Here is a 288,358-nt window from a genome sequence, read left to right as displayed (position 1 = left end):
GACCTTATCCTCAGGAATTGATTAATGCTAGCCTCACAGATAAGTTTGAGTTTCAGAGGAATGATTTAGTTCTCAATGACAGATTGTTACAAAGTGAGACCACCCCCGAGGACATAGATTCATTTTATTGATAGCCAGTGCGCCTACTTCTCTACTATTTTGTGATGCAGCTTTAATAATCCCTCTCCAAAATGACAGCATTATGATACTTGTGCCCCAAAGACACAACAGTCATGAACCAAATACTCTTCTTTTCTTTATGTTTTACAGAGCCTCGGGGGTTTTGTCAGATCAACACCAGACAGAACAATATACTCAATACATCCCTAGAGGCAGGAATGTTTTCCCTGGGTAGTTAGACTTTTATTATGTCTTACGATTTTTTGTTACATTGTGGAATTAATGAAGAAAAAAAATGACACCCTTAGTGAGCAATTGGTTTTGGGTTGTCTTTGGGCATGACTGGGAGTTTAAAGCCATTTTCTTAAGGGAGTAGTAAGGAGAGAGAATTTCCCTCTTCCTTTCCTAAGGCATCACCTTCACTTGGTAAGCCTTTCCCACATTAAGAGTAATTGTTTTAACCCACGATAGAAACACAAATTGGTTCTTTGTACCTTATACATGAACACTTTTTTTTAGTCTCATACTATATATCCTTACCATAGTTTCCCCTCCCTCACTCCTTCCAGGCCCCAACCTCCCCCTCCCCCAAATTCACTACTTCTCCCAGGTGTCCCAAGGAAATAGAACTAGGCACAAACTTGCATATCAAGGCTAGCCAAGGCCACCCAGTAGCTCAAGTGTCCCTTGAGCAGGTAAAAGAGTCAGAGACGCATCCTCTACTCCCACTTTTAGAAGTTCCACAAGAACACTTTTAAAGATAGGCATCTGCCAGGCCCTTTTCTATATACTGGTGAAAGCAATGATCTTGAACTAAATACACAGGAGTGCTGTGCTTGTGAACTCGGCATTTAAGAAACATAATAAATTACCTACTATTTTTATTACCCACACATTCCTCTCTCTCCCTTCATTTTCTTAAATACTTAAATGCAAGGGCATGGGCGTCAACTTTGTGTTTTACAGTCCTCAATATTTGGAACTCATGCATAAGAAATAGGTGAAGAAACAGTGAACAAAAACCACACAATACACTGAATGGCTTTTGTTTAAGCGTCTACAAAAGCCCCGGGTTGTATTACATTATAAGAACCTCTGATGTGATCCTGGCTGAATTAGCTTAGCAGGAACACAGCACGGCCATTTCTCGAGCAGGGAAAACAGCTGTTTTGCCAAATCTGCACATTTGGCTGTACAACTGGCTCCATCGGTCGCTTCGGGCCAGTCATATTTTTTCCTGACAATTTACATGCAGCTCCAGCCCAAGGTGTCTGAAATGAACTGTCTCCACCACGACACAGAAAAGAACTTGGCTCCCAACCCTAGTCAGAACTCTGCAGAAGGAAACGCACACTGATCCATGGTAACGCGATAAGCCTGTGTCTTTCTGGCACAGACTGGCTTTGCAAAACACATTGTTTTACGAGGCTTATGTAAAATATAGTGTTAATAATCCATATTGTGTGCTTTCATTCACATTTCAGTATCATGTCTACCTTAGCTGAACTGTAATCCTGAAGCCTGCCCCCACCCCACCCACCCCCACACAAGAAGATGGAGATAACTGTGGAGGAACACGGTTGCATACAAATTGTATTTTGCTGGCAGGGAGTTTTTCCTGCTTTCCTCTCAGACAAAGCAGCTTAAAGACAACATTTTCTTGGATCTCCAAATTCCCAGCTGCTTAAAAGGCAGATTTGATCAACCTAATTAAAATTTCTTTGTGGCTAATCACTTTGGAAGCTCAGTTAACTTCGGAATTATTAATAGAATTTTAGCTTTATCTGATTTTACTCTAAAATAGAATTAAGTCAGCACATTTGAAACCAAATACAAGAATGATATATGCTTAGGACTTGCATTCCATTTTCTAAACAATTGATTTTTCATATTATCCTTAGGCCTCAAGGTACAATGTGTAAATAGATCAGAGTAAGATATACACTGAGCAGAGAAATAATTGAGCTACATAGGAATTCTCCATGGTGGCAAAAATCTATGACACAATACATATGAATGTTAACCAAAAGTAAAAGATCCATGACATTTATTCAAATTCAGATGCTGTCAATATAATCAGACTCCTTGGATTCTATAATGAGGAAATATAATAGATTATGTTATGTTATAAGATAGTGTGAAACTTGAAACTTTGTTTTTATCTGTTTATTAAGTAATTGGAGCGTGGAGTAGAAGAAACAGCTCATCAGTTCGGTTCCCAAACTACTTGGGGTGATTCATAACTGTCCTGAAACTCTAGCTCCTTGGAACCCTGCTTTTGGCAGACTTGCACTCGTGTGAACATACCCACACTTACACATAATTTTCAAAAAAACATAAGGTTTGCTAATGTTGGCACACACATGTGATCCCAGCACTGGGGAGATGCAGACTGACAGATCTCTTTGAGTTTGAGGCCAGATTGGTTTATATATCTAGTTCCAGGCCAGTCAGGACTCAGACACTGTCTAAAAGCAAAAACAAAAACAGCATCCTTAAAAAATGGAACAGGGCCTGTGGCTGTAGTTCAGTGAGTGAGAGCAGGTGTATAATGTAGGACAGGTTTTGATCTCTAGTACCAAAAAAAAAAAAAAACAAAAAAAAAAACAAAATTTGGAAAGATTACAGACTTACTAAAAAAAATGTTAATTACACTAATAGAAAGCTTTTTCTTGAACCATCTCCAGGTAAATTTCTGACTCTCTTCCATGCCACTGCCCAGAAGCCTTTAACTAAAGATATGTCTTTATATTGCCACAGTGCAATCAAGACATTAGAATTGATAACTTTCTTCCATCTGGTTGTTAAATCACATTTAGAGTTCACCGACTGCCTCAGCAATGCCCTTTGCTGCCAAAGGACCTCATTCATAGTGACCAAACACACTCTTCCTGATGTGCCTTTAATGTCTGGGGGCTGGACAGCTTCTTTGTCTGTTGAACCTATAAATTGCCGCTTGTGAGGATTACACGGAGGCTGGCTTCAAAACCATTCCTCTGTTAGAGTTTGTGAAGCAGCATCTCATGACCACACCTAGATGACATCTTTAGGATGTTGCCGGTTGCTAGGCTGTGGAGTCAAACCCCTTTAATCCCAGCACTAGGGAGGCAGAGGCAGGCAGATCTCTGTGAGTTGGAGGCCAGCCTGGTCATTAAGAGCTTATTCCAGAATAGGCACCAAAGTTACACAGAAAAACCTTGTTAAAAAAGAAAAAAAGAAAAGAAAAGAAAAGAAAAAGACGAAAGTGATGCAGGTGTCCTTCCTTTGCAACTTTAGCTGATTTGTCATTTCTAACGGTCTCATTCAGTTAGTTCATTTTGACCATTTCTTTCAGATTGTATCTTTTTGTTTAATTTAATTGTGTGTGTGTGTGTGTGTGTTTGTGTGTGTGTGTGTGTGTGTGTGTGTGTGTGTGTATGTGTGTATCCAGGGGACAACCTTGAGTGTCTGTCCTCATCATCTACCTTATTGTAGCTGACCAATGAGTTTCAGGGGATTCTACTGTGTCCATTCCTGTCTCACCCTAGGAATGTTGGGATGAAATATAAGTGTGATGCTGCGTCAGTCAGTCTTCACTTAGGTGCTAGTCATCCTAAATAAGGTTTTCAACCATTTGCAATAAACACTTTACTTACTCAGCTGTCTTCCTATCTCAGATGGCTCCATTTTCTCCATTATAGAACTAGTACTTTTTATTTCACAGCTGCATATTATTTCATTGGGAAATAAAGCTTATAAAAAGCCAACCCCTCAGAAAATTTTGTTTTAGCTAGAATATATTTTATTTGGCATTTGAATACTTCAAAGAGTGGGGTGATTCCCTCCCTCCATCACTATTCTCTTTCTCTCTCCCTTCTTTTCTTCCCTGCCTTTCTCCTTCCCTCCCACTCTCCTTATTTCTTTTTTTCATTCCTAATTACATTTCTACCTTCTACACAGTCAACACTTACATTTATGTGGACTGTACTCCACTTAGACCCTCAGAATATTTCAACTAGTCATTTATTTATATTTACATAAACCCATGCTTTTCTATTTGATTAGATGATTTATAATCAGTCGTTGTTTTTGTTTTTGGTTTGGTTTGGTTTTATTGGTTTTTTGGTTGTGCTTTTCCTGCCATGTTGTCCCACACTTGCCCAATTTCAACTCCTTTTCTTTGGTTTCTGTGCCCTCTTGGCAGTTTCCCAGGCTTTTGAGCCAACTCTTTACTTTTCCTGGTTTGTATCTTCATTGTTTTTTGGAGAAAATTGGATTTATTGCTTTTAATTGATTTACTGCTTTGATTAATATGGAATATTGAAGTAACATGCCTCATTTGACGATCTATGCTCCATGCCAATGGCTTCCTCATGATGTGAACTGATTGTCATCTCCATGCTGTGACCAATCTTACCACTCACCCCTGAGCCCCACAAGGTCACTATTTAACACAAATATTCTCCTCACCTCTGCCTGAGTTAGTCATGGCTCTCTGAGTAGCTTCCTCGACTTCCTCCTCTGTACTATTATGGCCATTCCAGACCTTTGAGACATATGTTTACTTTATTCAATTCTTAGGACTTAAGATTGAGTTGTTCTAGAAGAACAGATATAGAGAAAGATGGGCAGGGAGGCAGGAAACAAGAAGGAAGGAAAGGTGGAAAAAGAGAAGCTCACGAACCATCTGTTTGTTCCATGTTACACACTAGTGTAGCTATCAAATTTGTAATACTTCAGTGAACTCCCTGAGGTGGCTAATGTGTAAGACAGCTTCCTCAGCTCACAGATTTAGAGGCTGAACAACTTCAATAATGTTAATGCTGTTTGGTAACCTTTCCGTGATTCTGTCACCTGATGGTGCAGATGACAGTGATGGGTGCACTGTCAGGGGTGGAAAAGCGGTGACAGTTCAAACCTAAAGAAGAGATATCTGGGCAGCACCACAGAATAATGACATTCTAAAGGCACCCCTACTCCTAAACAAACTGAGGACCTCTAGCTACCCGGTTCTTCTAGCGGGTTCTGCTTCCTAAGGATGACAGGAACTCACCACAGCTGCCCCTTCGTGTTGGAACATGTCTGAACATCTTATTGGTTCCTTCATTAAGAAGTACTTTAAATAAAACCTCTATCAATTAACTACTTTAATGAGATTCATAATTCTGCATTTTGTTTTTTATAGTTTTTTTTCATGCAATATATTTTGCTCATTTTTTCCTCTCTCCTAGCTCCTCCCAGATTCTCCCATACTTCCTTATCCATGTTATTTTCTTCCTCTGTCTTTCAGAACAAAAGGAAGGGAGGAAGGAAAGAAAAAATGAGAGAGAGAGAGAGAGAGAGAGAGAGAGAGAGAGAGAGAGAAAACAAACATACACTTATAAAAAACAAGTGGTTCAAGACAAAACAAAACATTTTCTTGGACTTTTTGATTCATTTTGTTCTGTTTTCTCATTTTTTGTCTCGTGAAAAGATATTCTATAGCTAGGTGATGGTGGTGCATGCCTTGAGTCCCAGCACTTGGGAGGCAGAGGTAAAAGCATCTCTGTGAGTTCAAGGCCAGTCTAGTCTACATAGTTAGTTCCAGGACAATCAAGGCTACAAAAAGAAACCCTGTCTTGAAAATCAAAACCAAAACCAAAATCAAAACAAAATAAAACAAAAAAGCTACCCTATGATAGAGATGCTTCACTGGTTAAAAGTATTTGCTGCTTTTATGCAGTCTGAGTTCAATTCCTATGACCTACCCCAGACAGTGCACAGCCAGCCACAAGTCTAGCGCATCCAATGACCTCTTCAGGCCTGCAGCTGTTCTCAACCTTCCTAATGCTATGATCTATTAACAGTCTTCCTCTTGTTGTCATGATACCACACATAAGGTTACTTTCGTTATTAACTCATAGCTATAATGTTGCTACTTTTATGAATCATAATATAATTTTTTCAGAGATCAATGTTCACCAAAGGGGTCATGACCCACAGGTTGAGAAGTACTGTCCTATTCATGCTATCACGATCACAGACACAACGACGTGTGTGATCCTAGAGAGTCTACCACATGGAAGACATGATATTTCTAGAAGAATCAATTTTATTATCAATAAGAAAAGCCTGTCAAAGCAGAAAAATAACTTTCAGGTAAAACTGAGTCCTGTTTCCATTCAACAGAGCACATAATTGTCAATTTAGGCAGTCTACTGATTGCCTGGTTCAAATCCTAATTTCCATTTTTTTATATAAAAAAAACAAATAAGCAAATATTACTCTCATTTAGCACCTGTGGTGGTTTGAATGATTAATGTCTTCTATAATCCTGGATATTTGAATACATTTGAATCAATTGTCCCAACTGATGACACTACTTGAAAAGTTTAGGAGACATGGTCTTGTTGGAGGAGGAATGTCATTGGGGTGGGCTTTGAGAGATTGGAGACTCACACCGACTGTGATGTCACTGCCTCATGTTTTTTTAGCACAAAATGTGCAGCCTCGGCTTGCTCTTCCACCTACCATGCCTGAACCTGCTATCCCTCTGGAACCAAATAAACACTTCTTTCTATAAGTTTCCTTGGTCATGAAGTTTCTTTACAGTAATCAAAAAGTAACTGATATAGCACCTGAGTTTCTTTCACCAAATAAAAAGCCAATGAATAAGAAATGTTGTAAAGACAATGTTAATTGTTATTTTGTGTGGTGGAATAATCTTTTGTTTAACAAACAGAGGGACTGATAAAGTTTAGAATAGAACTACAAGCATCCTCTGGAATCACAAGCATTGCCGTTGTCCAGTATAACCAATATGATATTATTAGATTGCTAAGCCCTTGGGTGCCTCCATTGTTCCATGTGTAAAACTAGAAATGTTCTTGGCTTCCCGGTGTAGCTATTTGGGAGACTGAGGCAGCAAGATCACAAGTTCAAATTCTCCCTGGGCAGCAGAGTGCAGAGCTAATTCTACGATGTCCTGGGCAAATTAGTGAAATATTAATTTGAAATTAATACCTCAAACTAAAAGTAAAAAGGAGGCTGAAAATCTGACTCAGTGTTAGACCATTATGTTCCCAATTTTGTCCTGCACACTGCAAAGTTAACAGGCAAACCAACCTGTAGGATTACAAGGCTACCTCCTTCATTAGAGAAGTACACTAAACATTCATCATTTGCCCCACAGATCTCAATGAACATTAGAAACACAAATAGAAATATCTGCATTGAAATGATATTGCAGTATGTCATCTTTCAATATATTCAACAAAACTCTTAAGAAAATAACAGTAAGTATTTTTACCTAAAGTGTCACATCACGCATTTTACCCTATGATTGTTAGTTTTTTGTTCTTAATCAAAGCAAAGATAAATCAAGAAACAATTTCTTTTATTCACTGTGAAAGGCATTGTGGAAGTATGATATTCATAAATTAAAAAAAGAACTATGATATTCATGAGATAAAAATAGAGATAAATTAATTAGAAAAATTTTAGTGACATAATTGCTTCTGAAAGGGCTAATTGTATAAATCTCTCTCTATGTGCATGTGCCGGCAGGTGGCAAATCTGGCTCTCTGCAAAGGGTCTGCGTACAATGCCTGGCAGACACTACCAGAACAAGTGTGTGACTCCAGCACAAACTGACGCATTAAGTTCTCATGATGCTTGAAAGCAAGCTCCCTCCCAATCAGTCTAGCTAAGAGCATTTCTCTCTCACGTTTTCCATTACATAAAGACGGTAGCTCCAACTCTGAGAATGCCAATAAAAACATCCGAGTAGACATGAGCAAAATTTTGTTTCATTTTAATTTTTAGTAGTGATATGGCAAAGAACTTGTGAACTGCAGGGTTTTGCTCATATTGTATATATTTTATTTCTCAGTGGCCTTGGGATAATAGTCTCCTCTCATTATTGTTCTTCTATTATAATTACGTTTCTTCCATCCAATAGCTATTAATCATTGGAAAACTACTGTTTAATAATTTATTTTAATGTTCATAATGCTTTATGATATATGTATCATTATTATTATAATTTTAAGCATAAAAATATTGGAAACCGTGACTCTGAATACCTTGTCTCAGGTCCTGGGACATAGTATCGGTCAGTTGTATCCCATATCTGATGCTAAGGCTAATATTAAAGCTAAGGCGTTATGAATAAGAAGTTTTCTTTTATCCTTTCCAAATCTATTTCCTCTCTTATTCCTTACAACTGAACAAGTACTCTGTACTGTTAAATGGTGTGAGTGTGTGTGTGATGTGTGTGTGTAAAATTTATGACTTGAGACAATTATGTTGTATATTTGTTGTTTAATGGTATGTGAAATCGGATGGATGCCTTGGCCTAGTAGCTGAGACACAGGTGTTCACATAGCAAAATAAATAGATGAATGGATTTAATGGGCATTTGAGGTAACAGGCACTGGGAAGAGGGGATGTAAGGTGAAAACACTCTAAATTGAATACCTTCATCCATAACAGAGGTCTCTGTTGTCTGAAGTCATGGATTAGTGTACGATTCGTCCATTTCTGCTGTACAAAGGACTGCCTCTATTCTTCTTAAATGCCTAAGTTCAGAGCTATACAAACTGTTCTGTACTTTGAAGTGGTTTCTAACCTGAAAGATATTAATACACGATCAGTTCTTATCAGAAGTACTTGTGAGCTTCAAGGCCCTTAGTGTCCAATATTGTCTGTTCCCTTGAAGCAATTAGCCTTCAGAGAATAGGTTTAAAACAAAAGTTCCATGATAGACTAGAAAATTGAATATTTGGAAAGCATCTAGCAAGCTGCTTTCCTCAATTAGAGGGTTGTGATGCTTTCTCACCATCAGTCAATTCAAAAATTTCCATCTATAAATTCCCACATACAAAGTGAAGGGGCAAAGGAAGGAAACAGCCATTGGTGTCTGGGCAGTGTATTGGCATAGCTCAAGCCTGAGCACGAATGTAACCCAGGACTTTTGTACAATGTCTAATACATTCAAATTACTTCTTCCGAATCCTTATGCTCTTTTCTGATTTAACCTCATATTGCTGCTGGGAAAACACCAGGGAGGGATTGCAAGCTACAGACATCTGTAATCCAAATGATAGCAATTTAATGTGAAGTGTTTGACACATATTGGAAGGTGGATTATTTACTAAAAGTGATCATTGCTTTTGGATCAAAAGGGGATAATGTATCAATTATACTGGATAACCAAAGATCCATTCTTTACGCAGTTACTACTAAAATTTGAGAAACCACTCATTTTCTTACATTTTAATTCCATCCAAGATTCTTATTAAGAATAAAACAATACTGTAATCTAGACACAAATGGAAATTGGCTGGTTTTCTGTATATTTTTTATAAATTATTAAGGTTCCAATAATACAGAAATGCAAAGTCATAATTCATAATGGCTAATTATATTCACATGTGCAAGAATGCCTTCATTTCATAAATCTTATTTAATTTTCAAAGGGCATAATTTGCCTCTCTCTTTAATCTATTTCAACTGCATAGTGTTATGAAAATAGCTAACACTTATTAAGCATGTTGGACAGACCATGTAAAAGCATAATAGTAATTAATTGGTTTAATCCTTTAAACAACTCTATTTGAAAAGTGATATTATTATCCTCACTTTCAAAGATGATGAAACTGAGGCACAGATAATTATGCAACTTGCCTAGGGTCAGAATAATTATCAAAAGAGAGGTTAGGCCCTCCACAAGTCTTACTCCAAGCCTTCATTCTTAATTGTTAGCAAATTTGTTAAGATTACAATAAATATTTAATGAACTCAACCATTATATTATGAATATGGAATATTGAATACGAAGCATCAAACTGATTATTTCAGACTACATTTAGACTTCTGTATAGGTACTAGTTTGTGTTTTTATTTTTTTTATTTTAATTCCTTGAGGAATTCATACATTGCATGCTATTCATATTGTTTTCCCTACCCCATATACTTTTAAATCCACCACTCTGTCTATACTTATTCTAAGATTTTGTATGGTTTTTGAGCATGCATAGCTCTTATACATGCTATCACAACCACTGTGAGCTCATATGTGCAGCTTCCTTATTGCAAAGTATACACCTGTATCTTTATATTTTTTGAATTAAAAATGGCCTCTCTAAAATATAATAAAGAAAACAGTAGAATTTTACAAAAGAGTTTAAATTTCACAGAGGCATATTGATAGTAAAGTGTAGAAATTTGATCATTCAGCCTCCTTATTTCCCTACATGACCAATTTTTTTTAAGTTTTTTTTTAAATTTACTTATTTATAAAAATTTCCACTTCCTCCCCTCCTCCCAATACCCTCCCATTCCCCCCACTTCCTCTCCTCCTCCCTCTCCAGTCCTAAGAGCAGTCAGGATTTCCTGCCCTATGGGAAGTTCAAGTTCCTCCCCCCTCCCTCCAGGTCTAAGAAGGTGAGCATCCAAACAGACTAGGATCCCAAAAAGCCAGTACATGCAGACGAAACAAGACCTAGTGCCATTGTCAATGGCTTCTCAGTCAGCCCCCATGTCAGCCACATTCAGAGAATCCGATTTGATCACATGCTCATTCAGTCCCAGTCCAGCTGGCCTTGGTGAGCTCTCATTAGATCAGTCCCCTTGTATCAGTGGGTGAACGCACCCCCTCGCGATCCTGACTTCCTTTTTCATGTTCTCCCTCCTTCGGCTCCCCATTTGGACCTTGGGGGCTCAGTCCAGTGCTCCTAATGTGGGTCTCCGTCTCTATCTCCATCCATCGTCGGATGAAGGCTCCCTCTGATCCTGCCTTCCTTGCTCGCGTTCTCCCACCTTCTGCTTCTCATTTGGACCTAGGGAGTTAAGTCCAGTGTTCCAATGTGTGTCTCTGTCTCTATCTCCATCCATCGCCAGATGAAGGTCCTACGTGAACAATTCTTAAGAATGTCACCTCCTTAACAGGAACAGTATAAACCTATAAAAGACTGTACCTATAAGAAGGTCCTTGTGCATCTAATGAGGCCAGAATTCAGAATGTAACCTCATTGTTTACTAAAGAGAGGGCTAGGCAGCACAAGTCTACTGTGTTCTTGACAGAACCACATAGTATACCAAGGTGTTATTTTTACTGCAAGGATGCATGTTTCTACCCAGACTTGAGCAGTCAACTACAACATACAATCATATGTCAACACTGAGTAATCAGGAATTGGTGCCTTCCAGTTCTCATTGGCATAAGTGGACAGCATTGAAATCCAGGTGAGAAAGAGAACCCTTTTTCTCAACTGGCTACTCACTTTGTTTAATCAGAAATTATTTTGTTCAAAGACCATGGCTTTCAAGTTTGCAGAATTTTCTGTGGTGTTTGCTTGTCTATTTAACAAAGCTTCCCATTTCTAGTGAATGTCATTGATAACAGGCTTTAAGAAGTACTCTAGAGTGCTCTCAAAAGTACCTTCAAGAAGCCACATCACACTGGCAAGATAATGTAGGGAATGAGCCTTCCCAAACTTCCCACAGGCCATATTGGCTATCTAATATCCTTGACAGACGATTTAGCCAACGTGAACACTTTCTTAACGCCACTTCTTCTCTGATCTTTCTTTTTATTTTTAAGATCATCTCTCCCTAGAGTTTTCATCTGTGAAGAGGGGAATCCAAGGTGATTCCCAGGATCCTCATCTCCTAGTCTTTATTCCCTTGGGTGGGTGGATCCTATCACTCCCAACAAACAGAGCCAGCAAAGGCAATGGAATGGCACTATTATGTGTGCGTTGTGCAGGATTGCTATACCTATCTTGTGCTAGGAGCCTCTTTCCCTCGTTGGCTTTGGAGAAGCAAGCAGCCATTATGTGAAGTGCCCAGCGAAGGGGACTGCATTGTGGCTTTCAGCCAACAATATGAAAACAAACAAACAGAAAATAAATCAAAACTGAAGCACATTCTTCACTGCTGAGAAACTTAATATGGGACTTAGGATGTGTCTCAGTCGCTTCACTTGTACAAAGTCATGTGACTAATCTCTAGAATGCTCAAACAAGATGTAATGTCTCACAGCCATAACCCTATGGAGATTCAGGAGCTCACGCTCATCCTCAGCTTTATGGTGAGTTTAAACTCAACCTGTGTTACATGAAACCCTGTCTCAAATAAAAAGGCTGCATAAATATAAATTAAATTGCATTATAGTTATGAATTATACTACAGTTATGATTGTCTTTGTAGTTAAGGCTGGCCTCGAATGTCTAGTTCTCCTGCTTTTATCTCCCAATTTATAGGATTATAGTAGTGTGCCACTACACCTGACAAAATAACACATCATATTATGCATATGAATCATTCACCAAAAGAATTATCTCTACTAGATTGGAATGAATAATCCTAATATAGTCTCAAGGCAGAAATATTGTAGACTAAATGATCAAATCAACAAAAATTAAAAGATAAAGAATTAAGAGATATCAAGGCATGATAGTTTGAAAACTTATGATATGTACGCACTTGAAAATAAATTTGAAGCAAAAGAGATACCTTTAAAACATAGTTTGGAGTTAGGGTAATACAAGAGAGTGTATACTCAGCACTCAAAAAATGTCTAATGTTAAAGGCAGATGTGGATAATAGACAAATATTAAACATACATGAACCAAGCCTATGGCTCAAACAGTTTGAGAACATAGAAGAATAAAGGAAAATATCAAAGAAGAAGGTGCATTAAGAATAAGAACAGAATTTAGGAAGCCAGCGAAATGAAATTTCCTAAAAAGAATATGAGAATACCGCTTCCATTAAGAAGACAAAATGTCTCTTAACAGGATCTGAATCTTTTACTTCCTTGTCTTTGTTTTGTAAGACTCCAAGATACTGTCAACATGGACCTTGCATCTACACACACAAGCACGGTGACCCTGCCACTGCTTCCATCTGTCATTTGCTCCTATCCATGTGAGGAAAACCCAGAAAACACTCAGATGTGTTCCACGTGTTAATGAATTCTTCACCCCAGGGATTTCAGTTGTTAGTGGCATTCTTTCATTATCAGTCCTGAAAATTAGCATGCAGAAAAGATTTTGAAAACCAATTAATTACAAATTAAGGAACGATTCAAAAAACAAAGCAAAATATTGTTCTAATGATGTGTCCGCAAAACACACTGGTGCTATTCAATGTACTGTGTGTATATTCTCCTTTTCAAAAAGCTTCCTTTAAGTAATTTTTTCCTATGGAGACCAGTTTTTGTTTCAATATGAAAGTAATATCATGTCTTGTCTAGAATATTTGTGGAATTTGTAGACAAATGTCTTCATTTATCAGAAAGCACATATTTAACCCATTTTCTCTATCCCAGCTTCCCTCTAAAGTTAGACGCATCCATCACCCCAGTTAAGGTTTATATTACACTGTAGCAAAGCAATTTATCACATCCTTCTATCAGTTATTCCCTATTATTAAAATTCTCTTGCATAGTTACACAGATGAGCAAACTAAGCTAATATCTAATACATTTTTTTTATTATTTGGCCTCGAGTACAAGGAAACAATATATTAAGATGTGATTTTGAATCCATGATAAAGGATGCAAAATTGTATTAATTAAATTAGTATCTGGAAATTCTTTACCACGATGTAACACACACATAAAATAAAATATCAACCAGAAAGCATTAATGTGAATGATTTGCCTCCTTTAGAAATGATTTGTTTGTTTATTTCCTACATTTAATCTTCAGAAAAGCAATGACTTAGAGAAGTCCAGAACTATTTGCTCAGTTGTGAGAAGTGAATGCCATGAATAGGAGGTAGGGCTGGGTAGTGGGTAAATGGTTGAAACATTTGCTGCAGAAGTTTAAGAGCTGGAGTTTGGATCCCCAGAATGTCTGTAATGCTGAGTGGGCATAGCAGCCCTCCTGTGATTTGCAGTCTGGGAAGTGGAACACAGAGAGTAAACTGACTAGCAACGAATGCCATGAGCCTGAGCTCTGGGTGTGACTGAGAGATGCTGCCCCAGAAAATAAAGTGTCAGAGGTATGGTGGGTGATATCTGACACCAACCTCAGACTTTTACATATATGTGCACACATGTACACGGGTATCTATACACATGTATGCACACAAAGAGGATAATATGTACACTACATATTTACACATAAAGTGAAAGAAAAATACATAGTTCAGGGAAGTGTAACAGTCTAGTGATTATGGCTATTCTTTCAGATAGTTAAGTCATATATTGGGGGATATTTATTAAACTGCCCTCTGCCTATCTGACCCTGTCACTGTTTCTGTCTGAGATTTCAAAACAAGCTGGCTCACAAAATTAGCCCCATTGCTAAGTCTGGATTTTACTGAGAGACCCTGACTCAAAAAATAAGGTAGAAGAATAAAAAAGATTATAGATACAAGTATTTACACAGAAACACACCACGTACACACCATATGCATACACACAGATACACACACACACACACACACACACACACACACACACACATACACACACGCACACCACACTACACACAGAGAGACACCAACCTGTAGCAACTTTTTCTCTATCCCACCATCTCCTAAATAATGACATACATGGAGACTTCTTACTTAATATGAAATCTTGGCCTACAGCTTGTTTCTAACTAGCTCTTTTAATGTAAATTAACCCATTTATATTCATCTTCATTATGCCATTTAACTGTTACCTCTCCTTCTCTACCTGAACATCCTGCTTTTTTTGCATCACTGTGAGTCTCCACATACCTAAATTTATCTTGAACTTCCTCTCTTTGATGGAAGTCCAACCTATACCTTCTGCCTAGTTATTGGCCTTTCAATTCTTTCTTAAACCAATTACAGCAAGATAGCTTCACACAGTGTACAAACATCCCACAACACCAACCCACCTGCAAACATGTATGCATACACCATACACACATATATATACATGAAAAGAACACAAAAACATGTTTGAATATCTAATTGGAATGGGAAGAATTATTAGCTATGTTAACTAACAAACAAAAGTATGAGAAAGAAGGTAATGGAATAGCCAGTGTGATCTATTGGAAAATCAAGAAAATAATCAGCAGAAGAAACAAAATATTCTATTTTCTGTGGTTTCTTGATTATGTGATAATGAAACATTCTTTCAGGTACAGCAGACTGGGGATGAGATGGTCCGCTCATAATCTAGAGATCATGAGGTCTATCAAAGGTATTTTCCATATGTTTTAGTTTGTTTTCTGTGAAAAATAATATTTTAGTATTGTCAGCAGTTGTTGAAATTTCAAGAACAGCTAGATGTCTTGATGCTCATGTGAAAGTCTTTAATTTCTAATATGCAAACAAAGATGATAAGAAGAAAATGTTGGGTAGGTTTCAGTGTTTAGTCAATAAAACGTTGACAAGTTTCTATTTATCTGATAACCAGAGACACAAAAATCTCAGGATATTAGAGAACATAATGAAGCATCCAGCATAATTAGAAGCACATTTTGCCTAACGTTGGTAAGACCTGCCAATAATTGATCACCAAAGCATTAAGTATATATGTAAAGACTTTTCAAATTGCTTCAGTATCATTTGCATTATGATGCATAAAGAATCAAGTGATTGTAAATTTCCTTATTAAAATATGAAAAGAATCTTTATGATTCAGAGTGTACTAGATTTAAATGTAACCTCTACTAATGATTCGGAAATGTTGAGGTTGTGGATGTTGAGGTTGTGGTCACCTATCATTCTTTTTTGGCGTTTTGCTTCAAATTGGGCCAGGGCCTTAAGTATGCTAGACAAGTCTGAGATTGGTTATTTCTAAAACCAACCTGTTGACATAGGATATTCAGAGTCCCACTCACTGGCGATGCAGGAAATGTCTGCCTGAGTGGCAGAGTCAGTTCAGGAGCAGCCTAGTAAACACAGCAAGTCCTTTGGTAGCAACTCAAAAGGATCCGAGAGGGATATAGGTATATAGTAGAATAGTGTATCTGGGAGGGTCCACATTCAATCTGCAGATTTGCAAAGAAAAAAAACTAAATAAAATATAAAAATATAAACTCACAGAAAACCTAGGCAATGCCAGTTTGCATTCAGATGTTGCAGAATATTTGAACATTGAAACCTGACAACGTGCTTTTTGAGAAGAATTAGTCATAGAGAATATGGAGGAATCAGGAAGACGGATAAAGAGACACACAGGGTGGAATACAGAGAGACTTGAAGTTTGAAGGCCTATTTGGTTTGAGATGGCCAGAAAAATGGTCTATTGCTGGGTATAGGCAAAAAAGAAAGGTCTGCTAACGGTTGCTTCTCAGCATCTCTGAGCTAACAGGTTTTCACCTCAAAATCTGACTCCTAAGTCTCTATTGGTAAAAAGAATAACAGAGACTTACTTAAGAACTACATTTGGCAGCAGCAGCAGAGCCTGTTCTGAAGGACGGAAAATCCTGTTAGGCTGAGCTGCAGAGTGCTGAATTCAGGCAAGTGGGACAGCAGACGGTAATTAAAATATCAGTAGATTCAAGTGGAGCTACTAATCTGATGGACAAAAACTTGTAAGACATTGTTTTACTATATTATTTTAATAATTAGAAAAGGATTGCTTTAAAATTCTAACTGGTTTATTGACTTCTATGACATGGATATTAAATGTTTACTAAAAGCCCAGGTGGTGAAAGCTTAGGTAGTCCCCAGCCTGGTACGGTGTGAAGTCCTAGAACCTTTAAGAACTGGAACCTAATGAGAGGTATTTGAGGGTTGGGTATGGCCTTAGAGAGAGCAGTGGAATCTCTCCCCTTCTCCCAGTCTTTTGTTTTTTTGATCATAAAGTTGTTTTGTTTCATCACCACTGCAATCTTCTGCCTCTTCACAGACTCTAAAACTGGGGTGCTGGTGGTGCTGGTGGTGCTGGTGGTGCTGCTGGTGGTGCTGGTTTGTTAGGGAATAAAATGCCACAAATTGTGAATCACAATAAATCCTTTTGCTTTATATATAAAAAAACCATTGTTTTAACCAGTAGTATTCAAATATTGCTGCCAAATTTTCATAAACACAGATACCTGGGCCACACCTGTGTCAGCTCTCTATTGTTGCATAATCATTCTTCCCATAACATAGAGCTCTAAAATAATAACCATTTTATTTGCAATTGTAATTGTTTTTAGGAAGATAGTTCATCTACTAGTCTTACTCGAAATCATTCATTTAATTATCTGATTAAATAACTTAATAGGGTTGTAAAATCCTGGTGACTGACCAAGTACCAGAGTAGGAAGAGCCACTTGCTTTTCCTCTATGAGGCCTTATCCCTCTTCCAGATAAGGTTTGGTTTCCCAGTCGTGTGATTTCCAGCTTCCCAAATGTGGCCCAAAAGATCAAGTCCTTTACATCTTGTTTACTAGCATTCTAGTGGACAGAAAAATCGACATGATGATTCCTGGGTTGTGGGTGTAAAGAAGAAAACCCCACTTTTCAATGGCTAGAGTCATTATGGGTCCTTCAAGTAAAAGTTCATGTTATCTTTTCTAAAAGTTTCCGAGCCTCCAGTTAAATCAGAAATTCAGGAAATAAGAAAGGCACAGAATTTTTTTAAGGTGACTCCAATATGTGAACAAGTTCAGAAGGAATGATTTTATTTAGCTTTTTCAAATTTCTGTAAGCTGAAGGATCACCCAGAAGCCTCTTTGATTTGAAGATTTATGAGTGTTGTCCTCATTGTCTGTGGAATAGAGCCTAGAACTGTGCCTTATAATTAGCATCCAGGCAATACTCACACTCAGGGGTTTCTATCTTCATCTTCAGTTGAAGGCGTAAGTCACAGACAATCCCACACCAGTTTGGAATTATGATTAATAGAATGGTTATTTATTCAAAGGGGAAAAAACTTACAGATTACCGTCCCAGACAACAGCCCCTCCGCGCGAACAGGAAAGGAGTCCAGGGGCCGGAAACGGAGCCGGAAGACAAAGAAAGAGTGGAGGACAGCCGCTGCTTTTTTTAAAGGGAGAGACCACGCCCCAATGGGCTGGTAACTCAGCGGCGATTGGCTGAAGGAGCTGAAGGAACTCCCACAGCATCTCCCCCTTTTGTTTAAGTAAGAGAGTTCTAAGCCTACTACGCAATTATATACAATAAGTACAAACCTACGAAATTATAGACAATAAATACAAATATCCTATTCTAACTAGCTTAAGTCTTGTATAACAAATAACTTGGCCAAGTCATGAAAGGAAAGTAACTACATTTATATAATCTTCAATCCCATCGAAGATCTGAGAAGGGAAATAATGTTATCTGAGTAATTAGGAAGTGCAATCAAACAACTTCCAGAACATGTACCAAATCGCAGAGACAACTGGCTACCTGGACAAACACCCAAAGTCACATTTGCAGCGTTGAAGCAACCAACTTTGGCTAAGGCCTGATGTAACTGACATACCATTTTCAAAGGCAAGAAACTTCAAAACTATCTTACCCTGTCTTGGCAGGATATGACAGTCTTGTTTTATCCATTTACGGATATTCTGTAACTCTGTCAGTAGTTGAGGTATGAGCATTTTTTTACCCAAAGGCCAGTTCTGCCAAGAAGAAAGGCTCCAGGTGGAGTGTCTTTGGTGCTCAACATTCTCTCGGGCATAGATCAGTGTTGCCAGGAGTGATTGTGTCTCCCTACCATAGAACTCTGAATTAGATTAAAGGCCATTTTCTACAGCTCTTTGAAGAGGTTGAAGATTATCTATCTATACTGAATATAATCTCTATATATCTAAAGAACCTGATTAGTCTAATTATAAATGACAAACTTAGATGACTGTTGATCTATATAATTCTCAATATCTATCTAACTTAAAGACTGAGATAATAAACAAGTGTGCAATAAATGAGGACAATGAGACCTCCAAATATAAACAATGTGCAAGTATACATTGCAATATGGTAAATATATATCAATACATAAACAATATATAAGTATCTTAATCAGAGGTAGAAGTGTACAATGCAATATGGTAAATATACATATATCAATACAATATATATATACAAATACATAAAAATGTTTTAAACAGAGGTAGAAGCATGAAGCATGCATGCATAAAATAGTCAACATAATTTAACTTTGTATCAATATATAAGAATCGATACCAATATGTTTGTCTAAAAGCAATAACTCACAAGTACAAATCTATTTATCCCATAATCCAATTATCCCTCCTTTTTTTTTTTTTTTTTTTTTTTTTTTTGGATTCCTGTGCTTATAAAATTCCTCCCCCAACCCTCAACCGTATACTAATTATAACCAACCCCTAAATGATGTCCCTAAACCCAAGGACAAACTTTATTGGGAGAGGGGACGTCGTTCTCTAGAATTACTTCCAGCTGTCATGGGGGCGACGTTCTTTCTGGGGGATCCTGTGAAAGTAAAATGATGGTTAAATTTCAAGATCAATGTCTTTTAAAATTGCAAATAGTCTCTGAGTATTTTGTGGAGGTCTGGCCAGAATGTTGTACAAGATGTGCACCATTTCAGCACGTTGGAACCGTCTTGTGCAGCTGGTACCCAAAACAGGTCTTGTAGTAGCGCTATCAGTATCATGACGTCATATCAACCAGGTGGAGTTGTTGTTATGGGGCCCCATCTTCTTCCTGGAAACTTCAAATGTCACTGTAGGAAAAACTCATTGTTCATTGTGGAAAACTTAAACATTAATTATATAGACATATACATGAATACCTATATTCAATGAGAGACATGATAGATATATTTAATGAAGGTATGATAGATATGAAGAAAAGTAAAGATGTTTTCTAAACTCATATTTCTTTCTGTCCCATATCATGGCTCTTGACATGAGACAGAAACTCCAGAAACTCTGGGTTTTTCTTTAAACAACAGGCTTGGAATTAGAGAGGGACTGAGCCAGAGTTCAACTCTAAAACCAGCTCTATAAATTTAGAAATATGATTTAGTATATGGTACTTACAGAACCTATTCAGTTTTCTTGATAGTCCCTATTGGGCCGTTATTTTCCATCTGTCAGTATTCAAATATCCAGGGTCCCTTGAACTTTTCAAAGATCAGTGTTTTCCTGTGGAGATAAGAACAGAACCCTGCCCCCATTCTATATGCTTTTCTTACCACCTGTATGGTTATCATCATTGTAGATGCTGTCATTTCTCCTTTCCAAGAGGTTTCTCCTCTTCAAATCGAACCTTTATTAATTTTGATGGTATCCACAATTTTTCTTCTCCTGTGGAAACAAGAGCAAAACCCCTTCCCCAACGTAGCACATCTCCTGGCTTCCATTGAGAGGTCAGCATGTCTTTGAAATAAACAGGTTGGTTTAGTTCAGAAGTTTTTTCCATTATCCAATGCCTCTCTGCTGCTGTTGTTCCTTTCTCATTAGCATTAAGAAAATTCAAGGTTAATAAAGCATTATGCAATCTATTTCTGGGGGTATCTTTCATCCCTTTCTGTTTGTTTAGCATATCCTTTATAGTACGATTTGATCTTTCTATAACTGCCTGACCTGTAGGATTATTTGGTATACCTGTAACGTGTTTTATATTATAATAAGCAAAGAAGCGTTTCATTTTCTTAGATACATATGCTGGACCATTGTCTGTCTTTATTTGTGCAGGTATACCCATGATGGCCATAACTTCCAATAAATGTGTGATTACCGAATCAGCCTTTTCTGAGCTCAGGGCAGTTGCCCATTGAAAACCTGAATACGTGTCTATGGTGTGGTGTACATATTTTAATTTACCAAATTCCATAAAGTGGAACACATCCATCTGCCAGATTTCATTCCTTTGAGTACCCTTTGGGTTACTCCCTGCAGGCAATGGTGTTTGATTATAGAAAGAACAAGTAGGACATCTCTTTATAATGTCCTTAGCTTGTTGCCATGTAATGGAAAACTCTTTCTTTAAGCCTTTACTATTGACATGATGTTTTTTATGAAATTCTGAGGCCTGCAGAACGCTTCCAATCAATAATTGGTCAATTTCAGCGTTACCTTGTGCTAGAGGCCCAGGCAGACCGGTATGGGACCGGATGTGTGTTATGTACATTGGACAAAGCCTATTCCTAATTATGTCCTGTACCTCGATAAACAATGAAGTCAACTCTGTGTCATCTGGTATGAATTCAGCGGTTTCAATATGCAAGATAACTCTTTCTGCATATTGTGAATCTGTAACTATATTAAGAGGTTCTTTAAAATCCCTTAGCACCATAAGAATGGCATATAATTCTGCCTTCTGGACAGAATTATAAGGGCTTTGTTCCACCTTACTCAATTCTTCTGATTTATAACCTGCTTTCCCTGATTTATTTGCATCGGTATAAAATGTCCGAGCTCCAGTTATTGGAGCATCACGTACAATTCTAGGAAGAATCCAAGAAGTTCTCTTTATGAGGTTAAGTCTATCACTTTTGGGATAGTTGCTGCTAATTTCTCCCAAAAAATTAGCACAAGCTCTTTGCCATGGTTCATTATCTTCCCATAACTTTCTTATTTCCTCAGTAGTAAAGGGCACTATAATTTCTGCTGGGTCTATACCTGCTAGTTGACGAAGTCTCAGTTTACCTTTTATAATTAATTCTGAAACCTTTTCTACATAAGTTTTTAATTTTTTACTTGGTTTATGAGGTATAAATATCCACTCTAAAATAATATCTTCCCTCTGCATTAAAATCCCTGTAGGAGAAATTCTGGAAGGCAGTATGACTAGGATGGAACTAAGATTCGGGTTGACCCTATCCACATGTGCCTCCTGTAATTTTTCCTCAATCATTGTCAGTTCCTTTTCTGCTTCAACTGTCAATTTTCTGGGACTATTCAAATCCTTATCACCATCTAAGGTTTTGTTTAAATGAACTATTAGATCAGGTGTTATCCCAACAGCTGGTCGTAGACTGGAAATATCTCCTAACAATCTTTGGAAGTCATTAAGAGTCCGTAACCGGTCTCTCCTAATTTGTGCCTTTTGTGTTCGAATTTTCTCTAACCCTATTCTGTAGCCTAGGTAATTAATAGAATCTCCTCTTTGAATCTTTTCAGGGGCAATTTGTAATCCCCACCTAGGCAAAACTTTCTTTACTTCTTCAAACATACTTTCCAAAATATCTTTATTTGAATCAGATAATAAAATGTCATCCATGTAATGATAAATTATGGACTTGGGAAATTGCTTACGAATTATTTCCAGTGGCTTATTAACAAAATATTGACACAATGTGGGACTATTGAGCATCCCCTGTGGGAGGACAGTCCATTGATATCTCCTAGTAGGCTGAGAATTATTATAAGTAGGCACTGTGAAGGCAAATTTTTCTCTATCCTTTTTTTGCAAAGGTATAGTGAAAAAACAATCTTTCAAATCAATAACTATAAGAGGCCATCCTCTTGGTAATAGAGAAGGCAAAGGAATTCCAGATTGTAGCGGACCCATAGGCTGAATTACCTTGTTGACAGCTCTTAGATCTGTCACCATTCTCCATTTACCAGATTTCTTTTTTACAACAAACACAGGAGAATTCCAAGGGCTGGTTGATTCTTCAATATGGTTAGCATCTAGTTGCTCTTGTACCAGCTGTTCCAAAGCCTGTAACTTATCTTCAGCTAGAGGCCACTGCTTGATCCATATTGGCTTCTCAGTTAGCCATTTTAAAGGTAGGGCTGTTGGTACCTCTAAAGGTTTGCTATTGGCTGTGTGTTCTTGTACAGCCTGAATGGCTGGTGACCTTTTTCCATAATACCTCATTATATCCTTCCCAGAATTGTGAGTTCCTGGAACTACAGGAATGTTAATCTGGGTATTCCATTGCTGTAGCAGGTCACGGCCCCATAAATTTATTGCAATATTTGCTATATATGGCCTTAATCTTCCTATTTGCCCTTCAGGCCCTATGCATTCCACCCATCTTGTGCTTTGTTTTACACGAGATAGGGTTCCAATTCCCAGGAACTGAACATCTACCTCATGAAGAGGCCAATTCGGATGCCAGGATTCTGGAGTAATTATACTTACATCCGCACCTGTGTCTAATAAGCCTTCAATAAAAATGCCATTTATACAGACTCTTAGCTTTGGTCTTTGATCGTTAATATACGTTTGCCAAAATATACGTTTACTCTGTCCTCCTGAATTTTTTGACTCATTCTCCACATGTAATTCATCATTTAGACCAGTATTACTTTTTACGGCAGACATTGGAGTTTTTAATTTTCTTGGTGAGACACATTTTCGACTGTAACTGGGAATGACTGGGCCACTTTTGGCTTGGGGGCCTGCGAGAGGCCCCTCAAGGAGTTTCCCGATGGTATCGGGTTGCCTTGTCTGTCTGTTGTTGACCTGCATTCGTTGGACCAATGTCGGCCTTTACCGCATCTTCTGCATATACCTGAAGGCTGAGATCTCCTACTTTTGTCATTCCCAGAGGAGATATTATTCCTAGGATTTCTTTGCCTGCAATCCCTTTTCAGATGTCCTAATTTACCACAATTAAAACACCTGGTAGTTTGATGTCTCCTCATAGCTTTGGAAATCGCTTCTCCTACCCAGGATTCATCGTTATAGCTAAACATCTCAACATTCATTGTATGCTGTATCCATTCTTCCATTGGTGCTGATCTAGATCTTAAAGGCCCAATTATCTTTTTACATTCAGTATTTGCATTTTCAAAAGCTAGAGATTCAAGAAGTATTCGTCTAGCTTCTGGGTCTGTTACCCCTATGTCCAGAGCCTTAATTAATCTTTGCACAAAGTCAGTAAAGGGTTCTCTCTGTCCCTGCCTAACCCTGGTATATGATTCGACCCTTTTTGCTGGATCTTGTATTTTATTCAAAGCATTCAAGGCTGCTTTGTGACATAAGGACAGCACTTCTTCATCATAAAGAGCTTGGACCTGTGGATCAGCATATGCTCCTACACCAAGAATTTGATCTTGGGAAACCTCCACACCTTTTGCTCTTCCTTGCTGTTCCATATGTTTGGATTCTTCTCTGAAATAAATTCCAAACATCAAGGAAGGCCCATCATCTAAAACTGCAGACACTAGCTGAGAGAAATCATGGGGGGTAGCTCTGACATTAGAAGCCCAAGTCCTTATCATTTCCTTAACAAATGCAGAGTGCAAGCCAAAGTTAACGACAGCTTGCTTAATTTCTTTTAAATCATTCATTGCTATTGGTGTCCATCTAGCTTCTTTAACTCCCTTTGAGCCTTTGGAAGTTAACCCTTTGTCAGAATAAATTACAGGGTATGTTGTTAGGACCCTGGGTAAGCCAGTTCTAACAGCTGGTGGTGGCATTGTATCCTGTCCTTGTGCCTTCTTACTCTGTTCACCAGCTCCAATAGTTTCTTCAATCATTTCTAATCTTTTTATCATTGTATCCCTTAAATCCTGAATCTCCTGACCTACCCGTGTTTCTAGTAATTTCACTAAGGTATCAGTTTTTTGGTTCCCATTCTGGAGGTTCATTCTATCTGTTACCTTATCAAAACTTTGTGGTAACATCTGAACGTCAAATTCAACAGCCTGTACCCTTTCAGGTAACTTCCTAGTACCCTTGGACATGGAGTCAATTTTGTCTATCATAGTATCCACTTGTTCAGATAACCCCTGATTTTCAATAATTTTAATCCTTTCAACTAGTTGTTCAATATTAGTCCGTAAAAATCGTATCTTTCTTAATGATAAAATATTGAAAAGAAAACTGAAACCTAGCAACAAGTAAATTAATATATTCCCATAGTCATATAAACCTTGCATGACATAATCCATTGTATTAATAAAGAAAACAGTAAAATTGGCGTTGGAAACAAAAACTGCCATATTACCTCTTGTCTAGTTGGCGGCGCTGTTGCCAAGTTGCGACTAGAACCACTGCAAAGGTGACTTAAACAGGTCCTGTTTCAGTGTCTGCCTTAGTATTTGTTAAAAACTAGGAAATATAAGTTGCTCAAGAAAGAAAGTTTAATTAAATCAATTCCATACACGGAACCAGAAACCCAGAATCCAGGGGTAGAAAAGAGCAACCCGGAAGCTGCGTATGCCTCCACGTGACCGAGTCGTTCTGATTCACGCCACTAAAGCACCGCACTTACAAGGGAAATTTAAAAACAACTCAGAAAAGAGCAAACCAGGCAGGCAGAGACTGTCCCGAGCCTGTTGAGCTTGGGAGGCGTGGGGTTTAACTGAACTGCTGGCTCCACACACAGGGCACAGGCCGCAGCTGAGGGAGGTCTCGTGACTAGCCGAGCTGGTAGCAAACAGTTGAGTGGGGGGGAAGGGGGGGTTCTACAACCAAACGTGGGGCGCCAGATGAAGGCGTAAGTCACAGACAATCCCACACCAGTTTGGAATTATGATTAATAGAATGGTTATTTATTCAAAGGGGAAAAAACTTACAGATTACCGTCCCAGACAACAGCCCCTCCGCGCGAACAGGAAAGGAGTCCAGGGGCCGGAAACGGAGCCGGAAGACAAAGAAAGAGTGGAGGACAGCCGCTGCTTTTTTTAAAGGGAGAGACCACGCCCCAATGGGCTGGTAACTCAGCGGCGATTGGCTGAAGGAGCTGAAGGAACTCCCACAGCATCCAGTGGCACCACTTTTTCTATGTGCATTTCTCTATGTATTAGACACTATGTGTAGATATGTGTATAGTATGATATATGTATAGTTGTATGTGTATCTACATTTACTTACACATACACACACACACACACACACACAGATGAGTAAAATAGTAAAATGGTCTCTCTGCCTTGGGTTGAGTTTGTGTTCCTATTTTGTAGATTTTGCTACAAGTCCAAAGGGTTGAATCTTTTAAACAATTCACAACTATTGCCTTATATATATGGAAAATGGAGAAAGTCTCCAGGCTGTAGCTTGCAGTGGAGCATCATGGGTAACTTCATTCCATTCTGTGACCTTTAGATGTGCTTCAGGTTACTGCTTGCCTAAGGTCTTTCCCCCCCTTTTCTTTCATACTCCTGCATGAAGTTTATCTTAGTCTTGGTATAGGAGATGCCTCTGTTCATACTCTGGTAATGTTCATTTAAACAACTCCATCTTTCTTGTAAAATGGGAGATTCATGATGTTTTCTACTGCTAAATTAAAAACAATTTATTTATTTATTTATTCAATTATGTATTTGTCGGGGTGCACATCTGCCACTGCATGCCCGTGGCAATCGGAGAATAACTTTCAAGTCACTTTCCTCATTTTGCCAGCTGAGTCACAGGACTTGAACTCAGGTCAGCAGGTTTGGTGACAAACACAAATACCTACTTAGCCATCCGGCCCACCCATGCTGCTGGAGGTTGTACACAAATGCCACTGGTTTCACATAGCCTTTCACTGCAGGGCTTCTTCCTGGGCCCAAGGGAGGATCCCTCTCTTTGTGCTCATTATTTTTCATTAGTTATCCATTACCCTGACACTCATCTTTCTTCTGCATTTGCCTGAGGAGGGAGAGCTATTGATTGCACATAGCTCTGGTCCTTCTTGCTGGTTTATTTTCTGTAGACAGGTGCATAACAGATCAGAGTTCTTCTGCCGGCAGCATGACCATCCCGATCATTGTTACCCTGTGAAGTTTTCTGTTGTCCTGGAGGATTTGGAGTCCATTGCCTCGGTGAGCATATCAGACTCCTTGATGCTGAGAACCAGTAATGTATTCTAATCAGCCTTTCAAATGGCTGAGAATCCTTGATATAGAAGATGGACAACAGTAGGCAAAACCAGTCATCAGTACACAGACAGGTTAGAGGAGAGGTCCTCTCCTCCCCTATTTCCTTCTAGCTCTGAGCACATTTTCTGATAGAGTGTGCATCCATGCACCACTCACTGCCCTTGCCAGGCAACCACTGCCCCACAGTTTCACTCTGGTCTCCAATAATCATTCACCTCCTTTTGTTAAGTGTGGCAATGGCTTTCTGTTACTCAGAGACCCTAGGCCTCACCATTAGTAGTTTCTTTTAATCCTGTCTACATATGTGTAAATGTTCCTTTCCTGAAATTTCCCTATACCATCAACAGGATAATGTTTTCTGTCAGAAGTGTCTGAATACTGCTTTCAGCCTGTTGCTCCTTCCCAGCCTTCCTCATCTTGAGTCTTCCCAGCCAAGATACAGCTCAGGCCACGTCGTATTCATCGAGCCAAACAGATGCTGTTGACTGAAAAGCTTGATTTTTTTTAATAAAACCAATCCTGAGAGCACACAATATTGCAGCTGTGATGCAGGAAGAGCCCTTGCTAGAGTTTTGAACAAATCTCTGCTACAGATTGCTTTTCGTCTGGTACAAACACAGTTATGTATGCTTGTTAATATTGCTGATGTGTGTGCATAGGTGTGTACAAAAGGAAAAGAAACCATCAATGGAAAAAAGGCATCATAATGAAAAATACATCCCTGTAAATCTCCTGGCAGCTGCTTCAGATGTCGGAATCCATTGATCAGAAGAACAAGATAACATGGCTGAAGAGCTCTTCTTTATGGGAAGGAAAAACTGACGTTCAGCAAAATTGCAAACTGCATTGTAAACACGGGTTCTACTGCAAATGACTTGCTTCAGGTCTTTCCTGATCAGCGAGGTTCTATTTAGATTTGTTGTTTGTTTTGGACTTAGTCTTTTCTGTATGAAAAGGGATGAACAAAGGTAAAGAGTCACTTGATAGGTCACTTCCTCAAAGTCAAACTGCAGTGGCAAGAACCTGGTCTCGGTATCATTTGATACCACAAAATAGCATAGAAACACATACAGCTGAGAGCTATATTCCTTCTTAGGGTCTAAGAAGAGCAGAGTCATAAATACACAGAAATGTTTCTTGTAGGGTTTCTGAACTTGAAGCCTTTTTCCCTTATAAACTCTACTACTGCAGAAGAGCTTTCTCCTAAGAATATTGATCAGGTTTTTTCCCTAAGAAAATTGCAAAATTATGAATCTCTGACCCTAGGTTAGGAATCTTAGAGCAGGCAAAGGGGATTCTGCGAGTTAAACCAACAGTGATGAAGAAAAGAAATCACTGTCACGAGACTTAAAGCGATTATTTTTAGCATTGCTTGTTTTTTTTCAGAGCAGTTTAAGCATTACAGGGTTTGATTTTTATTGACCTCAACATTTATTTCCTTTTTACTCTGCAAATGTTTCCTTTGATAGTGTTTTAAAATTTGAATTTAAATATTAGAATTTTGGTAAAATCTTACAACATAAGATCTATCAAATTAACCATTGTCGGTGTACAATTACATGATAGTAAATGTATTCATACTATATTGATGTTGTACAATAATTATCCAAGAATTTTTCATCCTTTAATTCTAAAATTTTGTGCCTTTTGACAAGTTAATTACGTCCTCCTTTCTATACATTTAGTTGTGTGTGCATGCTTATGTTATATGTACTTGTTATTGTGTTTTACAAGTGTATTCATACATATGTGCATGCATGAACAGACTAGAAGTCAACTTTGAATGTCTTCTTTGATTTCTCACCATGTTATTTTTTGAAACAGGATCTTTTCCTGATCATGATCCTTATGCATTTGTCTAGGCAGGCTGACTATTGAACTGCTGGGATCTGCCTGTCTTTGCTCCCACCACTACTTCTGCTGCTATGCTCAGTTTTTAATGCCCTAATTCTTGGGCAAAGGAAAATTTGTTTATTGAACCATCTTCCTATCACTTTACATACATATTTAAAGCTCATAGTAGATGCCTTCTTAATTAATTCTTAAATTTTATAATCTTTTTAATTAAATTATATTTTTTCTCTTAAATAATACTCCTCATTCACAGTTTTCCCTCTCTCTTCTCCTCTCAATTCCCATGTACCTCCTCTCTCCCCCAGATCCACTCTCTCTCTGTTTCTCTTCAGAAAGGAGCAGGCTTCCAAGACACAAGAACCAAACATGATAAAGCAAGATACAATAAGGCAAGGCAAAAACCTTCATATCAAGGCAGGACAAGGCAACCAAAGAAGAATAAAGGGGTGCTGAGAGTAGGCAGAAGAATCCGAGACACACTGATTCCCACTCTTAGGAGTCCCACAAAAACACCAAGAAGAGGACCTAGAGCAGATCCATGCAGGTTCCTTGCTTGACTATGTAAATTTGTGATGTATTATAAGTAATGTACCAGAATTAATCATATTTTAAATCAATATTTTCCCTATGAAGTTGCACTTAAGTTTTAAGTATTTCATGAACTTTAGTGTTGTAGTATACCATGTTTGAAGTGAGAAGAAAAACAAATATATTTCTTTTCATGATGGGGAAAACTGTGTGGTTGAGGATGATGACAACACAGAAAATGATGAGTATTTCATTGATAACATAATAGTATAAATCATGATGAGAAATAATACAGTCATACAGCCCAAGTTCTCAAGAGGTATTATAAAATTGTACCTTTTAAATACATGCTTGAATATTTAATTTAGTATATCAAGGATAATCTTAGTTTATCTGCTTTAATAATATGATCTTCTGCCCATTTGTTCTAGACAGCTAGTTCCTTAAAAACCTAACATTGATCACATGAAAAAACATGGACTACCACTGGCACCTCTTTTTTGCAGAATTATAGAACTGAACTTCCGTCTGGAACTAGAAGAAGCTGAGATACTGGTTGTCATTGGCTCTTATGTACTCATATAATGGAATCAAGAATACCAATACAATCTTTAAATGACTTACTTCATTCAATGCTGTAGTTGTTTGAATGAGAATGACCCCATAGGCTCACATATTTGAATTTATTCCCAATTGATGTCCTTTTTATGAAAGATTAGGAGGTGTGACCTTGTTGGAGGAGGTGTGTCACTAGGAGTGGACTCTGAGGTATCACATGCTCAGACCAGACCCGCCCAGTTTCTCTCTCTCTCTCTCTCTTTCTCTCTCTCTCTTTCTCTCTCTCTCTCTCTCTCATACTTCAAACCTGAGGATAAGATGTACACTCTCAGAATCTGTTCCAATACCATACTTGCCTTCTTGCTACTTCCTCCAATGATGATCATGAACTAACACTCTGAAAGTATAATCAAGCCCTCAATTAAGTGATTTCTTTTGTCAGTTGCCTTGGTCATCATGTCTCCTCACAGTAATAGAACAGTAACTAAGACAAATACCAAGGTTCTCTTATGCTTCTCATAACACAATACCTAATGACTATTACTTCTACCGTCTATATATCAGCTACTTAAAATGTAAAACAAATATGCTGAATTGACAACATACAAAGTTGGCCTGTTTTGTTTCTCACACGAATTGTGTGTGTTTGGGCAATGAAGGCAAATAAACTTGTTTGTACATGTGGATATCTCAGAATACTTTCTGATGCAGTGTACAATGAAGGTGATTGGCAAGAATATCTTTGTCTTTGCCATTGCAATCACTAGATCCTGAAAAACACTATATGATTTTCTCCTCCTGGAAACTCCCGTTCTGTGAACTCAGTGCTATTTTTAGCTGATATCCTAAACACATTCTCTAATTCTAATTAATGCTGTGCTACACTTTCTTCAGAGTCCTATGTTTTCTAAGGTTTAATTTCTACCTAGACAAGATTACACAGGGTGGAAAGATAAAGGTCTTAGCTAGTGATAATGTCTTGTGACCAAAGTACTATCGCAGAGCAGAGAAGGATTTTGAAGAGTCCTGCCACCAAGTTCACCGATGATGCCTTATCATCTACCATTCTAATTCCAGGGTTCCAGGTACCTAGAAAAGATGTCTTTAAACTTTGCCACTGTAATCTCTTTGTAAAGCTACATCCACCACCATAAGATTACTGATACATGAGTCTCCTCAGGAAAGGGAAATGGAATAGACTTTGAGAGTGGCCTGGGGGCAGATACAACTGGGAAGAGGTGCGGGGAGTGGAGGGAAAGAGTAGGAGGAGAAGACTGGAATTGGGGAACATGGAGGTGAGGCAATGTGGACACCTGGAGCAGTAGAAACTCCAAGGATTCTGTGAGTGTGATCCTAGCAAGAACTCCTAGTAATGGAGCATTTGGAGCCTGAACTGGCCAGCCTCTGTAACTAAGCAAGGCTTCTGGTGGTGGAACTGGGACACTAACCCAGTCATAAATCCTCCAACCTACAATCTATCCCTCCTGCAAAGATATGGTCTGGCAATGGAGGCATAGAACTCGTGGGAGTGGCCAAGCAATGACTGATCCAATTTGAGACCCAAACCATGAGAGGAAGTCTAGGCCAGACAGCACCTGAATGATCAGGAACCAGTGATTGGATAACCCAGAGACCTATGACAGAAAAACAATCAATAAAATGTTTCTTAATGAAATTCTTAAATAATTATCGATTGGTGCAAAGTACAATCATCATCTGAGAAGCTTCCATCTGCAGACAATGGGAGCAGATGCAGAGACCCAAAGCCTAACATTAGACAGAGAGCAAATTTGCAGATGTCCACCTCGTCCCTCCCCTTGCAGCTTGGAGATTCCTGCAAAAAAGTGGGAGGAAGAATGATAGGAATCAGAGGGGTTGAGGACAGCAGCAGAACGTGACCCACAGCCATTAACCAAGTAAGATTCACAGGGGCTGACAGACTGAAGTGATATTCATGGAGTCTGCCTGAGTCTGTGCTAGGCCCTCTTCATATTTGTTATTGCTGTTAGCTTGCTTTTCTTACTAGGGCTCCTAACAGTGGGAATGGGTGTGTCTCTGATTATTTTGTCTGCTCTTTGGATCCTATTCCTCTTCTTGGGGTACTTCTTCCAACATTGATATGAGGGTTTGTGCCATTTAGTATGTGAGTGGGAAGAGCGAAGGGAGGTGAAACTGTTGTGGTTGGGATGTATTGAAAACAAAAAAAAAATAAAATAAAAAGAAGAAAAGATTATTAGTACCATACAATTCTTCTTAACTCAGTTATCATCATCCTTGTCTACAATAGATAATCTCCAAAATATCTTCCAGATGATGCTTCTCTGACTTTAAAACTCTTCTGTATTAAATGCTTTTGCAGCACCAGTGACTTCCATATGTATGCAGTCTTAATGTTCAGTCTTTAGATATTTGTTGGCTAGTCAGATACTTCAGAAAGTATTTTTATTTAAGCCCTTTGATTATATATTCTCATAGTCAACATTGTACACCTCTTCCTAGCTATACTGAACAAACTCTATATTCATCCCTTTTCTGTTTCCCCCATTGGATGCTAAGCTACAGGAGGGTAACCCATTTTACTAATCTCTTCTACTGCTGATCACAATTCTAGCTTCTCTGATATTCCTTTGGATCTGACATTTGCTTATATTTGCATTTAAAGTCAGCAGTTTGGGGTGTCTTGCAGCTATGTTTTCTTTTGATTTTTATGACTATTTTTAATGTTCATAACTCTTATCTCTGGATTCATTATGGGAGATGATCCATATTGTAGTTAATTTTATGATGAAATATGAGCTGAATTCAGGGAACTCTTAGAGAATATTCTCTGAAAAAGCTCCAGTGGTTTTGGCTATTAAAGTGTAATCTCAGTTAAACATCTTATTCTCCAGTGTGAAAGTCTTGCTTTGGAAAGATCTAAGCAGAATAAGTATAAATCCTAATAAAATATGTTCTGGGGACTCATTAGCACAGCTCCCTTGCCTCACTTAAATTTACTGTACCTGTTAATTCTCGCTAGTTTCTTTTATGATTTTAAAGGCATTCATGGTTCTTACCTTAAACTAACTACTTTTGTCATATACTACCCCATGATTCATCAATGGTTATGTCTGAGATTCAAGCAGAACATTTTATAAGGTATTATAATTTTTACAAACATGTAACCTTTAATAAGTTGTGTGCCCCGTTAAAAAATTTTTTTACATAATTAGAAATTAGAGAAAAAAATATTATTGTTATCTTCAGTGAGCAAGCCACAGTAAATTTTACTCTACATTTGTATTGTTTATTGAAAAACACTCCACATGTACTGGGGTGATGGTCCAGCAGGTAAAAACATGAGTTTGCATCCCCAGCACCATCTGCACCATCTGTGTCTGCAATGCCTCTCTCTTTGATCAGAACACATTTTTTTTTCATGAGACAACCTTGAAGAAGCTCTATTCATAGAATGTAGGTTACAAATGTGCAATCTGAAGTTATGGCTGCCTTTATCCACACAGAATGCATCCATTTCTCTGGATCTTATTGTAAAAAATGTAGGCTTGTATATTAATCTGTTTTTAAATCAAACAAGAATGGTAGTGTAATCAAGAACTTGAAACTAATTTCAATGTCCCGTTTACTTGAGCTTCAAGTTTATCAGGACATACTTGTGAAGCAGACATATCAAGAAACACATATGAAAGCTGAGAACTGCGGCAAAGTCAGTGCAACACGTTTATAGGAAAGCACTCAGACCTTCTTCTTCAGTTTGATTTCTCACCTTTTGATTCCTAATCCTAAAGTATTCATCATTAACACTCTTCATGGCTAAAAGAAGTTTAGCTTCAGATTCCCCCAAGTGTCATCTTGGTAGTTTAGTGTGTTATTTAAGGGTCATCATAATTTGCTTATGACTTTCTAAAAGTTTTGCTAAATCAAAGCCTAGCTGTTCTTTAGATACAGCATGCCCACTTTCTCCAGCTGTAATGTATTCCTTGAGATAAGCAAATACAGCATGCCAACTATGTGATGGACTGTCATCTGTTGCGATAGGAATAAAACAAAAATTGATAGACTCTGCTCTCAAAAATCCAAGTTCAAGTAAAGACTACATAGAAACCACACATGTATTGTGTAGAAACCTTTTGTGTAATGTAGTGTACAAAATACTATATTGAGAGTCAGCCTTTTAACTTCCAGAGAACAACAGAAAATAGGACTGAACCAATCTGAACCTTTAGGATGATCTTTTGAGAGAAAAACCCTATGATTCAGACTGAAAAACTTGATCAAAAGGCAGACTTTATAGTATAGAGATGTTTATTGTGTCATTTAGATAGTACCGTCTACACTGAAGATAACTAAATGTGTACACACACATATGTGTACATACACAGTGACTTTGAAGGTGAACATGGGCTAGAGGTGCATCTCTTTTGATGAAGTGTTCACCTAGAACACACAAAATTGAGTTCTATCTATCTGCAGAATTGCACAAAATGGGCATGTTTTATGCACCTGTAATTCCAGTACTTAGGAGGTGGAGACAGAAGGAACAAAAGTTCAAAATCATCCTCAACTATGTAGATAATGATGTAGCATAATGTGCATAAGATTTCATATCAAACAATATATGTGTGCATGTATGTGTGTGTATAATTTTATTCTCCTATTTTAGAAATGTAGAAATGCCCTGCATGCCTGAATCTGCCATTACATATATGTAAAGATGCGAATGCAAAAATAGTGATCAAAATTGGAAAATAAACAAGAATAACAGGACAGTTGGTGGACCAACCCCTTGCGGTCCCGACTTCCATGCTTGTCTACTCCCTCCTTCTGCCTTTCAACTGGGCCTTGGCAGCCCAGTCCGTTGCTCTGATGAGAGTCTGGGACTTGTTTTTACGTCATGTTCTGGCTTTTTGGGACCCTAGTCTATATGGATGCACATCTCCCTAGGCCTGGATGTAGGGGGGAGAGCCTTGGACTTCTCACAGGGCAGGGTTCCCTGCCCTTTCTCAAGCAGAGTGAAAGAGATAGGAGAGGGTATGGGGGAGTGGGAGGGGATTGGGAGGAGGGAAGGAAGTGTCAATAATTGAATGGAACAAAAAGAATAACAGTGTCTTTTGTGAGATGTGTTACTTCTGTTTAATATGCAATCAACTGTACATTTCTCTTGTTGACATTAACCTTCTGTCTTCTATACTTCCCAAAACTGCATAATGCAACCTTGAAAGCTGCCAGGAAGGACACTGCAGACAGATAGAAGAAGAGAGGTAAAGAGGATGCTTTGCTCAGAGGACCTGAGGTGCTGGAAAGAAGAAACACTGAAGTCGTTAGAGGTGAGTAAGACTAGAGAGCCGTGCGCAGACTGTGAATCACTCCACTGAGACCCTTGAGATGCAGTCTTTCCTGATGGCTGTATTCTGTGCATTTTATAACTGCATGCTAAAGCCCATGAGGAGTCAAATACTTCTCTAAACATGGAGGATTTAGAAAGCAAAAAAAAAATGAAGAGAAGTATATTAGTAAGCATTACCATTTAGATATGGTAGAAATAGCCACATCTTCATGTGTTAAAAGTTAATCCTCTTGGTGAGATTTTATAAAGTTAAAGTCTCAATCCAATCATGATGCTTAAAGGTGGGAGCTTTGGAAAATACTTTAAAAGATTAGTTGAGGTCATTTGGGGAAAGCCTCCATATAGTTGAATTCCAGTGGTTTAAAAGGAGAAAGTACATGGAAAGAAACACACACACACACACACACACACACACACACACACACACACACACACTGGCATGCTTCTTTAGGCATGTGATATTCTGTGTTGCTCTGATACTTTCGCAGCAGGAGGACCTGTAGTGGTCTAATTGAAAAAGACCCTTGTAGATTCATAGGGAGTGGCACTATTAGGAGGTGTGGCCTCATTGGAGAAAATATATCTCTGTGGGTGGGCTTTGTTGTTTCAGAAGCTCAATGTAGGCCCACTGTCATTTTCTCTTCCTGCTGGCTGCTGAGTTGGATGCTGAACTCTCAGCTACCTCTCTAGCACCATGTCTGCTTGTGTGCTGACATGCTTCCTGCCATGACATCCTCTGGTGTGTAAGCCAACTCCAGTTAAATGCTTTCCCTTTTGCTGTGGTTATGGTGTCTCGTCACAGCAATAAAAATCCAACCCTTTGACCAATAGGATCCATTGGCACTGAACCTGTTGTTGGAGGCCTACTTATTGGCTCAGGCAGACTTAACCCAGTGAACTAGGGACCTAGAAACTTAATCGCCACCCAATCAGCTGTGAACCAGTGGCTCCCAGGTTCACTCTCCCATGATCATGAAGACTGAACTGTGTGGACGGTAGAAGAAAGGCAGACAAAGCTTCATGGAGGTAGAGAGGCTGCTTTGTGTGAGGGAATGGACTCAAAAGTAAGCTGCAAGTTTGATCTTGGTTGGTTCACTCTTGTGTGTAGTATTGGAGCTGGATTGACTAGTGTCTGAGTACAAATGAGGGCTTGGGTTGAAAGGCTTCGATTTGATTGGACTAAATAGGCATAGGCTCTTGTTGGGTGGGAGATAATGAAGGATAGTGGAGGCCCATGAGAAGAGGAACAAAAATTTCAAGGGAGAAAGAAAAAGAACATGGAAGCAATGAAGAGTGAGAAGTGGTGATCAGGCATTATCAGAGCAAAGGGCAGTGAGCATTCATTATCTTGATTATTCTGGCCTTTGGAACTTCAATCTCTAAGTTAAACTTAAATTGAATGAGCTTTTTGAAACAGAAGCTGTACTTTCAAGGTTTAGTTTATGACTCATGTACAGAAGAAGGACTCCTGAGATAAATGTGAAGCTTTGGACCTAACTGAAGTTTTGTGGAGGGCTCATTCTCTGTATTCACTGTCAGTACAGAAATAATTGGGAAGATTTCTACGGATGGTTCCTTCTGAAGCTAGCTTAGGGCCTCTGCCACTCTAGGACAAACTCAGTCAACTCTGTCAGTTCGTAAAGGATTTTCTTCTTCAGGGTCTCTTATCTTTATTGCCTTAGGTGCTTTTCTATTGCTCTGATAAAATATGACCAAGTAAACTTATTTTTTTTTAAAAAAAAAGAGTTTATGTAGGGCTTATGGGAGAGCGAAGGGTCAAGGAGCAATAGCAGAAGTTGGGTGCTCATAACTTAAGTTACAAACAGGAAGCAGGGAGCTAACTCAAAATGGCATGATTTCTTCCTTAGTGACATACTTCTTCTAACAAGGCCACACCTCCTAGTCCTCCTCGAACAGTTAGCAAATAGACACCATGTCATTAAATATCCAAGACTTTTGCAGACATCTCAATAAACCACAACACTTATCAATCTGTCTGAAAGAAAACCTGTCAGGATTGTTCTGGGGAATCCAGCATAGAACTTTGGAATTCAGTGAAATGGAGATGAAAGTGTGCAAAATATTGTGATATATATATATATATATATATATATACACATACATATATGTGTATATATGTATGTATTTATGTATGTATATACTTCTCCCTGCTCATGACCAAAAAAAGATTTTAACAACAACAACAACAGCAACAAAATGAGGCTAGGGTGGTCATAGGCTCTGAGGGATCCTATCATTGTAATTTTGCCAAATGGGCTTGCTATCAAACTGCCTTCTAAATATTCACACTTGTATAGTTGTACAACTCTTAACTTTGATCAGAAAAGCTTTATTTTGCCGTGTATCATGTTTAATGCAGATATTCATAACAGATAAAAGGGCTAAGAGCAGTCAACTATGAGTGCTCAACTAGAGTCAGGATATCTACATCAATCAATGTCCAACCACACACTTACCATCTCAGGGAACATTGCAGAAGAAGTAATCAAAATAATATAAGATCTGGAGGATGGGCTGGGCAGTGGTGGCGCATGCCTTTAATGACAGCACTTGGGAGGAAGAGGCAGGTAGATCTCTGTGAGTTCAAGGCCAGTCTGGTCTACAAGAAATAATTCCAGTACAGGCTCCAAAGCCACAGGAAAACCCTGTCTCAAAAAACCAAAAGAAAAAAAAACTGGAGGTTGGGGAGGAGTGCTGCAGAACATTTAATGGACATGATATGGCTTTGGCACCAAAGCAGGTTTGTTGGCCAGTCTAAGACCTAGGCAGTTAAGAATTACATAATGGACTGATTTGTATATGGCCATCACTAATTGACCAGGTGTGTTAAAAATGAATTTTTATAATGAGAACTTGACATTTGGAGGGAGCAGTGCTGGGAGGTGAGGGGAAAATAGAGAGTGGATTAGTATTAAGATATATTGTATATGTGTATGAAAAATTCATAAAACAAATAGAAACATTGTTTTAAGAAGAGTGACTAGAATTGTCACTTTATCATACTATGATAAAGATAATGCAGACAGATATGACAGTGGCATGAATTAGTGTCATTGTGTCAGAGGAAAAGCACTTGATTCAAATCTGGGATCCCAAGTAGGTTAGATTTCTTAGATAAGTCAAGGTCACATTCCTTGTAGAGAAATAGTGTCGCAACCTCACCAGTCATCAGTGTCTACACTGATTCTTCTGATTTTGGAACTATCACTTTGACAATGAGGTGGATGGTTTGCTTGCTGTTTGTATTATAGACTTTGAACATCACTGGGTATTTCCTTGAGTTTCTCCTGTAATCTGTTCTGTGCTTTGAAGCCAAGATGACGTTTATACAATAAGGGAAGTGTGCTTGTGACTCCTGATACTACTCAAAGAGTGTTCACATGAAGCAAACAAATACTGTATTCTGTCCCACAAGATACTTCTTTCTCTGGTTTCTCAATATTATGCCATAGTCTAGCGCATGTGATTCAGCAAGACTGTCTGTTTAGGTCCTGCAATGCACTAGTACTCTTGTGGCAGAAGTTCCACCAGGACTTCATTTAATTCCCTTCTTTGTCTAGCAATTTCCTCATCATCATTTTATATTGTATTAGCTCAATGCTTTGAGTGATACTCCAACAAGGGTTTTTTCTCTAGAATTTCTGACTAATGCTTTACCCTTTTGAACATTCCGGTAGCACTGGCCTTCCTTCTCACTGCATATTTCACAGTTGCAGTGTGTGTGTGTGTGTGTGTGTGTGTGTGTGTGTAGAGGTATGTGCACAATTCTATAATGATTTGATTAATGTCACCTCCTCTCATCTACCCCTCACTGAGAATAGGGACTCCATTTTGTTTTCTTTTTCAGCATAATGTATGGCATCTAAATGCTGAATGTATATATCGAATGAACACACAATCTATCTGATATAGAACTTGGACTTTACTCATCTTGCTATTTCTTATTGTGTAGTGCAGGAATATTCTTGGAAGCATGACTAGAACATGATAGCTGGTGCTGATTTGATTGTCTCAAATGTGCTGCTATAAAGGATATGAAAACAGCCATTTTGGCTTGAGATATACCTGGTGAATTATGTTGACAACCAATTGAGCAAACTAATGGATTGTAATTATGTCTTGTCCTCATCTAGAAGCTAAGGAACTAAAGCATTTATTTGCCTGTGGCTCTTTGGCAGAGTCTGTGATCCCAAAATGAAAAGATTAATATCTCTAGCCATTGTCAAATCTTCATGGATTATAGTCAACTTCACATCTTTATGTTGAAAAAATGGAAATGATGTATACCTAAGATTGACAGAACAAGGTATTTATATCAGGTTTTGTCTTTAAAAGCATCATAATAGGCCAGACCTTTAAGCAAAAGTCAAATCCCAGATTCATAAAGTCAGAATTATATTGCTTTTTTCTCTGATATCAAGTAGATGTCATTGTGTACATTTTAATAAAAACAACCTACCTGTGCAAAGAGAAAAGCTATTTTCTAAAGGGGCTAAACACAATTCCACCATAAATTTTACAACTTAAAACATTCTGTCAATATTTGCTTGCCCAGTTGAATAATAATGTCTTGCTTTTATTCATTCCTTGTGAATTATACCTCCTAATTTTCCTATAAATGGGCTGATGTGTTTTGTGATCAAGCAAGTTAAATGTATATTTTATGGGACTTAGTCTCATCCTCCAAACCAGGCCAATAAAATGCAAAGGCGGTTGATGCTGATAAACCTTAGAACTATAAATAAAAGAACAAAGGGAAAGGTGCACCTGCTGGAGGAAAGACATTGCTGATACAGACAGGGAAAGTCATGGGGGTGTAGCAGGAAACCTCCAAACCATGCAGTGTAAAGTGTAGCTGCAGTGCCAGAGCACAGAGGCTGCTAGCTCTTGTGGCTGGAAAAGACAGACAGTATAAATCAGATCTGGCACCATTCATCTAAGCTGAAGTGCTAATGCCACCTAAAACATTGTTTTCTGTTTTCCTTCTGGTCAGGAGAGGTGCAGAAGAATGCATCAAACACTGACATTTTGTAGTAAAGTGGCAACTACAGGAATTCAGGAGCCTGAGGTTAGGAAGGGGGAAAAAGGAAAGATTCATAGCTCTAGTAGTGGAGGGAGGTAGATCTTGCTGTCTTCCCTTTTCACGTGGGCCACTGGGAGTTAAATAAACAAGCAAATACCATTGAATGTTTATAAAACTGAACTTCGAGCCACTGGAACCAGATTCTGTTGGAGCCTTCCACATCCCAGAAACTCTCAAATGCCTACTCTGTTGAGGGACCTACTCTTTACTCAAAGGGCACTATCTGGTCTCTATGATCTTAGTTCTCAGAGAAATGCAACTCAAAGAGTGTTCACATAAAGCCCTTTGTTATTGCATTTCTCTGAGAACTAAGATAATAAAGAGCAATAACTAGTAGAATTCATGATCCGTATTCAATGTTCAAGTATATGCACTATTAATCAAAGACCTATCTCCAGTTTTTTTAATCACACTGTAGACCCCTTCAGTCTGGCTATCCTACTAAAAAAATATATTATAGAATCATGGATTTAATATTTGAGATAAAAGCATCTGCTTCATTTGTAAAACATAATTTACAGACATGGGCCTTCCCAGAGACATAGTCTCAAGTGTAGATATAGGGGCACAAATCACACAGTTGTTTCCTTAAGACTCTCTTCTATTTTAACCAACACCCTGATGTGGATGCTTAGTTCAGGTTTTGGGCACAGAGGATAAAGACCTCAGTGTTTCCACGTTGTTTTGGAGTGTCTTTCTTTATATTCACAGCCATCTGTTCCTCAGCTTCCACTCAGCAGTCATATGTGAATGGTGATGCAGTCATGTGTGGATGGTTGCTGCTGCTTCCTGGATCTCCAGAGAGCTCGTTCTCACTTCCCTTCCATCTTACACATTAACCAAAGGCAAACGTGTGGTACCAGGTCTCCTCAGCACCTGTTCCAAAGTTTCATTTTTTCTCAAATCACTCTAAACATCCATAATCCTTGATGGACACTCTTTCGCTTTCCACTCCTCTCCAACTCCTCTGCGACAACTGTAGAAAGCCAAGATTTCTTCATTCAAACCAAGTAAGTTGAAATTGCTGTAGAAAGCCAAGATTTCTTCATTCAAACCAAGTAAGTTGAAATTGCACCTCTCTGTGTACATTTGTTTATGTGTATCCACTCCTTTCCTATTTATATTCTTTTTATCTTCAGTCCAAGAAATATGGAATTAAAAATTAAGTAAAACTTTGAGAAAATTACATGAGGTTGTTATATATCCATTCATGAAAGTCTCCTGCATTCAAGTGCTTGTATCTCTATTCAGAATTTATGTTCATGCATACATATATACATTAACATGTATGTGTTTTCTCAATGACTTTTATTCTAAGCTAAATAGTCTTCCCTATCTTGTAAGTGAAATTTGCACGTAAGAGTAAATTCAACAGAAAATACAAATTAATACCATTTTCAATCTCTAAATTTTTCCCCACTTCTAGGGTCAATTCTTTTGGCATAAAAACAAACTGAATTTATTTAGGCTGATTTGTTTTTGATGAATCAAAGTTGGATATCACAGAAACCTTAATATTAAGCCTGTGCTTGTAAGTTGATTTTTTTTTTTATTGAATTGGTAGGGAGCATCTGAGTCTTTCTGGTGACATTTTCATTTCATCTTTACACATCTTGGTGAACCTTACTAAGATAGCTCCAGACAGCAGAGTATAAAGTAAAAGACTCTGCTATGTGACTTCATCATTTCTAGGAATCCAGACACTAAACATGGGAATTCAGCACTTCAGGTCATCCTTGAATCTTTAGAAAGGACATGAAATGCCACAGTCATTCTGTATAGTTAGGGGTGCATTTGTGATCAGTGTACTCAACATACAAGAGCTTTAGCTTTCAAATCCTCATTGCCTATAAGCAAACTTTAAAGATTTAATCTTACAGATGAGTAAAATTTTCTATGTATAAGACTTTGAGAAACTACATGAAGACAGATGGTAGTTAGTCGTTTAATATGAGTGTGAACTAATTCTTGAAATTCATTACACATGTCTCTTTCTTTTCACCTGTTTATTTGCTGACTGAAGGACCTTGCATTATTACCAGCTTTCGCTTTGCATAGCAAAAGTAATAAGTGATGCTAAAGGATCAGATAGATGTACATGGAGCTAAGAAATTCCAAGTCATCTCTTTGAAACACAAAGAGAGTTCATCTTTATCTGCTCTCAGAGAAGGCGTGTCACAATGTGTCAGGTGGCCCTTTGGTTTTGAAACAAAATCTAGGAAATAAGCTAGAACTTAACGTTCCTATGTACTTAGTAAAATGGATTTTTATTTTGAAATATGACAGTGTTTCCTGAGCTGTAGTAATATCACCTGGGCTATAATAATGGGTTCATTAATTTGATTTATGATTATTCTTTTTAAAAAGCTTTATTTTCAAATTAAGGAAAATTAATGAAAGAAAAATATCTCTTCTATACACCTGCTACTTTGGACATATTTTCTGGTATTGAAATTTCAAATTTGTACAGAGTTAATCAAGAATTGCTTAAATATGGAAAACAAAAGCACTCCAACAACTCAGGGTGAATGATAAGTTTTGAATCTCTTGTTATTGGGAATCTGCAGCCGCCAATGTAATAAGTTAATGAAACCGAATTAATAAAGTCAGGTTTAATCTCAGCAAAGCACTTCTGGGTGACTCTCAGGAGGACACAAGAAGTATCACATGGAAAATATGACTTCTAAGTCTTCTAAGTAGCCTATAGGCGTGATAGGAGTGCTCTTGAGCAGTCCCAAGGAGAAGCTGACTTTTGGTGGACTTTCTCAGTGCAGTTCCAGGGGAGGGACCACCCCTTGGCGCACTGAGGGCAGAGTTTGAAGTGGGCAGTTCCAGGGGAGATAGTGCTAGGGGTGCTGAGGGTCTGGTCTGGAATGGAGCTTCTAGCTCGAGTCTCCAAACAGTGAAATTCTTCCCTGAATTAAAAGAAGCAATTCCACCACATTTTTTTTTAATTCAGCAAGTAGAAATATCATGAGAAAGCCCTGAGAGGTTAGACGGCCTAGGCTTAATCCAGCCTTAGTCGTTTGGTAGCTGCGGTGTCTTGAAAAGACTTCACCCTCAGCCTTCTCTCAATAGTGTAAGAAATCTAAACGTTGCTCATCTTGGTTCACATAGCAGAGTCTCAAGAACATGAGGTACTGAAATCATAATTTATTTATTGCTTGGTGCTTTACTACCCACTGTAGATCCTTTGCGTTTGCCTTTGTTTTGTAATCACTTTCTAATAGTTTTACAATTTTATCTTTCTTTTCTGTCTACTGGTTTGATTCCTTTTCCTTAGCATACAAATTATAGTACTATTTTAATCAACACAAAGTAGCTATTTCTAAATGTTTATTATTTTTTTCATGTTAGGGTATACTGCCTGTGTGTATTTAAGTCTACTGCGTGCATACGGTATCTATGGAGGCCGGAGAGGCTTTCAGATTCCTTGGAATTGGAGTTACAAACAGAAATGAGGCACCATGCAGGTTCGGGGAACCTAATCCTGGTCCTCTGCAAGAGGAAAAAGGACTCTTAACTGCTGAGTCATCTCCTCTTATAAAATTACCTAATCTTTAACCATCATTATTTGCATTAAAATTACTAATCTCTTCTTTAAAAAATACATAAACCATGACAACCAGGTTTTTCACTACTAAGCTGACGATTTTAAAGGTATATGTGGATCACACCCTAATTGAAATGTGAACCTCTAGTGGACTCATACTTTAAAATAATCCTTTCTCCTCTTTAGAAAACTGCTCTTTTTTCTGGTTACATGGATGGTATTTGAACCACGGTGGATCAACTGGTAGCTAATATCTGAATGAGGTATAGGTTGTGTGAGGAAGAGCATTTGGAACAAATCAGATCTGGCAGGGAATTCTCATGTATTCAAGTGGAGTTGGCCAAATGGTTTATTGATTTATCCTTAACATCTTCTATAAAATATGAATAGTAACATAACCCACTTTACTAAATTGGCTAACTTAGTAAATGGGTATTAAAGAATTTGGAAATGACCTTGTGTAAAAACTGATTCTTGGTGAGTAGTTGAGTGATTATCAACCACTATAATTGTGATTATTACTCATCTCATCTTTATTCCAGGGTTGCTAGGGTGCTGGAGTATGGGACACTGCTACCCACTAAGAGCAAAATGTGTAAACAATAAATAAAGCCAAGTAAGAACATTCTTAGCAATGAAGAAACATAGTGTACAAGGGTTATTGCTGAAATACAGATATAATCATGCCTTACATTCAGCAGATTTTGTGAAAATCTTTCAATAAGCAAGATAATGAGTGTGAGGAATGGGAATAATGCTTCCCTGGTGGAACACATGCTCAGTATCTGAAGGGCCCATGGTTTAGTCTCCAGAACCAGGATGCTTTTTTAACTACCTGAGGTTACGGGAGCATTACAGGAACATTATGGGGGCATATAGTCATCAAATGAATAGTTCCCTGGGAAGTTGATTAACTGTAAAAAAGTAGCTGAAATTCAAGATTAGTTTCTCACTCTATGTCTATCTGCTTTTTTGCCTCTGTATTTTTTGTCTCTGCTTCTCTGTGTCTGTCTGTCTTCTCTATGTACGTGTACACACACATGCGCGCGCACACACACCATTTCTCTTCTGTGAACAATCCTGAGAATTTCTTAATTGAAATTTGTCTGTGTTTGCACAACCTCGATTAATTAAGAATATAATGATCCTGAGGAAGAAGAAAATCTGAAATCATTACTACTGTTCCACCTAATTAGGAGCCCGAAAATGACCAGTGCTAAAGTTGCTATCATTATAATGACTTGATGTTCCAGATAGTTCACACTCAGTACAAAGAAAAGAACATTCTTATATGTACACATGCATGCATACACACACACGCACACATAAGCGTGAGCACATACACATACGACTAATTGTAACCTTTAATGATTCTGGTCTAAGCATAAAGATAGTCACGGTGTTTTTAGCATGAAATTATGACTTGTGTCTTCTACATATTAAATAACATGGGTCATTAAACAACTAAAAATAAGCCTACATTTCTCCTTTGGTTATTTTAAAATTTCAGAATAAATGAAGCTCAGGTAGGCAGTTGGGAGACTTCCTAAATAAACAATATCTTCTATGTGACTTGTTTATATTTTTGTTAGAATTCCTAGTAAATTTATGCCCTCAAAGCTATAAAAATAATTTGTTATTAAACCATTCACATGTTAGTAATGTGTCTTTCTTTTAAATAGACCTTACAAACTTTATGGTCCTTTCAGTCAACTTTAATTATGCCAGCATAATAAATGACATTTACTTAAAATAAATAATAATATTATGTATGTTATACTTCTCTTAATATTTTATTTAACATACACATTCATATGCCCACAATTTCTTTCCCAAATAGCTAATACTTGAAGCTATAATCTCTAATGGATATGTACTGTAAATAATAATAGCAATAATTTCTAATGATTAATACTAAAAAAGTCTAAAAAAAGTCCTTGAAAATATCAGTTAAATTTTCTCAAAGACTAAAACCATTCAAAAGTCAGTATTACAAATGACATATTATGAAGTAAGTATCTACTTTCAAATAATCCTTATATTATCAATATATCATTATTAACAAAATATTATGTATTTCACTAAAATAACTTGAGAAGTATGTTGTGATGTCTCCTTGAATTGGTGTTTCTACATAAAAATAAGAAAAAAGAATGTTTTAGTTGTTTGTGTATCTAGCTTTTGGATCCCAGGTTAATCCATTTAAATCTCTCACGAGTTTTGTTTTTCATGGTCCCTCATCCCTAAGATCTCTTCTGTCTGCATTTTATCATTTATTTTTTAGTCTTATTATTATTATTGTTATTACTATTTTTTTTAGATTTTCTCCATCCTGATTTATTCCCCCTCAGGTTCTTTGCTCTCCTTTTTGTCCCTCTCCTTATACCACCTTCTCTTCAGACAGTTGGTGGCATTTGAAGATGGGATTTAACTATTAACACAATCTTGCCTTCACATGGCAGCCCTCTCCCTAAGGAGCCGGCTTGCCTTTGAAACTGGCTTCAGATCTGACAGGGCTTCTTCAGTTTCACATTACTGTTAGTCCAACAGAGAAAACGGAGCCAGAAAATTTGATCAGGTTATCCTAGGGCAAAAATAAAAGGTTGGTTTTGGGAAATGGTTAATTTCCACGATCCAGTGGGGATTTAACACCCTTTACTCCTGAAGAAATAGGACTCTGGATTTTCCATTTATCAGTCCGGCTTTTCTGAATTACCAGCTTTAGGTTGTTTTTAAAGATAAGAAAGTAGAATGGATTCTGAATGTTGAATTCAATTCCTGATATGAGGTTATCTTTTAACATAGGGCAGAAGAGCAAACCTCTCTTTTTTTCTCCCCTCCCTTCTGTCACCAAGCCACCTATGCCTTGCTGGGGTCTTTAATAGCCTTTAGTCAAAGAGAAATATTCAGAGAAACTTAAAATGCTTCACAATAAGAGACCATGTGATCCAGAGGTCAAGAATTAGACAATAGGTTAATTGAAGAAGGATTTTCAGAATTGTATATTCTTTTTTATTTCACAAAGTGGAATGTTGGATACTAGGCTATGTCATTGTGCAGTTAAGGAGAACCTAAATCTGTCACTCGTCCCTTGCATCATAAAACATAAGATTGACTAATGTGTGCAGGCTGTTTAGTACTTTTGCCACACAAAACCTTTGAAAACAGACAACTGCCACTCCTGTTCTTCTTCACTGTGCTTTCTTTTATATCGTATAAATGATGGATAATAAATCCAGGACTAATTTTATTTTTATAAAAGAGCCAGATGTTTTTCTATTGGGTCCGTTTTCTATCATCCTTAGGACCATGTGGTACAAACTTGTATCATGTGTGCACAATGGAAACTCACATCTCTTTCTTCATTTTCACAGAACCAATTTAAATTTGTCACACTTACTCCCTTATTATGAAGAGAAATAAGGAGCCTGCCTTTTGAGGCTTAGCTTGCCGTTTCACAGATGATATAGGCAAATGTGAGGGTGTCACACCAAATGCAGGTGAAGAGGAGGATGCTAATTAAGAACCATCATTCAATGTCATTTCTACATTAGATTAAGAAAAATCCATTACAAACACTCCATCTTATTTTTCTCAAGAGGTCACGATCCAAGCTACTAACCTCATCAGAACAAATAGCTATAATCACTCTTTATCCACTTCACCGCAGTGCACGCTGAATTTAGACCTCATTTACCTTCACCAACATGCCTTCTAAATGCAGTGTAAGCACTTCTCCATTCTGAAGAGCCCAACTACATACATCTTTGCCTAGATGCATTGCCATCAAACCAAGACAGTTAATTGAAAATGGGATGATTCTCACTTGGGATCCAGAGGCTAATTTTCATTTTATGAACTGCCCAGAATAGAACTGGAAAAGAAATCCAGTGAACTGACTCTTCGGCTCTTGCTAAAATTCTATTAACACCAAAGGAAAAAGGAAGGTTTAAATGGGATTTATGCAAATATAGTTGTGTTGTTTCAAGGAAATCAATTTGGACAACAGTTATGATCTTTGTTGTTATTGTTTTTATAACTTTATTGATCACGAAATTGGTCTTTCATGAATCCAACCCCTGGTATACATAAGTGCTGATTCATGTGTATTTACCTTCTGAAGTCTGAAAATTTGTTACTAATTAATAATGCAGCTTTAGTAGTAATATTGATTTAGCAACTCTGTTCTTTCTTCGAAAGTAGAGTTCACAATACAGCCAATGAACAGAATACCACACACACAAAACATTGTTTGAATATATTGTACTAAAAGTGATTGTGTTATCTAGATAACTATCTAGCAGTTCAATTGGAGCCACACTGGAGTTTAAATGTATGGTTATGACTTTTAGAATAGAATCAACCAGTGTTTAACACATGTACTTTTGGATAAAACCAATTTTAAGTTTGGCGCATATACTTACAGGAAGCCAAAAAATCATAGGTCATTTACATAATTTATAGCAACAAGTACTTTATCCTGTTCACATTGCAAAAATGATGCAAACAGCTGTTTGAAAACTATATATTTCTGATGACATATATAAGAAGGAAGAAATTATGAGTGAAACTTTAACAAAAACTTTATTTTCTGATATTGATGTTTCTTAAAAATAAATGGTAATCTGTAAATGGAGACTGCATTATCATTCCCAGCTGCCCAGACCCAAATATACACAGAAACTATATTAAATACTGCACTGTTTGGCCTATTAGCTCAGGATGCTTATTAACTAACTTGTACACCTTAAATTAACTTAAATTAACCCATTTCTATTATTTTATATTTTTCCATAAGGCTTGTGGTTTGTTACCTCTTGATTCTTCAGTGGCAACATGGTGTCTCCCTTCTGTTTTTGCTTTTCTTCTCTATCTCTGCTTGAATTTCCCGCCTTGCTATATTTTGCCCTGCCATAGACCAAAGCAACTTCTTTATTAATCAATAGCAATAAAACTTATTTACAGCAGACAGATGGGAATCCCACATCATCTCCCCTTTTCTGTCGAAATTAAATGGAAGGTTTCAAATTTAACATAGTAAAATTACATATAACAAAACAGTTATCAAGAGAGAATTATAGCTACAATATTTAGTCTATTTGTATAAGGCAAAAATTAAAGAAAATATTCTTTATCTCTCTTATCTTTGTGAGTCTAAAATTTCTTATCTAACTCATCTTTTATGATAACCAAGGAAAACTGTAGCTATACTATCTGTCTTCAACTCCTTGAGAGACTCCAGGAGGATATACTATTACCTAAGTAAATAGAAAGCGCATTGTAAGCAACTGTCAAAACTCTAGAATTGACAAAGACATCTCACAGAATGGACAGTCACCCAAAGTACTTCTGTAATATTGGTGTATCCTTTTTCAGTCTAAAGTTCCATAGTATTCAGCAGACTTTTTCATGAAGCAGGAAATATGAAAGACTGTTTTACCTGTATTGGTAGTTTGTCATTTTCTTCAGTCCTGCAGAATGTCTGGCAGACTGTTTCGTGAAGCAGGAACCCTGAATAACTGTCTTGCTTTCTTTTTGGAAATTCTGCAGTCGTTATTCTGTGGGTCCTACATGTCCAGTTCATACAGCATACCATCAAACAGTCCAGACAAGGTTAGCATACTCCTTTAGAAGCCTTTTCAACGCCCATGATCCTCTTGGAGTAGATTGGTGCTTCCAGAAGCAGACATGTCCCACTGTCTAGAAAAGTCTAAGTTCTTAAAACATTTTAAAGGTCATATTATATAGGTCTTTGACGTGTTGAACCTGGAAGAAACCCACAGGTTTTTGTCTTTTGTGGAAACAAAAGCAGGACCTCTTTTCCAAAGTAGCACATTCTTAGACTCAAATTTTGAAGTCAAGATTCCTTTAAAATATATATGTTGGTTTTTCCTAGCAGCCCCCCAGAATCAAATACTTTTCAGCAGTTAACTCATTAACAGTCAAAATCCCAAAGAAAATAATATACATGATCCAGATTCTCTGTGTATATTCCATCTTTATGTGACTTCTTTATTTTTACTCTATTGCTTTTTAATATTTATTTTATTATATTTACTCCTGTGATTTATGACTGTTTATATTCTTTTTTATTACTTTTACTGTCTCTTTAAAGACTTTGTTTTACTTTTCAAAACTGTTTTTTTTTCCTATAACTGCCTATACCCATTTTCTTAAGCCTATATACATTTTTTAAAACACATTATGGCCCATCTAGAGGTTGATTTCTGTCTGAATCTTTCTTTACTGTATATCTGTAACCCTTTTTTGATCAATGTTATGAATTGTGAAGCAGGCATGGCTAGGACTAGTGAAGTCACTTTAGCTGTTGGTTCCACCCTGCTAGCTTTCCAACATGGCAGAGTTCAATTTACCACCAACTCTGGAAGTCATGTTTACCACTCTAACTCTGGGAAGCAAACAGCCCACACCACACCAAATTGCTTGCAGTATGCTGCCTACAGAACCCATTCAAATGCTCTGTAACAGGATCTCCTTAAAGAACCAAATCCATTTGTACCACCAGCATGAACCAGGAAGCTGTCTCTTAAAGAAGCGGTGCAGTCTTTGTTGCTAACATTGAGTCAGGAAGCCTTCTCTTAAAGAAGCTGCATTTCTTCTCACTGACAGCAAACAGAGCTGTCGGAGGAGGCCACTTGTTCTTCCCGGCCACCTGGCTAGCTTAGCCCAGAAATAACCACACAGAAACTGTATTAATTAAATCACTACTTGGCTCATTAGCTCTAACTTCTTATTGGCTAACTCTTACATATTAGTTTAACCCATTTCTATTAATCTGTGTATCGCCATATAGCTGTGTCTTACCAGGAAAAATTCCCAGCATCTGTCTTCGGTGGCTCCATGGCATCTCTCTGACTCCACCCTCTTTCTCCCAGCATTTAGTTCTGTATTCTTCTCCAAACTAAGCTCTGCCCTGCTATAGCCCAAGCAGTTTCTTTATTCATTAATGGTGTTCAAGCATACAGAGAGAAATCCCACATAACCTCCACTTTTCTGTTTAAATAAAAAAAGAAGTTTTTAACTTTTACATAGTAAAATTACATATTACAAAGCAAGTATCAAACAAGAATTACAGTTACAATATTAATATCTACTTTATCTTTTATTATAATTAAGAAAATCTATAATTATAAATTCTTCAACTCCATCAAAAATTACAGAAGGTTATAATATTACCTAAGTAAACAGGAAGTACATTATAAGCAAATTCCAAAACTCTAGAATTGACAGGAATATTTCACTGCCTAGACAGTCAACCAAAGTTTTTCTGTACTGTTGGGGCATCCATCTTCAGTCTATAGGTCCATAGTATCCAACAGAATTTTCCATGAAGCTGGAAATTTCAAAGACATTTCTTCCTATGTTGGCAGTTTGCCAGTTACTTTCTTCTGTGTCCTGCAGGATATCTGGCAGACTCTTTCATGAAGCAGGAACTCTGAAGGATTTGTCCCAACTTTCATCTAACAAACTCCATTAGAAGTCTCTTTGATGCCCATCTTCCTCTTGAAGTAGATAGGTGCTGCCAGGAACAGATGTGTGTCACTGTCATGAAAAGTCCTAAATTTTTAAAACATTTAAATGCCGTATTTTAAATGTCTATGAAAGACTTGAAGAATATTTATCTAATTGAAATATATCTCTATACATCTAGAAAATCTAACATGACTACAAGCTTGACTATTATAAGATTATCTATTAACCTATATTTGTTAATTATACATTACATTTTTAAATGAGCTGTATAAACACAATGCATTAATCAAGATCAGAAATATATATGTATATATACATATAAATTGACCTTAAATTTGTATCAATAAAGCAGGATCCATACCAATGCAAAGTATCATCTCTATAGTATATCCCCCTTTAAATGTAAACAAACAATTATAAAAAACATTTGTTAATATGGTCATAGTTCTGCCCATACTGCTTTCTGTTGTTTGGGGGCACTGTTAATCAGGTTTTTCATGCTGTATCCCATGTTCTAGGTTCATCTCAGTCAGCAGTTGGGTGAAGTATTTTTTTGAGGGTGTTCACAGCAACCTTTCAGGGGAATGTGGTCTATCAAACTATATTAGTCTGGAAGCAAGCCACAGATTCTCATCTTCTGTGAAAACAAAAAAAGAATCTCTTTTCCAAAGCAATTTTATCCTTAGACTCAAATTTGGAAGTCAAGATACCTTTATAATATACATGCTTGTTTAGCTTAGCAGCCCATACAGTGAAATGTCTCTTTGTATTTAGTTTATTCATAGTCAAAAATTTAAGGATAATACATTAATATATATATAATCTAGACTCTCTGTGAATTTTCCATTTTTACATGGCTTATTTTTCTTTACTCATTTTAATCTATGACTATATGTACCCTGTCTCTTTAAAGTCTATGTACATTTATTCAACACTATGACTCATGTGGATTTGTCTTTATTGCATATTTGCAATTCTCTTCTGTCTTGAAGAACTTTTAAAATGTTAAGCAGTTTGGTTGCAGCAGTCCTGGATGCTGGATCTGCCTTTCTCCACTTTTAAAATGGTGGAGGCTCTGGGGCAGCCAGCTAGGAGCTACGCTCAGCACTTTAACTCTGAGAATGAGCGCAGAGCACATAAACCCTTTTTATCTGAGTAATAGCTAAATCTGCCATGGAGAGCACTGCAGAGCCTGAAAATATCCCTGTGTATGGTGGCGGGAATCCTCTATGCTCTTTTGCCTGTGCACACCTAGTGGATCTGATCCCACTATTTGCCCAGGAAGGGAGAGCCAAGCCATGGCCATGGTCTCAGTCATTTTCTCCCAACCCCGAGTGGGCATACAAATAATCAAAAATGCCATTCAAATGCTCCATAGCCAGAGCTTGCACTGGCAGTATTGCCCAGGAAGCCACACTTCAAAACCGTGTGACTTTTTTTCCCTTCTGCTATGGCCAAACCAGGAAATCCTCTCCCAGAGGAACCATGCCTTTGCTTGTTTCTAGCAAACAAAACACTCCAAGAAAATGCTGCTAGAAAATCATGCTTAACTCTGTTTTTTGTGTCTAAAATTAATTTTTGAGGTTTCTCAGGTTTTTCACGGATTTAGTTCATCATGTTGGCTCACCAATCTGTTGGAGAAGGCTACTTGTTCTTCCTGGCCTCCTGGCTAGCTTAGCCTTGAAATAATCACAGAGTAATTAAATCATTGCTTGGTCCATTATCTCTAGCTTCTTATTGGCTAACTCTTACAAATTAATTTAGCCCATTTCTATTAATCTGTGTATCGCCATGTAGCCGTGGCTTCCCAGGTAATATTCCCAGTATCTGTGGTGGCTCCATGGCGTCTCTCAGACTTTGCCCTCTCTCTCCCAGCATTCAGTTCTGTCTTCCTTGCCAACCCAAGCTCTGCCTTCTATAGGTTCAAGCAGCTTCTTTATTCATTAATGATATTCAAGTAGAGGGAAATCCCACATCACAAAGTCTATCTAAAAATATGTGGCTACCAATAAACTCCAGTTGACTCCTGTTTTTGATGATTTAGAAGCCCTTTGCTTTAAAGCTTTCTTAGGCTTTATGTAGATATTCTACATAATGTCAAATATTTGAGCTCCATTTGTAAATGGAGATGTTACTATCATTCTCAGTCACCCAGACCTGAATAATCACATAGAAACTATATTGATTACAACACCATTTGGCCTATTTGCTCAGGCTTCTTATTAACTAACTCTTATATCTTAAATTAACTCATTTTTATTATTTTATATTTTACCACTAGGCTTGTGGTTTGTTACCCCTTGCTTCTTTGTCAGCTACATGACATTTCCCTGACTGCTTTCTTTCCTTCTCTATCTCTGCTTGGATTTTCCACCTTGTTATATTCTGTCCTGCCATAGGCCAAAACAACTTCTTTATTTACCAAGAGTACTAAAACATATTCATAGCATACAGATGAAAACCCTACATCATCTATCACAATATATAAGATATATTATCATATCTTATATACACTCTTATATACATTATATATATGTTGTCTGCTGAAGTTTCTGTTCTGCCAAGTTCCTGCAGTGGTTAAGTCCCAAAGAAATTACACAGAGGTATACATTAGTTATAAACTGATTAGCCCATTAGTTCAGGTCATTATTCTTTTTATAGCCCATTATTCTTGTCTATGTTAGCCACGAGGCTTGGTACCTTATTTGGCGAAGCAGTCACATCTTGCTTCCTCTGCATCTGGGTCAGGACTACAGTTAGGACTTCCTTCTTCCCAGAATTCTCCTGTTTTCCTCTACTTCCTGTCTGGTTGTACCAGCTATACTTTCTGCCTGGCTACTGGCCAATCAGTGTTTATTTAAAATATGATTGACAGAATACAGACCACTGTCCCACACCATATATATTAAAATATATAAGAATGTTGTTGGCTGTTTATGTCACACCAAAACAGTCATAATTTTCACCTTAATTTGCAATATACTTTGTGAGGTTTCCACCTAATACAATAGAGATGCCATTGCTGAAAAGCTAACACATGGCTATCATCAACTGAAATGAGCAGCCTCTCTACTGAGCCCCACAATAAGATTGGAAACTAAAATGACCCTGGATTTCATATCCATGTGTTGGCAGCTGATAGAAAGCCATGGTCCTATTTGCTGCATAGCGTGAATCACATCCATCAAAGCTCATGAGTGACATGTTCCCAGCTTTTAAAAAAAACCAAAAACTTCTGTATGGATGTGCAGATGATATTTCAAAATAAGTGAACCAGAGAAGATAGATTCCAGTTCAAGTGTGTATGTGTATGACCTTTAATAATATGCTTCAATTCTCCAAGATTCATTTGTCTTCAGCTGTAACCAGAGAAAGATGTTATAGAGATCAAGAGCCTGAAGATTAATTGAAGCACTATATAGTGTTTATTCTAGTAACAACACGATGAGTGCAACTAGTGAGCTGGAAGCCTGTCAGAGGTTCTGAGGCAAAAGTTAATAGAATTTGTCTATGAATCAGAGGCTTTGTACTGTGGTTTAATGTGTATGTTGGCTCAAAGACAATTCAAGATGGAAACACTTGGGTTCAAAAGCAAGAAGTAGAGAAAGTAGAAGCTGAAGGTTAGGGAAAATGTTGGAATAGGGAAATAGCTTTAGTACATTTGTTGTTAGAGTTACTGTTTTGAGACAGGGTCTTGGTATGTAATCTCAATTGGCCTTAAATTGCTGTATGACATGTGACTCTTGAAATCTTATTGCCATCCTCCCAGGGAGTCGTATCATAAGATTATACGACCATACCTAGACTGTTGTCACGTTTGAACATAACAAATATTAAAATATAAAATTGAGCCAGATGGTGGTGGCACATGCCTTTAATCCCAGCACTTGGGAGCAGAGGCATGTGTATCTCAGTGAGTGCCAGGCAAGCCTGATCTACAATGCAAATTCCAGAACAAACCAGGGCTACACAGAAAAAACCTTGTCTTAAACAAACAAACAACAAAACAAAGCAAAGCAAAATAAAACCAAAAGAAAGAAAAATATAAAATTGAAAACACAGGCTACATGTGATGGCACCCACTTGCAGTCCTAGGATTTGTGTCGCTGAGACAAGGTTCATTTTATACCTCGGGGACCATGTCTCAAAAACAAACAAACAAATAAAAACCAAGTGATTAAAACCCCAGGATGAATGCAGTTTTCCACTTTAAACACAGCATGTATAAAATTACTGTCTTTATTCTACTGAGTCGCTCAGAAATATGTGTGGAGTTTTTGAGTAGACAGAAGAATGATTTGAAGGTAAAGGAAAGTAGACATGAGAGAAATCCAGAAGACGATAATTAAAATCACTGCTTTCCCCCTTCAAAAAACTGTCCACAGGCCAGTTGTCACTAAATATGGGAGAGGGGTGAAGAGACGGAAGTAAAAATATTGGCTGATTCTCTTTTTCTAATATGACTGAATGTTTACAACTAGGGTGTACTGAAACAGTTAACTGCAGGGTTCAAATGCTGCTGTCTTTGAAAATAAGGTCGTAAGGAAGACACATATATTAAAATGTTGACATGAGATTGTGTCCTAATGAGATATTTTCATAAAAGTGGAATCTTATATTAAAACACAGAAGAGGGGCCATTATGAAGACAGAGAAAGGATATATCTAAGCCAAGGTGAAGGGGCTCTTGGAAAACTCACCTGGCACACAACTTGATTGCAGACATGAGCCCCAGGCTTGGGAGATATGGATTTCTGTTGTTGAAGCTCCCCTGGTTGGTGATGTTTTGTCATGGAAATTACAAAGCAGTGTGCTGCCTTTCACAGAAATGGTGAAAACAGAACCATAGACTATCTGCACAATACTGAATTAGCGTAAGCAGATGTATATTAAAATGTTTCACTCTGCAGAGGATAATAATTATTATCTCTTAATGACCTGATAATTATGCTGGAAGAGGTGAAATATATAGTTATCATTTTATTTGGGAACGTACACCTGCCTTCAGTATATTATTAGTCAAGGTAATTGATGATAACTATTATAGACAAATATCCAACCTCTTTCCAAAAATTCAGTGGCTTTATGGAGTAGAATTTTATAATTTTATTATATATGTTTATTGTAATTATTCAAAGTTAGATTCATCTTCTGTGTCTGTGTATGTGCATGCATGCACACGTGCCGCATGTTAAGGAACATATGTAAGTGGGAGTCCCAGTGTTTCACTTCTGTGCACACTTGTTGATGCTGGAGGAAAACTTGAAGTGTTCCTTGGGTCTCATCTGCCTTTTTTGTTTGTTTGTTTGAGATCATATCTCTGACCTGGTCTGGAGACTACCAAATAGTCTAAGTTGGCCAGAGAGTGAACCCCTGGGGTTCTCCTCTCTCTGCTTCTCCAGCACTAAGATTATAGATACATCTATTTTCCACACCCAGCTTATTAATGAGTGTTTTTACGAATAAACCCAGGTTTCCATGCTTGCACAACAAACACCGTTACCAATGGATCTATATTCCTAGCACAACTGTCTCTTCCAACTTTCTGGAACATCCTATGTTTTCCCTTGTCATCATACTATTTTCTCCTTTGATTCTAACCACATATATGGAGAGAGACAGAACAGGAAAGATTTTTAATAGCTGGTCTTGAATATCACCTACTTCTTCCTTCCATACTCTTTTGGCTAGAAGTCAGGCACATCATTCTTTCAGGTACCAGGCACCCCAGGAAGTCTACTCTAACTTTGTTCTCAGGAACAAGAAGAGAGTAGAATATTGATTACATTGGCGTCTTTGTGTCATGGCTTGCCTGACTATCACTGTACAAAATTATATGTAATACAGAGGAGTAAAGAAGTAGATAACTTGAGGCATGTTTCCATCATGTTTGCGGGGAAGATTTGTAGATTTAACAATAAGCAGCTATAGCAATCTGGAAAGTCTAGAAGAGAAGGTAAAGATTGTTTTCATTAAATTAATAGAGAATCATTGTTTTGGGCTCTGTATCTGAGTATGAATCCCCAGTGCCCTTGTAAGAAGCCAGTCATAGCTGTGCACGTCTGTGACCCCAGTCTGGGAAAGGACTATCAGTTGTGTGGATCTCTAGAGCTCACTGACCAGACATCATAGCCTAAACAGTGAGCTTCTAGGTCAGTGCTAATGCGATTCTGAGGAAAGCAATTGACAAAGACATTCAATGTCTTGCTTAACCCTCTACACATGTGTACATAGATCTGTATTGCCATATGCTCACACACATGCACCACACACATACACACAAACACACACATGCATGTGCACTTCAATAACAAGTTCTGAATGAATCATTGTTATTTGTGTGGAACAAATGATTCACTATGTTGAGACCATTAATGCATATTTGTGGATTGCTAAGAGTTTAACAGTAGTTGATTAATATTTTACCTTTTCAATAACTTCCTCCTGAATATAATATTACTAGGTCCCAGAACTACTAGTTTCTGTCCTACTTAATAGTGTATTTTCTTTGTCCAAAGCTGTTTATTAATCTTGTGTATTTACATAGCATTTCATTAGCACTCTTCCTCTTCTACATTTATTTATAGAACCTTTGTTGTGTAACAGTTTCCTCTGGGTTTAAAACATTCCATCCCACAGGAATTTCCTTAGGCAGGAAGGTAAACAATGCAACAAAGCTCCAGGAGTCCCTGAAAATGAGCAGATTCACTAGGCTACACCCTGCCAGAGTAAGATAATAAAAGTCAAGCGTTCCCTCAGACACAGCAACAAAGTGCTGCAAAGAACTCAAGACAGGCTGAGATACAAAAGAAGATTCTCAGACCAGATCACCTACCAGATCAGCTGCCTGGAAGAGGTCCAAACCAACTAAGGCACTTAGAAAGGACACTCTTCAAACTCTTGAGCTGCCTGTAGGCTATGTGGTATGCTCCAGGTTCCTGTCTTTATAGGCTGTCACCCATGCTGGATCCTGGAGTGGGCTTTGGTAATGCAACTATCTTTGAGTAATTTCTTCTGTTATAAGTCATCCTTCATCTAAACACCCCCTTTCTTACTCATTTGCTTTATGCATCCTGATGGATGCTGTGTGAAGACTAGTGAGGTGATGGCAGAAGTGTGGTATATGCCTACAATAGGCAAGACTGTTCTTTTGTTAATCTTTCAAGAATAGCCTTTTACATAGCAGACCAGAAGAATTTAGCACTATACCAAATATATACCAAACCTAATAAAAGCCAGCCATATTATTACAACAACCATGAATATTATTTGTAAAAATTGAAATGAACCTTGGTACTTCAAAGAGCTAATGCAAGTCATCTGGAGTAATGATGGTTGTAAAATGAGCAAAAATAAACTAAAGCAAGCTGTGCTTCTTCCTCTGGTTTTGTATTTCAGGGTGGGTCTCCTTAGCAGTAAATATGCCACTTGATGACCTCTAAGAGCAAAGCAACACACAGTTGCCCTCTTGTTCACGATGCTGTTTCTTAGATCTTTGAGTAGTAGAATACTAAAATAGAATTAATTTTAGAATGGCTTAAAAATTATATGATGATTCTCTTATTCCTTTAAGCATTCTCTGCCAGACCATTATTAAGGTCAGTTACATAACTTCCCATTATGAACTGCATTGAGACATATGGAAGAAGAATGCCTTGTTTTGCACTTAGTTTTGGTACAAAGGAGACATTCTTCAAAAGGCATTTATTGAAATACAATTTCTTTGATTATGACAAAAATTCAGGAATTTATGGATTGCCTCATTTCGGAGAAATAAATTCATTTTATCATTTCTATTTCCTGGTAGGGTGAGACAGCAACTATTTTACTTATTTATTAAAATGTGTGTGGTACTTTGTTACAAGCCAATGCTACAGAGAGTAGCTGCAATGCCATCTGTAATGCTATGAAGTGCAAAATCAGTCGGTTATAATTCTGCATACAGTTTTCATGGTGATAAAGAATTTGATTCTTTTGGTAAAAAGAAATGACCCGATGGGGCTGTGTCTTCCCATTACTTGGCAACTTCATTTAGACCACGTTTTTGACTTTTTGAGACGGGGTTTCTCTGTAGCTTTGACACCTATCCTGGAACTAGCTCTTGTATACCAGGCTGGTCTTGAACTCACAGAGATCTGCCTGTCTCTGCCTCCCGAGTGCTGAGATTAAAAGTGTGTGCCACCACCGCCCACCTTATATCACCTTTATATGTTTATATTTTAGGATGCTTCTACTGTATTAGTTTCCATACTGCCCCTCAAATACCCCTTACTTTTAGCTGTCTCTTCCTATATTCCCTTGTTTGTTCTCCTCTCTCCAGTCCCACTTGATCCTTTCTTTCCAACAGCCTCCATACATCCAGAACTATCTACTTCATTCCCCTTTCCGTTACCATCTGCATCTGTCTATACTACATGTCTCTGCGGTAGGATGAAATGCATATGCCCACGAGTGGTGTATCTGGATCTTAAGGTAGATCAATTCTCATCTTCCCGATTTCCATAGTAGCTATACAAGTTTGTGCTCTGGCCAGCAATGGATGTGTTCCCCTTACACCACATCCTAGCCAGCAGGATCTGTCAGGTAAGCTTCCAGTACCGGGACTGGCTTACATCTAATTGAGTTGTTGGCCAAAAGATCCTGAGAGGAATCCCTAAACAGCCCAGAATGCTGCCACGAGTATTGTTTGCTTTCCACAGACTAGACAGCAAGGCCTCATTGCTGAAGGCAACAGCTACACAACTCATTAAACATAGGGAAATTAAGCTGGTGTCTACATAGAGCTCTACAAAGACACTGCTGTGTATTAGTGTCTTTGCTACAGGAAGGTATTTTGCATGATACCAAAAAAGAAATGTAAACACTAAGGCACAAAGCTTGTGAGAGTAGCCAGATAATATCTGATTGGTGTTAAGGCCCACTCCACAAGATGGAACTCATGACTGACAAGAATCAGAGACTAGATATTCAGAGACTTAGGGTAAAAACCAAAAACTATTGCTATTATTATTTTTTGAAGTAACAATGACAGCAGGAGAAGAGGAAGATAGTGACCACCTTTACCTGTTCATGGAGTGGGATCTGCATCAGCTTTGGGGCTTAAGATTCTAACCTCAGACTGAGAAAATCAGGAAATCTTCACTAGGACAACAACATGACTGCGTAGTTACATGGATTGTGGTTCTAGGAGGAGACTGCGTAACAAGTATTTTATCCTACATTGCCAAGTAAACAACTGACTGACCAGAAAAACAAGGTAATTCATTTCAGAGCAACCACTGGATCCTAAATTGCCTGTCTGGTATTAACAGACAAGTTGGCATCTATCCGTGACTGCATCTTCTGCTGCGCTCAGGTTCAATAGCTGATCCTCAAGCAGTAGCCGATGCTGTCACGTGTCAGCTTGATTTCCACAGTATTGAACTGAATGAACCTCCATTAGTACATATAGTCGCCAGACTCTTTAGGGAGCTGTGTCACCAGTATAGAGGATCTGATGACAAAAATCACCATTGCAGTCTTGCACCCCCAAGAAGGAGGGCCATTGTACTTATTTCCAATAAGGGATATGATGGTAATTCAGTCCTTTGCTATTGGAGGCTCCAGGAGCTCTTAGGCTATGCCTGTGGTGATGCTACCTGTTGCGAAGGCATGACCAAAGACAAATGTCTGAAATTCACTGCCAATACTCTTGCTTTGGTTTTGGAATGGAATGGATACAGCGGTTGGGTGATCTTCTTGGCAACCATTCCAGAATCAGATGTAGAGCAGCAGGTACATTTGGGAGATCAGGTACCCAAATTCATCATTGCCAGTTTACCACCTTTCTGAATCCCAGTATTAAAAGGTGTAATAAAAGATAGATACCCTTATGGAGAGAAATTTACCCAGGAGAGTGATACCTGCTTTTGAAAGGCATTTTTTTCTGTTTGCCAACTTTTTCTTATTTTTTTTAAAAAAATATTTATTTATTTATTAAAATTTCCACCTCCTCCCTGCCTCCCTTTTCCCTCCCCCTCCCTACCTCTCCTCCCTCTCTAGTCCTAAGAGCAATCAGGGTTCCCTGCCCCGTGGGATGTCCAAGGTCCTCTCCCCTCCATCCTGGTCTATAAAGGTGAGCATCCAAACAAACCAGGCTCCCACAAAGTCAGTCCATGCAGTAGAATCAAACCCAGTGCCATTGTCCTTGACTTCTCAGTCAGCCTTCATTGCCAGCCACATTCAGAGTGTCCAGTCTGATCACATGCTCCATAATTCCCAGTGCAGCTGGCCTTGGTGAGCTCCCATTAGATCAGTCCCACTGTCTCAGTGGGTGGATGCACCCCTCGTGGTCCTGACTTCCTTGCTCATGTTCTCCCTCCTTCTGCTCCTCATTTGAACCTTGGGAGTTAAGTCCAGTGCTCCAATCTGTCTCTATCTCCATCCATTGCCAGATGAAGGTTCTATGGTGATATGCAAGATATTCATCAGTGTGGCTATTGGACAAGGCCAGTTCAGGCATCCTCTCCTCTGCTGCTCAAGGAACAATCTGGGGACCACTCCTTGAACCTGGGAACCCCTCTAGAGTCAAGTCTCTTGCAAACCCTAGAATGGCTCCCTTAATTAAGATATTTACTTCCCTGCTCCCATATCCACCCTTCCTCCATCCCACCCATCCCATTCCCTCAAGTTCTCCCGAATCCTCCCCTTCTCCCTTCTCTCTACCCATCTCCCCTTACATTCACCCCCACACACACCTCCATGTACCCAAGTTTTGCCTGATTTTCGAAAAAAAAGAGCTAAAACTATACAATGAAAGAAAGAAAGCATCTTTAACAAATGGTGCTGGCATAACTGGATGTCAACCTGTAGAAGAATGAAAATAGATCCATATCTATCACCATGCACAGAACTCAAGTCCAAATGGATTAAAGACCTCAATATTAATCTGACCACATTGAACCTGATAGAAGAGGAAGTGGGAAGTAGTCAACAAGACATGGACACAGGAGACCACTTCCTAGGAAGAAAGGCATTTTTTCTTATTTCTGAAGCATCAGTTTTAGCACATCAAAACAGAAGCATATAATGTGTGTGAAATCCTACTCATAGTGATATTCTCAACTTTCAGACATGAGTGGGCCTCCAAATAGTACTCCTATCTGAGCTGGATTTAAGATGAAAAGGATCTCTATTATGGCCCAAACTGAATACCTCCACTTGGATAGGATTGGGCAGTTAAGAGGCAGTGAATCTTGTTGTTTACTGCTGAGTACTCAATTGTGTAAATGTACCGCATTTTTTTATCCATTCTTTAGTTGAGGGGCTTTCAGGTTGTTTTCAGGTTCTGCCTATTACAGAGAAGCTAAGTAACAAGTGAACCCTAAGAAACACATATATAGATCCACCTGCAAAGGGAAATAGACAAGATCACTTGACAAAATTGGGAGCATGGGGGTTTTGGAAGAAGGAGAGTGAAAAGGGAAGAGGAGGGGAGAAGAATAGGAGGGAAGAGAACTTGAGGAAATGGGATAGTCAAGATGGAGGAAGGACAGAGATGAGATAAAGGAAAGAGATATTTTGATTAAGGGAGCCTTTATAAGGCTATCAAGAAACCTGGCATTGGAGAAATTCCCAGAAATCCACAGGATGACTTCAGCGAACACCCTAAACAACAGAGGAGAGGGTGCCCAAGCTGGCCTTGCCCTGTAGTCAGATTGATGACTATCTTAAATGTCACTGTAGAACCTTCATCCAGCAACTGATGGAAACAGAGGCAGAGACTCACATTGGAGCACTGGGCTGAGCTCCCAAAGTCCAATTGAAGAGTGGTAGAAGTGAGAATATGAGCAAAGAGGTCAAGGCCATGATGAAATCAACTGAAAAAAACTTGCCTGAGCTAATGGGAGCTCACCAACTCCAGTTAGACAGGGAAGAAACCAGCATAGAACATAACTAGACCCTCTGAATGTGGGTGATAGTTGTATTCCTAGGGCAGATTGTAGGGCCACTGGCAGTAGCACCAGAATTTATCTCTACTGCTTGTACTGTCTATTGGGGAGCTCATTCTCTTTGGATGGACACCTTGCTCAGCATAGATATAGTAGGGAGGGCCTTGGACCTTTCTTAAAGTAATGTGCCTTATCCTCTCTGAGGAGTGGATGGAGGATATGGTGAGAGGGAAGGTGAAAATGGGAGGAGGGGAGAGAGTGGGAACTGGAATTGGTATGTAAAATGAAGAAATGACAATTTGTTTTCTTTTTTATGAAAATAAAAGAAAAAAATACTCCATTATAAAAAAAGAGAGAGACAATGAATCTCTCCAACTTCAGATAAAAGAGAAAATATTGTTTCTTGAATGTATTCAAGATGGGCTCTGCAACTTTCATCCTAACTACTCTAATCACCAAGGAAACTTTGAGATGTTAGTGATCCATTTATTTCAAACATTTAGAAAATAATCTAACTCTTCCGAGGGCAAGCAATGTGTTTAATAAATGTATTCTCTCTCTCCCCCCCCTCTCTCTTTCTGTGTGTGTGTGTGTGTGTGTGTGTGTGTGTGTGTGTGAATGCAAGTGTATATGTACATTTGAATTAGATGATAATTCAGATTGTATTGCAGGCTATTTCTTCTATTTATGAAAGCACTAAAATAATTAATAAATATCACATCAGCCTTCACTTGTGCATTCAGCTAACCCTTGCCAAGCCTTAGTTTCACAGAATGTACAGTTGTGAATTGGTTTCTGTGTGCCCGTGTGTACTTTTCTGTTTCCTTTTAAATTCATGTATGTTTGCATTACCATTTCATAAAAATATGTTTTACTGACATGGTGATTTCTCAAGAAATGTGAAGAAAAGATAAAAATCTTTGCTTTCTAGATGAGATATTTCTTAGTCTGTAATATGCTATCTTATTTATTTATTTCTCTATTCCTTTTCTTTAGTTTTGGAAAACCCTTGCTGCCTCTTGTTATAATATTGCTATTTTCTCTACTAAATATGCATCATAGTTGTTCTCATGAATAACACAGGCTCTGAGGTTTTGAAATTTCTTTGGTTGTTTTGTTATTGTTTTTTTTCTTTTTTAAATAGCATTTTACTAAAGACAAATCTCTTGGGAATCAAGAATAAAAACAAAAACATCCATCTTTGACAAATATTCACAACTGACAGTAATAAGTACACAATTGGTGATGTTCCCCAATTTAACTACCAAGTTCCAAGGAGGCTGCTTCACTTGCGAAAGAATGTGAACAAAATCACAGTTATTATTCCAGTGCTTATATTGTACTTTCCATCCTTGTGATATCTCTAATATCTCTAAATGGGGCTGCTGTAGCTTGCATCTTTGATCCCATGATGGTGAGAAAACCCTGTAACTTAAAGGATAGGAGTTTATTGGTCTAAATGTAAAACAGAACAAAACACTTGGGCTTCTTATAGCATTTTATGGGAAACCTGTTCTGACCCTTCCATAAACAATTCCTTTGGTGAAGTTCCATCTTATGTTGGTTTGCCCTGTCATCGGGGTGGAGTTGTGGCCAGAATAAATTCCTGTTGAGAGTTTGAAGGTTGGCATGGGAATTCTTTCTTTTCAGGATCTTACAATGGGTGTGTGTAATTCATCAAGCGCGGAACATACACCAGGCTTCATTCACAAACTTTCAGAGAAGTTAATTGTACACTACCACCTTCAACATTTAGAATATGGGTGATTTTTATGCTTAAATAGGTATAATCACCCAAATTTTATATTTGAACCATCTGAAGAAACATTACTAAGTGAAGCTTTGCAAATATCACATGAGCAAAGTCAAAATTATTTCAGAAGGATTCTGAAGTGTTTTTAACGTCTTGCTGTTTATGCTCTACAATGTAGAATGTGGGAAACATTTTATATTTTCACTATATTTGAATTGTGTAGGATCCACACTAATTAAAGCACAACTAGGTTTCTAGGTAGTAACAGAGTAAAAGAAACATATCCAATTGTCTTTTATTTAAATTGAGTCGCATTTAATGAAAATTTGTGTTTTCCCTATTTTATTGATAAGGCTGTTTCTCAAGGAATGTGGAAAATCGCGTATTTTCTAAGTGAGAATTTATTAGTATAATTATGTTCTTTGCTTATTTCCTTTTTTTCTGTCATTACTGTTTTTTTAATTACACTAGATACATTTATTGATTTCTTTTCTTCTCTTTCTTTTAAAACAATCTTTCACTATGTAGCCCAAACTGACTTCCTACTCATGATCCTTCTACCACAGGCTCCTACACATAGGGATTACAGGCAAGTAATTAGTAATACCACACATAGGCTGCAATGTGTATTTCTATTTTACTACGTTAATATGTATTTCTAAAAAATTAACATCATGGTTTCTGTCCATTATATCTGAAATTTACTCGAAAGAATTGATATAATATTGGATAAAATGCCTTAAGACAAACATTTCCTGTTGTTATTGATGGTAATTTTATCTGGTTCTCCAGCAATCTTCAACCAAAAATGTTAACTTTGATTTTTCAGTGCCATTTTGAGGAAAAAAAATGAACTATTACTTCAAACATATATTACATTAGATAAAATAAATAAAGCATGTCTGATGTACAAGATTATGTTTAATTACATTGTAAGGCATTTATCAGTTAATCGGTGCTAGCTCTTTCTATCAGAAATAGTTTTCCAAGAATAATTGTGAGGAAAAACCCCATATTGTATTAGGTTCAAACTTACTCTGTAATCTGGAGCAATTTATTCACACTTAGACCAAATGTAAGCCCTTTTATTTTGATGTGTTCCAGCTATATTTGTTCCATTGTGTTTTCAAATGCAAATGTTCAAGTGCTTTGCATTCTCATCAGCAAAGGGCCCAGTGACTAAATCATAATTTAATGATCTCTTTCTTCCCAGAAAACTGATGTAAAATTTAGATCTGAAGAGAAGTTTTTACTTGTATGTCATTTGGCTGATCTTTCTGCAAAATATCTGCAGGCTTTGGAAGTTGTGCTAACAATAAAACACCAGATGAAATTAACATTGTGAAGATGATGCATTTTTATTTAGGAAATGGGATCATGATAATAAATCTTCATATATAAAAGGGTATTTTATGTAGACGTGAGAACTCATTTTGAGAGATATTGGGTAACTATTTTAGTTTTGTTGAGAGTTAGAGGTAAGCCTATTTGGTTTTAACAGTCATATGTTATATAAGTAAACTGAAAGAAAAATAGCCTTTTATAGTTACAGGCATATTTATCATTGCCAATAGACTGTTCTCCTCAAAAAGGAATTGAGTTTCCACATGGCATATTTCCTTTAGCTTAAAAAAACCCACTTTTCCTGTACTGTATAGTGCAGTTCTGGTAACTGTAATTTTGATTTGATCTAAAAAGAGAAAAGGTTTACTTTGCCTAAGTACTTGAATAGTTTCTCTAGACAGAGGCTTATGAATGGAAACAGGCCTTTGGGCTTTACTTGTGGTTTTTCACACAAATTTTATGTTTTATTTATTTGTGTGTGTGTGTGTGTGTGTGTGTGTGTGTGTGTGCGCGCACGCGCACATTGGGTGTGTGTGTGTCTGCAGGTGTAAGTGCCACAGAAAATGTAGTGTGGTCAGAGCACAGCTTTCAGAAATGGATTTTCACTTTCCATCTTTGTTTGAGGCAGGGACTCTATTTTCTGATGCTCTACAGAATCTGACCTCTGATTTCAGGGTCATACCTGTTGTCACCTCATGTCTCCTTCTAGGAGTGGTGGAAACACAGACGCACACTACTGCATCTGGCTTTTTGGTGGGAGCCCTTCATTATGGCTCATAGTTTTGGATTCTTCAGCAGAATTGTCTGTTTATGATATTGTGAATATCAATATAAAATCCCAATCCATGGATATATTTTTTGCCCTTTTAAAGAAAAGAAAGCCAACATATTGATTGTTGAGAACAGAGTTGTTTGGGTTCATTTGGTGCATCACATACTAGCAGTTTGTGATCTAAGGACATGTCCGTAAGAAGCATGTATGGTTGAACAGGCCTAGATGCTCAGTACTTACGTGATTGAGGCATTAGTTTTGCTACAAGCTCAAAATTACCATAAGCTAACTCATGAGTCTGAGCCAGATTCACTACATTACCCCAAAATAATTCAAAATGGCTCAACATATGCTAGAATCAGAATAATGTATTCTGTATTCAATAAGCAACGAGTGGGGATGATCCAGACATTGGACTTAGCAAAAATGTATTTAAAGCATATATACAATTAAGCCTGAAGAAATAAAAGAAAGCACTTTGCAAACACATCTAAAACTTGAAAAATTAAGAGAAGTTGCATATTTTAAGTAAAAAATTAAAATATTATTCTAAGTGAAAATAAATTATCTAAAATGAAAATTTCCAGTTATTACAACAGCAGGTATGCACCAAAAGATTTCCTAAATTTTAAATAAAGGAAAATTAGGAAAGAAAAATGAATATAACCTCACTATAATAAAATGTGTAGAGGCAGATTCCTGAAAAAGATAAAAGAGACTGACAAGATGTGTATATATTTGTGAAGAATTGGCAAATTTGTACATTTAAGGAACTCAGCAAACCTTCAGAAAGATGAGTATATGCACAATAATCAAAATTCTGAAAGACAAAAATTGAAAAAAATGTGAAAGCAGCCAGAAAGAAAATGAGAACATTATACATTGCTTAGAGCAATTTAAATATGAAAGTCATGAGTAGAGTGATGCACGGCTGTAATCCAAGAATGGCTGAAGACAGAAGAGCTAGAGGAGTTCAAGGCTACGCTAGGTTATCGAAAGCTCTGTCTCAAAACAGCAGGATCAAAGCTAAAGCTGGGACAGGAAGCATCCGTGTGTAAAGTCTTTACCATGCAAGCCTGATGACCTGAATTCAGGGGTGCATCAAAAGAAAGGGCCTGTATAATTCTCCCTGAACCACCAAAATGAACACATCTCTAATCAGTTTATTTTGAAAGGAAAAGGGTGAATTGTGGACTCTAAATATTGCATGAAAGATATATCTTGTTAATAACTGAATTTTAAAGTGTTCAACATAGGCTAATGAATAAAGTACTGACATTACTTTTAAAAAGTCTAGATGAATTGTAGTTTCATGATAAATTTAGATAGGTCTACCGAGACTTACTCTTTGTTATTCTTTACAGGGTACATTGTGCAATAAATTACAAGTGTGTAAACCATAAGAATAAGATCAGGTTAATGGACCTTCTTTATCTTCAAACTGTGTGTTGAGAATTTTGGACATTTATAATCATGAGATAAATCATAAACTTTTAATTAATAATTACTGTTACAGAAAAAATAGAAAGTTACTTGCTTCTATGTTTGGGTGGCCTTTATTGAACTTAATTCAGTCTCTGTGCTTCTGCGTAATCACTAGTCTGCCTTCTTTGGATTGAGTCATTTTCCACAAGTGAGTGTAGATGGGTGGCATTACAATTTCTGTGTAGCTTATTTCACCCAACAGAATGACATTTGTATCTATTCATGTTGCTGGAAATGGCAAGATCCCGGTTTTACTTTTTATCTCAATAGTGCTCCATTGTATGTATGTATGTATGTGTGTGTATATATATATATATATGTGTGTGTGTGTGTGTGTGTGTGTGTGTGTATACATATATATATATATGTATATATATATATATATACAGGGCACATTTTCTTTATCCTTACATCTGCTAGTGGACATCTAGGGTGAGTTCATATTTAAATACTGTGAAACATGCTGCAACAAACAAGGTAGTGCATGAAAGTGTTTTGTGTCTTAAAATCTTTAGGATATATATCCAGGAGTAGAAATGATGGATCATATAGTAATTCTGTTGTCAAATTTGGAGGAATATTCAAATTGTTTTCCATAACAGATTTATTCATTCACAATGCCACCAAAAATACAAAACTATTCCCCTTTCTCTTGGTCTCCAGCAGCTTTTGACTGTATTCTCACTAACCTTAGCAAAATAATATATCAAAGAGATGGTGATTTTTAATATTCAGCATTTTCTTTTTATATATGTGTTGGCCAAATTTGCTGTTGTGTGTTTTCTTTTAATGTGTCTATTTAGATCTTTAACTCATATTATGTGACAACTCCATATATGTATATATCGTGCTCACCACGTCATTCTCTCTTTTTACTGTGCCCATGGACCTCATCATGCTCTAGCTGAGGGTAAACCCCCTTTGCACATTGCTGCCTTATTTTTTTCTATAGACTTGCTTACTTCAGTATCAGCAACCAATCAGTAACAAACAGTGAAGGAAATGACATCTTTCCATTTCACACCATAAACCCTTAGTTTCTAAGTGAATATGAAACCTCCTGATTTCCTTACCCATACATGATGCAATGGTGGTTGTTCCAGGTTTGAACTGGTCTGGTGAGGTAAATACAGATGCTGTGAGCTCACTGGTAGAGGAGCCATGTCACAACGTCACGTTCAGTAGACACAGTTTTGTACAATTCCTCCCTTAAACTCTTTCTCTTCTTGCTATTTATATCACTTCTTACATGATGCTCACTGCACATCGGAGGGGGGGATATGATGTCCATTTAGAGCTGTGCACTTCACTGTCACTTATTCTCCTCTCTGTGACCTCCTCTATGCTATTTGATGTCCCCTGGGGGAAAATAGCTCCTCTGATAAAGGCAGTAAGTGGCCTTAACCTATTGGTGTAAATAAAGCTTTTAATACATATTTGGACTCCTTGTCCATTTAGCAAAATAACAATAATGTGGATTATTGTCTAGATAAGCCCAGCCATTGGTGCTTGGTCAGATTTACAGTACAAGACATAAGTTCCCTGATAAATTAGCATACAGCTTGCATTGGTTACTCTTATCATTTCTCTCACTAAATACATGACATACACAAACTTAAAGATGTGAGCTTATTCTGTCTCATAGTTTACAAAATGCGACAAAACACAATGGTAGGAAGGTTTGTTTGCAGAAACAGGATATGATTGATCATATTGTATCCACAATCAGAAGACAAAGAGAGATGAATGCTAGTACTCAAAAAATCCAGTCACAAAGTGGTTGGCATAACCTTTAATAGTCATGTCACTATTACATTGGCAGACATTTCTTGATAGTTAGGTTCTTATTGTAGCACATGGAGTCCACAGCTGGGTTGGAAGAATGATGTTCTTTTTTTTCCTCTAGTAGCTTTCATAGCACTATTCAGCCTATGAGAGTCAACAAGGAGGTTAGATCCTGCTTGACTTCTCCATTCCTGCAGCCTAAGTGTCTGGTATTCTTAGCAATGAGGTATTATATGATATAGTACTGTGAGAAGCCAAGTACATTGACTATAGCTTTAGAATTTGGGGGACCTCTGAGGCTTCTCTGGCCAAAAACTCAGAGGGAGGTATCCTATACCTAGTACCAGAATTTTAAATCAGCAACCATTTGTATATGGGAGGAATATTATTTACCCATGAAAAGTACCACTATTCAAACTTTCTCTAAAATTAACTTTTTAATAGATTTACCAAATAGCAGGTGTCTACAGGACTTTTTCAGTCACTTCTTTTTTTCGTCTTCTCTATCCCTTCATCCTCATGGTTTAGTCCATGTTAAAGTTAGATTATTTGATTTAAGTTTAGTATTTTGATAGTATATTCATATTCTAGATATTGATCCTCTTTGAGATCAATAAACTGAAAATTATTTTCTACCATTCTTTAGGTTGTCTTAGTTCTGTTTATGATTTCTTTTGTTGTACAGAAATTTCTTGCTGTCATAATCTCATCTTCTGTTTGTGTATATGTTCAAGTCCATATCTTTAGGGTCTTATTTAAAAAATTTTTCCCTGTATCAACAGTTTGAAGTGTTTCCCCTTTGTTTTCCTATAGTAAATGAAGAGTTTCATATTTATCTTAATTTTTTTATTCTGACTTCATTTTGGTATGTGCTAGGTTCATTCCTTTGCATGCTCACATCTAATTTCTGACAAGGTCATCTACTGAACAGGCAATCAATTTATATAGTATATTCTTGGTGCCTATATCAAGAACTAATTGGCTCCATGAATGTGGGTGAACTTCTGGGTGCTCTTGTTTTATTCCATTCCTCTATCACTCTGTCTTTATGTAGTGTAATGGTGTTTGGTTCCGATAGTTTCATAGCGTGTTTTGTAGTCAAGTATTGTGATGTCTCAGCTTTATATTTGTTTTGCTTAGGCTCAAGATTACTTTGGCTTTTGTGGTTGCCTATGAGTTTTAGGAATTTCTTTTCTGTTGGCATGATGAAAGTGACGTTTGAGAAAAAATGATGCGGGATCTACAGATGACTTTCAGTGTGTGATGATTAATGTTCATTGTCAAATGGTTAGGATTTGGGGTCATGTAGGAGACAGACTTCGGCCCTCTGGATGGGTCTGTGAGAAGGTTTCCACAGAGATTTAATTTAATTCCACTGAGTGTGGATGACACTGTCCCTGGTTTGGAGACATGGACTATGTATAAAGGAATCGGCCGGGAGTAAGCCATTTTAATAAAGACATTTGTCTCTATTCACTGACTACATGGCCAACCAACTTATGGTTCTGCCACCATACCTTCTTGCCACAGTAGACTGTAATGGGACTTAAACCATGAGGCAAAATAAGTCCTTACGTCATCAAGGTGCTTCCTTCCAGATATTTAGTAACAGCAATGAAAAATGTAAATCATACAAGAATCTTGCTCAGTTTAACAGTGTTTATTCTTCTGATATCTGAGCATGGGTTTTCTTTGATTTTCCTGTGTTGTTTACAATTTCTTTCAGGGGCATTTGAGAATTTTCTTTGTAGGGATCTCTACTTTTCTTGGTTGAGTCTTTTACCAAGATATTTGTAGTTGTTATGAAAGGGATTGTTCTTTTCTTTTTTTTTCCAGGAAATCCATGACTGGCATATAAATATGATACTTTAAAATGTTGATCTTTGTATCCTGAACCTTTACTAAAATCAATTCCCACATCTTTCTGATAGAACCTTTAGGTTTTTCTATGTGTAGATTACATGCTCAGAAAGCAAGGACAATATAATGCTCTTTCAATTTAGTAAATCCTTATCTCTTTCTTCTGCTCTTATTAAGCCTTCTAGTGATATAAAAAGTCATGGAAACTTTAGTCCTTGTCTCAGTTCTGGTGTTACTGGAAACACATTTAATACTTAGCAGTACATATGATATTAGCTATACTATTTTTTAATATATTTTTATTGTCTGTACATATGTGTATATGTATGTTATATAGACACAAATTTTCACATATGTGTACCATAGTGCATGTGTAGAAGTCAGATAACTAGTTCCAGGAGTTTCCTCTTTCTTACATCTTGTGAATCCCAGGGATAGAACTCTGGTTATCAGGATAAGTAGCAAGTACTGTATCCACTGATCTATCCCTGGAGCCCTGGCTGATATTTGGCATACAGTTTTTAATATTCTGAGTTATATTTTTGTTATACCTACTATATGGAGAAGTTTCATCATTACAAGATGTTGAATTTTACTAAATTTGTTTTCTGAATTTGTTGAGATGCTGATGAATCGATCCATTTTTATCCTTCAGTTTGTTGATGTATTAGATCAATTGATTGATCTTCTTATGTTGAAGTTGGATCACTTTGTATTTCTAGACTAAATCCAACTTGAACATGGAATATGATATTTCTGATGTGGTCTTTATTTCATTTGCAATTATACCAAATTTTATTCCAGATTTAGCTTGAAGGATAAACTGTCGGCTTGCTTGGAGATATGAATCTTCATATCAGAAAGTTCTCTCTCTCTCTCTCTCTCTCTCTCTCTCTCTCTCTCTCTCTCTGTGTGTGTGTGTGTGTGTGCGTGTGTGTGTGTGTGTGTGTGTGTTATCTTTTTACTTAGTTCATGTGATTCTTAGTTAGACTGATGATTGCAAGCAGCCACTTTCTCTGGTTTTCACCATACATTGATGAGTAATCTTTGACTTTTTTCGTGTTAGTGTAATCACGAGTCTCAGGTAAATCTCTGTTAGTCTGATTTCTGTCACTCTAGTAAAAGGTAGGGTTTAGTAGACTTTTGTTTCTGTTCAAAGTTTGATAGACTTTTATCCATAATTGAGTCACCAAATTGTTTAGCCAATGGCAGCACAGTAAACTATCAAAGGCATATGTGTAAAAAGAAAAGATTATACCACAAGTCATGAAACAAAGAAGACAATAAAAGGATTAGAAAGTCACAATTCCTTTAAACAGTCTTCTTCCTATGATATAAAGACCTCGAGCTAGAGTTCACCTCTCAAAAGTTCTATCAGCACCCAATAATGAGACTTTTGATACTAAGACTTTGACACATAGGCATGTGGAAGACATGCATTAGTCAAATTGCAGTAACCTTTCATTGGCTTATGTTAGCTCTGTTGCCTTTTTGCCATGGCCCACATACACAAAAGATTGGTAATACTAGTGAATGAAGCCTATTGTGTAAACTTCGATCATGAGTAGAAAGGGAACGTTGGGCCGGGCGGTGGTGGCACACGTCTTTAAACCCAGCACGAGGGAGGCAGAGGCAGACGGATCTCTGAGAGTTTAAGGCCAGCCTGGTCTACAAGAGCAAGTTCCAGGAGGACAGGCTTCAAAGCTACAGAGAAGCTGTCTCAAAAAATTTTAAAAAAAAGAAAGAAAGAAAGAAAGAAAGAAAGAAAGAAAGAAAGGAAAAGAAAGAAAGGGAACATTGGAGATAGCTTTAGCCCAGCCATGTAAACATGGTTGATGTTTTCCTAGGGTTGGTTAAATTGAATGACTGTAAATGAACTGGGCAAGTAAAACCAAGAAATATTCATGGTAGGCCATTATTGATTTACTTCTGAAATTATTCTCATAATGAAAGCTATAGATGTCTTACTTAGAGTTTATGTTGTTACATAAAAGGGACTCTGAGAGACTGGCTTAAAGAAAGAAATGTTCAAAATTTCATGTTAGTAAGTAGACTGGTTCATTGCAGTTTAGGGATTTAGGTTAATGAGGTCTCTTTGTAATCCTCAGCATAACTAGAACTAAAAGAGTAAGTCTGCATTATCTTTTAGTGAATAATCTGAAATCATCTGTTTTTCTTTGTGTCTCTTTAGTAAGAATTTAAACATAAAGCCCAACTTAATCATCCACTTGGTAGGTAGCCATTTAACCAAAAATAAACTAACAACATATTGGGGAACAGTCAATGTTTTCTACAAACTTTATGTTAATCAAATCTATTTGGTATTTACTTTTTCTCCAACCTATTTTTAAAATCAGTAATACAAAATAAAAGACAATGAGGAAGTAAGACTATTTTGTCTCTTCTGAGACCATCATTCATATTTTGCCCCTCTCCTTTCTTTGTCTTGTTTCCTACAACAGAATTGAGATATATAATATTACCTTAAACTGCTTTGTTATATTCTTAAATGGCATGACACCAAAAATTGGGTGATGTTTATCATTATATCCTAATCCACTAACCACCCGTATAACTTTGAAAATAATTTCTGAACTATACAATCAGCAAATATGAAAGGAAGCTATGGGTAAATATTTTACCAGGATAAAATGTTGTGTTTTGGTTTGGTTTTTATTACATTGGAAATGGAGGGGTGTAGATAAATTTTCCATCATTTAAAAATACCAGAACTTCTCTCAACAACTGAAAAACTACCCTATAATACAGTTTGCAGGTCTTTGAAATGAATTCTGATGAAACAGGACTTTGGAGCAACCACGAATAGCACAGCAGCCTAGTCATGTCAGACATTTCTGATTGGAGGGTTGGACATCTTACTGATATGCAGAAGTAGTCACTGAATACCCAAACTGTAAGATTTGGTAGCACCTACTGCTGATTTAGTTCCAGAGGATAAGGTTATTAATGGCCATATAATTTCATGGCCCTTTAAAAAATTCACTAATCATATCAGAGTCTATGAGTTCCTAGGGCCAGATTACATATATTAATGATCCATAGCATGAAACAGGGGAGGTTTACCTTATTTGTCTCAGAATTATTGTCCTTTGATTCTTAATACATGTCCTTTTGTTCACGAATGAAAGGATAAGTTAAAGGAATATGGGCTCTTTGTGGTTCTGCCGAGTCACTGTTCTGGTCTTCAGCTTTGTTAGTTTCTAACCTGAAGGAGGCTGCTTTGTGTCTCCAAGGTTGCCTTTGAAGGATCTTTTCCTCAGAGGAACATCCTGCCTTCCTTTTATTACAGCAGTTGGCCAGAAAATCCCAGTCGATCTGTGACTGTTGGGAACTGCTAGACTGCAGTGCCATTTCCAACACTACAACTCTTCCACTAAACAATTTTTCTAGGAATGATGCCATTATCTCTAGCTGCTTGGCTTTGCCAAAAGGCAATACTCCTGCAATAGCCCCAGCACTGGGAATGATACCAAATGATGCTTCAGGCAGAGGATAGGCAGTAAATCAGAAGGAAAAGCAGAAAAATGCCTGAGCTTTTGATATCTTTTGTGTTTTTCCAGTCCACTGGCCTATCTCTCTCACCTTCTGCTTCTGTTTATGAGAAAAACCCATCCCCCCTCCTTTGTGGTCCAGTAGTAGTGTTTTCAATTGGCAGGGTCTTCATCCATCACAAGAGAGAAAATTCACACCTTTTGAAGCTAATGTGATCAGATTTCTGCGTGACTTGTGAAAAGGTAGTGTTTCCCCTGCATCTCTTATAGATTAGGGGGGTGTGCAGAGTGGAGAAGTGTCAGACAGGAGAGAGGGAGCCAGGGGAGAGGCTCAAAGCAGCAGCAGAAGGTACCTTTCACAGCCTTTCACTCTGCATGAAGACTGTCTTCTGGTTCCAGACTTGCTGGAGGCTGTCACTTTGGCCAGCAAGCATGACTGTGCTACTTGCATTTGCTACTGCATAGAGAACTATGGGTTCATGCAGAGATCATTGTTGTGGAATATTATTTAAACTAGTCAAAGATGTTTTACATTTGTTTCTGCTGAGGCATATTACTTTAACTCTGTATAGGTGTGCTACATTTGTTTCTGCTACCTTTGCGAATGATATAACCCTTTGTTTATAATGCATTTGTTTAATGACGTAAAGATTTACACTTGTTTGTGCTGCATTTGTTTAATCATGTAAAGATGTGTTGCATTTGGTTCACCCTGCTGGCCTCAGGCACCTGATTGGTCTAATAAAAAGTTGAATGGCCAGTAGCTAGGCAGAAGAAGGATATGTGAGGCTGGCAGGTAGAAGGAATACGTAGGAGAAGAAATCTAGACTCCAGAGAGGAGAAGAATGAGAGAAGAAGAGAACATGGGAGAACGAGATGGACACACCTAGGGCCCAGAAGTCAGGTAGCTGCCAGCCAGACATAAAGACAACAGGAAAATAAGATATACAGAAAGGAAGGAAGGAGGGAGGGAGGGAAGGAGGGAGGGAGGGAGGGAGGGAGGGAGAGAGAGAGAGAGAGAGAGAGAGAGAGAGAGAGAGAGAGAAAGAAAGAGGCAGAGGGATGGGGGAGGGAGAAAGGAAGGAAGGAAGGAAGGAAGGAAGGAAGGAAGGAAGGAAGGAAGGAAGGAAGGAAGGAAGAAAAAACCCTGAGGCAAAACATAGATGCCAAGAAACATGTTAAGGTATAAGAGCGAATACAAAACAAGTCTAAGCAAAGGTTGAACATTTAAAACTAATAATAAGTCTCTGTGTCATGATTTGGGAGCTAGCTGATGCCCCCCAAAAGAAAAGCCTGTTATAGATCGTAGCTCTGAGGTAATTCTTGGATACAGATATTTAAAGGTACCTGCTTCTACTTAGCACACCTCTGAAAAAAATAGTCTCTTACTTTCTCGTTCCTTCCCTCCATTTTCCCCTCCTTCCATCTCTCCTTCCCTCTCTTCCTTTCTCTAAGCATTTTTCCCTCCTCTTTTTCTTCCCGAAAGTTTGGTTTCCTAGGGTAAAGTGAGTTACTATATGCTTACTTAATTACAGTTTCCAGTTGGCCACAGGCAATTATCAATGTTCCAGTCTATATGCAGCTTTATGTAGTATCCAAGACTCAGAAGTGTGTGTGTGTGTGTGTGTGTGTGTGTGTGTGTGTGTGTGTGTGTGTGTGTAAGCTGAACATTTATAAAAGATTGACACTTTATCTTTTTATTTGGGGTAATGTGTTTTAGTATCACCTAATATAGTTTAGGACATTTCAGCTAGAAAGATGCAATCTTTTTTTTAATTCAGTTTAATTGTTTAGTAACACAAAGCAAACTGGAAAATCATACCTCTCTCCTTTCCCTCACCTTTCTTCAAATGTGTCTATCTATCTATCTATCTATCTATCTATCTATCTATCTATCTATCTATCTATCTATCTACCATCTTTTTACTTATAATCTGCCTGCCCATGTAATGTGTCAGGCAAACAAATAACCAATGAAAGGCAAGCTGAATCTTTAAAAGTTCTCTGTTACTCTCGCCAAAATAGAGTTCTCAGGTTTTTTGCCCAGGAAATGCCACCCCAGAAGGTGGTAAATTTGAGACCAACTTGGCTTTGTGTTTCTCTCGGGGCTCCTAAATCTAAGAAATGGTTTCCTACAGCCTCAGTCCTTTCCTTGTTGGAATTTATTTCAGTTTTCTTTGTTTCTACTTTCAAAAACATGCGGCATGAATAATGATGCCTCGGGCAGTGGAATCACTCCAGTAGCACAATTTAAACCTAGGACACATCCTGCCCTCACTTGCAGGCAGTAGGAATTGGGCCCACACACGAACTGGCAGCATTGAGGCCTCCAGGTTATCAATTATGAACATGGAAACGCCCATTTATTCATTCCAAGATATTTGAGGCAAGTGCTTCTGAGGCCAACTCTTGAGTCCCCTTCCTTCTTGTTGATCCCTGTAGGGGCATCCGACTTGGAGGGTAGCACGCAGCAATAAATGTCCTCATTGTTTATTGCACTAGAGGAGAACAAGAACAGGACTGTAAGATCAATCTCACAGCCTCAGCAGAGGAAAAGTTAGAAGTCAGTAATTCTATTACCATCAAAGAGCACTTAGATGCAACAGGATATTTTTAAAGCAATATTGAGTGAACATTTGGGTATTATCACCAGTGTGTTCATGAAAAATGAAGGAGTGTGCACACCACTTATAGTGCCAATGTCTGTAACTTCCCTATAGTGCATCTCTGAAACAAACATCCTGTTTATCGGTAAAGAGAGATAGATAAGGCACCAGGAATGGACTTCTGCACAGGGAGTGAGCAAAGAAAGCTTTATTCCGTCACATTGAATTAATAGAGAGTAAATAAGAAAATGTCACTGGCCAATTTGTTGAAGTACAGATGGTAGCGGTGCACAAATTGTACACTAGATATCAGTAGAAGCGCTTTAGATTTATGCCTGCACTGATTGATTTGACAGCTACTGGAGATGCCTCTTTTGTAAATTAAATTGAGAGTTCCATCAACCCTCTCCACCCAATGAGGAAGTAAAACCAGCAAGATATTTTTCAAAGAGGTACAAGGCACCACACCCTCCACCTTGCAGCAACGGGGTAAAACAGACTGGAAGCCTGTGTGTGGAATCTGAAAGCGGAAGGGTGGGAGATGCAGCAGAGGGGAGGGATTTCTTTTTGGTTTCTAGCTGGCAAGCAAACCCCGCAGCGATTCTGCCTCTTTTGGCTTCGAGATGTTGAAAACGACAAGCAAAGTTTTGTCTTTGTTCCCTGCTTTTCATAAAACCCAAATCTAAAGCCTGTAACTCTCTCTTGTCCCAAGGGAGAGTGTGTAAAAGGGAGGGAAAAGAAGCTGTGTGGGTGAGGGGTGGCAGAGCAGATCCGGGGGACAGCGGAGGAGAGGCGCAAGCCAGTCTCTCGTAGGAGGGCGTGGATACCGGTGCAAGCTCGAACAGGTCCAGCCTTCTGGAGACCTGTGCCAACAGCAAGAGGGGACAGACGGAATCTCTGTGGGCAGACCGGGGTGTGGATCAGCGGAGAGCGTCCAACTAGAAACTCCCCTGGATCCACCCAGAGGCTCTGGACCTTGTTAGTCCCCTTTGCCTCTGTGAGCCAGCTTAAGGAGAAGTTTTCCCAAGGGAAGGTGCCCGATAGACCGGACGTCAGAGGAGGCTCAGGTGAGTATATCTGCGCGTGCCTTGCTAGGAATGGGGCTCTCTCAATCTGTCTTTTCGTCAACTCATTGAGCGAGGTGATGGAAAATCAAGGGCTTGCTCCCGGGAAAAGAACAACTCTTCTGAAAGGGAAATGGTGCACGATCCAGGACTCCATCCTTGCCCAAAATGGGAGTGGCTCGAGGTCCCTTCCCTAACCTGGGGAGAGGCGCCGCCTTTCCTAGCACCTCCGACGCAGGTGATTAGGGCTGGATTTTTGACAGCTCCAGGTCACTGGATGTAGTAAACATCTTCCAGGACCCCCGCACCCTTAAGCTCTCAACCTTCCGTAGGCTGACCTGTTTCTTCCTACATAGCCACCGCCCCCTTCCTTACCCTCTGGAGAGGATGCATACCCTCCTGTAGATTGTAGCCATCTGGGAGGAAGAAGGGTGGGGGGGCAAGTCCTCCACATCTCTCCACTGTCCACCTCTAGGTCTTGGAGGTCCAGATTCTCTCACCCCGGCCCTAAAGCCCCTATCTAACTGCTAGTCCCTAGAGATAATTCTTGGTTGCAGTGGCGGTCCCCAAATGCCTCCAGCCTGGGATGAGCGATCTGTGAACCGCCGGGTTTGGGAAAGATAGAGGCATAGAGCATTTCACCTCAACAGAACGCGGTGGGGGCGAGAGGGCAAGCCGGCAATGGGGGGGGGGGGGGCTGGTTGCCATGACTCCCTGGTAACCGAGCGGGGGAGCTGGGGATTCCAGTCATGGACAGTCCCCTTTTCCTCTTTGTGTCTCCCCTTGTCCTCTTTCTCTGTCTCTGTCTTTCTCGCCTTTTTCCTCCCTTGAGTGAAAGTGTACATGGGGAGGGAGCAGGGAGCAAGTGATTAATTTGGAGAGCTGGGATTGGAGCCGAGAGGATAGGGGGGAAAAACGTCGTTTTCTCCATCCCCACTCCCTTTGGCTGCTAAGAACCTCACTTTCTCAGCCAGGGGGAAAGGCTGAGGAATTCCTGCGAAAAATCTGGGGCGGGAGGAGCGGCAGCATCACGGTCCAGGTACTGGAGCCCAGTGTGCATCCAGAGGGAGCTGGGCGGGTGGTCTGAGGTATGGCGGAGAGGGTGGGCGCGAGTACTGATTAGCCACCAAGCACTAGCAGGTGTGCGTGGTCCTGTGCACCTGGGGCGGGAGGTAGCCCCTAACTCAGCCCAGGGAGAAAGGCGATCAATACCGCCCCGCTGGCCAGAACTGCGAAGAGCCTGCTAGTGGCAGCCAGCTGAAGGTGTGTGCACAAAAGCACGCTCCGGATGAAGCTAGGCTAGGGAAAGGGGGAGATAGGGCGTGCGCGAAGGTGTAGGAGCAGAGCTAGGTAACTCTTGCAGGTACTTCAAGGTAGTCTCCTGGAGTGTTCATCTGGTTTGGAATTTTAGCTCAACCTCCTCTGGGATGTGTGAATCAGTGTCATTTACGTCATGCCTCAGTTTCCCTCTTTAAACAATAGGTATCAATACATCTCATTTTGAGTTGGAAGACTGGACTGAAATTATTCAAGGTGGGCAGTTTACCTGCCTTTTCTGATGAATAACAATCATTCAGAAGTGAGCTGTTCTAGATGGTATTTCTGGTACAATTAATCCTCAAATTAATGCGAAATGGTAGATTATCGTTTCTCGGTACTTTTATGGAGGGCAGAATTCTGTATTTTCTAATTTTAGAAAATAATATTTGTAAAATGTATTAATAACCAGTTCAATTCGTAAATCTTGTTTATAGCAGGTTGAAAGAGAAAACTGAGCAATTGTTAGATTGGCTGAGTCTGGTTCTGAACGGGGGCAGAAAGCGGCCCCTGAAAAAAAAGCTGGTGACAAGAAAATCCAATTTCTTCCTCAATTTTCCATCTAGGATTTGAGCTCTTGTCTCATCTGCTCATGCTGAGCTAGACTTGTCTCAGTTTCAGTCTCTCTGTGATGCACCCATCTACGGCCTTGACAATTTAATTTGGCTGTAGAGTCTAATATATACCTGGATCGTCCTTCTCAGGGTCTTCAGTGCTCCGATGATTCACCTATCCTAAGGCAAAGTGTCCTGCTGCCATTACTTGAATGCTCCCGAGTAACTGACATCTGATACACAAAGATAGATGGTGTTTCTAGGCCGTTGCAGGTACTGGCTGTAGCAGCTGACTAGAATCTTTTTCAGGAAGTGCCTCTGCCATAGAAGCATAGGACTATGAAGATTAACACACATTTTGCTTTTAAACTTGCAGAACTCTTCCTTCCTTGCTAGCACCTCATGGCTGTATCAGTCTTACTTATCTGGCACTGTACAATCCGAATTCATATCATCCACAATGGGTGGTATCTTTGTGTTAATGCGCTCCTCCCAAATTAGGCAACTCGCTTTAAATCATCTTTGAGAAAACATTTCCTTACTAAAATATGTGTATACATTGGTAGATTTTAGACAACCATGCCAGGTAGATACTAGTATCTCAAACATCTTTATGAATTTCCTATTGGAATATAGTCCACTGAGAAATGCATTATCTGTAAAGAAACCTGCCCTTTGTATTTATTTCTAAAATATTTGAAGATAGGAGATAAGGCAGATCTAAAATTGCTTTGCTGAAATAATTTAGCCTGGTCCATTTTTCTGAGGAAATAAGAAAGAGCTGACCTATTAGTTTTAACTGATAAAGGGAAATAAAGTAACAGAGAGGAATTCATGTCTGATTGGAAGGGATGATTCCACCACCCCCCCCAAAAAAAACGATGCTATGAGCATCAGTTCCAAGAGTGGAGTAATGCTCCCCAGTAAGCTTCGCAGCACTCACCTCCAGAGTTTGTGTCATCTCTAAAGGGACCTGGAGGAATTAGTGTGACAGCTTGTCTGAAATCCACGTGATCATTTACATATTGTTTCCCAGGAGCTCTGGCACTAAATGTTCTATTTATTGGAAATGATTTTGCCCCTTGATTGATGACAGCCAACACTATGATAGGATGTCATCTGCTCTGAAAACACAAATTTCACTTTTCACCGTTTTCTGTTTTCCTTTACAAATCTGAGCAGCGTGCACTTGGAAAAATGCTTATGACACCAGACAAAGGGCAGCAGCAGCAAACGTGACAGATTGGAGGGTGTTGAGTCCTGAATTTGGGGAACTAATTAACGTGTCCAGGTGTAATCAAGAGGATGAACTTGTCTTTCTACAGAGGCTGTTTGCACTGGCAAACTACATTTTCTGATTCAATCAGTGCTCCATGCTATTTTTCAAACCAACTCTGAGAATACTGTATTTTCAATTATGAACATTTTGATTACAGCTTCATCCTAAGTAATTCAGTCTGAAGAGAATGCAATTATTATGGTGATTTACATACAATATGCTAAGTTAACACAGCTAATGAGTGAAAGCATAATATTCTTTCTTCTCATTCCTGGAAAATATTGTGCTAAGCATTCTTTGAAAGAAAAGATTACCTTTTTCGCCAGCACTTGGAGCCTACCTACAAGTAGACTTGGCACTGAGCCATGTTCTCTGCTATTAAAGGGAAATCGCTCACATTTTGGAGATCACGTGTCTTTCCTCTCCCTTGGGAGGGACTGGAAACAATTCTCAATTTAATTAGATATGATGTTTTTTCTTTTCTGTATATATTTCTTAAAAGGAAGAGTCTGCATTTTCTAATTCGGGGGGCTGGTTTGCACTTTAAACATTACTAATTGCTACAGTTTATTGTATGTGTGTTGCAATCTTGTGGTAAGTTAATTATAGCTTTCTCATTAGCACCATGTAGAGAATAATGAATTAACACATGCCTCTGATCAAAAGAACATCTACGTTTATCTTTGGAGAATGAAAGTGTTATTGTGTTACCAAAAGTCACTATAATTTTCCCACGAAAATCAAATTGAGTGAAATTCTCCAGCAGTATGTTAGGAAGCTTGTTGAATGAGCCAGATTGATCACAAACAAGAAAGAGTAGAGCTGTGGTTGCTTGGCAACCCAACATTATTCTGCAATTTCTTCTGGTATATTTATCCAGTACACTAAAAAATTATGTTTTGTTAATGAATGTTTTTAGGGAGTGCACAAGTAGACCATAACTAATTGAGATTTTTATGTATTGTGGATTCAAAATGATCCTACTTACCTTTTCATTGTGTTTAAACAATAAAAATATAAAAAAGTCTACTTTGTTTTCATATTTCACAATTTTTACTAAACAATGTCTGTTTATTTCCATACAAATTGTTCCCATCAAAAGAATACAAATTGTTTATTTCTTTTGAAAGTCAAATCAGTAGGACTTTGTGTAGGTGTGTTCATAAAAATAATTTCAATAAAAACCAAGCATAGAGCCAGAGGTAAAATAATTTGAGGTGAGACAAATTTTTCAAGTTATGATGGAAATTTGTGGTTCATCAGTTGCACTGGCAATTGAATAAGTTTAAGGTAGATATAGTCACCTCAAGTGACATTGGCAGATAGTGATGACAATAATAAATATATCGAATTTGGAAAATGCATCAGTACATTCTGTGCTTTGACTTTGTCTTACCATATTTTCCTGTCTGATGTTTACTTGTATCTTATTTTCTCCGTGGTTATAGAAATCTACATAACCGCTGACTCTCCTCTTGTAATCCCCTTTCCCCCAAGTCTCAGAACAACAATCCCACCATTTTTTCTACACACTATGATTTTTAGTGTGCATCACAATTCCATTCTCAGATTGTCAATTCTTTGAGGGCATGTGTTCCATTTTATGCACCTCATAAACCCTTATAGTCCCTGGCATGGTAGAAAGCACATTGTTGTGATGATGAAATGCAGTGGCCTTGTAGTTAGGCTACTGGGGTTCAGAATTGAAGGGCCCTCTTAGGTATTGAAGCTAAGGCATTTTAATTTCAGATTGATTTTATCTGTAAAAATGGCTTACACGCCGAGTTCATGCTTATTACTGTGAACATTACGTGAGACACTTTATCTAGAGCTCATAATAATTTCCAGCTTTTTGATTAATTTATATCTTTCTATATCATTTTAATGTGTGAAGAAGTAAAGACAGATAAATATGTGCTTGTGTAGCCCTTTACGTGTGAACAAACATGACCTGTGTGTAATGGTACCATCAAATTTCACTTATATTAATTATATGCACATATATGTATAGCTTCTTTGTCAAATCCTTCATAGATCCTGAGTGGTGGTTCTTTTATTTGTTTTTTACTTTATTTAAGTAACATTTTTTCATTTATTTTACATACTGACCACAGTTCCCCCCCATCCCATCACCCCTGCCCTGTGCAGTGGTATATTATTTGTATTTTGATAAATGAATCTTGCCTGAAGACTAGAGGCAAAACTAAAGCCACTAGAGGTCAGGCAATGCTGACACTCAGCTTTAATCCCAGGCTTTGGTAAACAGAATCAAAAGGATCTCTGTGAGTTCAAGGCTACCCTGGACTACACAAGATCGTGCAGAAACAAATTCAGGTGGTGATGTTGGCTCACATCTTTAATCCCAGTTTTAGAGAGTCATGCCTTTAATCCCAGTACTAGAAGGAATATAAAATGGGAGGAGAGAAAGGTTTAGTGTGGTTAGTTTGCAGTCACCCAGCCTTGGTAGTGCTAAGACTTCTCTAGTGGCTTTTCTGATTTTCTTTTCTGGTTTTTGGGTTGAACCCCAATTTCTGTGTCTGGGTTTTTATTAGTCGTGCTACAGCCCTTCACTTCTCATCTCTCCCCTTCCCCCGCACTCGTCCTCTGTCTACATTCAGAAAGGGGCTGGAGAGATGACTCTACTGTTAAAGGCTAGACTCACAACCAAAAATATGAGTGTTGGTTCTTAGTTGTGGCTGAAATGAGAAGTACTTAGAGAGAGCTGTTTAAATTATTGTCCTGCCATGAATACTGTAGGTTTGCATAGGTATTCCCTAAGGTCTTGTAGGCCTGAGTATTGACAGAGTCGCTCTGTTGTCATGAAGTGTGGTTAGAAAAGTCAGCCTGTGTGACTTTTCTTATTAAACTTTTTGGATCAAGCAACACCTTATTAATTGAAATGATATTAAATGCTCTTTTCATTTACTAAGTATAATATCATCTTTTCAACCAGCTATGTCTATGAAGATGGTAGAAAAGAAGTCATTATTGTGATTTGGGGGATGAATGGAGTAAGCCACAATGAATTTAAGTGCTTCTACTCGGTTCATAGATTTAGGCTTAAACATCAAGACGCCTGGATCTTTTGAAGTCTGAACACATATGTGTTTTACCTTATGGCTTCAAATGAGGCAGGAAGAGTAATTAGCTTTATATAAAATAACTACACAAGTGAGTTTCAGCTTAAAAACTTCTTGAGCATTGTCAAATAAAAGGGCAAACTTAACTAGGATTCAAATAGACAACCTTTGTAGTGAATCTACGCTTAATATGTGTTCTTTGTGGCTGGTTCTGAAAAACTTCTACTTAAAATTTTGATATATATGTAAAAAGTAGAGATTCTAAGATTTCTATATGTCTTATTTTGGAAAAATTCATATAACTTGACCTGAGATTGTGAGTGTTAGAGAATGCTATTGGTCTAAATTGAATGGCTGAATGGCATACTCCTTTGGGATATTTCTCTCTTCTTCGTCTCTTTTTCTTCTGGCATTTTCATATTTTAGAGGGTCAATTGAAGAGATTTTAAATAAGGGTCTACATATTTTTTAACAGGGATAAGGAAAATCAGCCAGTTTGTTAAGCAGTCTTGAGGATGTTACTGGCCTTCCCTGTAAGGTGGAAACAGATGTCACCAGAAGAGCTGAGTAGAACCTGGGGTTTTTGACAGAGGCACATAACTATTGTCTAGTCACAACACAGTGTCATCTCCGTGCTCCAGTAGATACTGCTCCTTCTGCAGAGTAGTCAGTGGACCCACCATCTTAAACTAAAAGGGCCTAGTATGTAGAGTCAAGCCGGCTTAGAATACAGCAGGTTGCAGGAAAGTCCACTGTAGATCAGGCTTGATAGGTTTGCAAAGACACTTAGTTCACTTTGGATGCTCCCAATTTATAAAATGTGAGCAATGAAAGGGCAGCTTGAAGGACCACAAACAAGTCTCATTAAATTTGCATTTATGATCATCTTTAGCCCTTTTCATTTGTTATTGTTTCCTCCTCCATTTTTATCACCCTAGATGGATGAGCTCATGTGCACATATGGGCTTCAGCTGTGGCCTCCAACCTTCAGAACAAATTGTCCATCCCCTGTTTTCCAAGACAAGGGCTGATGCAATAGGGGGGAGAATGTCAAGGACAGCTTCGACGGAGTCAGGTTTGCTCTTTGAGCAGAGGTCCTTCCCCAAGGAAAACTGCTGTAACTTTGGGGACCATGGTACCTGCGCTTAGGAAGCGGAGGCTCGAGTAACAGTGACCATGGCCACCACTGCAGTCTAGACCTTTGGGTCTTTTCAGGGCATCCCTGTCTTTGGCAAAGTCATATACACAAGGAAAGAATAAAGAAACCGATCAAGGGGACATTGCTGGGCAATTTGTGTTTCTGAAGCTAAGGGAGCAGGCATTCTCCATGACAAAATAGAAGTAGGTAAGAAAAATGCAACAATTTTTGATGATGCTATTAGCGTTGATTGTGAAAAGAGTGTGCTATTGTGTTAGACCTTTGCTAAAGACTCTAAAATGACAATATCTATTCATTATCATCTCTCTTGCATCTCAATGGGTCCAAAATAAATAATCTCATCTGCAAAAAAGGTTGGAAAGAAAATAAATACTGACCTTTTTGAGGCCTCTACCACTCAAAACTGCTTTCCCATTAATTCAAAAAATTACTCATGAAATGGCCATTTAAAATCTTAATATCTTCTATTATACAAGGCTGTATGCTTTTTAGAGAATGTTCTCATATCCTTGACTTTTACAACAATGTAGTTAATAGAAGAGGGGAAGCTGGTAGCCTGTTTAATACAATAAAAATAAATTGACTTAAAGTCAAATAACCAGCTAGGTAAGGGAATAGGACTAAAAGTTCAGATAATGTCATTTATAATGCAGTTGAATGCTTACTCTATTGCCTTCATATTTCTTTATTTGATTCCTTCTTTGAAATCTATGAGAAAACATACAAACAGTGGTGACTTTTTACCTTTTTCTCCTTTTTTTTTCTTTTCAAATCGATAGACAATATGTGAACTGCTGAGGGCTGTAAAGAACCTAGGAAAATACTACAAATGTCACCATTTACATTTCCAGGGTTGAATTCAGTCATGGCCAAATTAGAGAGCAGATTTTTATGAAGTTTCCTTAATTTTCTGTTATTTAGTTGTATGATTTGGTAGGTGAGAGGGGTCAGTGAAAGTAACCAGTCGTTTTAAGAAGGTTTATTTATTTAGCTGAGCGTGGTCACAAATATCTGCAAACCAAGCAAGTGTGAGGTATGGAGATTAGGAGTTCGAGATCTGCCTGAGTTTTATATGGATTACCCCATCGATGAATTAAGCATTTGTGGAATACCCACTTCATGCTAGCTATCAGAGTAAAGACGAAACAGAAGCTACTCAGATAATTTCATCTATCACTGTCAAATGTTTACCCAGTGTTTCACAATCCCCATGCTAGTAACTTGAGGAAAATACTTTTGTCATAATACCCCATTTTAAGTTGAGTAGCACAGACATAAAAGGGGCCTTGTTCAAAATGACACAGAATCGCTGGCAAGTGACAGTGACAGGGCTCAACGTCAGAAACATCTGCTTCCCTTTCCCAAACTCTTCATTCCTACTCTGTGCTGCATTTGAGGCCACTATCCTGTGTCAGCATCTTTTCTCAGACTTTTTGATTCCCAAAATTTCATTCCCCAAAGATGAACATTGTTCCTCGTGATCTATCCAAACTTACTTGTTATGTACCTAGTTATTCAAGGCAAACGTGAGAAAGGGAGAGAAGGAGTGTTTTAAAGTCATATAGAGCACATACATACCCTAGTTGTGGTGTCATGTCAAAAGAAGCACTAAAATCTTTCATGCAGTGGCATCATAGTGAGGAATGACCATTGAGAGAGACATTTGCAGAGTGAGGACAACAATCTTAGTTACAGTTCTTTTGAGATTAAATGCCCTGACAATGCCAATTTAAGAAGGAAAGAGTTAATAGGGATCATGTTTAGGTATGTGGTGTGAAAGTTGGAAAGTCAGGAGCTTAAAACAATGGGTCACAAAAAGCAATGAGGGCTGCTGCTGTCTGCTTAGCTGTGCTTTCTTTATGTGGTCCAGGATCCAATGCAGAGAATGGTGCAACCAGCCCACAGTGGGTAGTGGGTTTTTCTACCTTAATTAATCTGGTCAAAATAACCCCCACAAGCATGAACACAGGATTGTCTCCTATGTGGTTCTGTATTTTCTCAAGTTGACGACATCATGGGTGCATTTATGTTCCCTCTCAAATTGTACCTCATAGGCATTTGTTTCCATGGTAGTTCTTATGGCAGAAAAAGAGTACCACTGTGTGTGGAAGCCAACATTTGCTCTCTCGCTAGATTGTTCTTACCATCTTTACCATTTCTGTGTTCCTGAAGAAATGCTTTCATTGCTCTATAATACCAGAGTGCAAGTATTTCTCTCACATTTGGATATTGTATATATATATTTGTATGTATATTATTTATATATAATATTGGGTATATATCCAATATATATGTATAATATTTAGAATAGCTATATGTATACATATGTATATATACCCAACTACATTATGTGTTTGGCATTTCTGAATTGAGACAATAATTGTTAAAGAGAGTAGATTCCCTATCCCACTTTGTTGTTGTTTAAAATGATCTAGATCCTAATGATAACACTGTTTTTACTGGCACTTGTGAAGCAATGTAAAGTTGAAGAGGAAAGGAATACAATTCTTTTTCAGGAATTGATAAAACATACTTGGGAGTTGGGGGAACTTGTTTTTTAGTCAGAGTATTTAGAAGTAAATAAAGATTTGTTAGTCTTTTAGTATGCACATACCAATAGCATTCTTTTGGGGGGTTATAATTTTTTATTTTTTTTTTTAAGACAAGATTTCTCTGCAGCTTTGGGGTCTGTCCTGGAACTCCCTCTGTAGACCAGGCTGGCCTTGAACTCACAGAGATTTGACCACCTCTGCCTCCCAAGTGCTGGGATGAAAGGCATGACACCAGGGCCCCGGGACATAGTATTCTTAAATGCTGATTGACTTCCACAGGCTTCTTTTTTTTGTGAAACTGATAGTGGTTGTTAAGAATGTGGTTGTTTCCTTTTTGGTGTTGACTAGAGATTCTATTTTCTCCCACTGTATACACTGTTGGACCTTTGTTTAACCATTGTCTTCTCCTCCAGAGTATAGAGATGATATATATTTCTATAGTATATAATATGTATTTGGTTTGTCAAAAAGTATGTTTATCACTATGTTGTGAATATAAATATTTTTAACTGGCTCTATACAATGCATCTGGTATCACGAAATTCATATACTAGCTAAAATGTGATGCTGTACAGAATCCTTCAAAGATTGCAGCTTTGACTTGGCAATAAGCAGGGAAACAGAAATAATAACTTTACCATCTGCAGCCTACAGCCTATACGGGCATGAATAATTAATTGACTACTTGGAGTTATTTGTTATTGTTCTGTGATATGAAATGTGCTCGTTTTTCTGTAGAGATCAGAGTAACGGATTAAAATAAAAACTAAACACAACTTTTCAAAACTGACCTTGATCCCATTCGCTTTATGACTTCTGGAAATCCCTAGAGGAGATAGCTATCAAAGGGTCTCAACTGTCTAACTTTTCTATGTCTGCAAGTTTCTGCCTCTAGTTGATTTAGGCTGAATAGATTTTTTACACAGTTGATGTGCTTAAGTTAAATGAAAGGACTAAGTGCTCAGGTGCACCTTAATATGTGCTTTTGTGAGTCAAGGTCAAATGAATTGGATTTGACCTTAAACATTGCCCCTTTAATAAAAAAAAATGTGTGGCTGGTGGGGGCTACCATCACAGAGAATGTCTTCCATTCCTGTTTTAAAATTGATGTGAATTGTTTAAATGGAAATTGACATCTGTGCACAAAACCTTTTGAAAGTTATCCTCTATTTTCCTCTTTCACCAGCTATAAACTGAGGCTATGAAGAGCATCTACTGTCCCCTTCAGTGGCATTTGGAGGATTCATGAACTAATATTTGTAGAATGCTTTGAAGATAAAGGTGTCAGCTATTATTATTACTAATAAGCCATTTTTCTCCACTGCAATTTTGGACAGCCGCCATTAAAAACCCATTATTGTATTTAACAGTAAAACAATCTGCTACAGCCTAGTATTTACTGCCTCAATTAAGCATACTTCCCACTCCTTTTGCCCTTCCAAATAAAGTGCTGTTGAGAAGGGACATAAAGGTGTGTCCTGTCATTTCCCAAGCTCATCTAAGTGCTGAGCTTGGGTCGTTTGCCTGTCTCTGGAGAAAGCTGGGATCTGTACTCCATGAGAAACAAGTTGGGCTGCACTTTTGTTTTTGTGGTTTATGAAAGGCATGGATCATTAACTTCTGGGCTTTTCACCCATTTGCATGTATATTATAGTTTATTATCTTTGAAGGTTGAATTCAGCTATCTTTTTCATTGCTTGGCACTGATACCAAGAATGAAATGGACTCACATTGGTGGTTATAGATATGTGCATGCATGAGAGAGAATTGTTATTCAGTATTTAGAACTCATTACTAAGACATAAGTTGAAAACTGAAATAATTATACATCTACTTCCAGTTCACAAATATTAATAAATAAAATTTAAGGTCTTGAATTATATAGACCAATGTCTTAAATGAGTAAGTTACTATAACTAACATATGGCATTAAATCCCAACTGAAATTTATTTCCATGTCTGTAGATGTCCTAAAATACAGAATGATACTGAGTAATGAAACAACTCACATATTTCCAAAATAATGCTCACTTTAAAAAAGTTACTTGACTACATCAAATAAGAATAAAAATTAAAAAAATAAATCAGTGCCTATGTTGATACCTGCCCAGGACAATCAGTGGTAGCTCCTTTTGCATTTTTCAGCAATCCTGAAACTTGAAAGAAAGACCTTCATTGTAACACAAATGTAGTTTTCTCAGAAAAAAAATCAATACTTTACAGCACAGATTTTGTTATAGAAAACCCTTCCTCGGTCATTATTTCTTTTATTTTAGAATAATTCAAATGAACACAGTCATCTGTTTGATTTTGGTAGATAGCAGGTCAGGGCGATGAGGGGAGTCTTACAGGATTATTCACAGAAGAAAGAACTTACAATCAATGTCTTTCCATCAAGCAGGAGACATTTAAAGTGATAGGTGTGATAACTCAAAAAACATAAGGCTAATGATCCTGAAGGTACAAAATAGTTCAAAATAAAGAAAATGTATTGTGGTACATTACCTCTTGGAGTGCTGCTCATTCATCTGAAAGGTGGGTGGAACAACTCTTTCCCAGCACTCCGATCCCAGCCCCCAACGGAACACGAAACCTTTTCAAAGGGTTCATTTTTGATTAGTGCATTAATAAGTATCCAAAAGAGATGCTATTGTTCACAGACAGGGTTTTGTATTGTCCTTGGAGGTGAACTGTGGCACATGTTCTAACATTGATATCGCACAGGGAGACCATGCTGTATAATTACTGTTCCTATCTGATTGACTTCTAAAGTCAGACTTACTCTAGTTTCATCTTTTTCTTTGTTGAACTGCACATAAAGAATTTACCATATGACTTAAGGTATTTTAAATTCAGGAGATATTACAATGCTTGGGGGTTGAAGCACGTGAGGTACGCAGAGATGAAGTGTCTTTTTAATGAGCAATGTATTAGAAGAGATAGTAGTACCACAGACAGAAGACAGACAGACAGCAGCATGACTGTGGCTCTGAGGAGAGGTCAGGCCCTCATGTTAGAATTGGAACTGTGGGTCCTTTCTTGTAGCTTTCATAGGAGTAGGGGTGACAAGAGCATTGAAATGTTTTCTTTTTTGGTCCTCAATTTCCCATTAGTAGAGGTATCCAATGAGTGTTCAGTTAAGGTGATCAATAAAGACGTTTCATGCTTGGCCATTATTGAGCTTTGGTGGGACCTGGAAGACAAGAATCTAGGCAAATAAGCTACCTCACTTATGGAAATGCAAATTTCTGTAGATACTGGAATTGATGCAGTTCAACCATAATGTAGGTATTTTACAAAATGGCATGTCCCTGGCTAACAGATAAATACTTTGCATATATGATTCTTAGTATATCAGTTGGGAAATGAGCCAGCAGTTTGTTTCTGAGAAGAAAAATATCTCAGAGCTTATGTATAGTTTTATTAGTCAGGGTTTTCTATGAAAACAGAACTTAAAATAATACATTACACATACACACAAAGCACACATGTATATTTACATAAAAACACACATATAATCTCATATATATACATACACACATATATGATTTATGAGAATGTCTTAAATACTGTGGTCCATCTAATCCAACAATGATGCTAAACCAATGCAGGTTGCAAGAATCCAAAAACTGCTCAGTCCACAAGGCTGGATGTTTCAGTTGATGTTCAGTATATACCAGAATCCTGAAGAAGTAGGCTACAATGTTAGTGAAGAAAGAGACTTTCCAGCAAAAGCAAGACCAAGCAGGCAAAGTGAGCAAGATTCCTTGTTCCATGTCCTTTATATAGGCTGCCAGCAGACAATATGATCCAGATTAAAGATGGATCCTCCCACTTCAAAAAATATGCATAAAAATGTGTTTTCTCACTTCAAATAAATTAATTAAGAAATAACTCCCCAATCTCAGATGTACCAGCTGCTTTAGTTTCTGTTAATTCCAGATGTAGTCAAGTTGAAAATCAAGAATTGTCATTATAATGGTTAAAAGGGGAGCTATTAAAAGATGATTCTCAGGTGTTAATGTTTAGCTGGTTATATAAGAAGTAAATGGACATTTTTTCATTTATCTGTTGATATATAGCAAGTTACCCCATAATCCCAAACAGTAGAAACATGAAATATCGTGACACCATAGGTTGGAGCTTCAGGCAGAACTCACTCTGGTGACTTCTCTCTTAGAGGGCACCATAGAGATTCTATGGTGCTGATTAGGGATTGCCTGGATGGGCTGAAAATCCAAGATGGCTTCATTCTGTTGTGGCAAGAAGGCCACATGAAGCCCACATGCCCTTTTGGCTTTTCTTGCAGCCCTCAGGACTCTCTACTGGACTTTTTATTGAGCTCAGAGTTCTTTCCATAGAGGTGTAGGACCTAAGAGCCCAATCTGGAATCTCAACTATTTTCCTAAAGATTAGTTTTGAAAACAAATCAAGATTCAGTGAAAGTGTAAGATTCCTGCTTATAGGTTCTAGTAGAAGAATAGGGAGGAATAAAAACAAAATAGAAATGCTTATTATCAGAATTACCAAATCAGCTTCTATGTCCCAAAAGTAGATCTCTCCATCGCCAGTTCCTCAAAATTTGACTAGCATAGAACCCTCATATTTGAAAATAGTAACATGCCAATAGTTCTTTTTTTTTGTTTAAGGCATCAATTGAACAAGTTTTTAAATCATTCTATATATTTTATTTTCTAAAAAAATGCTTTTATTGAACTATATATTTTTTCTCCTCTCCCCTCCCTTCCTCTTCTACCCTCTTCCATGATCCCCACATTCCCAGTTTACTCAGGAGATTTTGTCTTTTGCTATTTTCCATGTAGAGTAGATTTATGTATGTCTCTTTTAGGGTCCTCTTTGTTGTCTAGGTTCTCTGGGATTGTAAATTGAAGACAGGTTTTACTTTGCTTTATGTATAAAAGCCCCTTATGAGTGAGGACATGTTATATTTGTCTTTCTGGGTCTGGGTTACCTCACTCAATATGATATTCTCTAGATCCATTCACTGGCCTGCAAATTTTAAGATGCCATTATTTTTTCTGCTGTATAGTATTCCATCATATAAATGTACCACATTTGCCTTATCCATTCTTCAGTTGAGGAGCATTTAGGTTGTTTCTAGATTCTGGCTTGAAAAATAATGCTGCTATGAACATAACTGAGCACATGTCCTTGTGGTATGATCGAACATCTGGTGTAGGAGGTCCTTCTTTCTATGTGTTTCTTGTATTGGTTAATAAATAAAGAAACTGCCTTGGATTGATAGGGACAGAACTTAGTAAGCAGAAAAAACAGAACTGAATCCTGGGAGGAAGAGGGCAGAGTCAGAGAGAAGCCCTGGATCCTCTGCCTGAGATGGATGCCGGTTAGAATCTCCAGTACGTCACTGCCATGTGGCGATACACAGATTAATGGAGATGGGTTAAGCTAATATGTAGAAGCTAACCAATAAAAAGTTAGAGCTAATGGCCAAGCAGTGTTTTAATTAATACAGTTTCTGTGTGGTTATTTCTGGTATAAGCTAGCTGGGCAGCTGGGACAAACAAGCGGCCCCTCCTTTTACAAGCATCCTTTGTGTATATACCCAAAAGTAGTATTGCTGGGTCTTGAGGTAGGTTGTTTCCTAATTTTCTGAGAAATCATCATACTGTTATCTAAAGCAGCTGTACCAGTTTGCACTCCTACCAGTAAAGGAAGAATGTTCTCTTTACCCTACATCCTCTGCAGCATAAGATGTCATAAGTGTTTTTGATCTTGGCCATTCTTATAGGTGTAAGATGGAATCTCAAAGTTGTTTTGATTTGCATTTCTCTGATGACTAAGGATTTTGAGAAGTTCCTTAAGTGTCTTTCAGCTATTTCAGATTCATCTGTTGAGAGTGTTCTGCTTAGTTCTGTATTCCCTTTTTTATTGGATTATTTGTTCTTTTGATGACCTGTTTCTTGAGTTCTTTGTATATTTTGGAGAGTAGCTCTGCCCAGTGTGGGTTGATGAAGATCTTTTCTCATTCTGTAGGCTACCGTTTTGTCTTGTTGACTGTGTTCTTTGCTTTACAGAAGCTTCTCAGTTTCAGGAGGTCCCATTTATTAATTGTTTCTCTCAGTGTCTGTGCTACTAGGGTTATATTTAGGAAATCTTCTCCTGTGCTTGTTGTAAAAGACCACTTGTTGGTCCTGGGCTGCTCAGCCCCAAAATAACCACATAGAAACTGTATTAATTAAATCACTGCTTGGCCTATTAGTTCTATCTTCTTATTGGCTAAATCTTACATCTTAATTTAACCCACTTCCATTATTTTATATTTTACCATGAGGCTCGTCGCCTACTGGCAAGGTTTTAGAAAGTCTGTCTCTGGTTGTGGCTCCATGACTTCTCCCTGACTCCACCCCCTTTCTTCAAGCATTCAGCTTAGTTTTTCCTGTCTAATTAATTTCTACCTTGCTATAGCCAAGTCAGTTTCTTTATTCATTAACCAATAAAAGCAACACAGAGACAGAAGGACCTCCCACACCATGTGCCCATTCATTGAAGGCTACTTCCTACTTTCTCTTCTACGAGTTTCAGTGTGACAGGTTTTATGTTGAGGCTTTCGATCCTGAGTTTTGTGCATGATGATAGATATGGATCTATTTTCATTCTACTACATGTTGATATCCAGTTATTCTAGCACCATTTGTTGAATATGCTTAATTTTTTTCATTTTATATTTTTTGCTTCTTTGTCAAAAATTATGTGATCATAGGTGGATGGATTGATATCCAGGTCTTCAATTCTCCTGTCTGTTTTTATGCCAATACCATGCTGTTTTCTGTACTGTAGCTGCATAGTAGAGCTTGAAGTCAGGGATTACGGTGCTTCCAGATGTTTCTTTATTGAACGGGATCGTTTTGCATGTCAATATTTTTTGAGTTTTGACAAAATTGATATTTTCCTGCTTTGTTTTGGTGTGTGTGCCTCTGTGTGTGTGTGTGTGTGTGTGTGTGTGTGTGTGTGATTTTTGTTATTTTGTTTGAACTTAAGACTTCATGCATGTTTCGCACATGCTTTTCTTCTGTGATACATGTGGCCCTATGAAGTACATATGGCTTTTGTCTAGAGAAAGCAGTAGAGAAATAAGAGGAAGGGAAAGTTTGTTGGCTGCAACATTGTAGACTAAGACTTGAGTTGGGTGAGATGCTCTTGTTCTTTCCCCTAGCTCTGCTTATATTCATCCTTCCCCTTTTTCATTTCTCTTGGAAATGGTTTGGACTTGTGACAACCAGGAAATTCCTTAGCAGATTCCAAAGGGCCATTTACAGTGAACTCTCCATGCTGGAGATGCACTGCTTAGATTGCCAAGGGATGCCAGCCCCATGGGGGAGAGAGTAGAGGTCACTTTCCTTTTTACTTCCATAATCATGTAAGACACAATGGGAAGGGGAATATGCAATTTATTGTGAAATGAGGAGTAGGGATTTAACTGTAGCAATCCCTTATCTGTAGCTTGCTTTCCCTTCTAATGTTCTAATGATAATGAAGAACTGTGGCCATTACTGGTAGAGTTTCTGTGTATCCATGACCTCTACTCTACTGTCTCCCTAAATCTTGCTATTAACTTCTTTCCTTGTATGTCTCTGTTCTTTCTCTGTTATTAGAAAGCATATGGATGGGCTTATCATTCTTATTCTGCTGGAGTTATGACTCAACTTGTGAGAAACACAAGAACATGTTAGGCTTCCATTATCTTGGCAAAAGCATATTAGGATATATATTTCTCATGTTCCCTAAGGCAACTCAATGGCACCAGCAACATATATAATTTTAAAATACTATGCTACTGTGAATTTAGTTCTGAACTGGTCATGCTATAAATTCTCCTTGAAACCATTATATGCACATATCATTTACCTGGTCCTTCTGATAATTTCATGAGCAAGAACTTTAAGTAGAACTAACATGTGAATGCCTAAACCATCAGCTCACAGGCTATCAGATTTTTGCCTTATTTTCATGACAGTTCATCTGGACTTATTCTCTAGAGTGTCAAATGAAAATATAACCTCATGCCTCAAAGGGAATAAGTGATAGTTGGAGTGACTGTGACTCAGAAACAAAGACCCAGATTACTCTGTCAGACACTTTCCATTGGAGAGGAGATTTAATAAAGAAAGGTAGGCATGAATCAATGTATTGACTGAACGGATTGGCAAGGACAGTATTTAAATGCCTTCCAAAAATGTTAAGAAATCTCTGCTATGGGATTATGATGCCATGGGAAGCTGTCTGCTAAGTGAATATATCCCAACAGTTTTGCCAGATATATTATCTGAAACAGTCTGAAATATATTATCTAAGGCACAGAGTTGAACAATAACTGGCTATTGGGGGGACTAAAAATAGCACTGGGTAATTTTGACATTTTATCTGCAACATTCCAACTCTCTATGGTGACCATTTTAATTTGTCACTGTTCCTTTCAGAATCTGCAGCCTGGAACATGAGTTTATAGAAGTCTGCAAGAAACATAAGCTCAGAGGATTATACAAACTTCATGAACAGATTTCATTTTCAGATGATAAAACTCAAAGTCTTATAAATAACACTTCTGGTGAGAACTGCCTGGTGGGTAGAATAGTAGTGAGGCCCTGTGAGTTTCCCTCGGCAATTCCTCTGGTTATTGTCACAGCACACATGATCTCCAATTTCCTCAGAGTCCCTTTTGACAAAGTACAGTAATTTTACCATAGCACAGATCACTTTTTCTTGTCTTGCTTTAGCAACTTGCCATTTTCTGTCCTTTAAAGCTGCCACAAAACCTGTTTCTATTTTCTCCTTGACACAAAAATTTATTCCCCCCTCAGCTGTTCTAGAAAATTCCTTGTTCTGTCTTCCAGTTGCTAGACCACTGCAAGTTTCACCAGATTTCTGCCTTGTGTAGCCTTTCCTTTCTGCTGAGGCCTAAATGTTGCTGTTCAAATCTACTTTCTTGCCTGTCACTTTGACCAGGATGTCACTTGCTTCCTGAAAACTTCTCCTCACTCCCCCTTGCTTTGCTGGCCAAGTAACTGTCACACGTACTTTCCACATTAAGTAGCCCGGGGCTTCATTATTCTCCTCTACATCCGTGTATCCTTAGAGACCCTCTAGCGCAACAGCTCCCAGGCTCGCTCTTGCAAGAGTCTAGGTTCTCACACAGGATTTGTGCTGTCCTTTCTTTTGATGTAACTGGTCATTGGAGACTCATTCTCTAAGACAAGCAACCCCAAAGTCTTTGTGTATTCTCTTCGTACTGCCTCCTGTAGTTCACTAAAACTGTTAACATATTCAGTTCACACACACACACACACACACACACACACACACACACACACACACACATGCAGGTTTTATTTCACTAGTCAAAGTGCAACAGTGACATCAGGGGCCAGCAATGAAAGTGTCTATAAACATGAACAGGGTGAGAGCAGCTGAAACTCACCACATTCTGACTAGATGATAGGGTTCTCTGCTACAGGCTCCTTCTTGTTCTTTAGTCTTCTCCATCTTTAAAACTCAGGAGGTCTGTAAAATTTGCATGCTGTTGCTGCTGGATTAAGTCCTACCTGAGACCTGTAGCCCTTTGTAGTCCATAAAAATGGAGAGATGATTTGCAGGGCTTGGCATTACTGTAATGAACTCACTGATGCCCCTTCCAAAACACATGCAGAAGTGCTCACAGGACCTATGATACTATAGGTAGAGACACATAATAATGCAGTAAGGGCCAGAACAGCTCACTGATGCTTTGAGTTGATAGTTAACTTGACAGAACCTAAAATCATGTGGGAGACAGACGGGACCTCTGGCTATTTGATGTGTGTGTGTGTGTTGGGGGGGTGATGGGAGAAGGGACCTTGCTTACATGAATTGAAGTGGGAAGACACCCACACTGGGTGGGACCATGCTCTAGTTGGGGTCCTGGAGAATATAACTGGAGAAAGGGAAGTGAGCATTTGCATTCTCTTCCTGACTGTGGATGCAGTCTACCAGCTGCTTCAAACTCCTACAAACTTGGTGCTCCAAAATAAGGAACCTTTCCTGGAACTGTGAGACAGAATAAACTCTTTTCCCTGAAGTTACTTATGCCAAGAGGGTTTATGTCAGCAACAGAAGGAACAAGTAAGACAACCCCTGGTAGGAAATTTTCACACTCCTCTCTTTTGGTTTGTTTCAACATTTAATCATTACTGAAAATCTATAATGTTCCTGATTTTTGTGAAAATCAGCTGTGCCATAGTATGAATTATAGGTTCATTTATGTGCACCTGCTGATCTCAAGAGACTTATAGTTACCCTTTAATAGATGTTCAGGAAGTACCGACATGAATATTTATTGCCTTTTTTTTCTGAGTCCAGCACCTTCTTGATGTTAGAAAGCTCAAGAATGAAAAAAGCTAAAGAGCTGGGGTGCAGACCCAAATACTAGGCAGTGGAGATGGTGAAAATGAATCAGGAATGCTCAGATAATGTAATAAAAGTATCCAAACCAGAGAACATGTCCTTTGTTCAAAAGAACTGAAGAAGAGGTTCATGTTTTAATAGCAAAGAAGACATTTATTTGTGATCAGCCTTTTTGAACCATCTACTTTTGAACAGTATTTATTACTGTGTATCCTGATATCACTGTGTAACCCTTAGTTAAAACCATTTGATGTGGTAAAATGTTGCATAAATATCACTCTCTAGTTCTGAATGATTTTACCTCTCTTACACAGGCAAGATCCCTCTCTTATTAGGAGTAAGGTCAGAGAAATTCAAACACAGAAGATGGCTTCTTCTAGAGCACACATGCCAGGCTCGGGCTTGTTTACTTGGTTGGCAAGAGGCTGAGTGCAGGGGTATTCCAGTCTATCCTAGAAATCCTAGATTCCAGTAACATACTGAAGCTCTTTTCAGTTCTGAGATGGCCTAGAAATCACCTATTCACAAAAGCAAACAAACAAACAACACCAAAACCCAACAGTATCTGCCTCATTTTTCATCTGACTTAATTTCTCTTTTGCAAGTAGAAATACCACTAAGCAGGAAATCTGGTTCCTTCCAAGGCCTAGTTGTCAGAGCTGAAATCTCAGAAAAAAGATGGAGAAGCATACCCTGTGGGTATTATCTAGATTTATTACTCACTTGGAGTGAAAAAAACAAAAACAAAATGTTCTACAGAATGCCAATAACCAAGCGCTTTCTCACTTTGGTTTGTGTGTATATAAGTCTCTCTGCAAGTTTAAGTGAAATTATTTAAGATAATTTTCTGAGATATCTTAAACTGTATAATACCTTATAAATATTTTTATGGGACAAGAAAGAAACAATAGGATTGAATATTTTATATATTTTATTTTAATAAAATTTACAACTTTGAGAACTCTCATAATGTTTGTTTTTTTAATGTGTGGATGTGGTGTCTATAACATTGATTAATAATAGAATTTTTTGCTTCTGATAGCATTTTATATTTCTCTCCATGAATACTGTGAAGTTTTCATTTCTACCTATAAATATAGACAATGGTACTTATTCTAGACTAAGAAGAAAGAAATTCTTGCGTTGTTGATAATCAGCTGTTACATTAACCTAACTTTGTAGAACTCCTTGAAAAATGAATCATGTGGAGCCAATCATTTTAAGACTATGCAGTTGAGAATCATAGTGTACACCCATGCACACATGCACGTATGTAAGCACACACTATCTCACACGTAGCCTCTATTTCTGCTGTGCTGAGTATTCCCTCTTAGGTTTTGTTTTCTACTAAAGGTTTCATCAGAAAAGTAAAAACTCTCTTCGAAATTGTCAGGCACTTAGTCTATGTTTGCTAGGAGCACAAATGACATCTTTTTCTTGGCCACATGCTAGGTGATTAATTATAGGATGTTTCTGGGCACTGAAGCATGTCTGATACAAGCTTATCACTTGACTTCTGAAAAAGGTATATAGTAGTCTATCAACTGATTAATTTATTTGCTGTTTTAGGATTTCAGAGTTGGTTGTCTTTTTCTTTCTTTTTCATTTTTAGCATTTTGCCAATGCTTTATTTATGGATTCCATGAATTAATCAGTTTTATCAAAGACTAATCTTTTCCATTGAAAATTGGTGAGATGAATGTTGTCAGTGACATTAGATACTTTTAGGATTGGTTTAAAAGTAAAAATATAGGATTGACACCAAGTCTCTAAATACAACAAAAATGTAAGCCAATGCTATGAGAAATGATACTGTAATTTGCAGAAATGAAACTAATCAGATAATTTTGATACCTCGTGTTTTGGAGAGCCTGGTGACACATTCCTAATCACAGTATTTAGGAAGCTGAGACAGGAAAATGTGGCTAGCTAGATGCGGCTAGATAACATTAGTACAGGCTGAAAACAAGACCTTGTCTCAAAAGACAGAAATGAACAAAAATCCCTGATGCCTTAGAGGTAAATTTAACATTACAGAGAAAATAGACATAGTGATAGTTAGTTTCTACTTATTAAAAAGAAAATTGTTGTCAGGCATAAAAATTAGATACCTGTGACGTAGCCTATGGAGGCTACAACAGGTGTATTGACAATTAGATGCCAACCTGATATATCATTGACTTCTTTTCAAACCCTGCCTAAGGTGGAAGATGTTGCTTCCAATGGCCAGTGTCTGGGGATGGAGCTCAGTTGTGGAACCTTGACACCCCTGTGGAAGGTCCTGTAACCTTGCCATCCTCATGGAAGGTCCTATAATAGTGCCACCCTGTGGAAGGTCGTGTAACAGTGCCAACCCTGTGAAAGGTCCTGTAACAGTGCCACCCCCGTAAAAGGTCCTGCATCTTGGCCATCCCTGTGGAAGGTCCTGTATCCTGGCCACCCCTGTGGAAGGCTCTGTATTTAATCCTTATTATGCAGGAAGAAATAACAAACAAGAAACTCAAAGCAAAATCCTGAAATTGCACCACTGAGAGATAATCTGACACCGTTGTAAATGCTGTATACGTATATGTATGCAACATGTTTTAGGTCTCGTGATTTCAACATTGATCTTCTTTGAGGACAATTTGAACAAAAGAAAATCTCAAATCTCCCACTTTGTGTGTTTTTACTATTTTAACTATAATGAGGGGTAGTAACATGAATGCATCTTTCAGAAAGCTGATGTGAGTTGATTTTGAAACAACCAGCAAAACCTCATCTTTGACCGAAGTTTTCTCCATGAAGAAACTTAAGAGAAAGGCTAGAGAAACAGCTCAGTGATGAGGAGCAGCTGCTGTTCTTGCAGAAGGCTGGAGTTCAGTTCTCAAAACCCATGTCAGGAGACTCACAACTTACTGTAACTCCAGCCCCAGAGGACCGGATGTCCTCCTCTTACCTTTCCGGGTACCTGTGCCCATTCAGGCATACACATGCAGACAGAAACCTGAAAAATAAACACATTTGAAAAATACTGTAAGATAGATTATTCTCCCACAGATCTTCAGAAACACATGGCCTTACCAGAAGGACATGATCGTCTAAATCCTCTGATTTTGCCATCTGTCCATGGCATAAACAATCCATTTGGTAGACTCATTTTCCTGTAAGCACTGGACATCATTGGCCAGAACACAACATACATTTGGGAAAAGGAAGCTAAATGTGGCTACTTCTACCCAGTATCAAATATTTCTGGGGTTTGGCAGGGTTTATAGATAGTATACCCAGTATTCTTGCTTAGTGTTGATTTGTAGGAATATCTGACAAAAGATCTGAAGCTAGCAGGAAACTCAGCAACACAAAAAGAGACTAAATCACATTCTTCTTTGTCAATAATTTCATCAGAGTGACATATGATATTAAATCACATGGAATTAGTGAACGTTCATCTTAGCAACCTTTTGTAATCAATGTTCTATATAAGCTGTTTGTGCTGATCAGCACTTTAAAAGCCTGCAGATGAAGGGAGTTTTAGTAGTTTGATTTTCCCCCTTCTTTAACCTGTGTGCTTTGGGAAGACATTGCCTTTTGTACAACTCCTGACTAATCTGGTTTGAATAGATTCCTTCTGGAAAGCAACATCATCACACACTGAAAAATTTTCCCTATGGGATACAGCTGTATTCTCAGATAGAAGCTGGGGAAAGAAGAGTTAATGCCCTCAAGTGAAGTGTGTATGTATGTAGCTTTGGTTTCATTTATCCATTCATTCATTTGTTCATTCATCAAATATTTAGGAAGCTGAAACTAAAATCCAGATACTATGCTAAACATTGTGATGAAGATAAGTCTCCTGTCTTCCTGCAGTTGCTTTCCCTAAGAATGTTAGTCAATAAATAAGGAAAGACAAAACCATTCCAGGAAAGAAACAAAGGCTCACAAATGAGAAAAAAACTTAGAGGAGAGTAGTCAAAAGGATTCTCTCAAAAGTGCCTTTTAAACTGAGCCAGAGAGGAAAGAAAACAGACAGGAAAAGAACCAGAAGGGCAGAGAGGCAGAGAGATTTGTGTGTGTGTGTGTGTGTCTGTGTGTCTGTGTGTCTGTGTGTCGGCGAGGTAACTTAGCTTTGTTTAGCGGTGTGACTTAGCTTTCTTTAGCGGTGTGACTTAGCTTTGTTTAGAGTTTACAGTAGATTAGACCCCATAGAACAATGAGTGTGGAAGCCACTGGCCAACATTATCCAAACTCAGAACAGATTGTAGAAGACAACATTCTTCATGGATGGCACTAAATGTTCTGGACAAACTTCAAAGAAATCTAAGAATTAAATTTCAAACAACAGCAAACATACAAGGAACACTTTTCCTTTTTTTATTTATTAGATTTAAAGAAAAAATACCAATCCAAATTCCCACACCCTTCTCTCCTCCTATTCCCTCCACACACCCTCCCACCCCACCCTCTCTAATCCTAAGAGAGGGTAAGGCATTTTGCTTTGTGGAAGGTCCAAGGCCCTCCCTACTACATCTAGGCTGAGCAAGGTATACATTCAAAGAGAATAGGATCACAAAAAGCCAGTACATGCAGTAGAGATAAATCTCAGTGGCATTGCCAGTGGCCCCTCAGTCTGAGCCAGCCATACAACTGTCAGCCACATTTAGAGGGACTAGTTTGGTACTATGCTTGACAAGGAACACTTTTCATGAGGAGTATATCATTTGGTATTCTACAGTGAAGATGAGAAAGACTTAGATTTGAGCTAGAATATCATAAAGAAATATTTGTAAACAAAGCTGTTGCTATTTTATATAGTGTATTTCTATTAAAATAAGGCTGATGCAGTAAGGGTTATAAATTGTAACCCATAGCCCCTGGATACAGGAAACCACCATAAAAGATAAGAAACTTGTGCAGTGACAGAGCTTTAGTACTTGCTTCCCAACTGTTGATTTGCATCGTCAGTGCGTTAGCTCCTATAGTGATGAGTATTCAGCTGGGTAATCTTGCAGTGGATGAGAATAAACTTTTGGAAAAAAAAAAAGTTATGGGAGGTGGCGGCAGGCAACCTGCACAATGAGAATGTTCTCTAATTCTTAGAGAAGCTGTGAATTAGATACAGAAGATGGGAGTCATTTTAATCTGTTGGTTAGAAGCATGATATGTGTTGATAAAAATTGTACAATGACTTTTGTAGCATTGTTTTGTTTGTTCTTCTCTTTGGGGCCTGCCACTGAGGTCTCAAATAAATACATGGAGGTTTATTCTTACTTATGTATGCCTGGCCTTAGCTTGATTTGTTTCTAGTCAGCTTTCTAAATCAAATTATCTCTTTTCTTTTTAACTACATTTTGCCTCTGGATTATTTACCTTTCTTTATTCTACATAACTTTCTTTCTTTCTTCCTCCATGGCTGACTGTTTGCCTGGGTGACTGGCTTCTGCTGTCCTTCTCTCCTTCTCCTTTTCTTCATTCTTTTTGTTGTTGTTTTAAACTTTTTTATTTTGTTTTATTTAAAACAATCTTTTTTTTATTTTACATACCAATCCCAGTTCCCTCTCCCTACCCTCCTCTTGCTTCCTCAACCATCCCCTCAACCCACTCTCCATCAATTCCTTAGAGAGACTGAGGCCTCCATGGAGAGTCTACAAAGTCTGTCACATCACTTGAAGCAGGACCAAGGCCCTCCTCCCTGTATCTAGGATGAGCAAAGTATCTCTCCATAGAGAATGGGCTCTAAAAAGCCAGTTTATGCACCAGGGATAAATACTGGTTCCAAGGTCAGTGGCTCCAAGTCACACAACTGTCACCCACATTGAAAGGGCCTATTTCGGTCCTATGCATGCTCCCCAGCTCTCAGTCCAGAGTCAGTGAGCTCCCACTTGCTTGGGTCAGCCATTTCTGTGGGTTTCCTCATCACAGTCTTTACCCCTTCACTCATATTATTGCTCTTCCCTCTCTATGACTGGGCTCCAGGAGCTAGGCTCAGTGCTTAGCTGTGGATCTCTGCATATGCATCCATCAGCTACTGGATGAAAGTTTTATGATGGCAGTTAAGGTAGTATCAATCAGATTACAGGAGAAGGGATGTTAAAGCATCCTCTCTTCTATTACTTAGATTCTTAGCTGAGGCCATCCTTGTGGATTCCTGGGAATTTCTTCAGTGCCAGGTTTTTGCTAAACCCATAATGGCTCCCTCTATCTTTTTCCTTTCTCTCCCTCTCTGTTCTTCCCCCAACTGGACCTTCTCAATCACTCATGTGCTCCTACCCCTTCTCTTCACCCTCTGCACTCCCCACTCCCCTTCTACCCTCCCATTTTCCTTTACTCCAATGTTTTTCAAGAGATATTGTCTATTTCCCCTTGCCAGGGGGATCCATGTATGTCTCTTAGGGCCCTCCTTGTATTATGACTTCTCTGGGGTTGTGGAATGTAGGCTGTTATCTTTTTCTTTATGTCTAATATCTACTTATGAGTGAGTATATACTGTATTTCTCTTTCTGTGTCTGGGTTACCCAACTCAGGATGGTTTTTCTCGTTCCATCTATTTGCCTGCAAACTTCAAGATGTCACTGTTTATTTACCACTGAGTAGTACTGCATTGTGTAAATGTATCACATTTTCTTTATTCATTTTTTTCATTGAGGGGCATCTGGGTTGTTTCAGGTTCTGGTTATGACAAATAAAGCTGCTATAAACATAGCTGAGCAAGTGTTCTTGTGGTAAGATTGAGCATCTTTTGGGTATATGCCCCAAAGTGCTATTGCTGGGTCTTATCATAGATTGATTCCCAATTACCTGAGAAACTGCCAAACTGACTTTCAAAGGAGCTATACAAATTTGTACTCTCACCAGCAATGGAGGAGTGCTCCTCTTACTCTGCATCCATTCCAGCTTAAGCTATCATTACTGTTTTTGATCTTAGACATTCTGACAGGTATAAGATGGTATCTCAGAGTTGTTTTGATTTTCATTTCCCTGGTGGCTAAGAATGTTTAGCAATCCCTTAAATGTCTTTTGGTCATTTGGAAATTGTAGTATAAGGAACTGCGGGCTGCATTTCCGCCCTGATCCTGTCTAACTTACCCCTGAAATAATCACAGAAACTGTATTCATTTAAACACTGCCTGGCTCATTATATCTAGCCTCTTCTTGGCTAACTCTCACATCTTAATTAACTCATTTCTAATAATCTGTATATTATCACATGACTGTAGCTTACCGGGATGAATCTAACCTACATCTGTCTCAGATAGAAGAGCCATGGCGTCTACCTGACTCTGCTTTCTTTCTCCCAGTATTCTGTTCTGTCTACTCTGCCTATCTAAGCTGCTGTCCTATCAAAAGGCCAAAGCAGTCTCTTTATTTAATCAATGAAAGCAACACATAGACAGAGGACCCTCCTATACCAGGGAATTCTCTGTTTAGATCTGTACCTTATTTTTAAATTGGATTATTTGGTATTTTGATGTCTAATTTCTTGAGTTATTTGTATATTTTGGAGATCAGTCTTCTGTCAGATGTGGGGCTAGTGAAGATTTTTTCCCAATGTGTAGGCTGCCATTTTGTCTTATTCACAGTGTACTTTGCTTTACAGAAGCTTCTCTGTTTCAAGAGGTCACATTTATTAATTGTCAATCTCAGTGTCTGGTGTTATATTCAGGAAGTGTTCTCCTGTGACCATGGATTGAAGGCTACTTTCCACTTTCTCTTTTTATGAGGGACAAGTGGTTAGATTTGTATTGAGGCCTTTGATTCATTGGGACTTGAGTTTTGTGCATGGGGATAGATATGGATCAATTTGCATTCTTCTACATATTGCCATCCAGTTATGGCAACATCATTTATTGAAGAGGATTTCTTTTTTCCATTGTATAATTTTAACTTCTTTGTTAAAAATCAAGTGTTAATAGGTGTATGGATTAATATCAGGGTGTTCAATTCAATTCCATTGGTCCACCTCTGTTTTTGTGCCAATACCAAACTGTTCTCAGCACTATAGCTCTAGACTAGAGTTTGAAGTCAATAATAATGATGACTTCAGAAGATTGACTATTGTACAAGATTGTTTTGGCTATCCTGGAGTTTTTTTTTCCATATGAAGTCAAGTACTTTTCTTTCAAGGTCTGTGAATCATTGTCCTGAAATTTTGATGGGTATTGCATGGAATATGTAGATTGCTTTTAGTAAGATTGCCATTTTTATTATGTTGATCCTACCTATCCAAAAGCATGGGAGATCTTTCATTTTTTGCTATCTTCTTGAATTTCTTTCTTCAAAGACTTAAAATTCTTGTCATACAGGTCTTCCACTTGTTTGGTTAGAGTTATCCCAAGATATTTCGAATTGTTTATGGCTATTGGGAAGTGTGATTTTTCTCTGACTTTTTTCAGAAGGTGTTTATGTAGGAGGGTAGCTCTTTGAGTTAACCTTATATCCTGCCACATTACTGAAGGGGTTTATTAACTATAGGAGTTCCCTGGTAGATTTTTTCAGGTCACTTATGTATACTATCATATCATCTGCTAATAGTGAGTCTGACTTCTTCCTTTCTAATTTGTATCTCCTTGATCTCCTTTTCTTGCCTTATTGTTCTAACTAGAACTTCAAGTGCTATATTGAATACATATGGAGAGAGTAGACAACCTTGTCTTGTTCCTGCTTTTAGTAGAATTGCTTTGAGTTTCTCTCCATTTGGTTTGATGTTGGCTGTTGGCTTGCTGTATATTGCCTTTATTAAATTTAGGAATGTCCCTTTTATCCATGATTTTACCAAGACCTTTATCATGAAGGGGTGTTGGATATTGTCAAAGGCCTATTCAGCATCTGATAAGATGATCATATGACTTTTTTCTTTCAGTTTGTTTCTATGGTAGATTACATTGATAGATTTTTTTTATGTTGAACCATCCCTGCATCTCTGGACTGAAGACTACCTGACCATGGTGAATTTTTTTTTCTGATGTGTTCTTGGATTCAGTTCGTGAATATTTTATTGAGTATTTTTACGTCAGTGTTCATGAGGGAGATTGGTCTGTATGTTTATTAATTGTGTCCTTGTGTGGCTTGGGTATCAGTAAGCCTCTTAAAAGGAGTTTGGCAATGTCTCTTCTGTTTCTATTGTGTGGAACAATTTGAGGAGCATTGGTATTAGCTCTTCTTTGAAGTTCTGGTAAAATTCTGCCCTGAAACTGTCTAACCTTGGGCATTTTTTGGTTGGGAGACTTTTGATATTTATATTTAATTAACAGTTGTAAGTTTATTTAAACTGTTTATCTGGTATTGATTTAATTTTGATATATGGTCCCTATCCTGAAAACTGCCCATTTTCTCTAAATTTTCCAATTTTGTGGAAATTGGAAATAGGTTTTTTTTAAATATGACCTGTTGATTCTCTAGATTGCCTCAGTCTATTGTTATGTCCCTTTTTATTATTTCTAATTTTGTTAATTTGGATATTCTCTCTGCCTTTTGGTTAGTTTGGGTAGAGGTTTGTCTATTTTTTTTATCTTCTCAAAGAAACAACTCTTTGTCTCATTGACTCTTTGTATGGTTTACTTTGTTTCTATTTTATTTATTTCTGCCCTCAATTTGATTATTTCCTGGCATTTTCTCCTCCTGGGTGTGTTTGCTTCTTTTTGTTCTAGAGCTTTCAGGTGAGCTGTTAAGTCACTAATGTGAGATTTCTGCAGGCTTTTATGTAGGTATTTAATGCTATGAACTTTTCTCTTAGCACTGCTTTCAAAGTCTCCATAAGGTTCAGTACATTACACCTTTATTTTCATTGATTTATAGAAAGTCTTTAATTTCTTTCTTTATTTCTTCTTTGATCCAGGAGTTCATTTGAGCATTGTTTATTTTCTAAGAGTTTGTGCAATTAGTGTTTTTTATTTAATTCTAACTTTACTCCATGGTGATCTGATAAGACACAGAGAGCTATTCCAATTTTTTTTTATCTGTTGAAGTTTACTTTGTTACTGAGTATGTATTCAATTTTAGAGAAGTTTCCATGAGATGCTGAGAAGATAAATTTTTTGTGTCTGTGTCGAATGTTCTATAGATGTCTATTAAACCCTTTTGAATCATAACATCTGTTAGTTTCTTTATTTCTGTTACATTTCTGTCTGGCAGTCCTATTCAATGGTGTTAGTGGGGTACCAAAGTCTCCTTCTATTAATAAATAGATCATGATGTGTGATTTAAACTTTAGTAATCTTTTTTTCTTCAAATGTTGGTACCCTTATCTTTGGGGCATAGATGTTCAGAATTGAGACTTCATCTTGATGGATTTTTCCTTTGATGAATATAAAATGTCCTTCTCATCTCTTTTGATTAATTTTAGGTTGAAGTCTATTTTGTTAGGTATTAGAATAGCTACACTTTCAGATAAAACAAATTTTATAGTCAACAGCATACTAGATTATTGGTTGTTGCATGTAGTCAGGGCAATACAAAGTCACAAAGAAGCAACATGGTTCACCCATGATATGGGATACAGTTAAATAATCAAAAACAATAACCTATAAGTGAAAAAGATTTTCCTAAGTGGGCAAAGTAAAGGTTAAATGTTGGGTTAACTTATTAATGTGACATTCTGTTAAAGACAAGATTGAAGGAAGCCAAATAAAAACCCTAGTGTCTAGGACTGGCAAGTGATTAAAAAAAAACTATTTATTGTGGTATATTTTCACAAAAGTATCTTTGAATAAACTGTATTAGTCTTCTGAGTTGACGTTTGTTTGTTTGTTTGCTTGAAACAGGGTCTCATATATCTTGGGCTGGTCTTGATTTGCTCCATTTCATGTTTATTTAGTTGATAGATGCTGACCACCAAGCCCAGTGTTTATGCCATACCCTTTACCAACCGAGCCTGTGCTTATTCTTTTAATATTGATTAGCTGGATTATGTGGAAATTTTTTTCTCAATATTTTAATAACCCAAGAACAAGAATGCCTATCAAAACAGGAGAAAATTTTAAATATATAACTATATATAATGATTAAATATTTAAAATATAATATATCTTATAACGTAACACACTTAATAGATACACATATGTAACATGTAGCTGGATTTCTGAAGAAAGCATCTAGATATGCATTTCAAAGATAGTCAAGGAATTTCACATAAAAAAAGAAGCTTCAGTTTGCTATTTGTGGATGGTGCTTATTATGTGAAGCTCGATTGACACCATTATCTATTTTGAATATATAAAAATGAACCTGTCATAAGCTAAATAATATTGATTATGTTGGTGTGGGTAAAGGAAGTACATACAAGATGTAGAAAGAAGATTTTAGGATACTCTTGTAGTTTGTTAAATTAAAAGTTTGAATTCTGGGGTTAGGCATATGGATCAGTGGATGAAAGCTGTTACTGCACCGGCATGAGGACCAGAGTTTGGAACCCCAGAACTTTTGTAAAGGAAAAAATATACAACAAAGATCCTGGTCTGGTTTTCCAAGCTGGTAACACCAGTGCTATGGGGACTAAAACAAGAGGATCCCTGGAGCTTGCTGGCTGCCAGCCTGACTGCACCTTCAGTGAGAAACCCCATCTTAAGGGGATATGGTGGACAAAGGGGGACACTCTGTGTCCTTTTATAGCCTCTGCACAGTTTGCTGTGTGCTCAGCTACACACACATATGCACATACAACCCTCCTTACACATTTGAAATGAGATACTAGGCAAGTAAGGAAAAGGTGCTAATATTCACCAATTCTAGAAAGCATTTTTGTTATCTTTAATGCATTTTAATTTACTAGTGAAGAAGCCAGAGTTATTGCAAATTTGTGTTTACACCAGTTAGTATATTTTAATTCAACTGCTGAAGTATTATAGCAGAGGATTAAGATATGCTTTCATGTCAACTCCAGTGTAGACAGTAGGCCAATTAGAACAGAGACTTCTATGTGAAGTACTCTAAACTTACTAATAGATTTATTCACTAGACCTCACAGATATTCCATGCTTCCCAATTTTAATACCATGATATTGTGTGAAACTATTCTGGGTAAGACTTTAGCAAATATCTACTTTCCCCAGATAGTGAGCCCACTAGACACCAAAGTAAGGGTACTACCAACGTCTGAACTGGTGAGCCAGCGAGATTTTGTGGTTTCTCATATGGTGAAGGATTACCTAAAAAAGCAGAGATTACTCACAGTCAACTACATCACCAAAGGCCAACTGCAGAGTCGGTGACAGCTTTGAAATCTGGAAACCTGAAGCACACTGCAGGGCATGAAGGCAGTTTAACATGTCAAAGGGTGTCACTTTGAGACAGCTCAGGTGGCCTCTGCCTCATCTAGTCAGCTCTGCTTGTCTCATGATGTCTCTCAACAATGTTCACTCACTTCTTATATAAGCTTGAGAAGGAGGGTGGAACTAACTGTGTCTGGTATATTTCAGAAAGAACCTGTAGCTTTGGGTATATTTCAGAAATGACCTGAAGCTTTTGGGTTGTTGACATTCTGTTTTTTCAATGACTTTCCTTCAGGATGCCCTTTCTTTTAGAACAATCTGTGCCTTACAGGCATTCCTCCAAGATGGAATATTCTCTTCAAGACAAAATTGCTGCACAACACACAGACTTTGTGAAACAGTAAACAAGTACCGACTCAGATTCACGTTCACCAGAGTCAGGGAGTCAATGGCTCAGCATTCCAGTGGTTAGCATGCACACAGGGACTTGTATGTCATAGTATTTAGGATGATGGGTAATCCTGCCAGTTTTCTCACCACTACAATGCTCTTTCCACTACATGCTGTGAAAGACAGAATTTAAATTACTTGTTTAATATTAAACTAATATGACTAAACATATGATAACTTATGTCACATACTAAGCCACTGTATCTTAATACTTACTAACTTAATTTGTGAAAATACATTTTTTTTTGCACTCAGTGAAAATATAACTGCCTTTGTAACATAAATCTGAGTTTAGGACTTAGGTTTCTGTAAGAGGCAGCCTAATTTTAACATACACTGAAGAATATACTATTATTTCATCTTCCTGCAAAATAATTAGAATGAAGGCAGCATGCATTTTGTATGAACTCAAAAGGTCTAAAATTGTCTTCCAAATTTCAGATTTAAATTGCTATGCACACAACTTTATTACATAACTTGTATTAATTTCTGTTGCTGGAGTAATTAATTGCTACAAACTGAGTGTCTTAAAAAGTAAATAATTCGTTCTCTTACCACTTAAGAGTTGAGATGTCCTAATGCCAAGGTGTCCATAGGGTTGACGTTACTCTACCTACTCTGTGAAGATGTTTCTGTTTCTAGTTTACCTTCTAGAGGCTACTTGAGTACTTTGGCTGTGGCATCTTCCTTCATTGTTTAATGTTTTTCTACATATCTACTCTGTCCCTAAATCAGCTTGGCATAGTCTTGTTCTTCTGGAAAGAAACTTAAGGTTACATTGGACCTATTCACATGTTCAGAGTCAGTATCTTTATTTTTAAGATTCTTCAGTCATTGCTTCTCATTTTAAAGTTGCACCAATGTGTGTGATAATATGTCCCCCAAACCTGGAAATTAAAATGTAAACATTTTGGTGGTCGTTATCTCATTCAACCATATCAATCTTCAAACCCTCTTCAGCCTGTGATGTGAGTGTAGTGAAGGAGCACTCTGGTGAAAGGGATGTGGTTGCCATTTTCACTATCTCATCTTAAACACTGTTACCTAAGTAGAGTGTTACTGGAGCATATAGTTGCAATAAAAGCACATATTACAAGACCAACTTGCTCTAAATATTGACTCACAAAGCTAAAATAACTTGTGTAGGTGGTTTTACCATGTCTTTTGAGAACAGTTTCCTATTCATAGTATGGTTAGTTTTTACCATGACTATTATTTTTGTAAAGGGTATAAAAAATAGGATTAATCTTAGAACACTGCCCCACTTCATACACGGACTATTTTTAAAGCTGTTAGAACAGTGACTAAGACAAAGTATTTGCTACATTTGTGTTTGCTGAAAATTTTGGTATTATTAGATCCACATTCAGTTTCAAAGTCTTTTAGTTTGAAAACTTGAAGAACTCAGTGGGAAAGACAAGTTCAAATGACTACTTCAAAATCTCAAAAGGTCATTCAGTGTAGATTTACTGACCACTGCATAAGTACAAAGATTTCTGCTAAGCTCAGGGCCAATAACGAACAACGTGAAACATTCTCTGCCCTCAGAGAACACGTAGGCTGCTACAGCAGGCAGGTGATTTAAGATTGAAGGGCAGAGGCTGTGATGGGGATTGTACAGGCCATCATTGTCTTGGTCTCTAGAATTCTATACCAAATTTTCATCTTTGAAGCTTAAAACTGAATATAAATTGGAGAGCTATTTAATAAGCCTCAATTAATTATTGGATTGCATCTTCAAGCTAGGAAATAGCTTACGAAATAAATATGAAACACAATTTAAGCAGAACACAATTTAAATATACACACAGAGCATCTCTCTCTCTCTCTCTCTCTCTCTCTCACACACACACACACACACACACACACACACACACACACAACTAAGTAATGCTTCTGTTGCACTAAATATCTAAATTCAAAATAGGGAATTTTGAGATAAAGGAAACTACTGTATTTCTGCTGTCTTTTAAGGTGAAAACCCATCAATGTCTTTTTAGAGAATATAGATTTGCTCTATAGTACGTACAGTTTTTTTTTCCCCTGTGTGTGCGTGCGAGCAAGTGTGCACATGTGTATGTGTAGGTCCAGTGTTGAAACTGGTGTCTTTCTCTTTGATTTCTACCCCATTCTTTGAGACAGAGTCTCTCTCATTGGGTCAAGCATACGGGCTAGCCAGTGAGCCCATAGGACTCGACGTGACTCCTGTGCCAGGATTCTAAGTTCCTTCCTGGACCTGTCATAGGAGCTAGGGACTAAGATTCAATTCCTCATGATCGTGTAGCAGGCAGTTTCCCTACTGAACTGTCTCTCTAGTTTTAGGACTTTTAGATTTTCCGTTTCCTGTTCCTCTCAGGAGTATGTCATCTTTATTCAATGCTAACAGGCAGTTCAGTAATGGGCTGGAGAGACTTCACATGGGAAAGTTTTGAAAACAGTGTGAGAAGTGCGTATTAAACTTTGTCAAAATATTTTCTTGTAGGTTCCAGGGGGAAAAAAATTGCCAAAATTTAAAATGCAAGGCAGGTTAATTCATGCATATTATTTCAGGTAAATAATTTCACTGGGAGTCTTTCTAGGTAAAATTAATGTTTACACTGTGTATAATCATAGCAGGTTTAAACATTACCAAAGTTTGAAAGGAGAATGACTGGTAGTCATGTCCTCTTTATCCACTTCCTCTCCATCTAATACTCATCTTATTTTTGCATTAATAAGTGCAATCTAAGTTGTCTATTAAAACAATGGAAGGGATTTAATAAGTCATTTTCCTCTTCTCTGTTTTCTTTTCTATTTTTAAAATCTTTTCAATAGAAAAGTCCTATGAGGAAGCACACAGGAGGCAGAGGATGATTATTTGCTGAAGGTAGATCTGAAGCTGAAGTCAAGAAGAGTGTTGTACATGTGTAGAAGCTGGATGAGGTTCTGAATGTTCAGAGCCAGCTTCTAGCTTTGTGTGAGCAGGTTTTGTGCCTTTCTGCTGAAGTAGATAGATTGGCATAAACAAACACACATGCAAAATTATTGCTGTTTTTCCTAAGACATTCTGCTGGTTTTGTCATACAAAAATCTCAATTGAAAGATTCATCTTGTTCTCATAGACAGTCCATGTTACATGTGTGTGTAGAATGCTTTCAAAAGACATGGGATGGAAATTAAAAAGTGACCGGAAATGGCTGCGCCCTGCGGATGGTATCATATGGGGACCATTGACTCTCTTTTAATGCTGATGCATGACAGAAGCGAGCCTCCGTTTATAAACTGCACATTCAGGCCCTTTGTGCATCTATATCTGTTTTCCTTCCTGTAGATTTCCCCATTATCACTTTTCCCTTGCATTTTCTTTGTTCCTTTAGACTCTAGACTTTATTTGCTTTCAGCATCTGGCCTAGTAGCTGTTTTGTTACCGTGTCTGCCTTCTGCTGTGTGTCCACATGCTTCCCAGAGTGTCCGCAAAGCAGCAAAGCAAGGAAAACAGTCAGTGCTTGGCCTGTCAGGGGAGCCTGTGAGATCAGGGCGCCTGCACTTTCCTTTACTCTCCGTTCCGACTGACATTAATTCTCACACTTATCTATCCACCCAACCGTCCGTCCTTCCATCCATCCACCCAATCCATCCATCTATCCACCAAGTTATTTGTTGTGACGTAGTTTTTCAACACAGGACAGCAATGCCTTCCTGCATTTGATCTGTTCCTAGACTGAGGAAGTTAAGAACAAATGTAATGGTGCCATTGGAATGCATACTTCTCACAATAATATGTTTTGCTTTTCAGGGCAATTTCAATTCAATTAGCTGTGTAATGAAAACACAGGGGAGTATCCGAGGAATCATTTAGTCTCTATCCGGGTGGCATGATTTTAGGTGGGATGATAGTCAAACTCAATGTTGAAAAAAATGCCTTAAAGACATCTCCCAATCAGTGAAAAATTATATTTTATACTGAACCTGTATGTGCACAATTGTCTGCTTAGATGGTTAAGCACTCAGAGAGATACTTGCACAAGGATGTAGATACATTTATCTGCGCTCAAATTTGTAAGTTTGTATGCCCTGGTAACAGGAGGAAAGAGATTTAAATGACCATACCTATGAGGTTAGTTTATTTGTGTTTATTTTTTTCCTATGGAATAAAACAGACTATCAAACATCAAGTACACACGGGACTGTATATCATGATGATATGTAGCATGTGAAGGAAGCAATTTTCCAATGGCTCATTAGCCTCTGAGAGCCCAGTACTACAGGATGGCAATAGATTACGCCTTCATCATGAGGACAAGGTGGCATCTTGTATGGCTCTCTAAGCTGTCTAACCCATTGAAATAAGCTCAATAGCATATTTTAGTCTCAGTTCAGACTGTCTTCCAGTTCCTGGTGATTGATTTAATAGTGGATTTGACAATGTCTATATGAGGTATGGAGAGCAGTGTCCATTAAATAGAATAAAAATATCCTTTTAGGAAGAAAAAAGTGATTTAAATCTTGAGAGTCTCATGGGATCTCATTAAAGTTCTCGCTCTTTAATACACGGTGCTGTCTAGCAGTCGTCAGCAACCCTGTAGTGTGCATCGCTGATAGGTTAGTTTACACAGGATTAATTGTGTAATTTTGCAGGCAACCAGCATGGTGAACATTGATTTTTGCATTAGCCCCATGTGTTATTTCCAAGGGGATCCTGCTTTCTCCGTGAAGGTGGTGTTGCATTTCACTTCTTATTAATTATAATTTCTGCCAACATGTTTTATGACCAATACAATTTATTCTAAGTCTTTCATAATCTTTTTTTTCTAATTGTTATGCCCATCTGAAACTTCATTAATTTTGAGCATCGATGTGTAAAAACCCGGCAAGAGAAAATGTCGCTGACAAAAGGTTCTCTGGCCAGCCTGTTTCTCCCATGCCTCTGTGTTGCTCAAGCTTTTGCTGAGATAATGAAGCAAACTCAGTTGAATTCACACCAGGTATGGATTAGATGAATCTGCGTAAGGAATAGCTAGGAAATGTTATACTTCTTCAACCGCAAGGACTGGAGCTTCTGAAGAAGGAGACCTGAACCAGGTCCATTTGCTATGGACATCTCATTACCATTTCATCTCAACACTACAACAAATTTAACTCTTAGATTCAATCTTAGTCAAGACAAGGTGGGTATTTGTAGATTTAGAAAGAGTAAAAGTGTTTTTTTTTCCTGGAATTTCCTAGATATTAGGCTAGCACTCAGCCAGTAGACTTTATCCTCTTTACAGGATGGTAAAAAGCCCACTGGCAATGGGGTTTTAATAATATCATTCTGGCTTGGATCACAGTAAACTTTATCATCTTGTATGATTTGGGGGATAATGATGTTAATTGCTATATTTGAGTTTAAACTAAATCTTTAATATTAAGTTGTATATAAATATGTATTCAACATACTAAAATCTTAACTTAAGTCATTCACCTTCTCTTGTCCCATATCCTACTCCTATATCATAGACTCTACTTCATGAGACAAAATTTCTTTCCTCCCATTACAGTCTTCTGAAAGAAAAAAATCACATCTTGGTTTTTGTTTTTTTTTTTTTTTTGAGGGGGGGATTGTTTCTCTTCTCCTTCTTCCCCATCCTTCCTGTGAGTTTGGGCTTGTTATGAAAGTCCAATAACATAACCTGTGCCAAGTGGGTACTTAGCATGTATGCAGAGTGACAATCGTCCCTGCATGGGCCCTCTTCAACACTCTGTGTCCAGAGATTCAGAAAGAGCTCATTTCTGCGCCATCAAAGGGCCCCTTGTGTAATCGATTCTGAGCAGTGAAGATGTAAGAAAGAGAAAATAAGAAGTCTTTTGAGCGCTTATATGACGCCTGGATCATGTGGAGAGTCTAAGGAAGTGGCCGCACTCTGGCTTTTGTGTCGTTCGCATTAAACAGGAATAGATGAAAGCAAAGGCTCATAATTGACATCATCCCAGACGAAAAAGCTGTGGCTCCACAGCTTGCATGCTTCTTTGTAACAAACGACCAGCTGACGATTTTAAAAAAAAAAAAAAAGTCTTCTTGGTTAAGACTAAGAGTGTTTTGTGCCATTGTAAGTGGATCACCTTCATAAAATGCAAAGCCTTTTCCTCAAAGAGAACAGAAATTTGGTTTACAGTTTGTGAACTGAAATCACAGTATTTAGATTGTTTATTTGACCCCTGTAGCTTGCCATATCTTATATGTGACTTAAAGGAGTTAATTCAGTCTTCTGAATTCCTATTTTCACATTTTACAATTATCTTAATAAATTATAGACACAGTGTTCTTTAATAGGTTAAACAAGTCTTTGTGCAAATGCTATCAGTTGTGAAATGCTCTGTCATTGTAAGCATATTAGAATAAAACTCAGGAAATGGCCACAGATTTCAGTTCTTTGGATATTCTGCTTTTATAGTTGAACTTTGTCCCAAATACTTTGAATGAGTCAATGTTCTTACTTCGTTCATTGGATTAAATGCATGAGGATATGTGCATGGATTTGGAGAGCCACTGAGGGTCCCAGACTTTTCAGTGTGTTTGTGGTTAGCGAAGAGTTAGGAACCCCTTAGCCAAATGACCACAACCAGGCTTTCACTCACATTAATTACACTACCTACCTTTAGAGTGGCTGAGACCAGGAGAGTGCATTTGGTATAATTGGTTTATATTTGCTAAACATTGTTAGCTGTATTTCTGTGCTTCAAAATATTTATCTTCTCACATAAATAATTCCCAGAACCACAGAAACAATGGAATGGAGAACTGGGGAAAATGTCTTACTGTGTAAGAGTACTTTCTGCTCAAGCAAGAGGGCTGAGTTCAGACACCTAACACTCATCAAAAGCAAAGAATGGCTGCATGTGCCTCCAATCCCAGAACTGTCAAACACAGTTAGATCTTTCTAGCTCTCTGCTCAGCCAACCTAGATAAGAAATGGCAAGCTCTGGGTTTAGTGGAAAACCTTGTCTCAAGTGTATACTGTAGACAGGGACAGCTAGTTTGTTTCCTGGCCACCCAGACCCAAAATAATTCACACATAAACTGTATTAATTAAAGCACTGCTTGGCCAATCACTTAAGTGTATTGCTAGCTACCTCTTATATCTTAAATTAACCCATTTCTATTAATTTATATTTCACCATGATGCTTGTGCCTAGAGTAAAGTTTCTAGCTGGAAGCTAGCATCTTTCTTCTCTGGTGGCTATATGGCTTCTCACTGACTCCACCTTTTTCTTCCAGCATTCAATTTAGTTTTCCCACCTAGCTGTATTCTGCCCTGTCATAGGTCCATAAAGCTTCTTTATTCTTTAACCAATAAAAGCAACACATATACAGAAGGACATCCCAAGTCAGTGTACAGTAGAGAGAAATTGAGGAAGACACCTGGCATCTCCTCTAACCGTTTTTTGAGTGGGCCTACTAACACATGTGTGCACATATCACACTTATACTATATAATTACGGTCCACATATATGCACCATACATTTATAAAACACATATAATGACACTGAGTTGGGGAGAATACAAACATCTAATTACTTCACTGACATTTATTGTAAAAAGTTAAAGCTTCTTTAGGGATTTAGTTTACACGATTAAGGAGCCCTTTTTTTTTCTTTTCTTTCCTTTTTTTCGCATTAGTACCTCTATGAAGAATGTCACCTCTGCTACTTCTCTAGAGGTGCACAATGTTATAGAGAGAAGAGCTAGTCCAGTTCATGGGTGAAATTAGTTTCAAATTCTGCAGATTGGGTTTGAAAATATAGATCTAGTTCCTATTAAATGTCAACTTCAATATCTAAAGAAATTTATGCCAATTGAAAAATTCACTTGGAAAGAGATGTGTAGATTTTGTCATTCCAATGAAACTCACTCTAAATATGTTATATTCCTCAACCATACTCTCAATGTTCGCATCCAAATATAACCTTTTAGTGAATATTTTTCATAGCATTCCTAATGAAGCTTGTACTCGTGTGCTAAAAATTTCCATGTTCCCTTACATTTCTGACTAATGTGTTCATCAAGATTAGGCAGGAGTAGAAAAAGCCAAGTAGAAGAATGACAGCTGCTGACTGACATCCGTAGGCTTAGTATTGATATTTCCATCTCTTTAATACTGTGGGGGGCCACTAAGCACACAGTGAAGAGATGCTGGGGTTAGCATTCCTTCTCTCTACATCAGCAACTTGCTGCAAAATAATAGGCTGCATGTTTTGAGTGGAAAAACTCTTTTGGCACATCATTCTGCTGTGTGCTTTCTAGTGGAGATCTCCATTTTAATTTTCTGTGGTTTTGTCAATAAAATCTAGGGCCTCATGTATACTGGACAAATATACTAAGGAACTGCAATTCTACCAATTTCTTAGGTCTTTGTACCAAAGTATTATGATTTGGGGAGATGTCCACTGGAGCATTTTGAGAGTTATTATTGAATTTATGTACATGGTATGTAATAATATTAATAAACATTTAATTATACTAAATTAGACAATAGAAAGTAGTACCATTTAGATAGTATCGGTAGTTACAGTCTGCTTCACTTTGGATGCTTCAATATATCTCTTCACAGCAGTTTTAGACATATGTTAAAGTATTTGAATTACTCATGCATTGCTGATTAGCTACTTAGTTTCACAGTTTTCAAAGTTAGGTGTTTGCCCTTGAGCTGTTTCTTACCACCAGTTTCCATGGGCTGCTGGGTATGTGCATAATAATTGTCCTTATGTTAGAATTACACAGTTTGGCTTTTGTAGGCTGTCGTTAGGAGGTGAAGCTGGGAGGTGTTTGTTAGTTTCAAATAAAAATTAGAAATGAGGACTAGGTGAGAGAGATTGTGACAGATCCAAAGATACATGGCTGCTAAATGCCACAATGGGTGCTTTTTGGATCATTTAAGTTTTCATGATTGTCTAGAAATGTATTTGGCTCTCAGCTCCCCTCCAGTTAAAGATTTTTTTTTTTTTTTTGCTGAAAGGAATCAGGGAACTCATTCTTCCTATAAGGTAACAGTTGAACTTAAGCTATCCCCAATAAGGTGGGTGCTTTCTTTCCTCTCATTTGTCCTTCATTCTCTCTCTCTCTCTCTCTCTCTCTCTCTCTCTCTCTCTCTCTCTGTGTGTTTGTGTGTGCGCGCGCATGGGTGTGTGTGGGTGTATGTGCCCAAAGGACCATGTATTTATGTGTGCCTATAGGAAAATATGTATGTGGAGATCTGAATACAACCTTGAATGTCATTTCTTAAATACCATCCACATTTTTTTTTGAGATGCAGTCTCTCATTGGTCTGGGACATGCCTGGGAAATCAGGTTGGCAGTGAGCCTAGAGGTTTTCTGCCTGTTTCTCACTCCCCAGCTCTGAGATTGCAATTGTAGGCCACCATGCCAGGCTCTGTAAAGAGGAGTTCAGGGATACTGAACTCAGGTCCTCAGACTTGCAAGGCAAGCATTTGACCAATTCAGTTATCACTCCAGGTGTTTTTCTTTCATTCTTAATGAATCAGGACCCCCAATGGCATTGAAATTTTAATTGATTCTGAGCCTATAAAGTTGTCAAACTAGAGTTATCTCCCTGATATACAAATCTGATCTTGGCATTTTCTACTAAAGCCTACAATGGTCTTCTTTTAGAAGATGAAGGTTAATTACTTAAGCTTGACACCCAGGGCTCTGCTCACTGTCATTACAGCGTACCTCATCAGTCTCATCTCTCTTTATGATCTCTTCTGCCCTCATAGACCTCCTCAACAACCTCTCACAGCCTCATACCCTCTTCACTGTTCCCTGTTATTGTGTGATTTCCAGCAGCACTTCTTGATTCCCAAACACAGCCCCAGCTGTCAAACTGGAAGGCTATTGCTTTCTTTTAGCTCCATAAATTTTGTCATCACTACTTAACCAAAGAAGCAGTGGTCAGGAAGGGATGTTTTTATTTCTTAACATTTAATTTTCTGTAAAAATAATTCATGGCTATGAAGGATGGAATTTTTAAATTCTGTATATTACCCCTTATCTGCTTCCTCCATACGGAGTAGTACTTGACAGTGGATGCATTTTCATCCAGTGATATTTTCTGTGTAAATTCATGTGCACAGAATTCTCTGCAGAAGTTTAGCTTGCATTTTACATCGAATTTTTGGATTTTAGGTCATTCTTAGTATCATTATTTTCTCTGAGGATTCACTTTTCTTTGAAAATGCATCTTAAACACTTAATAGTTGTGCTATTGTTGAATATTTAAGTTATTGCCAGAATTTCTACTTTTAATGCTAGTTAGTAAACATATTTTTAATTGGTATTTAAAAATATTTAAATTGGTATTTAAAAAACCTTGAACATATGTCAAGATTTTAACTAAACTTCAAAGATGTTAGTAAGTATCCTTTTACTATGGTGTTTGAACATGTATTATTACTTTATCTAAACTTAGTTTTCTATGTACATATGCACTCAAACGTATGAACATTTAAAAACAAAGGCAGAACTTTAAAAGTCACAGGTAGTGAGAGAGTATAAAAAGAAGTAGAGGAAAGGAGACTTGGCAGAACTCTGGGCAAGGGTAAGACCCCCCCACACACACTCTTCACTAGTTTAATGACAGAAATGGGTGGGGAAATTCAACAATGCACTGTGAAGACTGCCTACCTAGAGACAGAATTCTTCTCCTGTAGAGGTATGTTTCAAATAAGAATGCTGGAAAAACAATTGAACACACTTAAAGCCAAAGACTTTATGACCTTTAAGATAGATCAGCCTTACTTTTTTCTGTGCTGTAAACCTGTAATATTCTGACAGTCTCAATCAAGATTGGGAACCTTGTTTACTGTAAAGATGTATGTGTTGACTGCTTTCTGATCTGTCTATAGTGAGGATTCCACTGACCTTTTTGATTTATGATTGTAAATCTGTACATCTTGTAGTCCCATTTAATGGCTGTATATCTGAAAATACACTATGAGGTTATTTACAAAAATTAAAAAAATAGACATATCTTAGAATACTACAGTAATGTGACTACTCAACACCTTTGACAATTTTCATTTTACTGTGTAACCATGTATTTATAATTATGCATGTGTATACATATTGCACATAACTGTTTATTTTGTCAAATCCATGTGGTGAATACTCACTACTTTCATAAAATGCTCCACACTTAAATTCTTTAAGCAGTTGCTATCTCCAAGTCCTTTCTGAATGACTTTCTGTATAAAAAGTGAATTTCTCATAGATGGGATAGTGAAACCATAAAAGAATTGCTCACTGAGTTCTGGGGTTCACTGGGGTGAAGATCTTAAGGAATTACGAAGACTTAAACCAAAGCCAGTTTCAAGATGGTTTGGTGGGCAAACAGGGAGTTCAGGAACAGTCACATCTCAAAGGAGAATAGAGAATATAGTCCTTGATTGTCTTTGGGGAACCCATAGACACCCCTGTATTCTCAGGTCCACAGACCATTGTGCAGGGATTGTAGAGAGAGTGGTCAGAGGTCTAAAGGCTTTTGTGCAACAACTATTCACATCACGGTAGCAGGTGCATGGACTCCAACAGGAAATGGAGACTATTATCTTGAGATCAGGATTTCTTTAGAAAAGTGCCTATTTTGAGGACGCAGGGCCTCACATTTAGGAGTGTGCCTTGACTATCATGCCAGGCACAGTACTCAATAACACATATTTGAATGAATAAACAAGGAGCCCCTTGTACAGTGAATGCCTCAGGGGCAGAAAGTCTTTATAATAGCCATGATACTTTCTTTGCATACTGAAATGTAACTGACAGACTTTCAGGAAATCTTCATATGTATTTCATATGCACATTTTTAATGAGCTGTCATTCTGTTATTTAATCATGTTTGAAAATATTTGTCACAAAGCCTACAGTCAGAAAGAACAGTAGTCTATCTTAAAAGTGCATGGGAAACATTGATACCACCTTTCACAATTCTACCAGAGAAATGAGTCTGGAACCTTAGCATTAGGTGTCACTTTTATGCCTTGTGTTTTTTTTATTGTTGTTGTTATTGTTTTCCATTTTAAAATAGGGAATTTATACAAAGACGAACCTACCTTATGCCACAATGAGGTCAAAGTTGGTTAATAAAACGGCTCCTGAAAGAGAAGTGGCCTTGTGTATCTTGTTACTATCACAAACACCGGCTGATTCAGACACCCTCTCCTCCACTGCCCAGGGTCCTAGCTGGGGTCATCTCCATGGACTCCTGGAAACCCCTGCAGAGCCAAGCCTCATGCTAACACCAAAATGGCTCCCTCAATTAAAATATCTCATTCCCTGCTCCCTTATCTGTCCTTCCTCCATCTCAACCATCTCACTCCCCCAAGCTCTCCCCAACCCTCTTCTTCTCCCCTCTCTCTCCCCTTTTCCCTTTCCTCTCACCCTCAACCCCCATGCTCCCAACTCTTGCATGGTGATCTTGTGTGCTTCCAGTTTCCAGGAGGACCTATATATGTTTTCCTTTGGGTTCACCTTGTTACTTATCTTCTCTAGGATCACGAACTATAGGCTCAGTGTTCTTTGTTTATGGCTAGAATCCATTCATGAGTGAGTACATACCATATTCATATTTTTGGGTCTGGGTTATCTCACACAGGATAGTGTTTTCTATTTTCATCCACTTGCATACAAAATTCAAGATTCCTTTTTTTTTTTTTTTTTACCACTGAGGAGTACTCTAATGTGTAGATTTGTCACACTTTCTTTATCCATTCTTCCATTGAGGAGAGGGTGCCTGAACTGGCCTTGTCCCATAGTCAAACAGATGACTATCTTGAATATCACCATAGAACCTTTGTCCCACAACAGATGGAGATAGAGACAGATAGAGACAGAGACCCACATCAGAGCACTGGACTGAGCTCCCAAGGTCCAGTCGAATAGCAGAAGGAGGGAGAATATGAGCAAGGAAGTCAGGACCACAAGGGGTTGGCCCACCCACTGAGACATTGTGCCTGAGCTAAGGGGAGCTGATCAACTCCAGCTGGACTGGGAGTGAACGAGCATGGGATTAAACTGGACTATCTGAATGTGGTTGACAACTGGGGCAGACTGAGGGGCCAATGATAATAGCACTGGGATTTTTCTCTACTGCGTGTACTGGCTTTTTGGGATCCTATTCTATTTGGATGCATATCTTCCTAAGCCTGGATGTAGGGGGTAGGGACTTGGACATCCCACAGGGCAGGTACCTTAGGACTGGAGGGTGGGGGGGGGGAGAATGTTGGGGGAGAGGAAGGGAAGTGGAAGGAAGGGAGGAAGTGGAAATTTTGATTGGTATTATTTATAAAGTAATAAAAAATATTATGACAAAAAAAATGCAGGCTAACACTTAACTCTCCCCAAACCATCTGGTTTGAGCAGGCTTAGTTAAGAGATCTCAGTACACTAATATTAGATATTAATATCATACATTTTAGAATTGTGCATATAAAATAATGCTTAATTAATTAATGCATAAATTATTTTTAGAACTGCCAGGGCATGTTTTTTAATAGCCATTTTACAGCAGGGGAAGTGGTCTCCAGTTGACTCAGAAAATGATGTCAAACCAGAACTATGTCCAGGTTAGGACCTACAGAGTTAGTTTTTGATTTATTTTTAACTTGAAATGTTAATATTTTGCATGATTATTTCAAAACCATTTCCAACACAATTTGATATGTATGCTATCTTTAGTAGTTATGAGAAGATAGACTACTTCTGACATTAGATTCCAGGAGGAGGTAGGGATATTCCAAATTCACTGTTATCCCTTTGGTGACCTTTATAAATAAAGAGACACTAGGGGAGAAAAGGAAATGTGTGAATATTAGTGATAATGAGCGAAGCAAATGCATGCATATGGAAGAGGTGATGATGAGGAAAGAGGTGGGGACTTGAACTTCTTGGAGGAAGGTAGGAGCAGCAGGCTATGGGAGACTAAGTGACAAGGAACACACCCAGCAGGAGCTGCCTGAAGGTCAGATAATGCCACCCTGTTGCCATCTGTACTGAGGCAATGTCTCACAACCTCAATCTCTTCTTCCTTAGACTAAGTCTTTTCTGGGGGGAGAAGGATCAGCTAAAAGAGCCTGATGCATTTTCTGTCTTCTTTTCTAACAAATGTATTTTTTTTTGACAATAATTGTGGTGGTTTGAATAAGAATGGCCCCCATTGGCTTATGCATTTGAATGCTTAGTCACCAGGGGGTGACACTGTTTGAAAGAATTAGAAGGACCAGGAGGTGTGGCTTGTTGTAGGAAATGTGTCACTGAGGGAGGCCATTGAAAAAGCCATCCAAAAGCCCAAATCAGGCCCAGAGTCACCCTCTCTCCTTCCACCTATGGATCAAGATGAAGTACTCACCTATTGCTTCATTGCCTGCCTTATGTCACCAAGCTCCTAGGCAAGATGAAAACAGATTAAACCTCTGAAACAGTAAACAAGGTCTCAGTTAAATATTTTCTTTATGGGGGTTGCCTTGGTCATACAGTCTTTTCACAGCAACAGAACAGTAACTAAGACAGTAATTTTCCTTTATAGTTTTGCTTTCATTTTAGAAAAGATGAGTCTTTCCAAAGCTAATCCTGAGTCTGCTGAAATGGGATATTTTGTTCTTTTATGATGGTCAACAGGAAACTGGAAAACCAGAAGGATTGTGTCCTCTAGGAAAAGGACTTTGATGTTACCAGATTTTGATAAGCACAAACATCTGCATCAGTCTTGGAAACTTTTTGGTTTCACTCTACAACATGATTGAGGGTTGTCATCAAGAGTTTGCAAGACCATCAAAGGTTCAGTAAGAAATCTGAAAGTATCATTGAAGCCTGTGTTCTCTTACTCTACTTGAAAGCAGGGGTGCTTCACAACGGTGAGCTCTTGCTTTTCTATGGAGCTTTGCCATGACCATAAATGATTCAAGAGAAAGAGAAGAATGAGGTTATTTCCAAAGTGACACAGATAGTGGTGGAGTCCATTTACTGATTGTGCATTGATTGCATGTTCGAGTGGTGTGGGAAGTACTTCTGTATATGTATCGCCTTTATTGGTTAATAAAAAAGCTGTTTTCAGCCAATGGCTTAGCAGAATATAGCCAGATTGGAAGAAATATATGTATAGAAAGAGTAGGTGGAGTGAGAAGAAGCCATGTAGCCACCAGGGGCAGACACACAGAAACCTTGCCAGTAAGCCACATGGCAATATACAGATTAATAGAAATGGGTTAACCAAAGATGCAAGAGCTAGCTAGCGATACACTTAAGTGATTGGCCAAGCAGTGATTTAAATCATATAGTTTCTGTGTGATTATTTTGGATCTGAGCTTCTGAAAATGAACAAGCAGTCTCTGACAACATTCCAGTTATGTCAAACCCTTACATACTTAAGAATTACTGATCACATTGTCTTGTTCAGGACCTTCCAGGATAATGTCTGTTGGGATAGTCATGGGTTTGAGAAGATTGCTTTGCTTCTTTTAAATATTTCCAAGAGGTAGAGATGATATAAATATACAGAGTTATTGTTTTGAATATATTATAAATGCACTGGGGAATAACATATATCAATGTCTCTGTGTCCTGTTTGCTCCTGTATAGCCTGTTATAGTAATAAAACTAGAATTCTAGTCTATGTAATCTTGTTTCCAGTTTTATTTCTGAAGGATAAACTCTCTTCTAAGTTCCAAAAACCTCAGACTGTGCAAGCAGAATTTTGTTTACCAGTTCTACTTTTGACATAGTATTTGTTTGATTCTGTATATTTGTCTTTCTATAGTAAAATTTTCTATGTTTTTAACATTCTTCACAATCCACTATAGATTTATTAGTGCAAGGTTCATAAATTGCCATACTCCCTACCACTTGAATCATTTAATTGCCCTTATTTGTCAACTTCACTTCTATTAACAGATAACATTTTCATAGGGTTTGGGGCAAAACCAAGCATACATACAGAAAATCAAAACAAAAAAAAAGCAAGCAAACAAACACAGACCCCTATAAAATTCATTGAGTTAACCTTCTTCATGGATCAGAAACAGCTGACCCAAGTTCCTGGGAACATATATACTCTGGACCAAAAGTTAGGAATCCTGCATGGGACAGAACTGGGCCCTCTGCATGTGTGTGTGTGTGTGTGTGTGTGTGTGTGTGTGTGTGTGTGTGTTTTAGAGTTGTGTTGCTTGGTCTGTTTGTAAAGCTCCTAGCAGTAAAATCAGGATGGGTCCCTGTTGTTTAGATGTCTTTTGGGAACCTGTTCCCTAAGCTAGATTACATGGCCCAGCCTTGATGCAGGGGGAACAGCTTGGTTTTACCTGAACTTCATATGCCATGATTTGTTCAAGCCCATGGGAGGCCTACCCCTTTCTGAATGGAGAGAGAGGAAGAGTGAATGAAGAAGGGGGTAGAAGGGAGTCTAGGGAGTGGGAACAGGAGGAGAGGAAGAAGGGGAAATTGTGATCAGTATGTAAAATAAATGAAAAAATTTAATTAAATGAAATAAATTTTTTTTAAAAATTATTCATTGATAAGGATTCTGAAGTCTATATTTTGTTTTTCTTTGCTGATGTGTTTATTTTAAAAAGTCACTTATTGAATATTAAATGTAAAGGAAAGGATAAGCAGCCTATAGTCCATGATCCCAGAGAAGGAGAACCCTGGGAAAGACATACATGGATCTCCCTAGGAAGGGGAAATAGGCAAGAACTCCTGAGAAAATTGGGAAGTGGGGGAGAAGGGAGATGGAAGGGATGGAGAAGAAGGGAAGGGGGAGGAGAACAAGAGGGCATAGGAATATAGGATCGCTGAAATGGGGGCAGGACAGAGGGAGAGTATTGAAAGAGATATCTTGATTGTGGGAGCCATTATGGGGTTAGCAAGAAACCTGGCACTAGAGAAATTCCCAGGAATTCACAAGGATGACCCCAACTAAGACCCTAAGCAGTAGAGGAGAGGGTACCTGAACTGGCCTTACCCTATAATCAAATTGGTGACTATTTTAATTGTCATCTTAGAAATTTCATCCAGCAACTGATGGAAGCAGATGGAAAGACCCACAGTTAGCACTGCGCTGAACTTCCAGAGTCTAGTACAAGAGAGAAAGATGCAAAAATATGAGCAAAGGGCTCAATACCATGATGGGATATCCCTAGAAACAGCTGACCTGAGCTGGTGGGAACTCACTGACTCCAGAATCTGCATTGGCCCAAATTAGGCCCACTGAATGTGGGTGACAGTTGTGTCACTGGGGAAATTTGGGGGGTGGTAGTGGGACCAGGATTTATTCCTAGTATTTGAACTGGGTTTTTGAAGCCCATTCTCTTTGGAGGGATACTTTGCTCAGCCTAGTTTAGGGAGGAGTGGCTTGGTCCTACTTCAAAGAGATGTGTGAGGCTTTGATGACTCCCCATGGGAAGCCTTACACTCTCTGAGGAGTGGATGGTGGGTGGGGTAGATGGAAGGTGGGGGTAGCAAAAGGAGGAAAGGAGACAGAACTGGGATTGGTATGTAAAAATGAGAATAGATTGTTTTTTAAAAAAATAAATGAAATATAACAAAAAACTCACTTAGGGACAGTGTTAGTACAGAACTAGAAACAAAATTCATTAGAACTCAGGACTCAATCTGAACCAATCCTTTGCTGATTTGTCTGAATTATAGTGTTGACCTCTTGCAGACTATAGAATGCATATCTTAAAAAATGTGATGGGGTAGTTATGACAGGGCTCCTTTCCAGGAAAGCTTAAGATACTTTATATGAATGATGCAATATGGGGCGACAATCTAGTACAATAAGGCAGATGCTTTGGCACTGTTTCTATTGGGTCCCAGGTCAGGATTTGCTACTCATTCATGACAACTTCTTTTTAAGTGAATTTGATCATCAAATGATTTTGATCAGTTCTATCTAGTTTGGGGAATAGTTACATTAAGTGAAACAATACATAATTGTTTAGCACAATGTTAAATGCTGTTCTGTTTTTTTGTTGTTATTTTGTTTTGTTTTGTTTTGTTTGTTAAGTTGTCAGAAACTGCAGACTCGAGTTATCTGGGAAAAGGAACCCAAAGTGAGAAAATAGCTCCATCAGATCGCCTGTAGGCTAGACTAAGGTATATTTTCTTGCTAGATAACTGATGTGGGAGGGTCAAGTCCACCGTATGTGTTGCCACCCATGGGCAGATAATCATGGGGTACAAAAGAAAGCTAGTCTAAGAAAGCAAGACAATAAGAAGCCTACCTCCTCTCCTCCATGATCTTTTATCCATTTTCTGCATTCAGGTTCCTGTCCTGATTTTCCACCAGGAAGGACTGTGAGCTGCTTTATGAAATGAATCCTTTCCTTCCCAAGTTGTTTTTGGTCATGGTGCTTTGTCACAGCAATAGAAATCAAACCAAGAAAAGTATGTAGCATATATGTAGCAATGAGAACTAGGAAGTATTTATTTGAGTCCTGTTTCAGGCAGCATTTTTCAGAGAAACAATCAGCATCTTCATATTGTTCATACAAAGTTGATCAAATAAATACTTTCACAACAAACGTTTATTGTGCTCATTTTTTTTGGTTTGTATTTTGTTCTGCACTTTTTAAAAAAACTTATCCACCAGTTTCTGCTGCGTGCTCATTTTTGTTTATTATTAACTCATATTCCAGGGTCTATTGGGTACATCATGTATTATTTCACTTTGAAAGCATGTAGTCACTCAATGAACATATATTGAACAACTGACACACAGTTTGAGTATAGAAGAGTTTATCCCTGCCAGGTTAATGTCAACTGATGATAGAAAAAGAGATGTTTCTATCCTATCTTCTTAAGTTTATTGACCCAATATTGACTAAAGCTGAGATGTGTCAGCTCTAATAATTTGTTTTTTTAAATCACAAGAACATCTACGGTGTTACAGACCACTTGATATTAATCAGATTTTTATGGGAAAAGGAAAAAAGAAATATTACTCATTACAAACACACATTTGTGGTTTTTTTTAGGCTACATTTTTTAGGCTACATTTGTAGCCTAAGCATTTTCATTTGCTATACATGTGTAAAGAAATAAATATCTGACAGTATGAAAATCTCTGAACTTAGGAACTACAACATCAAAACTTACTGAGGTAATTCTTTCTCCCTGGTCCTAAGAAACTCATAAAAATGCTTACAATATGTAACATGAGGGCTGGCTTGTTGGGGTTTCTGTCCCGCCCAGTACCCCACAGCCTGCAAGCCCAAAGAAAATCACACACAGGACTCCATAAGGTTATAAACTGATTGGCCCATTAGGTCAGGCTCCTTATTAGTTCTTGTAAAATATATTACCCCATTATCCTTATCTACATTAGCACATGGCTCAGTACCTTTTCCAGCGGGGCAGCTTACATCTTTCCTCTCCAGTGGTCTGGGCAGAACTGCTGAGGGAGCTTCCTGCTTTCCAGAATACTCCCAGTCTCTTTGCTCCATCTCTACTTCCTGTCTGGCTTTCCCGCCTATACTGCCTGCCTAGCCAATCAGTGTTTTATTAAAATATGATTGACAGAATACAGACAATTCTCCCACACCATTTCCCTTTTTTTTTTTAAACAAAGGAAAATACCCATAGTCCATTTGTTGGGAATGTGGGCGTAGTATTTCAGGCTACTTCCTGCTGGTTGGGAGCGCTGATGATCTTTGGGGACCTAAAGAAAATTTAGAGTTATAATCAAGTCCTGACTGGAGTATCCGGTGAGTCTTGATCATCTCAGGCAGCAGTCTTGAATCTGTTCTGGATGTAGAACTCAGACATCCAGGTCATCTGTTCCTACCGGAGATTTCTCAGGTGGTCTTCCTTTTTCGAACCTAATTTTTCTTAACTCAGAATGAATCCACAGCCTCTCATTTTCTGTGGAAACAAAAGCAAAATCTCTTCTCCAAAGTAACATACCTTTTGACTTCAATTTTGAAGCCAAGGTATTTTCAAAATACCTATCTTGGATTAATTCTACAGCATTTATAAGCAAATGTCTTTTGGCGACTGTTGCTCCTTCCTCAGCATTCAAACAATTAAAAGAGAGCTTAATAATATACAGTATCAAGATTCTCTGTGTATTTTCCATTTTTATGTGGCTTTATTTCAACTTCTATTTCTTCAAATTTTACTTTTAACTTTTGGCTTTTTGAGACAGGTTCTCTGTATATATCTTTGTCCTGGAATAACTCTGTAGACCAGGCTGTCCTTGAACTCACAGAGATTCCTCTGTCTCTGCCTCACCAGTGCTGGGCTCAAAGGTGTATGCTACCTCACCTTGAACTCACAGAGATCTGTCTGTCTCTGTCTCCCAGGCATTGGGATTAAAGGCGTGTGCTACCACACCTTGAAGTCACAGAGGTCAATCTCTACCTCTGTCCCTTGAAGTCACAGAGGTCAATATGCCTCTGCCTCCCAGGCATTGGGATTAAAGGTGTGTACCACCACACCCTATAACAATAAAAATCCAGACAAACAAACAACAAACAGAAAACCCTTTCTCTTCATGGTGAATAATTGCATGTGTCTGTTCAGGCATGTGATTTATGTAGGAGTTCTCAAGATTTATATACTGTCATCTGGACTACCATGTGGTTTCTTCTTGTTGGTTGAATCTGAGTATGGGAGCTTATTCTTTAGGAAGCTAGGGATGTTGCCATGATCATCTGTCGTGGTGTGATGCAGGGCTAGAGAAAGTGCTGCCACTGTAGCCCTTTCAGTTCATTGAGTACCTTCTAGATGTCTGCTCTGCTACACCCTTTAAAATGTAAGTTGAACTCTTTTGACCCACTCTTCAAGGGTGTTCCTAGTTTGCCAATGAGATAGCTGTAATTCTGAAAGCCTATACCATTAGCCTAAGTTCACAGTCAGAATATACACTCTGGCTGTAATTTCAGCCCTTTTGTTGTTTCTTTTGTTCTCTGACTCTCTCGATAGATCCTATTGAAATGTGCTCTGTCCTGCTCTGTGAGCAGAAGACATTCACACCTGGCCTTGTCAAGTTAAGGAACTGCAAAGTGTCACCCACTTACCCATATGTGTAGCTTGCATGCATTCAGTTATGAATTCAAGCAGGCTGTATTTAGCCATACGGTGACACTAAGATTGCAGCAATCACCAAGGCATGCCATTTTGTTGAGTGCTTAGATGAGAGACTAACAGGAATGGCTATTGCCCCCTCTTTTACTTTCTCAAGGATAGGATTGCCGTTTCTTTGTGTTTTGCTGTAGCAGTCACTGAGGATAAATTCACCTTAAAAATATTTTTAGGAAGACGTCATGTTGAAAAGTGACAGATCTCTAAGGATTTCTTAGGCAGCCAAATTTTCCTTCAGCACACACAAAAAATGAAATCGCTTTTTATCTTGCTGAGCACATGATAACCTCATGGGGTTGCTTACTTCATTGTGTGAAAAATACTATGTTCAACCTCACATCTGCAAGATGCTCCTAGCAAGAGGTTGTCTGGCCCAGAGATGAACTAATTCAGATCTTTTGTCTCATATTTCCTATGGATAGATAGGTGGTTTTTTTCCAAAATGACCCATCTTATCTACTTACTCCTTTTGTTCTGAAAAATGTTTCATTTCCCTCTCCAACGTAATTTCTCTTTTTCCTTTCTATATTTTCCCTCAGTTGATCAAAGCTTAACTAGATAGTTATATCTGTGTTATAGAATTTTTCCTTTTACAGTTTTTTATTATTCTTATTGTTCTTATACTTATTATTCTGCTTGTTCTTATATTTTTAGATTATTCACAGTCAATTGTCACCATCTCTGTCAGTTTTCCTTTTAAATTTAGTGTTTATAATTATTTGCATATCTATATAAAGAATTTTATGGATGTTGGAAATAAAACTACTTTTGTGTGTAGAGATTAAAAAAAAATAAGACTTTATTACCAAGTAGAAGCACTAGTGAGTGACAGGGTAAATATTTCTAGAGTAAATTAATGTAAAAGATCACATATTTAGTAAAATAACAGCAAAATTGGAAAGGTATTTTATTAGACTATACTGGTATCATCTACATATGTGTGTGCATGTATCATAACACTGTTGGACCCTATACATCCAATAGCTTTACACAAATATACACAAATACATACACACACACACACACACACACACACAGAGAGAGAGAGAGAATTTCACTAAGCCTAGCATCTATCAGAGGGAGAAAAAATAAAAAGGGAAATTACTTTACTTCATTAATATAAAAATAAACATATGTGTATGAACATGGTTTCATATTACTTACAGTCTAAAGGACTGTCTTTACTCCCTTTTTAGGAGGTCATGCAATCTGAATCATAAAAGAGTTAAAGGAAAACAATAGCTCAAACACACACACACACACACACACACACTCAAACAGGGTTGGGGAAAGACAGTGGGTGAGACAGAGAAAGGCAGAGAGGGAGAGATTAGATTAGTCAAGAATTGAAGACAATGATTAATGAGGATGCTTTCTCAACCAAAGTTGAATGAAGCAGATGAAAACTCAGCAGGCCCAGGCAGCCTCTGTGAGCATACAAATAAGTTTGGTCAGCAACTACAGCCTCCCTACTTGATGCTAACCAGCTCTTCAAAAACCCAAGTAAGCATGTCAGTGATTCAGCACAGAATCTGCTCTCTATTGTCATGAGTGTTCTTGACAGTGGCGAGAAGTTGGCACCTGTTGGGACCCATGTTATGTTGATTGCATGGCATGAATAGGTTTTGAGGAGTTGTACAACTAAGACTTAATATTTGAACAGCAAAAGTTGGACCCAACTGTGTGATACACTGAAAGTGTGGCATCCTTATCATTTGAATAAAAAAAATGTATTGAATATTAAATCTTTTATCTTCAGCCTTAGATAGGGAACAGGTGGATCAGAAAGCCTCACTCAATTTGTGCAAGCACCGCGTTTGCTTTCTTTCCCACTGAAAGATTTTTGTAACCCTTTGGATGCTGAACAGCACAGAATGGCTTCAGTCTGTGTATTTCTCTAGTTAGGTAAAAATCTTCAGCTTGCTTCCAGAAACCAGTGAACCTCAGTGTACTGGAGTGGTGTGTACTACTCACCCACTGGTTGGAAGCCACAATAAAGTGCTGTTTTGTGCATTGTTAGTTGTCCATAAGCAATTCTATTTGTTGTAATCAAGTGAAAAAGAATGGCCTCAGAAACAGGACTAATGAGATTGAAAGGACGTTACAAAACAAAAGAGTAAAGGGCACAGTCTGCACAGTGTGTCACTTGGTCAATTGCACAGCGTTAGGGAGTTTCTTTTGCTTGCTACCATGGAATTTTTCATCCCAGTTTACTGGTGTGAGGGTCTCTAGAGTCATCACAATCCGTTTAGACCTTCTTGGCAGCAGATGTTGAATCAAGGCCAAGGTGATTGCCTGTTAATGTTTAAAATAGAAGAAGGTTATTTGCATATATATCATATATATGTTATATATGTTAATATATTAACAGTCTTTACTTTCCTTTAGTGCCAAAGAGTTATAGTTTTATAAATCTCCTTAATTAGTAACTTCTGTTGGATTGTTTTAGGATTACCAGATGAGATTAAGCCAGTATGAATGATGCTTATTAAATGCGGACAAGAGACATATAAAATCTCTTTGACTTTTGGTGCCTGAAAGAAAAGCTAAGCCCATCAGAGATATGTTCATGGGTCTGAATTAGAAAAGAAGCTTATGGATACTCCCCTAGAGTCTGAGTGCCAAGCTTCAAATGATCTGGGAATTAACAATTAAAAGGTTTCTGTGTAATGATTGATATGTATACATCATTTCTTATGTTGATTTGTTAAAAGATCGAAGCTTGGCATGAACCCCTGTGGGTGGGAAATGGCCTCTTGAATTGAAGGCTATGTTGACTCTGTAATTGATGGAGGTCTGCTTTTGGAGTTATTTTTAATAGAAATCACCTCGTTTTAGTGGTATCGTTTTATTTTGATACATTAGTCATCATATCAAAGGAAAGCAAGTGGCTATTATGCACAATAGTGGAGGACTGCCAGGGATGAACTCTGACAAATTGTGGTCTGTTCCAAAATACCTGAATCCGTGGGAGCAGACACATCAATAAAGCTTCCTCTGTGAAGTGCAATTACATGAATATTTCTGCATGTCTACCCTTCGACTTCTGATGTTCTGAGATAGAAATGTCCAGAATTCTGAGCAACAGAGCAATGCTACTAGGTATTTACACATTGGTTTGTTTTTGATGCCAAGTGGAAGAAGATAAATTAATATATGTTCAATAAAGATAAAAATTAGTTTAACAGTGTCTCCATAACTCTAAATCTACAACTTTTGGGTTATCCCTAGGTTATGAGAATGATCCTGTCGTGAAACTCCAGGCAGATCGTAGTGGAACAAAATTTACTGGTAAGAGTATTTGCCTTAATCAGTCTCTTTATGAATTTATACTATGTTTAATTTTCACACAAAAAATGTACAAGTATAACAGGAGGAAGTAACAAAAGATAAGAAAATACCATGAAAATTGAATATTTTCTAGTCTTAAGAGCATATATAAACTAGATACATAATAGTGTGGATATATGTGTATGTGTTTATGTATGTATGTGTGTATGCATGTGTACATGTGTCAGTGTGTATCTGTGTGCACATATGCCTGCCTGTGTGGTTGTGCATACATATATGTGTGAGTGTTATATTAAAATGCTTGTCTTATATTTTTTAATAGGGAAAGTCTCTTCCCTTAAATTTATTTTTCTTGTTTGCTGACCTCTTGACATATTTGAAAGTGACATCTTGACCACATTTATCGAAATGCCATTTTTAATGGAAAAATGAATTTGGCTCCTGAGTTCTGTGAAGGTTAACTTCTTAGCAGGTTTGATGTTACCTAGAAAAAAACTTTTATTTTCAGGGGTCAAAGAGAGCTTGCCCTTTTGTGGTCCGGAAGGAGTTTGAACCGTACTTGAGATTTGGATTAATGTTAAATCTGACTTTATTCTTCAGTTGGAGTTTTATCAAACTGTTGCAGTTCTAGGATTCAGTCTCTAAGAATCTGTAAGTCAGCAAGTCTGTTTTGAAGGGCTAGACACTCACAGTGGTGTGCCTCCAAGGAAACTCTTTGTGTTTAAACCTATGTTTCCTAATTCTTATTACTGGCAAAAGAGTTGTACTTACATGCATGTATAACATATGGGTTGCAATTACAGTGGATGTATATATATGCATAAATATTATAGAATGTACACAGACACATACACACGCACGCACACACACACACACACACACACACATGTATATATATATCATAAATCTGGCTGTTTTAATCATGTGTATCAATGCTATGCCTGGTCCATTGTGCTCCATTCAGTAAAAAAGGTTAACAATTTGTGTCATTTTTTATATTCAACACAATGTGATTTGAAAGATTCATTGTTAATAATATACCATGTTTTCTCACACTTTAATGACAGAAATGCAAATGACAGAATATGATACCTGAAAATTTCAGGTATCATTTGATACATGCAAAACTTTTTCCTATAAAGATTATAAATAGGGGCTTAATAAATAGAACGCGAAGACAGACTTGACACCTTGACTTTGAGTTACTGTTAACATTATTTAGCTTCTGGTAACCTGTAGAGAACTTTGAAATGAAGTCAGGGTTGCCCCAGTAATGAACATTTGAGGATGCTGTGTGTGTGCTTTGAGAACTGCTTGGCCTCTGTCTCTCAGTGCAGTGGTTTTGCCCTCTGTGTATTTGTGTCTTCTGTTTGGGACTTCTCTGAAAAGACACGTTAAGTCCAGTTAATCTGCATGACTATTAGAAGATCATAAACCATTTGTACTCTATTCTAATATTCTGAGGGAAGTCCTCTGGGAATTTGATCTTTTCATGATAGAATTTATAAGGTGTACATTTTTTTCTATTAAACCCATTTTATGAGTTTACTCTAATACGTTTCCAGTTTGTGAGATACCTAGGTAAGTCTTCTCAGAAATTAAAGGATCAAATGTTACACCCATGGGATGGGATGCATAATCCAGTGCTAAAATACATCCAAGAATTTACAGTGCCCTGGGTTCAATAAAACAAAAACTATCCTAGTAAAACAATACTGGGATAAAAAATATCAAATAAATAAAATATATCACCCAAATAAAAAATATCAAGCAACCCAGTATATTATCAAATAAACAATAACAAAAAGAAAATACCTCACTCTGCCATTGGAAGTCTAATTGTCTTTGATTCAGAATGGTATATAATTAATAATTATATCTGTTGGTATCATGAAAAATGGATATAAACCTGTGAATTACACTACTCCTTACTCATTACTGTCAACCATCCTTCTGTTTTGTTTAATTATATTTCTTTTTTGTCTTCTTGATGATTCATCAAATCATTATATAATTCTATAAGACAGGTTTCTTTTTTCAGTTTTCGTTGTGGTACTTGAGAAATTATCTGTTTAGCTTTCCAACAAAGCTTTATGGGATCATGGTCCTAGAATACACACACACACACACACACACACACACACACACTCACACATACACACACACACACATACACACGCACACGTTAGTATATACACACATGTACATGCTAGCATGTACACACACATTAGCATGTACACAAATACACACACACAAACTTCTTAATTTTTTTGTTAATCCTTTGTGTGGAGATTTCTCCCTTGCTACAGAACCTCTTCTAAAAGAATTTTTAAGAGTATAAAATAATCACCAGTACTCTGGTAGAAAAGTGTACTAATTTTACTCTTACATTTTCAAAACCAAAATTTGTCTGGATTCATCAAGTACCCATTTCATTTTTTTATAATTGCACCTATACCTATGAGATGCATGCATGTTTATCCATATATGTCATTCGTTGCTATACCTGTGTGTAATTTATCTAAAGAGTTTTTGTCCAAGCATCTTAACAGGCAGGTTCAATATTTGAATGACAGAGAAGACGATTTTGTTGTGGAATTCATAATAATACATGGAGGAGCAGGTAACCTTGGGGTTAAACACCAGACTGATGGATGGTGCTTATCTCTATCCACTGTTCTTCTTACCGATTTATGAAGTTTGATGTGTTCTTTTATATCAAAGCCTTGGCTCCGTGTCCTGGCAGTCCAAAAGAGAGATTAATATTTTTATTTAATCTTAGTAAAGTGCTATTGTGTGAAAGAGGAAGGGGAAAATGGAGACTGGAAAGTCTCTCATTATGGATCACTTTTTGGACACCTTTGTGGAGGAGTTTTTGGATTGTTTCACTGGATCCTGTAATTGCCTTGGCTAAGAGTTCCTAATTCCATTTCAACATGGGCTGTGATGTGTTTTAATGCTTCTAATCCATCAGCTCCTGATAGCCCCAGCCAGCCAAATAGGCCTGGTATTGTTACTGGCATTGGCTCTAACTCATTCCTGTTAGAATGATTAGAAAATAAAGGTGTAAGTTCCTGTTCATGCATATTTTGTGAAGCCACTTTCTGCTTTCAAGAAGTTCTGTTTGGATGCCAAGGAAAATGGATCTCCTTAGAAAGAACTTTCCCTCTGTTGAATAATTAAATGTAGTTTTTCAGCATCTCTTGAGATGGGGTATGCTGAGGCGATAGAAGATTCCATCAATGGTAGAATGTTGTGCATAAATAATTAATGTGTCATATTTCACGTTTCCGACAGTAAATAGTATCCTTTTCCTTTTCCAGTGATAGGAATGCATCAGAAGAACACATGCCCTTGTTACAGAATTAATCTTCTGTCCATATTTGATGCTTACACCTCTTAAATATTTATGAGCTGTTATCTTGCTTTATTGTTATTTACTGTCTCCAGGGGCATGTGAGAAGTCTTGCATTTCTTCCTTAGCCAAGCATTCTGCTTCCTTCCTTCCTCTCTTGGCTGTTCCTTGGATTACTTCCAATTTGCATACATAATTCTGGTTTTGAGGTGTCAGAAATCCATTTGTTTCAACTGGAGTTGTATTGAAGTTGGTTTTACTCAAATTGCATAAACAAATAAATGTGATTTCCAAGGTATGGGAATTCAGAGAGGTTTCTGAAGTAAAGCCGGCCAAGGTACACAAACACACTGTTAAGACAATACAGGTAGACTTTATGCCCCTAGGGAAATGGAATCCCCAAACAAAAAGACCATAGAGTTAGCACTATGTGAAGAATTAATTGCATTTTAAAATTTTACATACATGCTCATATTGAAAAAAATTTTTTTGTGTGTGTGGGTACTGTACATCAATGTGTTTTTCTTAATCTCTTAACTGGGGCACAATTGGGAATATAAATATCTCTATATATCTGACATGTAAAATTTTTGAGTTTGTATGCACGCAAACACCCGTAAGACCACTCACAATTAAGGTAATGTATGTATTTATCATCTCCAGAGGTTTCTTCTGCACCCCTTTGTTTTTCTGGTTTTAGACTTTAATAGGCTTGGGTTCTTCTTTTGTAGACATATTATTAGGTTTTATTGATTTTTCATTTTTTCCAAGTTGGCAAAGCAAAATCCATATCCCAAAGTAAAAAAAAAAATAGTTGCTATTAATATATTCCACAGAAAGAATGAATAACATGACCTTTAAAATATGAAACATTAAAAGACACTGGAACACACAAAAACTTGAGTGATTATTTTAATGAACTCTTTTGCTCTTACATTCATGTTTAAATGCATTGTTTAAAGAGCCAAGAGATGCATTGAATAAATAAAATACTTATGAAAAGACATAGTACCACAAAACGAATGACATAAAACAAAATCAAATGGAAGGAGAAAATTGTGTTTACTTCACAAAACACCGTTTTTGCCCTTAGGCAATCATGTTGGAGAAAAAGACCATGTATAACAAAGACACAAATCATCGACATCGTCCACAAATAGTGGGTTTTATTGGATTGCACACATGTGCAAATACTTGAGGCCTTGGGAAGGAAGCACACCAATAAAATACATCATGACTATCACCACCGAACTAGGCAGGGTGGGAGCAGGGCCTCACTGAGCATCCAGTGATGAAATAGGGCATTAAGAAGTAAATCAAAGTCTCTGATCAAAGACTAATTTCGCCCATCAAAAATGATCCTGCAGTGGAAAGAAGCCTCATGTGCAGAGATCAAAGATTAGGATCTGCACATATAACACTGCACCCCTGCCCTGTGGGGAGGGGGAAAGAGCAGAAAGAGAAGGAGGAAAAAGAAGCCATACATCAAAGTTCTCTAAGAATCCAGTGCAATAAAATCTCCCTTTCTTCAGGACAGCATGCAAAATTAGAGAAGTACAAATGATTTGTACAGTGCGGCTGACTCCCACATTTGAAACTGTGAGGAGCTGGCACTGGTGACTAGGTAACTTGTTTGTCGACACACATCAGGCGGGGCTTGCCAATGCTCTGCCTCCTGGTTTGTAGTCCTTGCTTGGATATATTAGAAATCTCTTCACAATTGCAAACAACAGGTAGATAATTTTCTACTTGAGAGACTATTAATTGACTTTCTATTGAGTCAGAGACTCAAGCCCATGCTAACACGATAATTGTTCACTTCGTTAAAACTGGCTATTTCAAACTTGTTATAATTTTTTGTCATTTCTTGCATAAACTGAGTGTAGGCCACTCTTAGTTGTGTCTAAATACTTGGCAAGAATGGAAAAATTCTTCGCCTGTGCTCCTAATATCTGTGCCCATGTTTGAAAATCAAACTAACAATCTGAGAATACCTTTGAGGAAGGGTGTGTGCATTTTACTTTGTAGTAATGCTTTGATTTTCATATGCACAGAGAATGTAATAGAAACATGGAAATACACAACAATAGTTAGACACCAGCTGCATACACCATTTTTAAAAAGTTGATAAATTGAGCGGAAGTGATAGAACCAAGGACAATGGGTTTGCATGTAGTGTTCATTGTGGGAAGGTAAATTAGTATGAGGTTCTAGTGGAAGATAAAGAATTTTTTACAGGATTGTTTGTGACACCCTATCTGTATGCCTGCCTTCTCTGTTGGGATAATGATTTCCTTGTTACTGCAGAGAGGAGGGTGGCCCTCTGTAGAAAGGGAACTTTATATATGCCTTTGAGCCAGATTCAGGGAGTGCAATTGACTCTCTGTGAGTTTACTATTTTACAACTACTTTCTTTAAAAAAAATAATAATGCTTTTTAAAAGATACTTATTTATTATTTTTTAGTGGGCGTCTCTGTCTCTCTTTGGGGGCATATCTGTATAAGTGCTAGTACCCAACAACTTACCACTGGACTTTCAGAACACCAGTGAATATCTCTGACATTCAAGCTCCTGACCACTTATCAGGGAATTATAATCCTCTGGACCTCAAAGGGTTGGCTGACTGCATCCCCTTGTCGGCATCCTCCTCCTCAATTTCCTATTGACTTGCAGTGTGATTTGGACAAATTTCTTTAGTCCTTAGAACTTTGACTGCCTATTTTCACAAGGCAGAGACATGGAATTAAATGATTTTGAGAGCACTCCCTGTTCTAATTCTCAATTATTTTCCAAGCTGGCCGTTTCGTGCAGGAACTGAGAATCATGAAGTCCAGAAAAGTGTTGTGTTAGGAAAACAGAGTAGAACAGGGAACTTACACTTTCCGATGCCTCTGTTGAGATTTCCTCAATGAACATCTTAATAATTTTTGCTGTCTTAGATTGCATTTTAGAGCATATATTTCTTCAACTGAAAAGTCATTAGAGAGCTGTAGTGGGATGTTTTATTTCCCATCGCGATTTCTTAAATCATTCTCTTTGTAATTGCCACATTTTTACGGTCCAGCTTAAAATGAATTCAGCTTTTCAGCTACAAATTCCAAGATGAACTGGAGTTTGGAGTGCCATGACTGTACAGTCAAGTACTGAAAAATCAGCCTTTACAACAAGGCTTGCAACTGCCACAAACCACTAAGAAAACAGCAGATTCTTTATGAAATATTGAATATGGACTGGGGAGATAGCTTATTCAGTAATGTGATTTCTGTACAAGTGTGAGAACTTTAAGTCAATATATACCACCTATTAAAAAAGCCAAACAAACAAAAATAAAAACTTGGCACAGTGGTTCACACCTTTAAATCAACCAGGGGCGGGGGCAGAGATTGGGGAATCCTGGGAGTTTGCTGGCCAGCCTGTCTTGCATAATCAGTATATGTTAGCTCTTTCTGAGAGATTCTGTCTCACACTCCAAGGTAGACACAACCTGAGGAATAACACCTGAGGTTGACCTCTGGCCTCTCCACTCCCCTCAATGGTACTGAGAAATATGAATGTGTGCACCCGTGAGCATGCTCACTCACACACACACACACACACACACACACACACACACACACACACACGTGGTGCAATAATATTTCTGCAAATGTTTCTGCATGCTTGAGATAAATTATATTTTATTTCTAGATGTAGAAAAGCGAAAAGCATTCCTCTTATTCCTTGTTACTTATTTAAATATATAAATATTTAGTTTCACTGGAGCCTGTTTTCGACTCTATGCTTTACTCACACCCCTATTTTTTTTTTTTTTTTTTGCTTGACAAAGTCTACTTTTGACAATGGCAACATGTAATTTGTCTCTTAAATGACAGATGTGGAACAAGGAACCCAGATACATTTTTGCATGTTATGCTTTATCTTCTATATATTTGCAAGCCTAACCTGTAAAGTTTGCATGATACATATACTAAAACATATGGCTTCACACTTAAGACTGATGCCTGTGTGTTATTGTACCTAAATTATGAATTAGATAGAGTTTCAGATACTCAAGATCCGCTATACTTATAAAGTGACAATTAGATCTCAATCCATGTCAAGCTTTTCAGCACAATACAGATTCACACCTGAATTGAAACATGCAGACCCTGACATAAATTAACCCTGCTTAAACTAGTCCATTATTTTCTGACTATCTCATTCATTATGGCATTAAATGATATTTCATGTTGATTTACCCTTTCATCTTTTTTCCCTGGTAAAATTTTCCATGTTGTCAACCTCTGTCTGGATGCGCTTTTCATTTGCAAATGTCCAATTATCATGCCTTCCTGTTGGGTGGGAAACTGATTAGCATACATTAATTAAGGTAATGAAATAATTATGGTTATCATAATATAAATATATAGAAGCTAACATTAGTGAGGCCTAATTGTCTGGTGGCTACAAGCGTGTGCTTTGGAGAGACGTGATTATGGAAGGAGACGCGATTACAGGGGGCTCAAGTTTGACCTTCAGAACTAACAAATGATGTGTGGGTTTTGACAGTTACTTATGTCTTAGAGCTTCAGTGTTCTCAGGAGTAAAGGACAAATAGTAGCCTAGACTTTCTTGAACAGGTGTATTCATACAACTATTACAGTCTACATTCCGTACTAGTAAAGGCTCAATAATCATTACATTATTTTATTTGCCTGACCATCAAGATGTGCAGACATCGTCTTATGACTTAATCATACAAGATTGAGCATTTAGAGTTGTTTTTTTCTGGAAATACACTGAATTCATTTCACAGTAACAGAGCTAGACTCAAAAACCGACTACATGAAGCAAGCAAGACAGACAATCCTCAAGATGACTTTAGTTTAGTGTTCATGTTCCTAGAGCTAAGGGATTTATTTCCATCTTTGCCTTGTTTTATAGGTTTGGTTTGTGTACCGATAAAGTCTCCTTAATCTTTTTTTTTTCTTACTTATTTTGGTGACCTGTTAATGTAATCCAGTAACACAGTATATTAGATACATGTCACCATCCTTCAATTTAACACTTGTTCAAATGCTTTATTCCTTGTTTATTAAATATTTCTTATTAAAGTGTATGCTCCATTTGTACCTGGCAATTCGCTGTCATCATCTATGGAAAAATCTTTACCACTCAGTAGAAAATAAATTTGGGGTGAAGACATGAATAAAGAAAGAAAGGAAGAAATATAGCCTTTATATATATGTACACACACACACACACACACACACACTCACACGAGGCTCAGTCTCTGTTCAGATGGTGTCACTAAAAGACAGGGAGCATGAGATGTGCCAACATCTTCTGCAGCTGACTGAGTAGACCTGAATCTCTGGAACATGTCTGTCTCCTCCTTTATCCCTCCCTACCAGGCCACTGGTAAGAGGGAGCAAACACACACACACACACACACACACACACACACACACACACACACGATACACACGTATCCCAGGATAAGAGGGAAGATGGTTCAGACAATAAAATGTTTCCTGGAAATGCATGAGGATGATCCCCCAAGACCCATATTATAAACAAAACAAAACCAGAAACAAAACAAGAATAAATGAATATGTAGGAGTATCTGTCATCTTAGCTCTGGGCAGTCTGAGATGAAAGGATTCCTGGGGCATACTGGCCAGTCCTTGTAGCTGAGTAAAAGAGCTGCAGGTTCAGTGAGAGACTCTGTCGCCCAGGAAAAGATGGAGACAGACATGGTTGTGCAAGCCTTTACTCCTAGAACTTGGGAAATAAGGCTTGGTTGATCTTTGTGGATTGGAGGGCAGCCTGACCTGCATAGAGAGTGACAGGCTACAAGAAAGCAACACTGAGGCAGAAAGCAAAGGAAGAAACTGAGCCCAACTGGCCTACATGCACATAAGAATTCATGTGACTGTGCACCCACAAACTAACTTGAGCACACACAAATGAACATACACATATTTATGTATAAAATAGTAAACATACTTCATAACTAAAACTATATATGTGGATTTTTCTGCATATATTAGAAAGCACAAATTGACTATCTCTCGAGGTCTTACATCGCCAGCTACCATATGTGACACATACATAGCTTTTGCACTTTAAAATAATATTACCATTATTATTATAATATTATTTTTTAAAATTTATTTTGCAACCTGTTCATAGTTTCCCCTCCCTTCTCCCCTTCCAATCCTTCCACCTCACCCGCCTCTGTTCTTACCCTCCAAAACACTCCTCCTCCATTTCTGTTCACGAAAGGGAAGATCTCCCATGGATATCAACAAAACACGACAAGATACAGTAAAACTAAGCACTTCTGCATGTGTTAAGACTGGGCTAGGCGATTCCCGTATTAGGAGTAGGATCCCAAAAACAAGGAAAAGAGTTGGAGATGGCCTCTGTTCCCATTGTTGTGAGCTTCATAAGAGGATCAAACTACACAACAGTAACATATATGCAGAGTGCCTAGGTCAGTTTCATGCAGGCTCCCTGGTTGTCCCTTCAGTCTCTGTGAACCCCTATGAGCCCAGGTTAGTTGATTCTGTAGGTTTTCTTGTGGTGTCTATGATCCCTTTTCCTTCTATAATCCTTCTTCCCCTTCTTTTCAGGATTCCCTGAGCTCTGCCTAATGTTTGGCTGTGGATCTGCTTCTGTTTCCATCCCTTACTGCGTGAATCCTCTCTGAGGACAATTATGCATACCCTATAAGACCCTTATCTCATTCCTGTAGGGGGAGTACTACTTTAATTACCTTTCCAAGTCCACAGCACTTAACACTATCGGAACTGTTCATTAGGTTTCAACACCTGGGGTTTGAAGAGAGGCCAATAAACATTTGACACACAAGTGGAAATGGATTTTCCGCTGTTGGGTCCCCTCTTAGCGTTCCTGCATCAAGACTATTTAATCCACCTTTAAGTACAATCGTTCTGGCATTTGGAGACCATTTCTGTCCTATGAAATCATTCTTGAATTAAGGCCTTGGAAATAGTAATTTTTCATTCTAAATCTTTTCTTTGTCTTCCTCCTAGAATTTTAATTTGGAAAAGAAGCCATTTTTTTTTGGTCAAAGATTAATTTGATTATTGAGCGAACTGAATGTAGTTTAATAAAAAATAATCTCTTGACTTAAACAATGAAATGAGCAGAGTTCCAGCTTCTAGGATTAAAAGGAAAAAAATGTTTCATAGAATTTTGTAAGACTATAAACCCTCTTCATATATTTTAATCAATTATGATGATTTATAGTCCATATCCACTTATTATTAGCAATGTCATAGAGAGAGACACAAGGTCACTATTTTTATTTCATATCTGATATATATTTGTATATCTGATATATTTGTATACACTCAAACACTAACTTACACTGACTTAATCATTAGAAAATGTCTAAATATTTGCACCAGGGAGTTGGCTCAGCATGTAGACATGTTTTGTGCCCTGTAAAAGTAAAAGGAGAAAACTAACTTCGAAAAGATGTCCTCTGACTTCCTTCTTTGTACCCTGGCACTAGCACCTTGCACACTTGTCATATACGTATGCATACACACACACATGATAATAATACAATTTATAAAGAAGAAAAATTCAAATACTAAAGGTTTTCATTTCATTCTTGCCAGTAGGAATTTTGTTTCTTCATTTTAATCAGGGTCTCATGTGGTTCAAGTTGGGTTTGAAATCACTGTACAGTCAAAGGCGACCTTGAACTTTTGAGGTTCCTATCTCATCCTTCACCTCTCCAGTGCTGATATTACAGCTCTATAATGATATCAGTCCCAGTATTATGTGCTGCTGGCGATTGGACCTGAGGCTCTTCACAAGCTAAGCCAGCATTCTATCTACCGGGCCACATTCTTATTCCCTACAGTGTTCTTTTCAAGAGAGAACAGACGCCCACACTAGAAATTAAACTGGCTAAGGGTTATATATAAAGCATAACTGTTTTGCCTTTGATGCCTATATTCTTGTCTGAGGCACGGCTGAGTTTTTTAACTGTGGTAATTAGAGAATACGAGATTATCTAAGAAACTTCAATTTAAATCGAAATGTAACTCAATTAAAAATAAATCCAAGCAACACAAAGATCTTAAAAAAAATCGTGTCTGTGCTATTTAAGTGGGTTGTGAACAATTTTATTACTTTGTTGTCTCATTTTTTATGGGGATGCAGGCTGTGTCTGCCACTTGGTTGACTGATTCCTAAAGTGCCAATATGTGGAGGTTTGTCTGGAGGGTCGGTCCCATGGGTGATGACACTAAGTACCGGAGGACACAAGTCCCAACAAAAGAAAACCTGAAAAGTATATAAAGGGTCATTTTACAGACCAGTGCCATGAACTTGAAACCTTCACTCTTTCACATATGGAGTTCTGCCATCCCCCACCATGTGGTATCTGGTATGAGAGACTCAGATAGCAAGAGGAAGTACTGTTTCATGGACATCAGTCATACCATTATGAGTTACAGAATTAGGAATCATAGTTGGTGAGGTCAGGGGCAATCAATACAGCCACGCCTTTAGATTTTGAAGGCCTTTCAATTACCACCCACTCTGATGTGGTGGACTTTGTTATCACACACAGATCCATGTATAGAGGCTTGTATTCCAGTGACACTGTTGGTTAGGATGCCTTCGGGTTTTCGGATGTCTGCTTTTGAAAGGAAAGGCATATGTCAGCAGTTTGTTTTTTTTTTTTTTTTTTTTTTTACTTCCTGGCTATGTGGTTAGTGACTTACCCTACCATCCACTTCTGTCCTGGTATATTGCCTCACCCCAGGTGTCCAACACAGATGTACAACAATGGTACCAACCTGTCATTGACTAAAGTCTCTACAGCCGGGAACCATAATATTTCCCTTTATAACTGACTTACCTCATGGACAGTCTTCACACTGGCTACTATTATGAACTTTCACAGGTTTAAAGAAGGGGTCTCCTTCGCCAGGTTTCCAAGACTATTTGTGTCACACCAAAGCTAGAGTTGGGTTTATAAAAGTTTTCAAATCTTTCATTCAGTGATTTTCCTTCATTTTTTTGGTGATTTTTCCTTGATTTTCTTCAATTTGAGACCATTGAGAGCAAAATCTATTTCTTTTCTGTGAGTTTCAGATATTTGAAGACAGGTTTAGTGGCTTATTTGACTCATGTCTTCTATAAGCAAAAATTTCCAGCTACTGGAATTTGTCCTTCCAGTAGACTCTTTAGAAATTTTATCACTAACATTTTTTTTCAGGTTTATTATTATTATTAAAAATTTTCACCTCCTCCCATTCCTCCTCCCCCACCCTCCATTTCCCCTCTCCCTCCCTCTCCAGTCCAAAGAGCAGTTAGGGTTCCCTACCCTGTGGGAAGTCCAAGGTCCCCTTCCCGCATCCAGTTCTAGGAAGGTGAGCATCCAAACAGACTTGGTTCTCACAAAGCCAGTCCATGCAGTAGAATCAAAACCCAGTGCTATTGTCCTTGGCTTCTCAGTCAGCCCTCCTTGTCAGCCACGTTCAGAGAGTCCGGTTTGATCACAGGCTCCATCAGTCCAGTCCAGCTGGCCTTGATGAGTTCCCATTAGATCAGCCCCACCAACACAGTGGGTGGGCGCACCCCTTGCGGTCCTCACTTCCTTGCTCATGTTCTCTCTCCTTCTGCTACTCATATGGACCTTGGGAGCTCAGTTCAGTGCTCCAGTGTGGGTCTCTGTCTCTATCTCCATCCATCACCAGATGAGGGTTCTATGGTGAAATGCAAGATTTTGATCAGTGTGACTATAGGATATGGCCAATTCAGGTGCCCTCTCCTCAGCTGCTCATGGAACAAGCTGGGGACATCTCCTTGGACACTTGGGAACCCCTCTAGAGTCCAGTCTCTTGCCAACCCTAAAATGGCCCCCTTAATTAAGATCTATACTTCCCTGCTCTCATATCCACTCTTCCTCCATCCCAAGCATCCCATTCCCCCAAGCTCTCCCCATCCTCCCCTTCTCACTTTTCTCTCCCCATCTCCCCTTACCCCCACCCCGAAGGCTATCCTGAATGAGGTAACCCAGACCCAAAATGATGAATATGGTATGTACTCACTCATTAGTGGATTCTAGACATTAATAAAGGACATTGAGGCTATAATTCTTGACTCTAGAGAAGCTAAATAGGAAGGTGAATCCAAAGAAAAACATGTAGTTATCCTCCTGGATATTGGAAGTAGACAAGATCACTAACGTTTTGATGACACACATTTATATTAAGCCTATGATATTATGTTTTCAATGAACATATATGTAATTGTGTGTGTGTGTGTGTGTGTGTGTGTGTGTGTGTGTGTGTTATACATTCCTAAGTCCCTTTCTTGGGATAAATAATTAGAGTTTTCCCAAGCACCAGTCTGATGGTATCTAAGCACTGTGAAGCTGAAGCAGAAGAATTCTCGAGTTCAGAGCCAACCTTGGCTACATAATGAAAATAAAATGGCAATAGAGCTCAGGGCTCTGTTCTACCTACATACTAAAATGTTAATTTGACTGATTTTACATAAGTGAGTACAATACTCCATTCAAGAAACAGTAAAATTAAGATAAAAACATTGCTATCTTTTTTTGATGTAGTTAAAGTGTCTTTATGTTCTTACACATTGAGGCATTGGCCCTGCCATATTTATCTCAAACGTTGCTAAGCTTGAAAATTTCTGCCCATGTCCTAGCGCATTCTCAGGCCAGTGTGGCAGCAAGGACAAATACATTGTGGGTTCACGTACAATGCTACAGCTTACCAGGCCAGACCCAAATAAATCATTAAACAATGTTATGTAATTGGCATAGCTAGGAGTAATTGTATAAATGGGTCAAAAGGAAGACCTCAGTGGTAACAATGGAAAGACAAGGTCTAACCAAGTCTTTGCCTGGAAGGAAAAACTCTTATTTTCCTATAAACTTCATTACTAATAAAATAACAGGGAAGAGCAATAAGAAACAAATAAGATTAGAGAATCCAAAATGGTTTTTAAATGAAATTATTTTCTCTGAGATCTTTCCAGAAGTCGCCAGCAGTTCTGTGGCCATCAGATGGTCATCAATTATCATGACTTGAGAGATTGTTTTGATTTTGATAGTTTGAGAAACCCACTGTCTGTCCCACTTATTTTTTAAATTTATTGTATTTTCCTCCAAAGAAAAATATGAATCATTTAAATTATGAGTAAAGATGTTCATCATAGTAATGTTGTAGCCATTCACTCTGCTTGTAGCTATTCAGAAGGGACACGTCTCATGTTTTGCCTTGATCAATGCATAGAAAGAAGTTTCTTTATTACATAACAGGAAACAAACTTACCCACTGCATCTGTCTCCCAATCCATTTTGTTCTGTCTATTAAAGTATTTATTTAACAAAGATTATTGTCATCGAGGCTACAAGGTCAGATTATTAAAAAGTAGGAAAGTAAGGATTGAAGAAAGAGGGAAATAAGAAGGGATAGAAAGGAAGAAGAGAGGAAGAGGGGGAAGAAAAAACAAAGGTGAAAGATGTCAGGGCAAGAGGAAAGGTGAGTGAGAAATACAGAAATCAGAGAGAGAAGTTCAGAAATTTGCATCACTTCCTCTTAAAGCATCATAGAACACATCAGATCAGTTGCTACCAAAATTAAGGCCCAAATTAAAATTCCTGCTTACAACCTGTTTGATTTCTAATGTAACAAATTTATTTAGTTAAGATGTTGTTAAAACATCTGAATCACAAAAGAATAACATTGATAAACTTCTGATTATAAAATCCATAAAGCTTTGCATTTATAATAGAGATTTGAGGAACATAACAGAGCTTGTGAATTTAAAAATAAAAGCTATAATATTTAAAGGCAGCTACAGAAGAACTAAACCAATATGTATCAGAGTAAATGAACTATGAATAAAAAAGATAGTGATTGTAGAGTACAGTTATGGCTGGGTCATAATTTAGTCTCAGCATTTTAATAGAAATCAAATAATATATAATTGTTCTCATATAGAAATCTCTGCTCAGTTCTGGAAGATCACTACTCTGCACCATAATGAGAACAGACTAGTAATACTTTCTTCATTATTACATAAAGAACTAAGAACATTTTTGCTGTAACACCTAATGTTTGAGAAATGGAAGTCAACTGAAGCCTCAAAGAGGTCATTGTATAAACTGAACAAAACATACCCATAAGGCAGCCATCCCCTTTAAAGTTTCTGGAAATGTCTTTCTCTAAGTAACAAGTAGGATGGCTATCGATTGTCTATCTTCAATGATAGCTTTCAATGACCTTGTTTGTGTAACGACTCTTTACCTGCAGAATTCCCGCTGACTTTGAAATCTGAAGACTGATATAAATGCTGTGCCAGGCAAGCATAATCTGGAGAATGGATTGTTTTAAAGGTCTCCCTGCTAAATAAGTTGGACCCAATCAGTTGTGCTAGCAGGAAGCTCTAGAGCTGGTGAAACTGCCTAATTGACCTCCTTCTGTCCTCTCTCATGCTCTGAGTCTGCTGGAGATTGGGATGTGAACTCTTGACTGTCTGACAGATGTAATTCACTCTTAACCCTGGGGTTTTATTGTTGACATTAAAAGGTTATGGCTCTTGGAATAGTTGAGGGAAATAAGCAAACCAAAGCAAACTGGCTGGTCTCATACCACACTGAAAATGTTTCATTTAAAATATAATGGCTCTGAATTTTCTATTTCTTTGTACTCATATATCATGCTTCTTGTTTGTCAGGTATTATTTTTTTTCATAATGTTAGGGACTGGAAAGGTTTACTTGCCAATGGAAACTTACCAGTGAAGGGATGTTCTACAGAGTGCTCCATATAAGCGCCTTTCTTTCACTTGCATTTTTTACTCCACCACCTCATTAATGCGTCTGTACATCTGTATATTTATCTGTGACTTGTTAACATAATTGATTTATCAAATCCCTTTTCTCAGTGTCACAAGTCATATTATTTCTTTGATTCATGAATGCATTTGCTTTTGTCTTTCTTATTGCCAGCTTATTTGCAGCTTCTATAAGACAAGACATATTTACTACATCTTTTTTGGCCTACTGCACATTAGAATTATTTTAATGATACCATGTATCTTTGTACAAGTCTTAGCTACAAACATTTGCATGAGCTGTGGGAATTGACTCTATCCATGCTGAGATGGATAGTCCTGACAAAATGCACTATCCCTGGATGTGCAGAAATGTCCTAGAGTTTGAAGTCCTGAATTTTGTTTTCCATGGGAAGATGTCTGGGTCATTTAGACTTTACTGTAGGCATAACCAATTAGTAGTTAAATGACTTGAGTGAATCTTTTTATGTGCAGTATTCAAATGACACTAAACCCCTTGCCACATGAATAGAAGAAATAAATTACTTCTTTATGTACAAATTTTAAAGCAAACCTACACAATAAAGGATATCTCTTCACAACTATGGTTTTTATTGTTCTCTTTACTATGCCAGAGTGTAATTTTAAAGAGGAACTTGTAAATCTCTTTACATTTCATTAGAAGTCAGAATTCTCCAGTAAGAAGGTCGAATGGTTTTTCGAATAAACATGTCAAACAAAGCGGTTCTGACAGCCATACTTTAAAGTAAAAACCATGGGAATACTTTTGAACTGTCTTCTTTAAGAAGTAATCTGACTGTCAAACAAAATGTTCATGTTAAATCATTTATACTTGGCATGCAGCTATAATTAGGCCTACTGTGTTTCAAACATAGTTTGTAGAACTCAAGAACTGCCCCCACTCCCCATTTTGACCTTCTTCAGAATCTAGGAACACTTAAAAAAAGCTAGAGTCCCATCTTTGCAATCTAAATCAGAATGGATGATCCTTGACCTTTAACAAAGAACGTTCTGATTAATAAGTAGTCTTCTTTGCATTGTTGGGGAAATGGGTCATTTTGGAAAACAAAGACCTTCTGTCTCTTTTCACAATCGATGTTTTGCATAAAAGACCAGAGTGCTTAGTGAATGAGACATCTACCACACTGTGTAAACAGTCCTTTCCAGTCACTGCTTTCTGGTCAGCCATCATGAAAGCCTTGAAAACCCTTTAGTTTTAACCATTAAGAAGGAGCCACAGATAGCCATCTGCACAAAAGAGTACTTTCTGTAAATTTGCTAATAACCAGATACATTATGAAGCAGGAACATGTCTAATCTTTTTGTCTCAAGCATTATAAGTGTTGCTAGCATGACTACAGTTTACAAGTCAGATATCTGGTGTACCAAGTGCTGTGTCTATTGGTTATTTGAATAATGAAAATTATTTAATGAGGAGCCGGTGCTGCACAGGTTTCAGTAAGACAGTAGGCACGGAAGACAAAGAGCTGAGGTTCACACTGTACCTCCCATCACTTCCCAACTGTGTGAACTTGGCCCAAGTTCATAACATCTCACCATCTCAGTTAGTTGTCGTATCAAACAGACCATAGAAATGCTTGTGCAATAGGGTGTTATGTGCTTAAGTCAGGTGATGACATTTGCCTGCTTAGAAAACATAGCAAGTGTTCAGTAAAGATTTCTTTTGGCCTTCAAAGATGCCATTAAGTTAACATGCATTACGAGGTGTCATGTGATTTACTGATCATAATTAATATAAAAAAAATTTTCCTTTAGATGAATAGCTAGAACCAATTTCATCACTAGAACATGACAGAAGTCGTAAGGTGAAATCCAAGTTCTGATTTTTTGTGACCTTAAAGTCTTCTTATGTGAAGATACAAAGTTTGCGGCTGATATGCTTGTACAATTGAAAGACTCCCCGCTGGGCGTCTTCCCTCGGGAAGGACCCCGTGTCCAGAGACCAGTCGAAAACACGCAGCCGGATGCAAACAGCAGGAGGTTTATTGGTGGATACATAGGTACCTGCGGGCGACAGAGTCTCTCGGGGACTTGCACGCCTGCAGGTTGGGGATGAGGGGTTTTTATAGGGGAGCAAAAGCGCGGGTACAGAAGCAGAAAAGCTTTCATTTCATTGGTCAGTTCAAATAAGGTTAAGCTGAGTGGCACATTCTTGACCTTTTACCTAAATACCAAGGAGGGGGTTGTCCAGACCCACCTGGATACCAAGGAGGGGGTTGTGCTACCTGTTTTTCTTATCTCTTCCTGCCTTCCTAGCTTGGCTGGCGACTAGATGTCTGATTTGCACAGCCCCTGACTCGTGAGAGGCTCGCTCTGTACGTGACTCAGGCCTCGCAATCCTCTCTTCCTCCCTTGAAGTCTTTGTTCCTACTCATGTCAGTTCATAAATCTCCTGTCCTGCTGCCAGATAAGGCTGTCCTCGTTCTAATCTCAGGTGTCTTTGCTTTAGCATTCTGGAGGTCTTGAATTAAGCCTGTTATTTGTTCAGCACTCTGGAGGTCCTGACTCCGGAGGCCTTAATGGAGCTTGCTATCTGAAAACCTTTGCAGAGCGTTATAACTGTGGTTAAAGTTAAAACCACAGTTTTAACTGTGACCCCAATGAAGTTGGGGTCCTTCACAATTCTGCACATTGATGTGAAGTCTGTGATTGGGAGAATGGTAATTGCAAGTCTGGTCTATAGTGTTTTCACAATGAAGCAGAGATAGCAATGAGATGGTACTTCTAGAGTTTTAAACTTGATGGATTTTGGAAATAGGCCACTTGGTTTTGAAAATGGTGGTGTTTGACTGTGTAGCTTGTTCTCCCAGGTGATTTTCATGTGGACATCTCTCATTAAATGGCTTGGAAGTCAACCTTGTTTACATTGTTCTCCATGGAGCATACACTTATGATGAAGGAAAAGATCCTTCTCTCTTGTACCATGAAGAGTCATGTGACTTGGCTTGGATTAGCTTCCATAGCTATGGTGCTCTTAGCTTAAATCTTCTTTTCTCAGGATCCATTGATAGCAGTGACTTAGGCCTCTAGGAGTCACTCTGGTGAATGTCAGGTGAAGACACACACACCTTTGCAACAATTCCCACAGAGTCAGAGGAGTTAAGTGACCACAGTTGGCTAAGCACTTGGAGGACTATCTATCTACTTAGTAGGACTGCTATTATTACATAGATATAAATTTCTACGGAGTTGGGAGTTTGTGGGAACTATAAAGGCAGTGTATCCTTTTATAGTTTTCTCCAAGAGATGAGTTGGTATCATCGATGTTCTTAAAATCCTGCCAAAGGATAATGTTTTGGCCTTGGTGCCAGAAACATCCAGATAAAGTCTTGGTACACAGCAACCTGAGTGTGATTGTGTATTGTTGACCCAGAAGGTTCAGGGTGAGATGAAAACTGAACTTCTAACAGATAAAGCAATAGCAATATGGTAGAGCTTTTGAACAATGATGCCAAACTATGGATATAAATACCTCTCGGGAATGAGGATAGATGTTCCCTGTCAGCAAGGCAGAACTTCCAACAACATCAGACTATTTCACAACACATTTACACTACATATTATAATAATAGGATGATGTTCTGATTATCTGAGAACCCTACTGTCATCTTTACTTCATGAGTCTTCCACAATTCTGCAAATTCTACAATTATTGTCAGTGCCTATGTAGCTTGTCCTCATGGACTGGTGTACCTGGCTACTTGCATTCATTTGTTAATTTCAGAATACATTTCATATTTCACAGAGTGAAGGTAGGATTCTCTGCTACATTTATTGTATATGCCTTCCCACAACAAGCAGGATTTTAATAAATGCCTAATGAATAATTAAACAAATAGCTTATACCATTTTGGTTAAGGCAGAGCTACTGAGTAGCAAGACCTCTGTTCAGAATTATGCTAAAATGTGCCTCACCATCCTCCCCCTGGTAACTCCCAGGCACAGAATTTAATGAGAATTCTTTTCTTGCCCTAGTAGTAACTTATTTTGCATAAGATCCTAATTAACCAATATGAGGTGGTTTAGGCCTTTGGGGGGTACTGGGATTATCAATTTTTTCCTGTTCTATGTTCATATTTTTCTTATTCATAGTTTCTTCACTGTCTCAGAAATTGTTGCTGTCAAGTTTCTAGTCACTGTTATCTTAAAACTATGAGAATTTTGTATTTATTCTAGTAGAAGCTGAAAATTAAAATTAAAACATAATTTTTGAAGTTTCCTCTTTGTAGTATGTAAAATCCCTTTATACATTATGTCATCAGTAGTTTTAAGATAAGTACACAATTAAATCCATGTGTGTATCTCAGAGGCAAAGCTACTTTGCCGTTAATTCACACAATTATATTGTTGCTAAAAATAAGAAAATACTAAATATTTGACAGCAAACATTTTCCTTAAGGTATTTTCTGAAGAAAATGGTTTCATTATGTGAAGCATTTTCAAGAAATAAGGAAAAGTGTATACTGCATTTCCCTTACTTTTTCCCTCTATATATCCCCCTGTATCCTATATGCCCCCCTCTCTCTCTGTGTGTGTGTGTGTGTGTGTGTGTGTGTGCGCATGTACATGTGCTTGGCACTTTTGTATGCAGGTGAGCATGAAGAAACCAGAATGCCTATAATTTTTAAATCTTATTTTCTTGAGGCTTGATCTCACACTGGACCTGGATCTAGGTCAGTAGCCCGCTACAAACCCTGTAATCCGCCTGCCTCTATTTCCCATATCTCTGAGATAACAGGCTCATAAGACATGCATGGCTTTTTACATGCGTGTCGTGGAATTCTTTAGTCATGTTTATGATATAAATCCTTTTTTTGGTTGAGTCATCTCAACCCATACCTACATTTTATTTTCTTTTAATTTTTTTCTTTTTTTTCAAAGTTTATTAAATTATGAAATTTTCCATTTCCGCCCCTCCTCCCAACACCCTCCCCCTCCCCCCTCCCCCTCCTCCTCCCTCTCCATCCCTGTGGGAAGTTCAAGTTCCTCCCGCCTCCCTCCAGGTCCAGGCCATTGACAATGACACTGGGTCTTGTTTCCTCTGTATATACTGGATTTTTGGGATCCAGTCTGTTTGGATACTCACCTTCTTTTAATTTTTAAAAACCAATTTTAAGGTGTGTGTGTGTGTGTGTGTGTGTGTGTGTGTGTGTGTGTGTGTGCACATGGTCTCTGTGTGTGGAGGGGTGTACTGTACATGATATCTGCACAATTTTAGGGTGCAGGGGTATTGGATCATTTTGGAACTAGAGTTATAGAGGTTATAAAACACCCAGCATGAGTTTTGGGAACTTAACTCAGGTCTTCTGAAGGAGCAACATGTGCTCTTAACTATTAAACAATCTCTCCAGCCCCTGTATTTTATTAAAGAAATTATGAGAACCCATATGCATCAGCTTTGCCATTTTAAACACTGAGGTAGATCTATCCTTCTGTAATTTTAAATGGTGTATCTTTTCTATAAAACGTTGCTTTGGTGTTACATCGCTGTCAGCTGTTTGGGTGTCTATCCCAATTAATAGTTTATTGAATTCATAACTATTGCTAACATCACATGTTCTGTGTAGTCTTACTCTAAACATGTTGGAAGATGCAGTTATTTTCATGAAAATAGTTATATATTTCTCTTGTTCTTTATGGTTTATTACTTTACATTAAACTGTGAGTAAATAATTCAGAATAACATTTAGCTTTCTAGACAATTAGCAATAGAAGAGAAAATTTAAGTCGATACTAGATTTTGTTGTCAGTATATATTTTGACTTAGATTTCATAATACCATTAATATAACTTTTCATTACTTAAATATTATTATACAGCTTTTTAAATAAGTCAAATTTTGTTACCAATACATTTTGAGGCAACTATGCATCTAATAGCCCTATGAGTCCAAATAAAAGAATTAGAAAACTTTATAATTTTCAAGTTGGTCTTTAAAGTTCCTGCTACATATTAGGAGTTAGGTTTAAAAGTAAAGTGTATTTCTTCTTTTCCAGTATTTCAGAATAAAAAATGTAAAGGATGAAAATTGATTCAGATGGCAGCCAAAGTGCATACTTTAGATTGCTTGAGAACTGGAAAGATATGGCAAAAGGGTTTTGAAAGGGGTTTCGTACATTGTGGTTATTGTTTTTATTCTCCAATTACTATCTGAAGACTTGTGAATACTTACTACAAAGAGATTCGTATTTACTACACTGCAGAAGTTGACTGTAATACACAGAAACTGTATTAATTATAATACTGTTTGTCCAATAGATCAGGCATATTTCTAGCTAGCTTGAATTAACCAGTTTCTATTAATCTGTGTATCGCCAAGAGACTGTGACTCACAGGATAAGGTTCTGGCTGGTGTCTCTCCTTCAGCAGCTACATGATGGTGTCTCTTTGACTCTGCCTGCTCTTTCTATCTCTGTTCTGATTTCCCACCTGGATTTACTCTGCTAAGCCATTTTCTAAAACAGCTTCTTTATTAGCCAGTGACAATAAAGCATATTTATAGCATACAGAAGGTAATCACACCTCACTACACAAAAAAATAAAACACTAAAAATAAGACCAAAATCTATCTTTAGTGACTTCTTAAGACCTGAAAAATTTTCAACTTCAGGAAACATGGTTGTAGTCATTCATCTTGTGCATGACAAGATAAGAAGGTAAAATTGGAGTGAGTGGTTACTTGAAAGGGTTTACCCGTTAGATTGTGTGAGTCATTCAAAACAAGAATTCCCTATACAGTGCTTTCCATGTTTCTGACATCTCAAAGTGAAGTGATGTGGGGAGAATTAGGTTTACAGACAACCATTGCAAATGAGAGCTGTGTGAGCACTTTTCTACAACCTAAATTAATAATGACTTTATCTACTTATTTCTGCGCCAGTGTTGACTAGATAAGAAAATACTACAAAATAAGAGGTAAAATGGTCTGCAGGACATTAAGATTCACTTCTTTATTTAGATTTCTCACAGATATAACCATGTTCTTTAGATCACACACATTGCATACTTAAGTATCTGAGCTAGAACTGCTGGTTGACATTTGACCCAAGGAGGCCAAAATGGGATGGTTATCAGTAGCAAGTAACTGTAGGAGCTGCAGGAGGTATGGGGGGTGGTGCTGGAGTTTATCCAATGTAAGAGTTATGTTGGAAGAAATTTTGTTGATTCTAAATTCTCCCTGGGAGAAATAAAAGAAGAAAATAAGGTCTTTTTCTCACTTCATTTCTTTCCAGCCCTGGCTAAAAATGAGGAAGGAGTGCATTTTAAATTAGACTGAGCTTTACTCTTGGACTATGGATTCAGGCTTTTGAAATAATAAGATAATGGTGGAGAGATGGAGAATGAGAATTTTATAAAAGAGTGTGGAAAGGAATGCGTGTTGATCCAAAAGGAAACAGTTGTAGTTCGGGTGTGACTAGTAACAGTTGGACTAGGTAATTTTAAAATCTTCCTATTTTATTGTGGCAGTATTACACCCCCATGTTCATTTTGTTTTCCAGCTAATTAGGCTGAGGGATTGGAATGAAGATTCCAGAGGCCAGCATACTGTACAGTACCTTGAAAGTTAAGAATGAGAACACTTCTGAGTAGGCACTTTTGTTGTCCTCACAGTTGAGATGATGAAAACAATGTTCAAAGTCGCTACACTATGGCTAGTAATTAGTGCTTGCTCTTAACTGGGTGGTCATCTGGGCCCATTAACCACAGCATCTTATTGTTATCTCTACCTAATAAAAATCTTATGGTAGTCAAATTTCAGATTTCACTTGTTGGTCTCTTTTAGAGCAATAGCCTTATTAGAATTAGGAGGAGGTGACATTCTTTCAAACTTCTTTTTTCTTAATATGGCTTTACTTTAATCAAAATATAATTTCATCATTTCCTTCCTTCTGTTTCCTCCTTCCAACCTCTTCCATGCCCTTTTTACTCTATTGTAAATTCCTGGCCTATTTTCTTTGACTTATTATTATTATTACTATTACTATTATTATTATTATTATTATCAATTTTTGTGATCACTAAGGCCAAATTGGATGGTAGAAGAGAGACATAGACCTTATCTTTTTAGTGGAAGTTTTAAAGTCTGTGGACATGTTTTAAAAACTCCACACTATAAAGATCCAGAACAACCTCTTTAATCTAAACAAAACAACTCATATTTTGGTGTAAGTATATTTTTTTTAAGGATCAGGGATATAGGTGGAGTTTTCTGTCCCAACTGCCTTATTCCAAATTATCAACAAGGAGATTCAATATTAATTAGAAATGCTTGGCAGTAGTTCAGGCTTGTTACTATCCAACTCTTAACATCGTAATTAACCTATATTTCTTATCTGTGCTTTGCCACGTGGATCATGGCTTGTTATCTCGTTTTCTACACATCCTGTTTCCTCTACATCTGGTATGGGAGATCCTTTTGTCTATGTGTTGCTTTTATTGGTTAATGAATAAAGAAACTTGCTTGGCCTGATAGGGTAGAACAGAGCTAGGTAGGGGAAACTAAATGAATGCTGGGAGAAAGGAGACGAAATCAGAAAGAAGTCATGTAGCCTCGTTGGAGCCTGATAGAACTTTACCCTGAAATCCACAGCCAGGTGGTGATACACAGATTAATAGAAATTGGTTAAATTAAGATGTAAGAGTTAGCCAATAAGAAGCTAGAGCTAATGAACCAAGCAGTGATTTAATTAATATGGTTTTTGTTTGATTATTTTGGGGATAAGTGGCCAGGAACTAACTTGCAACCTCCTTACTACAAATTGGCATGCCAATATGGAGGACTAAATTCATGTAAAACCTAAGACAGCTTGAAGAGGAACTCTAGACACTACAAAACAGTTTAGCTGCATTTTTTTTTTTTATTTTCCAGATGGGTTTTCCTTGCTGGTAGCATGCATAACTCCTTTAAGAGGGGTTTTACTTTAAGAGTCAGCCAGTAAATGCTGACTTTCTGGGCTGTGCTGCCAGCATAACCTCTGGCTCTTTCAGGAGACTGAACATTTAAATGGGGTTTGTAAGCAACGTGTCTTGTTTGGTGGCAACAATGAATGACTGTGTGCCTAGAGATGGGCATTGTGCATGGCTCTCAGAGGTGGCAAACAGCTCTGACATGCTGGGCTGGTCAGGGCAAGCAGGCAGTGCTATATTTCCCTTAGCAATGGCACAGCTTAAGTTTTTGAGAAGCACTTAGCATTTTAAGAAGCACTCTTGGAATGTTAAGAATTACAGATACACAATAGGACAGGCTCAGACCAAAAAAGAAAACTCTAAATGAGTCACAGTGTTGGATAAATGTACATAGGCTTTGGAGAGAGAAGAAAAAAATATAGACAGTTAAAAAGAAGTAAATAGTTTTTAAAGTCTGCAAAGAGACAGAGTACAGACCGATGTAGATTAAAAGGAGTAAAGAAAAATAAGGCACATAATGGTAGAAAATTCATAGAGAATGTATATTATGTATATTATTGTGTTTTCTTTGAATTTTTTGACTTTGAAGGAGCTAAGTACAGAGAGACATTTAATTGTATGGGCTGCTAAACTAAACCAGAATATAGATTCTAAAGTTATCGTGACTTCCAAATTTTGGTCTAAGGATATGATGCTTTGGAAAAGAGGTTCTTTTGTTTACAAAGAGGATGAGAACCTCTGAATACATTCTTAACTCATATGGTTTTATGGACCAAGTCCCCCTAACAGGTCACCTTGAATGTACCTCAAAAAATTACTTCACCCAATAAATAGCAGGGAGCAGTTTGGAGAAAACTATGTCCATATTCCCAAATATTGCTTATAAATGCTTATTTCTATTTAAAGGAGGCATGAAATAGAGATTTGCATTGGTACGGATCTTGGTTTATTGATACAAATTTAAGGTCAATTTTGTTATATTATGTATATATGTATTTCTGCTCTTGATTAAGGTGGTGTATTTGTGCAGCTCATCTAAAAATATAATGTATAATTAAGAAACTTAGGTTAATAGATAATCGTCTATGATAGTAAGTTTGTAGTCATGTTAGCTAGATTTTCTAGATGTACAGAGACATATTTCAGATAGGTGGGTATTCTTCAAACCTTTCAAAGACTATAGAATATGGCATTTAAAATCTTTTAGGAAGTTATGACTTTTCATGACAGAGACAGGTCTGCTCTGTCATGAAATTGGCAGCACCAATTATTTCAAGAGAAAGATGGGCATCAAAGAGGCTCCCTATGGAGTTTGCTAGCTATTGAGCAAGAAAATGCTCTTGCCTGAACTGATTCATGAACTGGACATGCAGGACCCACAGAGAACTGATTATTAAACTTGCTTAAAGGTAAGATGATCCCTCAGGTTTCTTGCCTCCTAAAAGAGTCTGCTAGACATTCTGCAGGATACAGAAGAAAGTGACTGACAAACTGCCAATATAGGCAGACCTATCTTTGAAATTTCCTGCTTCATGAAATAGTCTGCTGGATACTATGGGCCTGTAGGCTGAAGATAGATGCCCCAGAAGAACTCTGAGTGACTGTCTAGGTAGCAAGATGTCTCTGTCAATTCTAAAGTTTTGGAAGCTGCTTACAATGCACTTCCAGTTTACTTAGTCTTTGATGGAGTTGAAGAATAGATAGTAATAATATAGTTTTCCTTAGTTATGATAAAAGATAGATATAAATATTGTAACTGTAATTCTTGATTGATATCTGTTTTGTTATATGTAATTTTACTATTTTAAAGTTAAACCCTTTCTTTTTGTTTAAACAGAAAAGGGGAAATGGTGTGGGAGGTCCTTTTGTCTATGTGTTGCTTTTATTGGTTAATGAATAAAGAAACTTGCTTGGTCTGGTAGAGTAAAACAGAGCTAGGAGGGGAAAACCAAACTGAATGCTTGGAGAAAGGAGGCAGAGTCAGAGAGAAGCTATTATAGCTCTACTGGAACTGGACAGAACTTTACCCGGTAAGCCACAACCACATGGCAATACACAGAAATAGGTTTTTAACAGAAATGGGTTAAATTAAGATGTAAAATTAGCCAATAAGAAGCTAGAACAAAAGGACCACGCAGTGATATAATTAATATAGTTTTTGTGTGATTATTTTGGGGCTAAGTGGCTGGAACTGACTAGCAGCCTCCTTACTACATCCATCTGTTGGTATCTCCCCGTACTCTGACCTTCTACATCCCAGCATCCTTACTTTGGTTGTCCCAATTATACTTCCTGCCTGGCTACCAGAAAATCAGCTTTTTATTAACACTGAGAACAACACATTTTCACAGCTTACAGGATTATTCCACAGTACTGGGAAGGCATGGGGGAAAATAAAGGCTTTTTCAATACTTCTAAAATTCCACCTCTGAATTTGGGCAAGTTAATTTATCCTGATTTCCATTTGCCCTTTAAAATAACAGCACATGTATGTGCTTTGTTATGCAACTGAGGTCTAAATACTATTGGCAGTAAAGAGGGTAGTAACTCCTAAAAGTTTTCACTAATAATTAACCACAGGAATTATATATTGCAGTCTTATGTGGAAACTAGCTACCTTTGGTAAGGACTATTCTTAGGATTAACTCTTAGTCTACATACAGAGTTTTTCATGAGAGAAAATGAAGGGTTTGCATGGTGAGAGTTTTCATTTGTAAGACTGTAGGAAAACTGCCAATAATTTGTAAATGGGTATGGACACCAGCATGAATAGAAAGATGATAATGCTGATAGTTTCATGCTAAGCTGTAGAAATCAGGAAATGTGTGATATGGTTATCTCAAAAATAGCTTCAGAGAGGCTACAAAGAGAGGAATTGGAAATCAAAGTGTACATTGATAGATGAGGGCAGGAGGACTGTGTGCTGGGGAAGCATTGTCATTCTTCCATTATGCAAGCTGTGTCTGAAGCACTCTTATGAAAAATCATCTTTCATGTTGAGAGGAGATCATGTTTTTGTGACATTCCTATTTGGTAGTCATATTGCTATCTATTAAAAGTCACATTGTGATAAAACTATTTTGGTACATGCTTTCTGTGAAGTCCTGTGGATAGATGTTTCCCTAACTTACTAGAGTTTCAATATTTGAGATTCTTCTCTTCCTGAACAGCACATATAAATACTGCTACTAATGTTACAAATACAGACCATTTAATAATTAATTAACCATTTACATGGCCACCATTTACTGTCACATTGTTGTTGTGATAAAAAAAAAACATGGCATTTTTGCAAACTCATGTAGCTATGATAGAAAATAGTGGGATAGTTTTATTTAAAAGCTTCTTAGGGTTTATCTTCATTGGTATTGTGGCTTAACTTTTGTTGTGGTCCTGGTCTTTGACATTGGTCTGGACCCTGTTGCTTTCTTCAAATCAAATAGTGGCAAACATATTTATATTTTTGTTTACACTGATCTGTGTTATTATGGAATTCTATGCCATGTTTGCATGGGCCATAGAGCTTTCTTCTAAGTTTAAGGTTTGATAATATATATATATATATATATATATATATATATATATATATATATTCCTTTAAACCTGTCTGTCTGTTTGTCTCTCCTTCTAGTATGTGGGTTCCTGAGACCAAACTCAGGTCATCAGATTGATAGTAAACACTTTCCCACAATGAGCAGTCTTGCTGGCCTTTATATATATGTGTGTGTGTTTATATATATATATATATATATATGTACATACATATATACATACATACACATATACATACATATATATATATATAAACATACTAGGTAAATTTCTAGCTAAAATTTCATGTCTTATTTTATTAAACGTTTATTTTTACATTTTAGACTTTGTTCAAGAATGAAAACTTTATTATTTACAAGATAATGTATTTTGACTCTGTGAAACTAAAAACAGAGTTATACTTAACATCTTCTCTGAAGTATTTATGCAGTAAGATAATATATTAGGTTAATATATTAGGTAAGACACTTTCATTGGGATAAAGCCTAAAGCAAAGGAAACTTGATGTCTTATCATTAGCAATATTATTAAGCTATTAGATCATAGCAAAGAAGTTTCAAGATCAGGGAAGTTTCTATGTGCATATTCAAACCAGTGGTTCACACATGTTATAATATAAAAAAGACTCAACTGCATCCTTAAAAATGACAGAGAATGAACAGATACAAAGACTCAGTGAAACCCGGGATTGTGGGGACTGCACAAGGTCTCAGGAACAGTGGGAAATGGGAGAAAGGTAAGTTCCTTATGAAAGCAATGTACACTTTTCAGTCTCATTTTCATTGCTAAGCTAGTGTGTCATAATTAGAATTTATCAGGATAGGTTTCATGACCAGAATAATTTGGCCCATCCCTGACCACTATACCACATCCTTTCAAAGTACGTCTTGCCTATCCCAGGCCAAGAGAAGTTTCCTCTTCCAAATACCTGGATCAGTATGGCTTAGCTTAGCTCTTCTTTTTTTCCCCTCATAAATACTTAAGCTCTTTAATTCTGTAGCCATAATTGTCACTCCCAGGTGTAATCATTTTCCTCTTAGCCTCTGCATTATCTCCTTTAATCTTATTCATTACCTAGTTCCTAAAGACTTTTATTGCTTTGCGATTAAGTTCCATCAATATTTGCTTGAAGCTGAATTTAACATAGGTACGCTTTTCTTTCTCTGTCCCCCTTTCTTGCATTAGGACAAAAGTGAAAATGTCAAGAAATCTTGAACACTGTGAGTATCAGGATCATGTTTTTTGATGAGTTCTTTCACAGATGAGTAATACAGATAGACATTAGCTGCTTTTTCTCATCACTCTGGATAAATGCCTGCCAGAAACAGCTTAAAATAAGATGGATTTAGTTGGTCTCATGGTTTCAGGGAATTTCCCTTCACTTAGGAGAGGCATGGTGGCATAAGCATGTCAGTCTCTGTTAACCAGGGTCCTATCGATGTGGCTAACTAGGAAGCAGAGAATTTCAGCTAGACAGTGAGTTAAATTTAACTTTCCAAATCTTTCTTCCATTACCCACTTCTACTACTTCAGCACCAGTCCCAGGTTTTCCAAAACTTTCCAGTCCAGTCACTGCCTAAGGTGCAGGTCTTCAAACACATTATCCTGTGGGAGAGAATTTACATGAAAGTCAAAAATATCTAATATAAAGATTTCTTATTTTCTAGTTAGAATATTCCTGGCTTTATTTAAGTCAGAGGCAGTGGGTGGGCAGTATGCATTAACACATTTAGTTGCTGGATTGATGTAGTGGCATTTCATTTGTTCTTTTATAAAGCTTGATGAGGATCAGAAAAGTAAAGCAGCTACACTAGCCAGCCTTACATACCTGGCATTTGTAACACACACCTTTAACTCCATTGCCATACTAGTTTGCCATAGAAACCAGTCAGGGCATCCCTTTAATCTCAGTACTAGAGAGGAATATAAGATGGGAACAGACATCTCTAGAGTCAGACTCATTGTGAGATTCCTGGAGGCAGGATCACTATTTCAGACTGAGATAGAGGTAAGAGCCAGTAGCGGGCTGCTTTGCTTTTCTGACCTTCAGGTTGAACCCTGATAGTATCATTTGTATTTTAATAAATAAAGCTTTCTCAAGGAGCAGAAAAGTAAAGCATTGATATGTTCTTTTTCTACTCCATTCTTGTCATTTTCCATCCTGCGCCTAGAGAGTACTTTCTGAAATACAAATCTGACCCAGTATCATTCTCTTTAAAATGCAATGATCTTTAATTTCTCTTTGGGTAGAAGTTAGTTCCATACTCATCACCAAAACAATTAAATAGTTGTTTCCAATAACTTATTGCCTATACTATGGACAAATTACCTTCTACTATACTAGTCCCCAATTTGTAGGTCTTATTCTTCCTAGTCTTGTGAAGATACACCTTCCAACTGTGCCTAGCCATGGATTCATTTCCCTTTTTCCTCTTATTTAACTGGTCCTTACACCCTACTGTATCTCAGTTCACTGAGTACTTCCTGAGACTCCCCATCTCTGGGTAGATTGTTAAAAATAGATCAAGACACCCTCCCCCCACCGTGTGTGGGTATTGTCTGTCTCTCTGTCTCTCTTTTTCTCTCTCTCAAGTGATATTTGAAATCTTCCTACTTCAATTTAAATCCTATTTGGCTAAGAGAAGTCATGCTAAAATTAGGGCATTCAAAACCATTAAGCTGACTAAAGCTATCTTTGGATAAGCAAGACAAATATGCCTAATATTCAGATTAGCTAAATGAGGAAAGAATTGTTTTTCAAGGTCATTAACCCACAGCATTCTGGTCCAGATGTTGCAGTTATCAGATGTGTTCATTGTTTAGTTCATTGTTCTTTGTCCAGTGAGATGAAAGGTGAAAACTGGAAACCTATCACTTATTTGCATTGCAATCAACACATAGTTTTTGAGAATTTTTAATTAATGTACAAGTTTTAAATGGATATTTTGACTATTTCCAATACCATGCCAGCCATATACAATTGGAACATCTCCCACCATAACTTACAGAGTACAGAATTATCTGTTGAAAACAAATAAATCTCTCTGACTTATTTGCAGGGTCATTACCCAACTTGTAGTATACAAGAGACATTATTGACACTTATCTTCTCCTTCCTTCATATTCTGCTCCGATCCTAGTGATATCCTCATTTATCATTATAGTGGTATTTTGGACATGTCCTCAACAGTTTTATATTGGAAGAAGCAATGTTTCCTTTTTTGTAACAAAGCAATTTAGGTAAGCCATTCTTTTAGTAGGGATCACTGCTATTCTCAGCATTTTATCTTCCAGTCCTAGTGTGGTACTTAATTCTTATAATAGCCTGAAGGCTAATATTAGTCTACCTATTTCCTAATGATGAAACTTCCCCTCTTAGGGAGTGCATGATGGCTGTTTAAATTCATACAGATGCTTAATGGTGAGCTCTTCATCATTCTGAGTGTCATTATATAGTAATGCTAACATTTTATTAAGCATTTTCTAAGTTAAAATGATTTATTTAAGACTCCTAATTCTTGATGAGAATTTCATTGTGAGGTTGAGAAAACAAAACAATCATTTGCAGGACAGAAGCAAATATTCTACTTGTTTTTCTGTTATACATGAATTTTTTTACCTCCCATAAATAAATTTTTTTCCTGTTATTAATTGGTATCACTGAAAAGATTTTGTAGAGGTTTTTCTCCTCTCTATCCTTGCATTGTTACAGTTGTTATATGAAATATACAGTCATGTCACTTGTAGTAAAATATCACTACTTTGGTACAGAGCATGGTAGCAGATGATTTTCAAAACATCACTGGCAAGGAAGAATAGACTCATAGAGACCAAGTGTTGCCTTTTCTTGATTGTCTGCCTTGCCATGTATTCATAAGCATGTTAAATAGTGAATTTAATAAACTTGTTAATATTCTACAGTGAGGAATATTTATTACATGAGATTAAATAAAAGCTATTACTATAAGTCCAAAAATAGTTCTTTGAAAAAAGTGTGATATAAAAATAACCTTAAGGGTCAGTGAGATGGCTCAGTGGGTAAAGGAGCTTCTTACAACCTCGATTGGATCCCTGGAACCCACATGATGGAAGGAGAGGACTAGATCCCACAGAGTTGTTCTCTGACTTCCATACATGTATTATGACATTAAAGAACCCCCACATATGTATGTACATTCATACATACATTAATTTTAAATATTAAAAATAGACTAAAAGGTCTTTAGAAGAACAAAAAGGGAAGCTCAACAAATATAAATATAGTACGCTGGCAAACAGACTAGTTATGTAATAACTTTTTAAAATTCCTTAATAGAAAGGAAATACTAATAAAACTTAAAAACTTTTGGATGCATACTATTACTTGAGTGTGTATTATATGCCTAATCATTTGCTAAACATTTCATATTTTCTCCCATTTTATTCCTAAAACCCATTTAACAGGTGGGAACTCAGAATCTGAGTACTTTTTAAAAAAATTACCATATTTAAGAAATAAATTATGAACTGGGTGGCAGTAGCACATTCTTTTAATCCCAGCATTCGGGAGGTAGAGACAGGCAGACCAAGGTCAATGTCAGCCTGCTCTACAGAGCAAGCTCTAGGAGAGCCAGGGCTACATAGATCCCTGTCTCGAGAAACCAAAAACGAAATGATAATAATAATAATAATAAGAGGAGGATTCAGGTTAAAGACTTTTTGGATTCTAAGTCTTAATCATCTTCTAAAATTATTTAAAAATAAACGTGTCCAGTCATTTATGGTTTTATTCCTCTATTACATGTTCAAATGCTCTGACAACAGCAATCATCCTAACTTATTTAACTTTCCATTATGTTAAATGAAATAATATAAATGCTATATACATCTTAGAAAATGTCAACAAAATATCGTGACTTCCGTCCATGTACCATAGCATTAAAGTGCCTACACATACACACATATGTGCACACATATGTAAATGTAAAAAATTATAAAATGTACAGACTAGGAGGCCTTTGCTTAATTTTGGCTTCTAATGGCTCAGGTATGTAAAATGCAAAGTTATAAATTCCTTCTTCTCAGCATGTGTGTGGATAAGGGACTGGGAAGGGCTACAAAAAGTCAGCATCATCCCTGTAGCTCCATTGCTTTGTATGTGAAGCTTCTATAAGAAATAATAACAAGAATTGAAATCCCAAGATATACCTCATGACTGAAGGGCTTTGCATGCTGATCTGGGAAAAAACCTTTATGATATTTGAGCATGGAGGCTAAGAGCATGGGCTGTGGGCTGAATTGCCAGGGCTCACTTTAAGAATATTCCTTTATGAGTTGGTTGAAATGACTTTTGTGAGCCCATGTAATCACTTATGAAAATTTCAGATATTCATAATACCCTTCTTATTGAATGAATATTAGTAAAATTAAATTAATTACTTATGAGAATCTTGTAATGATATCTGACTCATAATATATGCCATAAATTCTTTATTGTAAGATCAAAAACATAGCTTATACACACTAAATGATCTTAATATTTGAACATCTTCTTGGGAACTGAAGGATGTTATTAGGTAGCATGTTGTTAGTCTCTGTCATATAATTGAATAATGTCCATATGAGTGAATAGATCTTGAGATCACAATGAATTTTGACACACAATATAAATGCCAAAATTTATAATTTAAAGAAGAAAATAAAGACTCAAGAGTGAGAAAGTAGGCCTCCTCAGTGGAGCTACAGTTCACTCTGCTGTGTCTGTCTGCAGATACACATAAAATGTGGAGGATGTAATTTTGTTCTTGGCAGAAGAACACAGCATTGTGTGTGGTGTATTTTCCTATTCTCAGCTCAGGTGCATTTGGTTCACTGTGTTACTTTTATCTTTTTTTTACAACTCTAAATTGCTCTTACTTTCAAATTATCATTTGTTGTTACAAATTGCATGTGTAACATTTCATTTTCCTTACGCTGGGAAATATGCTTCAAAGGTAGTATTTAGAACTTATTTTACATTAGCAATTCAAAGGTCAGAAATACTTGTTTTATTTAACTTTTCTCCCTACATCTTCACTTATTTTCCCTTTTCCATGTATTCCCGATTCCTTCTGCCATCTTTGACGTGACACTGGACTTGAGGTCATAGAGAATAAGCTGAGAAATAGTGTTTAAAGTTTGTGTGACCTTTATTTATCACATGGTGTAGATGATTTGCTTTCCTCTGCAAACATCTTGCTTTCTTCAAAGAGTAGCTTGGCAATCGGAGTTTATAGAATGTACATCATGCACGCGATGTAAATATAAAGCTTAGAGCTTGAGCATGTCTGTCTCTCTGTGCTCACCAGAGGCACGAACTATGTGGGAGTGCTGTGTCTGTTGGGAGGAAGTGGGGAATCCTAACTGCTTCCTCAGCTGCTGACTGAAACTCTTGTTCCAGTTCAAGAAGAAATAAAGCTCTCTTCAACATATCATGCTGAATAATACTTTGTTCATCAACTCTGTGGAAATTAGGCTAGGAAACAAATTAAAATGAGAAGCTCCCCCACCCACTCAAAAGAAAAGAATGACTTTGCTTAGTGTCTGTGTACTCAGGTATTGCCTTCTCTGATTTTAACCATTTAGATATTCTGTTTAAACACAATTCTCCTTAGGACTCATTGGATTGGATTTACTTACTACATGTCCTGATTCTTTCCCCAACCCCCACCGCGTTAAGCGGCAATGGATCTGGGAGCTGTCATGTTTGGGAAATGCCACGATGCCATGAGTTAATTCTGTACCTGTCAGGAGATGCTGTGTGAGATCCCAAGGGGGCTCTCGCTGTGTCCCAGTCCTTCAAATATCCTTTAGTTCCTTTCAAAGCAATGACCCATGGCTAGGAGATCTTGTTGTAACATATGGTGACACCTGTCAGCAGGTTTCGTGATTGACACCAAGTTAACCTGTTTTATGTCTTTGGTTTGCTGCTTTTTAGCATTAGCCATGAAATGAATAAGAATAAATTATATTTGGAAGTTTATGACATTTAAAGTATTCTGATTGATTTGGTGTACTGGACTTATGAATAGGCATTCTTTAGGACACACATTGATATTCACTAAGGGTGGTAGTTTGTGAGCATCTTAATGGCTATCTAAAAATCTTACATAGGAGTAATGTTTTTATATCTGAACTTGATATAGCAATATTAGAACAAAGCAAGAAAATATGTACCTTTTTTTTTCTGAGAAGCATTCTCTATAACCCAGGCTGTCCTTGAACTTACTCCATATCCAAGGCTGGCCTTGGTCTTCTGATTGTCATGCCCATACCTTCACAGTGTTGAGATAACATCTCTGCTCTGCTATGCAAAGCTTTAAAAATGCATTATTTTCAGTCTTACAGAACAAAGATCCAGGAGGTTTGAGATTCACATATTGATTTTCCTGAGCTTTCAGTGGTTTCCAGAAGCAGAGAATAGCTTCTGACTTCTCTTTTTCATGATTACAACTTAGTACCAATATAGGAGAAATTAAAGGATGATTTATAAGAAGACAACATTCATAATAATTTTAAAATCGAGAAACATGAATTACAAAATATTTAAATCTTAGATTCTTTTAATGATAAAACAGAGAGCATTCGTGTATTCTCAATTTTCCACTTCAGTGTAATAATTTTTAGACAAATGATTTATCAATGTGGAGAGGAACTAGGTTCTTATATTCCCCTATTGATTTTAGATCTTTTTGACTATTTTTACTTAGCTGTAGCATCCTAAATATTTATTTGAATTGAAGAAGGAATTATTTTCCACAGCTAGTCTCTTTCTAAATTATTTGTCTCTTAGCTTTTGGGGATTCTGATATTCAGAAACAATGCAGAGTAAGATGAATGGAGTTGTCTTTTCTGCTTTTTCTTTCACCAGCTCTGTGACTAAGTGGGTGTTGTTCTTCTCCTATCTGCGCGGGTTGTTCCGACTCGTGGAGTAATCAATTTCTCCTGGCGTTTCTTAAATGGTCTTTATTATTCAGGGAATTCCCTGGGGAAGTCTGAACATTTGTCTTTGTCCCATGGCTTTAGAAATTGATGGCCACTGCTCTCAAAGGATGGTGGAGTTTTGATGATTGAAGGAGTAGGGTGGAAAGAAAGCTAAGTCAAAACAATGGAGGCCAGGGGATATAGCACCAGGAGCAGCAAGAGAGGTGGACAGCCATTGTTAGAAAATCCGAAGTAGGAACGGTGGACTTAAAGCCTGCTCAGCTTTGATTAATAGAAGCTATAAAAATGAAATGCTGAGCCAGGGGAAAATAAAATTACACTTGAGAAGTTACTTGAACATGTGTTAATGCCTTTAACTTGCCAAGCTCCTTCTCTCCCTTGAAGTCTGAATGTAAAATCGCTGCAAGAAAATGCAGGTTTTTAAAAAATGCAATTTTTAATTTTAACTACTGATTATGTTTATCTCTTGGGCAAAACCTGATTTTTTTTTAAACCAGTCAAAATGTAAAAGAAAGAAAAACGAATAAAAGCAGGTCAGTGAGAATGCTATATTGTGTCTATATTTCAGAAGGCCCTTTAATATATTTGCTAATATAAAACATCTTGAAATGTCCTTGGCAGACTGAAGACATTTACTTGAATACCAGAAATATGTGATGACAGCTATGTGAATGACTTTGTTTGGAAAGATATAATACAGAAATGAAATTCAGTACACACCGAAATAATGACTGCATGAAGCCCAACATGGTGAACTAATAGGTTTTATTGGGGGTTACTTGTTGGAGTGTAGGTGACAGTTTACCATAGGAGCAGAGCTGATATAAATGCAGCTGCAGTCTGAAAGCCCATGCCAGCACAGTGAGGACTTGTGGAGACCGTTTTTCTGGAAGCCTCTGCATGCCTTACAGACATCTTAACAGAGCCTAGATAGTTCCTCTTAAAATCTGGGCTGTTCAGTCTCCTCCGCAGCAGTTGCTTAGGGCTTCTGTGAAGCTGGGATGAGTCCTTGAGAATCTTCCAAGTTTCCTCCTTTTCGACCACATTAGATTTTCATTAGATCTGAGTCTCAGGAGCCTCCCCCTCTTCCGTCTGGTAGGAATATTACAATTTGGAGGAAAGAGTCATACCTCAAGAATTTTGTGTTTAAACAATAGAAGTGGGGTTCAGAAGTTTTCAGGAGACTGGTGTCGACGTGGATAGTATTAGTTATGTTTGGATTTGTGTCTTCCAAAAGCCAATGCTTAAAAGGCTTAGTTCCCAGTGTGGACTATAAGAGGTGATAGAATCTCTAAGAGGTGGAGCCTGGTGGGAGGGTTCAGCTCTTGGAATAGACTGCTTTCTTAGTCTCTGTTCCTGGCTTATGATGTAAGCAGTTCATTTCACCATATGCTACTAGATATTGCCATCTGATGCCTTCACCAGGGGCCCCCATACTAAATCACCCGATTTTGGTCATGAGCTTCTATATCTGTGTGTTAAATAAACATTTTTGTTTTATAAATGACTTACATCACTTATTTGATTATAATTATGCAATTACTCAAAGCATCTAAACTTTTTAAAATAAGAAATTATGTAAAAATCAATATTTATATTTTAAATTCTTTGAGAATTTAATACCATGTTTTTGTTTATATTTAACTTCCTTTTCCAACTCTTCCCAGAGGCATATTCCCCCAATTCCTTAGCCATCCAACTTTGTGTCCTGTTTTATATCTCAAACCCATCAATTACAATGTGTTCTGTTCATATATGATTGAATGCATGGCCTTCCACTGGATCATGCTGAAGTAACAGGAACCATAACACTTAAAGAAACCTGACTTTCATTCTCCAACTGCTATCATTTTCCAGTAGCTTCTTGCCTAAGGGTGGGACTTCATGTACAGCTCCCTTTTTATGCTGGGATTTTGTGTGGCTTGAGCTTCCCCAGGTATTATGCATGTTGTTACAGTCACTATGAGTTCATGTAACTGCTCTACTGTTTCCCCAAAACACTGTTTTCTTGTAGTTATCCATCATCCCTGGCTTTTATACTCTTTTCGTCTCTCTTCAATAACAATTCTTGCAAGAAGGGTGTGTTATTTAGTTCCTTTTAAGCCTGAAAATTCTAAAGTCTATTATTTTCTGTACCTTTCCTAGTTGTGGGTCTCTGTGTTAATCTACTGCAAATAGAAGCCTCTTTGATGAGGGTTAGGAAATGCACAATGTACAGATATAGTAATAAGTCATTCGGACTTTGGTTAATACTTTGTTCACACAGCAGAGTAATAGTTGTAAATTTCCCACAGGACTTCTGACAAATATAGGCATAGGTTTTTGGTCACCATATTGGATCCATGTACATGTTTAATGTAGATTGGGCCTTAAACACAAGCAGAAAGGGATTGTTTCCTTCCATGACAGTCATGATAGTAGTGCATCAGTAGGCATGTCTAGCAGCCCATTATTGTAGTGCTATCACTGCTGGGTAAAATAGAGGATAACATTTTCCCCTTTTTGGTAATATACATAGCAACTTCCAGAAATATGAAACCTAGACAGAGAGGATGACACTTTTCAGTGAGGTTCAGCTGAATACCTCCATGTTTTATGACTCAAGTATGCAGTGTTTCATCTACGGGATTTTACTATAAAGTTATGGAGTATAGCCTAGAGCAACAGAAATCACCTATAATGTTTGAGGGTTTTAGCACTCCACTGACCACCAACTCCAAAGCTCTTACTTGTTTCGTGACACCAGGCTTTTGATTTGTTAGCCCATAGTTGCTGCCCTCTTACAGGGTAATTCCAATATAAAAAATTTAAATGTGTGTATGTGTATATTTAAGGAAGACTCTGTCAGAGTTAAGAAACTTTATGGAAAATTATTTTATTATGGACAGAAAAAGTAGGACCCAGGGTATTGGTGCTGTAAGAATTATCATTCAATAATTATTGAGTGTGCAGTTCCTCAGTGCTCAGGATGAGAACCCTTGCAGCTGCGTTAGATTACTCAGTTTTCTTGGTAGTTGTGTAGTATTTCAGAATTTTTCCTCCTTCACCTGCTGACCCTCTCCAAATGACTGAGGAGTTTGGGAGTTTACATGGCTTCAAGAATATAGTAGAAAAGAGACCTCAAGTGCACATTGGGTCTTACGTCTAGCTTCCTGCATCCCTTCTCCATTGTGCTTTGCCTTTAGCATTTAATATTAATGTAAACTGTCACTCACAGCACTCTCATGACTTCTTGTAAATGATGAAGCAAAATTGTAGCTTGATTCTCTTGTAATACGAGAGCACAGAAACCCTCTCCAGCAGACGAAAGCATGCTGACACCGCTGGTCCATGATGAGTTCCAGCCATGGCCTTTTAAATTTGGCGAAATGACCAAAGATGATAGACTTTCTATGTTAGTTTAGCAGCCCTGCAGGATCCAGATACTTGGTCAAAACTATTTTGTCATTTTTTATGTGAAGTTATTATTACTGTTGTGTTTATGTTGCTGGACAGAATATGGGTAGATCACTGACAGTCAACCCAAAGGCTTTACAAAGCAGGCTTCTTCTGAACAAGAAACTTTTACCAAGTGATAGATTTGGGACTCAAATTGGAGTTACTGCCTAATCTTCAGTTTTTTGGTTACTTTTAGAATTTAGGCTAATACAGACTCCACTATCAGATTCTTATTCTCATTCTCTGTCTCCCTCAGTCTCTCTCTCTCTCTCTCTCTCTCTCTCTCTCTCTCTCTCTCCCTCCCTCCCTCCCTCTTTCTTTCTCTTTCCCTCTCTTCCCATCTCTTTCTCCCTCCTGCCCTTCCCCCTCTCTCCACCCTTCTCTCTTCCTTGTATGATTTCTGTGAAGAACACTGATTAATGCAGAGCTATATAACCCTGATACAGTGGCACCGAATCTTTCTACCTAAGACCCCAACATCTCCAGATCTGTGTCTTATGTGCACTTGTCCATCACCTGCCTTGTTCTTTTACCCTTTGTTGAAGTGTGATAGTTAAGTCAGTCATTATTTTAATGCCTTTCATGTTTATCTCCTCTGCTTCAATTTTTTTTCTGTATAAACTTTAGAAACACCTTGTTAGGTACATACATGCTTATAAGTATTGTATGTTCCTCATGGATTGGAGCTTTCTTGTTATAAAATGACCATTGTTTTCACTCAAAGTAACATCAGCTTCAATTGTAGTCCATTTCATTCCATGTTAGAAGTATTTAAGTTTACTTGTCCACAAGAGTCTTTCTCTCAGCCCATAAATATGCTTGCATCTAATTTTCATTTCTAAATGACCTGAAGTCAGATAGCATTGTTTAATTCTCCTGCCAGTATTTGTTTATCCTAGGAGTGTTTAATCCATTTGAACTTAGTATGACTCTGGTTATGGCAGGCATGATATTTGGCATTTTGCTACTTGGTCCTGAATGTGAGTATGTGTTTGTTTTCCTATTTTGCTATTACATTTTGGGAGGAGGGTTCCATAGGTATTTTCCATCATATCATCTTATTTCTTATATTGTTTCTACTGTTGGTTACATTTTTTTTCAGAGTAGTCCTAAGCATATCCTGCCTGGATTCAGTCACTGGAATAAGGCCATTCTTTCTTTCCTTGTTCCCATACTATAGTAGCTCAGATATATGTTTAATCATGATTAATGGCTATATTTTTAGACATTTGTGTTCTTGCATTTTAACTTCTTTGATCCTTTTATTCCATAAGCACTACTGTTCATCTGCGATGCAGCAACTGTTTTCTACATAGTGGGGTAAATACTGGAGAAATGTTTCTGTCTCCATGAAATTCGTGGACTCTCAATGACACCATAAGGAAAGTGAACAAGTAATTCATAATCGTTTTCAGTGTTTTGTTCGTAATTACATAGAATTGAGAGGGAAAGGTGGGAAGGTGTCCTTTTATTAAATAAGGTAGGACTTTCTATGATGGTATTATCCTGTGAGCTGAATAATGTGAGGGGAAGCAAAGATGGGAATGAATTATTCACTCATATTGACTTATTTTTTAGGGAATGCAAACAATTCAAGTGTGCAGAGAGGGTCTCACAGTATATTAACCAACTATGTACTTAAGCTTGTGAAGCAACACCACAGCATTGTATGGGCGACACTTGTTCATTAAGAATCCCATCTAACCTTTTCAGTGAGGCCGTGTGGTCCTAACAGAGTGTAGGTCCCCAGGCCAGTGACAAAAGTTGTTAAGTCATCTAAAATCAAATATGAAATGTGCATGCCTTAAAGAATTCTCTGTGACAAGGACAAGGAGGTGTTCACTTTTCATGGCCATGTGTGTCATTTGGGGAAATGACAGTGACTAAAGGAAACAATTCACAGGACGGCTCTACATTGATGCATTGAGAAGAAATCAGGAGCACAATGCCTGTCTTTATTTTCTTCTTTCCAACCTTAGTAGATCTAGGGACTTTACCTAGGCATCTTCAGTTTTTCCATAAATTTACACGGGCCGAGGTGACCTTTCAAAATATCTAGGCTGAGTGAACTGGATTGTATTTTAGATGATTCCATGCTGTGGAAATGGAAAACTAAAATCTAAGTACTGAGCTCATGTAGATGGTGGCTGCCCAGACCTGAAATAAGCACACAGCAACTGTGTTAATTAACACACTGCTTGGTCAATGACGTTAATGTATTCCTAGTTAGCTTTTATATCTTCAACGAACCCATTTCTATTAATCTGCGTTTCGCCACGTGGTTGTGGCCTACCGGTAAGATTCCATCCATTACCTGGCATCTGTCTCCTGCAGCAACTCCATGGCTTCTCTTTGATGCTCATTTATAATTCCATCGGAATTATAACACCACAGAATCTGTTCTATACTTTGTATAAGCAAATAAAATATAATAGTTTTTTATGCCTGGGAATATTTCCAGTATAAATATAAGTGCCTTCTATGTGTTTGCCTTCTAAACATAGTTTTACCCTTTGGAAGTAGGAGGCTGTTTGCAAGTATGATTGAAATATTAACCAGAGGAATGGGCTTATCACAACTGCATCTTTTATGTTATAGGATGGAGCAAATCAAAACTGGAATTTCAAATCAACAATCTCGATGAGGAGATGGGCTTAAAAAATGATATAGTTTATTTTTAGGGAAGGCTGCTTTATAGCGGAGTTACGAGGGCATTTAAATTAATCTGGAGAAGCCCTTTCACCATTTCTCTGAAAATACTATTGGCATTTAAAAGTAGGATCACCAGGGAGAAGCCAATGTATATTTTTAGACTGCAATTGAATGAGTACAAAATCCAGTCCAATGAATTCAAGAGGTGATCGAAGGGATAAAGGAAGCAAGAGTCGGTAATAGCTTCTATTTTTCTTTAATAATATCTTAGAGGAATTTTAAAAGTGGGGATTCACAAGTCTTAATGTATTCTGGAGGGAAAATAGATGGCTTGGTAGCTCTGTACTTCACATAAACGATTTTCATACTACCTCTGCTTACTCATCTAGAAAATGGGGATAACAATATGTTTTAAAACAAGATTGGTATGGCCAGTACTCAATTAATAGCACCTTTATTTAAGAATTATTACTTACCCCAGAAGCGATTAAGCATAAGAAACCTAGGATTTTCTTGTTTCTGTTGTCACTGCTATGAGGCTGCTGGGTATGAACGTAGGTACCTGAAATAGGAAAAAAGAGGGGGTGGGGCTATGTCTAGCCTTATGTTCATTTCTTTGCTTTTTGGCATTTTGTTTGTCTCTGGCCAACTTCTCTCACTATTGTAAACTGTATTAACAAAGAATAAAGTGCTGTTATCAATAATAAAAATAATCGGTGGCATGGATTCTTATATGTCCATAATCCTGATAATGCACGCATCTTCTCTTCCTTCCATATCTCTGGTGGATTCCCTGGCTGAGATGAACCTGTGAACTCTGCTCTGGACAGCAGGACACAATTCATCTTCTTCTTGGCATTTTCATAACCATTGTTGTTTCATTTACATATTTTCTTCCCCTCAGCACAATGGAAAATTCTGGTGGGTCAGTGCTGATGTCTGTCTAGTTCATCACCTTGTATACAGACACCAGTCCATGTAGGTCCCAGTCTCATCTTGTGATGGCCTTCTTGCTGTCAGTACTCCTCTGACAAAAGGTAGAGAATTCGGAATGTTTATGTGTCTTTCAGTATCATTCATCTCATAAAGCACCAGTGTTCACTTATGGGACATCTACCCAGAGGATATTTTCTAATCCTTATCATCTCCCTGACATATCGCTTCTAAACTCCACAGCTGGGCTAAGCATCCTCTCACTATTTTTATTAAAATTTTTATTTGTGTGACTTAATTATACAAAATGATGGGATGTGTTAAGGAATTTATGAATGTATATAACAAATTTTGATGACACACTGTTTTCCCTCTTGCCGCTCTTTCCTCCTCTCCCTGGTTCATTTTTTTTTCTAAGAACTTCCTTCTACCTTTCTATACTTCAAACCTGTATTCTGCATGTGAGAGAAAACACGAGGTGTTTCTTTCTGATCTCTCTCCTTGATGCCTGGGCATCACTTTCCCCATGAGTTTTCCCAGCAACAGATGACACTGGAGTCAGAGCACCACTGAAGAGCTTCTCTCTTCCAAATCACACCTACCTTGGGCTAGGTTAAAGGACCCAATTGTTTTCTCACCTTCTCACACATAACTATGTGCCAGCATCTAAAGGACATAAGATTCTGTGGTCATTTTCCCAGAATGGTGCTTTGGGAAAGAGATTGAGGTACCTCCAAGTAAATGGAAAATGTAAAATAAAATTTCTCCCATTTAGAATAGAAAATCAGATGTTCAGTTTGGAGTACATGATTATTCATTTACTAGATTTTAAAAGAAAGTACTTAGTTAATTGCATCCTTCTTACCAATATGTATTTCAGGTTCTCTTTAAAGAGAAAGGTTATGCTTCTTCTGGTAGTTCATGGATGTAGCACTGAACTTACACTACTCAACAATCTATGTTTTATGTGGGTCCTGATTAAAATAACTCTGAATACATGGCACAAAATAATAAAAGCCAGTTGAAGGGTACACTATAGATAGTGTACTTTAAGATTTTTATCTTTATTTTCTATTAGAGTTATTGGTTATGCATTCTAACCCTTCCAGAACTCTCATTATTGTATACAATCTTTGCAAATTTCAGGTGGCAAATACCTAAGGAATTTGCAAGCACACATGCACAATTTACATACACACATGCAATTTACAATGTTGCCATAAGGTAATTAGCAATTGGTTTCAGTTTGCTGCTAATGAGGTCAAGGTTGCAGATTTACTGTTCCACTGAGTCTGTCTTTTGGCTCAGATCCATTGCTTCTGTTTCTCCCTGGACCCTGAACTGCTATTTTGCAAATGCTGTTTGTCACAGAAATGGGCCGTCTAGGAGGACGCAAGTGCTTTGTTGCCAAACTGCAGTCTACTAGTCAAGGCTCAGCATTTTCCTGACAAGTGACACATGTGGCGTGCCAGATTTTGTCCACACAGGTTCTTAGTAAAGGATGTAAACCCACAGAACCACAGCACCTATCGTTACCTAGAGAAGCAGTGATTTCTTACAACTGGCAATAAAACTGATGTGAAACCGAAAGATACAAACTATGTTAAAGAACTTGAATTTGTTTAATTTAGCCTTCTTCAACAGATACTGTCTCATTTGAAAGAAAATCAAATATTGACTGGGTTAATTAATTTTTTGTCCACTTAACTAGTTCATTCTTTCATATAGCCTCAATTGTTGTGTCCTGCATTGGACAATAAGCCAAATGGCACATTGTAATGTGTTCTAGATGCCTGGAAAATGGATGCCTAGAATCCCTATGAAAAACCGTAATATTCTCTTCTTTCATTTGCTTTAGTTCCTTGGACTCTTTAAATAAACGTGTTAAGTTAGGACAGACTTGTGAAACAAATGTTATATAACACTTTAGGAACAAAGATATGCTTACTAGGGTTGTGGTTGCTTCTGAGTGCAGTAACGCTTGTGTCTCAGAAAAGTCCATAGGCTCCGTCCCCAGTACTGATAGCAACTACAATGACAACAATAATAATAAAGTACTAACCACAACTCAGGCATATTTTCATTTATTTTGCAACTCAGGCATATTTTCATTTATTTTTACATGTTTCTATATAATGACACATTTTAAAAAGTAGATTGTTTTTTCAGTAGCATGATACTCATATGCACAGTACTTTAACTGTCTGGGTGAGCTTGTCTAAAGCACAATGCACATCGTGACTTTCTTGTTCTCAGGAGTACTAGTTAACACTCATTAGATTTCAGGTATTTTAAATAGTGCAGTCACCAAGAGAAAGCATAAAAATTAGAAAAACTAAACAGACTGCTCCGGGGCACGTGTTTACAGTACGAGATCTGGAAATGAGAGGACGACGTAACTCCCTTCATCTTCTCAGAATGTTTGTTACACCAGGTAAAGGTTTTGGCTCTGTGTTTTGGAATTGATTGTAAAATTTTTGTTTTAGAAAACATGTTAATAATGAAGACCAGATCCCTCTGCATCTTAGGTTAGGAAAGGAAATGTTTTTCTGATGTCACTTGGGAAGCCAATGGATGACCTTGGTTTTGTATTTCCTTTCATATCTTGGCTTCCTCTTGCTTAATTGAGTGACAAATTCTAATTAGTCATGCCTGACTAGTATAATTTACGAGAGAGTCATATCTTCATCTTTCTCCACTTTTTAGCTTTTGACCTGTTTCTACATTAGGCATTAGGTTAAAGACTTTCTCAAAAAAAATAAGAGAACTTTTCTCTCATTTGGTGATTTAGAAAATTATAATGAACACGTGATGCCATGAAAGTGATAATAGCTGTAAACACATGTAAAATATTCTGAGAATGCTCTCAATTATTGTCAGTAATATGCTTGACATTATGAATGACACTATATGGCTTAATGTATTAGCACAGAGTTTATTGTTACAAAATGAGTGTGTGTATTCATATGTGTGCATCTTTGGAGGTATGTATGTGAAAATACATGTATATATGTGTTCATGTGTCTGTGTAGTTATTTGTAAATTAGCAATTCCTTTAATTCAAGAAGAACACGAGGAAGTTTAATGAACACAAAAAGCTATTAATTTTGTAATTATTAAATTAAAAGAATTTTGCATTTATCCCCAGGGAATAAATCTTGTATACACAAGATGATGGGACACACATCAGATATGTGTGCTTTTTTTACTATTACAAATATATTTTACCTATGTCTTATCCAATAACAAAAAATTGCATAAATAAATTGCAATCATTCCATATGTGGATTTTAGTTTTAATTTTATCATATTTCCTCAGAGTAGACCAAGTATTTAGCAGTAGAAATAAAATTCATCGCCATAATTTTTTCCTTTTTTTACTTATTTTTTAAAAAAGAAAACAAGCTATCTTTTTTCTTTATATATACTAACCCAAGTTCCCACTCCCTCCCCTACTCCCATTCTCTCCACATACCCTCCCACCCCATCCCATCCACTCCTCAGAGAGGGTAAGACACATTGCTTTGGGAAGGTTCAAGGTCTTCCCTACTATATCTAGGCTGAACAAGGTATCATCCAAAGAGAACAGGTTCCCAAAAAGCCAGTACAAGCAGTAGGGATAAATCCTGGTGCCACTACCAGTGGCCCCTCATTTTGCCTCAGCTATGCAACTGTCAACCACATTCAGAGGGAGTAGTTTGGTTCTGTGCTTGTTCCTTTCCTGTCTGGCTGGAGTTGGTGAGCTCCCATTAGCTCAGGTAGACTGTTTCAGTGGTTGTACCCATCATGGTTTTGACCTCTTTGCTCATACACTCATTCCTCCCGCTCCTCAACTGGACATTGGGAGCTCAGTTCAGTGCTTCAACATGGGTCTCTGCCTCTGTTTCCATCTGTTGCTGGATGAAGGCTCTATGGTGATAGTTAAAATATTCATCAGTCTGACTACAGGGCAAGTCAAAATCTGGAACCCCTCTCCTAGATTGCTTCACCCCTGTAAATTTATACTTAGCTTCATGCTGAAAATATTTATGAAACAATTGACTTAAACTTAAAATCAGATAATTAGTTTACTATGGCCAAACAAGTAATAAAATTCATGAGTATTATTATTTTCATTTAGAGCCACAGTGTTAATTCTACAAATACAACACCATAAAGGTCACATCTTCTTTCCCTCTTTAAATACAAATCTTAGCTGACCCGTGCTTATAGTGCCCCATGGAGAAATGTTTGGGCTGTAGCTTTTCAAACCAATTGTTATAAATGTAATGAGGCTGAGGCTTGCACTAGTCTGACATTTTTTTTTTTTGGAGCATTTTTTTTTCTGCATTAATTTTTTTTTTTTTAAACATCCTGCTGACTTGGCTGATCCAGCGGTGTCACAGCTGGGAAACTGTTTCTTGCAGCTCATCCTATAAATGTAACCTTTGCCGGTTTGGAAATGGCCTTTCTGAGACAGGCCTTTGGTTCACCCTTGAATCCAAATGATCGTTTTGGCCCCGGTGCTGAGCAAGAAAAAAGACAAGACAGAAATGATTCATCTAGCACTTTTCTGAGAGTTAGAAAATGTCTATTATTTCTGGCTTACGCTTTATTACATTTTCTGCCTGTGCACATGCCCTGGATATCTTAAAAGTGCTGCTGACACATTGACACTTTAAAAATGCTGACTCTGAGTCTGAAGTCCTTTAAAAGTATCCAAGTGGCAGATACATTGTTTCCATTAAAGACACTTCTGTGTCAGGACTGGCATCCCCTATGTTGTTGCTGCAAAGGAGGAACTGTTGCTTGGATGCAGCTTGATTTTGCAGGCACTTGGGCAGGGGAGGGCTGTCCGGGTTGCCTGATTGTATTTAATCAAGAAGTTCTGCTTGGATTTGCCATATATTTGTTCAATGCTTTTTATTTGTGAAAATTGAAAGTTAGTTGCTGCAGGCATTCTTTAAATCTCTTCAAAAACACATAATTTTCTTTTAACAATGATTATTTTTATCAGAAATCGTGATTATAAGACCATAGTGGGAATTAACATGTTACACATAGTTGGAAAATTTGACTCACTACACTTACCCTGGGAGGTAAATGCTATTGGAGAGAGAATTGATGTTCTCCACAAATTAAGTTTCAATAGTTACTGTCAATAATTTTTAATCAACTTGCAGTAAAATCCAATAAAAGTCTATTGATTTGTTGTTTGATATATGCATACATGTATTGGTATTTATGGTTAGTTAATGTCATAAATATTGTTTTATAAAATAATGAAAGGTTTTATGCACATATATAAAGTTTCAAGATGTTGTTACATACTAATAAACAAAATAGACTTAGTTGGAAGATGAATAACTTAATTCAAAGCTGTATGAAACTTTTCTGTTTTTCTGAAAATAATGGGGAGCGAAAAAGAAACAAAAGTACATTGGAGTTTGTACTCAGAAATCAAAGAGCCAGCTGTACAAATGCTAGTTTGTTTAGATTCTGTCCAATCCCTCTTACATATATGTCTCTTTCCCTGTTAGGCAATCCACATGTGGATTCTGAGACACTAGGAATTACAGATACACATGTGTCCTTAATGGTGCTCCCTGTTGAAAGTGATTCCTCTGTGATAGTGTTTCTACATTGGTTTGCTTGAACAGTGTCTAGGAGATAGGAGATTTTTTACAGGTCTGTGAAAATGTTTCCAAAGAGGATGTGGGTTTCACTATACCATAGGGGAGAGGGAGGAAGTGTAATAAAATATGAAAAGGGAGAAATCCAGATGGTGTAAGCATTCTCTTTTTCTCTTGTCTTTGCATCCATTGTGTCCTCTTTGCGATGGTGGATTGAGACTGCTGGTATTCTGAGTAAAAATAACTCCATCCTGCTTTAAGTTGGTTTCTAAGGTATTATTTCATAGATGTGAAAAATCTTGTATAAAACTATTTTACATTATTTCTAAAAGAGAATTGAGTATAACAAGTAACTGTATAGCATTTATATTGTGTTGGGGAGTATAACGAATATGGAGGCACCTTGAGATAGAGGAAATATAGAAGTTATACGCATATATTATTTAGACAGAGGAAACACAAAGGTTATGCGAATGTATTATGTAAATTTACATATGAAATGCACTAAGGTCTTAGAACCAATTACAATAGATATATGAGGGATGGCTGTGTTTAATTATATCTGCTTTAAAAACTATTCTAATTACGTTGTGACTATGATTCTAAAGTTATTCACAATAAGATTTCTCAATTGTCTCTTTTTTGTTATTCACTTTCTTTAACTGGTTGTGAATGTAGACTTACACTAAACCATCCCTAAAATAAGGTCATTCTTTCTCTATCCACACAAGATTCATTTCAGGAATTCTTGGATACATAAAACTCTTATAAAATGGCATAGCATTTACATGTAATCTATGCATATCATCTGTAATTTTGGCAATCTCTAAGTTCCTTATAATATGTAAAACAAGGAAAATTCTATGCAAGTAATGGATATTCTGTATTTAAAGAATAACCTAGATGCAAACTTTATATTGTTAGTACATGGGCAATTTTCTTTCCCCTCCAATGTGTTTCATTTTTGTTGAATTTTACACTAGTTTGGTTCTTATTGCTGTGATAAGCAATAAGACCAAACACAACCTGAAGAGGAAAGGATTTATTTTACTTTACATTTTTCAGTCTTTCAAGAAAGGAAACCAGGACAGGACCTCAAAGTAGGAAAACAGACATAGGAATAGAAGCAGAGGGCATGGAGGGGTGCTGCTTACTGGCTTGATTCACAGTTTGTTTGTTTGTTTTTATAACACAGTCCAGCACTATCTTCTCAGAAGTAGCACCACTGATAGTGGCCTGCTCCCTCTTACATCAATAATGAATCAAACACACCCACATCATTGCCTCCAAACCATTCTGAGAGAGGAATTTTCACAGTGGACTCTCCCACTGCTTAGATGACCCGAACTCATATCAAGTGTTATTTTTAGTTTCTTTTCTCATGTGTGGTGTTTTCCTGTGCACACATTCTTGTATATGAATATGTGTGTGTGTGCATAGATGTTGTCATAAAGTGTTTTATTTTGTTGTTCTCTACCTTATGTTCTTGAGATAGGATCTCTCACTGAATCTGTAACACCAGTTAAGCTAGACTGGCTGTCCCCAAAGCCCAGGGATTTTGCTATGTCTGTCTCCCCAGAGCTGAGCTGTCAATACGCGTCTTTGCACCTGGCACTTGCATGGTGCTGAGGATCAGAACTGAAGGGCTCATGCTTGTATGGTAATCACTTTATCCTCTGGACCATCTCCCCAGTTATAGCCCTCTCTGTCTAAGTAACAATAACAAACAAACAAACAAACAAAAACCAAAAAACAGAAAACAACCTGTTTGCAGTGGTATTCATGTGGACAAAAACGAAACGGAAGTAGACAATGTAACTGGTGACTTTGATGCCTTTTAATCCCAGGATGGCGTGTGATTTTGACATGCAGAACTGGTCTACCATAATACAGCTTTCACGTCATTCATCATGCAAAGAACTTTATGCCTACATAGCATAGAATTACATGCCACGTTTTATTCAGTTTTATTGATAAATGAATATTTATTTGGTAGCTATGTTTTAAATATCCTGTTCTATTAGGTTCATTTAGATTATTCTTTAAAAATGTTTCCTAAAATAACAATATTTTGTAGAGATTAACCATTCATTATTACCCCATCTTTTTCTCCCTCCATCCCTTTTCTTTCTTTTCCCCTTTCTTTTTTGTGGCCATAAATATGTTTCTAACACTCATGTCTATTTAAAAGACATGCTTTGTCTTCTAATCTCCTGCCTCCTCGCCGCCCCCCCCCCCCCGATTTCAACACACACTCCTCAAATCTGGCAAGGTTTAGGAAGGGAACTGATCCAGCATTTCTTGAAAAAAAAATGATGAAGGGATGAAGGTCTATACAGAACTGTGTTTCTTACATGAAAAATCACCATGCCACAAAAGCTAAGCATGGAGTTGGAGACAATACAGTATTTAACTATGAGAGTTTCTAGTGCCCCAAAAGGCATTGAAGGAGCAGCTGCTTAAACATTGCTTGCCCTTTGACTAATGGGTTTGACTAGGAAGACAAACAAGAATTAAAATGTAATACTTAAACAAAAGCAAAATCACCACCAGAGATACTACCACACAAAGCACATTGGAAAGTTGCAAGTTGTTTTGAGAAAGAGGTGGAGAAGTCAAAAAAGATAAGGTTTTATTCTTTGCAAGTAATTCAAACAATGATGCAATCATGTTTTTAACTGAGTTCCCCTAATGAATATATATATATATGTATGTATGTATATCAATTTTACATACATATATAATTGATATTTCCTCTGACTTTATAGTTTTATAACTGAATAGGTTTATGTGTACTTCAGTAAAATATTGTCAGAATAATATATTTTATGAATTTAGGACAATGATTGTAAATAAAAATTTTTTGTCAGTTTACTTAATAGAACTGGGACTTATCATTTCATATATTGCAGTTGTGCCAACTGTGGGTGTTCCTAGCTTTAGAGATGCAGTTAGAATATGATGCTTCTCCCTCCTTTCCTTCCTCTCCCTCCCTCCCCCACCCCACGCTTCTTTGCTTCTCTCTGTGTGTCCAGCAGCTGACTTTTCACTGGCTGCTTCATGGGGTTAGAGTCATGTGAATGGGAATTTCTAACTCAGGATTTCATAATTTCCTGACCACAGAAGAAAACAGGCTTTGGAAATTCTCAAAGGTCAACTGTGGTTACCCACATGGTTAACAAGCTCGTCTACTAAACCCATCACAGTTTCTGAAAGAGGTTAGACACAATGAATGCTCAATTTGGAATATAAGCCCACATTGGGAATAAAGTTGGAGGGAAAAAGAAGGGGGAAGTTAGAGAGAAAGAAAAACAATGAGAGAAAGAGAGAGAGAGAAAGAAAGAGAGAGGGAGAGAAAGAGAGAGAAAGGGAATGAAAGAAAAAGTACACAAAGTAGCTATGTATGTACCTGTGTATATAAATGAAACAATAAAGGGGAAGTACGTATTCAAATTGGAGAATAGATAACTTGTAATCATGTTTTTAATTTTTAAATATATGACCATGTAATTATGTCAGCAAGGTACATAGGGAAATAGGATGATAAATATATGACTCTATGTGTAGGATGATCTATATGTATAAGACTAGTGAGCAAGAAATGTGAGGGGCAGAGATGATATGGTGGATTACTGTAGAGACTGTGTGGGGAAGATACAGAGAAAAATCTAGCATGGATCCCTCCTCAGGGAATAGTGAGTCATATATCAAAGGGAGAGGAATGGACTGGGGATGCAGGTCAGAGGAGAGTGCAAGCCTAGCATGCCCACATCCCCGTGTTTTACCTCCAGCTACATGTGCTCTCTCTCTCTCTCTCTCTCTCTCTCTCTCTCTCTCTCTCTCTCTCTCTCTCTCACACACACACACACACACACACACACACACACACACACGCATGCACACACGCACACATGCTCACACACGGAGAGACACAAACAGTAAGAGAAAAGATGATAAGCAATACAGATAAAAGAATAGGTGAAGATATGGGCTTAGAAAGTGTGATTTTAGCGCGAGAGAAAATAGAGGTGCCACTACTGTTGTTATCTTTGCATTCTCACTTTCCAGGCAGTTAAAATAGATTCGAATTTTTAGGAACCATCAGGTAAAATGAGAATCATGGGTAAAATGGTTGCTTGGCTTAAAATGCTTTCAGTATGATCCGAGCAAACAGAATAACAATTCCCAAAGAACAGTGCTATTTTAATCAATGGGAGAAAGAAAATATTATGTTTTCTAATCATACAGTGCTTCAAACACAGTGGACAGAACAAAGCCCTGTCGAATAATGAATGAACACTATGTACTACAGAAGTGATTCTCACTCAAGCACTTCAAATACTATTTAGCTGCTACTTCTGCCTGGGTTTGCTTTGTATCCCATGGAGATGATCTGACCTTAAGCTTTTGTTAACTTCAAAGTGAGCTCTGTTTTTTGCCTCATCTCTGCGGGACTGAAGAAACAGACTCTTGGTTAACAACAGGAAGCCAAATTGATTTTAATATTGTGAATTCTTTACTCTGATACAGGAAGGCTATCTGGGCCATCTCAGTGGGCTAGTGAGTACAGAACTGGATTAGACTGCAAATTGCTGACCTATTGCACAGGTCCGATGTAGCTGTCACATCCAGGGCTAGAGTGAACAGACCATGTTTGGTGTCAATTCTGACTATGTTGATGTACTCACAAGTGGAGCCCTATGTCCACCTGAATCTTCACAGTTAATATTCACTGTTCTCAGTAAAGTGATAGTATGTCAGCATATAGATATTTGTGTGTTAGTTTTCCATTACTATAACAAAATGCCTGAGATGATTAATGGATAAAATAATAGGCTTATGGTGGCTTGTGGTTTGGGGGACTCCAGAACAATACCGTAGGGAGCATCCCGTCTGCTTTGGTCCTTTAGTGGATACTGGAACTTTGCTCTGAGGTCACTAGGGTAGATAATGTGCAAGGCTATGGACTTGGAAGTCAACACAGGAGAATAAATTAACATACCTTTGGTCCTTCTGAGTTGAAAGGACTTGACTGTTGAAGATTTTAGTCTTTTGGGTTTTTTCCAATTAGTGTACCAGGTTGACAGATAGGAGTTGATCTGATTCAATAGAAGGATTGAACAAAAAACATGGATTTGTATGAGTCTGGGTAGGAAGCCATATTAAATAACAAGGACTTTACAAGGACACAGGGCATGATGCTGTTCAAGGTTCATTGTTACTTTGTTTAATCATTTTTTTCACATGGATGCTGTGTATGTGCAGGGAAGCTAGCCCCATTCCATATTCTGTTTCATCTCAGCAGCATTCCAGACTTTAAATCTTCTTGATTTTGAAATATCATGTACACAGTGGCATATACTCATTCTAAATACAAAATTCATTTCTGCTCTGTGCCTGTCTTTTACTCATAGTTTGTAGGTAATTATCTGGCTATTTCAATGTACTTACAGTTTACAAAACTTCAGTTGAGGTAAGGTATGGAATTTTCCATGTGTGGCATTATGTCAGAGTTGAAAGTCATTGAATCCTACAATATTTATGATTTATCTGTAAGGTATACTCACCCTCTGATTAGTTCATCCATTCATTAGGTGGCAAGTACATTGTGATTGTCAGACAAGTAACAAGTTCTTACTCTCATGAGTGCATAATGAAAGATGAAAGAAGGGTAGCTATTAAGGCACTTACAATGTCAATTACTGGCAATTGTTCTCACAAGACAAGTCTTCTTTGTATACAGAAAGTATCATGAAGTTGAAGGACAGTCTAAGAGACCTGAAGGATAAGGAGTTGTTATCCAGGCAAAAGGTCACAGAAATGGTGGGACAAGGCATATGACAATACATTGCTTGGAATAGTTGGGAAATAAATGATGTGCAGTTGGAGCTCCAAAATATGTACTAGGGGAGTTGTGGACATGTTCTCTAACCTTCCCTAACACAGTAAATATTCTGATCCATGTTCTTATAAGAAATGAGATGCTGTTGTACGTTCTTATTTTAAAATGATTATTTAACCAGCTCTTTATCTGGATGGCAACAGCCGAGAAATGGAGTGCTAAAGAATCAGAGAAAAATAGGATCAACCACCTCCATGGAGGTCTGCATTGCAACAGACCTGACCTTCACCAAGTCCTCTCCTCAACAGTTTTGTCAGTCATTGCTGTAGATTGCAGATCCCACTTTGGGACACTTAATGCGGCAATGGGTAGATAACATATCTATGAAAAAAAGAACTCGATAGCTCTGGGCCCAGTGAAGAAAAGAAAATCAATGAAATGGAAAAGAACAAAACAAAAGTCTATCATTCTTTGCTGCTTAATACAATTCACTGCCAAAGCCCGGCCTCCCAAGGCCAATACAGATTTGACTGAGTCAGCAGTTCCCATTTGAACAACATTAGGCCCCATTGAATAAATGAACAGTCAGTGAGAGTGATTCTTGGTTGTTGAGAAAATTAAGCCTTCTTTACAACTATGTACATCTCTGCTGAGATTCAACACAGTCTGGATGGAAGTGAGGACAAATACAGAATTCTTGTGAGAATCACTCTTCTTCAACAGAAGGTGCTCTGTTATGGTGCAATTACTGCTGTTCTGCAATCACTGTATGGAAATCACCCCCTAGTCTATAACTCTTCATTCACACAGAAGTTTTTCTTTAAGCGACTGAGAGTCTTTCTCTTGTCAATTACATCTTAATAAATTATACTGTTGTCCAACCCGGCCATGTATAAAGTTTATTGCCTTTTTTTTGTTGTTGTTGTTGGCTGTGTTAGCTTCATTGACTTTAAATTACATAATACACCATAATACTCATGGAAATATCGGTTCTCTAGTAATATAATTTATTAGTGCTAATGGCATGTTAGTAAAGAATGATAACTTGAATTCTTCCATTCAAGGGGAAGATCCCAATTTCAGGGCTGAAATTATCTGGGTAAATGTTATTTTAATTCACTGCAGGCCTCATCAAGAGTTTCTGGAACACTGTCTAATCTCTGAGAACATTCAGTGGCCCCGGTATTCTCTTCCTATTCACAAACATAGAAGGAACATCCTCCAACAGAAAGGATGAACACTTTTCGTTCTTAAACATGAATTGAGTGAATTAATGTTGGTGAATGTAGATAAACATAAGAGACATCACAATACTTCAGTGACCTCTGCCTTAGAAATTACACTCATGAAGCTAATCTACTTGACAGTTTTTCTCAATTATTATTTTCCGAAATAATTAGAGTAAGAAATAACTAAATTTTCCAAGAAAAGTTCCTCAATCATTATCTGCTAGTTCTGTATCCACCACAGCTGGATTTTCTCAGTTAATAAAAGACCACAGATATATGTCATTTACTATAAGATACACAGATATACATTACATATAATATGTATACTATTTAAACAAATATTAGTATTTTTTTATTTCTTACACATGTCCTGTTAGAAAAAGGAAGAACAAATATGTATAATCTTTCACATTCTTGTTTCATAACTCTCTCTGAAATTATTTTCTTTTATAATATTGTTTTTAATGTGAAATAAAATCATATTGAAGTGACATATGATAAATAGCAATAGTGTTAGTATTAGAATCAAAGGCCAGTGATTATTGGACATACAGAGTTATATAAACTGTATAGTTCTAGCCCGGAATGTTGTATGTGTTATCACTAAAATAAAAGGAGGGGTTGAGTTTAAAATGGCACATGAGCTGATATTGTTTTCCTGTTCTTATTTCTTATTCATGGGAAGAGAGCACAAGATAGAGAGTGTTTGGGGATGTAGGTCAGTGGTCCAACATTCTGTATTAATTCTCCTCAGCAAACAAGCTCAGGATCAGCGGTCAAGTTTTGCAGCTTTAAGGTCATCAACCAAGCAGAGAGCCAACAGAAATGATAAGATCTTTATAAATTTCTCATAACTCCCTTAAAATCATACTCTGTCCCATATGTCTTAAGTGGGACAGACTGCCTCTTACTATTTATGGAATGACACACCCAAAATTACTAAAAAACATATCTCAGCATTTGGACACAAAATAGAGTATTTGAAACAAAAATTTACATCTCCTGTATGAATTGCCATAAATAAATCTGATTTAAACACTTCTGACATGTAGTGATGCATGGCTATTATTTATTTAATGTGTGTTAAATCGATTTGACCAGAGTTGATTTACTCACCATGATTCTCCTGAAGGTTTTGAATTGACAAGAAGGATATAGCTATAAAGTATGACTTTTAAATTTTAATTGACACGTTTATGGAGTATTTTGTGATAGATAGGTTGGTAAATGATTATGTGGCCTGATAATCCACTGATTTAAGTCAACCATCATCTCAAACATGTCTTATTTATTATCTCATATAAAGCAAACATTCAGAATCTTCCTCTCTGGTTATTTTTATGGATATGCTACAAGAATGTTAATTGTAATCACCCTTTGATATAACAATATACTAGAATTCATTCTATTCAAGTTGTTTCATTGTCCTACACATAAAAGCATCCATCCATACTCCTCTCTACTCCTTGATTAGCACCAGCTTGGTTTTACTTCAACAAGAGTACAATTGTAACAGGTCTGACAAAACTGAAGATATTCTGAAGAAGCACTTGTGTCTCTTAATCTGGCTATTCGATGAATGAAACAATTGAACCCAGACAAACGGGAATTTCCCCAGGAAACTCATTCTGGAAAAAGGAAAAAACAGCCAGAGGGGAAACTTACCTCTTCTGGAAAGAGACTTGACACAGTTTTTCCAATTTATCAAAAGATGAGATGAAAGCTCAGACAATGAGGGTTCAATAGTGAGCAAGATATTCTGGGATTGCTAAAATGTACATGTCTTTGGTCCTCTATTTAAACTTTGATTTCCCTTCAGGCTCCAGAGTTGGGGGATTTACTGGACCTTTCTCTGTCTTTCCAATGCAACCGCACTGAGTAAACCTCCCTGTTCTGTTTTCCACATTTACTTTGGCTCTTTTAATTGGCTTTATGAGGATGGGTGGCCAGATATGACTTGGGGGACAGATTTTGATCCATAATTTTATAATAAAACCATGCAAATTTTTTTCTGTGCCTGCTTTGTGATGGCATTTTTAAAATTGTTTGCTGCTGAGTAGTGCCTCATTGTGAAAGCATACCACATTTTCTTTACCCATCTGTCTGATGGTGATTTAAGTTAGGTCCACATCGTGTCTCTTGTGAATAATACTATAGTGACACTGACAGTCCACATGTATTTTCTTTTCCTTTATTTCTTTTTTTGGTCTCATGCAACTCAAGCTGAGCTCCACCTTGTAGTTGGTACCTCTGGGTGGTTTTGAATTTCTGATCCTCCTGTGTCTACATTCGGAATACTTGTATGTGACACCACACCCGGTTTGTGGGGTTCTGGTATCCAAAACCCAAGCTTTGTCCACGTTTGGAAAGAGCTCTACCAACTGAGCTCCATTCAGCTTCAGCAGGCATCCTTTCCACCTATTGATTTCATAGCCTTTGAAAGTTACTGGGGAGGCAAATCTCTTCGTTACTGGTTATAACTGTATTTTTATTTTTTTGATACGTCTGTACTGTTTCCTTTAGCAATTGCACTAATTTATGATCCTAAAACAACATCTAAGTGTTTCTTTTCTCTAAATCTTTAACACAGTTTTGTGGGGGTTTTTTGTTTGTTTGTTTTTTGTTTTTTGACTAACAGCTATTCTTATTGGAATGAGAAAAAAATTTATACATACTTCATGGACTTTGATTTTATCTTTCTGGTTTCAACATATAATTGTTTTCTCCATATACCTGGTAGCCATTTAACAAGTGACTTCTTGGTTATCTTTGCTACTTTTTTAAATTCGATTTTGGTTGTTGAATTGATAAGCTAAAATTTACAGTGGAAGATAAGTTTAAAAGGTTTCCTTTTGGCATGTAGCCTTCAGAGTTTTAAAACAGTAGATGTCTCTGGGTAATTTTGCTTTGAAAAAGGTAAAAGTGTGAATTCAAAACAAAGATGACAGCAATAACATACTGGTTATAAAACAGCATACATCTGGGAAAACGGAAGTTTGAAATGTCCAGCCATGCTGATCCAAATCAACTAATATTACATTGTGTTAATTAATGTTCTCTGGCAATTGGCAATTGTTGTGACCCTCTGGGGTCATGCTCAAGAACCTAGTTTGGAATTCTTGTGTTACAAATCTGCGAATGGACTTAGGTTAAGATTAATGGTTGTGATGGCTTGAATAAAAATGATTCCCATAGGCTCATATATTTGGATGTTTGGTCTGCAGTTGGTGAAATTATCTGGGAAGGTTTGGGAGGGATTAGTAAATATGGGCTGTGTTGAGGGAGGTGCATCCTTTTGATGTTTCAAAAGCCCATACCATTCCTCCATTCCCAATTAGCAATATCTCTCTCTCTTTCCATCACCCACATGCATACACACATGCAAACATATAAGCACATGCACACACTTATATCTGATATTGTAGATCAGATGTAAGCTCCTTGCTACTGCTCTAGCTCCATGTCTGCCTGCCTACTGACATGCTCTATGCCATGATAGTCATTCACTCACTTTCTGAAATTCTAAACTTTAATAAATTCTTTATCTATAAGCTGCATTTCTCGTGGTGACTGTTCACTGCAATAGAGAAGTAACTAGAACAATGGAATATAGCTTACACAGATGCATAAGTTTTCTTTTTGATCCTGCTTCTTTCATACAGATAGTTCACAGCCCATCATGATTTTTTCAAGTGTCTATACTGACTTAATATGACTTACTCATTTTTCAATTTAAGTTCTTTTTTTTTCAGGTATTATCCTTTCCTGTGTCTTAGAGGAAAAGAACAGTGTTAATCATTCTTATCAATTATGTCCACCTGGTTTTGTGTATGACATCTTAAAGTTTTCCATAGAATGAAACTTGTATTAAATATCATATTTGCATATGTGCCTATATGCCTGTATGCACATCTGTATTTTGGGAGACACATGCCTATTCCACTACATATCCTGTAGTTCATGACCACCAGCTGCTAAATATTGGAGGCATTGAGACAGAGTCTTGCAAACCACTTCCTTAGAGGTAGACCAGATGGCTGGAATCAAATTCCTTTCAATAAGAGTCAGAAGGCAAAAATTCATTGAAGGACTCAGTACCACTAGAAGTAGAACGAAATTGTCTTCAGTCTGTATAGTGGTTTTCATGGTACTACATGTATTAAACAATTTATTCCACTTTGAAACCCGCTTCTACACTCATGATAACTCACAAGTCTCCCAATACTTTTGAAAATAAATTAACTACCTAAACAAAATGCAATCACTGATTGTCCCACATTGATGAGAGATTTATGAAAGTTTTAACTTCTTTCACGTTTCATACCATCCCACTTATGAAGTAGATTAAAATACAGTACCATTCACATAAGTATTACAACTATGTTTTAGTATTCAGAAGCAAACCAAAGAAAACTTAATACTTTGAATTTCTTGACTCTTGTCAAAACCACTAAATTCTATGAATATAGTTGACCTTAACTAGTTACTGGTAAAATTAATGAGATTCATTGAAAGTTTCATTTCTACCAGTCTTTATAAAACTATTTCTCCAAACCCAGAAATATGCACCTCAATGTTTTAAACATTTAAAACCATATTTACTTTTACAGGTTTTTAGAATTTAATTTTGTTATCTTTGTGTGAATGCAGAAAAATGTTTAAAATTTAATTGATGTTCTATATGTGGATTGTATTTTGTGTGATATGTATTAAATTTATTCATTTTTTTCTGAAAGATCTATAGAATATCACACTATAGCAGTCATAATAATGATGGATAGAATATGGCACCAGCCTCAGAAAATGTTGGTTTTTGTTATCTTTTATAAATATGTGAAATAATTATATGTAAATATATCATTAATATCTTATTTAGTTAAATCATTTTTATCATTTTGTACTGTTAGGAATTGATTAACGATCTTGCATATAGACCAGAAATCTCTGAGTTACATTTTCATCTATATTTTAGCTTTATAAATTCATTGTAAACACTACAAATATTTGGTTAATACAGAAAAAAATGGAAAAACATTAAAACTCTTAATAATGTGCGTGTATATTTCTAATCAATTTGTTATTATTATATCTAGTTACACCAATCATTGTACATAATTTAGCATCCTTTTTTCAATTTTCAAATTTCTTGTTTGTGGTTGGCCTTCTATCATTTTTCAGACACAATAAAATATTATAATATTGATCAATAATCAGAACAACTTTCATTTCATGTTACACTATTATTTTTAATTCCTTTGCATGATACTGAACAAAGTTGAAAATAAGGGGAGGAGCAGAAATAATAGGGAAGGGGTAGCGAATACTAGATAATGAGAAGATTAAAAAGTTATTAGAGATGAACCATTTTTGAATTGACAGATGGGAATCAAGAGCTGTGTGTTAAAAGGTGATGTGTTCTTCTGTGTTTTCTTTTTAATTTTGGCATGATCCTGGATATAGAAGCCTGTGTGGGAGGTTATAAGGACCCTTTCTTTAATTTATGAATCTCCTGAAGTTGATTTACATGTGATGTGTTTGAAATCTGGTGTAGTTGTTGCGATTACTTTTTCCTATACATTGCACAGGTTTTAAAATAAATTTCACTTTAGGATGTCTTAAATTCACAGCAAAATTGAGCAAGAGATGTAAGGATTTCTTGGAACCCACACATGCGCAGCAACCCCTTTATTAATAGCCCTGCTAGTGATGCACATGCTACAAATGAAAAACCCATACCACATCATAGTTCCCCATACACAGACACACCAGGATGTGCATTTGGTGACCCTAACTAATATACGATAGCTGTGTGTACCACTATGCTTCACACAGAGTATTTCCTTTGCCCCTCATCTTTTCCCTTCTTAGCTCCTAGTCTCTGGGAGTCAGTGATGTCTTGACTGCCTTCCAGAGTAGCATACAATTGTAAGAGTGTAGTACATTGACATCCCCCATTAGTGTCTTTCATTTAACAAAATGTACTCTAGGTTTTTTCATATTTTGATTTTTTTCATAGCTTGATCACTTATTTCTTTTTAGCACTGGTATTCTAAAGACTGGATTACCACGGTGTGTTTGGGTTTACCTGTTGCACTGATTTTTTTTTTATCAATGTCACAGAAATTGGAGTCATCTAGGAAGAGAAAACTGAGAAAAAAACCCACTTCAATAGATTGGTCTGTAGGCAGTTCTGTGGACATTTTCTCGGTTGATTATTGATGTGGGACATTCTACTGTGGATGATGCCACTTTGGGGCTGGTAGTCTGGGGTGATATGGAAAAGCAGCTTTTGTCTAGTTTCTGCCTTTGTTCCTGACCTGATTTGCCTTAGTGAACAACTGTGATTAGAACTTGTAAGCTAAAATCACTTTCCACCACAAGTTCTTCTTATTGTGGTATTCATGACAGTAACATAAAAGAACCTAGAATACCTACTGACTGTTGCTTCCAAGGTTTTATGCATAAAACTGATGTAAACACGTGCATACAGGGCTTTGTGTGGGGTTGATATTTTCAAACTCCTTTTGTGAATCTAAGTCTAGATTGTGTAGTCATATTTGAGTTTTTTAGGAATCCCCCAATGTCTTCCAAAAATTCTGATTTCCTCAGTAATGTAATACAGCATCATTATTTACTACATAGCTCTTTAACTGAGAAAAATAGAGCACCGAGGAGGGGGGGGTCTCACACTCACGTGATCACTTTGCAGGTGCTACACACTAAAAACATTTCAAAATCCTTGGTGCTTGCCAAGTAAAAAATAGTAGGACTATGTAGTTAATAATGGGCAATAAAATGGTCCATACACAAAGAAAATATCATGCAGAGTAGAGATGCTGCCTTGGTTGTGATGCAGTAGGACAGGACTGGGGAACACCAGGGGAGTTATCCTTTTATGAAATGTTCTCTGCTATGGGATAAAATCTACCCGGAATCTGATAGAGGTGAAGCTAATGGAATGTTTTAGCTAGGACGTATGAGAATTTACCTAGATTTATACATATGAAAATATTTCCTACATGTTCACATAAGTTCTATACAGTTTTGCATGCCTATTAAAAATATTCTGTAGATGATTATTAATGCTGTATGAAATATTTTTTGAAAAACACTCAGAATAAAACTTTCACATTGGAACATAAAATAATTTTCCCCATCACTGTATGATTTGGTTTTGGGTATTTTGTTTCTGATACTCCATCAAATATAATGCAATTAGGCTGATTTACAGGATATTCTTTGTTGAATGTATAGACTAACAAAGGAGGAAACTAGTATTTATTTTTATATATTATATTTAGAGGTATGCTAGCAATGCTCAACCACAGTATCTTGCTACTTAAAATATTTCAATGGATATCATATAATTATTAACTAAAACTGATATTTTTCAATAAAATCTTTTGGTTTGTTGTAGAACCTACATTTCTTTGATCCACTGTGTGAAAATATGCCACCTCCGGAGGAAGGATGAATTAACACTTCAAGCAATTCCTTTGTCTTGTCACTTTAGTGACATGAAACACAGTCTAAATGGAGATGGCTATAATGTACAGTATTCCCTTTGTTTTCAGAGTGAAAAGCCATTAGCAGTTATTTCAGGATTACTCTGTTTATGGCATGTGTAAATTGATTCATGATATGAGCCAAGTAGGTGATTGAACAAAAGGCTTTTAATTTTCGGTGTGTTTATCCGTCCTCACTTTCAAGGTGTTGAACAATTCCAGTCACATGCCAGGCTTATGGAAATTGCTGAACCTCCTACCCCAACTATGACCTGATTTCAAATCAGGGGAATCTTTTACTGCAGACTGACAATTGCATAAAAAGGAATTTCATAAAGGCGCATTTGAGGTCAGAGGGGAGTGAAGGTGACTTCCCCTCCATCAGGAAAGTGTCAAATGGTTTTGTCTAAGGCACCTTGCTGGATTTCAGCTCAGTGATTTTTAAGCCTTTTTCATGTGCAGGGAGTAATACAGTTCCAAGTTATAGCAGTGGCTCATTCTAGTACATACACCCATTGTGTTCTTTATTTGGACACCAGTGTCATATTATGCCTGTTCCTGCTGGCTTTCTTTAAAATATGCTGTTGCATTTCAAGCATCCTGAATAGAAAAAATATTTAATGATTTAGAATATACAAAGTTATTTTCAGTCTCTGGAATTCACGGTGGCTGTGACAGCTTGGTGCTGTTCTCGGTGGAAAGGAATGTCACTTTTTTTTGGTTGTGTATATTCCACATCTGTGAAAGGACAGAGTGTCCTTGACATTTATTCTTTTTGCTCTAGCCCTTTTAGTAGTAGCTACACCTCGCCTTTTCAAAGGGTGATCATAATAGTTGTTTTTATCCCTCCTGCTTTGGATGTGCCTCATTCCTTTTTTCTCTTTAGAAATGTAACCTGAATGGGTCTGTGAATAATTGTGAATAGAAGATGCCAGGGTTGTAAATAAAGGATCACTGAGGGAAATGTGCTTAGCTGCCTTTCTAAGGTTGCTGGTTATTCTTTTCCATGTTCAGATTCCTCTCCTCTTCAGAATGAAGAACTTCTTGTCCTTTAAATTCCAGCATACAAATTTCAATAGGTTTTATTTTCTAAGTGGAAAATGAGTGTATTTACAATTCATGAGGAACATTAGAGAACCCTCAGGTCAAGGGTTCTTAGTAAACATGACACCATTATTGTTAAGAGAAGAAAAACAATGATTATTAGGGAATGGTCATTATTCAGAATATATCAACTTCAGTCAGAGACTTTGAGATAGCTAAGAAATACTTTTTTAATGTTCAATTTATAAGGATGAAATGTTTGTGCATTTACCTTAAGTGAGAATTCTTTGCTCTTTTATTCCTCTTTTAAATCATTATATAATTTAAAACAGTCTCCAATTAAAAAAAAAGAAACATTGGTGAATTAGTGAGCAAAAAACATAATGAAGATGAAATTGTATCCTGAGTGTATTCATAAAACTGTCAGAATTTGACTAATTAATATAAATTGGACTTAGATTTTCATTTACCCTGTAGCTTTCTAACATCTTAAACAAATAAAACTTGCATTGACTCTGAGTATTTACTAGTTGCATAGATGAATGTGCGCCTTGATGTCCAAGCAGATGCAAAAAAAAGAGGTGGGTTCCATTCACTTACCAATACTGCATCAATTCTTTTGAGCTTTCCATCTGGATAACAAATAATAGCTATTGCTATATGGCAACTCTGCCTAAAACCAACAGATTTATCTGCAAGAGTAGTATGCTACTATTTCACAGCCTATTGTTTCTTTGGGAGAATCTACTGTTCTCTGATAGCTGAAATTGATAATGTCAGGACTTTTTCTCAAATGTCTGTTCAGTTGTCCTGTGATTTTGACCTGGCGTTTCATGGATAGCTTTCCTTTTCCAGGTTTTCTGGGTGTTGTCTACGATTACAACAGGGATCTGCAGTATGTGCAATCATTAAGCTGGGTAGCCCAGGCTTGTTCCCATGATACCTGCCAAAGGCTGTCAGAGGAAAGCTCTGCAAGGCTTCCTGAGGCCTAGACTCAGATGTCATCCAGTGAGCCAGAGGCTTGAAATGTTCCTACAGTAAGAAAGGGACATGCCAAGATACCAAGATGTATTGAAGGTGTATGAGCACCACAATGCATAATGGAGATGTTTGCAATCTATCACTTCCTTTATTTTTTTCTAGAATATTTTAATTCCATGATGTCATTATGCCACTAACATTTTAGAAATTATATTTTCCTGTTTGAAGGTGGGATATAAATGACTCTGTAAATCTATGTAACAGGAAAGAGTGGGCCTGCTTTCAGTCCTGGCTGCCCTACTATTTTACACCTGAAATAATCACACAGAAACTGTATTCATTTAAACACTGCCTGGCCTATTAGTTCTAGTCTCTCATTGGCTAACTCTTACATCTTGATTCAAGCCATTTCTAATAATCTATATGTCACCACAAGGTCGTGGCTTACCGGGAAAGATTCAGCATGTCTGACCTGACAGTTCCATAGTGGCTCTCCATCTCCTTCTTCCCAGGATTCAGTTCTGTCTACTCTGCCTACCTAAGTGCTGCCCTATCAAAAGGCCAAGGCAGTTTCTTTATTCAACCAATGAAAGCAACACAAAGACAGAAGAACCTCCTACACCAAATTTAAGAAAAGCCTGTAAGCTAGCCATAATCTTAAAATCAAGAGTAGTACTAAGAGAGACTAATCCTATCCTCACCAAGAGCACAGTGGCCACTACTACCAGCACTGTTAGGGTTGATTCTGTGCTAATTATACATTGTCCTACCTGACCCTTCAGAACCTCCCTTATATCGTATAGAAACTATTAAACTTACTGGCATGAAATGTATGAGAGAGGCCAAATGTGTTCTCCCGAGCAGCATACTGAGAGATGGCATATGCACAATGATTCACTTTTCCAAGATCTGGTTTGTTATCCAGGCTGCTCACCAGCTCCCAGTAGTCTGGCATTTTCTTAGGAGACAAAATGGAATCAGCAATGGCTTAGCCTCTCTCCTTTTCTTTTCTAAAGGCATAAGATCAATTTAAGTTAAGAGAACAAATTGTTGCTAGATGTATTGCCTTGGAATTTCTGAATGTGTCAAAGGGAACTGTGGGTATAGCTCAGTTGTAGGGCACTAATCTGTCATGTAAGAGACAATAGGTTTGGGCTGTAGCACTACACATAAACAAAAATGACCAGATGCATCTATGACATCTCCTTGTCATTGATACATTGAAAGTAACATTTTGGCAAGTCTGCTTGTCATTCTCTAAGATCATCCCTTTATACTAACCTGTGTTTAATTCCTATACAACAAGCTTAGTCAATTGGAAGGGTCAAATGTTTGATGTGACATATATGTGTCTGTTTTCTTATATTCTGTCATGTAACAGAAATGAATTTTTCTATTTCCAGTAATGTGCTAAACTAATAGCAGAGTTTTATGCAATCTGGGGATTCATGAATGTGAGTTGATTTGTCTTGCATTATAGTCAATGTCATAAAATTAAGTTATTGGAAATTGTCTCTTTGCAACTGTACCTCAAAATATCTCTGTATATCTTACATTTGTCTTATGTGTCGGTTCTTCTCTGTGCTCCAATAATTGGTTTTATCTTTGAGCTCTGGCACGAGTCATTAAATTCAAATTCTTTCTAAAAAGATAAATAGGATTATAATTTTATTGCTGTTTTCTGTTTCAAAATATATTTACTTAATAATGTGCCCTTTAGGTTTCTGACAATAAAATAAGTCTGACCTTCTACCTCAGTCTGGGAGCTATTTGGGGATTCTGACTTTAGAATTTAAATCTTGCTTAAAAGGTTCTCAGATTCTCTAGTCATTGTTGGACAACCCAGTGTGTAGTGTGTAAGTCAGTCTAATATATTGCCTTTGTAATTGTAAAAAAAAAAGTGGTCTCCCTTTTTACCTTTTAAGATTTTAATGTCATACCTGATGAGCACACAAATTGCCGATAACTGGAGGACAATTCCTGTAGAAGAAAAGAATAATCTATATTCTGAAATTTGACTTATATCTAAGCATGTAGGTTTATTGTGTGTCATTTCTGTTTGTTTTGTGATAGAGTCTATATTGCCTTGACATGCCTGGTCCTTACTATGTATATCAAGTTGACCTATGATTCTCCTGCCTCTGCCTTCAAAGTATGGAGATTGCTACTGTAACTCTCCCATGCCCCTTTATGGGATACAATGTCTTGGTTGATCTTGAAGGCACATACCATTAAACTTCCAAGTCTGATGGATGCTCCTGAGCAACACACTTTTATGAGCTACTCTACTACAGCAATTAGAGACCATTTAATTCATTAGTCTAGATCAGGACAATCAATAAATGAGCCAGTTCTGATTTACTTGGCTGTCCTTAATTCTGGTTATGATGATACATTAGATACTAACCTAGAAATGTGGCCTCCTAGCATCATCATGGTTTTAAAAGCTTTACTCCTTACAAATACATGTCAATTCATTAAACATACATGTGAGATGCCATTGAAGCTATCAGTATTAAACATTAATGTAATAAAATGTTAAATAATATAAGAGTCACTATAGGTAGTAAATTCAAATGATTATTATCTATTGTTTAGGAGGGAGGGAAAAGGAAAATTCAAAGGGAAGATGTTAATATTTTATTTGCACATTCAGTTTTTGAAGTAAATGGAATGTCTTGCAGCTTTATGCTAATGTGTATATCTCAGATGTTTTTCTGATTAAAGGCAATGTTTATATTCATTTTTCTTTGTTGATTAGAATAAGTTATTTCAGAAAGAAAATGAGCTGTCAATCATCACAGTCATAGGTCTGAAAATAGATTCAATTATTTATATAAGTTGTCATAATTGTAAATATTTTTAAGCAAGCAAAGATAACTTTGGCTTTTCAATTCCCATTTTGCTGACAGACAATTAAGATCAGACAAAGTAAAATAATGCATAAAATAAAATATTTTCCCAATTAGTATATTCTGAGGGGACTGTAGGGGAAGGGAACCTTATCCTTCATGATCATTGTATAATTTCTCAAAGTCAAAATACAAAAGTAATTGTTGTTAATGACTATTCCCCAATTCATAAAACAGTAGCATTTGGTTTTTTTGTTTGTTTTTTACTTTAAATGTGACCCACTCCTATATGTATAGGGAAGACACATGTGACGTCTAGTGTTAACTGTCAGTTTGACAGAATCTAGAATGATCTAGGAGATAGGCCTGCAGTTATACTTTTTGGGCACTATCTTGATTGTGTTAAATTGAGGTGAGAAACCCCATATATTGTGAGTGGCACCAATCCTTGGCTAGGATCTTAAACTACTTATGTAGCAAAAGGGAAAAGAACAGTTACAAGCATGCATTCATGTCATTTTCTGGATTTAAAAGCAATGTGGCCAGACTCTTCATTTGCTTGCTGCCTTGATTTCTCTATTTTGCTAGACTATGCCATGAAACCTGAGCTAAAATAAACCTTTCATCCCTTAATGTGTCAGAGTATTTTTCTCTTAGCAGTACCAAAGAAATTGAGACCACATTCTTTACTGTCTCTTTCTTTCCTTTGGTTTTGCAGAGCTGGTGATTGAGTTCCAGGGCCTATCACTGAGCTAACTGGCTGCTAAGCTCCTAAAATCTCTTGAGTTGCAATTAGAAGTAAAACTTAAAAGCTAACATATTTGGAAGTAATTTAAATGTAGTGATTTATCTGATTCTGTAATGAAAAATAAAGTAATTGATTTTTTTAGGAATAAGAAAGTTGTTTTCATGAAAAAAGTCACACTTTGGAGCAAAATATTGTCTTACTGTCAGAGAAAATATATTATGAATATTATAAAGGTGTGACTCTAATATTTCAGGGAGAAAAATGAAGCAATAACAGGAAGGAAAGTCAAAATTTTAATCATTATTTTATTTTCTAATGGGAATCAACTGATGACTTTTCTTTTTGCTTGAAACAATGGCATATTTGTAAATTTTACTTAAAATATATTGTCTTTCTGTATGTGTGTGCATGCACCAATGTATGTGCATAAGTGGATGTGGATATTTGTGCATGTCCATGAGTGACTGTGTATGTGCTCATATGGAGGTCAAGGGTCAACACTGGATGTATTCCTTCATCACTCTCTACCTTGATAATGCTTTCAGAGTTTCCTACAACCTCTCACAGTATAATGAGTTTCTTTGTCTTCCCACCACTTGGGCATAGCTAGTCTTGCTAATGTTATTTTTGGGCCAGGGCTTATCATAGAACCTGTAGCTAACTAATCAGTTTAACTAGCTAGTCAGTGAGCCCCAGGAACCTGTGGTCTCTATCTTCCTGGCATTGGTTTTGTAGCTGGTCCCAGCCACACCTGTCTCTTTGCTTTGCTTCTTGAGATTCAAACTCAGGCCCTTATGCTTGCATGATTAGTGTCTTACTGACTGATTCCATCTCTCTAGGATCCTCCATTATTTCCTTACATTTTCTGCCTGTCTTACTAGAAATACCATCTTATGTTGCAAAATTTTGAATATGAAAATGTATCTGGGTCATTGTGGGCCTTTAATCCCAGGATTTAGGAGGAGGCAGAGGCAAGTGGATCTCAATGAGTTCAAGGACATCCTGGTCAATAAAGTGAGTTCCAGGACAGCCAGGGAAGTTATACAGAGAAACCCTGTCTCAAAAAGCCAAAGTAAGAAAAATAAAAGAAAAATAAAAAAGAAAATGCACTTTACCAGGAGAGACCAAGATTTGTCTTTATGATCTTTAATATTAATATAAAGAATTGAGTGTGAATTTACTACTTTTGAATAAGATTAATGAAATTATTCTCATAGCTACCAATCATTACAGAGGGGGAATATCTTTCATTATAAATCTTACTCTGATTTACAAACTGGAATGGTTCATGGTTTACAACGTATCATACATTACATAAGTAGCTCTTGTTTTAAATATTAAGAAGACTAGTTCATGTTTTGCAGTATTGTCAGATAATAAGTTCATTAGATTGTTAATTTGTTAATTAGGTAATGTGTTTGTTTTTGCTGTGTTCACATTTTAAAGTAGATTAACTGATATCTTGACTTTTCCAGATTTTGCACGTTTTTCTTGGTCGGGACTGGGAAGTACTAGATCATTAAGTTTTTCAGTCTTTGCGTGTTGCCTCCTTTCTGAAGAGTGATGGAGATGCTATTACATGGAAGAGGACTGATCCTGAGTCTAATTTTCCTCCTGTTAAAGTTGTCAAGAGCTGATATACCACTCTCAGGTAAAAGCACTGTGTCCAATTCCTTCTATGGATTTTTTAAAATTGAGCAGGTGTTCAATTTAAAAAAAAAATTAAAAAATTTCTCTTTTATTTCTTAACTGTTATTAATAGTCATGGCTATAAGTTTCAGGTTTGGGTTATGATGTTTAGTTGCTCTCGTAACTTTTCACCTTAATTGTTTTGCTTTTTGTGTAACCTTAGTCTGTTAAAAGAAATACAACTGACAGAAAAGTGATGGTTTGTTCTATGTCTAGGATGATCTGGAATATTACAAAAAGTCTTTTCTTTTATATACTTAGTTTATATCTTATTTTAAGGAGAATTTTGATTTAGAAATTACTAACATTATCAAAGCTATAACAAAAAAAGAATAGACTAAGCCTCATTTATTTAAAAAAGATTTTTTATTTGTTTTCAATTATTTATTCGTGTGTTCAGGTGTGAGTATGTGCAAGTGAGTGAGTGTGTCTTTGGGGGCCAGGGGACCGCATCAGATCCTCCTCGAGCTGGGGAACTGGTATGATACTGGAGATAGGAAAGGAACTTGGGTCCTTTGCAAGAGCAGAGAAGGCTCTTAACTGCTAAGCCATTGATCCAGCCCAGAAGCCTCATAATCTTCCCCAAAATTATTTGTACTTAAAAAATGGAAATAATGATTTATGAAGATAACAAAAGGCCATGTTAGAGTTCAAAACTGTATTACCTAATACTGCCTTCCAATTTAGTGTATTCTAGAGTGTGAATTATTTTAAGTCATCTGTCAGTGAGCTTATGAATGTATATTTATAATATCTTGGTAATTGCATGCAAAAGGTTAGTAGTCATCATCCATCATTTTCAACAAATTATATTAATAGTTCGAAATTAATGCAACTGTAATCACACTTTATGTAATGGTTTATACAGGATGAGATGTGGACAATCGAGAACAGATTTTAGCTGTGAAAAGTCCTTAAAATGTGATTCAGATATGTTTATCATGCATTTCTACCAGAGTCCCTTCTGTGTCAGCTGTATATACAGTAGAAGGGTATGAGTTCTTTGTTTATTAGAATCTCAACATTGAAAAATAGCATTATGGATCATGCAAATTCTAAAGAAATCATCTTTTCCTCAGATAATTTAATGAATTGTTTAAGAGTACTAGTAGTGAGGTAAAATTTCCTTTTGAAGTACTTAGACTGAGTGTGACTAGAAAACAAGAAAACCATTTAGGATGTGTTGTAAAATCACCTTTGACAGTCACTCTGAATTGCTTTAAAGAAGCTGTTATGTACACCACACAATGTACTGGTAGTCCAATACTGTCTTGATTCCTCAGGTGAGAATCTACTCTCTTCTATTCTTAACAGGTGGTTGAGCCTCTGTTTCAGTATTCTCAACTGCTAAGGAAGTTTAATTCCCTGTTCTGCATGTATGTTTATATACATATGTACATTTCTTCTAATAAGCTAAAATCTTGCAGCTTGTACAAGTTCATCAAAATTCATCAGTGACCAACTGAGAGTTTAAACACCATCATAATTAGTAGATTTTCTCATTAAAAGAAATTATGTGGGTTTTCTGTTTTGTTGTTGTTGTTTCTGTTTTGGCCTGCAGGTGCATGCCAGGTGTCAAAACAGGTCTGAAGACGGCAATGAATACCCTGGGACTAGAATTCAATGATGGTACAACACCTTATGTGTTCTTTGTACCAAACCTATGTCCCTTGGACAGGTAGCAAGTGCTCTTAATGCTGAGGCATCTCTCCAGCCTCATTAAATTTTCACAGATAGAAACAGCAAGGGTGCATGTGGTATTCCAGATTCAAATGTCTGACCTTATTCTCTAACAAACACATGCATGTTCCCTGTTTTTGCACTTGTTCTTCCATGATGAAGAATGCAAGATTTTGTATTAGCTCTTGTCACTTATTATTAGTCTGTTAGTCTCTGTTACTTATCGTTCATGCTGTAATGTCCTCAGACAATTGTTATAAAATATTAATAGCATGTTTTCAGAGCGACTGAATATTGCCCATGTATTTTGGCACTCTAGAGTACTCACTAGTAAATGCAACCAAGGCAGGTATCCAATTTGAATGTCAACGAGTCTGGTGTCTCTGTAATTGGTCTAATTATGGAGGAAAGGATTTGTAATGTGGAATATATATTCATACAAACACCCAAAGGTTATTAGCTCCATTCCCTGAATAATTAGTTATTGCAAAGCCTTTACAACGTTAGCAAATTTAAGAAGGAATAATGTAATAAACAAGTTGTTCTCAAGTTCTTAGCTGGTATCTTTGGGACTGCGGCTGTGCCTCTCTCTACCATTTGTAACTGCAATAGAATTTACACAGTATGAACTTACAAGGAGCTCAAAACCCACTCTGCCTAACGGGCATTAATCAGAAATGAGACAGCTGTCAATGTGGAAGTGTGTAGCAAATACTAAAGTGGTGATTGCTATCCACTGGATGAAGCCTGAATTTGAGCTGGCAGCAGTGTAATTTACCACTTTTGTTAGGCAAAAAGAAAATAAATGCAATCTTAAAATTGAGAAGCGCTTTCGGTTTTTAAGTCTAAACTGGCTGTTGATGCTTAAATGATGGTTTGTGGACGCTTCGGGATCTAAGAGATACATTTAGATGGCCTGTGAGACCCAAGTGATTGGAAAATAATATCCTGGTTCCAGTTCCTACCCCATTTCACTTTCATTGTCATCTGTACTGATTCTTTGAAATCTATAGTAGAAAAACTTCGCTTTCCCTATCACCAATAATGGCATGAGTTCTGAGCTGTCCAACATGCAAGGTGTGTCTCGTGGTCATACATTCATATTCACATACCGCTAAACCAGCACAATTTTTAAGATTAAAATTGTTAAATCTGTAAAACAATATTAACTTTGTTAACTCTCTACCTCTCAAGAATACTGGGACACACTGTAAAATAGATATGAAATAATTCTACTGCATTAAAGTGAAAGGATTTCCTTGGTTTTTTTTTCAATAATATCATTGCTTCAATACATACTATTTTACTTGAAAGTATGACTGACAGACTAATTATGGTTGGTCAGATGTTTGCAGGCAGATAGTTTTCCCTTAAAGGAACGAAATGATCCTGACACTTCAAGATAAACTGGAAATATAAGTATAACTGTCAATGACCAAATCTGAATGTTCACGTAAAAATTAGACTTGTAGAAGCCCGAGGCCAAAAGCTTCCAAACATCAGTGACTTTCCTGATTAGATCAGTGGCCATGCTGAGCAGAGTGACATTATTTGATTGCCTGTTAGAAAATATACAATTATTTGTCAGATCTACATCACTCAACAAATCTGTACATTTTTTTGAAAAAGACTACTGTGTGCTGGTCCAAAAATTATACATAGGTCAAAAAGTTGCTAAAATTGCACAACATAATAGAATAAGAAGAAGCATACTGGTTAAGTTTTAGATTCACACTATAATAGATGTTTAAGAATAAAATGAAAACCAAAATTGTCTGACTGGAATTTATAATTTTCCATTCCTTCTATTTCCATGTTCATAGGAAAGTTGAATTTGTACATTTTTAATCACATTGGAATATTTCAACTTATAGAGTGCAGAAGTAAACATGAGAGTTCTGCCATCTCTTTAAAAATGACAGAAGTGCAGTTCTGTAAAATAATGAAACCCTTCTTCTGGTATCTAGTGATTTCCATATGATATTATTTATTATAACCTATTATGGGATTAATTTTAAAAATTAAATAAACACATGCAGTTTTAACTTCCTATGTAGTTAAAATTGTTACTCATAATCTGGTTAAACAGGGACAATTTTGGTACTTTGTAATTTTAAGGAGGGTGAAGATGTCAAGGGCTGGCCCAGTGTCCTGGGGTTGAAGGACCTATCTGTACCTTTCCTTTTGATTACCCAGTAATCAGTTGCTTGTCTGCAAATTACCTTTCTCAAAAACACACATGCCAAAGTCAGCTTTTGCTACCTATTGCTTTGTAATTCCTTATAAATTAATAATATAAATTAACAGTTGTCAGAATTAAACTAAAGAATGTCTCAATTTGAAAATGACTGAGTGCTTACTTGAAGTATAGCATTATGTACATAATTATGTAGATAATTATCTTTGGTTTATTTCAAAACTTAATCCAAGTTCTTGTCTTCGGCATCCATGAATTTTGTGTACTTCTATTTTACATTGATTTTAGAATGGGGAATGACAATTCAAGTAAGGAAGAAAAATAAAGATAAATTCATGAATGGATAGTGTCAAATCCCAAGGAAGATTGTAGAAAAGTATTTATCAACAAAAATAATAAATAGAAATCAAAGAAAGAAAAAAATCCTTTTGTAATAAGTATGGACTTTTGGCAGATCTTAATTAGCCATTGATCAATGATTTCAGACTATCAGTACCACACTAATCACACATTGCTTGTAAAATGATTTTGGCATTTATCCCCAGAGCCAGTTCCATTATATCTATATCTGAAAATTTATTGTATATTGATACTTCAATAATGAAAAACTCTATAATGCCTGCATATCTATTGAAATAAATATTAACTAGAAAGAGAGATGGAAAATAAACATGCCCTATACTAGAAGAAATATCAAAAAAGACCCAGGATGACAATAGGGTAAATATTCTAAATTAATTAATTATAATATTTATATAAAAGCAGTGAACATTACAGAAAAACATTCCAAATGATAGCAATTTCTAAAAAATCAGTGCACATGCCTACATAAATGGCATGCCAACAATTTTAAAAATAAATATTAAAGTTATCATATGATGTTTTTCTTATGTTTTATAAATTGTCTCATATTTCTGGGGTTAATTGAGAGTTATGTATGAAGCAATATAAAATGATGGCAGGGGAATATTTTTCTTAGACATAAATACATGATAAAAAGAAGTAAAGTTCTTGGGATAGCCTTTTGCTTTGCATATTAATTACTGTTCTTATTACTGTGGTAGAGTATTTGTGAAAGTAAATGTAAAAGCACCTATGAGAGGGCAGGTTTGTTCTGGTTCATGGTTTGATGGGATGGACTCCATTGTGTCAGAGAAGGTGGTGAGAGGCAGATGTAGCTGGTCAGTTTGCACTCATAGTCAAGAAGAAAAGAGTGGTGAATGGTGTTCAGGTGATTACCTCATTTTCTAATATCCATATCTCCACCCCATTGGATCATGCTGTTCACATTTCATAATTAGGATGGCTCTCTCCTTCTCCTTTAAACCATTTTGGAAACACCCAGATAGATGCACTCCATCATGTGTTTCCTGAGCAGTTCTAAATACAGCCAACTTGACACTGAAGATTATCCATCACACTTTCTGATGTAAAAAGCATATGTTGTTCTGTTACTTAATCTTGTCCTGTTTTTGAAAACCTCTTTCTTCAAGTATATTGTTTTGATATTCAGTTCAACAGGTACCAACAATCATCAAGCAGTCGCATGTGCAAGTTGTAGCCTTTCCTTTTGATGAGTATTTTCAAATTGAATGTGAAGCTAAAGGAAACCCAGAACCAAAGTAAGTCTATTAGAAAATAATATAATAAAATGTTATATAAATAAAACAATGTAATAAAATTAAAATAAAATTCTTTCACATATCTATGGTGTCATGGATCACATAGATATGTGAAAATATTTTATTTTAATATACTATTTTATTTACAAAATATGTCATATATATGTGAAAGTATTTTATTTTATGTTGGTTTACTGTGACTATCAAAGTTAGAATACAAATCCACATATGATTGAAACACCAGATTTATAAGTAAATGGTAGTTAAGTCAACTGTTGTGTGATATTTTGATTGTATTTGACAATAAAGTTTGCTTTTGACTCAGAGGGCAGAGCTAGCCACTAGCCTATTAACCTCTGATGTTTTGGAGGATGGAAGATGTAGTAAGACGGGGCTTAGAGAGGTCTTATTCTTTTTGGATGGAGGAATGGAGAGGTAGGAAGAAAGTCACTAATGACTATTCTGTGGCTTCACTGATCTTTATGGTTCTTCTCCTGGTATCTGACCCCATTTTTTATCATTATGAATAATTAGATAAATGCATCAGTTATAAATCCAAATATGTTTATGTAGGTCTCAGAGGCATGTCTACTTATTATTCATGCAACTATTCATGTGTGGTTAGAACATAACTGTGTATTTTTTCTCAAATTCAATTCTGGAATATTTTTCTAAAACTATAATGACTCTTTCCCTATAAATCTACTCTCATTATTTATAAAGCATTTCCCTATAGTAATAACGGGGAATAAATTTATCAAAAGATCTATCTATAGAGTTTCTTACCACTGTAGTACTTATAAGTAGAAAAGCATTGAAATGTGTTAAAAATTAAACAATAACCCATGTCAGAAATATGAGATATCATCATAAAATTACTTTTACTATTACTTTAAAACTGACAGTTTTTAACTGGAAAAATTATATATTTAAGACATATTCAAATGTGTCATACACTTAAAAATGCCAGATAAAGAGGATTAATGGAATTTGTATTTGAGTTTGTCTGTGTGTTTCTTCACATAAACATATATTCAGAGAAGCACATTCTATACTTGTCTTTATTTCATGTGCTAAAATATAGCAGTGATCCAGAATTATATGTGGATATCATATGAATATATAGATGTATGAATACATATAATGAGAAATATTTTTACATGCTTTCAATTTAAAAGAAAATAAAACTGCCCTCACTCTCCTTTCTTGCATTTCACTGTATTTTCCTTACTTATAAGACATACTGGATTTGTCTTTATATAATGTTAAGATTTATTATATATATATATTTAAAACTCATAAATTCTCTTGGTTTTATCATTTGTACATTTATTTATTAAAAGTTTTTAGAAATAAGAAATGTCACCAATACTTACGGCAAATTTTCTTTATCTTCTAGATTTTCATGGACTAAGGATGACAAGCATTTTGATCTTTCTGACCCTCGGATAATTGTATCTAACAATTCAGGCACATTCAAGATCCCAAATGAGGGACACATCTCTCACTTTCAAGGGAAATACCGCTGTTTTGCATCTAATAGACTAGGAACTGCAGTATCAGAAGAAATAGAATTCATAGTTCCAGGTAAGTGTTCATGAAGAGATTTCATTGACTAGTCTAGTAAATTATTAATGGGAGTCTTTCCATCTACAGAAATAAATCAGTATATATTCAACCAGCATACTTTTCATTTACTAGAAAAATTGTTTTCACAGTATAATATTTACAGTCAGATATTGCTACCATGAAAACATTCTTCAGAGGAGTATTCAATGTCTTTCAAACTTATATGAGAAGGAACAATAATGGGCATTAATTATAAAAACTTATTATGTCACATAACTTTAGAATGAAAATTAATGAGCTAACTTAAGGTAATAGATGGTTGTAGTGTGTGTGTGTGTGTGTGTGTGTGTGTGTGTGTGTGTGTGAAACTAACTCCAATGGTATACACCATTTACTAGGAGACCCATGCATCTTCAGTATAGAGGAAAATGAGATCTGAAGAGATGACTCAGTCAGTAAAGTGCTTTCCATGTGAGCATGAGAACCTCTGAGCCTATATTTTTTATTCACTTTGTCACATTCCATAAACATATGGCAAATGAACAAGAATTCTGAGTAAAATTACTCTGTCAATTAAGGATGGATGGACATGCATCCTGCTGCCATGCATCACAATGGCTTGTGCCTGTAATGTCAGTGCTATAGCGCGGACGGAACAACAGACAGATCCCTGGAGCTCATGGGCTAGCCAGTCTAGTTCAGTGAGAGAGCCTGTCTCAAAATGGATGGTGGAGTTATATCAAGAAAGGCATTAAATTATCTTTGTTACATACATACACACACACACACACACACACACACACACTACAAACATAAACATTGTTACATGATCTAGATAACCAGAAACTGAATAAACAATTTTTGTGGGTCAGAAGACTCAACAGAGTTAAAATGTCCATCTATCTTTAATTGACACAGAATAATTTTAGTGAAATTTTAATGAAATGTGACCAGATGAATGAAAAATATACAGAATACAAGGAACAATTTGAAAGTTCTTAAGGTTTAAATGTAGTAAAGACATTGCTTATCATGAATCAGGCCTGAGAATAGTCATAAATACTTAGGCTGGTATGGTTTTGGGTGGGATTTAAAAAGCTGAATTGACCATATAACAGTTTGATATACCCCTAGACAAACCCCACTTACTAGATGAAAGCAGAAGCTGAATTTCTCCCTCAGTCTTCCCCTCACTCCTCATTCTCTTGTCCTTCTTTCTTGTTTCTTTCCCCTCCCTCTCTTCTTCCGTTTCTCCATCCCTTCATCTTTTCCTCCCTCCCTCCCTCCCTCCATCTTTCCCTTTCTCCCTTCTTAGGTCCCTCCTTCTTCCCTCCATCCACTTTTCCCTCTCCGTCCCTCCTTCTTACCCTCCTACCTTCTTCCCTTTTTCCTCCCTTCCACACTCCAGCATTAGCTGGTACCTAACACTTTCTAATGGACCTACAGGGCCCTACACTTGGCATTTTATCTCATTGTGTATCCCTACGCTGGCATTGTATCTCATGAACCTTACCTTATTCTAAGTGTTCTGGGCGTGTTCATGGCTTATCCACTATCAGGAAAAGTATCTTAATATTTTTTTAAAAAAAATGAGAAGTAAACTTTAAAAATTTGGAGATGACATATATTTGTTATTTTAATGAAGATCTTGTAACAGCCTTCCCAGAGATCAGTAGCTTTTGTTCAGTCTTGGGTAATTGAAACTAGGGTTTTAAAGTTCCTGGATTTTTAAACAGAAAATGAAATGATCTGGTCTTGTGAAGGTAAGAATTCATTATTTTGGTCTTTACTGAGATCTCTGTCTCCAGCTTCATTCCTTTAATAAATGAATAGAGTGGGGTTCTCTCCTTCCCTCTTTTTATTCATTTTTCATCAGTTTTAGCTTCAGTTCAGAGTTCTGTATTACTGTTAAACACAATAAATTTGCAAATAGAAAAGAGACAGCAGTGTAACAGCCAAAGGGAAGGGCCACAAGTGACTCTATTTAGTGTCCTCTCTCCTGTTAGAGTTTCGTCTTAAGATATAAGTACAATGAAAGCGTATATCAACCCTTTATCTTAGCATGTGGTGTCCTAACCTCCTAAAAGATGAATTCGCCTAGGTTACCCCACTTTCCTTGCCTAGGTATCTGTGATTTTCCCCACTTAATAGGGATTTGGAGGGTATCAGCATTTGTGTTTGATGTATACATTTATTTATTTGTGCATATGTAGCATGCAGGGACAGAGAGAATCTAACATCATTTGTAGTGGAATGTACTGTTGCATTAATTTGGGTCTCACATCACAGGGAAGCTGATTCTAGAGTCAGTTCTGACTGACAACAGCCTGACTACACAGATTCAGGATGCCCCACATTCCACATTCTAGTCTGGCAAAAATTGCTAACATATTTATAGGAATGGACCAGAGAAAGTCATAAATGAAGGAATTTTAAGGATATGTTGGTAGGCACATCAGGCAGGTAGGTTACAGTGCTGTGTGGAAATTTCTGCTACTGGCATCAGATGCTGTCTGATGTCACTCATTGGCGCTGGTCTGAAGAGTGCTGAGATCTCTTTGCATGTCACATAAGAATATTTATAATAATCACAAGGGAGTTAGGGGTAGCAGAGGTGATGAGGATACTAAGGAGGCTAAAGATCATTTAGCTCTGGACTTGCAATATTTCTCCAAAGTCACTGAGGTTCTATCAATTAGCCTCACAGAATGTTCAGCATAAGTTTAAGTTTTGCATGGTTTGGGTGGTTCAGTGTGTAATATATATAAATTGTCGTATAAGCTTGCAGATAACATCTCTCAGCATTATAGAGGATTAAGAATACTTGAAATTATAAAAGCAAATCTTATGGAAATGTTCCTAGTATAATTTTACTTAGGTTTAAAGTTTGTAAATCCACATGAAATATTGATTAGGAATAAAATTTTGCTTAGGAAATTTTTATAACAAGAGACTACTGAACACAATATTGAAGATACTAATTGCCACCAATGGAGGTGGGCGGAGCTGGGGTCAGGACCAGGTGGAAGACAATAATGCTCTTGGTGGAGTCCACAGTGTATAAAAGAGTTTCTATCATGTATTGTTTTCCTTTGTATAGTCTGAATTTATTTATGCTTTATGAATGTATTCATAAAGGAGTCCACATGTGACATGCCAATGCTGCTGAAGTGGCTGTCCTGGGTTGGGATTATACAGCAAAAGTAATGGATATGTAGACTTTGAAACTTCATTTAGAAGTTAATTTGAAGTGACATTTAGTTAAAAAGGTCCATAAATTTTGGGTCACAATGTATTGCCATGAACATTGTGGCTGAAAGTCAAGGAATTATTATAAAGTCAGCACTCTCGAATCTTGGTTTATGTCCCAATGGATGCAAAGAACCTTAGAAGGAATATATTTGAAATTAAAATTTGCATTTTCCCAAACACACACTAATTTTTTCTTAGCCCGGAGACTGCTTTGTCTGTGTTTTCATAAATCTATGTCTCTATTATACATATTTTTTAGCTTAAATTAGGTTAGAAATATAGGATGAAAGAGAGTGAATGTATATAGTAAAAGACAAGATGTTAGGGTGGTCCTTAGCCTGAATTCAAGTGGTTGCTATGGAGACAAACAAAGCAATAGCTAGACCTGCTGCAAGAGAGAAGTGGGGCAGCTGCATATAAGATACCACAATTAACAGGCTTTAAAAATATTTTCTCTTATTACCTAAGCCATATCAGAGAAATTATGGTGAGATTGGGATAATTCTTGTCAGAATATGACAGAGTTGCAGTTAAGAGGCTGTGGATCAAAGATCAGGGCTTTAATGTAGGTGATTGTTCTCTTTTTTTGCTGCTGCAGAAGCAAGTAAAAAGGATGAGATTTCTTACAAATCGTTTCCAAGCTGTCCTGAAAATACTTCATCATCTGACCTCCATACCAGTACTTCAGAGTTCATAAATAAGACTGTTTCAAGCTTCCTCATTTAACAATGGATTTTCTCTTAAGCTTCAAGGAATTGTTTTTATTTTCGCAGTGATGGAAACTTGGTGGTTCTAGTTTTAGTCTGTCTCAGAAATCCAGTTCTTATTTAATATAAAGAAAATTTCTATTCACAATGTTTAGTTTCTTATTTTTATAATATCAGAGTTGAGTTTGGTAGGGAGAGGATGAGAGAAAAAGCCGAACAAACAGTTATGCTTAACCTTTCACTAAATGGGATGGATATCTATGGCATAGACCTTGGTGACTTAGTCAGCACATCATTATTAGGTTCTCTTCCTGTTCTAGCCATTTTCCTAGTTGTATTCATGAGATTTCTGCCACTACAGCACAATCTCTGAGAAAATCAGTTTACAAATAGACAAAGTTAGTTTAGTTCACATTTTTGCATTGTCCAGTCCATGATGGGATGGCCTTATTGCTTCGGGACAGATTATAGAAGCACAGTGGGATGGGAGCATGTGGAAGAGTAAAACCTGCCTGCGTTTTTATGCAAGGAGGCAAAGAGAAAGAGAAAGGACTGCAGTTCCATAATTCCCTTCAAGATCACCCTCCCTATAACCTGACAACTTAAAATTAGGCCTCACATCTCTAAAGTTCTAGCATCTCCCGGTAGAAACCATGGAGACTTAGTTTGGAACACATGGGCTTTTGGGGGATTCTTACATGAGCCTTAACATTAGTGACTTTGGAGAGCACAGCAAACCAAATATGAATGGTCACATCTTGTGTGGCTGTGACTGGTGTGTGTGTGTGCGTGTGTGCGTGTGCGTGTGCGTGTGTGTGTGTGTGTGTGTGTGTGTGGAGATGGAAGCTCTTTTCTCTTCTTTTTAATCATCATAGTTTAATCTTGAAGCACAATTAATAAAAGCTCTGAGAAAGAAATTGGTGTTCAACCTGAAGGTCAGAAACACAAAAAACAAACAAACAAACAAAAAACCCAAACAAACAAACAAAAAAAAAAACCCAAAAATTGGCATTTAAGTCTACTTCAGTCCATAATGGCGATCCTGCCTCCAGGAATTCCAGAATGAGACTGAGACTGAGAACTGTCTCCTCCTATTTTAGAATCCTCTTTATTTGTGGGTTTAAGGGCGTGTACCACTACTGCCTGGTTTCTGTGGCAAACTAGTGTGACTACTGGGAGTTGAACCCAGGTCCTCTTGAAAAGCATCCAGTGCTCTTAACCTCTGAGCTATCTCTCTATCCCCCTTTATGTATTAAAATACAAATAAAATGCACTACATAATTTGATGATATAACTCTTTTTACTTTGGCTAATTTTAACCATCCTTCAGGTTGCTGGTCACCTTTCTCCATACTTTCTTGATTTATCATAGCTTGTACTAAATCTTCTGCTCTATGCATTTGAGTCTGTAAGATATCATTTACATATGCTCTAGTTATTTTAAATGAAAAAACTATAATCAATTATTAAAATAATTCCAATATACCCCAGAATATCCTAGAGGACCCTCTAGATCAGTGGTTCTCAAACTTCCTAATGCTACAATGTCTTAAAACAGTCCCTTATGTTGTGGTAACTCTCAATCATAGAATTATTTCATTGATACTTAATAACTGTAATTTTGTTACTCTTATGATTTGTAATCTAATTATCTTTGATATCCCTATGGGGGGTCGTGATCCACAGGTTGAGAACTACTATTTCTGCCAGCCCATTTTTGTCCAAAATTTTCTCTGCTCAGTAAGAAAAGGTTGAATTTTTCTGAATTTGGGAAGAACTGAAGTGATGCATTTTCAGACCTTGCTGACAGCATCCAAAGTTGTATGGCTCCAATGAAGTTTCAGTTTGCAGGTTGACCGTATCTTGAATGAAGTGGATAAGTTAATTTGTAGTCAGCTTGTCTCTAAGAAAGGTTTTCTGTGCAGACTATCTTGACTTCAAGAAGCCAGTCATGAGTGAACATAGTAAAGTGTAACTCACATTTGTAGATGAATACTGGAGATCAATCCACTGTGCTGAATCATGGGCATGAAGAGGACCCATGAGAGGATCATGAAGAGGAAGATGTTGCCAAGTGTTTCAATTGCTTGTGCAAATAGATGTACAGTATTGTTTTGTAGACAGGAGGGTGGTTTCATCCAGATTGGGTGGTAATGGGATTTCTGAACTCACTTGATGCCTTGCTTAGATGGACAGTGATAAGTAGGTATATTTTCATCCTTTTGCAGGAAGACCACTCAGGGTCAAGTCTAGTCTGAATGATTGTGTTTTGGTGATGATGGAGGGCTCCTTAGAACTCTGAGAGCGAACAAAAAACGTAGAATTTCCTCACATGAGCAAAGACTATTAAGCCTAAACATATTGTATCTGTCCTCAACAAATAATTCTATGGTTATTAGCAATGAACTGCAGTCAGTGAGTTACTTTCAGTGTGGTTTTCAATTAGAGTTATTTCTTTAAATGAATTAAAGCTGTCTCCAAGACTGCTTCTGTGTTATGCAATTTAATTTAAAACAACATTGTGCTGGCTAGTTTTCATCATAAACCTGGCTCTGGGAAGAAAGAAGCTCAACTGATCAGTTGCTAAGATTATATTGACCTATGGCTATGTCTGTAAAAGATTGTCTTGAATTATGATTGAGGTGAAAGATGAAATCTAACGTGAGAAGCACCACCTCTTGTCAGGTCTGGGCTGTATAAGAAAGCTGAGCATGAGCAAAAGTAAGCCAGGCTGCAGCATCCCTCCTTGGTTTCTGCTGCAGTTCCTGCTTGAGTTCCTGTCTTCACTTCTCTCAATAATGGGCTGTGATCTGTTGGAGGAGGGCCCGCTTGTTAGTCCCGGCCACCCAGAACCAAAATAACGACACGGAAACTGTATTATTTAAATCACTGCTTAGCTCATTAGTTCTAGCTTCTTATTAACTAACTCTTATATATTAATTTAACTAATCTCTATTAATCTGTGCATCACTATGAGATCATGCCCTACCAGCAAAGTTTCAGCACATCTGTCTCCAGCGGCGGTGGCTCCATGGAGTCTCCCTAACTCCATCCATCTTTCTCCCAGCATTCAGTCCAGTCCTTTCTGCCTACCTAAATCCTGCCCTATAAACAGGCCAAGGCAATTTCTTTATTCATTAATGGTAATCACGGCATGCAGAGGGGACTCCCACATTAGTGATCTGCAAGTATAATCCCAATAAACACTTTCCTCTTTCAAGTTACTTTGGTTCATGATGTTTTCACAGTAACAGAAAGCAAGAGAGTATTTATTATAAATGTTAAATATTCATGCTCTTCCATAGTGAAGGCTAAAAGAATAAAGGTCACCAAAAAATTGAAACAACCAATTTAATTAATTTCTTCTCTAATATTTCCTATAATACTTTTAATCAGATGATGTATAATCTTTCCTGTGTCCTGATACTCATTTCCTCTTTAAGTTGTTCTTAAGATTTACAGTATCTGTGTAAGGGCTTGGTAGACTTATAAATTGTCTTTTCTTTTCCTTTATTTTATGGATGGATTAGATGCTTACTGAACTAAGTGTATGTTTACAGTTTGGGAACTGAAATTTCATAATCTAGATTTAATTCATACAAGAATGCTAGCACTTAACCGGCTGTATTATCTGTCTGCATCTTTAGACTTCTTTGCACGCATTGAGGGAGTAGATTTCCAACTAATAACTCATATACCTTATTAATTTTCTACATTCTAACAAGCTGGGTATTCACATTAAGCATTTGATTGTTGAATATTAGATAGAAAATAATATATCCATTCATTCATCTTTTGTGTATTTTGCTTCCCATGTTGTCCTTTGATTCTGAGTGTAAACAGATTCATCAAAACCCAAACATATGACTAACTTACATACCAGGGTACACTGGGCCTCAGTGTCGCAAATGACACTAAATAAATGGTTAGAAATTCAATTGAGTAGGAAACAGATTTACTAAATTTGAATATGGATAAGGTATACGTCCTGTCAATCAGTGCCAGGGCATTAGTGACATGTTATTTTATCCTTGGGGTGCTAACAGTGAAGTACTAAACTATGCCTTTATTAGAAAATATATGGTACCAATAGCAAAAGCATAGTTCAAGGATAGCTGTAATTCACATACCTTGCCAGTGTCTCAAAATTCTGGCATAAGTCTGATTACTAAGAGGGAACCACAATATGACTGAAAGTGTAGATATTGAAGCTTCTCTGCCCAAGTTGCTATGGCACTATAATAGCCCACTTCCTCTGACAATACTCAATTTGGAAAAGTTCTTGATTTAGTTATAAAACAATTGCTATTAAACATCTGGTACCTGGATACAACAAAATGTCAGGCAATTTCCCCCAAATGCTGAGAATGGGATGGAGGAAAAGGAGCTATTTGAGAAATACAGAGGAAATGGACAGCAGTTCTCAAAATAAATTTTGTAGAGACTGTCAAAACATGTGCAAAACTGAGATTTAAAAACCTTTAGATTTCCAGAAAATATGATAATATGTTGTGAATCTTTGCTTAAGTTAAAAAAAAAATTAGGACACATATTTAAAAAACAATCTCATCAAACCAGGACTGCTAATAGAAGTCAGCCTCTAGCCATTGTCCTGCATCAGGACCTGTGAAAATCCACAATGCCAAGTTCCCTGCTAAGGTAGACAAAGGCTCTATAATGTTTAGACAGAATACATTTTGAATGTCCATATAGGTGCAAATACTCTATATGAACTTGGAGCATTGGTTTTGGCTGCCAGTCCTCTGATGTTCTGACTTCATTCCTTTCATACTTGGGAAACTGTTTCCAGCATGAGTATGACACAATAGAATTATTAGAAACCCTCCTTTCCAACATCAGTTGCATTAGTTGAAATTGCATTTGTTAGAGTGATTCCAAGGTGGGTAGCTCTCTTTGCAACTTAGAATGGGCATATTTGCTCTCTTCCATTTCCTTGTGTGAGCTGTAATTTACTTGTTTGTTTAGTATAGCTAAAGATCTGAATAGGGCATTTGCCAGTCATGTTCACTGCCTTTGCAATAAAGTAAGAGATAGGCAACATAAACCCAACAGAAGAAATCTCAGTGTTTGGAAGAATATGATATCATGCTTGTGAGAACTAAAATCTAAAATGAACAAATCTTGTGGTTTGCATTGTACCTCAGGGGGGAAAAACATGCATGAGTGTTTTCATGCCTTATTCAGAACACAAGAAAAATTATTTCGGTTAAGGATTTCACCGTGCAGAAATATCTTTTGATGTTTTGTTTTTATTTATTTCATCCTCTCTCTGTCTCTGTCTCTCTCTGTGTCTCTCTATGTCTCTCTCTTTCTTTCTGTGTGTGTGTGCATCTGTGTGTACATGTGTGTGCCATGTAGTGGTTGTATCAGAGCATATGTGTGGAAGCCAGCAGACAACTTTAGACATCAGTTTTCTCCTACCATATGGGTTCCAGGGAGTGAACTCAGACTGTCAGGCTTACCCAATGCACCATTTTGTGCGTCCAGGAAGTATCTTAAAAGGGTACAAAAGCTCATACCAGGTTTTCCCCCCTTTTGTTGAAAATAGATCCTTTTATCATGCAATATATCTTGAATGAAGTTTCCCCAGGTCCTCCTCTACTTTCCGTCCATTCTGGATCTACTCCCTTTCTGCCTTTCATTAGAAAAGAACAGACTTCTAAGAAATAACAACTAAACAATGTACAATAAAATATAATAAGATGAAGCAGAAACTATTTTTTTTCAAAGTTTATTAAATTATGAAAGTTTTCATTTCTGCCCCTCCTCCCAACACCCTCCCACTCCCCCCTCCCCCTCCTCCTCCCTCTTCATCCCCAAGAGCAGCCAGGGCCTCCAGCCCCATATTAAAATTTGACACAGGAACCCAGCAGGAGGAAAGGGGTCCCTAGAGCAGGCACAAGAGTCAAAGATCTCCCCATTCTTAGTCCAGAGTCCCATAAAAATCCTAAGTCTACAGCTAGAATATATATACAGAGGACTTGGTGCAGGCCCATGTAGGTCCTGTACTTCTTCAGTCTCTATGAACTCATATTAGCCTTATTTAGTTGATTCAGAGGGCCTTCTTCTCCTGGTGTGTTCCATGCCCTCTGTCTCTTACGCTCTTTATACCTCCACTTTCAAGGGATTCTGTCAGCTCTGAGAGGAGGGATTTGAAGGAAACCTCCAATTTAGACTCCTTCTCTGCATGATTGGCTGCGGGCCTCTGCATCTATTCCCGTCTTCTACCCAAGAGAAGCTCTCTAATGGTGATAGGATAAGGTCCTGTTCTATGAGTATAGCAGAATATCATTATAAATTATTTTATTGATTTTTTTAGGATTGATAGTGTTTGATTTTACTGTAGAAGTCTAGGCTATCTAACCTCTGTTTCTTGGTTGCACAAGAAGCACTGGATGTGGGTTCCTTCTCATGGAGTGGGCCTTAGGTTAAATCAGACATTGCTTGGCTATTTCTACAAGTTCTTTACTACCGTCGGCCTAGCATATTTTGTAGGCAGGACTGATTTTGTGACTGGTTTGGTGTCCACATTTCTGGTAGCCTTCGGAGTACTTTCCCATATCAAAGAGACTAAAATATAGTGGTGAGGGCTTCATTTATGGACCATCTTGACTTTTCCACATTTAATAAACTGTATGGGTGTTGTCCTTGACAATGGGGCAACATTGTCGATTGGAAGAGAAAAGCCCTTTGTTTGAGCAGCAGCCTGGGTTGTTTGGGGGTTTCCATGGAATCCCCGTGGCCAACAACTCAATTGAATGAGCCTGGTCCCACCACTGGAAGCCTCCTCTAGAAATGGTAAATCGAGACTCTGCAACCTCCATTATTAGAAGTTCTCATTAGGCTCACCTTCATAGATGGCAGGAAGAATTGTGTGTCTGCCTTCTGCTTACTTATTGCCTTAGATGGGGTGGCCCTTGGATTAGCAGGGCCTATCTGGTGGATTTCAGGTCTGGAAACAAGCTAGGAGTTGGGGGGTGGTGGAGGAAAAAAGTTGTAAAGGGGAAGATCTGTGGATACCTTGGGAAATGAGAGTGGGCAAGGCTGCCAAAGATTCTCTGCAGTGAATCTGGTTCTAATAGTTTTGGGGTGAGACTGGGAAATTAGAATTGGAAAAATAGAAAGAGAGAAGGTCTCGTGTCAGGGCAGGAGGAAATGGGATGCTGAATTTCTTAGTTGCTCGTTCTTTTATGACGAGGAATGTTATTGGGGATTAATAACAGAAAATATTGTTACATTAAAAATGAATGTCTTATGTCTCATGGTGATCAATTTATCAGGTGTTCCAAAATTCCCCAAAGAAAAAATTGAACCCATGGATGTGGAAGAAGGGGATTCCATTGTCCTACCCTGTAACCCTCCCAAAGGCCTCCCACCCTTACACATCTATTGGATGAATATTGGTAAGTAGTGTTCTGTGTCATCAATCTAGGTCACTTTAGTTCCATGAACTGTGTAAGTAATCATATGCAATGAAACCAATGAAATAAATTGTTCATATAGACTCAAATAGATTTCAAAATTAGATACATTTGAAATTCTATCTTTTCTCCTGAGTATAAACTGGAATGTATATGTGAAGACACTAGAAAATCATTGCATTCCTTGATTTACAGTATTTGAAAGGGGCAGGGGAGTGTTCATATAATAGGACAGGCCTATGACAAACTTTGCTTCCAAAGCTCTTGTCTTTGGAACACAGGCAAGGTCAGAGTTGAAGTGACTTGGTGTAGTTGCTTGTTTAGTATGACAGTTTTAACTTAGTTCTACCTGATAAAATCAATGATACATTCAGTATCAGCCAGTGTGGTCAATCTTTCAAAATGCTTTGGTGGTTCCTGAAGCATCCTTCTTCCTTCAAAGCCTATTCTGTCCCATGCTTTATAATGGCCTTCTGGGCATTTATGCTATATAGGAAAATCCTATTTACACAGCAGCCAGAGGAGAGTAAGTGAAGCCACATTTGGCTGCAGCCGAGATTTGCAGCCTTCACTCACCCTAGAAGTACACAGCTGCACACCAGTGCAGAGTGATTGGTGGCTGAAACATCACTTTTGAGGAGTACAGTTTCAGAGCAATGCCATCCAGAGAAAACAAAAATAATAATAGATTATTAGAACTGAAAAATTTTTCAGATATGCAAAGTTAGAGACCATTTGGTAATGAGGGATGGAACACCCAGACTGCTGGTGTATCTGTGAGATTCTCGACCTTCCAAAGATTTCATTGTTGCCTATTTTTATCTGTTTGCCTGCTCACTGCTCTTTTTTCAAGATCAGACTGCAGAAAAATAGGAAGAACAGACAAGGGACATAACAACCACATATAAATTGTATGAAAGGAAATAGAAATGTCAAAGTCTAATGCACATTGTGAGGAGAGCCAGCCCATTTCAATGAAAAGGTTTTATTTTTTTCCTTGCAGAATTAGAACACATTGAACAAGATGAAAGAGTATACATGAGCCAAAAGGGAGATCTGTATTTTGCAAACGTGGAAGAAAAAGACAGTCGAAATGATTACTGTTGCTTTGCTGCATTTCCAAAATTAAGGACGATTGTGCAAAAAATGCCAATGAAACTAACTGTGAACAGTTGTAAGTCCGAATAATTTATTCTTTCTTTACTTGTGCTGAATGCAAATATGTGCATGATTTCATTCTTCTCTCCGAAGACATTTAAAGCCGGTTCTGTATTTTCCGTCATTGTTTCGTTTAACTCCAGAGACTTCATACAGATGATCGGAACATCTGCAGCTGCAAATCCACAGTAGCTCTGTCTCTGGCAGCCAGAAAATCAAACCTCAATTCACATTACAAATGTGTTTCATTTGATGTCTGCAGGATCTACTCATTTTCAGTGAGCATAAAGCACATCTCAGGCTTGGGCTCACTGTGACCTTGGATAAATCAGCAGGCTAAAAATGAAGGAGACAAAAAATGAGTCAAAAGAAAATCACCATTTATATTTCTTATCACATCAAGCTTTTTCTTTGTCCTTCTCAAATTGACAAAGTTATCTGAATTGATTTTCTCTTTTCTACTTGAGTCTGCAAATGCATGTCCGAGTTCCCAAAAGGGGAGAAGTAATTAGTGAGAGATGAAGTGGTAAGATTCAAAGGCAAAGAATAATCCCAGCAGCTCCCTGGCTGAGTAATTGGCTCTGGAGAAGCAGAAGGTTGGCATGACCACTTCATTGTCTAATTTGGTCCAAGATTATTCCACTATCTTATGTATATATGATATGTGGGGTCTTCTCTGTAATGCTTTTCAGTAGCCTGAAGTCTCTGTGATAGAATTAACACTTGTCTCTTCACAACTTCAAGTTTAAGCTCCATAAATACACATACATATATATGTATATATGTGTGTGTATGTACATATATAATGTATATATTGTGTATTACCCTAGACAGTATGCAAATGTGCATGGCTGTATTTTCATTTCATAATTTTCCCTAAATAAATGCATGACTTTGACTTTTCATACTTTATTGATGTCAGCATCAACCATTATGTTTGTATTAGTGTTTTCCATTTTTTTTATTTCAGTAAAGCATGCTAATGATTCAAGTTCATCCACAGAAATTAGTTCCAAGGGTAAGTCGTTCATGTGAAGCATTTGGGCTTTTATTTTTGCCTTTAGTTACTCATTGTCATTTCAGTTTGAATTTTTTCTTTATTTACTCAAAGAGTTTTCTAGAAGCAATGCTAATATTTCTATTAAGTAACTCTTTAGTATAGAAAGTTCTGTAGTTCACTGTGCTTTAGAATTTAGCAAAGGGATATATATATATATATATGTACATGTGTATATATATATATGTGTCTATGTGTTGATGTGTGAGTGTAGTTCTATATGTGTGTGTTATCTTTACAAGTAACTTATAATTATATTTTATTAACATATAAATTTGTATCTGTAGTTTTAGGTATAGATATAATGTATGTATATATTTATGAATGCATAAATATTTATATAAAATGGTGTATAACTTTGGATCTTTTACGAGCTCACAAAAGGCAAGGAAGGTTGATAACTTTACAAAAGAGAATAAAAAATGGTTAATATCAAGAAACGAAGAGAAATACTGAATTTAGAAAAGTTAAATGAATTAATTATACTTGCAAAACTTATTAGAGAAGTTGATAAACAAACCACTACATACACTAACTCTGTGAAAGTATGCAATCTTCAGCATATTTACAATTCTCTTGTCTATGGGACCTTTTAAATTTTATTAATTTTTTTATAAAACATCTATCAGAACTTGAATGGTATCTAAGATGCTTGTGTTATAACCTTAATTATATAGTTGACTTGTTTTCTTCATTATAACCACATACACAAATGAAATAAATACCTCTACAAAATGAAGACTACAAGCTTCACTTAGATTTCTAATATACTGGTGATATCATCAGAAGTGAATAAGGCTCCTCTTGGGGTGCCATTTCAGGAGTGCTGACTCATCCCCAACATCATTTTCTTTGGGATTAGTAATCTGAATATGTATCTTCAAGCACATAAAAGAATATTGCATATAGTACAAATTTTAAAAATTATTTTAATATATAAATGCATGCAAGGAAATGCAAAGCAGACTGCACATGACTCATTATATCTTCTGATAGCAGGTCAGTATTTATTATCTTTCCACAAAAAATAAAGGCACATTGTCAATGAATATGAAAAACAATTTATGTTCACATTTGGAAGTGATATCAAAATAAAATGTAAATGAAGTATCTTAATTTACATTTTATATTTTAAAATTACTAAGAAAAAAGGAAATGAAACTTTCCGAACTCTACTTAGTGGGTAGACTTACTATGATTTATTTCTTAAAACAGTAAGTATCCTGGAGCGTCTGAGACTAGAAGGAATTTCCTGAAGAGCTAAATAAAATTCGTTGATGTTTGGTGTCTACTCAAGTCAAGTCAAGTTTCCTCAGTCTGAATTCTCAATGAAATACTCCAGGAAGCTATTTTTTTTTTAAAAAGCAATCCTAGTACTTAGAATAAGAAATTAAGTAGACATACATAATCATCAAAATGGCAAGGTTTGGTCAGACGATAGAATACAAAGTCAGACTATTAGTTAGTTTCAGGGTATCTTCACGAAATTGTCTCAAATAAGTATTCAATTTCTGAACAGAAACACGTAGTATACATTGTGAAAAATTTTAAAAGCTGGTAAAGAAATTGAGAGGCACATGCTTACTTGGATACTTTTTGGATGAGAGAATCTGTCTAAGAAGAAGCACACCAATATGTACACATAAAACAGTGTGAAGTCATCATGCTTTAAGAACAAACTAGAACCATAGAATTTTTACTATATTTATCAGAGAGAGAATTGACTCTTCATTTTTTTTTTCTTTTCCAGCAAATTCAATCAAACAAAGGAAACCCAAACTTCTGTTGCCTCCTGCTCAGAGTGGCAGTTCATCCACAATGATTGTCCTCAAAGGGGAAACCCTGCTGCTTGAGTGTTTTGCAGAAGGCCTGTGAGTACCCTAGCCTCTGTCAGCCCTCTTCCACATAGTGTTTTAAAGACTGCAAAACAAAGACCTTTGCTGCATGCTTGTTCTTAAGTTACTACTTTTAAAAACATAAAGCCTCTTCCTGTTTCTCTGGGGAAAAAAAATGTTGATTCCTTATACAAACTTCAGGCTACAACTGAAGTTGACTTATAAGTACCTTTCTTTATGGTGGGATGCAGGGATCAAAAAAAAAAAACATTCGTGCTCTATTGCTGTCCTTAGAGTATGTGTATTAGTAGTCACCCCATCTGCCCTTAAGCCCTTAAGTCCTGTATTTTCTGTTGTCTTTATTCTCTTGCCAGACTCTGGTTTACAGGGACTAGCTAAACTGTTACAGTACTTGGGGAGGGGTCATAACCTGTGTGCTAAGCCAGGTCCAGCCACTCATCCTCAATAAGTCCATTAAAAGATTTAAATTTATAGAGAAAAACAGAAAAGATTTCTTCAATATGCCCATATTTTGAAGAAAGAACAAGGGATTTGAAGATCCCTCCTGGGTCTGTCTTCTGATTCTGAAGTGATACTCAAGTTTAAACGGAGCTCTAGTGATGTGCACATTGAAGAAATCCCTGCAAGGTGTGGTCCCACATACCATTGACTCATCAGTCATTGTCTGAATTTCAGTCTCATCCTGTAATGTGTTACAGCAAGTTGTTAGAACTGTGAGTCTTCTGAAAGAGAAGTTCCCCCTCTGGCTAGCCTCTTTTCTTTCTCCCAGCATGAGATTTCTTGAGAAATTCCCATTTCTTTGAGGTCCATTGATTCATTGGTTTGAAAGTCTTAGAATCTCTTTCATTTCTGCCAGCCCATTACACTACTCTCTTTTTTTAATTTCCAAAGTCCTCTATTTTTATTTCCCCTTTTGTGTTTTGGGCAAAAACAGGATCAGATCACTAAATTTAGGGGAATAGCACATCAAAAACTGATTGACTTCCTCATATTTCCAAGATCAATGCCCTGTATAAGGTCTTCCACCAAAGCCCTAAGGGTTGACATGTTGTCATCCCTAAAATTGTTGCCTCAGCGGAGCTACTATTGTACATTTATGTGATTAGTGCCATGGTCATACTAGTTTGCCTGTTTCTACAAGTATTCCGCCGATTTAACAGTCTCCCATTATGAATGCTGTAGAGAAAGGCATTTCATCTTTCAGTTTATTAATTTGAAATTCAAATCATTTTGCAAGTAATGAAAGTCTCTTTAATCAACTAGGATTTGAAATATATTAAGTTGTGTTACATTAATTAGTTATTGAAAGTAAAAATAAAAAAATAAAATCCACCTTTGTTCATAATTTAGTGAAAAGTCTGAATGACTTGTTTCAAGTTAGATTGTGAAGCAAAAGGAACTATTTTAATTATTGTACAACTTCTACAGACTTTACACATTTTTCTTTCCTGCCAGGTTACTTACAAGCCTTAAGTCACCAGTGTTGACTGATAAATTATTTCAATATGTTGTCATATGACCTCTATGGAAAAAGTCTGGTGTCTATGTGTGGTTTATTAAGATTTATTTTAATTTTATTTGCATGAGTATTTTGACTGCAAGTATGTCTGTGCACTACATGTGTCCAGTTCCCAGAGAGGCAAGAAAAGACAGTAGAGTTTCAGAGGTGGTGAACCACTACGTGGATGCTGGGAATTCAAGCCAGGTCATCTGCCAGGACAGGAGTGTTCCTACCTGCTAAGCCTCTCTCTGGCCCTGCTCTGTGAGAAGGTCAAAGCCTTCCCATCTGCTGTAACTTGTGGCTAACCACCTGGTGCCAGCATGTATTTGGTGTGGTAGAAATTAAATGCTTTCAAGCTCTGTCGCTGTTCATGCTAACTCAGAGTCCGGCAACGCTTTAGAGACTCCTACCCCTCATCTCCCGCCAAGCTATCATTTACTTCCTGAGGGATTTGGCATCTGTTCATCTCATCCTCCGCTTGCAGAAACATTACTCCTGTGTGCCTTGTAGAGACTGGAGGGTTGGAAATGCACACAGGAAAGAACATGGATATTATAAGAGTTGTCTGCCTTTGCAACATGAGGATTCCTGATACTGTTATAGGAAGGGATTTTTTCCCCTCTTCACTGGTTTGAGTTGGGCTATTTATTCTGGTTGATCATCTTCGGAATGGAGGCAATATAATCAAAAAGTTTTCTGAAGGATGCCATGTGTATCTCAAGGAAGTTTAACATCACATGCATTCGGGAGTAACAAAAGTACATATCTCTAACCATTGTGGTATTATTTTGTCCTGTACATCCTTGACTCATGTTGCCTCTCAACATTCCCTGGCTGTAATTATTCCTACTTTCCCCTTAGGCAAATGAAGCCCACAGAGTTTATGCTGAAGGAAAGCACTATTCCAAGTTGACTGAAACCAAAAACACTTTCAACACCACCATATTTTGAACAAACAAACCCTTTCGGTTTAAACAAGGAAAACAGTGAGGAGCACTATCTGCTCTGAGGTGGTTACAAAAATTATACACTTCAGTAAATAATGATATTAAAAATGTCTGTGCTGTTATTTAAGAATGCTTTCTATGCAAACATGAGGACCTGAGTTTGAACCCTCACCACCCATCTGAAAAGTCAGACAGAGCTGCAAACCTGTAACTCTAGCAGTGGGAGGAAGAAGGGGACAAGTGACAGAGCAGGACACCAGACACTCTCCTCTGGCCTGTGCTCTTATGCACATGTAAGCACACTGACACATGCAACACATGTGCGTGCGTTCACGTGCGTGCACTCACGCACACACACACACCAAATGATAATATATTGGGCAAGCTTACAGAGACATACACATCTTGGAAAGCTTAGAGTTTATGGATTCCTGGAGATGGGGAAGAGTTAAATGATATTTTGACTCTCATTAGGAGAGGAAGGTGTTGAGATCTTAGTGTCAGTGGGGAGAATTTGCTGCTTTAATAATTCACACTCACACTGTGTGAAATAAGAGCAGCCTCCTCATGAATTTAAAACCCATATGATATCTGTGTCTCCTACATGTTTAATCAAGAATCAGAAGAAAAATTACCCACATAAGAACTGGCATAAATATTTGAAGCTATGAAATAATGTATGGTGGTGTGCCAAAAAAGTATTAAACAACACTTTTCCCTCAACCTATCCTTGTTACAATTCTGTTAGCAAATGCTCTTTAAAAATAAAGTAAGTCAACAAAAAAATCCAGAATGGTCAAGAAGAAAACAGGAAATTTTCTAGTTGTATAAACCATGCCTACTTATGATATCATGTTGCACTGATTTAAAATCATTTAATTTGATTGTATGAAGTGAAAAGTGTTAGACAAGTGATTGTTTTCAAGAACAGAAGTAAAGGTAGAATTTGAGGAAAGTGAGATCCTGCATTGCTAAAACATAGACTCATGAAAATCTGTTTGGGAGGAACTGGGGTCCAGGGCAGTCTGTCACTTGGCGGATTGCCATTTTGACAGATGGTATAAAAAGCAAGCAGGTAGGAAACTTGGACTCTGAGTACTACTTGGTGGCATGATCTCTAGAATTCAACAGCTAATCAATAGACTCCCACATGTATCTATCTGTCTGCAATGACCATTTCCTGAGGAAATCTGCCATGTGCTCTGTACGTGGTCAAAAAGTGAGTTGTTGTTTCAAGTCTGTGAGGTTAATTCCATTGGCCTTGAGAGAAAATACCAGATGTTTGTAGAAAAAACGCCATCTTTACCTACTATTTAGTGTTTCCTAATAATTGAGTTATTCTATTCATTTTCTTTGTGAACAAGTAATTTGAAATAACAGAAACAATAATTATTGGGGCTAGAGATATAGTTGAGTAGTTAAGATCATGGCTGTTCTTGCCGATGGCCTGATTTAATTCCCAGGACTCACATGGTCTTTCACAATCATCTGTAGCTCCAAGTCTAGGGGATCCAATGTCCTCTTCTGGTCCCCATGGTCACCAGATGTGTATGTAGTGCACATACACCCATGCAGACAAAACATAAACATAAAATTATAATAAATAAATTTTAAAAATTTTTATTTAGTTGGTGCCCACGAGCATATGTTAAGAAGGATGAATTCCTTTGAAAAGCAGAAATCAAATAGAAACAGCTAAGGAAAATGCAAGCTTTGAATCTGATAAATGTTAGTTACTTAGCTTCGTGGAGCTTCTGTTTGATGCTGGTAAAATGATCGCAGTAAGACAGCTCACCCTTAGAGAGTTCTCAGAGTAGTAATTAGTAACCAGCAGTAAGGTAAATAACAGAATTAGGTGTTTTCCAGTCTTGTAGGAGGCCAAAACAAAGTTGTACCCAATTATAGTTGGCTATCAGTGACATTTTAAAGTCAAAGTGTCATAGAATGTCACTTTTCCATCCTTCATTTTTAGAAGAGATTATTCCACAAATCGCTTGGCTTGGCCCATGCTCCTGTTTCCCTTCATTGTAAGAGAGAGAAAGGTGTTGGCATGTAACAAGGTTATCCCTGTCTTTTGTTTGGCTTCTGTTTGTTTTGATCGACCATGCCCATCTCCCCAATGCTTCTGAATTAGGGAGATTCCGAGTTCTTGTCTCCTTCCTTCTGTTCCCCTCAGAGCAGGAAAGCAAGGCCTGTGTTGTTCACTCCAAGCTGCCAAGAATGAAAGAACTGCTTCTCTATCCAACCCACGCATTTGGCTCCACTCCCAACCACTTTAGCCAAAATTGCCTTCATTAGGATTCAAGGGGAAACTGTGGTTTTCCTTTGCTGGCTGTTGGAGACTACTGTGCCATGTTGTTGAGAGTCACACAGGGAAGGGGAATCTCTTGATGCCCAACCATAGGGAGAATGTCACACTTGAGAAGTGTCTTCAGTTATTCGTCTCACATCCGACTTCATTGATTCAGCACTCAGGTGGATTTAGCTCACTTAGGGGGACAAGACTGCTAGGGAGTCATCCACTAAGGGAGCTCCTGATGAAACATGCCTGTTCAAAGCCCTGCTTTCCACCCTGGTAAGTCCTCTGGTGAAGCTGATAAGACACAGTGACTGTGTAAGGCAACTTGGTTATAGGTGTGCCCTGAGGAATTGTTTGTAGTTGACAGTTGCTTATCTATGCATTCATTCTACTTCTTGCAGACCAACTCCACAGGTCGAGTGGAGCAAACCGGGTAGCGAATTACCAAAGGGAAGAGAAACGAAAGAAAATTATGGGAAGACTTTGAAGATCGAAAACATCTCCTACCACGACAAAGGAAATTATCGCTGTATAGCTAACAACTTCTTGGGGAAAGCCAGTCATGATTTTCATATCATAGTACAAGGTATGTTCTCCATTAAGATTTAAATTTCTGCTTCAAAGAGATGAATAAGTGTACACAAGTCACAGACCTTTCCTTCAACAGTTTATGGGTTAAAGTTGATCATTAGTTTAGGGTTTTAGTTGTAGTGTGGGCACTGAGTAACACTATACTTAATTAATCACGTTTATAATTCATCTCCACAAACCGAATGGAAGGCACAAATGTCAAGTAGAGAGTTAATGTTAGGGGCTGAACATACACTCCTTCCAGAGTCTGTTTAAATGGTCATTAAATCTACCCTCCTGTAAGATTTTATTGCATGGAATGATTTTTATTATAATGTGCACAGGATGCTCATAAATGAGGTCATGATCATGAGGTCAAACATTATAGAAAGGACCCTGGAAGGAGGTTTGGACTGCTTCCTAATCTTTTCACTCAGCCCCCTTGCCCAAGGTCACTGGCTTCCATTTCTCTATTCCTCAGGTTCTTTGTCAAAGAAATGGTGGCTGTAGATGAATCGTCTTTGTGTTATCCTTATTCCAGCATTTTGCACTGTGTACCTTGGTATTCAGTATATCACTGACAGAGAAATATAAAGAGACTATACAGTGCAAACATTGATTGTTTATCAAATAGTACCAAAATGCATTGCATTCATCTTCTGCCCATAAATAACTGAACTGTTTTTTGAATATTTGAGATGTTCTGTTATTTGTTGTAATCAAGAATAAGTAAGGGATGATGACATCATTCTCATGAAGTAGCAGCCATAGAAATTAGAAATCCAGGCCTGCCTGTGGTGCAGAAGCAGAGGCTACATGATCCTGCTGTGGTTTGATTGACTCCCACTGCTTCCCGTGGGTGGGGTCACACCTGGGGTTTCCCTCTGCGGTTTCCTGAACTGTATTGATCAGAGGAATGGATTAGTCACGACATTGTAATTTTGAACTTATTTAGTGCTGGGTTGGCTTAAGTATGGAAGGAAATCATCTCTGCCAGGCTATTCGTTCGTGAACTGCAGCTGCCAGGTTTCCATAATGTTCTGCTAAAGTTTACCCTTTAAAGCTTCGTTTCTAAAGTTCAAGGAGCACTTCAGTAACGGTCTTTGCCCCTAATTGCTGGGAAAGAACAGAGGTTAAGCACAAATTCCACTCACAAGCAAATATTACAATCATTGACTGAATGGTGCATCTGTTTGAACTAACACAATTTGCCAACACCTTCTATACTGTTTTCTTAGTTAAGGTGAGAAGAGAAAAATAAAAAATAAAAGTAATTTTAAAAGGAATTTATTTGTTTATTTTTGGTACGGCGAAGCAAAACCTATATAGGAGAGAAAGTAGAGTTAAACATTACCATCCACATCTGTCCACAATAATAGATTGCTCTGACAACAAATTATTCAGAGATACTCAGCAAAAGTACGAAAGACATGCCTATAAATTTACAGATTTTTATATAATCTGTATATAAAGTGTATATAATGTGACACTGTATATAATGTGGTAGTAGCTTGTAATGGGGATATTCCCTAGCCCCAAGTCCTTCCATGGTGCTCTCTCTCTCTCTCTCTCTCTCTCTCTCTCTCTCTCTCTCTCTCTAACCAGACACACATAATTATTAGCTGCTTCTACTCTGAGTTGCTGACTGTTAAAAATCCTTCCAGATGGCTGCTGCGTTGCTACGGTAGCTGAATATTTTAACAATCTGGCCTCAGTTTTCTTGACTATTAAGACCAAGGCTTTCAAAAGAATTGCAAATGTTGCAAAAAATATTATACAAGCAAATTAATTATACAACTTAAAAGGTTGACTGTATATATATACATATATATGTATATATATATATATAGAGAGAGAGAGAGAGTTCTTGAACAAATTATCTTCACTATTTTCAAAACAGGTATTAGTGATGCTGAGACATAAATATTGTTTTTATGAAGAATATCGAATCATTATGCTTTTGTGTGAAAATACTAAGTGCACTCAGATGCCTGTTTCAGCTTCTCCTTACACCTGCATGAGAACAGTGGACTGTCTCCAAGAAGAATGTTCTAGAAGTATTTTCCGTCCTAAAGCAAGAAAACAATAACTATAATGTACACGAATCATCAAGAGAGACGACTTCACCTTAATAACATTTTCTTTTGTCTCTTTTCTCTGCCTCTTTCTTTTCATTCTTTTATTTAGAAACCCAAATTAAATCAGGACGGTCATCTGGGGGAAACCAGTACTACCATATACTTTGAAGTTCCAGCCCATTTTGACAATCTCTTGTGTGGCTATTAGAAGCATAGTTTTTGATTTTCTTCCCAGGTCTGAAGCTCAAATTCTGTGAGCTTGTACTTTAAACTACAGCAGTCTAAATATGTAACCAGATTGCAAGTCAAATGCCTTCTTTTGCACGAGGAAAACAGCTGTGATGTCCTAATTAGATGTCACCATATTTTCTGGGAATCTTTCAGTATGAATTATTGCATATGCAGTAGCAAGAGGTATAATACGGGCTAGTGAAATGGCCCAGTGGTAAAGGGGATTGCAGCAAACCTGAATTATGTCTCAGGAATCAACACAATCGTAAAAGGAGGGAACTGACTCTATACAGCTATCTGTCACAGGTACACTATGATGTGGACACACACTCAAAAATAATAATAATAAAGAAAAAGATACATAAGACTGTCACATGAAACAAAATTCCAGACATCTGAATATTAGTCACACTTAAACTGATAATATGAAAGAAAATTGCTCATCTACCATTTTTATGTTGTCCACTATGGAATCATTTGAGACTGTTGAATTTTAGAAATAAAGCATGAATCACTTTTGCACATCTGTTCAATCCTTAATTCTATCCAAAGTGCCCTGCAGTGTCTATATGATGCCATGAGCTGAAACTCAGTCCAGTCATTGATACTGTGAACAATAGCTTATTTTGAATTAACAATTTTCTTTCATAAGAAGTTGGTGGAATGCTTACCTAATGTACACAAAGCCCTTGGTTCAGTCCCAAGCACACATAAATTGGGGCTGGTGGTGCACCCCTGTGTTCCCACCACTTGGGATGCAGAGGCAAGAGAATCAACAGTTAAAGGTCATCCATTGCAAGCAGCGGCCTACCTGGTATACACAAGACACTGTCGCACGAAAACGAAGAATATAAATATTAAGCAGACAATTGTGATCAAAACAGTTTTACTAAGAAAATGTCTACTACGTAATTTGTTTCATAGATATCAAGTTTCCCATTTTGTCTGTTTTTTTGGTCTCATGATAAAAAAGTTGTTAGTGTTTTTACAGTGTTATCAGAATTCTGGCATTGGCATCTCTGTTTTGGACACCATAAATTGAATTTATCATCTTGTGTTTGTTTACAATCATGACTAATTCGGTGCACTTTTTATCTGTTACCACATATCTCAGGCATGTGGACAAAAGAATGGGACCCTGTGGCTTTTTCCCCCCAACTGTCAGGTTTATCTATCATTTCCTTTATGTTTCTCCTCTCCTGTAATCGCCTTGACTAGATCTTACCCATCCCACAGGTGTGTGATTTGAGTTTTGGTAAACTTCTGCTGGTCCTCCGACCTTGCATCTCAGCCACCCTGAGTTTCTAATCAAGCTACAGGCTGACAATAATGTCTTTTGTGAACCAAGTAGTAGTTAAATAACATGTTAATTAAATCTATGTCATGGGAGAGTAAATGACCAAACAGCAAGAATTATTTTCATTCTAATGTGCTTTAGTTTTTTTTTTCTTATGTCTTTTCCACAGAAGTCTTTAGATATTTATCAAGTTCTACTTAAAAGTTCACCCTACACATCTTTTCTTAGAGAGACATAGTGCCAAATCAGGAAGAAATAAAACAACAAGCTTCTGTCCTGGCTCTCCAGAGGTCATCAGTCTGAGAACACTCAGTTCTGTCTTCAGAATTGAACTACTGAATATTCAGCTAGAGAAGTCAACAGTGAGAGTCTCTGCCTCGGCTGGATGTAAAGCTGTCATAGATACGTTTTAGGTCTCAAGTTTCATGTCGATGCTTACATCTGTTTGAGCCAGTAGCTTAAGGGAAAAAAAGGGAGAGAAACTTCTACAGAAATGTGGAAGTGTCATTAAATCCTATTAAAACGGCCAGGTTAATGTATAGTAATGGTTCCGATCAACTACCAAATGTTTGAAACCTCCTGAGCGAGTTGATATATATAGGGTTGGGGGGATGTTGGTAATGCGAAGGCTTGTCTGGACCACTGAACTGACTTCGATTCCTAGTTATACATGTAGGATAACAGTGGATAAGAAACTGCCTCCAGAGCTTTGCCTCTCTCTCCTTCCCCCAGAGGCTCTGTTCTGAGATCCACGATGTGGCATGAACAGGAAATGAGGATTCTTTCACTGATGACCCTGAAAAAAAATTAGATGAATTCTCCAAAGCTCAGTATTATTTCTGTAAGGTCAAAGGTTAGATGAGGTGATACCTCACCTCTTTATTTGATCCTAACAGTAATATGTCTTTACACACACACAAAGGTTAATGAAATTCTTGGGATAAGGCTAGTGATTAGAAAATTGATTTTCATTATGCAGTGGGAATAGAAGAATATTTTCATTATTTTTATTTTTCACACTTGGGAAGGAAGAGTCATCATTTCTACTATGAACACAATGGCTTGCACGTTCCTCAGGCTTTGCCTGTAACTTGCACATGTTGAATTTCTTTATTGTTATATAAAAAGAACAACAACAACAACAACAACAAAAAACATTTAAAAGGAAAGAGCCTAGAAAGATGTTTCAGTGGTCTGGAACTCATGATGCCCTTCCAGAGGAACTAAGTTTGGTTTCCAACATGCATATTGAACTGACATCCACCAATATTCATACACCCTACACACAAATAAAAATCTTCAAAATAATAATGACATCAAGGCACTCTTCCCTTCAGAAAGTGACCTACATTTCTAATTTAGTCCATCGTATTTTATGCTAAATACCTCAATATTTGTAGATAAATCTGTTAAAAACAGATGTTTAACATGGAAATTAACAGTGGAGCCCACATCCTGTGAGGAGATTCTAAAGGCATGTCTCTTGCTTACACATAGACTTGCCAAAATTCTTTGTATGCGTGTTTTCTTTTTTAGGAATTTGGGTTTTTTTTCCCACTGTGAAATCCCCTTTCCTTCCTTTACTAAAACAATTTGAAAGATATTTTCTTTTTATACATGTTCATATCTTTAAACAGTTTCCTTTTTGAATCAAGACAGAAATCCGCAGTACTTGGGGAAAAATGACCAAGCTAAAGTCGATGGGAATTATTACCTCAAAATTTTATTAAGCTACTTCTGAGAATAATCATCAACCTTGTACCTAGGTCTGGAGCAATGGCTCAGTGTTTAAGTGCACTAGCTTCATTTTCAATGGTCCCAGATTTAGGTCCCAGCATCAACATGGTAGCTGACAACTGTCTGTAATTTCAACCAAGGGGTCTGATATCTTCTTCTGGCCTCTATGGGCACCAGGCATCCAAGAAAGTGATACACAGTCACACTTGCAGGCAAAACACTAATAAATAATAATAATAATCCATGAACATTTCAAGTCTTTTGTTCACTGCTGGCATGGGGCTACTCTGAAAGTGACAAAATATGACAGTAATGTTTGAACTGAAGACACTTGTCTTGCTTTGTTCTGATACTTCAATCTGATTTACACTTCTGAAGTTTTATGTATCAAAAAATAGAGATAATTTATTTCTGTTTTTCCTGCTTTGTTTCAAAAGAAAAACAGTCAAATGTTCCTATCTGGTTCCATCCCTACTCCTTTGCAAGCAGAACATTTCTAGCAAATTATGTTTTCCAAGTTCGTAAGTTATGGAAATTGGTATAGATAAGATATGTAAATACTGGTGTCAATAATCAATGAACAAGGTTTTTGCAAGCTTTTAAAACGCTCTCCAAGTCTATTTCTTGCATATCACCATTTTCAGCTACCTTGCTGCCGCTTGAGCAGAAACAGTAGCCAGTCCTAAGCCAGTCCTAAACGAGCTACCATCTGCTTAGTCCTCCTGCTTGTTTCTGTAAGTGAAATATATACTTGAGGAGCTAAAGCGGCTGTGTATTTTTAGTGTGTTGTTTTATTTACATGTTCAGAATGTAATGTAAGTACACCCACACTCACCCCCCCACACACACACACACACATAGACCTTAACATGCCCACCTTACTTTGCAGAACCAAACCAAAAGAGCTGCTGTGGACTACTTTGTGGTGTCTGCCCTCTGCTGGTATATGGTAGAAATGCAGACCTGTTACAAAGGTTTGCTCTTGTGCTATAGAGACACTTTCTGAAAATCTCTTTGTTTTGTGTTCAGAGCCTCCACGCTGGAAAAAGAAACCTCAGAGTGCAGTGTACAGCACAGGGAGCAGTGGCATCTTGTTGTGTGAAGCAGAAGGAGAACCTCAACCCACGATCAAATGGAGAGTCAATGGCTTCCCAATTGAAAGTGAGTTAAAAACAAACTTAAAAAAAATTAAATAAATAGAGACCCAAGAGTGACAGGGTGGGGAAGACAACAATTGGATGGGACGGTATATCATCAGACAGTTCGGTGATGTATGAAGTATACCAGAAGGGGGTGTATTAGCATAATACATTGCCAAAAAAAATCAACAAGTTCTTCTTTATGAGTAATGTGATGGGTGGGAACCAACACAGTGAAAGAGGCATGGAAAGTGTTTATGCACACACTAACACACTAACATAATTACATATATATATATACATATATATTACATATATATAACCATATATATATATATATATAAAACATAATTATATATATTAATGACCTGGTGACTGAATTAGAAAAAGGTCTAACACAAACTGACACTTGCTCCTGACCATGAGAAAGAATGATAGAGTAACCTAATGGATGAAAGCATAAGTTGGAAGTTAAAACTTCTTGCACCCATGCAACATCCCCATCCTGGACGCTGCCCCCTACTACACACTTCGGCCACACATTGCCCCTACTACACACTTCGGCCACACATTGCCCCTACTACACTACTTCGGCCACACATTGCCTCCATGCTGTGGTCAGGATATGTGAAACCTGAAACTCTATGTGACGCAACAACTCCCAAACTACTGATAACTCTAGAATATCCCCTTTGGTCTGGACCACATTTGCTGGGCCATGAGAAGATGGGAGTGGACCAGGGTTGAGGATCTAGTCTCCTCACTGCATCAGTCTCGAAGTCCCTAAGCTTTAAATTTGTACCCAGTGCTGAGGCTATTGTGAAGGTATTTGTTCAGGGCAGGAGGCCAGAACCTGTATTATGTGTTAAGTTCTGGTTGAGTAGCTCCATGGAGAAAAAGAATATTAAGTGCAGGTATATGGCTTCCCAATGCCTTTGCCCTGGTTCCCCATTTTAAGCAGGCTTCCTTGTGGTTCACAAACCTACATCCTTTCTGGGCTATGGCTCATTCTGGTCCTATGTCCTTGAGCTGATCAAAGAATTCCCTGAGCTTAGGTTTCTTAAGCTGCAGAATGGAAGCCATAGTAGTGTTTGAAGGAGGTAAATTAGTCAGCTACCTACGGTTGTGATATATCTGCAGAGGTCTCTGATGGTTTATGAACTCTGGAGCCACACTGCCTGTGTTTGCATGGCCATCCTAACGTTTACTAGCTGTGTGACAAGAATGTGACTTACCCTCTCAAAACCTGTTTCTTCATAAGCAAAACAGAGATGAAAATAGCTGTGACCTGTGGGTTCATTACATGGCTCAAAGAAAACACCATCCAAAGATATGGCACAAAACAGCAACCCTGGGGAGTAGATAAAGGAGGGTGAGAAAGTCAGTCCCCGCTGCTTGCATCCCTGACCTCATACTGAAAAGCCTTAAGGGTAGGACCAAGGCAGCCAACTTGTGAATCCTCCAGATTAGTACTGCTTTCTGTCCTGGTCAGAGACGTTTCTGTTTGTAGTAGAGTGTTAATATACAGAACTATAACTGGACAAAGTGGCGAGAATAATTGGGTGTATGTAGCACGAATAATGAAAATCCAGAGACAGAAATTGGGATTCAACCCGAAAACCAGAAAAGCAAGGCAGCCAAGCTACTAGTCTTACCTCTACCAAGGTTGAGTGACCACCAACTAAGCAGACTAAGCTTCCTTCTCTTCTCATTTTATATTCTCTCTGGTGCTGGGATTAAAGGCATGTGCCTCCCTAGGACTGGGATTAAAGGCGTGAGCCACCACCACCTGAATTTGTTTCTGCATTGATCTTGTGTAGCCCAGGGTAGCCTTGAACTCACAGAGATCCGTCTGATTCTGTCTCCCAAATCCTGGTATTAAAGGTGCATGTCACCATTACCTGACCTCTGGTGACTTTAGCTTTGCCTCTGGTCTTCAGGCAAGATTCATTTATCATAATAAAAATAGCATACCACTATAGCTGTGAGCCCTCAGTCTTAAATGAGATACCTATATTTCCCCCTGTGTTCTGTGGAATATCACAGGGGAGCAACCTGAAGCAATGTTAGAGCTACAGAATAGGAGGAGCTATGAAATGCTGTTTTCTAGACATGAAGTGACCATTGCACACATGAACTCACAGCACATATTACTAACTATAGGAGATCTGTCAGTCAAAATTCCAGCATGCGTGAGTGCTTTGGGTTTATGAGGCATCACCTCTAGCTGAGGAGTTATTGGCATTTGATGGATGCTAAAGGAGAGGAGACATTTTTCTTTTGGTGTATAGCCGCCAGTAGGTTACTTATGCTTTAGTGGATAGGCCCACCCATGTACATACAGATAGCACTAATCTGATTTCAGTGGGTTATAAAAAGATAAAAGAAGACATAAAGTTGAAAGGGGTCATGTTGTTGAGAAATTGGTACATAGGAAATAACTAGGATCTGGCGAGAGTATAAAGTTCAAGTGCAAAGTAGCTTTATAGGTATAAAAGTATATACTTTGAGGGATGAGGTAGGTAAGGAAGCCAGCTGTTATCAGCAGTCTGAGTGCTTTGGAGTGGAGAGTTGAGTAAATGAAATGACTCTCGAGGTATGTGTGTCTGGAGAAGGAAAAGTAAACAGTCCAGAATGGCCTAAGTTTGGGGCATGAGGAAGGAACATGGTGAAATCATTCAGCAGATGAAGGCATCAGAGCATAGGAAATGACAAGGCCAGACTAGGGTCTTGGGATTCTAATGATGACAGATGGACAATCCCAGAGTTTTGAGTGGAAGAGTTTGAGAAGTGTTATATTTGGCTTGTTTGTGAAGTACCAGAGTCTGATCTGAGGTCCCCTCCACATGCCACACAAGTAATTTATGACTGAGATATATCCCAGCTCTTATAAATTATGTGTAAAAGGAATTTTCTGGTCTCTGGATGAAGCCTTTACCTCTATGACTACAAAAAGGTGAAAGACACGGCGGCCTCAGGCTAGGCCTTTCTCATAGTGGTTAGGTAGTGGGTATTTCTGAAGTAGAGCCAATGCAGGTGTTAGAGGACGAAATGAGAATAATTATATTTGCAGGTTATTCATATTCATAGGAAGCACTGAAAGCAGTGGCGGGGCAAAGTGTGCCATTGCCACAGCTCTTTAGCATAGCTTTCTTCCATTATGTGCAATAGGGTCACCACGTGATGATGCTTGGGCTGATAGAAGGATCAGAAATATTTTTGAACTTATACTTTAAGAAAATCATATTCCTTATGAGTTTTATTTCAGAATTAATCCAAGTGAATTCAGTGGTTATAATCCTTCCCACAGAGATGGCATCCAGTATTTCTGAGAGAACCTTGGAAAAACAAATCCCTTTCTTCTTCTCTTTTCAGAGGCAATGACCAAGGCTCACTAGCGTTAGAGTACTTGAAGACACAACACAAGTAAACTCATGGCCAAAGCTGAACTGAGAAAAGTGAATTTGAATAGAGTGTTCTCCAACCTTATTGTCTTATTCTCATTACTCTTATGGAAGAGATTAATCTAGAAAGAATTCAGGGATTGTATCAAGACTAGTATATTTTAGTAGATACCATTAAATGTCTTGTTTTCTTTAGACTTTAGAACAGTTACCTTTTGGCAATGTATGGTATACTATGAGGTTTCCATATGCACTCTCAGGAGAGCTGAGCAAGGGTTAGGTGTTCTTTCATCTAAACGTGAAGATTTGGTCTTAATTCTTCCTTTCCAATGCTGTGTTGATTCAAAGCTGCCCTTGAGGCCCATGAAATAAGGGGGAACACAGGTGTGACAAGATTAGTTCTGCCAGCCTGTGTAATAGCAGAGGAATAAAGGAAGAGATCAGAAACTTAATCTCTCATAGTGTCCTTGACGATTTCTGTCGTGCAGAACCTAGAAAGGCTATATATCTCATTGATCCTGAAGAAGTAGCTGATAAATTGCTTCAATGGTTTATGTTAGCTTTCTGATATTGCTGCAACAAATTTCCAGAAGTTTGTTCACCTGAACAAATACAATTTTTCTGTTGTATAATTCTGAAAGTTAGGAGCTCTGTACAAGACTCTCGGCAAGGAAATCAAAGTACCTTTCCTAATTTCCCTCTTCCTCTTTACCCTACCTCAGTGCTTCTATCTCCATATCCTTTTCAGTTATTACAGGCTACCTAGATTCTTCACATATGGCTCTCTTTTTGCTCAACTTCGTAGTTGACATTATTGTGACCATGGCCATTTTCTCATGGTCACACCTTTCTGTTTTTATAACCAGACAAGAGTTTCTGATTTTCAATAAGCAATGTGGTTACATTGGACCCACCAGACTAACAGCATAACTGCTCTATGTCAAAGTTGTCAGCCTTATTCACATCTGGGTGTTTTTTTTTCCTAGTTGAGGCAAATAGCTATAGATCTGTGAGTGAAAATTGAACCTATATTTCCGTATACTGACTGGAAACTTTCATGAAAAAAAAATGTCATCCTTTCTACTTATTTCAGATATTTCCACAAGTATTTACTCACGGGCTTCATTATGCCTGTTCTTTGGGTGTTAGTAATAATACATTTATATATCTGCACAGATAAAAAGAACGCAGCTGACCAAAGGAATGCATGTATTATTGTTCTAGTGAGAAAAAGAATATATAAAAAGTCTCCCAATACGTAGTAGGTCTTTTTTTCCCACACCATGAACTTTAACATAATTGTTGTTTTGTATGATGGAAATACAAGATAGAAAATATCTATTGATGTTGTTTAAGCTAAATCTTTTTCAATTGTTGTTCCTCACTCCATAATTCGAGCACAAATGTTCTTCTTCCTGTCTGTTGTGTCAAAGCAAGAGTTTATTTAGAACTCAAGCTGTTGCCAGAAGCTGTAGGATACTCATTTTCTCTGAAAGTGATGTTTCCAAGCCTTGTAAATGCTGACATAGCAGGCAATGAGCAGAGGCAATTTCATAAAGCATGGGCTATACCCAGTGGGAATTTTTTGGCTCTTAATAAGTGCACATGAACATTAGGTGTGCTAAATTTCAATAGATAATTGCATTTTGGATCAATAATAGTATGTTTGAATGTGTTTGTAAAATTTATTAAAATATAATTACATTATCTCCTTCTAATTTTTTGTTGGACCTTCTGTTTGAAACTCACATCTGTTTTAGTCATTATTATTACATACAAACACACACACACACACACACTCATGATGAGCACACACATACACACAAGAAAAAACATAGAAATCCAAGATATTGAATCTATTCGCTGTTTTCTGCATCAACATGTTTCTAGGACTAACCTCTGATACAGTTATCCTATTATTCCTTATCAATAAAAAAAATCAGGAGTCAGATATCGGGGTCAGAACCTGAATGATCAGAGAAAGGGCAGAGTAGTGAGCAATGACCTCCTATCTTTTCTGTTCCTCCAATCCAGTAGCTTGAGACCATCTCTAAAGCCTTATTACTTTCTGTCTCTCTATCTGTCCTCAGTACTCCAAAACCTCCACGCGTAATTTTGGTCCACTAGTGGCTAGCACCACCCTCTGATTCAAAGTAAACTTTGTTGTCAGAATGCAATCAAAATATCACATAACATTTCTCCTTTTTTTGATAAATAAAAAGGCAAAGCTTTAATTCTAACACAGTAAAACCATATAAAAATAAAGAACAACTATCAGGTAAGAATTATACTTGCAATGTTTAGTCCACTTGCATTTGGGAAATTCTGAGAAAATACTCCATTATCTAGCCTATTTTGGTGAGTCCAATGTTTTGGACCTAATTTACTTTTTATTCTAACTTATACTACCATCCCAAAACTATTCTTTTATTTCTCTCAACTTTAGACACTTAACACTTCTTTCATGAGTTTCTTTGCTGAATTTGGTAACAAAGAAAATTATAACTATTACTATCTAGTCTTCAACTTCATGAGAGACCCGAGAAGGATACAATGTTACCTGAGTAGACATATAGTGCAGAGCGCACAACTTCCAAAACTAAGGAATGAAAGAAACAGCTGACTGCCTGGACAGTCACCCCAAGTTCCTCTGTAATGTTGGAGCAGCCATCTTCGGCCTACTGACCTAAAATATCTGACAGACTTTTCCATAAATCAGAAATTTTGAATGACTGTTCTGTCTTGTCTTGGCAAATTTTAGATGTCACTATTTTTTTTTTGTCCTGCTTGGACAACATAGTGTCAGCAGTTGAGACAAGAACAACTTCTTGCCCAGTGGCTAACTTTTGCCCCAAAGAAAGTAAACTCCAAATGAGTTTCTTTGATGCCCATTTTCTTCTCTAAAGTAAATTGGTGCTGCCAGTAACAGACATGTCTCATTGTCATAAAAAACCTTATGTTATTAAAACATCTTAAATGCCATATTCTGTAGATCCCTGAATTGTTTAAAGACCACCTGTCTATATCTCTATTTGACCTGGAAAATATATATACTTAATGTGACTGCCAGTTTGACCATAATAGATGACTAACTACCAACCAGTATTTCTTTATTATCCTAAATAGTTTGTAATAATAATTTTCAAGGGCTAGAAATTTATATTACATTGTTAAATGAGCTGCATAGGTATAATACCTTAAAAATAGTATGTACAGAATGTTCTAACAGCAATAAACATGAATTTGTATCAATATACAAAAAATATCTTAAATAAAAATAGAAACATATATACAGTATAACAAAATTGGCCTTAAATTTGCATCAATATGCAAAAATCCATACCAATGTAAAATAAATAAGACTGCTAGTTGTTCTTTATTAGTTTAAAAGTAGATTCAATAAACTACTCCTCTAGCCTATCATTTCTCTTCCCCCCTATTTTTCAGGATGAGATCCCTAAAATTTATCTCCTTTGTTCAGTTTTTTTTCCTGATCATTACCAATAACAACTTGTAACCAACCCTCTTAATCGATGACAAATATCCATAACCCACTGAATGACAAAAACTCATCCACCCTACCTCTTGAGAATGTAGGCTTCTTGTTCTTTAGATTGCTTCCTGTTATCTGGGGGATGGTAAAATCTCTGCAGGACCCTGAGAAAATTGAGATAATGGTCAAGACTTGGGAGAGCTAGTTGTATCATTTGTTGCCAGTGTCCGTGTAATGGGAAAGTGTAGGGCTTATCTGAAGTCTTGGCTGGAGTAGTGTATGGAAGTGAACCATCTCAGCTAACTGCTTTGAAGTTGTCCTCAGCAGCTTAGTCCAAAGCTGATCTTGGGTAATATTTGTCAACTTAGTGACATTACTACAATTCAGGTAAAGTCTTTATTGTAGGGTCCCATCATCCTTTTGGAGACATTAAAAGTTGCTGTTCAGAGTGGTCATGGTTCACTGCAGAAAGATATTTGAAATGTATATACAGCATATCTCAGGGATCTTAAAGGACCAAAATTTGTTAAGTACATGCAGAATACATAAACTTAATTCCTAGTTACAAGATTCAGACTCAAGTCCAAAATCATGTATAGAAAGCTAGATTAAGCCATTTTCTAAAATTAGTACTACATATGATCATTAATTTCACAACAGAAAATTTAAACACATACATATATATTAATCTTATAAATTTTGATATAATATTTATATCTTAAAAATTTTGAAGAGTCAAAAGAAAACCAAAGGATTATTAGATTAGTAGCAATAGAATAGTCTTGTAATTTTGGTTTTTCTTCTATTCAATATCACATGGATCTTCTGACATGAGACAGAAATTTTGGATTTTTATTTAGCAAGCATGCTTGGGTTTAGAGCCATAGAGAGCCACACTCAAACTCCAAAGGTCCCTTTCATTTTTAATTGAACTTGAATTTTTTAAAAAAGACCATTTGTCTTATATGTCTACAGACAACAGCAGCATTTGGGAAGATTTATGAAATTTTATCCTATTAGAAATGTGTTATACCATTAGGTAAATTAATTGTTTTTCTTGGGAAATTTCTCTGGATGATTTATCCATTTTCTTCAGATGTCTTATTTGTTCAGTGGTTTTCAGATTCCTTAGTTGGAGACCAAAGCAAAACCTCTTCCTCACCATAACCCGTATACTGGTTTCCATTCTGAGGTCAGCACACCTTTAATGTATACAGGCTGATTTAATTCAGCAGTCTTTTTTTCTATTCTCCGATGTCTCTGCACAGCTGTCATTTTTCATTAACAATTAGAAAATCTAAAGATAACACAATAACATACAGGATTCAGATCCACATGCTCTTTCTTATCTCTGGTTCCAAAATTATTAGATGTGAATAAATACCCTGGAGTGACTTCAGAAATCAGGGAGTAAAAAGGAGATCATTATAGAAAGTGAGGTAAATTGTATTTCTAAAAAGTTGTAGACAGGACAACTACACTCAAAAAGAAGATGAAGAGGAGGAGGGAGTATATCATGAAAGAAGTAAGAAAGGAAAAAAGAAAGAAAGAAAGAAAGAAAGAAAGAAGGAAAGAAAGGAAAGCATGGGAGTTACATATTTGAAATAACTAAGTAATAAGATAAAGCCCATAAAATAAAGGCATAAATCCAAAAATAGTAGAAAGGGGGAAGAGTAACCAGGAAAGATGGTGTCAAGAGAAAAACCAGGGCCAGTTAGACTCTATTTGTTGCTGTGCACTGGGCAACATCTAGATGCAGATGCTGAAGTGTGAGTCTACTCACAATAGGACTCAGATGTCAAACAGATCCTCTCCAATCTCATGATCAGGGATGCAAAAAGGCAATGAGCTGTAGGCAACATGGATTCTCATCATATTTATTTGAAAGCATAGCTTGAAAAGGAGTTGCAGATGCAAAGGGTCTGAAAAGGCACCCGTGTTGACTTGAGCAAAATGTAAAGACTTGACTTCAGTGAGCTATTTTTCACCCTAAACTGGTCTTAAAATATAGATACTGTGTGACACATTTAATAAATCATTCATAAATATTTTATATTCTGTTCTTTATCATACTGACAGTCTCTCTTCTCTTTCAGACCATCCATTTCCTGGTGATGTTATGTTCCCCAGGGAAATCAGTTTTACAAATCTACAACCAAATCATACTGCTGTTTATCAGTGTGAAGCCTCAAATATTCATGGAACCATTCTTGCCAGTGCCAATATTGATGTTGTAGGTGAGCATACCTGCGTCTTGACTTCACTTACTGTTTGCTGAAGGAAAATGCTCAGTTATAGTCACAAGTACCAGCTTTTTATGGGTGTGAATGTACATGTCTGTGTTCATGTGGTGGCCAGAGGACAATTTCAGATAACATTCCTACGGTACACTCTATCTTTATTTTCGGGACAGTGTCCCTCACAAGTCTGGAACTCACGAAGTAGCTTTGGATTGTTTCCAATGAAGATCAAGAATCCACCTGTTTCTTAATCCCCATTGGCAGGATTACACTCTAGTGCCCTTTTCTTTTTCTACTTATTTTTTAAACATACATTTTGGGGAATGAATTGATGTTTGTGCACTAAACTCTTACTGAGCTATCTTTCCAGTCTTAAGTACAGAATGATTTTTTTGACACATAAATCATGGGGAAGAAAATCAATGTATGGTTCACTTTATGTATAGGCATTGGGTATTATATGTAAATTATGCTTTCAGCATGTGCTGGTTTTGTATAATATTCAAACGTAGGAATATGTACTGAAACGTTCAGCCATCTTCTATTCTTATAAATATGTCAAGGATATAGAAAATGTTCTTTGTACCTATTTTTGCAGAAAGATTTAAAACATTATCTTTACTTCTGACTAGATGTTGTCCCACTGATTCAAACTAAGAATGAAGAAAATTATGCTACGGTGATTGGGTATAGTGCTTTTTTATATTGCGAGTACTTTGCTTCACCCAAGGCCACAGTGATCTGGTAAGATGACATGCTGTTCTATTAACGAAATGGGTGTGGGAGTTGTTGAGCTACCATTTTGCAGTCTGCACTATGTTCCTATTGCTTCTGAGAGCCAATGCCTCTGAGAAATAAAGAAAGAAATTTAATTACTCATCCCTCCTGAAACATTGACTAGAATCCTGGGATTTTTTTAATGAAGAAATATACAAAGCCATTTGTGTTCATAAAGCACACAAAGAATTAAAATGATTCCTAAGACAATTTTAAAGATTGATTTGTTTTTCTATGGTGGGTCTATCTAAGGATTGTTATGACTTCTGGTCTGAGTGATTATTTATCTTAACCTACAGTCAATTGCAAACCCAATTAAGACTTTGCTAACATTCACTTTGATTTTAATAATGCTATTGTTGTTTAAGTCTAACCATATCACCCTAAGCATCTGCCATCTTAGTTGCTTTACTGATAAAGTTTGGTTACTTTACTGGGAAATTATTGTGCTCTTCCCATACAGGGCCTGAAGTAGGGAGGAAGTAGTGAGGTCAGGCAAGGCAAAGGCAGAGTCATAACTTATCTGATTCAATTGTGTTGTTTTGTCCATTTTATGGTTTTGGTTTTGATGAAAATATTGTTTATCTTGATTTCTGAAATGCTTTTAAACTTTGCATCTGAGGCAAGTCCCGTGCACATCTCAGCCTAGCCCTCCCTTTGAAAACCCTGTGCCGGTGTGGCCCATTTGTCCTCTACAATTGAGAGCACAAGCAATCACTTACTGTGAGATGCACAGGGTTAATCAGGCTGTGACAAGAAGTGCTTGGAGAATGGATGGATGTGGGAGAAAATGAGCCAGAGGTTGATAGGGTAAGTGTAATACATGTCCACAGGAGAGGCGAGACTTCCTGGCTTATAATATTTCTGAATGACCAATGTTCTCCTAGGAGAGCCTGAGGTTGGGAAGGTTTATTATCTGTTTCAATTACTAGCTTTCCCATTTGCTAGCCCAGAGCAATCGTTAGCTAAAGACTTTACCATAAATAAGCCAGGAAATATTTATTAAGCTTTGAGGACACATGCAAAGCAGTGCTAGAAGATACGAGACAAATAGAAGCAACCGTAGAAGTAGGGGATTGGATTCTCTTCCGCTATAGTCTGTTGGTCAGCTCTGATATACATCACAGACAGTTCGAAGAGAGTAATTAGTTCTATCCGTACATTTCGTATGGTCAGCCAAGCACCCGAAAAAGGCGTAAGCCTGGATGACATCAAGGAACAGTATCTGAAGAATACAAAATTGTGTCCCAATCAAAATCACTCATTTCTGCATCTCCACAGGGAAGTGGCCGATGAAACACATCCCCTTGAAGGCAGTAGGTACCACACCCATGAAAATGGCACTCTGGAGATCTACAGAACCACTGAGGAAGACGCGGGATCCTACTCTTGTTGGGTAGAAAACGCAATGGGAAAAGCCGTCATCACAGCCAATTTGGATATTAGAAGTACTGTTATTTTGCTTTTACGTTCATGAGTTCTCACATGGCTTCAGCTTCTCTTTGTTTTCTCAAACCAAACAGTGTTATTTAAATTTGAGCACCTGTTAAAGTTACTTTGATCATATCTCAAAAGCACTCCATTGCAGTTCATCTGAAAGACTATTGGTAGTATGGCAGGGTGTAATGTTCATGGATTTAGGCCGTCTTAGCAGTTGGCTGTGTATTGTTAGTGGTAGATCTTAAGAAATTCCTACTTGGGTATATTATCAGATCTATGTTTTGTTCCAGTAGTGAACTTGAGGTATTACCAAGCATTTGGTTTTCTTTTTTTGTTTGTTTGTTTGTTTTTTGTTTGTTTGTTATGTTTTTTAAACACTAAAGCAAAGTCATAGAAGTTTGATCTCAAAAAAAAAAAGCAGTTTGCCAACTTTGGGCAGGCTTTTTTTGTTTTCTTTAAACCAGCAAACTAGAAACATTCTTGTCAACCAGGCTTTCCTCTTTAGTGAAGTCCTAGAAAGCTGCCGATAGACTCAGGCTTCACTGCTATTTTTAGTTTTCATATTTTTTAATCTCAGAGATCCATAGTTTTGATAGTAACAATTGCTTTTGTCCTAAGTTATTATGATCCCTGACTCATTCAGTAAGAATCCCCACAAGTCAATATTAAATGTTTAGAGTGTCCCCCTCCTAAGCTCTGAGAGTACTTCTGAGTAAGAAAACAAGTGCAGCATCCTTTTGTCTAATCCTCCATATTCGTGCGAATACATTTATGCCAGGCCTTCACCATTTCTGATTTAATAATAAGTACGTGCATATAAAATCAACTAACTTTCCAATTCTCCTTATAACATGATTATATATATCTGGATGCTACAGAATGAGAACTTACATGATTTTTAACTTCCAGAAACATTTTTTAGCTCACATTTTTGTTATTTACTTAACAAAGAGTGGTAAGAAAGAGTGCTAACATTAATTGGTGCTTGCACCTAATTTTTCTCATGCTTAATGTAAAAAAATTACAGTGGGACTCACTGCATGTGACTGTGGCAGCACAATGACAGTTTTGATTGGTGAGGTTGTCGACACTGAGTTAGCTGGGCTCTGTGGCTCTAACCTCCACCTTTGTTTGATTGACAACCACGCAGATGCCACAAAGCTCAAAGTTAATCCGAAGAACCCTCGCATCCCCAAGTCACACGCACTTGAACTACACTGCGAAAGCCAATGCGACTCCCATTTGAAACACAGCTTGAAGCTGTCCTGGAGTAAAGATGGGAAGCCTTTTGATATTAATGGCACAGAAGATGGCAGGTTAGTACACTGCTGAATGAACACGGGGTTGTGTGTGAGTTGCAGGTTTCACATTAGAAAAAAACAAAGTCCCAACATTATTCACACTACATTAAAGTACAAAAACTCAAATGTTTTATTCTTCAAATCAGTATTCAGAAGATCTTCGAGTATTTGTTGTTTGTTTTATGTCCTTCTTGCTTCTGTTCAGTACCTTTTACAAAGCGTGGTTTCTCCTCTCAGAGCTGGGAATAGAAGCCAGGTGTGAGATGCAGTTCACCTGCATAGGTTGAGGAGCTCCCCAAACCAATGGGAAGACTGGAAGAACAAGAAGTCAAGGGTGCTGCTTTTTTTTGGGGGGGGGGGTCTTGCTCATGTGCAGTACCTCTCTGAACCAGGTATCTGAGAACTTCTGCCTCCTCCTCAGACCCCTGCCTCAGGAGACCCAACTGCTGCTATCCCATTGTCTACTGAAGTCTACTGATGTCTTCACTGCATTCTAAAAAGGCAGTCAGTGTCCAGTCCCTTCTCCCTGCCAGTCTCACACAAGTTCTTCTGACACATAAAATCCCAATTATACCTAGTAGTCATCTCCTTATGACATGTTGCCAATATTGAAACATGTTCTCTCTCAGTAGGAGTAGCTTGCAGAATCCTTGGCAGATATCAAAACCCATGTGGTCAAGTGCATTCTATAGAAGGATATTCTATTCTATCTCATACCTTTATTTAGAATATAGGTTACATTTACATTATTTTTAATAGTCACTGCAGTGTGAATACTCAGCAAGCAGTCATTTTACAGTGTGATTTAGAGAATAATAACAAGAAAAATTGTACCTGTTCAGTACAGATGTGAGTTTAAAAGCTTTTGTCCATCCATAATCAGTTGAATTTGTGAATGTAGAACTTACATATACAAAGGCTGAAGATGCATTTCTGAGTATTCTGAACAGGAGGAATGCAGAAGATAGAACAAAGAGGAAAACATGAATGACTGATGAGAATCACTGGAGTTTAAGGACAACAAAAAGATAAAGGGATCAATAGAATCCAGTAGAATTAGAAAGCCAGAAAGTCTGCTTGTCTGTTATATCACACAAAGGCCAGTTACATTTCTGCTTTATTGTCACTGAGTGAGAGCTAGAAATTTATCATTTTGAAGTCAAATCTCATCTGACTTAAATCAGAGTTACATAGTAACTCTGAAGATCTGGAGATAGCCCAAGTTCTCTTTCAATGAAATCTCAGTGGAGTCTTGGTTAAAAGAATGAACTCGTACTTAATGTTGTTCAGGCCCAATGCTGGCACTTAATGGATTGCTGCCCTCACCCTGTGTGCTTCATGCCTTTCTACCTCCACTTTTTATAACATGACTTGATGAAAAGGAAGAAAAAGCTGGAGCTGACTATTGTGAATTAAGATTTGATGGTCTCAGAAAATAGAAGAAACAGCTCATTGTTCACTATTCCATTTTGGACCGTTCATTCATCATTTCTCTAGGCGGTTCCTGTCATGACTGTTATTTCATTGGCCTCATTGTTTTAATGTCTACATATGCATACACATGCCATTTCTCTATGCAAAAATACCAATTTCAGCTGTGACCATCGACGTATTGCAGTGTGGCTCTTGCCTAGTACTACTGACTGACAAATCGCATCATGCGAGCTGATGTAAGAACGAGGGACCCTACCTCCAGTTCAGCCAGTTCCATGTGGTTCAGTTTTGTTTCCTAGTCTTCAAAGTTTTCAGTTTATTAATTTAGCACCACAATTTTGAATTATGTAAAACTGTCACCCTTTCCACAAAAAAAGCCATCGCTTACAATTTTTCCCACTAATAGCTATTTCTGTGAATGTACTTTAAATTTAATGATACTTTATGTGAAAAATATGAGAATTCATGTTGATAATATGTCTCTAAGTATAGAGCAAAAAATAAAATGGATAAAGGAGTAATTTTTGTGTGACACACTTTTGCAAACTGACAAAATACATACAAATGAATTTTAAAAAGCTTGAAATGATTTGCAGAAAGAAGTACAGGACTGCCACCTAGTGTTGAAATGCATTAAATGCTTCCATTATTACAAGTTGGAGATTAACTATTAGAGACCAGGGAAACATCAAAAGGGGAGAGGGGAGTGAGAAAAATACATAGCTCAATTAAAAATAATAAAGTCTAAAAACATTTTAAAAAGATACTATCAGAATCCATGATAATATTCTGGTTTTGTGGAATTGGGTAGGGTTCTAAAATCTTCTTTTTTCAGAAGCATCCTCCTTGATTCAGTATAAGGTTTGCTGTTCATTGCATAACAATTACGTAATTATGAACAGTCATCATGTAGAAGCAGGTGAATCTCTATGAGTTCCAGGATAGCCTGGTTAGCAGAAAGAGTTCCAGGTCAGCCTGGGAGCCAGGGAACTTGCACAGAGAAATCCTTTCTTCAAAAACGAAAAACGAAAAACCAAAACCCCTAAAATTTCCTAGCTCTGTTAGTATATGAAGTTTGACCAGTTCAAACTTCTGTCACAATCCATAGGTCACAGATGGTTGATTATGTAATTTGTAAAAATACAATCCCATTTAATACTGTGTAGTCATGTGTATATTGTGAGACTGTATTCCAGGTTTTCATCTGTGACCTTCTCTGGTAACATCTGCATTGTATGAACTGGTCTCATTACTCTGTCTTGAATCATTTTCCATGCAGGAACTTGCATCATGAGTTGTGAAAGGATTATATTTCTGTTGTTGGACATGTTCTTACCCACATCATGTACTTTTTGCTTTCCCCCATCCCAACAGAATATTGATTGACGGAGCTAATCTGACCATAGTCAACATTTCGGTAGAAGATCAGGGTATTTATTCCTGTTCTGCTCAAACTGCTCTTGATAGCATTTCTGAGAAAACTCGTGTAACTGTCCTTGGTAAGTGAAAACAGAGAGAATCTCTGCCCCATGCTTCCTAGGAGTGCTTAATTTCCTTTGTTTCTAGGCATTAAAGCAAATGATTACTTGGGCCTCTGCTCTTAAACTGAAATCTGATTTTTTGTTTGTTTGAAGTGCAACTTTGCTTTTAAATTATTTCCGCTTTTCTCACATAAGAGAAATTAATTAATGCCTAATTATTTTTCCCTATGTGGGAACTTTGCCAGTAGCAGCAGGAGATAAGCAATGCTGGCGGTGAAAAGAAAAAGCAAGGTCTCAATCCACCCATTACTACTGTTCAGAGTCGTGGGGCTGAGAACAGAAGAGAACTCTATGGAGAGCCAGTAGTGGACGCTTGGTGTTTATACCCTACACCAGAACCTTAAGTTGAACTCCCAGCGCCCCAGGAATCTGAACGCAGACATCAAGTACTCTGTAAAGGAACATATTTGAATGTTTTAAGTACTAATTGGAAAACAGTGTGCACACTCCACTGGTGCAATCAATGTCATTAACCCTGAAATCACTAGCGTTTATAACCCTCAGACCATCTGCTGGCTGCTTTCCAAATGCCTTTTCCTATTAACTCACCAACAGCTCTTCCTCCTGTAACCATGCCCTGGAAAGGCAACCCCAGCAAGCCATTTAAGATGTATCTTTCACTACAGGTATAGCATTCTGAGAAGTGTGGAGGGTGTTCACACCCCTTCTGTCCCTCTATGTAGGCTTGCTGAATCTCACTGCCAAAGGCATAGTTCCTCCAGGAAGATTTTTCCAAAGCAATTCCTTCTGAAGCGATACTCCCAGCATTAGAATTTCAAGTCCGCCTTAAAAACAGGCTCTGGGCACTCTGTCCGCATGCATTTAAGGGGGAGTTCCTGCTAACACCTGTTGACATTTCCTAATGTAATCAGCTAAATATTACCCGAGACTCCACCCTCTACAGGTAGCTTAACAGTTTCCCACCATGGAAAGTGAGTAAGTTGGTGTTGAAGTCCTTTATAGGAAGCCAGTAGCAACTAAGCTGAGTCCGATTAAGTTCAAGCTACATTGTAGCAGGTCTAGACTTGGCTACTTGGGTGAGATGTTTAGCTCTAGGTAAGTGAGCTTCTTTAGGACTCTGCAAGTAAAAATATTTAGTCCTCTCTTAGCTATTCTAGCAGCATTTAAAAGTTATAGAAGCTGAGCATCTGGTTAACAATGCTGTATCTCAGGCAGCAGGAATACAGAACATCTGGACACATGAACTTTCCTCCTCAGGATTTTGAATGATGGCAGCTTCGAAAGGTTGGCTTTCTGCTGTTGGCAGCCACCTTCTGGATTTTATTGCAATTTTAAAAATCCACCCTTATGATTACTCTTCCATTTTCTAGTACTGTGAAATTTTGGCAATTTTAAATATAGTGGCTATGATCATACATCCTCTTTATTTACATGGTAATCGCCTAACATTTTAGTAATATTTGAAAAATTTTAGATAAGATGGGGTGATTTTTTAAAACTGCTTCCTTGGTTTTAAAGTATATTTTTTAAGTTTTAATATCTGATTAAATCATACCAATAATTGACCATAAAATGATTCTGGACGTGTGTATAGCTTCTAAAATATTTTATACTAGAAAACAATAGTTTAAAAGCCTAGACATAAACAAGTTTTCCTAGAAGTTGTTTCCAGAAATTTTAGCATAAAAATATTTTAAGAGGAGTTGGAGAGATGAATCAACAGAAGAGCGCTGGTAAACTCTGTAAGTTTAGTTCTGAGCACCCACATGGTGGCTCACAACCACCTATAATGAAATCTAGTGCCCCCTTCTGGCCTGCAGGCATACATGCAGGCAGAACACTACATAATAAATAAAGAGAGAGAGAGAGAGAGAGAGAGAGAGAGAGAGAGAGAGAGAGAGAAAGAAAGGTTTAAAAAATATATTTTAAGAAGCAGTTTTCAAAGCCTTTGTTCCTTGGGTTCCATGTGATGTTAGACGAAGTCAGATTTTCATCTCAAGTGAAACATGGTAATTGGGATGGGCAAGGAAACCTAAGGATATATTGGATTCTTAGCAAATCCCAAAGAGGAAAGTAAATTCTCTAAGCTTGGGAATATAGAACACTATGGAAGAAATACATTTTGTGGGGAAGGAAGACTGGGAAGAACCTATGGTTTTGTGCATTTCTGGCAAGATGTTTGCTCATGAAGTCCTAGCCTGGAGAAATACTTTTTTATTTAAGTACCTGAACTTTGAATAGAGTTATGTGCCAAATTTTAAAAGTAAACATGTTCCTTTCTGAACTATAAATAATGCTTTTTTGTCAATGTTTACTTAACAAGAACTTGTCAAATAATATAGGCTAGCATGGATAATAGTCTTCCTGTCTCCTCCAAGCTGAAACATATGTTCTCCTTGAATACTAGGAATATTAGAGCAAATTTTGACAGTAAAGTTTATTTATGGTAAGAATTCCCTGTTTTGCATGTACACACACACACACACACACATATGTGTGTGTGTGTATGTATATATAAATATTTAAGTGTTAAGGTATATATATATATATTAAATATTCGTAATTGCCTTTAATTTACCAGTTTTGTTACATTTGCCCAATATGTATCTGGCATCTGCACTGGCATCTCTAGATTCATTTCCTCTCCCTCTGTTTCCCTGGAAATCCCACATATCCTCTCCTCCCTAGCTATTGGCCATTCATCTCTTTATTAAATAAACCAAAAGGCACCTTGGCAAATAGACATCTTCGCAGTGTACAAAATGATTATCCCACAACAAGTAGTTTCTCGATATTCTTACTGTTACTTTTATGCATCACTGTTAAAAGTAAAATATGTTCAAGGCTCAGCTTCTCTTTGAATCAGTTCCCAAGAGAGGCAAATACTCTCACCAAATAAAATAACATCAATAAAAGTCCTGCTGTTTTCTGGGGGAGGTGGTGGGGAAGTGAATCTGGGGAAAAGGGAGGTGGAGGAGAACCAGGAGGAGTGCAGGGAGGGGAAGTTGTGTTCAGAATGTGTTGTGTAAGAGAAGAATAAGTTTCAAAAAGTGAGAATGTGCTTTGTGAACATCAAATAATCTTCAATGTGTAAAAGGACTATTGCCACCCTCAGCGTGGTGCATCCTCAAGGTGGAGACTTGAAAGATACACAGGAAGCTTTGACTACTAATTCTTCTCAGGAAATTGAACTTGGCTGATGGTCAATGATCTTGCAATCTCTTGAAAAAGGTGGAACCATCTCTGCTCTGGCACCTACACTGTGCACTGTCACGTTACAGCTTTCTTTTGTTATTGATTAGGTGTTCCAGATCCACCAGGAAACCTTCTCTTGTCAGAAAGACAGAACAGGAGTGTCCGGCTGTCCTGGGAAGCTGGAGATGACCACAACAGCAACATCAGTGGTAGGAAGCTTGAAATGACCTTTATCTTTACCCAGCTATGTCAATTGAATATCATAGACATTTTAATTACCACTGTGAGATTACCTTTTAAAAATAGATTTGTGTATTAGTGTGTGTGTGTGTGTGTGTGTGTGTGTGTTCCTCTTCTTATATGTCTATGTACCTGTGAAGATCAGAAGGTCATTGAATTGGAACCCTTTCATACTGTCCTACCCTCCCTTCTACTGTCCATCCTTATTAGTACATTTTTTTTTACTATCTAGCTTAGAAACTTTAATTCTACTTTCAAGTCACATATATGTACATGCCTTTAGGTGTTTATATAAGACCCCAAAACCACAAATGAAAATTGGCAGATAATTTTATCTTCTTGAGATTAACTTAATTACTTAGTATGATTTTTTTCCACACTTACTCATTTTTCTGTAAATGATGTGACCTTTTTCTTCAACTTGCTGTTTGTTGTTGTATTTTTTGGTGTGTGTAAACTCCCAAGTATGAAGGCGTACATACATGCATGTGTACACTTGTCTGTGTATGTGCATGTATGTAGATCAGAGTTCAACCTTGAGTATCGTTCCTTAAGCACTAGCTACCTTTAGGTTTGTTTAATTGTTTTGAGACTGGATCTCTCATTGGCCCATGACTTAATCAAGCAGTCTAGCTGAGAGCGTAGGAATAGTAGTGATTCTCTTGTTTCCACCTTTCCCTTACTGAACAAGGGCACACAACCAGGTTTATGATTTTGTGTGTGTGTGTGTGTGTGTGTGTGTGTGTGTGTGTGTGTGTGTTCTGAGAAATGAACACAGGCCTTCAAGCTTTCAAGAAAAAAAAACTTTACTGCTCTGTCAGTCGCAAAATCATTTTTCTTTTTTATGCTCTTAATGTTACAAATAAATCTTCATAGACCATCAACAAATTCAGTATGTTTTAATGGTTTGTTCACATTCTTACCTCAGAGTACATTATAGAATTTGAAGGGAACAGAGAGGAACCTGGGAAGTGGCAAGAGCTAACTAGAGTTCAAGGAGAAGAAACAGAGGCTGTGTTATCTTTGGCTCCATATGTAAGATATCAGTTCAGGGTCACAGCTGTGAATGAAGTGGGGAGAAGTCACCCCAGCCAGCCATCGGACCATCATGAAACTCCACCAGCAGGTATGAACGGCCCCTTTGTATAACAGAATATTTTACACTGACAGACAACAACTACAATAAAAAACAAAACTAAAAAATCTTTTACATTTGCCAAATCTTTGGTTTTGAACACATTTTTAGAAAAAGATCAAGTATGTAATGTACGATTTTAGGTTCCTCCAAATAATTTGAAAAGTTCTATAAAACAACAATGTAGAATATTAGAAGTGGTTCTTTTAATTTTTAGAGTTGTCTAATTGTTTGATTGTGAACAGAAGATTATTACTCTGAATAGTTTTCGATAGCAATTTAATTTTTGAATAGCTAAATATCATGTTTGAAATTGAAGTGGATTTTATCATGTAAATGCTAAACGGAAGTTCAGTGTATAGAGGAAGCCATGGATTCAGTTTCCAAAAAAACACTTTTAGCTCATAAGAAATCTTTTAATACTTTAAAACTGTGTGCTAGTGTTATGTCTTATGCATTCAGTCTTTTTGTATTTTCATGTTTATCTAAGTCATCAGAATAATTTTGTAAATAACCAACAGAGACAGTGCAATGATGGAGGAGGGTTATCTGTCTATTGTGTTATTTTCATTGGTCAATAAAGAGACTGCCTTGGCCCTTTGATAGGACAGAAAATTAGGTAGGCGGAGTAAACAAAATAAAATGCTGAAAAGAGGGCAAAGAGGCAGACACCATGGAGTCAGCCACCAGGTCAGACATGCTAAATCTTTTCCGGTAAGCCATTACCTCGTGGTGCTACCACAAGATTATTAAAAATGGGTTAATATCAAGATATGAGAGTTAGTCAGTAACTAACTCTCTAGAGATAATGGGCCAGACAGTGTTTAAATAAATATAACTTGTGTGTTATTATTTCTGGGGCTAAGCTAGCTGTGCGGGAGCCGGGCAGGATGAAAAGCAGGCCTGCCCGCAGCCCCTCACTACAGTGCAAGCAATTTGTACTACAAAATTAGCATCAGGCAGTATCATTGATATAAAATGGTGTTTGCTTTTTTTGAAGTAAAGTAAGCATGCTGGGTTACAATCTACTTTCTGACAAGGAAAAAGCAAAGTGAATTAAACCTGAATCTGGTGCTTGCATGATTTTAGTTTGCACCAGACTCTGCTAAAATTCTTGTTAGGATGTTTCTATTAAAATGCCTCAGCCCGAATGTATTTTATTTCATGAAAGTTTCTTGTTAATGTTGATACATGAATTTCAATTTCACTTTGCTAGAGGCATATGTTCACAACATCCACATCTCTCAATAATTCTGATAGAAAAGTGCAATTTGAAAATGAAAACATGTATATTAAAGCAGGCTTAGAATTTTAATTAGCAGGCTTAAATTTTAGATATATGTAATAAATCCTGTACTGTCCACAGAAAGGCAATTATAGAACACCGAGAATGCTATTTACTCCTTTTAGTAAAATGTTTCATCTTCTTAGAAATGAGATTTATTGAAATTAATAAATATAGAATGTTTAATTATTTGGTTTTTGAGGTATGATGTTTAACCAACTGGTTCCTATACAATGTTAAAATGTTTTTAATGTTTATCATTTCTCAGCTCCAGATAAGAATCCACAGAATATCAGGGTTCAAGCATCCCAACCCAAGGAGATGATTATAAAATGGGAGGTGTGTATTCCCTACAATGTCAATGTGCTTTCTCTTGATTATTTATTCATTTTAAGTAGGTTTGCTAACTATAATGACATAACAGGATTTTTTAAGAACAACATAATAATGGGAGAATAAAAAACTAAATTTTGATTTGTTGTCAATGCTTTAAGAGTACAAGGATTAGAATTGGCTGTAAAATAGAGATGTAATTCACTGGTAAAGTTCTTGCCTAGAAAGAATGAGACCTTCGACTCAAACAAGTGAATAATTTGACCAGACAGTAAGCTGAAGTAGGGAAGTAGGAAGTTCTTCAACAACTAACTTAGATGGGCATAGCCAGGGTATTCAACTCCCAAGTGCTAAAGGTTTTATTACATGAATTGAAAGTTTCACTTACATTTAAAATGAAACTAAGGAAAATTAAATGGAAAATGAAGGGAACATCATGGAAAACATTGTTTAGAAACTGTGCTGCATTCTCAGAAGTTGACAGAAGGGTAAATTTTATCTATTCTTATCAAACAAATATACATATTTATGACACAGTGCTAACATACATGGTTTTACCATTTCTATAGTCTACAGTATAAACGTATTCAAATTAACATGTGGTCTATGCTAAGTACACACAATTTTTGTCTTGATAGCAATAGCATAGGCTTTACAGGCCCTTCAGTGACTTTTGTAGATTCTTGTGTCCCTAACTTAATAGTGTCTTTCTAGAGACCCCCTTCATTGTGGTCAGGGCTAGAAGAGAAAGCGAAGGCTAATGGTCTCTTTACCTGATTCATCTTTGATCTTCTGCGACTGAGCTTGTCTTAAGTTATTTGAGAATTACTGAAATTTTGTTGACTATTGCCTCAAAGCAAAATACAAAAGTCCTTCAGGAGCTCAGGGACCAAAGAGTTGGCAAAATAAGCAAATATTCTTAACATTGGAACAGTTTATTTTATAATTTGTCAGAGCACATTATTAAATTTATGTTTTTCCTTGGAGCAAAATATCAACAAATTGAATAATGTTAATCTTACATATTCATTATCAATAAAGATTGGAAAAATATAATTCTTGATTGTAGTCTGGACCTCAAAGTTTGTATCAGAGACTAAAGAGTTGGCTTGGTGGTTAATAACACATACTGTCTTATAGAAGACTGAAGTTTTTTTCTGAGTACCCATGATAGATGCCCCATAATCTCCTGTAACATCAACTACAGGTGTTCCAACGCCTAGATTGGATTTCATGGGCACCCACACTCACTTACACACAGAGATATACTGCATATAGGTAATTAAAAATAAAAATAAATCCTCAAAAATTCTCACACAGCACTCAGGAGGCAGAGGCAGGCAGATCTCTGTGAGTTTGAGGTCAGTGCTGAGATTAAAGGCATTTGCTACCAGCTTAGAGTCATTTTTGTGTGTGTGCATGTGCGTGCGTGTGTGTGTGTGTGTGTGTGTACATGTGTGTGTGTATCTGTCTGTCCATCTCTGTTTTTTCTCCTAGTTAGTTTAAATAATTACTTTGAAATAATTATAAAATTAAAATGGTTTATTGATAGAGCACTCTGCTTTCAATATGATTCCAACCGATGCTTCTAATAAGTACTTTAGCCAGTTGTGTTGAATGAAGAAGAAGAATAAATGGTACAAGAACATTTTATATGACATTTAATCACCTACATACACAAAATTACTCTTTTATAAATTAACTTCTAATCTAGGATGAAAATGCATTTAAGCAAATTTTTTATATAAATTACTGAATCATTTAAATAAAGTACCCATTTGTAAAGTTAAATTGGTGATTTAAACCACATTATTTTTCTTTAAAGTTTTCTTTAATTAAAAACTAAAGTAGAAATAATCAATTTCTAATTTGAAAAAACCAGAAACTCTTCCACAAAACCTTTCTATATGGCAAAATAAAGTGAGTGAAATAGCCATTTTGGGTCAAGGAACTGAGAAAGTATTCAGTAAAAAGAGGAAGTACTGCTTCTTAGTCCTCTCTATAAACATGTCCATTTTCCAAAATGAAAGATAGTTCCATCTCCCTCTTTTAATGGAAGCTAGAACAGAATCGTGTGGAGGAAAGTATTCTGCCTAAGGAACCATGGCCCAAGAGTTCATGACCACATAGTTTCTGTTTCTTTGGTAGAAAAAAAATGTAGAATATAGCAGAAGCTCGAGAAAAACTAAAACACTATTTTCAATTTATTTTATATATGATCATTCAAGTTTCACCATATGTGTGTAACTCGGGCTCCTAAAGTATCCCATATTTTGAATGGTAGAAGATTTATGTGTAAGATTAAATGAATAAAGTGACGAAAATACTTCTAACTCCAAGGAACACAGTTAAGATCTCTAATTTGTTTTTCAGTTAGTCATACATTCTTTAAAATGAGTCACTGCCACCTTTCGGTCAACATATCTACAAGTCCATCGAGTGTGTTTTTCTGTTTTAGCCTTTGAAATCCATGGAGCAGAATGGGCCAGGACTAGAGTATAGAGTAAGCTGGAAGCCCCAGGGAGCACCAGAGGAATGGGAAGAAGAAACAGTTACAAATCACACACTCCGTGTGATGACACCTACTGTCTATGCTCCTTATGATGTCCAAGTTCAAGCCATCAATCAACTCGGCTCTGGACCTGAGCCTCAGCCAGTGACACTCTATTCAGGGGAAGACTGTAAGTGGTTCATCCTTAAATCTTAAACACGTCAACAAAATTTTCAAGTTACCACATTTGTGTCAGCATTTTCAAGTACCTATTGCTTGCAAAGACAATGTACCATAGTGGGATGGCCGCTTGTTCATTCAAAGCTGCCCAGACTTGAAGTAAACACACAGAAACTATTTTATTTGCAAACTCTTTGGCCAATACCTTAAGAATATTTGTAACTTGCTCTTATATCCTAAACTAACTCATCTCCAATAATCTGTATATCGCCACGTGGCTGTGACTTACTGGGCAAAGTTCTGTCTGGCATCTGTCTCTGGTGGGGCTACATGGCTGCTTCCTGATTCTACCTACTCTATCTATCTATCTATCTATCTATCTATCTATCTATCTATCTATCTATCATCTATCTATCTATATCTACATCTATATTTATATATGTATGTAATATATATCTTTACAGCATACTGCCAGTGAAACAGAAAAATAAATACCTGATGCCTCAAAGTTAGGGTTGATCTTGAGGAGAGTTAGTTGATCAAGGTAGTGTTAAAGAAGAACTTTGTCTGGGAATATGTAGCTATGTAGCTTGTAGTTAGAGTTCTGGCCCAGCATGCACAAAGCTCTGAGTTTGAAGCCCTGATATGATGAAACTCAGATGTGATGGTAAATGCCTTTAATTCCAGGACTTAGAAGGTAAGGACTGAAGGATCACATGTTCAAGGTCATCCTTGGCTACATGACACACTGGAAGCCAGTCTAAGCAATATGATACACAGTATCAAAAGAATAATAAAATTTTGAAAACAAAGACAAAAACCAAACCATAACAACAAAAAAATTTTTTGAAAGTTTCAGCTTTATTCAAGAACCTGTTAAAGTTCTTTATATTTTGAAAATCAAAGACCTGAAACCATCACAAGCCTCTGTGAAGAAACATAATGATCATGAGGTTCCCAAAGTTTCCTTAGATTAACCCTTTCTTGTCAAAGACTTCTTCATAACAGCTTGCTACAAATCTCTGGGCCTCCTTTACGTGCCTAGAGTCTGGCAAACACATTGAGATTCACACCCAGATGTGAATATGAAATTTTAACCATATGAATAATTCTAAAGTAGCCTTCATAAAATTAAATTATTAAATACTAATAGCATAATAGCCGTATATACAATTATACTTCCGGGAAAAGAAAAGACTGCACTGGGCAACTTTTCACACTAGAAAATATTCTCTTTTTTTTTTTTTCGTATCTGGAATCATGTTTTGAATCAAGAAGGAAAGGTCAAAAATGACAAATAATCTCTTATCCTACCAGTCTTCAGATTATTGGACTCAAATAAAAGACACAAAGAACACCATTAATGAACAATTTGTCTTACTGACTCCTTTGTAGTAATCTCGGTTCTTTCTTTCTTTTTCTTTTTTAAATGTTTTTATCTTTCCATTCAATTATTTACACTTTCTTCCCTCCTCCCGATCCCCTCCTACTCCCCCATACCCTCTCCTCCCTCTCCCACCCTGCTTGAGAGAGGGCAGGGAACCCTGACCTGTGAGACGTCCAAGCCACCCCCCCCACACACACACATCCAGGTCTAGGGAGCTGTGCATCCATATAGACTAGGGTCCCAAAAAGCCAGGACATGCCATAAAAACAAGTCCCAGTGCCTTTATCAATGGCTTCTCAGTCAGCCCTCATTGTCAGCCACAATCAGAGAGTCCAGGTTGATCACAAGAACAGAATGACAGTGCTGGTCTCATGACAATATACTACAGTGCATATGAGGTGATCCAGGTAGAGCTTCTAATATCTGAAGCATAGTACATACTCATTTCATGTTGATTGTTATCTTTATTTTGCTGAGATAAACACCGTGTACAAAATCAACGTGAGTAGAAAAGGATTTATTTAGGCTTCTAACTCTTAGGCCAATGCTCCATCACTGAAGGAAGTCAAAGAATTCAAGACAAGAGCCTGGAGGCAGGAAGAAATATAGAAGAGGCCATGGAGGAATGCTGTCTGATTTCCTCAGTCTGAATAATTATGTAACTCAGGACCACAAGCATGGGGGAGATAGCACCCACAGCCTGCCAGGCCTTCTCAGATCAGCCAATGAATCGATACATTGCCCCACAGCCTTGCTTAAAGGCAATATAATGGAGAAATTTTCTCAGTTTGAAGCTGCTTGTTCACTGATGACCCTGGCCTGTGTTGAGTTAACAAAATGAACAGCCCAGAATCTGAGCAAGACAACTGCTTTTTTAATGTCAAACTCATTCTTAAATAATTTCATCATGTTACTGGGGCTGATTTTTCTTCTTATCCAGAGAACATGACAATGGCCATAGCTTTAAATTTTCATTTGCATTTTCTCTCATTACTGCCATCATTTCTCAATAGGATAAAGTAACTCCTGTGGGCTCAGGAAGTCCTCTGTACCAAGAAACTGCTGGTACTGTTTGAAACCAATAGCACATCAGTGCATTTCCCGGGCTAAATTTTATAAAGATCACTTTGGGAAGTAGATTTTATAAATTGTGTGTGAGTTCTTGGATGCTAATTGGTTTTGATGTTTACAGACCCCAGTACAGCTCCTGTGATCCATGGTGTTGATGTTATGAATAGCACATTGGTTAAAGTGACCTGGTCATCAATTCCAAAGGAAACAGTACATGGGCTTCTGAGAGGATACCAGGTTGGTGTCAGGTTGATATTTTTAAGTAATTTTCCGGTTCATTTTTACTTCCTAATTGATACTGTTGAATTTGTTTCTTTCCTGAGATTTTAAGCTGATTTGAAGAGGACAACTGAGTGTCTTTTCCTATGGCTGCTATGTCAAAGGGTTTGCACTTTCTTTGCAGATAAATTGGTGGAAAACCAAGAGTCTGTTGGACGGAAGGACACATCCCAAAGACGTGAACATCCTAAGATTCTCAGGACAGCGAAACTCTGGAATGGTTCCTTCCCTAGATGCCTTTAGTGAATATCACTTAACAGTCTTAGCTTACAATTCCAAAGGAGTCGGTCCAGAGAGCGAGCCCTATATATTTCAGACCCCAGAAGGAGGTAAGAGAATAAATATGAAAGGAGCCACCTATGCAAGTTAGCCAGTCCTCTGTTAAACATTAGCTTCATTATTGATAGCTAACGTGCAGCTCAGAGGAGTGAATACCTTGACTTCTATAAATGTGTTATCTCAAGGGGGGGGGGTTGTTAGTTTTGGTAGAAATTCATTAGTTTATGAACTCCCATTTATGATCTTGTGTTTTCTAGTACCTGAACAGCCAAGTTTTCTCAAAGTCATCCAAGTTGACAGAGACACTGCCACTTTATCCTGGGGACTTCCTAAGAAACTAAATGGAAATTTAACTGGTTACCTTTTACAATACCAGATAAGTAAGTACAGAAAGAATTAAATTAGATTTAATCTACCGATGATACAATTTTTGTTTAAGGAATCGGGTTGCTACACAGTGAGCCGTATTCCCTATAGTGCAAGGAACCATAAAATAAAAGTAAGCTGCCAACTCTGTGTGTTTCAATAAGAAAACTTTGTTTTATTGGAACATGGCTATGTTCACCAATTTACATATTACCTATAGCTGTTTTCTCTCAAGAATGGCAAATGTGAGTTAGGGCAACAGAGATTGCATTTTCTCGTAGTGTTAATATTTTATATTTACAAAAGGTCTGCGGACTTCTATTTTGTAACTAAAACAGTGGTTACTATGGAAAGTGTATTTACCACCTATTTGTGAGTAGCTTTCAGAATGATGAAACATGCCAGGGGACAGACTTAGTAAATAATGTAATGGAGATTCAAAGTACATTCATAGCACCATAATAAGACTGACTCTTCCAAGAAAGTTGAATGATTTCATTTTAAAGCCTGAATATATTTGTCTGGGTAGAACTCCCTATTGATAGATTGCTAGTCAGGCAGTTCAGTGGATCATTGATTCTTTCTATGATGAGCTGAGAGGGCTCTCCACTTCCAATAAGTTAACTGCAAGGTTTGGATTTGTGAGGGCACAAGTATGATACACATTCAGCAAGCCGCACACTTTATTTTTTTTAAATTTGCTTTTATTCTCTTGCCAGTTCAGACATGTTTATAAAGAAATTTAATCCCTCTCATTCCTTATTATCCTTTTATACCCTTCCCTCTCCCACTCAATTCCTACTTCCCAAAATGTTCCCTTCTTGCTCCCATGTCCTTTTACATGTATGATTCACTGTATTTAATTAGAGTTGCTTGCATGAGCATTAACAGGAGGTTATTTATGGAGAAAGGGAAGTGTACCTGTAATTTTTCCATTGAATTAAGTGGCACCCCTTCTCCCAGTCACCACTGATTGTCAATATCCCCTCAGGGTAAAGTGGGACCCTGTTGCCTGCTGAGATATTGAGGGGAACGCCTTTGAGCTGGTAGTTCCAGTGAGTTCATCTTTTCAAAAGATACTATTTCAGAGTAGTCTGTGAAGGGTACCTAAGAAAAAAGTTGATTACCCCATTATATAACCATTATTGCACCAATGGGTAAGTCTCACCTGATAGATCAGAACTATAGTTTGCAGGGTTCACAACTCGGTAAAAATGCTGATGAATTTTTTCTGCAAGCATCTAGTGTAGTCTTCTATTAGTTGCTGTAATAATAATAATTCTCTGTACCTGGAAAGAGTTGATAGTAATGGATAATGATGGAATCTTTTTCAATAAATAGGAACAAAAGGAAAATTCATTGTAACTTCAATTGTGAAGAACTTAGAAACACTAATTTTTATGTTTATTCTTCAGTAAATGATACCTACGAAATTGGAGAATTAAATGAAATCAATGTTACTACTCCATCTAAATCTAGCTGGCGTCTCTCAAACCTCAATGCAACAACCAAATACAAGTTCTACTTGAAGGCATGCACCTCAAAAGGCTGTGGGAAGCCAATAAGTGAGGAAAGTGCCACTCTGGGAGAAGGGAGTAAGTACATGACGCTTTTGCATGCTGTGTTTTCATGCAACTGCACTAAATTGCAAGCACCCAGTCTCTGTACCCAAATTTAGCTGACCCTCTATGCACCAATAAAGATACAGAATTTACTGATCCTGTTGATAAGGTTCATATGTGTTCAATTTATGGTTTTCTGAACAACAACTAAATATGAATTAATGTGTACAAGGTCAGGAACATACTTCTAAGTAAAATAAGTGAACATAGGCTCATAAAAATTCTCACAAGGTTAGGAAAAGGATATTCTTCTCTGGAGATTATTTCTTTCTAAATAAAGTCTTTTACTTTGGTAGATATTTTATAGAAAAGAATCTAATATATACCACTTTTATCACTTGACTCAGTATATTAATTCATATGTCAAGTTTGATTTTACTGTCTGGTAGTTCAAGCTAAGTAACAATTACAAATGACTTATCAGTCTTTGATCTTACATGTAGCACAGTTATAGTTAAATTACATTTCTATCTCTCGCTTAAATTATAACAGTATCCCTTAAATTTTTTTCTCTAAGATGATTTTAGGATTTTTCTTGCCCATTTATATATAATATCTTTAGTGCATCAAGATTGAAAAAGATTACGTAGTAAAGTAAAATGTATTCAGGAACTGATGTTCATATCAGCAAGTTCAGAAAGGCGGACTCATATGGGGTTCAGAATGGTCAGGCATAGGAGGGCTCAAGGGGAGAGAAAGGAGCTGATGAAAGCAAACAATAAGGGAAACAAAATCATTTATTCACAATTCTGAGTGGTTTTCTGGACTGTAGATTAGGAACACTATGCACTCAATGGGAGAAATACAGGGAATAGGAGAGCAGCGAGGTAGAAAACAAAATCGCGCAACATTCACTATGACACAATTGTGATTCACTTAAGCGTGTGTATCACAACCATTCATTGTATTCCTGCTAAGCATTGTTGCACTCTGAACTTTACTACAGGGGTCTTCCTGTAACTGTTTCCATCTTTGGGTCTGTGTTTTCTTCTCTACACTTCAGTTGCTTTTATGGAAAGAGTGTTTTCAATTAGCATCTCTGCCTAACCCATGAGTTCAGGACAAATCAAACTCTGGGTGAAATGACAAACTCATTAATCTCAGAAAAATGCTAGACTTCGAGATAATGACAATCGCTCTAGTCACTAAAGAAGATTATATCTCAGGGTTACAAACTGACATCAAATGTTTAATTCACAGCAGTCCAAAGAATAGTTAGTGATCTAAGTACTCAGTTTCCATATTCTTCATACAAGATATCAAACCACAGAGATAGTTGCTGTATTGATAGAAGTAACAACTTAAAAATCAGGAGAATTATTAGTCCCATTCTTGACAATACAGAGCATGAAAAAATCCAAAGGATTGTCTTAGTCATGCTCCACATTCTTCTGCATATATTGGGAAGCTGGGCTTTTTGGCATTCATGCTTAACAAACTTTCTTGAAGAATGGAATTGTTGCTGGGTGATTTCATAACTGATGTCCCTTCTTTACTAATGTGTTTCAGTGTGTAAAGGAAGATTGCTTCCTTATCCCGCATTGGTTATTAAAAACTGTGCGATACTAAGGTGTTTGTGTTCTTTTCCAGGAACCTGCATTTTCAGTATTCCAGCTACTGCCCTTTCCCCTGTTGACACTGCTTTCTCTTCTGTAGTCATATATTGCCATGTAGTAAATTATAGTAGCGTTTCCACTGAACTTCATTGAACATTGTACAGTTCTACAGAGGAGATATATCTCAGCTTCCCCAAGAACACTTAAACTGATAACACTTAAAATTAGAATCTATTACTGCAGATATTTCTTCTCCATCCAACGAGGGAACACAAGTTAAGATTCTGGTATTGAAAGCAAGCTGTTTTCTTGCTCTCTCTCCAGTTTGAGGGTGGCTCTCTAATGAAAGAGGGAAAAAGTATGAACTTAGAATATGCTTTTGTGTCATTATAGGTTTGAGTAAATCATTTTGCATTTCTGTTTTCCAAAAGCTTACACTAAATGATATACTAATATCTCTGATTTCTAAAGTAAGAATTCATTCGATTCTATTACAGTAATCCATTCTAACAGCTCTGCTCCTCTGTATAACTGGCTTTATTTCTGTCATGGCACCATTTTCAATGAACTCCTATATTCTTTATTCAGTAGTCATATAATCAAGTTTAGTCTGTAATGAAAAGTTACAACCAAGTGCTTTTGTGTCCTATGCCCACTTAACAACTTAACATAGTCTCGTCCTCCTTCCTCCATTATATTCTCACCAGGGATCTTATTTCATCTCATGTGTAAACTGTTGGCATTTGCCAATTGACATTTTCTATGTTGAGCTGATTCCTAGAAAAATATGAATTTAATGGCAAAAGTATTTATATGTTTAATTGCAAGATCAGAAATTCATGCATATTAATTAAACTGGACTCATTTTCATCTGTTTCTCTGAGGTTCAATGATTAACTTATTGACATGTTATTGAAAATTTCTCTTGGAAAATTATTCATTTTTTTCATACATGTACTAAATCTCACTGAAACCATTTCATTTAAATGTACCTATAAACCTGCACTTAATCTAGCTTAAGACTCTAATTTAAAAAATACTTTCTCTGTGAATGTGTTGTGAAGCCATCTTACCAGAAAATTTTGAGATCATGGCAACACTGTGTTTATGCATTTAATAAAAACACAGTTAAAATCTTAATTCTATTTGTAATCATATGAAAATACTATATATCCATCTTTTCACTGGCTGTGAAAATTCAAGTAATACGAAAATACCATAAAATTTGAAGGATTTTTTTTTTTTGAGTCTGTGTTTGGTTTTGAGCCATTCCCATGAAGGCAGATTTATAGTACCATTTCATCAGCAAATGGCCATGAACTGACTTCATTGCATTCATTCATTTTTAACATTTTAGGAGAAAATTCTTTAAATGTTAGTTTCTGAGTCCACTGATGATTCAAGAACCATTAAGGATAAAAACACCAAAATGATTTTTTTCATCTCGAAAAATGATATATATTTTTTTACATTTCTCTCCTGCTTTCCAGTGATTGAAATCATATGATTTAACTGTGTACCTTTCTTAGGTAAAGGTATCAGGAAGATAACAGAAGGAGTAAATCTTACCCAAAAGAGTCACCCTGTAGAGGTACTTGTGCCGGGAGCGGAACATATTGTTCACCTCATGACTAAGAACTGGGGTGATAACGATAGCATTTTTCAAGATGTAATTGAGACAAGAGGGAGAGGTGAGAAATGAGACTGTGTGGGCTATAGTCTTAGACAGTTCACTATGTCCTGTGGATTAATTTACATGTATATTATATTAGAAAGTATAGAGTGCACTAGATACAAAGATCATAATTTCAGTTTGTATTGGCATACAGAGTATTTCAAAATTACCCAAAGAAATTACATCACAATGATCCCATGTTTTCCTTACTGGGTTTGCCAAAGTAGTCCCCTGAATGTGTATGATGCTATTTAACATCTGTCAATAACAGAAACTAAAGAAAATCACAAACAAACCATAGCTCAGGTGCCATGGTAATCTGCTTGTAACCCAGGCAGCTTGTGCTATGGCTTGCTCGCTACTGCTTCTGCATTTAACTTCACTATCCTTTCTGATTCTCATCTTCAGAGCTAAATGCAACCTGGCAGAGCCTCTTCCCTAAGAAGGAAGGAATGATTTCCTAGTGTCTCCCAACAAAATATCTTCAGATTACTTTATTTCCTTTGGGATCAAAGGAAAGATTATGTATTATTTTAAAATGATATCTGATTGTGCCCCAATGTTACATAATATCAAGAACTGATTCTAGAGGTACGTCAACATTGTACCTTCTCTCTATAAAACAGAATATGCTGGCTTATATGATGACATCTCCACTCAAGGCTGGTTTATTGGACTGATGTGTGCAATTGCTCTTCTCACATTGATACTATTAACCATTTGCTTTGTGAAGAGGAACAAAGGTGGAAAGTACTCAGGTAAAACTATGGCTTAACATGATTTTCAACTTTGAAAAGCTTATACTGGGAATCAGTCAATGGGAACTATTTTATAAAAATTATGTAGATAAAGTTTATAGTGTATTAGCTTTGAAATATACTAAAGGGAAATATTTTGATTAAACAACCAAAGGAAATATGTAAAGTCTATAATTCTATTTTTTAGTAGTTGAGAGAATGTTTCACTTTTCTTAAGGTTGACTGGCCTGGAATTCACTAGGTAGACTAGGGTGGCTTTGAAATCATAGAGATCCATGTGTGCCTCTGCCTTCTAACTGCTAAGATAAAGGTCTGTGCCACTATGCCTGGCTGCTTTAGTATTTAATAGAGACTGTATGGGCTAGGGTGAGAGTTCAGTGGTTTAAAGTACTTACTTGAAGTTTTGAGTTTGGTTCCCAGCAACCATATTGAGCAGTTCATAGTAGCCTGTAATTCCAGCTTCAGGGAGTATGATACCTCTGGTCTCTTCAAGCACCTGCACTCACACAAACACACACATACACATAAATCAAATTAAATTAATCTTTTCTAACATAATATTTTTATTGGTTATTTGGGAATTTCACCTCATGTACTCTTAGAGCCCAGTCACTTCCTAGTCCTCCCATGACTGCTCCCCGACCCTTAGGCTTCCCCTCAACAAAAAAAAAGAAGTTCAGTTTTTGTTGCCCATGTACTCACTGAAGCATGGTTGAACGCCCAGGGGGACCTTCCCCATCCACACCCCTGCCAGAAGCCATCAGCTGTGGAGAGCTACACCTCAGGATCCTTATCACTATTTTTTTTTTGCGGTGATATCAATGGCTTCATGCTCACGGTTGTGGAAGAGGGACATAGAAAGCTTCTGTGACAACCCCTTTCCACACCCCAGCTCCCAAGATGAAATGAAACTTAAAAATAAAAACATTAAATTAGGTTCTTCAGGATTATAATTCTTATAAACTTATGTTCTCTGTTCACAGATATATCAGACACTGAAAAGGTGTATTATTATGTCACACATATGTTTTAATACCCTAAAACGGAGCTCATTTGTTTATGGCATGCCTCTATTTCTTTCTCTACACCCGGTCTGGTGTTCTGTGTGATTCTGGTAGAACTGGCTCCACTACCCAGCTTTGTTCGAGATCACCATTGCTTTGCAGAGGGTGCATTTCCTCTTACTGTATTGGATCACTTTTATTGAGTTCACTACTTCTTGAAATATTAATGATATATTGGATAAAAGTAAAATCATTCTAGTTGTGAACTTGTTTATTTTTTATATAAATTACATTCAACTTGCTTTTATAAGTATACATTTTGCTATGTTTGTTTTCTGTTCATTGTGCTTTTACAAAGGGAGAAAGATTAAACTCCTGCATTTCTTGGCTTACGGTATTCAGATCTATAAACTGTTCTTTATTGACTCCTGGTTCATCAGGCAAATGTTTACTGAGAATCTGTCATATACATAAAACCGTGAAGAACATGACATACATTTTCCTAAAATAACATGTGTAATTGGCACAGCTGTCTATTTCAATTTTTCTCAGAAATCTAGCTTGTATCAATTATGTTCACAATAACTAATGGCTATTCCTGGTAATTCATTAGACATTTTGAAGAGAGACAGCTTTTTAATTATCTTTTTGAAAGTAATGCTTATGAAATATGAACCTATATGTGTTCTGAAGCCCTCCCTCAATTCAGGCCCTTTGGAAACAATAGCAACAACCTTTCGTATTGGAGGACAGCTAAGGGTATACAGGGGTGAATAGCATCTTAAAGGAAACTTGTTTGAGTTTTAAAGGTAAGAGAATCAAGAACCGATCTCATGTCTCAGTGTTTCAAATGAAACTAACATTTGGTATGGAGGAATGTGCACATTTTCCAGTGTGGTTATACACGTGGAATCCAGAGGTTGACATCCATTATCTTATTCAATCATCTCTACCTTATTTTTTTAAGACAGGATTTCTCACTAAATTGAAACTTACAAATTTAGCTAGACTGATTTAGTCAGCAAGCCTCAGAAATCTTCCTATACCCACCTCCCCATAGATGCAACTAAAGATGGTTGCCATCAAGTCTGTTTTTTTTATGTGGGTACTTGAATAAAACAGGTCTTCAAACCTGTTTGACAGACACATTATATAATCTAAATCATCCCTACAGTCTCTCATATAAATATATATTTAGAATGCTTTGGTAGCCCTGCTTATTTTTGTTATTAAGGTAGTTTTGATTAAAATATTGATGCAGAACACCCTAATGATTGAATTTTTTCAGGGGGCATTAAACTGGTTTCATGACATAGGTCATTAAGAGCCTGTTACATCTTCTAATAGTTTGGAGAAAAAAAATGAATTTTATGTTCATGGACACAATGATCTAAGCTTGATTCTCTCCATAGGAAAAGTTCCCATTTGATATGGGGGAATGACATGAAAGTCTGCCAGGTGCTGAATAGCAGAAAAATAGAACCCAGGAAATCCTTTCTGTTTTTGGATTAAATAAAAAGTAACTGATACGTTATACCTGTTGCTTAGAAATCTAGTAACACAGGCATAGAAAATTTGGGCAATGTGTTTTTATAACCCGCCTTTCAACAGCCAAGCTGACAGATCTTTACAATAGATTTGATATTAAACTACTTTCAATTTTCTGTTTCAGTAAAAGAGAAGGAAGATTTACACCCAGATCCAGAAGTTCAGTCAGCAAAAGATGAGACTTTTGGTGAATACAGGTAAATGTAACTTTGTATTTGATGATCAGCTGAAACACTTTCATCAAGTTTGTCAAGTGGAGAAAGTTCTTTGATTTTAACTCAAGTAATGGAACTATATCACACTGACTTAATAACAGGAATTTTACCAAAGGTTCCTTACTCCACCTCTGTCCCCACTTCTTCCTTCCTTCCTTCCTTCCTTCCTTCCTTCCTTCCTTCCTTCCTTCCTTCTTTCCTTCCTTCCTTCTTTCTGTCCTTCCTTTCTTCCTTCCTTCTTTCTTTCCTCTTCCTTTCTTTATCTTTCTTCTTTCTTTTTTTCCTTTTTATCTACTCGTATATACTTTTGTGAGAACTGAATTATTATGTGCAGGGGTGGAGGTGTGTTAAGGACCACAGTCTGGATAACAACAAGGATCAAGATTGCTTGATTGGAAGGTGTGCATCCAAACAGATTAGGCCCCCAAAAAGCCAGTATATGCAGTAGAATCCAAATCCGGTGTCATTATCATTGGATTCTCAGTCCGCCCTCATTGTCAGCCACCTTTGGAGAGTCTGATTTGATCACATGCTCATTCAGTCGCATTCCAGCTGGCCTTGGTGAGCTCCCATTAGATCAATCCCACCGTGTCCATGGGTGGATGCACCCCTTGCGGTCCTGACTTTCTTGCTCATGTTCTCCCTCCTTCTGTTCTTCATCTGGGCCTTGGGAGCTCAGTTCAGTGCTCCCATGTGGATCTCTATCTCTATCTCCGTCCATCTCCAGATAAAGGTTCTTTATCAATGGCTTCTCAATCAGCCCCCGTTTCAGCCACATTCAGAGAGTCCAGTTTGGACGCATGCTCATTCAGTCCCGGTCCAGCTGAATTTGGGAAGCTCCCATTAGAACAGGCGCACTGTTTCAGTGGGTGAACCAACCCCTCATGGTCCAGACTTCCTTTCTGATCTTCTCCCTCCTTCTGCTCTTCAACTGGACTTTGGGAGTTCAATTTGTTACTCTGATGAGGGACTTTGTGTCTATCTCCATCCGTCGCTGGATGAATGGAGGGGGGAGGGCCTTGAACTTTTCACAGGGCAGGACACCCTGACTTTTCTTAGGACTGGAGAAGGAGAGGAAGGGGGAGTGGGGGTTGTAGGAGGGAAATGGGAGGATGGGAGGAGGTGGACATTTTTAATAAATAAATAAAAGATTTTTTTAAAACAAAGCAAAACAAAAAAGATTGCTTGATTGAAGCTCTATGAACAATACATGTCACATGTAATGTTCTCATAAACAAGTAACTGAAACATCTTAGAGCCACTCTGAGTATTGCCTTATGGGCATGATTACCTTAAGTTTGCATTCATGGACACATATTTCAACTTTTCTTTGTGTGTTTATAAAATAACGACATTCCAAACCCAACTCTATACATAAACTTAGACTTAAAAAAAATCTTGCCATATTCAAATAATATTATCCATCAATTAGAATGAAAGACTAAAAGGTTAACAATAAGGCTGTCAAAAGAACTAAGAGGTAAATTAATACTTAAAGCGTAGAGTCACTGATACCTGTTTGAAGAGTATTACTCAGTGTATGAGTTCAATCAGGCAGGGACAACACAGCAAGAAGTCAAGTACAAAAGGCACACTTGAGGAGGGATTGTAACTCCCAATTCTCCAGTTACACATCTCTGCCTCACCCTTGCCCATTATATTTCTTAGCTTTCTTTAATTATCACCATTCCTTAGTCAGATCGTCTCTACTCTCTCTATTGCAGCAAGAAAATTACTATAAATTTTGGACTTATACTGATGTTATTATATATGATTCAAGAATCTCTACCAAATAAGAAACCTAGCTGGCTCTCACTGATTCAGCTCTGAATCTGACTGCATGGCCAGGGATGTGGGGTACTTGTCTCTACTCTCCCTATTACAGGAAGAAAATTACTATAAGGTTTGGACTTATATTGATGCTAATATATATGATTCAAGAATCTCTACCAAATAAGAAATCTAGCTGGTTCTCATTGGCTCGGCTCGGAATCTGTCTGCATGGACATGGTTGCGGGGTACTTTGAGTAGTTGACCTGCAGTAACTAATACAGAACCGAGCATAACTATGCCATTGCTGGTCTCTACACATGTCACTTCTCTTTATGTTGATTTGATGCATTATTTTTAAGCTTTTATATTTCTTGTCAAGAAGATCAGAGGAGAGAGAGACGGGGGTGGCTGTAAGGAAGAAAATGAAAGAAAGAAGAGAGAAAGTGGAAGGGAAGAAAGGAAAGGAAAGAGGAGAATAAAAAGAAAAAGAACGTTAGATTGGAGAGTTGTAAGTTACGGTCAGTGCTGTTGTACTGATTGGAATATTCTTCCTGATTAAGTCTGAAATGTGAAACCTAAAATAATAATTGAGTATTATCTCAATGCCCATGTGAAATGAAGCCAGGCATGGGCTTCCGGCTTATGGTCTTCCAGCTTTTGACAAGAACTGTGTACTCGCCTGAAGTTTTAACTGACAGTAGATCTGCTTCCTTATGTGTGTGTTGCCAGAGCTTGGTTCCATCTAGACCTATTGGTTAAGAACTTCAGATTTTGGCAAGCCAGAGTCATCCTCAATTCCATGCCATGTGGACTTATCCCCGGGATACTTAGGGATATCTAGCTTTAGGCAAGGCAGAAACACCAGAGCAAGTACCCAAGTTGCAATTCATAGTATGTTGATGTTCCAGTCTTAGAACTTATATCTTACTGCTCTAGTATATTCTATTTAATATGCTGGGGTGAGCCAGTAGATTCAGCACACATTTAAAGGGAATACTTTACACAATTGCTTACATTCCTTTTGATAAGGATCACTGAGGTCTCAGGACAACTTTCATAAACATTATTATGAAGGGAAACAAAACAAAACAAACCCCTGAATCCATTCCTTGTCCATAAGCTCATTTGTCTACACTCTTCAGTTTCTATGAAAGGATTGGTCATTTTGTTTCCCTACATCATTTACAGTTACAGTCTTTCAAACAGTCAATATGTTTTCTGCCATTTGATTCCAAAACTTAGTATTCATCAGCAATTTTTGTATCTTTAATGTTTCAGGAACTTTATTATATGCTTTACCCTTAGATATATGTCTTTTGGCCTGAAAACCAATTCCACATCTTTTAATTTTTCTTTTAGAAACTCAGTGCCCTAATTCTGAAGCCTGTTACCATACCATAGAGATATCTTGATTTATGCTGATGTCCAACACAGATACACAAAAGGTCCTTTCCCTATAGTGTATCAAACACAGAAGGTTCTTGTCATCTAGTCACTTAGGAACTAATACTTAAAACTTTTTGAATCAGATATATAGAGAAAGGGCATAATTTTGTAGATGTTTTGCGACTTCAGGTTTGCTTCCTGTAATGAGTGAAACACACATCAGATAGCATATTAATAGTATTCACAATGATTTATATTTTCTTTTAGAAATTATGATTTCACAATTCCATCTGTATATATAGTACTTTGTTCACACTTACTCATTATCTTATCTTACCTTTTTCCCCTTTGAGCTGAAATCCTTAGTCTTCCTAACAAGTCCTTCTCCTACTTTGCTGTGTACTCTCTCTCTCTCCCCCTGTGTTAAATTGATAGACAGAAAAACAGACAGACAGACAGATAGGTGGGTAGTTAGGTAGGTAAGTGGTAGATTGGTAAGTGGTAAATTGGCTGTGACCCAATTTAATCAGGGTACTTTAACAATTTTAATCCAAAATTTTATAAGAAACTAAATTTGGTTGGTTATACTAAACAAGAGAAAAATACAGGAGTTTATATGACCAAAATAAGAAGTAAAAGATGAAAACATGAGACCAAGAGTAAAAAGAGTGCATAAAGCAAGGAAAGTAACATTTGTCTTCTGCCTTAGACCATTGAATAGCAATTGCTAATGGCATAACGAGGTGATTTATAAACAGCAGACTGTTTCTCACAGTCCTGGGACTGGACAGTGAGATCCATGTCAGGACAGGATGAGTGTGTGCTGAGTTAGCCATCTCACTTATGGATGCCCGTTTCTCTTGTTCTGTCCTGGAAACTGCAAAAAGCTGCTTCCTGGAGGCGCTTTCCCTAGGGCAGATCCCTTTCCTGGAGACTGTTCTGTGACTGCTAATCTCCAGTGACCCCACACATCGTTGTCATCATACTAGGGTAAAGCAGTTTAGCGTGTGAGTTCAGGGAGCACATAGCCTCAATATGAGTCAGCATGTTGTATCTGCATGTCCCAACGCAGCTCCTCAACTACAAGAAAAGCAGAAGTGTGAAAAAAGCAGAAAAGTGTTTCTCAGTCACTCAGAATAAAGAAAATTAGTTATGGCTTTTAAAATACCCACTTATTGATATGTCATTTCAGCTGTATTTCCCTGTCATTTGTGTTAATATGAACAAGTTGAAAATTATCGAACCTGTTAGCACTTGTGAAAGAGCCTTGCTGTATGTGCCTGTGAATCTGAGCTTCCAGGGAATGGCTCTGTTTTGTTTTCTAGTGACAGTGATGAAAAGCCTCTCAAAGGAAGCCTTCGGTCCTTGAATAGGAACATGCAGCCCACAGAGAGTGCTGACAGCTTAGTGGAATATGGAGAGGGAGACCACTCCATATTCAATGAAGATGGATCTTTTATTGGCGCCTACACCGGAGCTAAGGAGAAAGGGTCTGTTGAAAGCAATGGAAGTTCGACGGCCACATTCCCACTCCGGGCATAGGCACAGCACATGCACCACGGCTGGCTAGCACAGTCCTCCCCAGTCTCTTCTGGGGAGCAAAGTCTTTTACAGAGGAGTGGAAACACGTGTCCAGAGGCTGACATTCTGCAATTTTGCTGAGAAAAATAGCACTGCCTTCAAAAAGAAAAAAAAAAATCGGATGCCAAACACTTCAGGCCTGTGTTTCATTTTTGGTTTTATTTTTGGGTGCTCAAAATGCAGAACACAAAACAAATCCTGTACTTAGATCCACTTTGACTGAATCCAAAGTTCCTGTTCCACATATTCCACGTCTGCCTGGTTCTCCTGTTCAGTGTGTGTGCATTAATGTTGCTAATTGTGTGGGTTCCTCTGGATGCACAGTTATATTTAGTTTTTAAGAACTGCTTTAGTGACTTTGATTCACTACAGGTTAAAAGATTGTAAGCAAGTAAGCTGGTTATTTAAAATGTAAAAAGGAATATGAATGTCTTATTAAACACTTCATGGAATCTATACAGTCTGAAGTTATTATTTAAAATTTAGTAGTAAAGATCTTAGATGATCATGCAACTTGTATTTATTGGTTTTCTAACTATTTGTCCAGAGGCTACCATTTTTATGCAGTTTTATGCAGAGTAACAATGTTTTCAATTTCTGAATGATTGACTTTAATTTCTGTCATTGTGGTTACTCTGCATCCTTCTATCTATCATCTATCTATCTATCTATCTATCTATCTATCTATCTATCTATCTATCTTTGTTTCTTTCTCTTGCTCTTTCTCTCTTTCTTTCTTTCTTTCTTTCTTTCTATCTCTCTTTCTTTCTTTCTTTCTTCTTTTCTTCCTTCCTTCCTTTCTTTTTTTATTTTTTAACTTGAACTAACTGGAGCTGCAAAATGTCAGAGGTTATTTTAAAAAGAGAAAGAAGATGTTGATGATTGTATTTTGTATCTTTATTTGTCTGTTCACAGCTTTCAGCCTTTATGTTTATAGACTGGTTCCCTTGGATATGTTTTATGAATGTCTTGTACATATTATATTAATAGTTACACAGTTTAAAACATAATGTTTTATTTTGAAGTGAGAAAGAGAACATTAATAGGCATGGTTGTACAGCTGAAGTGTATATAGTAGGATGCTGTTTTCATCCTTCAGGGGCTAACCTGGGGTTCCAGATTCAAGCTTACATGAATAATTGGATTCTCTTCTTATGTTTCTCTCCTTCACATGCTCTCAAAATAAAATAACATATAACGATGGAGGGAAATGCATTCATATTTTTCAAAACAAGTTTTGGAGTGGATTCCTGCCCCAATCTCCTACAAATAAAAGTATTTACAGTAGAAAATCTTATATACCTGTTAGTTTATATCATATTGTAAATGTATCTGTGGTGGTATCATCATTTTTAATGTTTTCATTTTGTCGAAGTTAGCAAAGGGTCAGGGAATTTAGTTTCTGGCATGTGGGCTACTGGTCCATCTAAAATGGTACAGAGGTTTTAGAGTGTTTTAGAAATGCCTTGAAGAACTCTACATACATATAAGTAAAAAATGAATGCTAACACTCTTGTGTAATGGAAACTTTTAACCTCACCATGAAATTATTAACTATGTTGTGATACCAGTTCAGAGATTTAACTGTACTTTGTGTAATTACTGGCACATACTTACTATTCAGTCTTCATGTTTAATTGATATGATGCGTTATGTTGCTTTGGGGTTAAAATAATGGATAGGAAAAATGACCAATGCAGTAATGTACATGAAACATACTTTTTAACCTCATGTCTCTTCTAGAATGCATAGGCAGGAAAAACCTGTTTTCTCAAATCGTGGATCTCAATGTTTGGCTACTCTCCTGGAAATAGCAAAAGAAAGGGGGTAGATATCTTTATGCTCTATCCTGCATGAGTGTGTAAGGATCCACACATCCATTGTGCGAACTGATCCCCAGTCCCATCTGATGGCTAAGACACAGATGGCTGGAGGAGACACCATTGTGTGTCCTTTTAGTCAGAGGGACTGTGGAACTGAGCTTCACAGAAAATAAAGAATGTGCCCGACAGTTAATTATGCTGTTATTCTGCCTCCTCCTTATCATCAGTCAAAATGTAGTTTGGAAAGGGTCATATGGGTTGAAAATAATATCCAACAATGTAGAACTGTTTCATTAAAAATTTAAGAAGTCTAATGTTGATGCAAATACTTACATTTTTGTTCCAAATGACTGTTGAAAAAGATGAAATTGTACTCTAACCCCTTTTGCTAGCCTCTGTGAACTTCTAAATACCATTTGGCTTCATTCTGTTGTACATCTTCAGTAGAGCAAGACAAGATCCTTGGAGTCCTTTGATTTTAATTGTAGAATTGGATTATTCAGTATGCTCAAATGAAAACACATCCAGTAGGTTAAAGTGGATTTAATTCTTTTTCTCTCTTAGACAATGAGTGGCAGACTCGGTGATGTGCAATGCTCATTACCAATGGGCAATAATTATTTGGGAAATGCTCTTTCCCCCCCCCCCCGAGTTGTAAGGCAGCTGCTAATATGACATGTACAACTTTGTTCTTAACTGGTTTTGCAGTAACTTTCTGTAGTCTACTGACAGTATGATTTTAATGTAAGTGATTGTATATAACCTCCAGGATTGTGAATGGGGATAAGTTCAGAGAGAGCTGTTTGAGGGTCAGGGAAATCCGTGTTCTCTTCCAGGTTCCAGCACTGACTATGTATACATAGAAACACGTTGCTGAACTGCTTTACTTCAAACTGTGCTACAAAGTGCTAATGTTCGCTGTCACAGGGTGTTCTTTTGTACTAAGACAATTTACGAATGATAAAATCTAAGATGCCTTTTAACTTCATAACCCAACCTGTAATCAAATTATGTATCAAAAACTCACCCCCACATACAACCAACTCAATTTTCCCCCTCTAAGCACATAAATATATTTTTATAGAAAACAGATCTACAAAAAATAAACTAAATCTACTGTTAAGTGTGGAGTACGATTTGCACATGCCATTGAAAATTAATAATCGGAAGAAAACTAAGCAGGGTCTTTGCTATACAAAAAAGGGTTTTCCACTCATTCTGCATGCGTATTTGTAAGATGTGAAATCAGTAGATTTATTCTCTTGGTATAAAGGCATCTGATATTTTAGATGTACCCATGTTTATAGAAACTGTAGAGCACAATGAACTTAATGCTATTTTCTACTCATGGAAGAGATAGAGGACAATAAGGAGAGATGTTGGCTGCTTTTCTAAGTATTTAAAACATATTTGCCAATCGAAATCCTAAATATGTTTACATGCCATGAAGGCGTAATTCTTGTAACAACTTTAAATTGGTTGTAGTAGAACTGGTCTGTGATCTGTGGTAGTAGATGTATCCTAGCGTTCCTATAGCGAGACAAGTAGGGCTGAGCCAGAGCTACTTTGATTTGTCTTCAACTGGCTGCATCGTCAAAGAGGCAAAAAGTACAGAGGGCAGGCTCACCTGGTTAGCTTTTCTGTTCTTACATAGATTAATGTTCACAGTAGATCTTGATTCACATGTGTTTGTGTTGTAGATGGTGTTTGTACTATGCTTATGGATATGTGTGGTTCAAAACTATTTTCATTACACGTGAAATTCAGCTTTCAAATAAAAGTTTGACTTCGTGTACTCTAAAGATGTCTGTGTCCCTTTCTATCCAATTAAAGGCAGAATTTACATTTCAAGCTTAAACTTGGTTCCTACTAATTCTGAAACTATAAATGGAGCATAAATTAGTTATGTTTGAAGAAGAATCAGTGAAATATTTTATTTGCATCACTGTGTTTACAGACAGACTACTTGATGTCATGAAAAGCTAGAAAATACACCAACCAACTTCACAGTTATAATGAATGCAAATTAACACATATATTTTCAGTTGGTTTATTTTTCAGGAAAAAATGTAGCAATATGTTCTTTTAATAACATTTGATATCCTATATATTCAAAATGTATAAAAGTAAAATTGACATATTCTTTTAAAGATGAGATGCCCAATTTGCTGAGTATTTTGAAATTTAAAATATTTTGCTCTGTACCTTGTACAACTTTTCACATTTTACCTAAAAATCTCCTCTTTCACTTTGTACACCAGAGAACAAGGAAGTTGGTAAGTCAGTTAATATTACAGAGTCATGCAGGCCAAGAAATTACACCTAGGGCCATTTGAGTCCCAAACCTCTAGTTTTTATACTGGTCTGTGTTTTTATTTTCTCACTCCTTACATTCTCTTAGAAATGTTTAACAAAGGTGCATTGAACTTACTGTGGCATACTGAGCAAGGAGACAAATGACTTGGTTTTAAAATATTTTGAGAATACTTGGAAGAGAGGGGGAAAGCAATGTTTTATTGTGTCAAATAAGTGAATGTGGGTATCCTAAAACATAGTAGGCATTCAGAAAAATCAGTTGTTTGCAAGAGAATTGGGAATACCAGGTTCCACTGATACTGCTTAGGACCTGAAAAATGACCCGAAGTTCCTCCTAAAACAGACATCCTCAAGAGCTCTCTAGAATGCTTTGAGTTGGTTTTTGCGTTGTGCTATTAGAAACAAAAATCTCAATGGGGCCTCTTCCTCCCTTTGCTTTTTTTTTTTTTTTTTTGCCCTTATGGAAAAATCGGCTTTAAATCAGACGAGTACTACTTCTTAATGCCTCTCAGTGTGTTGTGTTGCTGAGCAATTGGTGCTATAAACATGTGTGCATCCTCCTTGCAAGACATACATAAGCTGAGAAAGCTAAATATGTTTCCTGAAAGAAACATTTAAATACTAAATAATGTACTATACAGCAAATAAATATATAGCTACTTTTGGGAGAGAGGATACTGTTTATTGGCTTGCCTATAAATAACAGAATGTAAAATTTAAAGTTTGCCAAAGTGAATATATATGTATATATATTTACATTATATGTATGTATATATATCATGAATTCTGTAGAAAATAATAATTTCATCAAAATATTTTGGAAATACTGATAAAAAATAATGAAACTGATGAATTTTATACATTACTAACTGCTGAGAAAGTATGGTATCCACACATATGGGAGCAAGATTTATTTTGCAGATTCATTCAAAGGCTTTTCTCATTGTATTATCTGCCTAAAATTTCTTGTCCATCCGAGAGTTTGATTGCCATGTGCAGACAGATGACTTCACCTTACTTTTAGCTTAGTGCTCTTTTAAAACATGACATTTTTACACGTGACTTTT

The 288,358-nt window shown here is 37.3% G+C and overlaps 1 protein-coding gene and 1 pseudogene across 6 annotated transcripts; both read left to right on the top strand.

The window, feature by feature from the left end:
• Positions 1 to 50,061: 50,061 nt before the first annotated feature.
• On the top strand, positions 50,062 to 61,031 carry LOC125403143 (proteasome subunit beta type-6 pseudogene; annotated as a pseudogene).
• Positions 61,032 to 78,850: 17,819 nt separating this feature from the next.
• Chl1 (cell adhesion molecule L1 like) lies at positions 78,851 to 286,777 on the top strand. Of its 6 annotated transcripts, none has more exons than XM_048438479.3 (28): positions 78,851 to 79,314; positions 136,627 to 136,686; positions 207,650 to 207,825; positions 213,254 to 213,362; positions 214,762 to 214,949; positions 226,192 to 226,314; positions 227,336 to 227,506; positions 228,461 to 228,508; positions 230,298 to 230,418; positions 235,552 to 235,736; positions 242,093 to 242,224; positions 251,196 to 251,336; positions 251,972 to 252,083; positions 253,398 to 253,564; positions 254,707 to 254,872; positions 257,666 to 257,790; positions 261,096 to 261,197; positions 262,157 to 262,354; positions 263,917 to 263,987; positions 266,440 to 266,662; positions 269,232 to 269,347; positions 269,514 to 269,718; positions 269,926 to 270,048; positions 271,450 to 271,629; positions 274,742 to 274,903; positions 275,514 to 275,645; positions 278,322 to 278,394; positions 282,897 to 286,777. In XM_048438479.3, exons 3-28 carry the CDS (start codon positions 207,738 to 207,740, stop codon positions 283,111 to 283,113), a joined length of 3,678 nt encoding a protein of 1,225 aa, XP_048294436.3. In that variant the 5' UTR covers positions 78,851 to 79,314; positions 136,627 to 136,686; positions 207,650 to 207,737; the 3' UTR covers positions 283,114 to 286,777. The 6 variants fall into 6 exon arrangements, with proteins under 6 accessions (XP_048294436.3, XP_048294438.3, XP_048294439.3 ...); XM_048438480.3 differs by lacking the exon at positions 78,851 to 79,314 and adding an exon at positions 80,232 to 80,350; XM_048438481.3 differs by lacking the exon at positions 136,627 to 136,686.
• The last annotated feature ends 1,581 nt before the right edge of the window (positions 286,778 to 288,358 follow it).

The sequence above is a fragment of the Myodes glareolus genome, chromosome 3 (genome assembly GCF_982192425.1).
Source record: "Myodes glareolus chromosome 3, mMyoGla1.1, whole genome shotgun sequence".
NCBI classification, from domain to species: domain Eukaryota; kingdom Metazoa; phylum Chordata; class Mammalia; order Rodentia; family Cricetidae; genus Myodes; species Myodes glareolus.
Note: the sequence above shows the minus strand (reverse complement) of the source record. Positions and strands in the feature narration are given on the sequence as shown.

Bases quoted from the DNA above. Each gene is read 5' to 3' on its own strand.
- Chl1 (XM_048438481.3), top strand. From the start codon at position 207,738: ATGGAGATGCTATTACATGGAAGAGGACTGATCCTGAGTCTAATTTTC. The intron at 251,337-251,971 runs GTGAGCATACCT...ACTTCTGACTAG, and splicing joins TGCCAATATTGATGTTGTAG to ATGTTGTCCCACTGATTCAA. The intron at 274,904-275,513 runs GTGAGAAATGAG...TCTATAAAACAG, and splicing joins AATTGAGACAAGAGGGAGAG to AATATGCTGGCTTATATGAT.